This window comes from Amphiura filiformis, unplaced genomic scaffold, assembly GCF_039555335.1.
Source record: "Amphiura filiformis unplaced genomic scaffold, Afil_fr2py scaffold_21, whole genome shotgun sequence".
In the NCBI taxonomy this organism is placed as follows: Eukaryota; Metazoa; Echinodermata; class Ophiuroidea; order Amphilepidida; family Amphiuridae; genus Amphiura; species Amphiura filiformis.
Genome location: NW_027305485.1, coordinates 621106 through 839512, shown reverse-complemented (window position 1 = coordinate 839512; position 218407 = coordinate 621106). Strand labels below are relative to the sequence as shown.

The 218407-nt window shown below is 36.1% G+C and overlaps 2 protein-coding genes across 4 annotated transcripts; one reads left to right on the top strand and one right to left on the bottom strand.

Moving 5' to 3' along the window:
- Positions 1-77443: 77443 nt before the first annotated feature.
- On the top strand, positions 77444-174067 carry LOC140143373 (ly6/PLAUR domain-containing protein 6-like). Of its 3 annotated transcripts, XM_072165227.1 has the most exons (7): positions 77444-77598; positions 88952-89109; positions 135310-135660; positions 164780-164966; positions 168602-168700; positions 170173-170309; positions 172457-174067. In XM_072165227.1, the coding sequence occupies exons 4-7, from the start codon at positions 164846-164848 to the stop codon at positions 172649-172651; spliced, it is 552 nt and encodes a 183-aa protein (XP_072021328.1). In that variant the 5' UTR covers positions 77444-77598; positions 88952-89109; positions 135310-135660; positions 164780-164845; the 3' UTR covers positions 172652-174067. The 3 variants fall into 3 exon arrangements, with proteins under 3 accessions (XP_072021328.1, XP_072021329.1, XP_072021330.1); XM_072165228.1 differs by lacking the exon at positions 77444-77598 and having other exon boundaries at positions 88937-89109; XM_072165229.1 differs by lacking the exons at positions 77444-77598; positions 88952-89109 and adding an exon at positions 118704-118933.
- A 10990-nt stretch (positions 174068-185057) lies between these two features.
- Positions 185058-213495, bottom strand: LOC140143372 (calpain-7-like). Its single transcript, XM_072165226.1, has 20 exons — positions 213116-213495; positions 211857-211962; positions 209516-209700; positions 208942-209006; positions 207132-207413; positions 205999-206088; positions 205342-205468; positions 201941-202026; positions 200346-200439; positions 198536-198682; positions 197073-197300; positions 195939-196083; positions 194522-194621; positions 192617-192743; positions 191879-191951; positions 190889-191034; positions 188898-188960; positions 187407-187546; positions 186442-186528; positions 185058-185202 (listed from the first exon to the last, which is right to left on the bottom strand). The coding sequence occupies exons 1-20, from the start codon at positions 213371-213373 to the stop codon at positions 185058-185060; spliced, it is 2694 nt and encodes an 897-aa protein (XP_072021327.1). The 5' UTR covers positions 213374-213495.
- Positions 213496-218407: the final 4912 nt, after the last annotated feature.

Here is a 218407-nt window from a genome sequence, read left to right as displayed (position 1 = left end):
CTCGTTATTCCGAAGGGAATTTAAAACAAGGTTCGATATTCCGAATTTAAAACAAGGCTCGTTATTCCGAAGGGTCATTACTCCGAATTTAAAACAAGGCTCGTTATTCCGAAGGGTCATTACTCCGAATTTAAGACAAGGCTCGTTATTCCGAATTTAAAATAAGGCTCGTTATTCCGAATTTAAAACTAGGCTCGTTATTCCGAAGGGTCGTTACTCCGAATTTAGGCTCGTTATTCCGAATTTAAAATAAGGCTCGTTATTCCGAATTTAAAACTAGGCTCGTTATTCCGAAGGGTCATTACTCCGAATTTAAGACAAGGCTCGTTATTCCGAATTTAAAATAAGGCTCGTTATTCCGAATTTAAAACTAGGCTCGTTATTCCGAAGGGTCATACTCCGAATTTAAAACCAGGCTCGTTATTCCGAAGGTCATTACTCCGAATTTAAAACAAGGTTCGATATTCCGAATTTAAAACAAGGCTCGTTATTCCGAAGGGTCATTACTCCGAATTTAAAACAAGGCTCGTTATTCCGAAGGGTCATTACTCCGAATTTAAGACAAGGCTCGTTATTCCGAATTTAAAATAAGGCTCGTTATTCCGAATTTAAAACTAGGCTCGTTATTCCGAAGGGTCATTACTCCGAATTTAAGACAAGGCTCGTTATTCCGAATTTAAAACAAGGCTCGTTATTCCGAAGGGTCATTACTCCGAATTTAAGACAAGGCTCGTTATTCCGAATTTAAAACTAGGCTCGTTATTCCGAAGGGTCATTACTCCGAATTTAAGACAAGGCTCGTTATTCCGAATTTAAAATAAGGCTCGTTATTCCGAATTTAAAACTAGGCTCGTTATTCCGAAGGGTCATACTCCGAATTTAAAACCAGGCTCGTTATTCCGAAGGGTCATTACTCCGAATTTAAAACAAGGTTCGATATTCCGAATTTAAAACAAGGCTCGTTATTCCGAAGGGTCATTACTCCGAATTTAAGACAAGGCTCGTTATTCCGAATTTAAAACAAGGGTCGTTATTCCGAAGGGTCATTACTCCGAATTTAAAACAAGGCTCGTTATTCCGAAGGGTCATTACTCCGAATTTAAGACAAGGCTCGTTATTCCGAATTTAAAATAAGGCTCGTTATTCCGAATTTAAAACTAGGCTCGTTATTCCGAAGGGTCATTACTCCGAATTTAAGACAAGGCTCGTTATTCCGAATTTAAAACAAGGCTCGTTATTCCGAAGGGTCATTACTCCGAATTTAAGACAAGGCTCGTTATTCCGAATTTAAAACTAGGCTCGTTATTCCAAAGGGTCATTACTCCGAATTTAAAACCAGGCTCGTTATTCCTAATTTAACACAAGGCTCGTTACTCCGAATTTAAAACAAGGCTCGTTATTCCGAAGGGTCATTACTCCGAATTTAAAACAAGGCTCGTTATTCCGAATTTAAAACAAGGCTCGTTACTCCGAATTTAAAACAAGGCTCGTTATTCCGAAGGGTCATTACTCCGAATTTAAAACAATGCTCGTTATTCCGAAGGGTCATTACTCCGAATTTCAAATTAGGCTCGTTATTCCGAATTTAAAACAAGGCTCGTTATTCCGAATTTAAAACAAGGCTCGTTATTCCGAATTTAAAACAAGGGTCGTTATTCCGAAGGGTCATTATTCCGAATTTAAAATTAGGCTCGTTATTCCGAATTTTAAACAAGGGTCGTTATTCTGAAGGGTCATTACTCGAATTTCGAGATGACCCCTTCGAGAGTTGATTCTTCGGAATAACGAACCTGGTTGTAAATTCGATTCAATAAGGTTCGTTATTCCGAAGGGTCATTACTCCGAAATGACAATGGGCCTTTTAGGTAAAAAAACAATAAAAAAAAAAAAAAAAAAAAAGAAAGAAAGAAAGAAAGAAAAAAAGAAAGAAATAATGAAAAGAAAGAAAATAAGTAAGCAAGTAAATAAGAAAGAAAGAAAGAAAAAAAAAGAATGGCAAAAACTGGCAAAAAAATATAGTCAGTCAAATATTAAAAAGTAACACAGAAAGCTCATATACCACACAACTTATAATGAATCATTCAACACATTTTTTGTCTCATTTGATATGATGACACATTTCAGTGAAGTGCACTTGTGAGCAATGAGTCAATGCCACCATATGCCTTTAATTTCTATAATTGCAAAATCTGGCCTTATTGCAGTCAGAAATATATTTTTGTTACATAATAATTAGTTTTGAGAAAAAAAAATGAAACATTTATCACTTTTTTACAAATGCAAATTGAATCGCAAAACATGGCTTGGCTATTTGCAATAATAAAAAAAGATACATAAAAACAAAATTTTCTGTAATAAAATAGGTTTAATAACCAGTTTAACTACAAGTTTGTCAAAATTGCCTCATAAAAACAATAAAATACAAAAGAAATTGCATACGTGCATTAGTAAAGGAATGATAAGTGGTTTCCATTTTGCGTTATCTTGTCCACCGACGTCTATGACCATAATAAAAAGCCAATTGAAGCTGCAATTTCAAAGAAATTAAATATGAGAAAACCCGAATATGACTTAATTATTTATAGGTAAATGAACTTGTATTACTTGTTGCTCGAGAAATTAGACAAAATAATGCACTTGCGCTGATGTTGATGCGTCTAATGCACGAGCTCGAGCCATACACGAGAAGAAAAAATTAGGGGTTCATTCATATATTTTCATGAAAATATATGAATGAACCCCGTTCATACATACCAGAACATCTTGTGATTCTTATTTCATCAAAATAATAACAAAAAATTACAAGTAACATCATTAAAAAACACGATTTTCCTGCATTTTCCGTACCCGGCGATCTCACATCCGGGACACCGGGCATAAACGCTGTTTATGCCCGGCTCTCGACCAATCACGCGCGCTGTTATATAGCGTGTATGTATGAACATGTGATATTTGCTGTTTTTATAACATATTATTATCACTAAAAATATTGGAAAATATAACCAAATAAACGAACGCGCGCGAAAGCACTGCGAGTAGTACGCGGAGTGCAATTAGACACAATCAATGCATGTTTTGGAATTTTCTAACGCTTGCTCTGATTGGTTCTCGCTATCTAAGAGTGTATGAAAGGTTAATACATGCGTATCACTTGTTGGGAGTGAAATTATACAAAATAATGCACGCGTACTGAGATGTTGATGCGTCTAATGCACGAGAAAAAGAATCCCGTGACTTTTTCATTTTTGGAATTTGGAAAATGCAGGCAAATATAAATGCAACAACCCGCAAGTAATCCGAAAGCACTGCGAGTGCTACGCGGAGTGCGCGCCCGTGCAATTATACAACTTGTACATAATCACGATCATAGACATACCACGTTTGTCAGGGCTCACGATAACAACGTTTCTGATTGGATTTGGGCCCTTTTTGCTGATCATAAATACCGTTTATGACCAGTACGCACACTCATAGAAATTGTTCGTTGGCATTACTCAGTAAGTTGATGTAAGTCGTTGCGTCAACTTTCCGAGTAATGCCAACGCGTACAATTTTGAGTAACGCTGACTCGATATCATTATGTTGGTCGCACTCACATTTGCACTTACTTTATTGAGTTGTTACAACTCAGAAAATGAAACTAGCCTAGGTTAGCATAATTTTCTAGAGGTGTGCTATAGTATACACAATTTTGCACTGATTACAAAAATAAATATTTGATATACTGCTAATTGTGCAGAAAATGATCCAATTACGTGAATTAAGTAACAAAGTACCAAATTGGAATAAGTCAAAACAATAAGTACCAGTAACTTAATATGAACGAGTTACATCAACTTACATGTTGAGTTACAATAACTCAACTAATTGGTTCTTTGAACCTTGTTTATTTTTCTAAGTTCCCTGAACTTGAATTCAGAAGTTGACATTACTTAAAAAGTTGACGCAACGACTTACATCAACTTTTAAGTAATGCCAACAAAGTTGATTAGTTGACGGAACTTTTGAGCTTTTTCAGCATTTTTAAGTTCGGATAACTAAAATGAATTTTGTTTTGGCAACTTTTACACTATTTTTGAGTTGTCCAAACTTACTCCTTTTGAATTGCGCCAACAAGGCGAACAAGTCATTTCTATGAGTGCATGGCATAAACAAGCTGCGTCACGCAGCGTTAGAACTCAATTAACATGATCAACGATTTGCTAGTGTTGCGTACACGCGCATGTCACCGCGCCCATCTCATTATTATTTTCATTTGTATTGAATTGCTAACAATGTTCAGAATGTTGGGTATGTATGAACGGGGTTCATTCATAGGATTTCGGGCATGATCGTTGATTAATGCCCTCGGCTCACGCCTCGGGCATAAACAGCGATCCATACTGCAGTTACTGTCCGTTTTCCTATACAAAATACACAGTGCTCTTTCCCATTGACGCGTGACCTCTACAAATAGCCTACGTTAAAAGTATGGGGATATGCCTAGATAACGTCGCTGTGTGAAAAATAACCGGCCAATATTAAAAGTACTCTTCTAAAGTTCTAGAAAATTATATATAGTTAGGGGAAAAAGTTCACTTTGGTGACCACTCTCTGGCTAGTAAGGTTTGACGATTGATTCGACTTCTATGGACCATTTAGAAAAAAAATAGCCACCATGTCCCTCGCGAAAATCCCGGCATTTTTCGCTAGAGGCCAAAATCCAAAATGGCCGCCACCACCATTTTGAAAATTTAAGTTTTGAACCAGAGCACCTATAATCATGCACAAAGACACTTTTTCGGGTATGTCGAGTACAAGGATTCCGATTCTGACATTAGTTTGACATTACTGCATCATTTTCACCCAGAAATCCAAGATGGTGGCCGGCACCATCATGAAAAATTTAGTTTTGAACAAGAGGACCTTAAATCGTGTACAAAGACACTTTTTTGGATAAGTCGACCACAAGGATTTCAAATTTGACATTACTTTGACATTACGAACTCATATTTACCCAGAAATCTAAGATGGTGGCCGGCGACGCCATCTTGAAAAAATAAGTTTTGAACCAAATTACCTGGGGTTTAGACTGCCATATCTGAGTTTACGTCTCTTATCTGGGGTTAAGGCGCCTTATCTTGGGTTTAGATGCCTTATCTGAGATTTACGACCCTTATCTGGGGTTAACAACCCTTATCTAGAGTTAAGGCACCTATGTGGGGTTTAGATGCCTTTTCTGGGGTTTATGTTCCTTATTTAGGATTAAGGCGCCTTATTTGGTGTTTAGACTGCTTTATCTGGGGTCTACGTCGCTAATCTGGGGTTACGGCGCATTATCTGGGGTTTATATGCCTTATCATTACTCGTCGATGGGTCGATAGACGTCCCAATAAATCGGACTTAGTCACCGGTCAGTTCTACAGCATAGATATCCATGGCTAACGATGGTTAACTATGGAAACAAGTTATTTATTTTGAGCTCTTTCGAGTATCGACGAGTATAAATGGATATATTCTGTAGATTTAGGTTCTGTCTGTGACTGCTAATGTGAGGCCGTCGTAGGTCGTACGGGGCTCAAACTCGATGGGTGGGTGTAGTTCTGTCCTGGCAAGAAGAAGTTTATGTTCGTTAAGTCATCCGACCCCGGGCCCCCTCCAAGGGGTCATTTGAGGTCAAATGACTAAAACTGTCATATGGGCATGAAACTAGGTCCTACAGGGCGGGCTCAAACTCGGTGGGTGGGTGTAGTTCTGTCCTGGCAAGAAGATGTTCATGTTCGTTAAGTCATCCGACCCCGGGGCCCCCTCCCAGGGGTCATTTGAGGTCAAATGACTAAAAACTGTCATATGGGCATGAAACTAGGTCGTACGAGGCTCAAACTCGGTGGGTGGGTGTAGTTCTGTCCTGGCAAGAAGAAGTTTATGTTCGTTAAGTCATCCGACCCCGGGGCCCCCTCCCAGGGGTCATTTGAGGTAAAATGACTAAAAACTGTCATATGGGCATAAAACTAGGTCGTACGGGGCTCAAACGGGGTGGGTGGGTGTAGTTCTGTCCTGGCAAGAAGATGTTTATGTTCGTTTTAACGGGTTATGCCATTTTAAATCGACTTTCGAAAAGTTTTTTGATACATTCATTGATTTCTCAAAAAGTAAAAATCGCAGTTTAACAAATAACGGTTCAAATGAAAGCCATTATTGGGGGCTAATTGTTGTATCACAATGATAGGCCTGACACCAATATAAACACTTGTTTCGGTGACCCAAGTTCATGGTCATTTCTGCTCACGCACTTTTTTACAGATGGCCTGGAATTTCATATTTCGGTTTCAGAGATTGCCCGAAAAAGGTGGTATGTTTTTGAAAAGCGTTTCCGCTTGGAATGTAGATAGTTATTGTTGCTATTACTCTTCGCGATTTTAATTTATGCCCTCTTTAGCCGACAATTTTCAATGCATTTTACACAATAGATACGTCGCTTGCATAAATACCGCTATTTTTAACAGTATCGTTTTTGTTAACCAACATAACATCAAAAAGAGTTCTCAAGACTTTGATGAGACCATAGATACCAAATCGGACTACATGTGATGAACAGATTTTACACTAGAATCAAAAGAACCAGCGTAGGCCCTCTCAAAATGTACTTTTTTAAAATATCGCGTTGTGATAAAAATGACTGCCTTTTCCTTGTTTTTTATAACAAGGAAAAGCTTTACTTACCTCAAACTTCAAACGTAGTGCTGTCTCAGTGTCCGTTACTGGTTAGTATTATTCCGATTAAGCGATTTTCATGATTTAGGCCTACTTAGCCTACATTTGAGCAACTATTTGCCCACACCGTGTACGAATATATTCCAAATTTGGCGCTGCATTCAGTATCACACTAACGACAAGGTTATACTAAGATGTGTAAGACTTTCTGACACTATATTCACGGTTGTTCTAATGGCTATTCAAACTTATGACAAATTTGGCTGGTTTGCGTTGTTCAATACCATTTCACTTAGTCTTGGTACCAGCCGGTTTGTGCTCCTCCGTCACTAACGGTGACGGAGGAGCACAAACCGGCTGGTACCAAGACTACATTTCACCCTGATGTGACAGTGACGTCACATCCGGGGTCACGTCAGTATAAAGCTGGTTTCCACAGAGGAGTAAGATATCTTACTCCTCTGTGCTGGTTTCATACTACCATGCCGGTTGCAATGAGCGGCGTGGCGCACGCGCATTGCAGACAAACGGACACAATCAAGACTTGTCATTGGTTGAAACGCTCTGCCGCTTGCCGGGTGTTCGTGATCGCGCGCCATTATCGTGATGATCGGGGATTCCTGTGATGAAGGCACCAGCCGAAATGTCTAGTTTAATGCGATGCGAGTGCAAGCGCCGCTCAGACTGTGAAGGTTTCTGGATACCGAATATGGGTTTAGATTAGGCCTATATCATGTCCTCTAGGCCATATAATTTATTTTTGGAAAGGAAAGTCTAATCTCGGAGCCTATTCAATTGAGAAGGGACTGGATTTTGTCATAATAATATAAAAATTAATACTTAATGCCTCGCGATTTTTTTGATATCCAGCCATAGTATTTTAATTGATTAAACTGAACATAAAGCTATATCTTTACTAGCTTCACGCACTAATTTGCAGACCCGCCCGGCCTTCTACATGTAGTGAGTACCACATTAGATTGTGTTTACAAGAAATAATAAGCGCTGCCTCCTCGAAATTTCTTATGCCATCAGCTTTGATGATTAAATATTATCTACAACTCGGCACCTGTGTTCAAGGCCTTTCTTTTATCTATTGACCTCAAAAGAAAGGATTAGAATGATCAGAATGCCGTCCCTGACCCCTTTCCACACATTAATAATGAGTCGGTAAGGGAACGTGCTACCGTTATACTTCAATGAGTACGTATGGCTACTACGCAGTTCAATGGCCTTATTGTGATCTGGCGGGAGTTTTAAAAGCACGGTCCCTGACTGCGTGGGCATATTTCCGGACAAGGAACAATAGAGACCAATTGCCTGGCAATGACGTCACATGTAATCCCAGTCTATAGTGTGATTAGAACATTATAGGCTGGTGGTCACTTATAGTACGATCAGTACGAAAAGTCCAATGCGATTATTAATGTATTTTCTAAAATTAAAAGAACCACTTTTTAGCGGGAATTTTTGTAAGTTACACAGCTGAAGTTGTGAAAGGGTTGAAAGACTACAATATTACGGCTTAAACAAGAATTTCTTTGTTTGGTCGTTATTCCTATAGACTCATCCCTTAAAGTCATCTGACACCGGGGTCCCCTCCCAGTCAAATTACTAAAAAGTGTCGTATGGGCATGAAACTTGGTAGGTACAGTCAACACTTAAAACAACATTTTTTGAAGGTCATTTTGGGGTCATCCAAGGTCACCACGGGTCATCTGAGGTCAAATTAGTAAAACTTATATATGGACATGAAACTTGGTGGGTACAGTCAACATTTAGAGTTATAAGTTTCGGTCATTTTGGGGTCATCCAAGGTCACCCAGGGGTCATCTGAGGTCAAATTACTAAAACTGTCGTATGGGCATGAAACTTGGTGGGTACAGTCAACATTTAGAGCCAAATTTTTGGAAGGTCATTTTGGGGTCGCCAGGGTCATGTGAGGTCAAATTAGTAAAACTGTCGTATGGGCATGTCACCATCAGCCTGGTAATCGCGCCCAGCCGAGAACCGCCAAATATGGTAACCGCCTAGTCTATTTTAAAACTGATGCATCAATGACTATGTTCATCATGCCATTATTGTATCATTCTCACATACATTAGGAAATGAATTTGGAGAATAGAGGCCTTGCATGTGACATATCATCCCGTAAATATGGCGGACTACTCAAATGCATTCAACAAAAGCATGATTGCAATCAAATAGGTTGATGACAACATTTGATTGAATGGACTGCACTCCGCCATAACTACGGTGAAGGACACCGGCTCAAATCCTTTGTTTGGAGCCAATCGATAATTTCATGCAGGGCCTCTACACGCCGTAGAAGTGACGTCATAATCGGATTAATTACCATAGCAATAGATGAATACAATTTTTGAACAGACCGCCCTGCACTACAAGCAGATTGCACTAATCACCTGTGTATATCAGCAAACAGATTGAGTACAATGCCGCTCTTTTCAAAGATATTTATCTTACAGGTGCGAGTGATCAGCCTTTCTTTGACATCTATGGTTCAATGCATCTGTACCGCATGAACGTTGTAGTGCAGGGTGGTATAGTCAAAATTGTATTCATCTATTGCTATGGTAGTTAATCCGATTAACTACGTCACTTCTACGGCGTATACTTTCTGTTAATAAAATACTATGCTGACCTCACACTCCAGTAATTTCAGATCATTGAGCTCAGTAATACATCAAAGAATGTCTTCCAATTCATGAAAACAAATATATAATCTGAATATCGGATTAAAAGCTTGAGGCATTTCAATTGCAAGGCCCATTACTTATACACCAACAACAACATAGGCCTACAAGTGTATATAATGTAGCATGTGCACACATTATCATGTTGTGGATGGTGAATCAAGCTGCAGTCCCTACACATTCCCAAATGAATGCAGTGACCACTCATTCATGATGGACGTACTGATCATTATGTATGATTTAAACTCATAGGTCTTGTGCGTTAAGTTTGGCAATTTGGGAGGGGGTGGGTTCAAAATGACCCCATAGGATTATACGGGGGTAAAAATTTAAAATTGCTCAAATACCCTTTCAAATATATCAAATTATTTAAAAAATATCAAATTATTAAAATAAATAAATAAATAAATAAATAAATAAACGAAAAAAAACAAAACAAACTGTAGCGTAGCATTAAAATCATAATAACCATTGCTGACGGGCGGATTCGAACCAACGATATTGACATTACCAGTCTGATGCTCTAACACTGAGCTATGCCATCATCTAGTAATGAGGATCGAGTTTTTAGCGTATACAGTGTTTGTCTGTGATAATGCCGCCTCGTGAAATAAATAAATATAAAATCTCAATTTTTAATTTAAATTTATTTGATAATTTTGTAACCTATATTTTCTTTAGAGCAGGGACAAATATTTCCCCTTTTATCCAATTTGGCCGCTAAATAAGAATCTACTTCTTTTATTACTGATTTAATTCCGCGATTTGTTCCATTAAGCAATATCAAAGATTAATGTCAAGCATCTCACAACAGATATTTAGTTGGCTTAGTGGTTTTACACAGTGCTTTTTAACCGGGAGGTACCGAGATCGATTCCCACCTCTGCCTGCAATTTTTTTTCAAGACTGGGAAATAATCTCCTGACATTCGCCGCTGACATTCGTACTGCAGAAGCGGAGTTATAACTTTGCTCCTTACGTAAAAGGGTACATTATGTTGGCACTACATTATTTCTTTTTTTCCACATTGCTGGTATTAAATATCGAATGGTCATAATTGGCGGTCACTTCAAATCATCCCCAACTGAACGAGGTTCAGGAATGTCCTCTCATTGTTAATTGTTGGTTAACCCACCACTTGAACAGGATTTAGCCAAACAAAGACTTAAGCTTTTTACTAATACTATACATAAGTATAAGCTTATTGTCCTCTTCAATAATAGGATTAAAGATTGGTGCTAGACTGGAATTACGTGCTAGTGTCATTGGTTATTGTTAAAAGGCAATAAGGTGTGTAATTACAATATTTCCTCTGAATAGGAAAGACTCTCTACATCGAACCATGGATGCTGGTGGTTCGAATTAAGCCCGATCCTGACTCCACTTCGTAGCGGTATGCGATGCTGCGATGCTTTTCAAACATCTCAGCATCGCGCGATGGAATTAAAATGTACAGGTGGAGTCAGTATTGGGCTTTAGGAGAATGTATCTTCCAAACCCAATTCGAAATGATGCGCTTGGGAATTCAACAATATAAATAATGGTAGCTCTATTATAATACACATTAATGTTTTAAGCAGATAAAATTCCAAAATATAATACGTTTTCTGTCTTTGCTTGTCACGTGGTAGGCCTATGTTGAAGTTGCGATTATATTTTTAAATAAGTTTCAAATGAATAACAACAAGACAAGTGGCCGAGTGGTCTAAGGCGCTAGGCTCATAGAGCGTGTTTATAGTGGGAGCAGATGTGCGGTACATTGCGGTACAATTTCTACCCGGTTAGAGATTATCCGGATACTTGCCCACTATAAACACTAGCAGTATATGTATGTACGGTACATCGATATCCTTCTAAACCGAAGGATATTGTGGCGAGATATTCCCACTATAAACACACCAGTATAAATTGTGTGCGGTATTACCGGAAGTGGGAGATTCTTCATGATGCGTAGGATGCGCGCAGGACATTCGGAACGATTCTCACCCCCATGAGTTATCAAAACAGAAACTACATGTTCACCGCCATGATCATATTGTTGAATGGGCTCTTTATAGCTCGCGCCACAATATTTACACATTCCCCGTGTGACCTCGGGGTCATTGCAAATGTACGATAATGTTAGTTGGTATATAATTTGTGCGGTAACTGTGTCTCACTATAAACAGCAAGGGTATCGGCATATATACAAGGATTATCGTATACGGTATGCTCAAAATGCGGTATATTCACTATAAACACGCTCATAGAGTACTAAGCCGTGCGCCGTGAGTTCGAACCCCGCCTCTGCCAAAATTTAAAGAAGTAAATTAAAATGTTACTTTAATTTTAATTTCATATTTGGGAAATGTGACTGGGAGAATTTATGTATGGCGTGGAGTGGTGTGATAGTTAGCCATGGTTAGCCATGGAGATCTATTCTGTAGAACTGACCGGTGAAGTCCGCTTTATTGGGACGTCTATCGACCATCGACGAGTAATGTGTCAATGAAGTTCTCCATGCTTATATATATATTGCTTTGATCAAAGTCTGTGCTTTGATGGTCATGTGTTTTCCCCGGTGTTTTCAAGTGTTCACTCGATTGATTTTTTCCCACGAAGCACTCGTCACAAATCTCACACTGAAAAAGTAGTTTCCCTAACCTGCACTCAGGTGTATCGAAGTGGAAAGTCACTGTGCATAGATGCATTTAAAAGAGAATCGTTTTGTAGGCAAACCTTTTGATGGAACTCAATGGAATACTGCATTTAAAAGAGAATCGTTTTGTAGGCAAACCTTTTGATGGAACTCAATGGAATACCCCCTTTGTGGGAGATAATAGTTGTTCACGGGTACTACGATTTTAGTCGGGAGCCAGGACAATGTGTATTATTTTACAAATAGTTGTTATCTGAGCATATACATGTATTTGGGTGTAGATCAAAATGGTTAGAAATCGCTCACACATTATTCAAAATAAAATGTCGACTTTCACCAATCCATTTAGCCACTCCCAGCTGTACGATTATATCTGCCGATCAAAAGTCATAGAAATAAGCTGAAATATGCCCATATATGGTATTTCTGGTGGATATAATATTGCAAGTATGTCGATATACAGCTCAACTTACCGTACTTTGCCTAACCAGACAGTCCATGCCAAAATTGTTACTACACCTTTACATTTCATCGAATCTCTTTTGATGTCTGTCATTTTGAACATCACACTTGAAAGATGTATGCTATGTAGAAACTTTATTTTGCAATTTCATAATTTGCATATTATTAGCATATTTGCAAGAAAAAACATGAAAATCAATAAATACCTATATTTTTCACAATTTCAATATTTTATTAGAAATTAAGCATGTAGGCCGTTTGTTATGACTTGATGAATGAAGCTGTTAAAACAGATTTTGATATTTTTGCTTATTTTTCCTTTTTTGCCCCAAAATGTGTAAAAATCAACATTTTTTGGATGACCTATATTTTCTTTGAATATTTATCAAATTTCTTAATTTAGGTATAATACAGTGCAGAAAAAAGATGTCAAAAAAATCTGTTAAAACAGATTTCCAATAAATTGTTCCATTTTCCATTTTGGGTTAAATACTCAATTTTCATGCGCGGGATATTTGAAACATAAAATGAAAACATGTCCATTGCACTTTTTCTTCGAGATGTACTATAATATTATAATCCCTTCTTATCTTCACTGATCCATCAGATACCTATTGTTATGAATGATCAATGAAAAGGTTCAGAACTGGGCTACTCAAAAATCATGCAAGGTCGAATGTAGGAAAAGTATGATCAGTTGAGCTGTATGGCCATGTGTTTCACCCCAATCCATTGAGCCACTCCCAACTTTACAATTATATTTGTCGATCAAAAGTTATCATTATGCCCATGGTATTTCTGATGGATATTGCAGGTACAATGACGTCATACCATCCAACAAAGGGTCGATTGGCATACAACATTGATAAAGGCAACAGACTGGATTGCCGAAACTGTCTGGAAAACTTGAGTTAGTTTTTATTGGAATATTACTAAGAAAAACTTTGAAGTCCATAAAAATATACATTATTTACTACTTGTGTAATGCGCGAAAAATTGTATACATGTAGTTGAGTACAAGTCCTCAGTTTGGTGGTGAAAATACACCGTATGTGCGTTAGGTATATGGCGGGAGCTGGTGTGAAGTGTTCCAAATGTATTATAAACCATGTTAAGGGAGGTGTTATGAGCGAACCGTGGTTTGGATTCCAGAGGGAGGGTGCCTGTAAGAGGCACAGCCATCAGAAAATGAATAACTGAGATCGCGCGCCAAATAAACTTACTGCAGTAATTTTCCAAGTCTTTAAAAAAAATAGACATAGGTGGGAATCGAACACGGCACCTTCCGGTTCTGAATCAACAGATAGTATCACTAAGCCAACTTCCTATCTGCAATGAAACCTGTGATATTAATTCTTGATAATGTTTAACGGAAAAATCAATACCAATGTACGATGTCATTCAAACTCAAATAGAAGTCCCACAACTAAAGTAGCAATCGATAAATCTGCTCACTCAATCATCAAATAATCAATCGAAAATAAATAAATAAATAAATAAATAAATAAATAAATAAATAAATAAATAAATGTGTCCGTTCTCTCGAGCCCCAAAACGTCATTAAATAAATAAATAAAATAAAATAAAATAAAATAAATAAATAAATAAATAAATAAATAAATAAATAAATAAATAAATAAATAAATAAAATAAATAAATAAATAAATAAAATAAACAAACAAACAAACAAATAAATAAATAAATAAATAATACAAAAAGAAATTATAAATTAGTTTTTCTAGGACCTACGCTGGAAAAATAAATCAGCGCATAAGAAATAGAAACAGACGCTCGGATTCGAACAAGCGACACTGAGAACAGCAACTGAGAAACCACAACGCCGTAGACCACTCGGCCATAGAAGCACACAGTCTTCTCCATGTCAAAAAAATATATTAACCTTCAACGTTGCGCAATATTGGCACATGACACGGGCACATGTCTGTGGGTAAAGATACTGCATGATAGAAAGCTATAGAAAGGCGTGCAAAGGGTCTATCCCTGAAGTTAATGGTCATTGACATGTAACCAATTTTTTTGTATACCAGCCACACTCAACCTATACAAAGAAGTATATTATTAGGCGTTGACGCAATCATGAATGCGGGAAGTATAAAACCATAGTCGCCACTCGTGCACTTGTTTGAGTCCACAGGTATTCCGGAAACAGCCTTCAACCCCGAATTCAGAGGTCGATTTTGGGTTGTTACATGCAAATACAAACTAATTATATCATGAAAAAACCCACCAAGAGGACTACGATACTTATTCAGAGCCAATCTACATTCTGTTATTTACAAAAGCCGACGGTCAAAGTAAAATTATAAAAGGAGCAAGACCAGATATCAACGTTAAATCACGGTAAGCCTAAAATCGCATCGAAAACGCCAAAATGCAGTCACAAAATTTATAATATTACTAAATCACCACAACGAATTGTAACGTAGGTATGCAGAAAAGAGTTGTATTAGCAATAACAAAGTATGTGCAAAAAGATTTGTCTTTGGCATGTCGCTTTTTGAAATATCGCCAAAAATATGAAATTTTGGAAAAACGCCCCAAAATTTAAAACAAACACGAACCTTCCAAAATAAATATATATTAGCACTCGGCGTCCCAGTCACTAGCTGTCGCTGTGATTTGGGGTAACTCGTTGCTTCCCTTCTCCAGATACCTGTACTTCAAGGTCGCTCATACCCCAGCCCTTAACGACACACCTATTTTTACCACGTCAAATCAAAGTGTTATGAATAATTTAATTATGGTAATTATTTTACCATTATCCAGATGTTCAGTTGTATAAAGTATTGTTGAAAGCGTGATAATCTCATCATTGTATTGATCTGATATTGTGCCCCGGGGACACTCACTAAAATGGGTGACGGGGATGTGCGGCCACATTAGGGACGCACCATTAGATACTAAGGGGGGGCTGGGTAGTTTTTGAAAAAAAAATTTTGTCGCGCCATCTAAAAAAAAAAAAAAAATTTGCTCCACCTCAGACTAAAAAAAAATAAATTTGGTCCACCTAGGACCAGAAAAAAAAAGATTTGATGTCAAGGGTGAAAAAAAAATTGTCACAGTTGGTGAAGAAAAATTAACCTCATATAGCTTTTATATTGCAAAATTTACTCCTTTTTTCTACAAGAATATTTATTTTAGCTTCGAACTGGTACGTATTTTATGCGCATTTGTTTGTGAAAAGTTATTATGTGAGCCGGGGTTGGGAGTGAAAACACTGGATTCACTCTACTTCACAGATTTTCACCAAATGTCAAAATTATTATAGAAATCTGTGCCACATGCCAGGTCCACATAACTGATTGAGAGCATAGGCGTAGATCCTAGGGGATAAATCCCCCCAATATTTGCTAGGGGTGGTCCATACAATCATCCCCAATGTTGACGCCTGTATGTGGGTTTCTGACGAAATTAACCCCCAAAAAACCCCAATTTTTGCGCGCTTCGCGCGCATTTATTCCACATTAATGTACCGTATTTCACCAGTTTAGCTTCAATATGCCAACAATTTTCGCGCCAAAAGAGGTTCATTACCCGGTATACTTCAAGAAAATTTTTACACCTAAAAATAATGATGTTTTTTGTGACACTCGAAATTTAGGTGCTACAAAACGTAAAAATGATTAAAAATATGGACAAAATTTTACAACTTGACAAACAAATTGTTGAAAATTATAGGACTTTACGATTGCAAAAAAAAAAATTGTCTCTCCGAGGTGTTGAAAAAAAATAATTTGCTTCATCCAGGGGCTAAAAAAAAAAATTTGCTTCACCGAGATGCTAAAAAAAAAAAATTTGTCACGACCCCAACTACCAAGCCCCCCCTTGATATCTAATGGTGCGTCCCTTAACCCCCATTTGTCAACTCCTCTCACCCAATGACCCCCTTTTAGTTTTACTGAACTCCTTCTCACCCAATGACCCCCACTTTTTTTTCTGTCACAAGAGACCCATTTTTTTCACAAAATTTTGAGAAAATTTCTGGTAATCTCTTACCCCGTTTTTCCATTATTTTTCAACCTTTGTATCAACTTTTATATTTTGACCCAAATTTTTTCCCAGAATGACCTCCTTTTTTGGTCAGATTTTCCCCAATCTCACGGTAGGACCCCTTTTTGAGGGGCCTTTACACTGAAAGGCCCCCCTTTTTCGGTGTCTCTCACCGAAAGACCCCTAGTTTCGAACTACTGTCCGCACATCCCGTCACTTCCAAAGTCGAGTGACCCCCCGGGATATTGTGTTGAACAAAAGATATCGAATTTCAAACTACTTGTTTGTCAAAACATCTGTTACCACTGAAAACAGGATGACGATTTAACACGTTTTCTTTTATGATTATCGATAATATGTGTTAAATTATTGCCCTGAATTATTATTGTCTTTGTTCAACTGCCGCTCGTTAATAAATATGTATGTTTATAAAATTATTGAAACAAGAAAAACAGAAAACCGAACAAACAAAACAAGTCTACATTTTAATGTTACAAATTATAGGCATACCCAGTCGCGTGTAGTATGGACTTATCCAAATAAGTCAAGATGGAAGACCTTATCAAATGGGATGCACAGCGCGCAGCGCCAACAGATCACTGAGCACTACTATAACTGTGCGTTATAACAAATTGCGCGACTACGAAACGCGATGCGTTGTTGCGTGCGTGTATCCCGATGGTACAACAAAATCTTTCTTTTTACATTACTCGTTGACCTACGATAAAACGCCGGCCAGTTAAAGTACATGCCCTATCGCACCACTCCACGCCATACACAAATTCTCCCAGTCACATTTCCCAAATATGAAATTAAAAAAGTGAATTTTTAATTTACTTCTTTTAAAGTTTGGCAGAGGCGGGGTTCGAACTCACGGCGCACCACTTAGTACTCTATGAGCCTAGCGCCTTAGACCACTCTTGTTGCTATTCATTTGAAACTTATTTAAAAATATAATCGCAACTTCAACATAGGCCTACCACGTGACAAGCAAAGACAGAAAACGTATTTTATTTTGGAATTTTATCAGCTACCATTATTTATATTGTTGAATTCTCAAGCGCATCATTTCGAATTGGATTTGGAAGATACATTCTCCTAAAGCCCGATACTGACTCCACCTGTACATTTTAATTTCATCGCGCGATGCTGAGATGTTTGAAAAGCATCGCAGCATCGCATACCGTTGCGAAGTGGAGTCAGGATCGGGCTTAATTCGAACCACCAGCATCCATGGTTCGATGTAGAGAGTCTTTCCTATTCAGAGGAAATATTGTAATTACACACCTTATATTTGGCGGTTCTCGGCTGGGCGCGATTACCAGGCTGATGGTGACATGCCCATACGACAGTTTTTACTAATTTGACCTCACTGAACCCCAAAATGACCTTCCAAAAATTTGGCTCTCTATGGTAACTGTACCCACCACGTTTCATGCCCTTTCGACAGTTTTTAGTAATTTGACCTCAGATGACCCCTGGGTGACCTTGGATGACCCCAAAATGACCTAAACTTATAACTCTAAATATTGACTGTACCCACCAAGTTTCATGTCCATATATGAGTTTTTACTAATTTGACCTCAGATGACCCGTGGTGACCTTGGATGACCCCAAAATGACCTTCAAAAAATGTTGTTTTAAATGTTGACTGTACCTACCAAGTTTCATGCCCATACGACACTTTTTAGTAATTTGAGGGAGGGGACCCCGGTGTCAGATGACTTTAAAACGAACATAAACATCTTCTTGCCAGGACAGAACTACACCCACCCACCCCGTTTGAGCCCCGTACGACCTAGTTTTATCCCATATGACAGTTTTAGTCATTTTACCTCAAATGACCCCTGGGAGGGGGCCCCGGGGTCGGATGACTTAACGAACATAAACTTCTTCTTGCCAGGACAGAACTACACCCACCCACCGAGTTTGAGCCTCGTACGACCTAGTTTCATGCCCATATGACAGTTTTTAGTCATTTTACCTCAAATGACCCCTGGGAGGGGGGCCCGGGGTCGGATGACTTAACGAACATGAACATCTTCTTGCCAGGACAGAACTACACCCACCCCCCGAGTTTGAGCCCGCCCCGTAGGACCTAGTTTCATGCCCATATGACAGTTTTTAGTCATTTGACCTCAAATGACCCCTTGGAGGGGGCCCCGGGGTCGGATGACTTAACGAACATAAACTTCTTCTTGCCAGGACAGAACTACACCCACCCACCGAGTTTGAGCCCCGTACGACCTACGACGGCCTCACATTAGCAGTCACAGACAAAACCTAAATCTACAGAATATATCCATTACTCGTCGATACTCGAAAGAGCTCAAAATAAATAACTTAGAAAATTTTCTTGATGTCCTTTAACATGTTTCCATAGTTAACCATCGTTAGTCATGGATATCTATGCTGTAGAACTGACCGGTGACTAAGTCCGATTTATTGGGACGTCTATCGACCCATCGACGAGTAATGTCTGGGTTTAGACTGCGATATGCTAAGGTTAAGGCATCTTAGCCACAGGTAAGGAACGTAAACCCAGGATAAGGCCGTCTAAACCACAGGTAAGGCGCCTTATCCCTAGATAAGGGATGTAAACCCAAGATAAGGCAGTTTAAACCCCATATAAGGGACGTGAACCCCAGATAAGGCGGAAATGACACACTTATGCTTCTGCTCTTATTCAAAAATCACATTTACGCTCTACCAAATGGGGGCCATCTTGGATTTCTGGTCAAAAATTATTTTGTAACGTCAAATTAATGTCAGATTCGGATTTCTTGGGGTCGACTTACCGGAAAAAGTGTCTTTGTTCACGATTTTAGGTAATTTGGTTCAAAACTTATTTTTTTTCAAGATGGCGTCGGCGGCCACCATCTTGGATTTCTGGGTAAATATGAGTTCGTAATGTCAAAGTAATGTCAAATTTGAAATCCTTGTGGTCGACTTATCCAAAAAAGTGTCTTTATACACGATTTAAGGTCCTCTTGTTCAAAACTAAATTTTTCATGATGGTGTCGGCCACCATCTTGGATTTCTGGGTGAAAATGATGCCGTAATGTCAAACTAATGTCAGAATCGGAATCCTTGTACTCGACATACCCGAAAAAGTGTCTTTGTGCATGATTATAGGTGCTCTGGTTCAAAACTTAAATTTTCAAAATGGTGGTGGCGGCCATTTTGGATTTTGGCCTCTAGCGAAAAATGCCGGGATTTTCGCGAGGGACATGGTGGCTATTTTTTTTCTAAATTGTCCATAGAAGTCGAATCAATCGTCAAACCTTACTAGCCAGAGAGTGGTCACCAAAGTGAACTTTTTCCCCTAACTAATAGGTTTGTAACATATCCTAAATTTTTAGCTAATTTAGATGTTTGGAAATACTCGTACTTTGGTGTTTTAGGAAGGATATGTAAACGACAGATAACACCAAAAAATATGAAGAAATTATTTCCAACCCGTGTTAAGTCTGCAAACCACCATGTTTCTCATTTTCAAGAACGCTGGTTAACAATAAGCACGTATTGTCTCATTTCGTAAACAAAGACCACACACAATTGTTCTCTAGCGCTCGCTTTATAATCGTTCACCCAACTGAAAGTATAATCCCAGCTCATTGCTCCATTGTACGTTTAAAGCAGACACATATGTTGTGTGTATTTAACCAGAGAAGATATGATTTAATCAGTTGAGCTGTTTTCAATGAGTGTTATCTTGGTTTAATAGCTTTTAATGGGGTTTAAGTCCTGCAAAGGTCGAATTGAATTCTACTGTAGACATGACTGCATCATGCATGCCCTCAATCCTATGAATGAACCTCTAATTTATGCACGGCTAGTAATTTACTAACGGAGGCTCTGATTGGCTCTCACTATCTAGGAGTGTATAAAATATCATCATTTTGCCATTTGCCCACTTCAGTGTCCCTAAAGCAATATTTGAAATTGCACGGGTTATTTTTTTTGGGGGGGGGTTGTTTCTTTGCATTCCGTACCCATTCAAATCTTCGAGGTGTAACTTTTCATTAATCACCTAATCTATACAATGAAAATTGAGTTTCTTTCGGAGTTAACGCGTAACGACTATGACTATTCCGACACGCCTTAAGGTTATTACAATGTTGCGATTATAAAATTTGAAAACGAAATTTGATTAGCAAGCTAGCCAGAGCTGCATCATCTTTTCTTCCATAATATAGTACATGAAAATACAATGCGTTTGGTGAATTATAATTCATTATGGAGATATAATAGACATATATATTAAAATAGCAAAAACTTGTTGCATCGAATATTCGACGTGGACCAAAAAGTGACACTAACAATACCAAATCCTTTTATCTAAACACATTGAAAATCTCATAGTATTATCAAACTTTTGATAACATTTTCAAACATAGGCTCATTTTTAAATATATCACATTCTCAAAGATCATAGTTTGCCAATACCATGTTCCTGGTTTTGAGGGAGCGATTGACATATTTTGATATACAGTTTTCTTATAATTGACACCCTTCCTTACGTTGATGACGTTTTGGGCGCTTTGGCTCGGCTAGCTCTAATCAGCCGGAATCAGTGGACCGGAAAATTCAGGGCAACTTTCATTGCATCAAAATGCGTCATTAAAGGGAAAACCCGGGAAAAACATATCAAGTACTGAGTAAAATGAAATCATTTACTAAGATATATTATTACTGACTTTTCCTTGGTCTCACATGAAATTTCTTAACATATTCAAACTGAATGTAGAACGTAGCCTTTAAAGTGTAGGCCTATACGAGGGATCCAACATGAAAGCCTACACCGGCTTTGCCATTTCAAGCAGCTAGCTTTTGATAATATAATGCAATGGTAATCTAGCTGAAACTTAACCAGGTATTTTCTTGTTTTGAAAGGTCCAGTAGCTTCTAGTGACAGAATTTAAACTTCTGAAGTCCAAAATCAAATATCTAAAGTTGGTAAACATCATTAGCAAACATTCCTGACTTGAACTAAAAGTTGATATCCATGGTTTAAAAAGGACACTTGAGTTTGAGAATAATTGTACAAGTGTGCTCTTTTCAAATATGTATTTGGATTTCCCTTACGATAATACTTGTGAGAGATATAAAGGCTCGAAATGGTAAAGAGACTTTCGAGATAACCTGTACTTAGAATGTCATGTACGTGGAACTATAATAAAAAGGGTTACGCAAGGGCCAGAAAGAACCATTTTAGGCATGAGAAGCCAGGTTCTGTTAAAGCCAGAAGGAACCATTTTGAGTTCTTGCAAGTTCCTAGAACCTCTAGTTGTCCTGTATGTAGAACCACTACAACCTGTTTGTTTCTAAGATTGTGTCATCAGTTGATCAATAGGTCTACTCTGTCTTCGACGGTGTTCATGGATTTCAACCTGACGTTGATGGCGTTTTGGGCGCTTTTGGCTCGACTAACTCCAATCAAAGGCTTCTTGATGTGGTGGTTCAGGAAAGTGAGAGGAAAGGTTTATCTTTAAATTGCAAGAAGACAGAATGTATGGTGGTATCAAAGACTGAAAGCCCGACATGCAATATTGAAGGTGAAAGATCAAAGAATTAAGCAAGTTTCCTCCTTCAACTACCTTGGCAGTCTAATCACAGAAGATGCCAGATGTATTAAGGAGATTAAGAGAAGGATTGCACTGGCTAAGTCTGCGTTCTCAAAGTTAGACAAGATCCTAAAAACAGTGCCCTCAGTATAGAGACCAGAATTCGGGTACTCAACTGCTATGTCGTCCCTGTATTAATGTATGGAAGTGAAGCATGGTCAATAACAACAGACATTAAAAGAAGATTGGAGAGCTGCGAGATGTGGTACCTTAGAAGAATGATAGCTAATGATGAAGATCCCGTGGACTGATAAAGTGTCTAATGACGATGTCCTAAGTAGAGCAAATGTGAACAGGAAGCTGTTACGTGAAATCAGAGTTAAGCAGCTCAAATTCCTTGGTCATATCCTCAGAAAGGATGGTTTTGAGAACCTAGTATTGACAGGAAGAATAGAAGGAACAAGGAGCAGACTCGGCCGTGATGTGGTTATCAAATCTGAAAGACTGGCTAAAATAAAGGGGAGCTGAACATAAAGCGACAGAGCTTCTGGAGATGGCTTATAACAGAGAATTGTGGCATGACATGATCGCCAACGTCTTAGGATATGGCACCTAGAGAGAGAGAGAGAGAGAGAGAGAGAGAGAGAGAGAGAGAGAGAGAGAAAACTCCAATCAGCTAGAATTAGCGGACCGGAAAACTGCCAGCGAGATAGCTAGATATCACACCACTCTTCGCCATACATACATTCTCCCAGCCACATTTCCCTAACATAATATGAAATGAAAAAAAAGGGAAATTTAGTTCGGCAGAGGCGCCGTCCAGTTTTCCCGTCCGCTAATTCTGGCTGATTGGAATTAGCCGAGCTAAAGCGCCCAAAACGTCTTCAACGTCAGGAAGGGTGCCAATAATAAGAAAAGACCCTTTTTTTAAAAGTCAATATGCTAGATGAGACCCTCCTTTTTTACGTTTTTATACAATTTTATCATAAAAATGCCATGCAATAATTAATGAAGAAACTTAAAATCAAACTATTGGCATCTATATTTCTATTGCAAATTTGCAAAAAATTAAAACTTTTGAAATTTGTTCCAAATTTATTGAAATGTCTCTACCCTTTTTCAAGTCTTATACCCAATGAACCCATTTTGTCAAAAATTTACACGCAATTACCTTTTTTTCATTTTTATAATACCCAATAAACCCTTTTAATCACCATTTATTACCGACAGGCCTACTTCCTAACGCCTGTCGGCACTATACCCCAACCATCCCCCCCCCGAGTTCAGTAGGGCATACATGTTTAGAAAATGAACGCTTTTAAAAGTGTACCAAAATATTTAAGGAATGACATGCTAAACATTTATTTTAATAGGCAAATCATACTGCATAAAAATGATCGATACTGCCTTAGTCATCTCTAAGAAAATATCGAAACTATATATATACAAATCTGGCGACGGATTTAAATGGTACGGGATCTGTTCATTTTAGTGTAGGCTAATATCGTTGCATTTTACATTTTTTTAGAGAGAGTCGTATGAATGAAAAAAGCGAATGCTCTTTTACCAGTTTTCCCCAAGGTTATTATACTTGATAGTTGTAGAGCTTTTAGTGATGTTCTGTTTATGGTGTTTAGTGTATAAAGCAAAATAATTATGTCTATTTATGTTCAATATCTAAAAATTTAAAGCTATAATGTGTGATTTGCTTCACAGCGACGCCCTCCATTTTACTCGGATTTCTACTTTTTGCATAATTAAAATGCCCAAGACTAAGCCTGAAGTGCTTTAATAACAGTACAATTTTAACTGTTTATATTAAAACCGGGTCGACCCGGTTTTATTCAGAGTTCATCGATAGACTGCTTGCTAACATCTCCCGTGGATGTCGGCTTATGTATACATACGTCGTGCGCGATGCTCCGTGCAGTAGAATAAAGGTATTGTTTATAGCCCCTGGAGTGTATCTATCGTCTTATATAACACGGGCGATATCATTATTTTAAGTAAAACAACGAGGCGAAGCCGAGTTGTTTTACGCCAAAAATAATGATGTCGCCCGTGTTATATGAGACGATAGATGCAAGTCAGCGGCTAAAACAATATCTTTATTCTCATTCTTAAACACTTTAATTCAAATAAAGAAATCATAAGTATTAAAAATTTTATTCAATTTAAATCCTACATTTTGCAAGGAATTATACCTAGGGCTTAAAATCGATCAGTCCCGTTGTTGCTATGCGCCTTCGATTGGTTCAAATAGCGAGTATGCGTATCGCGTTGATGCACACCCCCTGACCCGTGTGATATCGTGTCATATCACGCGGGTAAGAACCAATAAGATTGCAGGTACGTTCTCAAGTGTTTAAGAATACATGTTACGATCGGCGAGCGTAGTAGTCCTACACACATTGTAGGCGCTGGAATGAAATCGCAATATTCTTCGTTATACCTCATTTGTTTGGCTCGAAATTAAAAGGGGATAATGTGATCAGTGAAAACAAACATTTAAATAGGAATCTATTCTTTATGCAAATCACACATTATTGCTTTAAATGTGTTTATCGTTAGGCCATAGACCCTATAAGAGGGGCTATGGTTAGCCCTTAGTGTTTTTGAGTATTTACGTTGACTGTTTAATTTACTGTTTAATTTGGTTAATTTAGTCTTTACCTCATGTACCTTAACTGTAACCATGGTAACCTTTAAAGGTATTACAAAGTAAACGTATTGAAGTGTTTAAACAAGTATTTAAACCCAAACATTTTTATTTTCAGTGCATTAGGGAACGCTATTATTATACCAAGTCATGTTTAACAAAAATCTAACTCCATACTTTTTCTATCGTTCATTAAAAAAAAGTTAGGTTTCTAGCATGTTTCGTTTTGTACCTTTGTTGAAATCCGAGATCTAAAACCCAAGATGGCCGCCAATTAAATATGCAAATTAGGTCATTTTTGTATTTTTCGCTTTTCTTTAACCAAAGTATTAATTAATTAGTTAATTCATTAATTAGTTAATTCATTCATTCATTCATTCATTCATTCATTCATTCATTCATTCATTCATTCATTCATTCATTATTCATTCATTCATTCATTAATCTATTTATTTATTTATTTATTTGCATATTCTTCCTGTCTGTCTTCCGTCTGTCTATCTTCCATTCTTCCATTCTTCTTTGCTCCATTTTCCCCTTTCCCCTTGATTCTTTTTTTTTATTGTTTTTTTTACCTATAAGGCCCATTATTGTCATTTCGGAGTAATGACCCTTCGGAATAACGAACCCTATTGAATCGAATTTACAACCAGGTTCGTTATTCCGAAGGAATTAATATCTCGAAGGGTCATACTCCGAAATTCGGAGTAATGACCCTTCGAATAACGACCCTTGTTTAAAATTCGGAATAACGAGCCTAATTTTAAATTCGGAATAATGACCCTTCGGAATAACGACCCTTGTTTTAAATTCGGAATAACGAGCCTTCTGTTAAACTCGGAATAATGACCCTTCGGAATAACGACCCTTGTTTTAAATTCGGAATAACGAGCCTTCTTTTAAATTCGGAGTAATGACCCTTCGGAATAACGACCCTTGTTTTAAATTCGGAATAACGAGCCTACTTATAAATTCGGAATAATGACCCTTCGGAATAACGAGCCTCATATTAAATTCGGAGTAACGATCCTTCGGAATAATGAACCTTAGTATTAATTCGGAGTAATGCCCCTTCGGAATAACGAGCCTTCTTTTAAATAATGATTAAGTAATGATCCTTCGGAATAACGAACCTTGTTTTAAATTCGGAATAACGAGCCTACTTATAAATTCGGAATAATGACCCTTCGGAATAACGAGCCTCATATTAAATTCAGAGTAACGACCCTTCGGAATAATGAACCTTAGTATTAATTCGGAGTAATGACCCTTCGGAATAACGAGCCTTGTTTTAAAATCGGAATAACGAGCCTTGTATTAAATTCGGAATAACGACCCTTGTTTTAAATTCGGAATAACGACCCTTGTTTTAAATTCGGAATAACGAACCTTGTTTTAAATTCGGAATAACGAGCCTACTTATAAATTCGGAGTAATGACCCTTCGGAATAACGAGCCTCATATTAAATTCGGAGTAACGACCCTTCGGAATAATGAACCTTAGTATAAATTCGGAGTAATGACCCTTCGGAATTACGAGCCTTATATTAAATTCGGAGTAACGACCCTTCGGAATAATGAACCTTAGTATTAATTCGGAGTAATGACCCTTCGGAATAACGAGCCTTGTTTTAAATTTGGAATAACGAGCCTGGTTTTAAATTCGGAGTAACGAACCTTGTTTTAAATTCGGAATAACGAGCCTACTAATAAATTCGGAGTAATGACCCTTCGGAATAACGAGCCTTGTTTGAAATTCGGAATAACGAGCCTGGTTTGAAATTCGGAGTAATAACCCTTCGGAATAACGAGCCTTGTTTTAAATTCGGAATAACGACCCTTGTTTTAAATTCGGAATAACGAACCTTGTTTTAAATTCGGAATAACGAGCCTACTTTTAAATTCGGAGTAATGACCCTTCGGAATAACGAGCCTTGTTTTAAATTCGGAATAACGAGCCTTGTTTTAAATTCGGAATAACGAGCCTTGTTTTAAATTCGGAGTAATGACCCTTCGGAATAACGAGCCTTGTTTTAAATTCGGAGTAATGACCCTTCGGAATAACGAGCCTTGTTTTAAATTCGGAGTAACAAGCCTTGTTTTAAATTCGGAATAACGAGCCTTGTTTTAAATTCGAGTAATGACCCTTCGGAATAACGAGCCTTGTTTTAAATTCGGAATAACGAGCCTTGTTTTAAATTCGGAGTAATGACCCTTCGGAATAACGAGCCTTGTTTTAAATTCGGAGTAATGACCCTTCGGAATAACGACCCTTGTTTTAAATTCGGAATAACGAGCCTGGTTTTAAATTCGGAGTAATGACCCTTCGGAATAACGAGCCTAGTTTTAAATTCGGAATAACGAGCCTTATTTTAAATTCGGAATAACGAGCCTAGTTGTAAATTCGGAATAACGAGCCCTGTTTTAAATTCGGAATAATGACCCTTCGGAATAACGAGCCTGGTTTTAAATTCGGAATAACGAGCCTACCATTTAATTCGGAGTAATGACCCTTCGGAATAACGAGCCTAGTTTTTAATTCGGAATAACGAGCCTTATTTTAAATTCGGAATAACGAGCCTAGTTGTAAATTCGGAATAACGAGCCCTGTTTTAAATTCGGAGTAATGACCCTTCGGAATAACGACCCTTGGAATAACGACCCTTCGGAATACCGAACCTTGTTGTAAATTCGGAGTAATGACCCTTCGGAATAACGGTCCTTCGGAATAACGAGCCTTGTTTTAAATTCGGAGTAATGAACCTTCGGAATAACGACCCTTCGGAATAACGGAGCGAAACCGATTTGGGTGCCGGGTGCTTGAGCCAAAGAGAGAAATGAAAAAACATTTGTTGTTCTTTCGTTTGATTCTTAGCCAATCTAAATCGCATACGGGTATTTCTCATCGATTTCACTTGGATGTTCAGTAGGGTGATTCAGGAATACAAACTATTTGTTTTTAGAGGGTGCACTCGGGTTTGTGTGTGAGGATTTTTGGTAATTTTCACTCAACCACCAAGAAGTAATATTTAACTTACTCAATTATGCCAACTGCTAGCTTGTAGTCTCGGGTATTTGGAAAACAAATATGCAATTGTTTCTACAATCTACTCCCGCTTAGGCTGGAGTACCTATACACCCAACGCAAGTCAATTGAAGCCGTACAATTTATCGCGAATTTACGACCGTAAAATTTAGACACTTCTTTTGTCTGGATTAGGGGCAGTCACTATTTACGCCGGGGGGGATGGAGGATTGAAGGGGGAACACGAAAAAATTCTATTATGATTGGGGGAACACGAATTATATTTATTCCATTTGGGGGAACATGAATTTTTCCCCAGTATATTAAAAAAAAAAAACCCACTGTAAAACAGGAAAAGCAGAGTGACAGAGCGGTAGTACATGTTGATATTAAATCATATGTGCATATTCACTACTTTATTTATATAATCTTTTGACAGCCTTGGTGGCATGACATGTTTTCTTGGATTACATGTATAAACATAAAATACAATGTACAAACAAGGCTGATTCACTACTGATTTTTACAGTGAAAGTCAAAATTGTTCCCAGGTTTGTGAAAGTGCAGGCTACAGGGCCTCGTTCTTTTAATGTGTAAAATGTGCAAATACTTGCAATGTACATGCATGTTAGGTGCTACGCATTTATCACCATGGCCCCGCAGCCAGCACTTTCACCACAAGCTTCGAAACAAATTTGAAAGTATTTTCATTTTTGCTTTTGCTACAAATACAGATGTTGTTATTACTATTCTACACCTACAAAACAGCACAGTACACTCTTTCAAAACCATTAAAGTACAAAATACAAAATGTATGTGCAAATCTGAAAGCAGACGGAGAAAAAGTCTTACAGCCTGACTAACCCAGGAAAATATTAATCATATACAAAAGTATCAATGTACTAACCCACAATTCTAAACTGTTTTCTTGAATGAAAAATGTGTATTATTGATATGATCCAAAAGTAAATTGAATTTTTAACCAGTATATGAAGACAAATATAATTATTATTATTCAAATTTTAATCTTGACAAAAGGACAGATCCCACTACTTTTCTTGGCTTGTAAATTACTTTTTGCTGGGGCATGGGGTACGTCAAACCTAAATTTTGTGAAAAATACAAAATGCTGTCAAGTTTTACCTTTCAAAGTTATGTACTCAAATCATACATTTTTGGAAAGGGCAAGAGTGTTAGACTCAATTTCCGTCATCAAATTTCACACAAACCAATGATTTTTCCAATTAGGCCAAATTAAAAAAATGTTTGTCTCAAAGCCCCCGCGCGCATTTAGCAAATGGACACGCATTCGATATCCCACAAATCCAAGTTTTCTTTTTTATTTTCTTAATTTTATTTTACAAACATCCCGAAAATACTGAAAATTTACCCAAACGTTTTGCCTTTTGACATTAATTGAAAAAACATTTGAAAAAAATCTTTAAAAAAAAAATATAAAAAATAGCAAAACAATAAAGTTTTTGAAAAATAGGTGGGCTTTGAGACAAACAATTAATTTAAGTTGGCCTTAATAGGCCAAAAAAAGAAGCAAAATTTAAATTGTTTTATCAACAAATCTAAATTTTGACAGTTTTCATCAATATCTTGAAAACTAACCATTTTTGTGCAGTCCCTGATCCTAGACAATTGCTTTGTAATAAAGATGATTATGACCATTTTTTAAATAGCAATTTTTACCCAAGTATGATGTTATAGGATGTCACAAAATTGTTAACTATTTTTATAACCTTTCTCAATTGCTACTTGAGTCTGTATCTGAGGCCGGCTGAGCTTTCTGAATCTGAGCATGATTCATGTTCATTTTGTTTACTTGTCGAAGCAAAGTAGTTTGTCAATGTGTTGACTTTTTTTTCCCCCTTTGTTTTTTGTGAGTCTTTTTTCTTCTCTAAGTCTTCAATCCATTCATCGACTTGCACAAGTGCATCAGCGGCAAACACATTTTTAGCACGGAGATCTTTGAGAGCATCAAGATGAAATCTTGGAACAAGTCGGGGATTGTCAACCAAATGGAGAGGCCATAAAGGCATTTGCATCAGAATTTGCAGTCAATGATGAATTAGTCCAAAAATATGTGAAGCACCTTCACCATTTGCAATGCAAGGAAGAGATGCGTCAAAGGCAGCGGGACATGGCACGGAATGAAAGGGAGCGGCTGGAGTATGATGACTACGAATGGCATGAACTGGTGGGCAATGATTCCCTTTCCACACTTTTAGTTAGTGAACTTACTAAATATCTCAAGAAACACAATCTTCAAACCACAGGTAATAAGCGGGCAAAAATACAACTGATTAAAAGGCACATCCAGAATCAGGAAGATGCGACCAGAAGTGACTCTGAGAATGCTGAAGAGGAGAGTGAAGACAGTGACCATGAAGAAGTTGAAAGTGAAAGTATTGAGGAGGAGAGTGAAGACAGTGACCATGAAGAAGTTGAAAGTGAAAGTATTGAGGAGGAGAGTGATCAAGTATATGGTGTTGTAGGATCAGACACAAGTGATAGTGAGCACGAGGAAAACTTTGAAGATCATGTTGTAGTCACAAGAAGTGGAAGGAAAGCAGGGTCATGGAGAAGTGTTTTTTCATTTTAAAGTGGTATGTTCCTTGCACAGCGTTACCAACAGGCAAATAATGATTCAACACGTACAAGGTTTCCATATTTGATAGTCATTTTTGTATGATGATGGTCTACAGAAAAGATGAAAATATCCTGATGCTATTGATATAGATGAACTTCAGTGTCACATTCTTGCCCCAAAAGAGAAAATACAAAGCAACTTTAGAGGTAACATTGTACAAAATGTGGCCGGGGCCATGAAGGTTTATCAATAGAGTAGACTGAAAATACACAGGTCAAAATTGGCCTGCCCCTTTTTTAATTTCACCAAGTTCTTCTGCTGTAAATAATAGTATTCAGAATTTTCTCTTCAATAAACAGTGTTGGAAATAACCAGTAAAGCGTAGCAACAAGCTGCACCCTGGGTATGCACACAGCCAGAATCTTCAAAATCAACTGGCAACACAGGTATAATGTTAATCACCTTGAGTCCTACTTGTAGCACCCTCGAGTCGCTTGGTGCCCATATTAAACCTGTGTTGCCAGTCACAAGAATCTGCCTGTGAATATAGTACTGTGATATTTAATACATGTACAGGCTAGAGTTCTGTGCACCTGTACTATACTTATACCAGTAACTTAATTTTATTTTTCTGTTTATATTCCATTTGTGATTTTAAAAAGGCCAAGAAAAAGAAAACATTTCTTGTACAAACTAATTAAAAAACAAGGGGTACAGTATACAGAACTCTTTCCATGATTATGAATACTCATAGTCATATATTTCATTATTTTAAAAGAGAGACAATAAAAGTACAAAGTAAAAATACATGAAGACCGTAGTATTGTTTTTGTTAGGGAGGGGGGAACCTGAATTTTTTTACCTGATCGATGGGGGGAACCTGAATTTTTTTCTGAAGCCAACAGGGGAACATGAAAAAATTTGAGGGAAAAGTTGGAAAATCCTCCATCTCCCCCCCTGGCGTAAATAGTGACCGCCCCCTTAGCATCAACCCTCTCATCTCACTTTTTTTCATGTCAGAAATTAACATAACTCCCGAAACCGAAACAGAAGTTACCTTCGTTCAACTTTTCTGTAGTCAACAAAAGACTAGAATAAAAGGATTGTTCACACGTACCATACTAAGGGTCCTTTCATCTTTTCTGTTTCGGTTTCGGTTTCCGGTTTCGGTTTCGGATCTCATTGTTATTTTGAAGTGTTAGCAAAAAAAAATGTTATGGCCATGGTCACGGAGGTAGTATATCATCCATGCTCAATTCACGTGACCGTAACTTCCGCATTGTTGCTCTTATGAACTCTCACCAGGAGGGTGAAAGTGCATAGGAACAATGCCGGGAACTACGTCACGCTATTGTTCGACCTAGGCTACATCATTTTTAACGCATGCGTGTTCGTCAATACAGCTTTAGTCTCCTCCACCTTCGCAACACGGTACGTGGAGTAACTGAAATAATACTGACGGCGGAGGAGAATACTAGCTGGTCAGACAGTTTAATTCTATCAAGCATATAATACCTGAACAATCACCGTCATTTCATCGATTTACTACAGAATATATTGTATACTCAAAATATAATTTTAAAATTGTAAACCTGTTAACTTATATATTTGCGTACTAAAGTATAAGGACACGTGAATAAAATCATGTAGAAGACAAAATGGCCGCTAATCCTCCTATTGTCTAGACCTAGGCTACATCCAAGGGGTGACACTAAATTCACGGTTGTTCTATTAGCAACGCAAAATCTATGAAAAATTCAGCTGGTTTACTAGCTAGAAAGTGAGGCCAGTTATCGATCCGTTATAGCTCGTTATGAATAATTCATGTTCGACCCCTTGGATCATGTTAATTGAGTTTGGCAAATAACAACGTTGTTAGTTTTGCGAACTTTGCCTGTTCAATGAGAGTATAGCACGCCCCAATACATCTGGGCACAAAACAGGCGAAAACGATCCAGTTTAATGAAATGGCGGACGGGTATTCCCATCAGGCACCAGTGATATGTTTTTTCAAAGAAAGTCTACTAATTTGATATGAAATGACATTTTGCAATAGCAAAGTCAAAATTAGGACTTGCTGTCAATAATATGAAGGAAATATGTGACAGAGGCAAGGTGGGAAATACAAGTAGTATTTAAATTATAATAACCTTTGATACCCGACCTGACCTTCCATCATGGCGCCTTATTCGTCTTTATGTATTTCCACACCACTCCACGCCATACATAAATTATGCCAGTCACATTTCCCCAATATGAAATTTTTTTAAAGTAAAATTTTAATTTTAATTTTACTTCATTAAAGTTTGGCGGAGGTGGGGTTCGAACTCACGGCGGCGGACTGCTTTGGATACACGGAACCCAGCGCCTTAGACCACTCGGCCACTTGTCTTCTTGGAATTCATTTGAAACTTATTTGAAGATATAATCGCAACTTCAACATAGGCCTACCACGTGACAAGCAAAGGCAGAAAACGTACCATATTTTGGAATTTTATTTGCCTAAAAACATTTATGTGTATTATTAGCGCTCAATTATTGTTAACTGCGTGTTTTATACAAAAAAATCCAATAATAAACATGATAACTGGGCGTCTGTATGGACAATACATTATATCGATTTTGACACGTGCTTGTGTCTCAGTACATTTCCATGGTCAGTAAAATACTATAGAGGAAAACCTACCATTTTCTTGTATACACGTTCGATGTTTTTATCAATTACATAAACAATCCATTTTAGACCCCAAATGTTTTTTCAGGAAATAAAAGATTAGATTACCATAAAAACGAAACAGTAATCTTTTGCCGGGTCTAATGTAATATTCACATAGGATTTTCAACGTTTTTCTATCCTTATTCTTGCTCAATTAAAAAAATATTTTGGCGTATATAAAATTGAAATAAAATTCTCTGCTTGTTAAACGACATCAAATGTGCCACAATTGGGTATCACGAATCGTTATATATGATGTGCAGTTAATATTCATATTTTCTTTTATACAGAGGATGCTTCAGTTTTGACAGGAAAAATATTTTCTTGAAAACCCTCTCACTCGGTTATTTTAAAAAGGTAACCACGCTTCCCTAGAATGTGCAATAAATTAGCATTAAAAATTTTCTTATTCTAACAGCAAGCGTTTCTAGAATGTATTATGGCGAAATGTGGTGTGATGTATTTCTATTATGCTCTCAAGTAAAATAAAATACCAATCTGCACTGAGCAGACAATGTTACTTGGCTCCCAGCATGAATTATTGATTTTATACGGAAGTAAAGAATGCACAGTATGTGCATGATGTGCAAGCATACTCCAAATATTTACGGTAAATCTGAATAGTGGTCACATGTTGACATATCATGTGTTCGGGAAATCACGTGGCAACATTTTAAGATTTCAGGCTTGTTTACTAGTTAATTGCCATTTGTACTCTTTATTATTTATCTTTGTTAATTAACATATATTTTAAATGCTGATAAATCGTGGTTGGCTACCCATGATATCTGTTAAATTCAATGTTTTATGAATATAATTCTACCACGCAGAGGGGGGTCACGCAGCAGAATTTCACATCACCTGACTTAGCTACATTTCGAAGCTCTGCTCTTCAAATTCATGTAAATTTCAAAGTTTATACATTTAATATATTTAATATAATACTAATTTTTTGTTATAACCAACTGGTACACGAAATATACTAGCTTATTACCTATACAGAAAGGTGATTATCAGCCTTCACTCAGCAAATTGACATGCCCGGCATATGCATCCATTCTCCGTCTGGATAACATGACTGTCGCCCTCAATACGTCTGGGCACAAATTTAAATAACAATACGCTATACGCCGTAGAAGTGACGTAGTTAATCGGATTAACTACCATAGCAATAGATGAATACAATTTTGGCTATATCGCCCCGCACTACAACGTTCATGCGGTACCGATGCATTGAACCATGGATGTCAAAGAAATACTAATCACTTACACCTGTAAGATTAGTCTTTTTGAAAAGAGCGGTATTGTATTCAATCTATTACATGATTGATTGAAGACAGGTGATGAGTGCAACCTGCTGCAGTGCAGCGCGGTATATTCAAAAATTGTATTCATCTATTGCTATGGTAGTTAATCCGATTATGACGTCACTTCTACGGCGTATTTACATATCAATGCGGCCTCATGCTAATTAAAGCTGCCCCATCCAGGAGTTCATCTATGCTACATCTTCCGGTTTGGTTATGTAACCCAGGATGCTTATCCATTCGTATCGATCCCTGCTCTCACCCTCCTGACCATGGAGCTATTATAAAGATGGAGATGAAATAGATTACGTAACGCATTGAAACCTTGTGCCGATTTGAAATCTGACAAGCTATTCATCGAAAGGTACCTTTTATTTGGGACAAAGGGCTTCCGCCGTTAAATCGGTAAGCTGACCCGACAGCGTATTAACGCTTTACCTAGCAGGCTACTGTCAATAAGTGATCAAATGAAAGTCGCGTGAAAGCGCTTACTTTAACGAAAAGTACCTTTTGTTAGCATAACACACAAGGGTGTGATTGAGTAGCCGTAATCACAAAAGGCACACATTAGCCGCTGATGTATAGTTCGTTGTCACCCCACTGACATTAGGTGCTTCATTTAAATAAATTGAATGCGCTTGCTGATGATTACACATCAAGGCTGCCATGTCTGCATGTCTGTATATTGTATAATGGTAATAGCTACGTATGCCTATACATGTAACATATAATAAGTATACCGGTATAGGCCTATATAAAAGTTGTTTCACAAATTGACATTTTATTTTATTTTAAGAAGGACTGAGAATGTCATAAACAGTGGCGTACTGAAGGGGGCAGTTCTTAGGTGATGAGGGTGGAGGAGGGGATATGAAGAATGAGAGGGGACTGGAGGAAGAGAGAAAGAGGAAGAAATAAAAGAGAAATAAATAAATAGACGTAAATAAATAGAAAGGTAAGAGGGGATGGAGAAGGGAAGGGAGATAAGAAGAGGGAGTGATACTTTATCAAGGAAAGAATAAGTACAGAGAAAGGAAAAGAAAGGAATGACAAATAAATGTAGGCCTTATAATAATTATTATAGAAACTAAACACAGCCCCCCCACACACACACACATAGGCCTAACACTAACAGCACTATAGGCAGCCATTCGATGATGTCAATGCCTTTATGCGTTACGTATTTAAAACGCCCAGTCAGATGTATTTTACACCTGCCAAGCACAAGTCACCCAATTTCGAAAATTGGACGTTGAATGTACACTCTCATGAATATTGATTGGCAACATTTTCCAATATGTCAGCGCTCAAATCGGACACAATAGAACAATAGACCATTCAGTGCGTTGCTCCTGACCAAAGAGCTTTTAAATAGAAATAGAGTCGCAATAGATTATATAATCTTTTGTTCGTTTGATGCCGATTAGAAGTTGCGACAGGCTATTCATAAAAGTGGTACCATTGTTTCGAATAAAGGGGTTCCGCCATTAAATTGGTCACTGATGCGGCATCATATTAACGCTCTACACAACAGGCGAGTATCAATAAGTGACCACACTACAGTCATGTGTAAGGGCAGTCATGTGTAAAGTGGTACCATTGTACTCACGTATCCCAAATGTGTGCTTGTGTGGGTCTGAAATCTATAAGGAGGCTTTATCTGTCGATGCAATCATCTTTACCACCCACCTGACGTTAGGCGTTTCATTTAAATAAATTGAATGCTCTTGTTGATCGATTACACATTAGAATGTATGAAGGCTGCCATGTTCAGCCCATATATCTATATTACACTATAATAAATTGTAATCGCTATACGTATACAGGTAAGTATAAGTATAGGCCTATAAAGGTTGTTTTTAAGAAATGTCCATTTAATTTTATTTTAAGAAGGAGATTGGTATAGAAATAGTGGCGTACCCAAAGAGGGGTTGGGGAGGGCAGATTCACCTCTGTGAGAAGTCTTGGGAGGAGGAGGAGGAAGAGGGGAGGAGGGATATGGAGAATGAGAGAGGGCTGGAGGAAGGGAGAAATAAAAGATATAATAAAGACAAACTATCATATTATGGTAAAATATCAGTTGTCAAGACTTTTGGTGTTTCACAACTACTATATTGTGCATATTCTATACATGTACCAGATTATGTGATAAAAGAAGCAAACAAAATTCTCTTTCAATTTATTTGGGGTTCAAAGAGGAAAAAGTCAAAAGAACAACGATAACGGGATACATGGAATATGGTGGCTTGAAAATGATAGACCTGCAAAGCCAAATAAGAGCTCTAAAAATTAAATGGATTTCAAGATTACTTTGCGAAAATGATCATGGTATTTGGATAAAAATAGCAAAATTTTGGTTTAATCAAATAGGAGGCCTAGATTTTGTACTTAATTTGGAATGTAAGTCCTCTAATGTATCGGAAGTAACAAAAGAAAAAATTCCCAAGTTCTACACAGAGGTACTAAAATCTTGGTTTATGTTGAAAAAAAAGAATGCTGATGCCTATTTACACGAAGCAAGAGTACTTCATGATCAAATAATCTGGTACAATAATGACATAAAATTTAGAAATAAGTTGCTTATGTTTAAGAAGTGGAAAGATGCTGGTATAATGTACTTAAGTGATATTGTAATCAATAATCGTTTTATAACTCTTTTTGCGCTAAGACAAATAGTTCGGTGTCCAAATGATGTTTTTAACTTGCATACATTACTGACAGCAATACCAAAAGAATGGAAAACGTTAATTTTAAATAATCATGTAGATTTCAACAAAAAAAAGGGCAATGATCGATTATTTCAAGTTGGGAAAACCAAACTACACATTTCAAAGCTATCCACAAAACAAATATATAAACTTTTAATGCCATCAGAATGCGACCCAATTTGCGTTAAATATTGGCAAGATCACTTCAATTATAATACAAGTAAATCATCTTGGAGACAAATCTTCACTTTTAAAATAAAAAATAGAATTCGAAACAAATTTGGACACTTTCAATATAACCTTTTATATAACCTAATACCGTGTAAGAAAAACCTATTGAAATGGAAGATTAGTAATTCGGACGAATGCTGTTTCTGCAATTGTCGTGAGGACTATGAACACTTTTTCATATCATGCAGGAAAAATACATCATTTTGGATTTTCTTTAAAGAATGCGTGTTAATTACAACACACACACATTTGAACGTGTCTCTAGAACATATTATTTATGGTTGGAACAAGAAAGACTCACATTTTGATTTTGTAAACCTGCTCTTAATTATAGCATCGTTTTCAGTTTACAAGGCCAAAATAAGATATAGTGAAACCAATATATTTACTCCTATACCAATGCTCTTTATTAATGAAGTAGAAAGATTGAATGAAATAACAACAAATGCAGAAAATGTGCCAACAATTATAAAAGAAAATCTAAATGTCTGGGATGAACTTAAGGTTCATTTGAATATACTGTAATAAGTTATACATAATGTTTTGATAATGTTAATTTACATGCCGTGGCTTTTGAGCCGCAATACTGTGGAATAGCAAGTTGTTGGGCTTGATATATAAACTAAATAAAATAAAGGCGTTTCGCCAACCTCACTGAGGTATAAAGAAAAAAAAAATAATAAAGACAAGTAGATAAATAGAAATATAAGGAAAATGATGGCAATGAGAGGGGAGGGTGAGAGGGGACAAGGAGAGCGAGGGAGTGATAAAGTGTAGGCCTAGGAAAGAATAAGTACTTGACAGAGAAGGGAAAAGAAAGGAATGATGAATACATTTAATAATAATTATTAGGCCTATATAAGGGACCGATCGTTATTTACGGCAGGGGGAACGCGAAATTTTTGGCAAAAATATCGACAAAAAATTTCGCGTTCCCCCCCTCCGCGTTCCTCCTTGTTTTCCCAATTTTCTCCATTTAAAATTTAACAATCCCCCTCCTGGTTCAACTAAAAATTTCAGGTTCCCCCCTCAAGACCACAAAAAAATTTCGTGTTCCCCCCTAAATTTACCCATTCCCCCCCCTGCCATAAATAACGATCGCTCCCTAATAACTAAACACATAACAGCACTGGGCAGCCATTCCATGATGTCAATGCCTTTATTCGTTACGTAATTAAAACGCCCAGTCAGATATATTTCACACCTACCAAACACAACTCACCCAATTTCGCAAACTGGACGTTGAATGTACACTCTCATGAATATTGATTTGCAACATTTTACAATATGTCAGCGCTCTAATCGGAAACAATAGAACAATAGACCCTGCAGGCTGCAGAGCGTTGCTCCTGACTATTCGCCACTTGCACGGTTCCGCCATTATGCACTATATGCGGGAGAGCCTCGAACTGGCAGCATACATGAAAGGAAGAATTACGTAACCTTACACAGAATGTTATATGACTGGTTCAATTCCCATTCATGTATGCTGCCAGTTCGAGGCTCTCCCGCACATAGTGCATAATGGCGGAACCGTGCAAGTGGCGAATATGAATCATTCTGTAACTGGTCTTTAAATGATCATGTCAATCCTTTCAGTGCAGTGATAGCGCCATCTGTTGTTATTAAGTTCATGCCGTATATAAAACGTGATGAAGCCATATTTAACACCACAGAATATAAAAACATGTAATTTGATAAGGTTGTCGATAACTTAAGTTTTTAAACTTAAAAATTAAAAATTAAATTTTTAAATTTAAAAATTAAATTTTGTAAGGTTACGTAAATGAAAAAAGACATCAGTGATAGCATAGATGAACTCCTGGATGGGGCAGCTTTAATTAGCATGAGGCCGCATTGATATGTAAATAGCGTATTGTTATTTAAATTTGTGCCCAGACGTATTGAGGGCGACAGTCATGTAATCCAGACGGAGAATGGCTGCATATGCCGGGCATGTCAATTTGCTGAGTGAAGGCTGATAATCACCTTTCTGTATAGGTAATAAGCTAGTATATTTCGTGTACCAGTTGGTTATAACAAAAAATTAGTATCATATTAAATATATTAAATGTATAAACTTTGAAAGTTACATGAATTTGAAGAGCAGAGCTTCGAAATCTAGCTAAGTCAGGTGATGTGAAATTCTGCTGCGTGACCCCCTCTGCGTGGTAGAATTATATTCATAAAACATTGAATTTAACAGATATCATGGGCAGCCAACCACGATTTATCAGCATTTAAAATATATGTTAATTAACAAAGATAAATAATAAAGAGTACACATGGCAATTAACTAGTAAACAAGCCTGAAATCTTAAAATGTTGCCACGTGATTTCCCGAACACATGATATATCAACATGTGACCACTATTCAGATTTACCGTAAATATTTGGAGTATGCTTGCACATCATGCACATACACTGTGCATTTCTTTACCTTCGTATAAAATCAATAATTCATGCTGGGAGCCAAGTAACATTGTCTACTCAATGCAGATTGGTATTTTATTTTACTTGAGAGCATAATAGAAATACATAAGACGAATCATGGCGCCATGATGGAAGGTCAGGTCGGGTATCAAAGGTTATTATAACTTAAATACTACTTGTATTTCCCACCTTGCCTCTGTCACATGTTTCCTTCATATTATTGACAGCAAGTCCTAATTTTGACTTTGCTATTGCAAAATGTCATTTCATATCAAATTAGTAGACTTTCTTTGAAAAAACATATCACTGGTGCCTGATGGGAATACCCGTCCGCCATTTCATTAAACTGGATCGTTTTCGCCTGGTTTGTGCCCAGATGTATTGGGGCGCGCTATACTCTCATTGAACAGGCAAAGTTCGCAAAACTAACAACGTTGTTATTTGCCAAACTCAATTAACATGATCCAAGGGGTCGAACATGAATTATTTATAACGGATCGATAACTGGCCTCACTTTCTAGCTAGTAAACCAGCTGAATTTTTCATAGATTTTGTGTTGCTAATAGAACAACCGTGAATTTAGTGTCACCCCCTTATGATAGTTGAGACAATGAGTATGTATTTTTGAGTGGGCACATGGCTCATTTGACTCCTCAACTGTATTTGTTCATTTGTGTATGGAGAGCAATGGCGACCCTTCATTGTATTTGTTCATTTGTGTATGTAGAGCCATTCTTGGAGCCCGTGGGACTCAGGCTAGGTCCTCGGGCACATCGTCATCATCCCTATATCTTCGTGTTAAAAATTGCCGTGATAGTACAGCGAATCCTCTCGTTTTTTAACAGCTACGCATCGCGATTTTGTTCGAGATAGGCCGAGCGACTCAGGCTAAGCATACCATGACTATCATATGAGATACCGCGTTTCTATATTCTACACATTATTACGATTTGTGCATGCTCTAGTACCCCATATGATGTTTCTATTACAAGAAAAAAATTGTTTTCAGGTAAAACCAGGGTTTTGTTTCCAGTACACTCACTCGAAAAGCAGTACACTAATTAGCGGAGCCTTGCAGCTTGCTGTGGATATCGTTTACTGCATTTTTAAAGTGAAAAATTTGAAATCCAAAGTAAAAATTGGGATATATTTAATTTTGAGAATGACAATTATACTTTACAGGTATAAAAGAACGCGTTTAGCCCATTCAGTTAAGTTCCAGGTGTACGTCCTATAACACAATGCATATGTAAACTTTCTTTATCTGTGTCAATAATAGAATATTGATTTCAACGGAGTATTGAGCTGTATGGAAAAAATATTTATAATACAGGGTGTTGACACTGTGTCGGGTAGAGTCAGACCAGGGAACTTTGATTATTATCGGGAATTGCCAGTCACACATAATCGCACACAAGGTCGTAGGCAAACGGTCGGACCTCACCTGCCCAGAACATATTGACCCAGGTCAGCATACCGTCATATCCTTCCCGACATGCTTAGTAGCCAAGTCCGTAGAAGAGTGGATCCACACACTGTACACATAATACATTTGGCTACATTTTATTATACGATAAATACAAATTTATTAAACATGGTAACAAATATTCTCTAGCAAATCGGTTATACGATGGAACTGGTAGGCCTATTATAAATTCGGGATATTAAATATAGCTAAATATCACACCACTCCACGCCATAAATAAATTCTGCCAGTCACATTTCCCCAATATGACATTTATTAAAAAGTAAAATTTTAATTTTAATTTTACTCCATTAAAGTTTGGCGGAGGCGGGGTTCGAACTAACGGCGGCGGACTGCTTTGGACACACTATGAACCCAGCGCCTTAGACCACTCGGCCACTTGTCTTGTTGGAATTCATTTGAAACTTATTTGTAGATATAATCGCAACTTCAACATAGGCCTACCACGTGACAAGCAAAGGCAGAAAACGTACCATATTTTGGAATTTTATTTGCCTAAAAACATTTATGTGTATTATTAGCGCTCAATTGTTGTTAACTACGTGTTTTATACAAAAAAAATCCAACAAAAACATGATAACTGGGCGTCTATATGGACAATACATTATATCGACTTTGACACGTGCTTGTGTCTCAGTACATTTCCATGGTCAGTAAAATACTATAGAGGAAAACCATTTTCTTGTATACACGTTCGATGTTTTGATCAAGTATGTGAATATTCGACATTAGACCCAAAATGTTTTTTCAGGAAATAAAAGATTAGATTGCCATAAAAACGAAACAGTAATCTTTGGTTGGGTCTAATGTAATATTCACATAGGATTTTCAACGTTTTTTCTATCCTTATTCTTGCTCAATTAAAAAAAATTTGGCGTATATAAAATTGAAATAAAATTCTCTGTCTCTTAAACGACATCAAATGCGCCATAATTGGGTATCACGAATCGTTATATATGATGTGCAGTTAATATTCATATTCATATAGGATGCTTTAGTTTTGACAGGAAAAATATTTTCTTGAAAACCCTCTCACTCGGTTATTTCCCTAGAATGTGCAATAAATTAGCATTAAAATTTTTCATATTCTAACAGCAAGCGTTTCTAGAATGTATTATGGCGAAATGTGGTGTAGCTAAATATCTTCCTGACCAACCAGATCTGCGCATGGTCAGAGACGAGGATAGACGAGTATCAGACCGACGCAAACTGGCTTAGTCTCCACATCAGCCAGTTTGGTTCCGCCCCTCCACAGGGAGCGTAACCTGTGTAGGAGACTCGGTCGGTTCCGGTCGGACCTCATCTCTCCACATCGATTGTGACCTATAATCCCCGACATTGCCCTTATGAACTCACATCCTCCTGGTCAGACCAGGGGGTGACACTAAAATCAGGCCACAGTGATTTGTTTTTTCAAGAAAGTCTTTTAATTTGATACGGGAATGTCTTGTTGATATAGTAATGTCGAAATTAGGACTTACTATCAATACTACGAAGTAAATAACGAGAAGTATAAGATATGAAATACAGTGAGTATTTGAAGTCACAAAAATCATTTGACACCTCACGTGACCTTCCAGAATGGCGCCCGCCCCAATAGTATTTGCCATGTGTTTCCTCCTGTGAAAAAATATCCCGAAAAATATCAATCTCCACTAATACACTTATTGGTGTAGCCTGCCAGTATGAATTGTTCAAAAGTAGAATAGCAGCATACTATTCATTTTATTTCTATACCGGCACCAATAATCCAAAAATCCGATCTTTATTCATCACGTATATTGGCTCATTTTCTTACCTGGAACTATCATAGGGACTTACATCGATGATAACCAGCGTACAGCACAAGACCCCAGAAAAAAGATCATAGGCTCACGTCAAGCCGTCTGTACATCTTGACAAATGTGTGTGTGCGCCCTAAGTATTTTGTTCGCCCTTGATTTTATGCTTATAGACTGTGTATGAATTCTACTCATGAATAAACGTATTCTGTTAGGGAGTAGGCAAGATTTCAAGACATGTACTCACAATGACGTTCATGACCTAGATATTATAACGGTTGCTTATATTTGTTTTATTTACGTACAGCTGCAGCATGGGTAACTCACCCTCCGAGTGTAATGGAGAAACTTGCTACCAATGTAAGCGGCACCTTCCTCCGGTAACATCGTTCGACGGATTTACAAAAGAAAGTCTTGAATACAAAGGTAGGAAAAGAAGTTTCTATGTTTATCTGAACGGCGCATACTACAGACAGATTGGTCATGATGGAGAATATATGTGTCGAGATTGTTTTAATAAACCAAAACGAGAGGCTCAACGAAGAAGAGAGCAGGAACAAGAAAGAGAAGCAGCAGAGAGAGAGAAACAAAAACAGCGTGATGCAGAGCAAAGGCAGAGAAGAATTGCCGAACGAAAAAGAAAGACCCAGCAAGAAGAAGAGAGACGGCTTCAAGAAGAACAGCGAGAAATGCATGAACACAGAAAAGAGCAATATCTAAGAAATGAAGATGATCCATCATCCACCAACGACGAGCTGGAAAACCAGAGAAAATGCTTCAAAACATTTCCAGACCAGATTGGCGACGTTCAGCTTCTTAATGCTCCAGATTCATACAGCAACGAAAAGTTATTTTCCCCAGAAGGGTTTCAATCTGTTCAGAAGATTGTTTTTGAACAATACCAAAGCAAGGTCGAAATCCTACCTTGGTTCATCAGATACGCAACAGTGTTCTGTTTAAAAGCAAACGAATCAAATGACCAAAACGAAGTGAATGATGTTACCTATGACTTTATTAACGCAGCCATTGCAAGTCATGAAAGTCTCGAATACCTACTGTTACTTGCTGAAACTATGTCGACCATAGGAAAACGTCAATGTTCTCGCCCGGAAGGTAACGTTACAGAACGTCCAGAGTTGAAGGTTCCTGACACATGCGTTTTTCCTGAATTAGTGCTGCGAGAACTTGCCCGTGGCTGTTCAAAAGAACATGCAATGTTGTCCAGTGTACTTTATTATTGGATATACAATTGTATCCCCTTGTGTGTTGAGAGTAAATATGCAGCAGACGTTCTCTTGGAATTTCATTATCTGATCCATGATAATAGGTACTGGAGTTCCCTTGAGATTCATACCGTTTGGAACGTTCTTATCAACATGATTCAAGAAGACCCGATAAACAACGAGGACATCGCGGCAAAACTACAAGCTTTTCTTCGGTGTTTTAAGGAGATTCGACACTTTGGTGTTAGACCACATGAAACCATTACATTGAAGGAGATAGAAGTCATCAATGTTCTACATCAGTGCAATATTCAAGAAGCAAATGACTTCATTCATGTTCATATTCAAGTAACAAAACAACTTGACAAGATTATTGAAGAAATCATCCTTCCACATGAGCAAGAAGTTGTAGTTAAACGCACCGTACAACATGTTGTAGAGGAGCTCAATTCCTACGGATATCCCTTGGGTCAGGGAAACACAATCTCATCGGATGAGGTGACGCATCGCATAGAATCTCTTAAACGCCAGAAGAAATTCTCGATTAAAGACAATCTGGTCTTGGCAAGTCGTTTGGTTCAAAAGACGCACGGATTTTGGCCTACAGTGAATCAAATGGTATCTTACTGCATTTTAATGCTGGACAATACCAGTGTTAAGGTAGTAAGTACTGGAAAAGGAAAATCATGTGTTGCTGCTATGGTAGCAGCAACAAATAGCACACAGGGCAGAAAGGTTGATATCCTTGCAAGATCAAAGGAACTTGCAGAACGAGATGTTGAAAAGTGGCAGACTTTTTACAAAGAATTTGATTTGATTGCCTCCACTAACGTATCCCCTAACGTGGAATCAAATGATGAAAAACATAGACGTGCAATCTACAATTCAGATGTTATGTATGGCACAGTTGCAGCTTTTGTACATGACAACTCATTTCGGCAAACAACGCGACCGTTTGATTTACTCATTGTCGATGACTTTGACTCAATTCTGACTGACCATGCTGCAGATATCACGAATCTGACCTCCGCCGCTAAAGCGGAATTGAACAGCGTGGACAACGTATTAAGTATGATCTGGAACATCGTAGATCAATATTCACCAATCCTCGATCAACACGGACAGGTTTTCTTTCAGGGCGAAGTTCATCCATTCTTTTTCGTAGTACACCAGATAATGCAAAATGTGACCGGATACGATTCCAATAAGCAACTTTTGTCAATCGCACGAGAAATGAAGATAATTCCTGAAGAAGATACATTCCATTTTCAGTCACGAGGTAGCTTCGCAAGCGTTAGTCAACTTACAGTTGATAATATGAGTAGATTTCTCAGGGAAGTGGAGAAACAATTTGGAGTCATATTCAATGTGTATTCCATTCAAAACGGACGACTTTCTTTGTATGATGCTAATGAGCAGGATAGCGAAGACACCGAAGCGTTCAACATTTTGTTGATTGAGCATGGTGTAGCCAGATTACTTTATAATGAAACAGCTCTGAAGATGAACGTGATGGCTACAATCAGAAACCAGATCAATACAGATCACCAAAGCTTTGTTTCCCGTACTATGTCTTCTTTGATAAACACCGTATCTACTGGGATCGGATATATAAGATCATTTTTCCAGGAACACCATGAAGACAACCAGGGTGAACCCCTCGACATTCTGCATCTCTTTAAGATCACCTTTCTTGAGGTATGGGTAAATAATGCCTTGTCTGCAAAAGTGATGTCAAAGGACAGAGATTATGTTGTCATTCATGAGAAGATATTGCCTGTGGATTCCAGGGCTACGAAGAATGACCAGTGGTCAAACGGCCTGCTTCAGTTTCTAGAAATGAAGCATGGAGTAAAGAAATCCACCATGCCACTTAACGCCCATGCATTGCCTTACATACATCTCTTTCAGATGTACGCGTCAAAAGGTAGAATGCTCGGATTGTGCGGTGCATTTATAACCGGTAGAGATGAAGAAACTGTGGATAGTTTAACTGGAGGCCATCTTGCCGTTGTGCCATGCAGGAATGGATATCCTCTTCTTGAGTTACCAGGAAAAATATTGAAAGATGAAACCAACTTGAATAGGTTCGTTTGCAAATGCTTGGAAACAGAAGTTAGAAAAGGACGTGCAGCTCTTGTAATATGTCAAGATACAGCTGCAGCTCAGAACCTTCAAACACAGATTCAAGAACATTCATATCTGAAATCTGTGTCGACGAAGATAGATGGAGAAGATGACTATATGGAATACGGTGTTTCCGTTATACTATCATCTTTCGAGATCACGATAATTACCGAAACTAGACTACCTAGATACTACTTTGACGTCACCGACGAAGTAAATAGAGCTGGCGGACTGTTGGTTATTTCTACTTTCTTGCCGAAGAGCGATAGCATCATAAACGATGTTTTTGAAGGAGGCTTATTGACAGAGAAAAGAGGTAGCATTCAAGTTCTTCAGAGCAGAAATTCTTTAAGATCTCAACATTTGTGGACTGTCGAGGAAGTCAGCAAATCCAACAATATGAAAGACGTCGGAAAAGCAGACATACTCATAGAAAAGCTAGGGTTTGAAAGTTTGCTTGACAAAATAGGTGGTGCGGTACGTATGGATGCAATGCAAATTTGTGGTGAGATATTGTTCACCGAAGAAATCTTTAACCTGTTCTACAACTTGATTGTAAACTTAAAAGAAGATGAATCAGACGCACCAGCTTTGCTCACGGATATTTTGTTAGACTTTATTCAGTATGCGGTAGCCTATTTCTTATGTAAAAATCAGATAAACGCTCAAGACAGAATCAAAGAAGTGGTCAATGACATGTTAGCAACATTGCTTACGACTCATTCACAACAAACTGACCTGGTTTCCATAGCCAAAGGTCTGGGAAAAGTATCGACGAAAATTATTCCCAATCAAGAAGACATGGGAGACAAAGAGATATCCAGAATATGCTTCTTTCCAGAGATGATGGTAGAAGAACTTGTACAGTGCTACAGAACTACAGATGAATCATCAAATGTCAGTGCACTATGCTCAACTGCACTTTCCTACTTGATATCAGTAAGCTCCGAAAGTGAAGTAGGCTCTTCAGCAGAGTTCAGTAGCTTGTTGGCCGATAACGAAGGAAAGTGGACCTTCACTGATATTTTTAGACTTTGGAAGATATACAGAGAAAGGAAGAACGAACAGAAAGAGATACTCGAGTGCATTAAAGTGATTCGACAATTCCGGGTTTGCATACATGACGTCATACAGTGTGATGTGCAAGAATCGCCCATTATAGACTGTCTTAGGGATTGGGTGGATCTAGGGAAGGCAAAAGAATCAATTTTGGCCCATACTAACTGTGAGAAAGAGAAGACACTTGAAAGGATCCTTAGTGAAATTGACTTACCAACGAGCATAACACATCATCAACTAGACAGTATCCGAGCTATGATTGAAGGCGCAGAAGAAGATCTTCGTGCGTATGGGTATCCTTCACTTCAAGTAGAAGCGACGATGTCACGCAGTGATTTACTGCATAGATTAGAAATTCTGAAAGGAATGAAGAATCCATCTATCAAAGATAGTCTTGTTTTGAATAGCATTGTGGTTTGTAAAACCAAGAAATACTGGCCCCGATTGACTCAAATGGTGACATATTGCATCATGATGCTGGAGAAGAATTGTCTACTGGAAGTATGTACCGGCGAAGGGAAGTCTTGTGTTATTGCAATGGTTGCAGTCACGCACAGCATGCAGGGAAAGCAGGTAGACATAATAACCAGCTCACCAGTTCTTGCAGAGCGTGATGCATCATGCGAGAAGGATGGATGGGGAAAGTTCTATGAACATTTTGGTTTATCAGTTTCTTCAAACACAAACCCAGAAGATGAGTCTCAACGACTTGCGGCATACCAGGCAAATATTGTGTACGGCACAGTTGATAGTTTTGCCGGTGATATTTTAGAAACTGATTTTGTGAAGAACGACGTTCGTAAAGGGAGGCGATATGATTTAGTTATCGTTGATGAAGTTGATGCAATGTTGGTAGACCAAGGAGTTCAATTCACATATTTGAGCCATTCTCTTGCAAGTACCGGGCTGCATCATTTGACACCAGTACTTGCTTGCATTTGGTTAAGTGTGAGCAGGTGCAAACGAGTTGTTGATCAAAATGGGTGTTCGTATTTTTGTGACGAAGTTCGGCCATTTTCCACACTGCTTGATCAGTTAGTAGGGGGTATGAGTGATTCTAAAGATGCCACTGAGTCGCAAGCCGATACAAAGCCTGTAAAAATGTCAGAAGATGAAATACGCCAGGCCTTAGGAATTGTAGAAAAGCATGTCCAGGTTAAATTCCGCATCGGTTCATTGCATGGAAATGATACTGTTGTCTGGCATGATTGTAGTTACGATAACGATGATGACGATAGTAGCGTTGAATTGAAGTCACTCTTATTGCTTGAAGATGGAATGGCATGCTTTCTCGAACAGGACGCCAATGTTTTCATGATAGAAAAGGTAAACGAAATCAAAAGTGCAATGCCAATAGGCAAGAAGGACCCTGAAGAAAACCAGTTGGATCTACCCGATTTCTTGCGTAAGTTTGCCCTTAGCCGTGTTAAAACGTGGGTAAAAAATGCTTTTCTTGCTATCACAATGACGGAGAACCGAGAGTACGTTGTAGAAAATGGAAAGATTATCACAGTAGACAAGAAATCTACTGGGATCGTTGAGCTGAATAAGAAGTGGGGCGGTGGACTGCAACAATTTCTGGAAATGAAACATGGCCTAAAAATCAATACCATGTCTCTGGTCACGAATTTCATGTCTAACATTTGCCTGTTTCAGAAGTATAGAGATAGTGGTTCGATACTTGGATCGTCTGGAACACTTGGTTCTACAGTTGACAAGGAGTTCATGCAAGATCTGTTTGGTGTACACTTCATTGATATACCAACTTTCATGCAACGTAAAACTATTGAACTTCCGGGGAAAATGCTAGGCGATGAAGACACATGGCTGGAGCATATTTGTAAATGCCTGGAAGCTGAACTCAAAAGTGGACGCGCAGCTCTTGTTATCTGTGAAGATATCGATTCTGCGCACATGATGAGAGATAAAATCAAAAAGAATGTCAATGTTGACCCTATATTGTATGCTATGAGTGATGATAGAGACCAGATGAATCGTATTCAAAAAAAGTTATCCGCTGGTGAAATTATCGTGGCTACAAACCTAGCCGGTCGAGGCACTGATATTAAGTTGACAAACGAAGTACTGAGAGCAGGGGGACTTGCTGTTTTTGTAACGTTCGTACCAAGTAATCAGCGTGTGAAAAGACAAGCATTCGGAAGAACTGGCAGAAAGGGTGAACCAGGGTCTGCCCAGGTAATTCTCTGCAGAAGTAGGTTAAGCCCGTATCTGCAAAGTTGTGTTTCAGTGACAGAAGTAGAAAAAGAAAGGGATAGAATGGAAGAGGATAGAGTTCGATATATGAAAGAAGATGAAGTTGAGGAAGTGCTGCTGAAGGAAACACTGTTTTGTGAATACTGCAAGCAGGTATCACAATTGCGCATTGATCAAGATCCAGAAGGATCCATTGAGCAACAGGACAAAAGAAGCATGATCGATTGTTTACACGAAACATGGGCAATATGGCTATTAGAAAACGAAGAGGACATCAGGAGAGGACAACATACGAATAAGCTTCTAGATGAATTGAAACTCAATACACAGGAGAACATCCGTCAGGCAAAAGAAAGAAACTCTCCTTCTGGAAACTTTTATCATGTGAATCAGTTTGGCTGCCATCAAACAGAAGGTAAGCTTGCGAAAGAAATGAACGATGCTGCTGTTGATCTCTTTACCACAGCCATGTCCCTAGACCCAAACTGGTCAGCGATTGCAAGATACAACCGTGCGTTTTGCATTGTACGAAGGAAGAACATCATGAAGGATAAGAAATCTCTTATGGAAGCTCTCGAAGATCTACTCGCCTTGGACAAAATGATTTCCAAGCACAGAGGTGAAATTACATCAACTTCTGCTATTCTTTCTCACACATTCAAAAGAAAAGATACTGCTGAACCTGAAGACAAGAGTGAGACACAAACTGATAATGCACTTTCTACATACATTAATACGAAATGCCATGTTCTGGATTTATGGAAATCTAAAATTGAAGCCGCTATAGAGAAACTGTTGGTGATAAAAGAAAAGGAAGGAGAAGCAGTCGTAAAACAAGAGTCTATATTTACGCTTGTAGAAAATCCAGACAATGTATCACGTGACGTTCTCTATGAGTGTTGGCAACTTGGGCTTACCAATGTCTTTTCCGTGCAAGAAAAGCCGAAGTTTTGCTGGGCCGCTTTCTCAGTGTTTCTATTGGGTGTGTTGCAATGTGCAGCGGGAGTTCTACTAACATGTGTTTCAGTCGGAACGTTGGGAGAAGTGGGCATGGGCCTTATATCAGAAGGTATATCTGACTGCATTTCAGGAATAGAAGGAATGGTGAAAGGAACATGGGACTGGGTGAGTTGGGGGATACAAAAGGCAATAAGTATAGCTACATCTCTTATAACTGGCGGGTTGTCAAAACTAGCTTCATCAGGCTTGAAATTCAAAGAGGCTGTGAAAGAAGGTTATGCAGTGTTGAAAAATGAATTAAAGGCGGGTTTAAACGTTTTTAAGGAGGAAATCTGGAAGGAAGGAGTAAGTGGTTCCGTGAAAACAACTATGAAAGAGTCAGGTAAATTAATAGCAAAAGAGGCGGCAAAACAAGGCGTGATGAAGGCTGTAGATTATGGTGAAGGATTGCTGATTGAAAAACTAATGGGATCACTAGAAGAAAAACTTACGAAAGATATCTGTAAGGATATCGAAACTGAACTTCAACAAAAAGACTGTCAGGGCATATACGGAGCAATACATGCATTCATGGAGACATCACGCGAGGACCATCAACAAGAAACGTACGAGGCCTTATCAAGAGTCGGAAGTAAAACAGTTGAACCATATCTTCGTGACATTAATGTGAGATCTCAAGTAGCCGGTGCAGCTCAAGGCCTCATTCAGAATATGGAGAACGATGAACATCTGAAAGGCAAATTTGCAGGTGCGCTTGAAGTTGCTAAAGCTGTTAATAGAAGCATAGCATTTCTTGATTCTTCAGTTATGATAAGCAACCTGCGGACGCGTTACACTAACGATGTCGCTAAGGAAGTCAGGACCTATGCTGCATCAAAGAGTGAACATACCCCAACTAGCATAGACATCGACAATCACATGGTTGGACAAACTTTAGCAAAGCCCTTGGGGAATGCAATAGCAACCATCTTTCACCAAAGAACAGTCAGTAACATTGTAAGTGACGTAAACAATACAATGAGCCATATAACTGGCAAAGCTATCGATAAGCTTTGTGATAAAATCCCCTCCATGTCAAAAATAGAGGAAAAGATTATGGCGCACAGCGACAAGAACTACATCTCTTACTATAAAGATCACAGAGCGCCAAGTAATGGTTCAAAAAGTGTTCTAGTAAAGGATCATATCCAGAAACTGAATAATCCTGACGAAGGGGGTGGTCTTGTGGATCTAAGATTGGCGTCTGAAGCCTTAGGACGTAAAATAGAGGTATCGACAGCCTCGGGTGAGGATTTGAATCATCACCTTACCGTAGGATCATCTGACGGGAATGAGGAACCGATTCGACTGCTATTTACACCTGGAAAAGACGGTGAGATAGGTCATTTTGACGCAATTGTAGGTGGGAAGATTGTCAGAATAGAAAACACTGACAACAGTTGCATGTTTTTAGCAATTGCCAAAGGTCTAAACCCACATTCCACAGAGGGGGATGCGCTACAACTCCGTCAAAGACTTTCAGAGGAGTTATCAAATAATCCAGGTGCTTATGAACAGCATCTTCAACGTTACGAGGCCTCATTAAGTCTTGGTGAGATCAGCGGTCAATATATGATTGTTGGTGGAGCAGTTGAGCACGGCAGTGTTATAAAATACAAAGAAAAGGTGGCACATGATGACCCGAACTATAATCGTGAGATAGAACTGGATCATACGGTCGCGGTGGATTCCTTAGTCAAGGCGGCAGAAGAACTTTTACAAAGACCAAACACGAGACAGACGGAAAAAGCTCGCGATTTATTGGAAAAATTAGCCGGACACGACTTATCAAGTGAAGAGTCAATAGCGAGATTTAAAAAAAGTCATGGACTAAATATGCACGTCATTGCGGTATTCAAGGAGCATCACCGTTTTTTCTTGTCCACGGGCAATTCGAAAGAGGCGAAGGCTTTCCGATCAATGGTGACACAGGCCATGTTGAATGGTGATAAAGTACTTCTTTTGAAACTCGCATATATTGGATCACAAAGTAAAATCAATCAGACTTACTTACTGCATACAATGAGAGCAGAAGGATATGATGTGAACACGGGACGCGCAGCTTTTAGAGCTCATCTTGGTGAACACGCAACAGGAAGTAAGTATGGTATTATGCAAAATTGAGTTATCGTAAGGGTTACCATCAACACACAGTTCTCTTGGGGCACAAAGGGTTAGGCATAGGATTAGTTCTCCCAAACATTACAACCATGGCAGAAAGTCCAGTTTTAGAAGCAGGAGGAAACCGGATCATCCGGAGAAAACCTGCGACAACGAGTATGGAATGGAAACCAAATGAACATAAAGCCGTCGAGAACGGCCGGTGCCTCAGCGGTGCAAAATTAGGACAGAACCGCGACGCTAACCCGCTTCCCCATCCCTCCTCCACACTCGGGATGATTTAATTAACAATTCTCTACACGTTTGCTAGAAGATACATCCTATGGTGTCAAAAATATTAGTATTTGCTCCGGAAGCACTGTGTGTTGACGATAATTCAATTTTGCATCATATATTTAGATATGGGGAAAAAACCAATGAAATACATTAAATGAAGAATATATCAATAAAGTATGTAAATAAAATACAAATTTATAAAATGAATAACATTGATAAATATTTTTTTGATTTAATAAAATTAAATAATAAATCAATCAATCAATCAATAAATAATACAAATATATTCAAATAAAACGTAAATCGTAATAATAAAATTAATTAATTAAATAAATAAATAAATAAATTAATTAATAAATTAATGAGTTAATTAATTAATTAATTAATTAATTAATTAATTAATTAATCAATTAACAAATTAACAAATTAACAAATTAACAAATTAATAAATAAATAAATAAATAAATAAATAAATAAACAAACAAACAAACAAACAAACAAACAAACAAACAAACAAATAAAAAATGGCAAATCAATGCCGTGTGTTTTGGATCCAACTGGTCCGAGCTCATTTGGGTCGTGCTGACATGCACATTCATTAATGCAACAGATAACATTTATGGTACCTTGTGTGACTTAAGTAGCATTAAGTTTTAAACCTCTGATTGACAGATATGTAACCTTAATTACGGTTACCAACCTGCTCTACGTGGTTCAACGTTGTTGAACTTTTAAGGCAGTATCGGGGCCAATGTAACCGAGCGCTTTAATAATATAGTTTTAGGTAGGTCAAACTATTCGCCGTAGAAGTGACGTAATAATCGGATTAACTACCATAGCAATAGATGAATACAATTTTTGAATAGATCGCCCTGCACTACAAGCAGATTGCACTGTGCAAGTGATCAGCATAATACTGTGCATATTCTATAGAATTACGATACAGGTCTTTATCCATGTTCTTTGACATCTATGGTTTAATGCATCTACCGAGTGAACGTTGTAGTGCAGGGCGATATATTGAAAAGTATATTCATCTATTGCTATGGTAGTTAATCCGATTAATTACGTCACTTCTACGGCGAATATATCTTCTGAATTCTTGTGACCTGAGGACTATTTTGGAATAGGTTTTAACAAAATTGGAACAATTTATTTTGAGTTTTCACCCTTGTGTAAACTTTGGCCTTGATTTTCTTGGAATGCTCAGTGGGCACCCGAATATATTCTTATTCAATACACATCAGCATGGGCGTCAATCCCGGGGTGAAAGGGGTGTGCCCCCCATCTTCGGCAAAATGACCCATTTTTGTTCTTTTTGACCATTTTGGCCGAGTGCCCCCCCCCCCCACAACACACATTTCACATTTACATTTACAGTACCAAAATGTTCAAATATTTTGACTCGGGTCCCTTTGTGTTCAAATTGCTAATTGTATTTATATTTGGCTCAGAAGCTCATGATAGCATCAACTTTAGGCACACCCTGTAACTCCAATACAACGTTAGACATAATGCGCGACAAGAAAATAGGCAAGGTGTGCGGCAAGAGCAGCCATAGTATGTTCCCGAGTATGTTGTCCTCGTGTTCAACTTCAGGAAACAAAATTACCACTTACCCCACTCTCCCCTATATTGTAGTCCTATATAATTATATCTATTTCGTTTACTTCACTGTCTATTTTCTTTCCTTTCCTCTTTTCCTCCTATATTTTCTTTGTTCCCTTGTTCTATCTCCTTTCATTACAGGTAGCGACAGCGACAGCATTAAAGCTGCAGTTGCAGCGGAAAAGAAATATATGACCGAACATCTTCAGGAAATGACAAAGGTCCTCGGGTTAACCCCTGATCAGAAAAAGGAAGTTAAAGATTTCATAAATAATGGAGATTACAGAAACGTTGAAAATGAGCTGGTGAAAGATATCCTGAAAGTGAGTAAAGAAGCAATCAACAAAAAGAGGCCATCAGCAAAACGCGTCACAAAAGATACAAAAAGGGACAAAAGGGACCCAGAAAGACACAACGTCCTGGCGGGGCAAAAAAAGCACCAGGTAAAAAAGAAAGAGCCAGACAACATAATAAGACTGGAACAAGTGTGTAAGTCAGAAAGAGCTCAATAAAGCCCTGAAAGTTTCCTCCTCACTACTGCTATGAAAGTAAATGTCAAACAATTCTGTTCATACCTAAAGAGGCTTGAAAAACAGGGTTTTCAGACTTTAAAGTGGACAATAAAATTATTTGTGATCATGGTGATGGAGAGGGGAAAGCTGAAGCATTAAACAACCAACTTTCGAGTGTGTTCACATTGGAAGACGACAAATACATTCCTGATGTAGGCTACCTGAGTTTGTCACCTTTGAACTTGACGAGGGCGTGCTATAGCTGCAAGATCTTTTCCCAACAAAGCGCCGGGAACCGAGTGGAATATCATACCACCTTAAGGGTAGACGAGGTATTGTTAGTCGAAGCAGCCAAAAAATCGATTTTCATTGTCTAAATCAATATATTTTTGAAAAATAACACTTTGATGTTTTGCAAAAGTTCATTCTACAAATCATATACTTTGAAAACTTGCTTGATTTATTGTTGATTTATTGTTGTTAACATAACTCAAGAACCTACAAAAGTATATCTGTGATATTTGAATTCTTCTACACACTCACTAAGAAATGATCACTGCAAGTTTTGCCAAATATCACTACAATTTGCAAGATGCTGTTAATTACCAAATCGCAACAGTTTAAAATAGTTGATAACCTTACTATGCCTCAGTACCAGAAAGACGTATCCATTAGCTGTCATGTTGAGTGCTGTCATGTGTATGATTGCGGCTATGAAATGATGCCCTCGCGGCATGCCCTATACAGCCTGTCCCTCCAAATGGTGCAACCAATATGCTGGCGAAGTGATGTAATAATCGGATTAACTACCATAGCAATAGGTGAAAACAAGTTTTGAATATACCACGCTGCACTGGAACGTTCACGCAGTACCTCTGCATTGAACCATATCATGTTGATCACTCGCACCTGTAAGATTAGTATCTTTGAAAAAACGGTATTGTATTCAATCCATGCAGACATACACAGGTGATGAGTGCATCCTGCTTGTAGTGCAGCGTGATATATTCAAAAATTGTTTTCACCTATTGCTATGGTAGTTATTCCGATTATTACATCACTTCGCCAGCGTATATTTTTTAATCCAATTTGGCGGTGTCGTTAGTGAGATTATGTTAGGGAAATATGTTATGTCGCCACTTGAATAGTTTCCCTTTTGTAAATGAGTAGATCGTTTTAAGAGTGTAGTTTATCTTTAAGAATTAATTAATCTAGTGTAGACATGTTAAAAAATAAGTTGTATGTAAAATGCATAGATTATGTAATTGTAAATAGGTTAAGTCTATGTTATCCTTTGCTTCTTTGAATACCAAAGGTAATAGCAGACGAAGTAAGAAGAACGCAACTTTTTGCTTCGATACCCAGCAACGACAAACATGTTTTTAAAACGCTTATCGGCTTAAACGTATTATAAACGTGTTTTTGTTTTGGTCAAAACGTTTTAATATCATTTAAATTTAGGGTTGTATATAAAGGTCGTGAAAACATTTTTAAAACGTTTTATATGAAAAAAACACTACAACAACATTTTAAAAATGTTATCAAAATGTTATTGCAAAATCCTTTTTTTCATAGAGTTGGACAAGATGATTCGCTAACCTTTTTATATTGGCAGCAGAAATCTTGGGCACTGCTGTGCATGGAATGAAGATTTCAGAATTAATGATATTGAAACCGAAATAAGCCAATATGCGGATGACACTCTTTTATTTTTGGAGGGTGAGAAATGTTCTTTACTCAATGGAATATAATAGAAATATTAGTACTAAATCAATTATGTATATAATTATATTTAGTCAAATCCGATATCTGAAATAATAAAACTTGAAATTTAAAGAAATTATTAGAAACAGTTTTTAGATACTAGTATCACATTTTAGTTCAAATGGAATGTAGATAGGTTTAGATAGTTGGGTATAACATTTCATTTAAATGTGAAATAGATAGTATATTGTAATTACGAAGAAAAGTTGTTATAAATAAGAAAATGCTTCAAGGTTTGGTCTATGAGAAACATACCTATTCAAGGTAGAATTGAAGTTAAAACATTAGACCTGCCTAAATTGACGTACGTCTGCAGTTCTTCCTAATCCAAGTAAGGAATTTATGAAATAAGCTGAAAAAGAATTGTAACCACGGTGACCTTGAATTAATCTGGTAAAAGCCAGATATATTTGATTAATACATATTTTTAGTAAAATTTGGTATTCTGACTATCTTACTTGTAAATTTGGACCGGCTGAATCCAAAAATAGTGGTTACTTTATTTCGAGTCTATGACCTTGAAAATGAAAATGACTTCCAAAGTCACCTCACAAGTTATACAAAAATTAACATGCTCTGATTTTACTCGATAGCATATCATATTATCCGTATGGTCGTAAGGAGCACAAAAATATAAAGTACTTACGACCTGTGGTTACACGGGGTTTTGTGTTAAAAAGGGTCGAAGTTAAGTACGTTGTACAGGAGTCAAAAAATTAAGTAGATCCGATTTTCATAAATCTTAGACCAATTTGTTTGCCTATCTGCAAGCAGTGAGAAGAAGAATAGTTTCTACTATCTGTGATGTTATAGTTAATAAGTTATTACTGATAAACCTGTTTAACAGGACAATTGCCATTAGATCCTGTAAAGCTGTGTATATATGTGGTCCCATGATATGTGCATTCAAGGAGGTTATATATTATACATGGAGACCAATAATACTAACAAATATCGTATGCATCAGTCTCTATTTTAATTAGCATTGGGTAAGGTCTTATCTATTTGAATTTATTAATCTAGTGTAGACATGTCAAAAGGTAAGTTGTTTTTAAAATACATAGATTATGTAAATAGGTTAAGTCTATGTTATCAATTGAATACATGAATACAAAACCCACCCAAGTCCATGGGAAGTAATTTTGAGAGAAAAACATGTGTATAAATTTAATTCCTTCAGTTAGATTTACCTGGTCAATATGGTAAGTTTTATGTGCAAATGAGTGAATTAACCTGTATTAGGTATGGCGATTAGCATTTCAGGGACTTCGTGGGGTTCATTTTAAATTTTGGACTGGGTGGTTTTTTGAATCATATACAAAGACAACAATGTTAGAATGAGATTACCACTAGCAAGATAATACAAAATAAAGCAAACAGGTATGTATAATGTTGATAAGCATTCTGCCATGTAATATAAACCACACACTTTCCTTTTCCTTTATTAAACCCATTTTTTTTCAAAAGTCACTCTCTAGCAATGAATGTGTTACAAGTGGACTTTTATACATACTGGATTTCAATCAATGTGTTACAAGACTCAAATCATGGAATTGGGTGATTCTTTCATACATGCTATTTTTCACATGCTCAATAGACACAGAGGATGAATTTGAGTTGTTCTTTCATTTATATGACAGGCCTATGTATAGCATCAATTTCCCATGCTTAACTCAAAGTATGGACTTGGGTGGGTTTTGTATTCATATATTCAATTGCTTATTTGAATATCAAATGTATAGCAGACGAAGAAAGCAATTTTTGCTTGCATGGGTACCCAGCAGACACAAAAAGGTGTTTAAAACGTTATGGGCCTAAACGTGTTATAAACGTGTTTTGGTTTTGGTCAAAACGTTTTAATAACATTTGAACCACTGATTGGCCCATGTGGTTGTCTTTTAATCCTATTTGTTATTAAGTATTTGACCTGTATCACTCATCATGGGCTATTGTGTTCACTCTAGCATTTTATATTAAAAATTGTCGGGTTGTGTTAAGGTCATGAAGACATTATGAGAATGTTTTATATGAAAAAAACACTATAACAATATTTTAAGAATGTTATCACAATTTTATTGCAAAATCCTTTTTGGCAAACTTTTTTTTCATGGAATTAGGCACGGTGATTCGCTAAGATTCTGTCTTTTTATATTGGCAGCAGAAATCTTGGGCATACTGTGCAGGAATGAAGATTTCAGAATTAATAATATTGCAACCGATATAAGCCAATATGCAGAAGAAGTCTTATACAAGTATTTGTGGATGGTATGAAACGTTATTTACTCATTGTAATATAATAGAAATATTAGTACTTAATAAATTAAACAAAAAGCGTTATATAATGATAACATAACCAAGCTTGTATTAAAGCGCAATGCACAATTAAGTCGCAATGCCCTATATAAAAAAAACACTGCATAAAAATAACAACAGAACAACAAGCTTAGCAAGTTATTTTAAAAATTAAACAAGTAAATTTTCACAGAACATTTGAATTGATCAGCAGTCTTAGCGATTTTAACACTGTGAGGAAGATTATTCCAGAGTTCAGCTGCAGCAGAAGTAAATGCAAGTCGACCATAAGATTGAGTTGACACTGGTGGAGTTACAAGAAGAAAAGTAGAGCGAAGATTGCTGATTATGCTTACTATTGCTTACTATGTATCTATTTTGTTTATGTTAGTCAAATCGGATATAAAATTCCGAAATTATAAAGCTTTGAACTCAAAGAAATGATTTTCAGCAGTTGTGGATATTCTATTTAAGTTCAAATGGAATGTAAATTTTTGATATACTGTTGTTGGATTTGAAAGAAATGGTATATTGTAATTACGAAGAAAAGATGTTATATAAGAAAAGGTTTGGTCTATGAGAAACATACCTATATACAAGGTAGAATTGAAGTGAAAATATTAGCTGCCTAAACTATGAATAAATTTATGAAAACAAGTTGAAAAAGCAAATGTAACTTTGCATTAATCTGGCATTATAGTTTTGTTCTGACATTTACTAAAAAATGAAAGTTATTGCTTTTCATTTGGCCGAGAAAATGAATGTTACAGTGAAAAGGTAAAACTAAATTCGATCGTTTGTATTGCCTCATGACTGAGTGAGCTTCGTATAAGAATAGCCATCGATTCACTAGCGTTCTGAGTGTAATCATGTAAGAGATTTGTACTTTTTTCGTCGTCATGCGTCGATTTTAAATTATGAAATATGTGTGATGAAATATATAGTTAATCAAAACAACTGAAATAGTGCTCGATACTATTTGATAGTGGAGCATGTAATAAAATACACAAACAACGCAATAATGTTATTACAGCAATATTCTATTTTGTTGTGATGAAATATATATTTTGAATTTGAATTATTAGCCTCAATACGGCCGGCAATTTCTACTTGTTGTGCTAGAATTATAATATAATTATTCTCTGAACATTTTTTGTTAAATGAAAAAAATTATCCTGTCAAAACTACAAGAAAAAATAGAGACACCGAAAAACACAAAGGTAAAAGAAGGAATGATCTTGAAGTGAAGGAAGAACTGGCCATTTCCCATTACCATTTACTTACAATGTGCTCTGGCTGTGCACACCCCCTATAGAGGAGTAACTTTTCAATAACAGAAATGCCTGGATTTCTAAATTTGCTTTCTGAAAACGACTGGAGTTCCAGTTGCCAATGTTAGGCCTACTTACTGTAAAAGCTTGGAAATGCAATTAAATGAATGAAAAATAACGGAATTGTCCCAAATGAGCTCTCAAATTGAGGATTTCCGATTTTGAACTATTTTTCTGCTGGATTTTTTCGTCTTTGGGCTCTTTAAAAGTCTGGATTCCAACAATCACGACTGGACAGAAAGTCCGGAATAGCCCATGTTCCAGTTGTACCTTCATGTTAAAGCATTATCACGGATTCTAAGGTTTGGTTTTAGGGTTTAGGGTTAGAGTTTAGGGCTAGGGTTAGGATTCGGGTAAGGGATATAAAATTCCTGATGCTTACATGAAAGTAAGACCGCTATTCCTTTGAGATCATTCCTATTTTTATATTAAAGATTACAGATGTAATACAAATTTATTTATAGAATCGGTTTAAATAGATGGTTATTCATTTTCGTGATTTTGTTGAGAGAATATTGAGACAGTACATTTATTTTATGAATGTGAGATTTTTTGGGAAAATTATGAGTTATTTGATGATACGGTCTATGAGTGCAGTGAGAATTAACTTCACTACATTTTCCATTATTTTGGGATATATTTTATTTATATAATTTTGTGTCGGAGAAACATTACATTTACAGATGTAAACATTCTGAGGCCTGGTTGGTTTTTTGTTTAGCGTGGAGCGCCATATTGCTACTGGAAAGAGAAAATTAATCAAACATAAAAATTGGGGTTGTTTAACTCTAGGCCTATAATGTATGGTACGGTAATCAAGAAAATGTAATATAATAGTGACGTGGCATATCAAAAAGAGACACTTTTGGGCAGGTTATCAATTTTGAGTGTTTTACATATCTTAAAAATAGAGATATTTTGCTCCACACGCTGTTTCCCCAATGAAATCGGACAATCCTAAGCGAAGAGATATTGAGTTTCTAAGTTATGGTAATAGCTGGTAATTGGAAATTGAAATATTATTGACAATGTTGAGAGTAAGAATGGCCTTGAAAAATGTCTGAAAAAATACCAGTTATATTCCAGTCTGAAACTATCAGACAATATTCTAAACATTATTAACATCACAAATTTGCAACAAACCCAAATTGTGAAAAATTCACCCGGGCAGATTTTTTGCTTTTTCTCCATTTACGATCCTGCCCAAAAGTGTCTCCTTTCGATATAGCACGTCACATTATTTGTGAACATTCGATGTATCGATGTTTTTAATTGGTAACTTTATTTGCTTGTTTTGTATCATAATTGTGATATTTTGTTCCTGCATGACGCAAATAAATAACTAATGCTTCAAAAATTAAATCTCCGGATTTAAAAATATTGTCGACGACAGGGAAATATTACTTGAATTAGGGAGTGGTCATTATTTACACCAGGGGAATGGGGGGTTTTAGGGGGAATTCGAAATTGTTTTGTGCGAGCAAGAGGGGAATTCGAACTTTTTGGCCAGGAAAGAGAGTGAAATGTGAAATTTTAAATGGAGAATTTGCATAAAATTATTGGTGGGGGGTCGCGAAATTTTTCAACAGAAGCGAAGGGAGGAACACGGGATGTTTCATCAAATAAAGGGGAAATCATCCATCCCCTGGCGTAAATAGTGACCGGTCCCTTATATATAAAATGTTTGTAGACCTACACGTTGTAGACCCATCACAGATGCTGTAATAACAAAAGAAATTATAGTAGATGCAAACATCTTGTGTTCAATCCATTAGAATTAAACACGGACTGTTAAACTACATGGATGAAATATAGCCGGGCGAATAGTCTGTGTTAAAGTGGGATGGAGGGGACCTAGCGTTGTTTACACTCATATATTTAGGGTCATGTTTTTTATGTTGGGCACCAGTTGCGTTGCATGTGTATTTTTCAAACAAATCACATGCTTTTACAGGTTTGGTACTATAACTTCAAAAGTTTACATTAGAACCCAATAAAAGTATATATATTCTGAGAGCATATACTCAGACGATTTCAGAAACGATACAATGGGAGTCATTATACAGGGTGACCCATATAATATACAGGGTGTACCAAGCAAAATAAGGATGAAAATATTAATTCAGTTAGGGGTCTCACCCCTTGACGTACATTGATAATGTAAAGTTTTGACACATGTTTAATATATAGTTAACTTAATTGCCCACCTAGCCATATGGAACTTTTAGCGGTCAAGTACTTCAATTATGTAAATATAGGGTGGTCAAAAAAGTATCAATATTTATATAAATTTCTTCAAAACACCCCTTATCTGGCACTGGAGATGCAAATTTTCATGATTGAGGCATGTAACTAGATGTAAAATAAGCCAAACAATCCAGTTTTGAAAATTAAAAGAGAATTCGACAAAGTATTTTTGTAAAAATGGACTTTTTGGATCAAAAGTGAGCATGAGGGCGCTCTTTCAGATTTGTCGCAAACTTTCTATGTTTTACTAGTTTTTAGTTTACTGAAGTAAAGAGGATCACAACCAAGGTCTGCTTAAGAAATTTGAGTCTTTTATCATGTTTCGTTTGTCCATAGCACCCTTTTGAATGTTGCCTACATTAAATCCCTATTCAAATACATAGAGGGCAACAAACTGTATTAATGTAGCAACAAGTAATTAGTAATTTTTAATTGTCTAATTAACCAATACTGAGGCAATGAATGCTAAACATGATATCACTTGGCTGAGATCAAGTACAGAAACAAGTAGAAATCCATCAATGTTTATTGAAGATCATGTGGCGGAGGATCACCATTGTACAGCATTGTGATCCTCCACCACATGATCCTCCACCACATGAGCCACCCCTGACTAATTAGACTTAACGAGTTACAGTAATTAGTACAAATGAAAATCATAAATTTTTATTTCAGAAATTGAAAGACCAATGTCTAAGGAAAACAATAGTACTAAACAAGCTCATAATAAATATCAAATAAACAAGCTACATGCATGTAAACACGTCTTGATGAGTAAGAATGCAACAAAGCCACCCTTTTTAGGTGCCCAGTATAAAAAACATGACCTTAGTGAGACAAATAAAGCTGACACAAAAGAGGAATGGTATGGATTCTATAAAGGAGATCCAAATGCTTAATATAAATGATATTTAAAGCCATAATGTACCATCTTATATATAATATAAATTGGTAAAAAATTCAAATTTGATTTGTTGGCATATTATATTGGCATTGTTTACATTCCCCAAATCAAGATATTTTATCAATGAATTGAATCAATTTATAGATTAATGATGTCTCTAAACTTACAAAACAATATTTGCAACGGCGAACCTGGTGAAAAAATTATGTTTATCACATTTTATTAAAGGAATCACATTTTATTAAAAATAAAAAAAACCCGTTGCACCTGTTGATGGTTTCATCTATTTGTTATAGGCCTACCTCGTATACATGGTTGTATTACCATGGAACAAGTATGATATTTACGAAACCAACCATAAATAGATCTAAATCGGCAACACCTGTTGATAAGGCCAAGTAAAAAATAAAACATGTTTCATGTCCGGGTTTTCGAAAAAAAAAGGAGGAAGAGGGGGCTTTTTATTTTCTATTTTTTATCGCAAAATTGGTGTAAATACACACTTAGAGCTGTTTTAGCGTATACAATAATGCCTGGAAAAAGGAGGAGGTCCTTTTTTATTTGTTGTTCTGAGAGTTACACCCCCTCTAATGATCACAAAACCTTCCTAAAGTGTTTCTTGTATCTTAACAAGGCTATAGAATGCATCCCAACGTCCTAGACATATTTTTTTGAAAAGTTATAACTGAATTTCAAAAAATAAAAATATATTTGAGGAAACCTCAAAAAAGGAAGCGGGAGGGAACGTGAAACATGTTTATTTTTTTATTTGGCCTTATGTGTTTTGGTACAAATTCTCATACCAAACATATCATTATCAGTGAATCATTTATTATGTTGCAGCATATTTAATTTTATACCACAACATGCCAAAGCCTTAATGTATACGATTTCTGTCAAATTTTGATTTTGTTATTCTTTATTGAAAATGTTGAAATAATATTAGTAATAACTGACGGGAAGGGTTAATGTTGCTGTCCATTTTAGGTTGAAATAACAGGGTAAAGTGAAAGAAACCCCACTGGTTATTTTTGGCCATTTAACACGCAGTTCTATGAGAGAACATAATATTATTATCATAATTTTTAAATTATGATAATATGTCGAGCTTTGCTCTGTTGACCTACAAAGACTACAAATTTGGCCGATTCCATTATGATGCAAGTTGGGACATGTGTAAACATTACAAATATGCAAAAAAATCAGGTTTGAAAAAAATTAACCTATTTCATATTATAAGATCGTACATTATGGCTTTAAGGAACCGTTCAATATTAATGCCACGGAGGGAGTGGGATTTTAAGGGGGAATGTAGATTTTTGGGGGTCTTGAGGGGTAACTGATTTTTTTTTCTTGAACCATGAGGGAGAATGTTAATTTTTAAATGGAGAAAAGGGGGGAAACAAGTGGGGAATCCAACAATTTTGTGCGGACGCGAGGAGAAACGCACATATTTTTGCCGGTTTGGTCAAAACTCAGTCCCCCCGGCGTAAATATTGAACGATCCCTAAGTTTCGTAACACGAGTTCAATAGTTGACAATGCATGTATACTTCAATGTTTGTTTGTTTGTTTAAACGGTCGCTCCGTGTGGAGACACGCTTTGGTCCTGATGGGACCAGGCCAAAACAAAATGCTCAAGCCAGGCTAAAAAGCATATATATAAGCATGCTGGCCTGTATGGAAAGAGAAATGTATCTTCTACCTGTATAAATATATTTAAAAAATGGTATAATTGTTGTGATTTCATGAAGTCATGGTCTGTGACTTTGAATTATTCCAAAGTACAAAACAGTGATTAACCGCAATGGGTCGGAATGCTTATTTTGCTTTATTGACAATGTACTCGTATATAGAAATCTCTTTTTTGAGTTAAGTCAGAACCATGGTTGAAAATACACTAATTGTGAATAATATTCTTGGTGAAAAATAAATGAATAAAATTTCCAAAATCGGATTTTTTGTTACATTTGTGCGTCATCATTTCCAAGCCTGTAACCAGGGGGCGAGCGAAAAAAATTGGTTTTTTTATGCCTTTTTGGTTTAAAAGGTTCCAAATTTTGAAGAAAAAAAGTCCACTTGAAAATCCGCCCCCCCCCCCCGGTCCAAAAAGGTCCAAATTTTGAAGAAAAAAAATCCACTTTTTCCAAATCAGCCCCCCAAAAAAAAAATATATATAAATCCTGGTTACGGACCTGACAATTTCTATTCATTTTAGAGACATCAGTTAAGTTTACTAGGACTATGATGCTAGGACCCTGGATGGGCTGTGCATATTTTTGTTTGGTATCAGATTCAGATTTAAGCATTCCCCAAACAAGAATTATTGTGACGCAAATAATATTACAAAATAGCTCATAATAGTTAAGCACATATTTTCAAGTTTGATATAAAAATACTTTCGCACGTACATGTACGTTTCTGGGGATGTGGGGTGTGTTTACGTGCGTATTATCATCCAAACAATACGGGTTTTTAAAGTTACCGTAGTTGAATTCAACCCTGTGCTGAAAAACGGTTTAAAAACTGCACAGGGTTGAATTCAACTACGGTAACTTTTTTTCGACGTGAACGTCTTCGTAGTTCACACCAGCTCGTATGATGTTTTTTTTAATGTCTACCACAGATAGCTCGCACTTGGTCACGTAGGCCTATACGCTGCTATCTACCGACGATAGCTCGCCCTATGGCGTGGCGCGGCCTAATGGTTAGGATACTTGCCTTTGGTGCATGAGGTGCCGGTTTCAATCATGATTCCCGGCGATTAAATTAATTGGTAGCTTGCACTTGGTCATGAGCCTGCTGCTATCTACTGAAGATAGCTTGCACTAGGACCCGTACCTGGTGCTTTCTACTGAAGATAGCTCGAACTACTCCCATTCCAGAAAAATACAGCACTAATTTTTTTAGTTAAAAATATGTTATCCTATTTTACCAAATGAAACGCAACTAAATCCTAATCCTTTATTTACTTATAACTGGCAATGAATGTTAAATTTGTTGGTAATTTTGGATTAATAATAATATTATTTCATCATTGCTGGTAAAGAGTAATTGACGAAAATCGTACAATTATGGACAAGACCAATAGAGTAGAGAGACAGTACAATACGGGTGCGTTGGGGCCTGTTGGACCATTGATTTTGCTGTATACTAGCGCCCTCTTTAAAAAAAAAACATAAACGCACAGCGGCAAGAGCATGTTTTACCGCCTTTATACTGGGCTTTTATATAAATGTAAAGAGTAAAACAAAAATAACTACCCCTTCAGCATGTTCAGATTTATTTCTATAAATAATTTCAAAAGGTACTTCTTCGATACCCAGTGGTTCTAATCCCACAGGTGTTCTGATACATGAGTAATCACACATGAATAGAGAGCTTGCGATTTCAAAAGTCTCAAAAATTAGTATCCTTTTACTAACATAAACATAAACATAAACAATGCGATTTATTAAAGGGGCATTTCGTGATCCACAGCCTCATCCCCCCACTTTTCCCAAAAAAAGTTGAGATTTTTACACCACTGGATACCTCTGGCTACATAATGTATAAGTACCAAATATTTCTTGCAGATTAATTCGTTTAGCAAAAATATCGCCAAATTTGAATTTCGTTCTGGTGCACCAGAACGAAATTACAACACATTGTCTATGGAGCAGTGTAATACACATAATCATGCATAACTCGCAAACGCAAAATCGGTATCAACTGAAATTTTGGAAATAAGCTTTTTTCGTGGATATCTGCTGAAAAATGTCATAAAAAGAGGATGCTAGGATCACGAAATCCTCCTTTAAGCGCCTTTTACAAAAGTAGGCAAAGCGCTAAAAGAGAGAAGACAAGAAAGGAAAAAGAGTTAATCAGTGGGGAAGAGGTGAGTTTTAAGGAGATTCTTGAACGTGGTAATATTTTCTTGACCACGGACAGTGGATGGTTAAGCAGAATTACTATGTGGCAGTATGTGCATCCAATTTCTGTCTGACACTTGCAATCAGGCACTTACATTATAATCAGGCACCCGGAAAACTTGCATTATAATTGTTATTAATAAGTAGGCCTACACTTGAATTATAATCGAGCACCCGGTATCAGGAAAACGTGCATTATAATCGAGTAGGTCTACTTGATATTAACTTTTTCCAACTTTCAAATTTGTGAATTCTTTCATATAATAATGTGAAGTCATCTACAGGTATGAAATCGGTGAGTTTCAGTGATGATATGAGTCTGTCTGCTGATGATGCATGGCAAAAAGTCTTTTCAATTGAAGAAATACTTTTTGAATATCAGGCCTAGAATTAGAACAAATCAAATGGGTAGTTATTTTTGTTTTGCTCTTTAGAATAATTCCAGTATATTTAAGGCCCGAGAGGGCACTCCAATTCGTCAACTTCATTTTTGCACAAGAACAACTGAGGGAGGGACGTATAAGTGCATAGGGCTGACATAATTTTGCTAATTTTGGCTCTTGCTATGCCACTGCTCTTGCCCAAACATCCCATTTAAAAGACGAAGATTCAGGCTCACGACCAACCAATTCCCATTTAAGTTGAAAAGTCCGTCTCTCACCCAATGACCCCATTTTTTTATTGCTCTCACCAAATGCCAAAAATCATACTCTCACCCAATGACCACATATTTTTTACGTCTTGCTTTCACCGAATGCCATTTACTGTGAAAATGTCAGCCCTTACATCTCATGATCTTTATACATTTCATACCCCCACCCGGTTGGAGGGTAGCTTTAAATTTCAGGCTTTTATAAGTACTAGATATAGATAGCTATTTACTTACGGGGCTGTGCAAATTATTATGCGGGATGGTGAATTCTTAAAATGCCGAATTCTGCCTAAAATCTTTACCCCTCCTATAGGCCTACCATTACCATCTATAGGCATACCATTAATTAATGTCTCAGTCCACCTCTGAAATACTGAACATCAACATCAAACTCAATATTCAATCATCTGTATCGTGGTTATCTTCAGGGGCGAAGCAAGAGCCTCGAGAGCCCATGGACAAGAAACAGTGCGGGGCCCTGGGCCGGATGGGCCCCCTAAATTGTCCTGTGCATGTTCCCCTTAGCCCGACAACACCATTGCAAAAAAAATTGCGCGCTTCGCGCATATCATACTAGCCCTTCACATAGCAAAATTCACCTTCAATTTGGGCTAAAATGGTGTGAAATTAAAAAAAAAAATCGCGCGCAAATGCCCTAGTATTCGGAACATAATATGTTTATCTCCCTCTAATTTACATTTGCTTCTGCCACCATCAGAAGCTCTCTGTGGGAGAGCGTGGCGCAATGGTTAGGGTATACTTGCCTTTAGTGCATGAGGTCCCGGGTTCAATTCCCGATGGTGGCGATTTGCTGGGATATTGACTTGGAAAAAAACCCGTGTACATTACACAAATTCTCGTGTGGCTCTTTAAGAGTGGAATATTGTACCAGATCCATATCCATATCCAGATTTGTAAACCAAACTTGGCCTTTTGAGTGCACATGTCCTCCTCACGGTGAGTTTGGGGCCTCCAAATTTTGGCCTGGCTCAGGTATATAAATTCGGCCCTGGTATTTTTAGCATCTCCTTAAGGGCTGGGGTATGAACGTTTGGACAGTATTTATTTTGGGACATTAGAGCACATCAGACATATCGAATTGCATTCTGAATACGAAGAATGTCATTCCGATATCAAATAATTTTGATTTTTTGAAATTCGCAATTTAATACACATTTTATGGCAAATCATTAAAAATTGATATTTTTGATATTTAACAGTACTTGAAGTAAACATTATAAATCTGATGATTTATACTTAAAGTGTATGTAGGTGGGATGAAAAGCCGACAATCAATTGAAAATTTCGACCTTTCGTATTGAAGATATGGATTTTTTTTCCCAAAACACCAAAAAAAATTAGGTCTTTTTGGGAAAAAAATCCATATCTTCAATATGAAAGGTCAAAATTCTCAATTGACCGTCGGCTTTTCCTCCTGCTACATACACTTTAAGAATATATCATTAGATTTATATAATTACTTTGAGGACTGTTATATATCAAAATTTGAAAAATATCAATTTTTATAATTTGTCATAAAATTTGTATTATATTGTGATTTTTAAAAATGAAAATTATTTGATATCAGAAAGACATGCTTCGTATTCAGAATGCAATTCGATAGGTCCGAGGTGCTCTCATGTCCCACAAAAAATACTGTCGAAACGCAATAAACGCTCATTTGGATCCCTTAATCAGCACTTAATTTCATTTTTTCTCTTGCTGCGCTTGGGGCCCCCCGAACCCTCGGGCCCATGGACTTCGTCCACCCTGTCCCCTCGCTTGCTACGCCCCTGGTTATCTTTGGCAGAAACAGCATTTATAATGATGATAGGGGCTACGGTACTTAGATAGAGCTATACCCATATCATCACAGTTAACAGTTGCGTAGATTTCTTTTTCGACAATGGTGTTGGAAAAATATCTTGAAGTATGAATCCAGCACCTTTTGACGACAGAACAAACTTACGGTACAAATGCGCGAGAATCGCGAGAAAGAATTGCCATAGGCCTATTGAAGCTGAACTGATGAAATATGGTGCCAAATGGAATAAATGCGAAAAAAATTGACACTTTTGTGGCTAAAATGACCATTGAAGCTAAACTGATGAAAATAGTGCAAAAGTGGAAATAATTAAAAATTGGCACATTGGGGGCTAAAATGGCCAAATTTCAGTGCGGGTAATTTGGTCAGAAACCCACGTACAGGCGTCAACATTAGGGGGATGATTGTATGGACCCTCCCCCCTTCAAAAAATTGGGGGATTGACCCCCCCCCCCCCCCTCGGTCCCCCGGGGATCTACGCCTATGACAGTTAATAGCGGCCAAAAAGTAAGTTCTTAGCCTATGTTCATTTTAACCTATTATTGCGGCTTGGAAATCAACCTTCCTGGCAGTTGTTATTAATAGGCCTAATATTAGGGTCTATTATATCATTTTTTTGCACAGAATATCATTAGAACTTGACCGAAATCGTATCATTAGCTTTTAAAGCCACTAAGCCTAATACCTCATTTTTTTCAAAATCGATATTTTGGCACTATGATATATGCCTAATTTGTACACGTTCCTTACACCTAGGCCTAGTAATTGTGCAGTATTAAATTCAGAAAACCTACCTATAATATTATATCATCATTGATGATAAAGAATAACCAAATTCAGTCCGGACACATAGGCCTACCCGTCAGCTGGGACACCTGAGTGCATATTGGACAGAGCCCAGACTACAATACAGTCATGACAGTACATGCGCGCCGGGGCCTGCCTGGACCCAGTGATTTTGCTGTACTAGCGCCCTCTCAAAAAACAAGAACACAAAAGAGGCAAGAACTTGGTATTAAGAGGAAGTTTTCATTCCGGGTTTTCAACATCTTTTCTCATGTTCTGAACCTGTAAATTTGAAAGGGCGATCAATCAAAAAAGATACGGTAAGTATAGATTTCTACATAGGATGCTAACAACTTGAACCGAACTGTTGTTGCCTCTTGTATTTTCGTCTCGATACTTTGCATCTGGGGTGATGACTGCTGAGTATCTATATTATAATACCGTACGCTATTCTCTGTCTGCGCCTGCGGGTCTGTCTGTGACTGCTAATGTGAGGCCGCCGTAGGTCATGCGGGGCTCAAACTTGGTGGGTGGGTGCAGCTTGATATGAGAAAGAACGAGTTTATATTTTTTAAGGTCAAAGGTCAAGGACGGGGTCAAGTTCAATTGAAGTCTAATTTCAAACACTTTAAAGGGGCATTTCGTGATCCACAGCCTCATCCCCCACTTTTCTCAAAAAAGTTGAGATTTTTATATCACTGGAAACCTCTGGCTACATAATGTTTATGTACAAAATATTTCTTGCAGATTAATTCGTTTAGCAAAGATATCGTGAAATTTGAATTTCGTTCTGGTGCACCAGAACGAAATTACAACGCATTGTCTATGGAGCAGTGTAATACACATAATCATGCATAACTCGGGAGCATAAAATCGGAATCAACTGAAATTTTGGGAATAGGTTTTTTCGTGGATATCTAATGAAAAATGACATAAATAGAGGGTGCTAGGATCACGAAATACTCCTTTAAATGGCAAATCTAGCCATGCCATTGTGTTGACCTTGGACTATCAAACAAAAGTTTCCACGGTGACCTTTTCGTCAGACCAATGGTTAAGAGGTCAAAGGTCAAGAAAGGTCAAAATTTCAAACTGCCCCTATGAAGCTCAAACTTGGTGGGTGGATGGAACTTGGACTAACGAACAAAAGTTTCCAAAGTGACCTTTTCATCATACCTACAGTTAAGAGGTCATAGGTCAAGAAAGGTAACAATTTCAAATTGCTCCTATGGAGCTCAAACTTGGTGGGTGGGTGGACCTTGGACTAACAAACAAAAGTTTCCACGGTGACCTTTTCATCACACCCTACGGTTAAGAGGTCATAGGTCAAGAAAGGTAACAAATTCAAATTGCTCCTATGGAGCTCAAACTTGGTAGGTGGGTGGACCTTGGAATAACAAACAAAAGTTTACACGGTGACTTTTTCGTCATACCTACGGTTAAGAGGTCATATGTCAAGAAATGTCAAAATTTTTCAATTGTCCCTATGGATCTCAAACTTGGTGGGTGGGTGGACCTTGGAATAACAAACAAAAGTTTCCACGGCAATCTATTTGTCAGACTTACGGTTAAGAGGTCATATGTCAAGAAATGTCAAAATTTTTCAATTGTCCCTATGGATCTCAAACTTGGTGGGTGGGTGGACCTTGGACTAACAAACAAAAGTTTCCACAGTGACCTTTTTGTCAGACCTACGGTTAAGAGGTCATAGGTCAAGAAAGGTCAAAATTTCAAATTGCCCCTCTGGAACTCACACTTGACATGCTTGATGGGTGGGTGGACCTTGGACTAACAAACAAAAGTTTCCATGGTGATCTTTTCTTCAGACCTACAGTTAAGAGGTCAAAGGTCAAAAAGGTAAAAATTTCAAATTGCCTATGGAGCTCATACTTGGTGGGTAGGTGGAAATTGGACTAACAAACAAAAGTTCCATTGTGACCTTTTTGTCAGACCTACGGTTGAGAGGTCAAAAACAAATATTTCAAATTGCTGATGGAGCTCAAACTTGGTCGGTGGATGTAACTTTGGCCAAGGAAGCCCAGGTTTTGCGTTTGTTAGGTCATCCATGGTCAATGATTTTGAGATCTGCAAAAGCCAATAACTATGACAGCCGAGAACCGCGAAATACGGGTAACCGCCTAGTAGTACTATAATACTAATACAGCTCAACTTACCGTACTTTGCCTAACCAGACAGTCCATGCCAAAATTGTTACTACACCTTTACATTTCATGAATCTCTTTTTGATGTCTGTCATTTTGAACATCATACTTGAAAGATGTATGCTATGTAGAAACTTTATTTTGCAATTTTATAATTTGCATATTATTAGCATATTTGCAAGAAAAAACATGAAAATCAATAAATACCTATATTTTCACAATTTCAATATTTTATTAGAAATTAAGCATGTAGGCCGTTTGTTATGACTTGATGAATGAAGCTGTTAAAACAGATTTTGATATTTTTGCTTATTTTTCCTTTTTTGCCCCAAAATGTGTAAAAATCAACATTTTTTGTATGACCTATATTTTCTTTGAATATTTATCAAATTTCTTAATTTAGGTATAATACAGTGCAGAAAAAGATGTCAAAAAAATCTGTTAAAACAGATTTCCAATAAATTGTTCCATTTTCCATTTTGGGTTAAATACTCAATTTTCATGTGCGGGATATTTGAAACATAAAATGAAAACATGTCCATTGCACTTTTTCCTCGAGATGTACTATAATATCAAGGTTACGGATATATTATAATCCCTTCTTATCTTCACTGATCCATCAGATACCTATTGTTATGAATGATCAATTGAAAAGGTTCAGAACTGGGCTACTAATGGTCTGTCAAGTATCTATAGTTATTTTCATGACTGTGTCAACTCAAAAATCATGCAAGGTCGAATGTAGGAAAAGTATGATCAGTTGAGCTGTAGTACTGGTAGGCCTAAGTGTTCACCACGTTGGGGAGAGTGCAATAGTCTAGTGTGTGTCAGTAGCGAGCCAGCGGTGGGGCAGCAGTGCCTCCCCCCAACAAAAAATGACAGTGTAAATAAATGTAATAATTTATGTCAGTGTTCTCTGACATAAAATGAAAGAGAAAATCGGGAAGGCAAAGGAAAAGGGGCAAGGAGCCTGTTTCCTGCAATGTTCAACCCGATCATTAGGTGTTCATAAATACTTTGGTGGGGGGGGGGAATATGGAGGGATCCCAACAATTTTGGGTCCTAAAAAGGGAACAAAAAATTCAGTCCTTTAGGGGGATCAAAAATATTTTGATGTCCAAGGTTCCAACTTTTCCACCCCCCCCCCCTCCAAAGTATTTATGAACACTCCCTTAGCTGAGTTTCTAGCCCTAGAGCATTGTTACATCGAAAAATCCAGGATTTTCCCCAAACTCATTGGTCAGCAAGACCCGAGAAGAAAGCTTAATAACTTACTAACTACAATTTATCTACTCAACTGGTTTTGGTGGGCATTGATTACATTATCGAGATCATGAATGATTAAAAAAATTTCATATATTTTCCATGTCGTTCGGATGTTTTTCTTTGGTACAGGTCGTGTGTCATGAATTGGGGGCCAAATGCGTTACATGCTCAAAATTAGAAAAATAATCACGCTTTCACACAAAAATGATTGTAATTCATCTCATGTTTGTCAGAAACCTACAATTTTTATATCATCATCAAGCTGAAAGTGTAGGGAAGACAAGTGTTCAACTTTTAAGTTGATATACAGGGTGCCACAAATATTATATAGGGTGGAAAAGTTACATTTTCGTTCAAAAAGTAAAAAAATTGGTTCCTCTCTTACTCACTAACATAAACACCTGTTCTGTTAAAACCTTTTTAGATGTGCTAATAACATTGTAGGCTCTCAAAAAAAGCAAACTTGTAAAGATGAGTTATGTAGCCTAACTGAGATACAGGGTGTTCAAAAGTCGTACATAAATTTTTATGATATTTATGACATTATCAATCACAACTTTTTTCCTTCATGTCCTACACAAAAACCAATGGCATATTTGAATTCCTCATCAAATTTCCTTCTAAAAAATATTAACTTTTACAGAAGTAGGGTAACTTCTTCAAGAAATATGACATTCAGAACATTTCGGAGCACAAATGCATGCTTAGTACAGTAACGTATAGGAAAAGCCTAGAACCCATGACACAGAATGCAGCACATTTACAACAAATTAAACCAGCTTGGAGTAAAATTGGTCAAGTTACCTACTAGACATAAATACCAAAACAATGGTACATAATCCATCCTAATACCTTGTTGGGTTATGAAGTTACAGTAAAAAATAAATTTGAGAGGCACTGAAAATCAATATTCCCTATACTTTAACACACGCCTCAACCGTAGGCACCTCAACCGTAGGCACCACCACCCCTGACTTTGCATCGTTTGAATTGCAATATCTCAAAAAGTAAATACAGTGTGAAGTTTTTACTTTCCACAGTTTTAGGTAGATAAATTAGCAACAAAATGAGACCATTTCTAGTTCAGTAGCCCTCTACTTTCTTGAGATTTGGGCCAAAACGTCCTGAAATTTAAAAAAAAATGTAACACCACCACCTTTTCCTATACCCCAATACATGACGCACGACCTACACCGAGTTCGAATTTCGCCAAAGTTGCCAATCAAAACATTGATGTGCAGCAGTGAGCATGGTGAGGGCTCCAAAAGCCCCAAATTTTCACATTATATTGGTCCTCAGACCTGATATATCCCATGAGCAACCTCAGACTATACTCATGGGCCAAAATATAAAATACCAAATTTGCACACATTGTCCCAATAAAGTCGGTTTTTGGAAGCTCAAAGACTGTATAGTCTCTCTAAAAATCCGCTATAAGTATTTATCCAACCAATAATACTGTGTCAAAATGATGCAACCAGAAAATTGTATTCATCTTGGCCAAAAATTTTTGATTTTGCCCCACCTGACCAAAGCTGGCTATGCCCTTGTCATGTGTAGACCTACCCCTGGGGGGGGGGTGAATTATAAGGGGGGGGCAAAGATTTTTTGGCAGGCCAAAAGGAGACCATTAACATTTGTCCACAAACTAGGATGATCATATATGTTACATTTTGATGTGGCAGTCTTGTCCATAATCACTAGTTACTGATGGGTACCAATCTTTTTGATACAGCCTGTACAGTCCACAAAAATGATCACTTCAATCTTCATGAACATGATAAGTCTGTCAAAATATTGTAACAATAGTTTCCTATTGATTGCCTACATACCTCATAATTGGTAATCAATTGTTTCATCATTTGTGGTTTCCGAAATGAAGGAAGTGGCACTATGTTTCACTGATTTCTGAATAACAATCAATTTGTTCTTTCTTCTTCCTTTTCATGCCAGGTAATTGTCAAAAGTTGAATAAAAACAGCAATAATCATAAAATAGTAGCAAAATATATTTAAGGCCTTCAAAGGCTTTTTTTTTCAGTTGAAAACATTTATTTGTTTATTATTTATTTATTTATTTATTTATTTAAATTCATACAATTTGTAAGTAGACCTGTAATATACTCTCTACTATAATATATTTACGATGAGGTTAAGGTTGCTGAGAAAGCAAATTTAGTTATTTATTTATTTATTTGAATTATTTATTTTTTTACTTGGTAATCAGTCCATTACTTATACTTAGTTACCATACTTATTGTAAACTTACTCACTCACTCACTCCCCCCACTCACTCACTCAATCACTCACTCACTTCCCCACTCACTCACTTACTTCCATTTTTGTTCATTAATTTGATCCGTTTTCCCATATTATTTTCAAAGAATACAATAATTTTAATAAAATAGTTCAAATTCATTAAAGAATTCATATTAAAGAAAAAGTCCAAAACCTGGGGGTACTCATGCAGTACAAACAGAAAAGACCAAACAGGATGTGCCGCAAACCTGAAACTGGTATAGCCTCAGCCGCGAACATGGGCTGATGATTTTTAGCCATTTATTATCACCCCTTTTTCAAAATTTTCTTTAAAAAAATCAGAAAATAGCAACATTTTGCTGCACTGTTGCCCAAAGTTACAAAAAATGCCTGAATATTTGTGGGAAATTTTTTTAAAATTTGGTATAAAAAAATATATCCATGAGTAGTATTAGTATTGAGTACAAATTTCTTGAAAATTGGTATATTGATGAGTCCACTTACCAGAGACAATGCATTTTACATCTTCTCTGGTTAATAGACTGGTACTATCCAGTATATCCACCCAAAATATAATTTTCTTTTATTCCAATCAATAATATACTAATAAATAAAAGGTGGAAACCATACATGTGCATTTTACAAGAAATAAATAGGATTAAAATGTGTACCTATAAAAAGAGCACCAAAGGAAGTTGTTGTTTCCTGTGATCTCATGTGTTCAAATAGCCTATTGATCTTTGATCAATAATCCATACATCCTATTGATCCTTTTATTGATAATCCATTCAAGTGGTATAATGTGAATACATGCTTGAGTGATAGAGGGACTGGCTAGGGCTATTAAGTTGTTTGTATTTCTTCCATTGGTACTTTACTGTTGACTTATTCCACCTGTGAACCTGTGATCAGCTGGTGATGGTGTTTTCTTGTTTTGCTGCTTTTTCAGAGGAGTTTTGCAAGCTTTTGCAGATGGGAACATAATCCAAAAGGATATTTTTTTGCCAGATAAGGATTACTAGTATTATATAGGTAAGTTTTTGCAGTGGTTTTTCCTGAGACTAGTAAGTTTAGCAAATGTTACAATATATACAGAATATTATTCTGACCATTTTTGTTACAAAAAAGTAAAATGCAAACTACATCTATATGAAAGAAGTAGTGAGCCCTCATTTTAAGCTTAAGCTATCTACTGAAGATAGTTGTGCTCAGGTTAAGTTTTTTGTCACACTTTCCAGATGGGCTGGAATGAAAAGTGTTATAGTCCCGGCTGCAATGTATACAATGTAATGGCTAGACATTTTGTGCATTTTTGGAGCAGCAATCCAAAATTATTCAAGACCAACGGTATTTTGAAATGTTAGCTACACAGAAGCTCAGTGCAAGATTATTTCACACTAATACTAAGTAATCAAATACACATTAAAATGTACCTGCTGATGATGTGTGACAGGTGCAAAGCAGTGGTGCAGAGTCATCCTATAGGGGGGCACCAACCATGATTTGGGGTAGGGGGGCACAAGCCATTTTTTGGTAATTTTCCAATGGGATTTTCTAAATCTTCAAATTAATTGGGGGCACATGCCCATATGACACCACGCCAACAGTGTAAGTTACATCCCTGGTAGCGATAGATTGCTAGTATTAATGTAAACTTGTAATGATACATGTAGTGTGGTATAATTTCATTGTTAAATATTCATGGTTTGTGGTTCCAGGGAATATAATGTCGGGGGGGTTGCTCAAGTTTGGTTTGGGTAGGGGTGTGCCACTGAGAATTTTAAAGTCGATCCATCAATACCAATTTTTCAAGAAATTTGGACCCATCGATATACCAAAAGTCAATTGATTTTCGGCCAAATGTTTCCCAAATTATCTTAGCTTTAACAAATTTTACCCAAAATTTTGGCTTGATTGAGGCAAAATAAAGTTTTCTAAAGGGGTCATCAATTGATACACCAAAAGGCGTAATGCTACCCATATTTGCGGCACATCCCCCATATGGTCATTTGTACTGAGTACCCCTGCCAGTATAATGTCAAGGGGGTACAGATATTCTAGGCCAGGATTCTAGGGGAGGGAAGGATTAGAAACTTGGTGAAAATCCAAGAATCCATTCTTGCTGTCTTGCATAGATTTTCCTAAACTGATTTACATGAATCTAAAAAGATTCTCGCAGACTTTTTGAGCCTACACACTTATTAAATGAATGGAGGGAAAATCTAAGATTCTCATAAAATGCTGTCGGCAGAAACCTAGCGGACTCTTGCAAGGTGAAACAAATTCTGCCTCTTGTCTCCTCCTCTTTGCCTCACTGCTCACAGTCTTTCTCAACATGGTTGAAGCTTACAAAAAATATTCAACTGAGGAGTTTGGTTTAACTTTCCTAAAGGCAAAAAGTAATGTTTATTTGGAAATGAATTAAAAAAACTGACATTCTTGTCAGGAGTCATCAAGTCTGGCTAACAGGTTATTTTTGATTTTTAACCTTTATAGTTTTCATTATTTTGTTATTGTTTTGGGCTGACTGGTATTATAATTGGAATATTGAGGAGCCAATTCTACTAATTTTTTTTTAATACCTTGTAGTCACTCATAGAGGTTAAGTGCCATTGTATTGTTGGACTGAAGTGGCTATTCAGGTGGTTGTACTGCAAAATGTGTATTCTTTTCTGGGCACTGGAGTAAGTCAAGTTCACAATCAAACGGTCATTGACCTTTAATGAAAATGTGATAAATGCACATTTCATTATAATACCAAATTTTTGGTAGTAGTGCAACTGATAAGTGAATAGAGTGTACGATCGTGTAGATTAAATGGATAAGGATAAGCTGGTCTGTAGCCAGGACTTATGGGGGTGATGGAGAGCAAAAAAGTGGACTTTTTGTGAATTTTTCCTTCAAAAAAGGAAGAATTTCAATGTTTATCCTGTTTAAAGCAGACTTTTTGTGATTTTTTCTTCAAAAATGTTTTTTTTTAAACAGAAAAAGTGTTTTTTTCTTTTCGGATTGCGGGGGTAACAATTGCTACAAAAAAGTAAAAACATAAACAACAAGACTGTAGGGTCAGCTGCACTTATTATTACCGTACTTCGGAAAATATTGTACTCTTGAATATGGTCATTTTCACGGTAAAGGGTGTAACTTTGGATTTTTAACATTTTAATCCGTAGTATTCTAATAAAGCCACAGAATTCCATGATTTTTGGCCACATAAGTCATCTAGTTAGCAGCTACCTTGGGTAGCATAATCAGCTTTGGGAGTTACTGCGTTCAGTTTTAGCAGGCTTAAATGTACCTAATATTGCCATTTTGAAAAACTATAAAAAACAGTAACATTTTTGTAAAACCCTGTGTTTTCTTCAAATAGTTCATGGATAATTTATCTTATCCTGAAAGTACAGTCATATGTTCAGTAAACAATGCCACATTAGATTTAATTGTGAACAGCCCTGTATTTTTGAGAACCGGACTTCGATATTTGTCGTTTCGGAGGCTTCATTTTCCGTTAACAATTGTTAACAAACTTTGTGGGTGTAGCTTTGGTTCATAATTCTTGGTTATTTCTTCACTTCTTCTTGATTCATAACAGTTGTTATCTTAACTTGAAATGGGTAACAAAAATTAGTCGATTTGCAAGCTTTTAAAATTTTTATAAAATCTTGACTTCAAAGAGCCGTTTTTCCGTTAACTTTTTGAAGCCTCGAAACAAACTGTTCAGCAAGCTTGTGCAAATATAAATAAAAGAGCTCATCCAATCTATTTATCAAAATGTAGCAAAGTAGATCCTCAAGTCACATGTTTTTAAATCGTGGAGATATATATCACCGTTTGAAAATGGGACCCAATACAAACTTTCCGTTAACAATTGAAGCCTCCGAAACAAATGAAGCCTCCGAAACAACAATAAGATTAATTATCATCTATGCATATCTAAATTGGTGTGTTTCATACTGATATCTGCATTGTAATTATTACTTGATATGTGCAGAATGTCATAAATTTAAAAAAAATTGACATTATGGTTAATGTTTGAAAAATATACTGATACCCAAAAAGCCTGTTTCGGAGGCTTCACATGCAAAAAACACCACACTTAACAAATGGGTGAAAAAATTAACATGTGATAAATCTACAATATCTGCCGCATAGAATCATTGAATCAATACACACAAGAAAATAACAGCTTAGATGATCCCAACACTGCTGTTTTCAAAAAAACTACTACTGCAATGTTTAACAATTGTTAACATGAAGCCTCGAAACAAAAAAAATGACTTGCTGTGATAATTTAATTTTGTCACAACTGAAATTCAATACTTAGAAGCAAAGCATGAAAATGGGTAATTGTGATATTTTATATTTTTTACCTTTTTTTTATGTCAACTTGTAGTAGTTAGCCAAATATTTTACTTTTATGATCACCTGTGTTGTTAACTGAAGCCTCCGAAACACAAATCGCTTGAATTGCCAATTCTAAAAATAACTCCAATTTCTGTGAAACTTGGCTGGGAGGTTCCTTTCATCAAGTAGTATTTGTACATGAAGTTAGACATTCAAATTATTTTAGGAACCCAATTAAAACTTAAAAATGTGTTTCAGGTTTGGAAATTTCCATTGTAAATGACACTTGATGTTAAAATTTTCAAAACTGCAATTACAAACATAGCAAAACATGGTATAAAATTTAACTTATATCTGTTGACTTACTTTGGAATGGGATTGGATTTCACATGTATTACAGCTTTCATGTCATAGTTTTCTGACGTTATGTAAAATACATTTTTTCTTAGATTTTAACCAAAATGTTATGGAAATGTCAAATTTTTATTAGAAATCAAAAGGTTTAAGCCTTGAAACATTATTTTACTGGAATTTAAGTTGCTTCTATGCATGATTTCAGTAAACAGAAACATATTTAAGTGGTTTGAAATTTTGACCCTAAAAATCAAAAGTTACACCCTTTACTGTGAAAATGACCATATACAAAATTGTTTTGATTCCTTTTCTAGATTTACTACTTTTATATGTAAATTTATTTATCAAAATCGTGTGATTGTACTCTGTACCATGTGTACTGTTTATGCCAGGGTACTTTGGTTTTGTACTGCATTCTTGAATAATTCTTCCTTGTTTTGTAGTTAGATTTGATTGTTGTAGAGCCTTTCCAGACCATTGGTGCATTGAAACTGTCTCCAAATCAAGTACTCATCATGGTTAATTGGCAGGGTTACGGTTCGCTATCTCTAAGGTTCGCTATCTCTAAGGTTCGCTATCTCTAAGGTTCGTTATCACTAATTACGAAAAAGGTTCGCTATACCTAAGGTTCGATATCACTAATTTTGAAAAAGGTTCGGTATTTCTAAGGTTCGATATCACTAATTTTAAATAAGGTTCGCTATCTCTAATTTTAAATAAGGTTCGCTATCACTAATTTCAAATAAGGTTCGCTATAGCGGTCCTTATTTAAAATTAGAGATAGCGGACCTTATTTGAAATTAGAGATAGCGGACCTTATTTAAAATTAGAGATAGTGGACCTTATTTAAGATTAGTGATACTTGAACCTTAGGTATAGCGAACCTTAATCGAAATTAGTGATATGAACCTTAGAGATAGCGAACCTTAATTAATTAGGGATAGCGAACCTGAAACAAAATTAGTGATCGCGAACCTTAGGTATAGCGGACCTTTATTGGAATTAGTGATAACGAACCTTAGAGATAGCGAACCTTCAATAAATTAGTGATAGCGGACCTTATTCAAAATTAGTGATAGCGAACCTTATTTTAAATTAGTGATAGCGAACCTTATTTATAATTAGTGATATCGAACCTTAGAACTAGCGAACCTTATTCTAAATTAGTGATATCGAACCTTAGAAGTAGCGGACCTTTTTTTAGGTATAGCGAACCCTTTTCTCTATTAGAGATTGCGGGATTCTGATCTCCATAGACTTTACACGTTAGTGATAGCGAACCTTAGAGATAGCGAACCTTAGAGATAGCGGACCTTAGAGATAGCGGGATGTCACCGACCAGATGTGTGAATGCACTTTTACTAGTGGCACACTTATTTGGCGAATAATTCATAAAAAAAGCCTGATAACAGTATAACACAAATACATTTTCAAAAACATTTGATTCACAAAATATTAAAAAAGGTTGCCATAAAATATTCAAATGTCAGGTTTATGGGGTACATGTACACACATGTTTAAGGGTATAAAAACATTTTCCTAACATTCAAAAACAAGAACTTGCTTCAAAACATAAAACATTGAACTGAAGGCCTGTAGATTCATTGTAATAACATCACTGCTCTTCTCCATCTGACTCATTAGCTCAGTTGGTAGAGCATCGGTCCGGTGATCCGAAGGTCCCAGGTTCAAATCCTGGATGGTCAGTGAAATTTTTTCACTGCTGTCATTAATGTATGTGGCGACTTGTCTTAAAAACCTTTCTCATATAAAACATTATGTTATTTAAAATGTTATTTAAAAAAAAGTAATGTTACAATAACACTTTGATAACATTTTTAAAATGTTGTTGTATATGGGTTTTTTCTTCAAATATTTTATAAGGTTTTCATGATCTTTATAGTAATCCAACATTTTAATTTAATTAGATCATTTTGGCTAAAACGAAGATTTCAGGGTTTTGTGCTTGCATAATTTTACACCACATTTTTACAATTAAGTTTTTGATGTCATCATACTAAATTTTAGTAAAGGTCTTCAGCTTTCATTTAATACCAAAATTATGTTTCTCGGACATGTGGTCCTCATTCTACAGCCTTTCAACGGGAAGGGGGTAATCGAAACATAAAGAAAAGGCAAATGCAAGAAAAATGGCTTGTAAAGTTGTAAAATGACATGTTTAAGGCCTTGGTTTAGCTCAGAAAATGCTAAATTTGGGTGCTTTAGATTAAAGCCAAGAATTTTCTGCTTTACAAATGCTAAATTCCGCTTTTCTCCGCTTTGTAATTTAGCACATTCTGACATAATAAAATTTCACAAGAATCTTGTGACGATCATTGCGATTTGCAAAGTTGGGATGGGTGATTGGGTATCATGGCTGCAATGGGAGGTAGGACAGGCGTTGTACGGTAAATCTATGACGGATTTTGAAGAATTTTGAAGACCCATTTCATTTAGTATTTTATTTATTTATTTTCAATTGTATTTTTTTCCTTTTTCTAGGTCATTTTTGCTTTTTTTTTTATTTTTTTCTCAGAAATGTGTTTTCCGCTTTACCTCCGAATTCCGCGATTTTCGCGGAATTTCCGCAACGCGGAAAATTCTTGGCTTTACTTTAGATGTAATGTAAAAGAATATTTTGTTTTCAGTGTTAAGTTCAAGTTAACATATTAAGGAATCAAAAAATAATGAAAACTTAAAAACGAAATCTGGAAGATTTTTCACCCCTTTCCCAACTTTGACTCGCCGTATCTTGAAATGGCTGAGTGCGACTTATGGCAGGTTTCGTCAGAGCAGGTCACATATATGCTTGTTATATTTATAATATGTCTTGGACTCTTTTCCATTCAAAATATGTGTACTTTTGAATGTTCTTCATGATAAGTTATGCCACTTTTAATTAATGCATTTTTTGAGATTTGGCAGGCAACTAAGAACAAGGTAAGGGACAAACTTTTTCTTGGCAAGTACATACATGTATGGGGTGGAGAGAAAGCACATAACATTGTTATGGCAATGGGAAAGCAATTTTGGTTAGAAAAAAAAAAAAAGTCAGGGCAGATGAGAGCAGCATTTGTACGATAAATGTGAAATTTATTTGCAAAATTCAAAACACACAGTTTGAATTATAACATGTACAAATATGATTACAAAATACAACTAGAGCAACTGTGCCCTTTGCAAGGGCACGAGGTAAGTTAGGCGGATGATTGTGACGATCTGAGCAAGCAGCAATACTGTGCTGGGTGCTGGATAGTATTAATTTTAATAAGACTGTTTCATTAATTGCCGTTTTAATATACCTTGATCGTGGAAAGCTGGCATTTTGACCTCTGTATGACCCCCTTAATGACCTTAAATGAATTTTGAAATATTCAAAACATGTGAAGAATGTCATAATGATCATTGCATTTAATTTCAGCTCAATTGAAGCATTTTGAAAACTTGACCTTTGACCCCTTTATTGCCCCTTAATGACCTTAAATGAATTTTAAAATATTTTTAACATGTTTAGAATGTCATAAGGATCATTGCATTTAAATTTCAGCTCAATTGGAGCATTTTAAAAAACTTGACCTTTGACCCCTTTATGACCCTTTAATGACCTTGAATGTATTTTAAAATGTTTTAAACATGTTTAGAATGTCATAATGATCATTGCATTTAAATTTCAGCTCAATTGAAGCATTTTGAAAACTTGACCTTTGACCCCTTTATTGCCCCTTTAAGACCTTAAATGAATTAAAAAATATTTTTAACATGTTTAGAATGTAATAAGGATCATTGCATTTAAATTTCAGCTCAATTGGAGCATTTTGCAAAACTTGACCTTTGCCACCTATATGACCCCTTAATGACCTTAAATCAATTTTAGAATATTTTAAACATGTTTAGAATGTCATAAGGATCATTGTGTTTAAATTTCAGCTCAATCAGAACATTATCGCTTAAAATGACCTTTTTTGACCCCTGTGACCCCTTGGATGACCTCTGACGTTAAACAACCCATAACTTTTGTAGCCAGCTACCCAATACTGCTTGTGATTTAGTTTGGTCGAAATCCGATCAAGGGTGTGGAAGTAGTAGCAAATTGTGAGAAAGAAAGAAGAAAGAAGAAATGGCAAGAAAGAAATAAGTTAGGCTGCCCGCCTAACTTAAATACGATTAGTCAAATTACAGATCAATATGTTATTAAATCTGACGCATGTTTGTCTCTCGCCTGTAATTTGAAACCTGGAAAACACAAGCCTAGACTGGTCAATATCAACATTTAACATGATTAAGGAAAGAAACGATGCGATTTCATGCACCAGTGCGTGGATATGCACCTCTGTGTGTAGTTTATGAGTGATTATGCCATTTATCGGTGTCAAATTAAGGCTGTTCAATAGTAATGCTTGTGTAAATAGTGTATTGTATGTGTAATTTGATTGCTGCATATTAAATGGGCATGAATTCATCTTGGAGACAGAAAACTGTGGTGTGTGCAAATTAGACTAAAATATTTTATACCTGCACAAAAGGGACCTATTATTTAATGGGTATTATAGGTAATGTAATCGTAAGATTACACAAATCAAAGCTGCCCACAAAGTCAAAAGTAGGAGTGCATTTATGTGAAGATGTCATACCTAAAGGCTTCCTTGTGTACTTTGTTATAAATATTTTAATTTTTATGCATAGAGATACCTTCAAATTTCTAAGCAAGGAAATACAAGGAATGTTTTTCGGGTGAGGGGGGGGGGAGGGGGAAAGATATCAACAAATTTTAGGGTGTACTGGTTTAGCAAATCACTGGCCGGGGTGGGGGGTACTCATTTGCAACTATGATTTAATGCAAATTGACAAGTTTGGTTTGGGTAGGGATATGCTACTGAGAATTTGAATGTGGACCCATCAATATACCAATTTTCAGTGTCGCTGACAAGGGGGGTAACTGGGTGCGTTACCCCGGGGTCCTAGGGGGCCCGTAAAAAGTGAAGAAAACATACTTTACTATGCATGCAATGGAGCAGTAAAGGCAAAGAAAAAAAAATTTGTTCCCAAAAGAATTTGTTTCTAAAACATGTATGAAATTCTAGAATATTCTATGAAATGGAAACAGTAATCACAATCATATTTAAATGAAAGTGACTTTTCTAGTCGATGCGACGCAAGGCGCCCTGTATCCTATAATCCAACTAATAGGCAACAGTTTCTCTCTGCTGCAATCGTGATTGCTTCGGTAAATTACCTCCATATGACGACGTCATGCTATCACCGTGATTCGGTAGCGTTTATGTTGCCCACCGTACATGCTGTGGGTGTTTATCCCCTGTGTGAGCTGGTTTACATTATACACAAAAAGGCCTATAGGCCTGATGCTGCTAGCTTGTCATTTTCAGTTATTGTATACTTGTGTAGTAAGTTTTTAACTTTTTGATGGTTTTAAAGGAGCATGCCGTGATATTCTCTTAATTTTAGTTTTTGTTTTTTTTTTTTCTTTTATGTTTGGGTTTTTTTAGGCCGAAAAAAATTATCTTTCGTTTGTTATTCCCTCCCTCCTCATTTTTGGGATTTATCAGATTTTTTTTTCAAAAAATTTTAGACTTTGGAATACTTTAGGAAAACTTAATACATAATTAGTTTATTTGAGTACCGATACATGGATGTTATTGTTATAGCTTAATCTCTGGATGAAAATCCAAATATTTCCTTTTCACAATTACATGTAAGTAATATTTTACACATCAAATTCCTGGATACACATGTATGCCTTCATATATAATAATATTTTTGTAATTTTCAAGCATCTTTACATCTAATAAAAAAATGTACATTTTCAAGCATCTTTATACGGTAAATAGAATAGGCCTACTGGAAATAATCAGGTGGTGATATTATGTTTTTCTAATTGTGATATAGTAGATTATTTTTCATTGCATGTGATATTTACATGCAGGGCGGCCTTCTATTTGATGTATAATTTGCACACTTGTGGTAATATTTGTTTAGCATTTGACTGGAGGCTTAATGTAGACCCAGCTGATAGCATGTTATGTAGCGCAATATTTTATTGATAAATAGTGCAGAGTTATTTGGTATATCGCACCTGCGACATGACTGCAAGAATGACACCAACAAAAAGCTATGGGACCTGAAGTTAACATTTCTGGGCGCACTGTAAAAGTGAAAATTTTCCTGGAACTTTAATTTTTGTGCTTTTTGCTCACAACACCAAATTATAAACGTATCCGAAAACATATTACCTGTACTGATCGTTTAGTATAGTCCCACCCCGCTTTTGGGTGAACATTTTTCAAAATTGGGATGGGACTATACTCAATTTCAAATTTTTTTTTTTTTTTTTTTTTTTTTTAAGTTTTTTATTTTTTCGCTTTTGTAGTGTCCCTGGACCTAGACCTAAATGCTAGGATCATTCATGGTTGACCTAAAAAAAAAAAAAAAAATATCAAGATGTTTTGTATTTTTAATATGAAAATTGATAATTTGTATTCATGTCATACTCTATTAATGATTTCAAAATGCATTGAATTTGAATGCATTTTGAAATCATTAATAGAGTATGACATGAATTCAAATTATCAATTTTCATATTAAAAATATAAAACATCTTGAAATTTTTTTTTTTTTTTCTGAAATTTTTCGAAAATTTGGGGGTGGGACTTTACTCGAAGGTGGGATTATACTCGCGTCAGTACGGTAATACTCAAAATCATGGATTTAAAAACAGGCCAAGTAGTCAAAAATCAGCAAAGGACAAAAAACTACTCTTGCAAAATTTACAGTAATGTACTATATTTTTCAGAATTGTTGACGTGTGTAATCCAACATTTAATTTTACACTTTAAAGTGAACAACAGTGATCAAAACATTTTTAGACATAAGCATCATACTGGTTTTATAAATAGGCCTTTAGAATAGTTTAAAATGTAACAATTACAATTTATGAAACTATTGACTACAAAAGCAGTAGAACACACAACATGAACTTTTACGCTTTTGTACTTGCTCATAAAATACTGAACAATAGGCATTTTTTACAGGAAATTATTAAATGAAGCATAAATTTCTTTTTTGTATAAAATGAAACTTGACTGATTCCTACTTCATTCCATGCAGCAGGACTGTGGAATAAGACTTTTGTGGAGCAGGAAGGGGTGAGGTAACATTTCCCCCTTTTGCCCCCTTCCTATAATACCACTGATGCAGGGACACTGATGCAGGACAATCTTTTCTGCTTCATTCATTGTTCCACTATAGATAACCAATAATTGTTTTCATTATCAATCTTAATCCAAAATTTCCTCTAGTATAATTTGCATTCATCTCTGATCTCTTAGTCCAAACTACATGGATGTTCATGATGATTAAAATCAAATTTTTAAAGTGCTGCTGTACCTAATGACTCAACAAGGTCTTCGCCAAAGACTAGCACTAGCCTACCACTACTCCACTACTTCCAACCACCACCAGTGAGTTGCTTGTGTCACTTCATTTGTTTAGCAGCCAGCATTGGTGACACATGGTGTTTGGCTAACGGCAAAAAAAGCTTAAAAGGATATATACAAATACAGTAACGCTGCTGTGTATTCATATCGCTGAATATTAATCCTGCACTGGATGCCGACTGTTCTGTGATATTCAATATTTGAATAAATATAAATATTCTTGACTGCTTCTACAGGATCATATTGTGTGTTGGAGAGTTTGGTGAATACAATACTTCAGACTTTGAAGCTAGAGCTGTAACTGAATTCAGATCCAGGCCTATGTATTGCAGTATTGGAGCTATATCCATGTTTTTGTGTGACTACAGGAATATAATGTTACTATTGTAGTATGGTGAGTAATGAGTATAGCATTTATTAACATGACTGACTTCATTAACATAATTTTAATGACTTCATGTTCGTATAACAAAATTGCCCCTTGTTATCTACATCTAGTGGAATTAAATTGCCAAGTAGTTGAACCTCACAGGCGGTTGAACATTCTTCCATCACTTGGCATAAATCGATTGAAGTGTGTTGTCCAAACTTATTCCGTCCATCACTCCTACATTGTGCAGAGGCGTAGCCAGCTTTCTTGGTCAGGAGGGGCAAAATAAAATTTTGGGGCACAGACGAAAAAAAAGCAGTTGCATCATTACAATACATTATACCGGTTTTGTTTTTAGAGAGACTTTATGGGACGATATGCGTCTGCAGCACGCAAAAAGTTTGTATTTTACACTATTTTCGCCCATGATCAGAGTGAAAAGGGTCGTATTGTGACAATGTGTAGGCCTATATATTCTACACTATTATGGCCCATGATCGGGGTGAATTTTGGCGGAAAAGCGCTCCTTGCCCCTTTTCTTTTCCGTTGCCCTCCAGATTTTCTCTTTCATTTTTTTTTTTTTCAGAGGGGCACTTTTTCTTTCATTTTTTGTCAGAGGGGGCACTCTGCCCCCCTTGCCACCCCACTGCCTACGCTACTGACATTGTGTCACTAGGTAGACTAGAGAGTCAAAATTGTATCACAATTGAATTTCCCCTTATAAAGTGATGGAATGTAGTTGCAATAGTATTTTGTATTACAAAAGCAATACTGACACCCGGGACTGACACCTTCAATGCAAATGCCCCCAGTCAGAGATCTTAACTCCGCCCAGTGGCGGCGCCAGGATTTTTTTCCGGGGGCATTGATGGAGCAAAGTGAATTTCAGGGGGGCAAAATCAACAAATTTTGGGTTTTTACTGGGGGGCAACAGGGGAAGAGTTCTGACTGGGGCATATGCCCCCCGTGGTGCCACCACTGACTCCGCCCCAGTTGCCCTCCCCTCCCCATAAAAACAAAATTAAAAATTACTATTTTTGCAGACATTTTGGAGAAATGTCATAATTTTGACCTACCATGAAATTATGTACTTAAATACCCCCCACCACTGCTCGACAGACTAGTCATATAGGCCTATTTGATATGGATGGAGATTTAACATGAACAATATCCATGACAACATGCAACACTGTCTGAAGTTTGAGCTTTTTATATTTTCATTTTTATAGTTTGAAGGTTTATCTGTGTTCTGTTAATTTGGAATTCATTATAATCCGATTTTAGTACAAATATTACCCTCACAAAATGCAGCATCGCAGATGTGGATATATACTGACCATGACCACCGCCATTGAAAATTCAAACAATAGTAATTATGGGCTTCAATGAAACATGTGGCTTAAAAGTCACTGCCTTATCATAAAATCTAGATTTTATGAATGAAGGATTATTAGTCTTTATATACGAGCTTACGAGATATGTCAAAGTGAATTAGTAAACTTTAACTCCATTGAGGGGGAAATTATGAACAATAGAGTATTTTCTATCTATAACTAGTAAACTAGACCAAGTTCTAAATATCCAGTAAAGATAACATAAAATGGAGTGTCTTTTGAAATGAGGTTGTGCTGTTGAATGTTCTTGGTCATGGTGTCATTCAGAAGAGCTGTTACCAAATTGCCACCACACCCCCCCACACACACACACACAAATGTCCACTTTTTGCTATTCCCCCAAAAAAAAAAATGTCCAAAAGTAGCAGTGAAAATTTACAAAACATCCATGCACTTTTTGGTGATAAGGACGATAAGTCATATCATACAAAAAAATTCTTGTGAAATTATTCTTTTAGTACTATCTTGATTGTCTTCAGTCCAAAGTACAGATATGATGAAGTGGTTAAAGCTGTCAAATATTCACTGCCAGTCAAATAATATTTATCTTGATTACTTGACAGATAGACATTTTAATAACCAACTAAGCTAGTACTAGTACAACCCTACAATGATGCTCACATTTCTGTTCCTTGCAGTTTCAGCCACTCATGATAAATATACACATAGCCCTGTTTTGAAAAACTTGCCATTATTTTCTTGGTCATTGCATTATTTTCATTTTTCATATGTTTTGTTTTTATAAAATTACGTACAACCAGGCCCGTAACCAGAATTTTTTCATTGGGGTGGGGATTTTCCAAATACAGTCCATTCAACTTGAGAAATCTTCATTCTGGACAAATGTAGACCTTTATTCCCTCTGCAATTGATTTTTGGATCCTATTCTTGAACAAATTTCACAGAAAGTTAATAATTCTGGATATATTTATAAATATTTTTGACATTTTGGGCCTAATTTTGCCATTTCTTACAAGCAAAAAAAGAACTTTTGCAGATTTCTGGGGGTGCTTCGCCCACACTGCACACACCCAGGCTATGGGCCTGATTAGAACATTGCGAGCGCCACATTTAAGCTGCTAAATTTTGTGGATCGTATCTGAATCCGAAACTTTATTACAAAATCATGAATTTAATAAGGCATAATTATAATATTAACCAACTCGTGTCAGTTACGTTACCAAACTGATCAAGTATCAGAAATCTTAGTCGTCTGTTTGTCTGTTAATGATGGGTAATGGATCGCATTCTCTTGAATGTGGGATGGTTTAGTTTCATTGTAAAACTAGATATGCTATCCTAGGTCTTGAAATTACCCCGGGAAATTACATATCATATCATCAAGTACAAAATGTATGAAAACAGTAGAATAAATTGATGTGACTATGGGAATATGCATCTAAGTTAAAGGTATGTCTTGGTATACCTGTATAAGCTGATATAGAGAGCTATCATCATGTCCTCAGGGTGATATTTTATACAAAATTTCACTTCAAAAAGTGTTGAAAAAGTTGAATTCATTAACAATTTGAAAAACCGAAAATGTATGTGATGGGATGAAGTAGAGTGAATTTGCTCACAGATTCTGGTTGGATGATGCATGATGCGAAAATCAATTTAAAATGCAGAAAAAATACAGGGGTACTTGTTACGTGCATATCCACCACAGGTACATTGTGATGCAGCTGGATGTTTACTCTATATAGCCCTGCAAGTTTTATTTCTCATATTAAAAGCATTAAGCTTAAGGGGTCGGCTAGCAACGTTTGCACAGCATTTTTGTTTTACCTGAGAGCACATCAGACCATAGACTCTAAATTAGAGTCTATGATCAGACGCACTAAAATAGTAAATTGCATTCTGATATTACTTGAAGGAATATCCTTCTGATATCAAATAGTTTGGTTTTTTTTGACATTTGTGATATTAAATACAAATTTTATGGCAAATTATTAAAAATTGACATTTAACAGTCAGTCCTTGAAGTAATGATATGCAATTAACATGCTGCGAGGAAAAGCCAACCATGATTTGAAAATTTTGACCAAAATAGGCCTGTAGATTTTTTCCCAAAAGACCTTGTACAATGTAGATGCAAAGACTAGTTTTTGTCCCCATTTGGTTATCAGGTGGTAGTTTGATCATGTTGGTGGTGGGCACTACTTTGCACAAATTTACTATACAGCTAATTTGTAATGATTTTTCTCACCCAGAGGTGCCCCTTCCCCCAATGACTCCATGTAACCTTTTCAGGTTGGGCTTTATTCTTTTGTGGTGAGACTGCTACAGACTGGTATCCATAGGCAACCAACCTCCTTGTGATGTTGATGGTAAATATTACCAGGGATCTCATATCCCTGATATTTACCAACTAAAAAGTTGACATTCAATCACATTGAGGTAATGTTTAGAATGGAAACTGAGTGTAATGATTTCATTCAAATAAACAATTGGAAGTGATTGTCACATAAATTTGAGTTAAAAGGATTCATTAATGACTTTCAAGTTCAACCTGATGAACTATGATGTGGTCTGCTGTCATAAATTTTCAACATTGCAGATTCTAGAACATTGTTTGAATGTGTTGTATTGTGCTCCAGATATATGCACATACCTCTCTACATGTATGTCTTGCATCAGACAGTATGATATGAACTACAATTTTGGTGAATCTCTGCCCCCTGCTCCAGCTCCCCCAATTCAATGTTGGACAAAGCTAAATTAGTACATTTTCATTGAAGATGGGGAGTGGGAAAGGGTGGGATACAGGGCAAAGTCTCTACTTCAAATTTATGCCATACCTAAATCTCTATCACTCGTCTTCATTATGACATAAATGCATTTGAATTGTTTTGAGCAGCCAAGTGTGCTATTTATTTTGCTGATTGTAGCTAGCAAAGTACCACCAGTATTTAAATAGAGAGAATGTTTCATAGATATGTGATAAATTTTTGCATGTTGATATATTTGTTGTGTGTTTAATTTTTTAATTTTGAAGCACTTTGAAAGTTAAAATTCAACAAAACATGACAAAAACAAAATTATCCCCAATATTTGTTTTCTCCTAGTCCTTTTAATTTTGTTTGTTTCAACACCAGACAACAATGCTCTTGAAATTTACAACCCTGTTTCATCAGGGTGTTAGTTTTATGGGGTTGTTTTACAACCATCAATGAAATTTCAGCCATTCCTATCACATCAGTCTGTGAAACATTTGTTGCTTGTGAGTGATATGACCTTTGTTCACATTTTATTTTTATGTTTGTTGATTATAAATAGCACTAAGACCTTGGTTTTTATTTGCAGCATTGATTTTGAAAACACAATTTCAACATGTTCAACGCTTGTTCAAATAAAAATTCCTTTAAAAGGAATAGGGTGGGCAAATGAAAAAATTGTCAAGAGAAATGAAAGAATGAGTAAGTCAAGTTCACAATAAATAAAAATTCCTTTAAAAGGAATAGGGCGAGCAAATGAATTGTCAAGATAAAGGTGTAGTTCCATATTGATAAGTCCAAGTAAAATAAAAAACATGTTTCACGTCCAGGTTTTTGAAAAAAAGGAGTAGGAGGGGCCTTTTTATTTTGTATCGCAGAATCTATGTAAATACCCATATTTAGAGCTATTTTAGCGTGCACAATAATGCCTGCAAAAAGGAGGAGGCCTCTTTTATTTGTTGTTCTGAGGGTAGGCCCCTCTAATGATCTCGAAACCTTCCAAATTGTTTCTTGTATATTGAGAAGGCTATAGAAAGCATCTCAACTCCCTAGACATAATTTTAAAAAGTTATAACTGAATTGCAAAATATAAAAATATAATTGAAGAAACCTCCAAAAAGGAGGGAGGGGACGTGAAACATGTTTATTTTTGTATTTGGCCTAATGCAGTATTACTTCGATTATCACTTGTCATCATTAACAGAGGAGTGAAATTTTGATTGAAAGAATTAAACTAAGGGACGCACCATTTGATACTGAGAGGGGGGGTAGGAAGTTGGGGTCGGGGAAAGTTTTTTATTTTTTATAGTTGGTGGGGAAAGTTGTTTTTTTCTCATGAAGTGGGTGAAGTTTTTTTTTTTTTTTTGAAAAACTTCCTACCCCACCCTGAGAATCTAATGGTGCATCCCTAAGAAGGTTTGTGTTTGAAGTTATATAACGGGTAAATAAGGAACTAAGAGCAATCGAATTAGGACAACAAAATAAAAAAATAAAAACCCACACCATAGGACTGTACGGTAAAACATGTACCAACAGGTTACTTTTTAGTCACCCACCTTTGTAGGACTACACAACAAAATAGCCCTCCACCATAGGACTTTGCGGTAAAATATTTAGAGGAGTATGCCAATTAAGGCCAAGTAAAAAAAAATGTATATGTCCGGACTTTTTCAAAAATTGGTGAGGGAGGTCCTTATTATTTGTTATCGTGTTATTGTTTTACCATTCATTTCTGTGTAAAATTGCAATGGCAAATGTTTGTCAACACATCATAAAATCGGAGAGGCCCCTAATATTTTTGTTATTTCCCCAAAGCCCTACCCCTAGCTTGAAGAAAGTGTTTGCAATGTGTTTATAAATGATAACCAAGAACTTCTAAACATGTCATTTCATCACAACAATTTTATAAACAAAGTAAGGAAGCAAATAGGAAAAATAACTAAAATATTTGAAAATCTCCAAAAATCGGAGAGGGCGGGACGATATACACGTTATTTATTTTACTTGGCCTAAACAATGAATCACCACTCATGACTCGAGGTCAAAACCATTATGTAAATAAGATAATGTTTGCATGCGATGTCAAACAAGGAAATGTTGACATAAATTAATTGACTGTTTGGTTTTCACGATGCTATTAATTTAGCCCAAAGATTAGGAAAACTAGCAAAACTGGTGAACTGGTACTGTTCAAATAAAAACATCTGCAAATCTTGCTGCAATTTCCAAATAGTATTTCTATTACTTAAATAATTATTTTTGTTATTTCTTTTAATACAAACACATTACTGCCTATGACGACCTTATCGTATTACTTACATATCAAAATCAAGTAATAATTACAAAACTCGCCGTAAACTATCACCTCTGTGGGTGTTTGGGATATAACCGGCACGAATATTTTCTCAACACTGCGGCATGTGAAAAAGTAGGTCAATAGTCAGAGAATACAGGGTGGGTGCGGCACGCCGCACCCACCCAAAAAACCTGAACATCTTTGAACTGGCAATAAATTAATGAAATTCTTTTTTCTAAACAATTAAAACAGGAAACTTTTGACTTTATTTACAATTTGATGAAGTTGACATCAGTGGTGTAGCCGAGAGGGAGTCTTGTGAGAAATCTTCTCCCCTCGTGCCCCCTTCCCCTGTGGGATGCTGGCCGCCCTGATATTTAAGATTTTTAGGCCTTTTTTGTACTTTGTGGCCCACTTTTGGGTAGATCCTTCATGTAGGCCTAATTATTTTGTGTAAGCTAATCCTAACCCTAATCCTAACCCTACATGTAACCCTAACCCTAATTTCGTGTATAATTACATGGAATAACCCACTTTTAACAATTTTCATCAAGTTATGCATCCTGGGAAAGTTGCCTGGAAAGGTTGTCAAGTTATTCATAAATGTACAATATTTATCATGTAATAATTTAAATTTAAATAAACAAAAGTGAATATCCCAACTCAAATAATGATCTTAAATGTTGATTTATGGAGAGCCTTGATGTCCCATTTCCTTAGAGATGCATACATGCTGTATGATTCATCTTCATCTGCGAGCTTCATTAATTAGTGAGAAAAGCGTGTGAAGCTTTTTAATCTGCCTGATTGATTGGTCAACAATGGAATGACCATTCATTTCATTTTCAATTTTCGAAAGTGCGTCATTTCTAGTGGAAAAAAATTGTTACTGCTAGCAATTTGTTTTGATTTGTGATTACCATGATAAAAATAAATATATTATTAGAGAAAAAAAATGCTTGATAGTAGTAGTAGTACGGTAGTAGAAGTATGCTTGCTTTTTTAAGGAATGGCATTCTCACACCAGTCAAAGATTAGTGAAATCATCAACATTGTGTTATGATGGAAAAATGATTTAGATTTTGAACTGATGTTGAATATCATTTTTCATTTGTAATGATGCAAATTGTGTTTTGAAAGTTAAAGGTTCCTAGAAAACAAATGTGTGAACATCCAGTTTTGAGTTGAAAAAATAAAAAAAATACTGAAAGGTCTGATTTGGCTGGATTATGTTGATTTTTGCAGAATTTCTTTTTTGAAGTAATTTCTCAAGTTTTAGACAATGTACAAAATATTAATTGTGAGATATTGCTTAACTTTGACTCCAACTTATACCAAATGTGCATACACAAACAAACATCCATTGATTCAAAGCGATTAATTATCATCACCGAGTCAGGATGACGATAGAATGAAGTCATGAGCGTAATCCAGGTGCGCATCGCAATGATGACTCATTACTCACCCGCCACATTACCCTCTCCTCCGCATCAGGTTGCCGTGGTTTCCGTAGTATTTTCTCACAATTTATTTGTAATGCTATAAAATCTACCAACATACGGAATGATGAGTCATAAGTGCAGTCACAATATTTTGGATGATATCTTTTTCTCTGGTTGCACTGTACATGTATACATTGTAGTCTGAGATGATAGGAATTTAATATTAAATTAATTTATTTCATTTTCTATGCACATTTCCTATATACATGTATAATGTTATTATATGTACTATATGGTCCTTTAAAAAATTTTGGATCGCGTACAGAGGATTTTCATGAATTATTGCAGGAGGGAGGTTTTTTTTTTGTTTTCTAGTTTTTTGTTTTTCGATGTAAAATTAGCAAATTGTTAGTAGTTTTTGGTATTTTCCAACAGAAAAGGAGGAGACACCTTTTTAAAAACTTTTTTTCAAACATGAGATTCTGTATGATGAACCCCTAGAATACCAAAAAAAGACTTGGAAGTGATCCTTGTTCTGTTATAAACTTATTAGTTTAACTGAAGCATTCCAAAGTCTTATATTTTTTGACAAATTAAATTTAACATTTTTTTAATCTGACAAATTCAAGAAATTGAGGTGGGAGCCTCAGACAAGAACCAAAACATAATTTTTTTGGCCTATTGTATATTAATCAAACCAGGAAAGTTAAAAGATTCCTAATGAAACTGTAATATAAATTTAGTAATAACATTGTGTGTGTATATTTACAGTGAATTTGCAATTAATCTAAGGGCTCTTTTTGAAATTCCCTTACACAGGAAGGTGTGCGCCATCCTGCAGCTTTCCTGTGCTAGCCTTCTTTTGTTAAAATCCTGTGTGATTATAACACTGCAATTAGCCACTTAAATTAGGACCGCGCTTTCCTGGGTTGTGCGATGAGCCGTAGTCAGAGTAAATCTTCCCATTCGTCATGGACCACTTCAAAAGGCAGGGTGTATCACTGATGCATATAATCCATCCGTTTTATGACCGAGCTTTCCTGAGGCGCGCGCTTAGCAAGGGGAATCCTGCCTTCTTTCTGTGTGAAAACGTGGTAGGGTATTTCAATATGAGCCCTAACAATATTGGTTAAAATAATTCAAAAATAATAAATCACCTCATAAAAAACCTGCTTGTAAAATAATACCGATGACTGGTAAGTCATTTGCATCTCATTTACATATTTTAAAAGAAGATTAGTGAACAGATAATTTGTATGAATAATCAGGGAAGCGCAAGCTGTGCAACTCATGTTCATATAAAAATCTGTCTAGTTGTGGATAGTCTGTGGTACAGATTCGGGAACTGATTTCTGACCACAAGCTACCAACATGTGTAGGAGTATAGCATGGTAAAAAGTGGGCTTCACTCTTGCTTAGCGCCGGCGGAGTGCAGTGGATCGCCCCTTTTGGGTGTGGCCCCCCCCCCCTCCTCCTGAGCATCTTTGATTTAAAGACTAATTTGTGGGAGAATTTTTATTAAGAAGCCTTAAAATTTTGATGTAACCAAACAAAATAAACAAAGTTAAAGTTTGCTGCAGTCTACAGATGTTTTGAGAAATAGCCACTGTTAATTTGCATCCAAGAATGCAAACAAAAGTATCCATAATAATATTGATACACTGCAAATAATGTTGGTCAAAAAAATGACCAACAGTTTGGTCTATATACAACACATGAAACAGTTGGTCAAAATTTGACCAACAAGAGTTGTACAAAAATTATGACCAACAGTTGGTTTACAAAAACTTGCTCAAATATTGGGCAAAGTATTTACCCAACACAGTTGGGCAATTTGTTTTTCCAATTATTGTTCAAAATTTGAACAAACTGTTGGGCATTTTTACACGGTATTGGTTCATATGTTGGTTTATTTTTGAATAACTGTTAAGCAAAATATTTGACCAACATAGTTGGGTAAATATTTTTCACTAATTGTTGGGCAATATTTAATAAAACTGTTGGGCAAATAGTTGATTGTACCAATTGTTTGACAAAATTTGATTAAACTGTTGGGCATTTTACACATTATTGGTTCATATGTTGGTTTATTTTTTGCTTAATTATTAAGGCCAAATAAAAAAATAAACATGTTTCACGCCCCTCCCGCTTCCTTTTTGAGGTTTCCTCAATATATTTTTATTTTTTGAAATTTAGCTATAACTTTTCAAAAAATATGTCTAGGAAGTTGGGATGCTTTCTATAGCCTTGTTAAGATACAAGAAACATTTTAGGAAGGTTTTGTGATCATTAGAGGGGGTGTAACACCCAGAACAACAAATAAAAAAGGGCCTCCTCCTTTTTCTAGGCATTACTGTATACGCTAAAAGCTAAAACAGCTCTAAGTATGGGTATTTACACCAATTTTGCGATAAAAATAGAAAATAAAAAGCCCCCTCCTCCTCCTTTTTTTTGAAAACCCGGACGTGAAACATGTTTTATTTTTTACTTGGCCTAAGCAAAATATTTGCCAAATTAGTTGGGCAAATATTTTTCAATTGTGAGGTGAGTTTTCTCTAAATTATAAATACATACAATATTACACGGTGTTACTTGCCTCATTTCATTCTGACCACTGTGTATGAAAAAATACTGAGAAATTTAGTGAAGTTATTTTCAAATACTTGATTGATTAATAAAAAACTGATACGTAAGCATATTAACTGCTCAGTAGAGACTGCCATCATGCATGCATTGCTATGCGTGCATATCACGAGTGTCTGACTCGTACATGTCGTAAAACAACTTCACTAAATTTCTCAGTATTTTTTCATACACAGTGGTCAGAATGAAATGAGGCAAGTAACACCGTGTAATAATGTATGTATTTATAATTAATTTAGAGAAAACTCACCTTTAAAGGTGTCAATTAGCTGTGCCAGCCCCCACTCTGCCAGCACCCATGTCATCCGCCATTTTATGATAAGATCGAAAATGTGCTTTCCAGAACCGAACCGCACGAATGTTGACCAACTGTTGTTCAATGAAAAGACAACAGTGCGCATGATCGAAAACTTTGCTCAACATTTTACATCTTTTTGCCCAACAACTTGTAATTCAAGCAATTTACTACAAAGTTGCCCAACTGATGTGATTTATTTTGCACAACAGTCGTATATAAATTACGTGGCCAAAAACTTAACCAACTTTACTCCTCTCGTAGTAAAATAAAGATAAATAAATGGTCAAAATGAGAGGTTGCCCAATAAGAATTTAGATTTAACTATTATTGGGCAAGCCGTGACCAACAAATAAGTAAAAGAGTTTGCCCAACCAAATAGGTAGAAAGATTTGACCAACTTTTTTGCAGTGTAAAGACTAATTTGTGGGAGAATTTTTATTAAGAAGCCTTAAAATTATGATGTAACCAAGCAAAATAAACAAGTTAAAGTTTACTGTAGTCTACAGATGTTTTGAGAAATGGGTTATGGTAATTTGCATCCAAGAATGAAACACAAGTATCGGGTTTTAATATATTGTAGCTTTTTGTAAATAAAATTTTGCAAACTGCCAAACCTTACATGGGTTGCAAAACTGGATAAAATTGATTTTGCATGCATGATCACAACAACAAAACATGGAATGTGTGTTTTTTGTATTTTCATATATTTTGGAAACCCGTTGTGATATACCAATGTCTGGAAGTTAATAGAAACTACTTTCCATAATTTGATTTGTTTAAAATGGGATTCAATTCTGGTAAAACAATTCCACTCATTGAAACTTGTCAAAATTTATATCTCCATAAACCCATAATTTCCTGTAGGCCTACCATTACTCTGAGGTCAGAATCCACATCACTGATGGTTAAAACAGCTATGATCTGAAAGTTGTCAATTTCCACAACATGCTCATCTATCAAGGCACAGTTCTTTAACCCCAATACATTTGTATAATTTTGAATGACCTTTGAAAATTTGGGCACAAAAACTCATACTTTGCAACATGAGGTCAAATGTTGCACTTTGATTGTTTAATTGAGGTTATTGAACTATGTCATTGGGATGAGGCTATTCTGGTCCATAGTGACATTTTCAGTCCCATTTTGTGAAATAGGCCTATACACATTTAGTACAATGTACTGCCAGTAAGAAAACTGATTTATGATATTTTTATTGATTCCTAATTTTCCACTTCTTGGATATTTTGACTTGAATATTTTGTTTATTTACAAGTACAAAGCTTTACACAGGTGCTAAAGTTATCCAGAGGTCATGTGCACTTTAATCATATTTATACCTTGCAGTGCTGAAATCATGCATACAAAACCATGAAAGTAGCCTTGCAGCGGTGAAAAAGAAATTCACAGAGAGTATGGATATATATAGGCCTAGATCGCTATAGATATGAATATTATGGCGAACAGCCCAGCAGCAATGAGATAGTATCTATATCTACCGATATAGTATGGAAGTCAATCCTACATTTGTCACGATTTGTGGTGTAAATACTCACTGCTTTTGTTTGATTGATATAGATATCATGTTTGTTCCTGCAGCAAAAATGCCTGTCTACTGTTGATTCAAACCCTTGGTAAATAGCAATAGTGGCATTTGTGACCCCAAAATGTATTTTGTGGCATTGAATCATGCAGATAGGGCTACTCAGACCACAGATCCTGGAAAAATATTCCAGAATCTGTGCTCAGACTCAGAGCCATATAAACCCCTACCAACCTGAGCCCCCAGCCTGGGCCTCTTGAGAGACAATGAGTCCTCTTCCAAACCCTTCCTGTCAGTACCCTAACCTACCAGAGCCTCTGGAAGTCTGAAAAGTATGCTGATTGATGGGCAAGGTAAGCAGAGGATTCTGTGGGTTATGCACCATACATTGTATCTCAGTGGCGAAGCGTCATAGGGGCATGGGGGAGAGGGAGATGGAATTCCACCTTTTCAGTTCTCTTTTTTCATTGCATTGTTTTCTTTTCTTTTTATTTCTTTTATTACTCCTCATTTATCAGTGAGCTAAAGTACTGGGCCACAGACAGTGCGTAGCCAAGCAGAGGGAGGTGGGGGGGGGGAAGGGGGCAGCTGCCATCACTGTGAGAACTCCAGCCTCCCTCTAAGTTATTTCAATTATTCTGAAACAATCAAATGTACAAAAGAATCCGAACAACTTTTTTGCTCTAATTGAACCAGTCTTAGCATTTTTACTCATTTTGCTTTTATAAAGACAAGAGTGTAGTGTTAAGTTCAGCATGCAGTGGGTTAAACATGTAATATTTTGTTCTGGTGATTGGTGTGACCTTAAATTAAGGTCAGAGATGTTATTGATAGTGTTGATAGATGGTACAAAAGATGATGCATGTAGCTGGTCATTAATTTTGAGCTGAAATTTCCTGTTTTGAAGGAGGAAAAGCTGTGAAGGGTTTTTAATGATCTTTTGTCTCCAGATAGCTATTAAATATCTGGAAACTCTGGAGACAAAAGACCATTTAATTAATGCTGCAATATTGAGGGATTTGCTCAATGAAAAACACTCATTTTTTGCTGTTATTTGTTCACATGATGATTGTACATTGTAGTGTGCATCTTGGTGTTTTTATAGTGATCTAAAAGTGATCTTTATACAAATAGGTCTATGTACATTGTACAGGTAGGGTCTATTTGTGAACAATCAAAACTTGTGCTTCAAATCCTTCCAGTGTAGCTGGGACCCCCCCCCCCCTGAAAAGTGACTGAAAATGGGACAAAGAATTTACAAATAGGTATGAAAATGTGGCATTTCCCACCACCCCCACCCCACAATGGGACACAAAATTAATGACAATTCGGCTTTGCTCCTTCACAGTAAAAGGCTGGCTACACCCTTGAATCCTTCAATCCTCTACCATTTACTAATATGCCCAGGATTTATGCCTCATTTTGTCCATTTATTACCTTGAAATTGACCTACGGTAACCTGAACCTCTTTTCAAGGTCATTTACCTCCAGCTATTTCATCTTGTTGAACTTGAAATTCTGAATTGGGCTGCGAGGAGGACTAGGACTCTCATCTTATGTTGGTCTTACCCTGGAATTTAAACTTTGGGTCCTTTTATAAAGCCCTGCTAAATTGTTGGTCTAAACAGCGTTCGAAATAGGGCCGGTCAGCCGGCCATTGGCCTGTAACTTTTTGGCCTGGCCGGTAACTTTTCTGATTGGCATCTAGTTGCCGGCCCGGCTGGCCGGTAACTTTTTAAGGTCAAGCCCGGCTGGCCTGTAACTTTTTGAGGCATATTTCGCACACTGGGTCTAAACTTGATAAAAGTGAAGTAAAAGTTTAAATTTAACACAATGTAAACTGATAAAACATTCAAGGTGTCATTCATTTCTGGAAATTAACTTTTTCTAAAGACATTTACTATATATAGTTTTCACCATAAGAATGCCAAACACTTGACAAATCCAGCTGTGATGTCAAATTTTGGGTAAAATGTTTTGTAGGAACACATTTTTGATATTTGTTTTTAAATTTGACTGACTTCACCAAAAATTGTTGAAATTTGTGTGAAAATCATGCTTTTTATGGTGTTTACAGAATTTTTCAAACTTTTTCAGCTAATTTTTCTCAAAGTTGATTAAATGGTAAGCCCTGAGTTATGAGTATTAATATAGTTTTTGAAAATTAAATTAGCAGCCCCCTTCCCCGAGCCAGCCCCCTTGCCCCCAGCCAGCCGCCACTGACTAATTAAAGTTGTGTAAAAAACATTTTTAACCCTAACCCCCTCAGGGCTTTTTCGTGACGGGAAGGGAAAGAAGGAAGGAATAAAGAGAGAAAAGAAAGAAAGAAGTTGTTTGCTCTGGGTGGGATTATCCCAGTGTTCGAATTTAGGAAAAATAAATGGTTGTCCCACGGACAACCAGATTATAATTTCTGGTTGTCCGTCTAAGTTTTTGGTTGTCCGTAGGCCTACAAATATGACTTTTGGCTAGATTTATGGTTGTCCGGCGGACAATCGAATCAGTATTTTTGGTTGTCCGGCGACTTTTTTAGTTGTCCCGGGCAACCGGACAACCAAAATTTCGAACGCTGGTACTGGGATTCGAACCCGAGATCCCTCGCATGGCAAGCACTGGGTCGGCGACACCTTGCCACGGGTCTTGGGCTTCGCTGGCCATCGAAACCGTGCCTATATATGACGATTGCGTCATCACACCACGTGGGATGCACGCACGAACAGCGCATATAACAAGTAGTATTTTGTAGTACTTGGTCCTGTTAGGGTTAAGTATAGGTGTATAGCCAATAAATTAATCTTAACAAAATAACAAGATTCATAGAGAAAGTATTTAGTGAGCCACCCAACATCTTTCAGTGAAAAGTCAATTCAAATTCTCACTACTGAAATGCAGACTGACTGAAATGGGTAAGCTAATTGTTTGGGTGTTGTAATAATCTTAGCTAAGTGACCTCATGTAAGTCTAATTAAGGTGTAATACTAGACGATTTTACCCTCCATCACCTTCCTACATTGAAATACCAGCATGTTTTGATTTCTGCTGACAAAAAGGATCACTCACTTTTGTGTTGCAAACCAGTGTTGTTCTTTCTATTGTGCTGTGCAAAGTAAGGGTTAATGTTAACCATTTATTTTCATCCCTGCTTTAATTTCACAATGACATGATGTGCAAGAACTATTTGTTGCAAACTTGACTCATATTAGTTTCTGTACCAGAGTTTGCTTTGAAATAGTGTAAAAACATCTCAAAAAGTATTTTTTTAATGCAAACACATATATTATGTAGAACAATATGTAAATAATGACATGTTAAATGCATGTTTTGCCTTATTTGGCTAGCCTCTTGCAGAGTTCTTTGCAGCATGTATGGTATATTGGTAGTATTACTATTGTTATTGAAGTCAAGTGTTTCTGAACACACAGATCGATTGGAGTTGTTTGATGTGATTTTCTCCCAGGGATTTTATAAGAGCCTGGTCATCAGTAAATGGGCTATATTCCAGTTGGAATACATCCACCCCAATGGAAACAATTGACTTTAATCTCCCACACAGGGAGTGTAAATTTCAATGAAGTTAGCTGAATGTGTGACTCCATTTGAAATGTGCTGCAGCACCCCTTGTATGGGTGATTAAGGTCATGTCTTCCACAAGGGGTGTATGGATTTCAACTGGAATAGCCCAACATAAAACAAGTTACATCATGTGATGTATTCACTCTTTATTCTAGAAGAAATAAAGAAAATGAAAAGCACTTCATTTAAAGAAAAATAAAGTTAATTTAAATAAATTTGCAACAAAGTCAATCCAAATCCTACAATTATATTTTAATTTCAGTTCATTTTTTGAAACATAGTTCAACACTGAACAATTCAAAAAGTGTTTGTCCTTATTTTGTGATAAAGCACATCAGAAGGAGGACTTTGTGGCAAAGTGCTTTTCAAGATACTGATTAAAATAGACAGAAAAAATAAGGGAAAAAATAAGAATTTGGGATGCTTTATTACTTATAAAATATGTTAAATTCAGTAGAACATTGACAATTTGATATTTTCAATGTTGTCAATGTTAATTAAAAGGGCATTTCGTGATCCACAGCCTCATCCCCCCACTTTTCTCAAAAAAAGTTGAGATTTTTATATCACTGGAATACTCTGGCTACATTTATGTACAAAATATTTCTTGCAGATTAATTCGTTTAGCAAAGATATCGCGAAATTTGAATTTTGTTCTGGTGCACCAGAACGAAATTACAACGCATTGTCTATGGAGCAGTGTAATACACATAATCATGTATAACTCGCAAACGCAAAATCAGAATCAACTGAAATTTTGAGAATATGTTTTTTTCGTGGATATGTACTGAAAAATAGAGGATGCTAGGATCACGAAATCCTCCTTTAATAGAATGAAAACATTGACAAATCAATGTTGGCAAAATATTGATATTATGCAATGGATTGAAACATTACAACATCTTCGATGGATTGTCAACTTGTCATAAAGGATTTTGGTACATGTACACAATGACTTTTCGGGTCATATCTGCTGTTTACACTTCTTTAATTAAAAAATAGTGCTGGTTTTCATCGGGAGTAGAGTATCCCAGAATGTTGTGTATTCTGTGCATTGTATATTTGTGTGTATCTACCACTATTGTACACGAAATTTCATTTCATAGTGAGTCCACTTCAAAATGGTTTAGTACTTCCAAGGACTCACAAGTGGGCTCTTGGTGAGACTGAATGGATCTCAGGTCTTTGGCCTCATCAACTAGCAAACTTTTGTGCTAATTCTCTTACACTCTAAGAGAGTCCTTTTCCGAACGTTGGCCTTTCATAATACATGCAGTCAATCAATTTCCGAATATCATTCAATCCCAGGTCTTTTTGCATGGTCAGTCAATGGTGCCAGTGTGGTTTTTGAGCCATTGTACTAGTCTCAGCTAGTCTTCCGGAGAATTTGTCGCAATTTCCTACGCTTAATTTGCTTCATACAAATGCTTAAATTTTGATAGCTGTCTTATTACGCTTGAGTTGTACCTTCGGGTATTATGTGCTTGTGTATTTTGATTGGTTAAGGTGTTAGCTTTGAAAATTTGGGTTAATTGTCCATCAAGGAAAAGCTTAGCTTGCTAAAGTTTGAGTCAAATTGGTAGCAAATCGATTAAGCAGGGTGAATAGATACACATTCAGAAAAATATTCAAGAAAACACTAATGTTCAACAAACCTTTCAAGATATACTATGATATGCCTGCCCTGTCAAGTCACCAGCTATAAAACTGTTAAAATTTGTTCTTTTAAGGGTGGTCTTAACCCTGGAATTATGGAAACTTTTGGGCCTCATAACTGCTAAATTATTGGACTGAAGTAAAGTATACATATTTAGAATGCATGATGAATTCATCTCTGTGAAGTCAAATTTGTGCATAAAAGCTCATTTTTTTGCCCAATCTTTAAGGATGTAACAAACAAATTCTTGAGTCAATTTTTTTAACTAGATAAAAATATCTAGGATCCATTTTTTCAATTTTTTTTTTTTTTTTTGAATTTTGATCAACTTCACCAAAAATATTTGAAATTTGGGCAAAAATCAGGCTTTTTTATGATTTTTTGGCAAAATAATTTTTGACCATTTTTGGTGCAAATAGTGGGTTCTTCTCCCCCCCCCCCCCAAAAAAGTATGTAGGTACAAAAATATAACCTGTATAACATACCCTGTATGTGCATACATTTTGTACAATCACATTCCCACACTTATTCCATTTTTTCAGTGCAGCATGCAAGACCCCAGGATCACATATAGGTCTAATAGGTAGTTTTTAATCAAATCGAGTCCCTGCCTTTTACCTATAGGGATTTATTCATCCCATATTTGATTATCCGATTAAAGTATTTGTGAATATGGAAGTTATTCATATATTTCATATCACATAGCTGCCATTAGATGTCTGATATCTGGTGTAGAAAGTGAATGTTGGAAGTTTAGATGAAGTTTGACTTTAGTAAAACAGAGGATCAGAGAGCAATATGGATCTTTCTTTTATCCGGCCATGTTTAATAGCTTCATAGGAAAATGCATTTGTAGGAACTTTGATGCTGTTAATACTATGAAGCACTCAAATAGTAAATACCATCTTATATCATAGTACCCTTTACTGAGTACTCTGGTTGTTCAATTTTAAATCTTCAGTCATTCAATTACACTAATTCACTTCTACAGATTTTTCACTTATCCGACCATTATGGTCCCATCATGGCCGGATAAAAAGAGGTTGAACTGTACCAAAACGACATGCTTTATAGCCTTCAAACTAGCTATCTTCAATAGCTTTTTATACACTATAAATCACTATGATATAGTTAAAGCTATCTAAGGTAGATAGCACAAATGGCATGCTGTAAGAAAAAGAGCCATATTATTAACAAATCCTTAAATGGATATGAAAACATGTTCTGGTGAATCTCTGTCCCAGCACCTCCAATTAAATGTTTTCAGCAGGTTGGAAAGACCTTCCAACATTTAAAGATCAGAGGTTGGGTGGTTTTTCAAGTTGCAATGATTTTTTAGGGTTATTTAAAACTTAAAAATCTCAACCAAGCGATCCTACTTGGCAATTCTGTCCACCATAGTCTTTTATCATCGCCTAAAGGACCCAACGACTACATGTACAGTACATGAAGCAGCTATTAACATGAATGTTAGTCGCGGTTATTTATTAAACCTTCTGAATGTATTTTCCATTAGGTAGTATGCATTTCAATTTAATGTTCCCCCTGCCCCAAGCGATTGATACACACATGGTCGCAAACTGGCTGTATACATCGCGTGGCAAGAAGTGAAACGTTAATAAATTGCTATATTGGTTAATGGTTCACTCTCTGTTGATTTACTGTTATAGCCAAAAAGGTTGAGGATAATTTTTGTGTGATAAAATTAAGATTAATATAACATGTGGGATACTAAAATAAATGTTATTATATGAAATCCACCATGGACCTGTTTTGGTAATCAGTATTTTATTTTTATTAGAACAATGGAAATTAACATGATTGAAAACAAACTAATTATTTTATTGTTATTCATACCAATTGATGTTTTTCATAAAATAACAATAAAGGAATTCCTCAAGGTCCAAGCACAGACCCTACAGAGGCACATATAATGTGCAGTATGCATTATTATGATTCTGGCTAACTCTGCCAATGTGATTTCCATAAAGACCACACATAATTCAGAAATTGAAGAATGATTGGATAAATGAAATTGAAAGTTTTAACATCGTTTTTTCATAGCAAAACTGGCAAATGCTTTGGGAAAACAAATATATATGGTTGTTGAAGTATTTGAAAAAAAAATAATAATAATAATAATAAAACGCCCAAAACCAGTATAATCAAATTAGAGTGAAGTCAAAATTTGTCTCAACTTGTGTGCTCAAAAAATTAACTAAAACATTTCTAAATAAGGATCATTGCATTTAAATTTCAGCTCATTTGGAGCATTTTTGGTTCAAATGACCTTTTTTGACCCCTGTGACCCCTTGGATGACCTCTGACATTAGGAAATATTTGTATTATATTCTTTGCTCCTTCCTCTTTCATTTGACATCACTCGGGGGTTCATACCTTTGTAGCATTTAAAGATATATGTCCATTTCAGACCAAAAGGTTAGTTAGGGACTTAGTAACCTAGTAACATACACTGTTAGAGGCTGATACCATTTCATGGTTCAGCAAAAATGAGTGATACAAGAATAAAATGTTTCTGAAATAAAAGTTAGGATATCATTCTTATACATGTATATAGTCTTTTCACCTTCAGGGCATCATAGCCATGATAGCATAATATGCATTTACGGATGAGTCACGGTGTATGTCGGCCTCAAAATATCAGTGAAATTGACTCAGATCACTCACCTGGTAAATGTGCTTAAAAGGCATTATGTCGGAAGCAACCTTGGATTCAGAATAGTCATCAAATATAATTGCATTACATATTAATTAGCTAAGATGTCATATTTTTAATAGCTTTCACACAAAAATTCCTATATCTGATTAGAACATGGTAAATTTGGTTTACAATTGAAATTTTGCCTCAATACCCGGGCTCAATACCACCTCAGATCGTAGCAGATCATGAAACTCTCCAGGATCTGTGATACCACTGACTACCTACGTGTACATTTGTAGTAGTGGTTGATTGTTAAAAAATAAATCCAATAATATTGTTGCGAACCCTTAATTGGGGTATCACAATTATTAACTAATATAGGCCTACAGAAACACGACAACTATAAGAGCAAGACATTGATGATTCACTTAAGGTTTTATTATAGCGTATATGATGATGAACATGCTGCGATACTTCGAATAAACGATCGACTCCGAATAAACAAAAGACTCTGAACTGACTGACTATCTATGAACTGACTGATTACTCTTACCAAGCACGTGGCTTATATAGGGCTCATTACCATACGGCCAAAACTTTGTAGGGTCAAACTGCAGATTTCAGGTATGGTCAACCACACATTTTTTGAAGTAACCCTGGGCGATATCACACCAATATTTTCTGGGCCCAGATCTGTGGGTTTGTACTCGCCAAACTATTTGTAGGATTGCCCGTCCTTGGATCTGAATCTGTGGATGATTTGTTCTCGCCAAACTATTTGTAGGATTGCACGTCCTTGGATCTGAATCTGTGGTTGATTTGTTTACCCTGAATACTAGCTACTCTTGTTTTAGTGTCATAAATTAATGATATAAGACAAATCTTATACAGGCCATAATCGTGCATAATTATTATCAAACATGATCTACAGGATCATAACACTGCCCTCTCCTTAGATTGGACAATGTCCCCATTGTTGACACGAGTAAAAGTTTTCTTAGCGAATTGTTTAACAACCAAAAGTGTAAAGTCAACAAAAAAAAATATATAGGAACATGCTAATTGCTATGGGGAAAAATATTTCGATAGGCCCTATGCGTGTTATTGCGCTCACTGACAATTGAATCTAACAGAATACTGAACATCAAATTCATTAACGTAACCAAAAAACAAACAATTCTGTATGTTCAAACATATCCAAATTGGTGCATATAAAAAAAGAAGAACTCGAGCATTCGTCTATCTCAATTTATATCAATATCATAATTATCTGATCATCAACAGATCAACAAGCCATTAATAAACTGCACGCTATAAACAAACGTCATCACACAACCAAAACGCCTTTCTAAGTGACAATCAAAATATTACAGACTAACGGACAATGATCCAAATTTCGCAAACATAAAGCGCACTATCGAAAAATATCCCCAAGCAATAAACTATTCATAACTATAACTACACAACACGCGTTAGAGTATAACTTATATAAGAGTTAGTACAGTAGTATAACCAATAGAAAAGGTGTCGTTCCAGATATCAACAAAACATAGGCAAGGTCCTCAGAATTTTAAGCAATGATTTTTTTCCTTTCAATATTAATTTAAAAAAATAATAATTTTTAATGTAACTAGAATAAATTTTGTCTTCAAAATTGTCATCCAATTTCAAAACATCGAAAACCAAACTGTGAACGTGGTTAACGGGCACAGTTGCACAAAGCACGTTCTAACCATCCTAAGCCATTGTAGCTTAATTAAAACCATAATTGTAATAAAGCAGGTTTTTCTAAATGAACTGAATTCCAGGAAAAATAAATCTTGTTCCGTACAAGATAATGAATTAGGTACATTCAAACATCTAATCATCCAAAACAGAATTAAATAAGCTTAAATAGGACCTGCCCGAACGACTTTTGCCCATTTCGGATATCACCGAGTGATTATTAATAACCTTTATCCATTAGACTGTTTCTTTTTGATACAGTCGATCTATATTCATCTAGAACCTTTATATGTGAAGATCAGTTGGGTTATACCTTAAAATTACACGAAATCAGGGTTAGGGTTAGCTGAGGTTAGGATTAGGGTTAGCTGGGGTTAGGATAGGATTAGCTGAGGGTTAGGATATGATTACTGTTAGGGTTAGGGTACACGAAATGATTACGTGAAGAATCGACTGAACTTGACTGAACCAGAGTCCACTAAAACGCGGACAAGAAACACAACAAGTCAATTAATCGAACTGCATGCTGGGGTAGTGTATGCAATATACCACTAATATGCACGCGACCATGCGTGCACACACAACCATTCAACGCAAGAGCAAAGCAACTGTTACGTTCAGCCAATTACTTCTCGTAATATCCATGAAATATTTAGATACCTTACTCTACATCATCTTAAACTTGTGACACGTGACTGAGCAAACTTTAACATCTTTTCGATTAAATGATTAATGAAATGATTAGACAAAATAATCAAATAGGCCTACTGTGATTTAGCGCCGACATGCCAAAAACGCCTTCAAAAAAAAAAAATTTTAAGAGACTTTATACTAATCACTTTTGAATTATATCAAGTATAAAAAATGGAAAGCGGCACAACCAAAATCAATAGAATCTGAATTTGAAAGAAAATCGCACCCATAATAATTTGGTTTCAATAATTATTCACTATTAAACAAAACCGAAATTAATGTCACGAAAGATGTCCCTTTTTAACACAAAATTATGAAAACATTAACACAACTATAAAATGTGCTAAATTATAACGGCAACGTGATGACTAAAGTCAAAGCATAAAATACGAAATCAACTCATTCATGCGTGGCAATCTGAAATCATGAAAAGAATTTTGGTATATAACTACTCTGCTTTGAAACCTCAATAATATAAAACCATAGACAGTTTACTCTGTCAATAAACAGTTGAGATACATCATGATCCTAAATGATAATATTGGGCACATTAATTATAAATCGGAAATTGTAACTCCTCTAACGTCAAAACAACAATGAATGAAAGAAAGTTACGCAACTTGAACAAACCGCTATAGATAAACAGTTGGTTCCAGCTGAGAACTGGTGGTTTTGTCTGAAGTTGTTTCCCGCATCTTCATCCTTATTTCTCATGAAGATAAAAAGTTTTAAATATAACAAAACACATCTTATCGTCCAAATCAAAAGAAACATAATTACACTTTTCTGAAATTGTAACACTCTTTAGATACCTTTTTGAACGGAATTGGAAGGAAGCATTTTCACGCACATGGGCTCTAGGGCCTATCATGTGACAACATTCAACATGTTTAACGAATTTGACTTACAGCATGATGTATCTCAATAAACATAAAATAACACCACAGGTATTTTGGAATGTGGTAAGACACACTTGTATAAAACATTAATACCATAATGTCCATTTAAGTTCCTCAGTGCGTTAAAGTTCAAATATTAAGTATAAATAACGTCCTTTTGAGTTCCTCAGCGCATAAAGTCAAGTTCAAATAAGTATAATCCTTTTGTTAAGTCAATTTCCACGGGGACTTAAAAGCTGGTTTAATAGCGTTTAGTATTGCAATGACATGTCCAAAATATTCCAGATTTAGTTGTACGCATCTTTTTATCAAAAATTTAAACAAACCGTCATAATATATTCCTCGAATCTCCGCCAGAGTCAATCAGTTTATAATAAACAATCACCACAATACCAGTGCTTTGCATGATCATCAAGTTCAAACGGTTGTCGAAAAGGCCTAAAATCATGGCATCATTTGTCACAAAAACGGCTCCGTGTATCCATCCTTTCACAAGTTTCAAGTCAACTCCAAGTTCAGCAAACGCTTATTATGTCTATTTATCCTATGCTTAATTAATTTACTTTCATCTGGAAAAGTGTTCCGACGTGGCTAACTTCAAATGTTCATATCTCCCGGGTATTTCTCATATAATTCGTACTCTGTCTTTATTCACAAAAAGTATAGTGTCCTGCAGATTTGTTACCTATACGTAGCAATCAATTCGCCTGATAACCCCACTTTCTGGGATTCAGGATATCAATCTCTGCATCCTCCAGAATCTTTATACTATAGGAACACATTCCTTTGTACAATTACTTTGTTGCAATTCTTAACATCGCTCTCAGCAATACTTTAGCAATCAGTATCACTAACTACTAAATAGCTTTCCGACACTGGCTCCGTTTTCCAAATTGAGAATACAACATCAACAGAAACATTTTCATATCAGATCAGTACCAATGCAACTCCATTGTCGAACTTACAGATCCGTAACAGCGTCTCCAACTGTTCCATCTTCAGGGATGCACACTCCCCAATGTGAAAGTGGTGAATCTTGCAAATAACAATCTGCCATGTTGTACTATATGACATAAAAATGAGTCTTCCGACAGTGATCAACCTCCGTACGTAGCGGACGAGAGGGGACCGGCCAAGTCAACCCTCATACAGCTGCTCCAGACCAGTACCATACCGGTCAACAGCTTCTGGCAACTGCTCCAACAGTTCCATCATCTATGAATTAACATAGAAACGTCCTCATCTTAATACGCGAGCGTATCTTTCACATGTTAAACTTGAAGTATTCCTCTCAAACTTTGAGAAAGCGGCCAGCATTTTGCGATATGCAAGAGCAACAAAACAATTGTTGTTGATACAAAATCGTTATCCAAGGGGTTTTAATTACATGCTGATTAATTGACTTAAACATGACTTAACTTTCCGTCGTGTTAACGTCGAATTTAACCACGGACCCAATCAATCGTGGTACATATATAGACTGAGTTGCCACATACCGGTAGTTCACTCCCTTTCTCCTTTCCACTACTGCCAGTGCTCTTCCCTTACTGTGTCTAACATCAGCTTCATTTCTCATGATGACCATGAATATCTTAACTTCATGTCGTGAAAAGTCAACTAGACTTTGTTTCCCTGGCGCTACACTCCATGCCGTCATGGTGGTAACCCTGCCCACCATGACCAAAAGTACAATATAACCAGCTATTAACGCTATCATCTTCTTATTGATGTCTCTCCTGCTCTCCAATTCATGTTTCTATTCCTTTAAAACATCCATCTCCTCCATGACTGAAGAATAGCAATCCGCCTGCGCTTGCGACTTCTTCTTTCTCTTATTCTTGTCCGCGTGGTTGCATAATAATAATTATGAAAACGTGTTGAAGTCCAAAATCCCGTCGCTGCCACCAGTGTTGCGAACCCTTAATTGGGGTATCACAATTATTAACTAATATAGGCCTACAGAAACACGACAACTATAAGAGCAAGACATTGATGATTCACTTAAGGTTTTATTATAGCGTATATGATGATGAACATGCTGCGATACTTGAATAAGCGATCGACTCGAATAAACAAAAAGACTCTGAACTGACTGACTATCTATGAACTGACTGATTACTCTTACCAAGCACGTGGCTTATATAGGGCTCATTACCATACGGCCAAAACTTTGTAGGGGTCAAACTGCAGATTTCAGGCGGGTCAACCACACATTTTTTTGAAGTAACCCTGGGCGATATCACACCAATATTTTCTGGGCCCAGATCTGTGGGTTTGTACTCGCCAAACTATTTGTAGGATTGCCCGTCCTTGGATCTGAATCTGTGGATGATTTGTTCTCGCCAAACTATTTGTAGGATTGCACGTCCTTGGATCTGAATCTGTGGTTGATTTGTTTACCCTGAATACTAGCTACTCTTGTTTTAGTGTCATAAATTAATGATATAAGACAAATCTTATACAGGCCATAATCGTGCATAATTATTATCAAACATGATCTACAGGATCATAACAATATCCAGAATTATATATTTTAAAGATTGTTGTAGAAAAATATTATTCTTTCATCTGAAAACCCACGTTTTCCTTTTGGCTGCCCAAGGTGCCAGACATTTTGTATAATATTTTCATTTGAATATTTTATTGCTTTTGGCCATCTAGAAAACAATTACATTGGTCCTTCAATTTTTTTAACCTCCAGTCTGTGTGAGGTTCTTGCCCTTAGCATACTAGTATTTATCTAAGAATGATTTGGAAGGGAATCAATGGGTATTTCTTGTAATCTGGTGGTAAATTAAACCAACAGGGAACATGAGCTTGGGTTTTTGTGTTAAAATCTTAACTTGAACCCTTTGGGGGTGAAATCTGGCCAATTAGCATCATTTGATATATCAAGGTGCTTCTGTATAATTACGGGCTTGTAGTCAGGGGTTTGGAAGAGTTCAGTTGAACCCCCTAAAATTGTTAAGCTCTTTGGGGAGAGCGAGTTGGCGCAGCGGTACTTCCCTCGCCTTGCACCACTGAGGTTCCAGGTTCAAGCCGCGGCCGTGCCCAAGGCCTGTTTATCCCAATCCATGCTCGCTCTCGCAGGTTTTCTCCAGGATCTCCGGTTTCCTCCTGCTTCAAAATCGGTGATTAGTTGTATGGTTATCAAAAACTAACTTCACCCAATGGAATTTGGGCAGCTGTAGAAAATGGGTGGATGTTACAATCTAAGTGCGGATAGGTTTGTGCCAGGTTAGGCTGCAACCAGCCTAGTTGATGCGATCTGATTGTATTTGATTTGATTACAGTGCTTTGAATCCTCTGGAAAAATGCGCTATATAAATTCCGAAATTTATTTATATCTGGAAAAAAAAACATGGTAAATTTTTAAGGTAGAACTCCATGGCAATGAAAAACTAACCTGTCCATATTGTGAGTACTTAACACACAAAGGCTACCAACAGGTACATTGTAGTATTGAGTATTCCATGTTTTTAGGAAGTATTTGGCCTAGTTTTACAAAAATAATGTGCAAAAACTGTAGCTTTAGAAAAATAAGATTTCATATAAATACAAAGGGCGGAAATGAATATGAACATTATTTGAATGGAGACATAGAACGACTGACATAACTTTTGTTGGACAAACTATTGATCACATTTATACACAAGTTTGTTTCACTCTGGCTTTAATAATACTTTATGACTTTCAGAGGAGTCTATTTTGAACCCAGGTGGAATTTTAGTTCAAACCCCTGCTGTGTATTTGGGTGAAAAACAAAACAAAAATCGAGCAAAAAAGTAAACACTTTTCACCGATCACCGCGATGGCATTGCATTGTGAATATATCATCAATATAATGAGTGCACAATAATAGACGATTGATTAAAACACAATATAAATGTAATTCCTTTTGTTGAGATGAACAGAGGAGTGTTGTTATCCTGTGAGAAACTTCTGCGGGGCAAATGTTGAACATGAACAATTGAACTTAAAAGAGAAGCATACCTCGGTCCATAGGGGGTGGGAACTGATGGTCATTGACATTGCGACTTGTATGGGAACTGGATAAAACTATGATTTGACTTGGATGTCTAATCCATTATAATTGTTTAAGAATATTAGATGCCAAATTGTTTTTGTGGCAGGAAGATTTCAAATATCTATTATTTGGTTCACCTCAAGTTCGGAAGTGATATCAATGCTTTTTCGTGGTTGCACTGTAAGTATGTCACCAAACCACTCTTGTGTGCATGAGTGTGCACTTTGCACGATGAACTTTACACACATGATAAAATGCTGCACCCAGTGAAATATGCACCTTCGTCTCTACCAAACAAGTTTTTGAGGTGCCCCAATTTGTACATTTCAAATATGCATGCTAACAATTTCATCATCTGTGTAGAACTTTGTGATATCACAAAATATACCAAGATCTATTCTATATTGAAGTGCTATTTTACAAAATTAGGCCTACTACAGAGTATAAATGGAAGTGTTATTTTACAAAATTAGGCCTACTACAGAGTATAAATTGAAGTGCTATTTTACAAAATTAGGCCTACAACAGAGTATGTATGTAAAATGAACTGTGCATAAGAAAAATAGTTGACCCCCCTGCAAATCAACATTTTAGTATCCAACAAAAGTTCAAATATACATTGTAGCTTTATTTATTAATTCAATGCAGAATTTCTTTGCCATGATTTATCTTCATACTTAAAAATAAAATCATACACATGTATGATAATTGCTTTTGTGGTTTCATCAGCTGTTCATATAGATGGCTTTTGTTTTCAGAGATTCACAGTACTGCGGATCTGTGGTTAATGGTTTCTTGATAATTATCCGATACTTTTTACAGATCATGCTTGAAAAAAGGTAGTCTCAAGCATAGATCCTCAAAAACAAACAAATCCTGAGGTAATGGTTCTGTTTTTTGAAACTTACGAAAAGAGTGCTGACTGAGTAATTTTTTTTTTGGGGGGGGGGGGGGTTTAAAATGTCAAGTTTTTGAAATGGTGTCATATAACATGCGTGTTGTTATACCTATTATCTGTAATGTTATGTTTACATAAGTTGCTCTGTTCATGATTTTTTTCAGGTATATTATGTTTAGCCATATCACATACACTGTATACATTGCACTATGCATACAAAATCCATAGTTTAGTGTGTGATATATATTGTTCCCTTCAGCTTAAATTATACATAGGTAAGGTATGATAGGTGACTTTGCTTTGTCATGTTCACAATATTCATTGGTTTGGTTTATACATGTGTGTTTGTTTGTCAGTATTAAAGATTGATTTGAAAAAATGTCCAAAAGTGCAGCGGTGATTTATCATTGGTATACTGCAATTACTTATCCTGTGAATGCTTGTTTTGTCTGCTTACTATTACTAGCATTAGCACAGAAATCATTAAATACAAGTTTCTGTATAACTCACAATGACTGCAAAGTTTGACAATCATTGTCACAGCCAAATATTAAAGGGTAGGTTGTTTTTGAGGTGCAATCATGTGGATAATGGGATACGGTCTAACAAGGCTTTGTCAGTTGTGCATTGCCAAGTCTGCCAACTTCTCCTTCCAAAGGTCATTTTACTTTTTCGTAACTGGCAATCAACTAAATGCCTGGAAGCAAAACTTGTAAAGTGAAGAATTTGGTATGCATCATTTAGCAGTTTGGCCGTAGCAGAAGTTGCAGACGAGGGAGCCTCAGTTTGTCGGTGATTCTGTTCATCATCACTGTTGCGTTTTCTCTTTACGCATTCTCTGGTAGTACACGTATAGTCAGTGAGCATGGTGGCGTTTTGTTCGCTGTAAACTTAGCAGCATCTGAAACTGCATTGTGTATGCAAGATTATATGTAATGCACTAACAACATTGGGACTGGATGTGTTATAGGAGAGGGAATGTGCTGCTTGTGTGATAACAAAATGTGGATTTTATACTGCATATAGTTGTTATATGTGCATTGAACTTCACTGGAAATATAATACTACACCGTAGAAGTCGGAAGCTTTCTATAGCTTTCTAAGAAGCATCTCAGCTTTGTTTTGGTCTCAACAGAGTTCTTCACGAATACATTTTGCTTGAAAAACCCCTTGGAACGCTATATTGTGTGATTAGTCATAGGTGGAATTTCATATCAGAAACAAGGGGCTGAGGCTACACTGTGGAATTCAACTGACAGGTTGGCATTTTATACACTTTTGGATCTTATGTTATGTTTTTCATCACTAGTCAATTTGACTATGTAGTATCACTTTCATGCAGATGTTAGCTGATTTAAAGTGGATTTTATCTGTCAACTCTTTGGTAAGTCAGTGTTCCTTGATATTTTTTTCTCCCATGAAAAAGTAGTAAAACTAAAGGGCTAAAAATAGCATGTTTATTTGCTGTAGGTGTATTAAAATGAGAGTTGAAGCAGTCGTTATAGGATTGATTTGAAAATAAAGAAAATTCTGTAGGAAAATTGTCACAAAATGGCTTGTGCCCCTTACCCCCATTCAGTGTCATCCCTCTCATAGGATGACTCAAGCTATGCCACTGAGTTTTTATTAATTTAATTCATGGCAAACTCTATTTTGAAAATATTTACTTTTAATATTTATAAATAGCCATTTATACATTTTTTTATAAATGATCTATTTTCTGGATTTCTCATAGAATGAAATGCGGTAAAAGTACCACCAAAACAAAAGTTGGGCACCCACCCTCAGGAAACAAACTTGTTTGTTATAGCATTAGTTAGTGAGTGGGTTGGATTTGCCGGCTATCTTTAAAGTTTTTAAGTGGCTTCTCTTTGTATTTTGGAGAAGGTTCATATAGTTCACCTGGGTGGGAGTTTATGTTGTTCTGTCAATGATTGGGTTATTTCAAATGAGGTTACCTGAATTTCTATTTGAAATTCACACTACCTGTGTGGAAGATTAAGGTATTTTCTTCCATAGAGGGTGTATGGATTTCAACTGAAAATCTCATATTGTGGTGGGTGGGAGTTAATGTTGTTCTGTGACTGTGAGCGACATATCTGGAGTAATGTCCTACCATCAAACACGTACTGAGGATTGACTTTTGGCTTGTTGATCAATGCGTTATGCTTGTAGGCAATATGTCGGACATTGATAGGGTTCTTGATGGAATATACAGATTTTGATCACAATCGTCAATGGATTTAACATTATTGTGTGACCCTTAAGGGTATCCGTAGGGGAGAACACTTTGTTTTGGCCAGGTCTGGCCAGGTGCATGTTTGTTCGCAGTCTACAGGTGTAACTAGGTTGTTGTATATTCTATAATTTTCCTGGTGTGTTAACTGTGATTACATCTAGACACCAGTTTATTTTTTATTTGAACGGGACCCTAATTTAATGAGAAAACGCCGAAAAAGAGAGGCCCGGCAAAAGCCGATTTGCAGACAATTTTGTAGCTACAGAAAGCTCGGATTCCATATAACAACTACGGAAACCAATCAGTGCCAGAAGTGTTGATTTATATTTCATCCACTTAGGTTTGGCTTAACCCACTAAAAGGTAAAACTTTAAGGCTGATCATTTTAATTATAAATGTAGTGTGTGTGTAAAAGTATATTTCTCAAAATGGAGGAGAGCGCCTATGACTATTGTCCGTTCTGTCTACATGGTCTATGATAATTATTTTCTTACCGAAATATATTCACTTAAAGGGGCACTTCGTGATCCACAGCCTCATCCCCACTTTTCTCAAAAAAGTTGAGATTTTTATATCACTGGAATACTCTGGCTACATAATGTTTATGTACAAAATATTTCTTGCAGATTAATTCGTTTAGCAAAGATATGGAAATTTGAATTTCGTTCTGGTGCACCAGAACTAAATTACAACGTATTGTCTATGGAGCAGTGTAATACACATAATCATGCATAACTCGCAAACGCAAAATCGGAATCAACTGAAATTTTGGGAATATGCTTTTTTCGTGGATATGTACTGAAAAATGTCATAAAAAGAGGATGCTAGGATCACGAAATACTCCTTTAACACAGACCACGGTTGCCAAACAAATGAGGGCAAACCGCGGGTCAAATCATTGAAAAGTCGCCTAATATTTTTTTTTATCAACCGTTGGTTTCTATGAGATAAAAAACTACCAGAAGTCGCGTAAGCCAATGTTGAGAAGTCATGCAATATTTTTCTTAACCATCAATTGGTGTCTATAGGACAGGAAATTGTCGCGAGGAAAATCTTCAAAACTCATCCTATTGACCTAGGCCTATTACATCGCGGGTTTGGCAACCCTGCAATATATACAGTTATATAACATCGCACCGCATTGTGAGGTGAACGAACTGAATGTTGACATTGTATTCAGGATTTAAAACAAGAACTGTCTTTAACCAGACAATGCGGTTGGTATAAAATATAGCGTGTGATATCATGATATCAACTTCAAAATCTAAAAACAAAAGTAAAGAAATAATTTAGGGCGAAATAAATAAACAGCGTACAGCAGGTGCTATCTTGTCAATAATGATAAGAGGAACATGAAAAAACCCAGCAGAGAGCATGCACCCCAGTAAAGAGTTAAATAAAGCAAGGAAAAATCATAATGTGCAGAAGGCCTACTTTTCGGATGATATTCACAGAAACAAAAATAAAGAACTAAAGATCTAAAAACAAAAGTAAAGAAAATGAGGGCGAAATAAATAAACAGCGTACAGCATGTGATGACTTGTCAATAACGATAAGAGGAACATGTACCTCAATAAAGAGTTTAAATAAAACAAGGAAAATCATAATGTGTAGAGGCCTACTTTTCGGATGATATTCACTGAAACAGAAAAAAAGAAATAAGTTTAAAGAATTATATATTTTAAGATTAGATAATGAACAATCATACATAAAAATGTGACAGGTGTCTGATGATATTTATACACTTCGAGCAAAAAATAAAGAACTACTTAACACGCGACATAAATAAATAGCCATATTTTATGAACGAACTGAATGTTGACATTGCGGACCAGGATTTGAAACAAGAACTGTTTTCAAAAAGAAAACGCTGGTTGGTATAAAAACATAGCGTGTGCTATCATGATATAAACTTCAAAATCTAAAAACACAAGTAAAGAAATAATTTAGGCGTAAATAAATAAACAGCGTACAGCAGGTGCTATCTTGTCAATAATGATAAGAGGAACATGAAAAAACCAGCAGAGAGCATGCACCCCAGTAAAGAGTTAAATAAAGCAAGGCAAAATCATAATGTGCAGGAAGCCTACTTTTCGGATGATATTCACAGAAACAAAAATAAAGAACTACGTTAGTACGTTTGAAAAATTATATAATTTGAAATTAAATAATGCAAAATCATACATAAAAATGTGACATGTGTCTGATGATAATTATACACTTGACCAAAAATTAAAAAAAATACTTAACACGCGACATAAATAAACAGCCATCTATCAAGAATGACAAGAGGAACATGAAAAAAAACACCTAATATATGAGAGCATGCACCCCAATAAAGAATTGCTTTAAAATAAAACAATAAAAAATCATGACATGTGAAATGTATGTTGATACACTTATAAATAATACTCAAGGGTGAAAAAAAAAACACCTTATCTACCGATATTTCCACAGTTAAACATACTCAGTGATCACTTGTACTAAAACAAAAATAAAGAAATACTTCACAAATGAAAAGAGGAACACATAAAAAATAAATAAGCGAGCAAAAAAAAAAAAAAAAAAATTAGTAAAAGATAAAATAATGATAAAACGTACAAGAAGGGGCAAAATATTTGTCGTAAAAACTTATTAAATGCTCATTTGCTCTAAGATATTTAATGTTTGCAATTTACTCCTAGTTTATCATTTATTTATTATTTATCTAGGCTTATATATCTTTTATTTATTTATCTATTAATTTATCTATTTATCAATTTATTTCAATATCATTATTATTAAGTGCCTATTTATAATGATATTTAAATCTATCAACATTATGCTTACGTCATCCAGGAGTTATTATCCCACTTGAAATCGCCATATAAACACAAATTAATAAAGAAATACCCAACAGGTGTCTGATGATATTTATACACTTCGAGCAAAAAAATAAAGAACTACTTAACACGCGACATAAATAAATAGCCATATTTTATGAACGAACTGAATGTTGACATTGCGGACCAGGATTTGAAACAAGAACTGTTTTCAAAAAGAAAACGCGGTTGGTATAAAAACATAGCGTGTGCTATCATGATATAAACTTCAAAATCTAAAAACACAAGTAAAGAAATAATTTAGGCTAAATAAATAAACAGCGACAGCAGGTGCTATCTTGTCAATAATGATAAGAGGAACATGAAAAAACCAGCAGAGAGCATGCACCCCAGTAAAGAGTTAAATAAAGCAAGGCAAAATCATAATGTGCAGGAGGCCTACTTTTCGGATGATATTCACAGAAACAAAAATAAAGAACTACGTTAGTACGTTTGAAAAATTATATAATTTGAAATTAAATAATGCAAAATCATACATAAAAATGTGACATGTGTCTGATGATAATTATACACTTCGACCAAAAATTAAAAAAATACTTAACACGCGACATAAATAAACAGCCATCTATCAAGAATGACAAGAGGAACATGAATAAACCCACCTAATATATGAGAGCATGCACCCTAATAAAGAATTGCTTTAAAATAAAACAATGAAAAATCATGACATGTGAAATGTATGTTGATACACTTATAAATAATACTCAAGGGTGAAATAAAAAACACCTTATCTACCGATATTTCCACAGTTAAACATACTCAGTGATCACTTGTACTAAAACAAAAATAAAGAAATACTTCACAAATGAAAAGAGGAACACATAAAAAATAAATAAGCGAGCATTGTCCCAAAAAAAAAATTAGTAAAAGATAAAATAATGATAACGTACGTACAATTAAACACCTAATATATGAGAGCATGCACCCCAATAAAGAATTGCTTTAAAATAAAACAATGAAAAATCATGACATGTGAAATGTATGTTGATACACTTATAAATAATACTCAAGGGTGAAATAAAAAACACCTTATCTACCGATATTTCCACAGTTAAACATACTCAGTGATCACTTGTACTAAAACAAAATAAAGAAATACTTCACAAATGAAAAGAGGAACACATAAAAATAAATAAGCGAGCATTGTCCCAAAAAAAATTAGTAAAAGATAAAATAATGATAAAACGTACAAGAAGGGGCAAAATATTTGTCGTAAAAACTTATTAAATGCTCATTTGCTCTAAGATATTTAATGTTTGCAATTTACTCCTAGTTTATCATTTATTTATTTTTATCTAGGCTTATATATCTTTTATTTATTTATCTATTAATTTATCTATTTATCAATTTATTTCAATATCATTATTATTAAGTGCCTATTTATAATGATATTTAAATCTATCAACATTATGCTTACGTCATCCAGGAGTTATTATCCCACTTGAAATCGCCATATAAACACAAATTAATAAAGAAATACCCAACAGGTGTCTGATGATATTTATACACTTGAGCAAAAAATAAAGAACTACTTAACACGCCGACATAAATAAATAGCCATATTTTATGAACGAACTGAATGTTGACATTGCGGACCAGGATTTGAAACAAGAACTGTTTTCAAAAAGAAAACGCGGTTGGTATAAAAACATAGCGTGTGCTATCATGATATAAACTTCAAAATCTAAAAACACAAGTAAAGAAATAATTTCGGACGAAATAAATAAACAGCGTACAGCAGGTGCTAGCTTATCAATAATGATAAGAGGAACATGAAAAAACCAGCAGAGAGCATGCACCCCAGTAAAGAGTTAAATAAAGCAAGGCAAAATCATAATGTGCAGGAGGCCTACTTTTCGGATGATATTCACAGAAACAAAAATAAAGAACTACGTTAGTACGTTTGAAAAATTATATAATTTGAAATTAAATAATGCAAAATCATACATAAAAATGTGACATGTGTCTGATGATAATTATACACTTGACCAAAAATTAAAAAATACTTAACACGCGACATAAATAAACAGCCATCTATCAAGAATGACAAGAGGAACATGAAAAAAAACACCTAATATATGAGAGCATGCACCCCAATAAAGAATTGCTTTAAAATAAAACAATGAAAAATCATGACATGTGAAATGTATGTTGATACACTTATAAATAATACTCAAGGGTGAAATAAAAAACACCTTATCTACCGATATTTCCACAGTTAAACATACTCAGTGATCACTTGTACTAAAACAAAAATAAAGAAATACTTCACAAATGAAAAGAGGAACACATAAAAAATAAATAAGCGAGCATTGTCCCAAAAAAAAATTAGTAAAAGATAAAATAATGATAAAACGTACAAGAAGGGGCAAAATATTTGTCGCAAAAACTTATTAAATGCTCATTTGCTCTAAGATATTTAATGTTTGCAATTTACTCCTAGTTTATCATTTATTTATTATTTATCTAGGCTTATATATCTTTTATTTATTTATCTATTAATTTATCTATTTATCAATTTATTTCAATATCATTATTATTAAGTGCCTATTTATAATGATATTTAAATCTATCAACATTATGCTTACGTCATCCAGGAGTTATTATCCCACTTGAAATCGCCATATAAACACAAATTAATAAAGAAATACCCAATGGGTGAAAGACAAAGCATGATCTATCTTTTCAAGAATGAAAAGAGGATATAAAAATATAACAGAGCATGTCCTATAAACATGATAAAGAATTATTTAAAATCGTACAAATGTGAAACATGTAATATGACATATACTTAAGGGATCTGGAATGAGCGTTTTGAGCGTTTCGACAGTATTTTTTGTGGGCAATGAGAGCACATCAGACATATCGAATTGCATTCTGAATACGAAGAATGTCTTTCTCATATCAAATAATTTTCATTTTTTGAAATTCACGATATAATGCAAATTTTATGACAAATTATTAAAATTTGATATTTTTCAAATTTTTGATATATAACAGTCCTCAAGTAAATTTTATAAATCTAATGACATATTCTTAAAGTGTATGTAGCTGGGAGGAAAAGCCGACGATCAATTGAAAATTTTGACCTTTCATATTGAAGATATGGATTTTATTTCCCAAAAGACCTATTTTTTTGGGGGAAATCCATATCTTCAATAATGAAAAGGTCAAAATTTTCAATTGATCGTCGGCCTTTCCTCCCAGCTACATATACTTAAAGAATGTATCATTAAATTTATACAATTTACTTCGAGGACTGTTATATATCAAAAATATCAATTTTTAATGATTTGTCATAAAATGTGTATTACATTGCGAATTTCAAAAAATCAAAATTATTTGATATCAGGACATTCTTAGTATTCAGAATGCAATTCGATATGTCTGATGTGCTCTAATGTCCCACAACAAATACTGTCCAAACGTTCATACCCCAGCCCTTAACATAAAACAAAATAAAACGGTCATGATAATATGACATTAAGGGCGAACACCACTAATGAAGCGTCTTGGTTGAAATGCACATGAAAATTAATGTCTTTCTTTGCTCAATTTGAGGCCTTTTTGGCTCTCATAGTTGCCTGATGTACCCCGTTACATTTTATTAAGAAACAAGGTAGTATAGTTTCTCTTCATTGATTTTGCAATAGCGTCTCCAGGAGGGGGGGCTCAGAGGGCTTTCAGATTTATGCGGTGGGGGGAGGGCTTAATGGCTAAAATCGCCAAAACCGCCTGATTTTACATATCCCTCTAGCGTTGGTTGTCAGTAGATTGCAGTCACTCCTCATCAAGTGTTGACAAAGACAACAGTGGTTGTTGAAACGCATACACAGTAAGTGCATTTTCTTGGATCAGATACTACGAACTCTGGTTTACTAGTTTACTCTACCGATCCTGATGAATTTGTTCAATCAATAACGATATCTGGGGACCAATCACAAGCCAGATTCATTTAAAGATGCATTACATCATGACCAATTTTAGTTAGGCCAGAAATTGGCCTAACTCTCCATAGAATCCCGTGTTAAAAAGTTATCCGCAATCCAAAGTCAGTAGTCCACAAACAGAGGGCGTACGGTGACTGAAAAGATTAGATGTGAAAATCTATCAATTGTGCACAAATAATAATCAGAGTTTTAAGCTTAAATGCAATAGCCAGAAGCACAATTGGCAAGTGGAGTACGGAGAAGTCTAGCTACACCCTGGAAGGAAAAAACAGTATTTGAAACGAGGAAATGTGCAATATGACTTAATGTAATACATTAGAACAGGCTTAAAAGGCAACTATTAGGCCCTGATTCATATTTAATCATCATTTAGGCCTGTAAATTAGATTGTCTGTGTAAATTTAGCAGGATCCGACTTTTTATGACGACTTTCAAAATGTGTTACATTTCAGAAACACCAAGCTGTTTGTGAGGTGGCGTTAGCTGTATGGGTTATAGGTTGAACTTTTTACAATATTTCTGGAAAAAAATCCTGAAATCCATATATTAATTTTTACAGTGGATGTCGTCATCTGACCTTCTGCTTGCAGAAAGGGAAGTTTTGAAGAACTGAGTTGTTTTCCGGCCCATGTCTGTACAGAAAGTCAGTGGGGTTATTTACTGGTGTGCACCCTAAAAGGCCCTTGTCATAACCAATGGTGGCGGCATGATTTTTCCCGTGCATGAGGGTTTAGGAAAATTAAATTATATGTCTAAACTTGAGGTTGCATGTGTAAAACATGGTCTTTTTTTAACGCATGTTTGGGGTATTGAAATGATATTTTTTGGCTTGCACAATCATGGTAAAGATCCATGTCATACATAAGAGATTATAGGACATACAATACTTGGTAGGCCTAATGATAATGCGTAAACTTTGTACCTGTTAGGGAACTGAAATCAGACTGAAAACACAAACGTCATTCGAGGCTCTGTCTCACCAGTTGCATTTACAAGGCCCTTGTTATAACCAGTGGTGGCGGATGATTTTTTTCTGGGGGAAGGGTCACACAAGGTTCTGAACAGAAACGTCACATACGGACCAACCCACACTACCGAGAACCGCGAATGCCGAGAACCGCGAAAGCCGAGAACCGCTCTAGTTATATATGTGTTCAGCACCTACATCATTGTAGTCAAAACCATTGAAAAAATATTAAGAAAACAGAGGCCCGGGGATTATTTAGTAGCTTGATACAAACAGTAGCCTACAAGTTTTGTGCTTTTAAGTATGCAAAAATAATGCCTGCTTTAAAAACATCTCAAAATATATTCATGTATTTATTAGATGCATACTCCTGAAGTGCTCTAATTGTTGCCATGGGTAGTATTACAAGATTTGAGGCACTTTAAATGTTGCTATTTGAACTTATAAGAAATTCATCTTAGACTGATCATTAAGTCAGACATTGCTTTCGAAAAATGGGGCAGAATTTTCACCAGAATTATGATTAAGCGGTGTTCCTGTAGTAAAGATAGTTGTCTCCATCACATTGTGTATCGCATTAGGCAGTTGCATTTATGATCCCGTAACATTCAAAATAATATGTAATAGCACTAAACGTGAGAGTAATATTATCCTAATTTATGGATGCTTTTAGAGTTGAAATCTGTCAGTATTGATGAGCATGTTAGAATGATATACTTGAATACATGGATATTAAAATACATCTTATGAAACTTTGCCGATGTGAATCTATGTTATTTTGTACTCAATTTAGAGATGTTACAAATCAGAAATGTTGAATATCACTTAAAAAACCAAGATTTCTTGGTAAAATTGGTCATGTTTATTTCATGACTCTCGTATACAACTTATGTATAGTGCTGCTTTGAATTGGGCTTTGAATGCTTTAATGTTGGACATCTTATGAAACTTATTTCATGACTCTCATATACTATAGTGCTGCTTTGAATGCTTTAATGTTGGATGTCATGATTGTCATCCAGCAATATATGACTGATATTATGTTATTTAAATTTTCAACAATTTTATTATTAATTTCAATATAAAACTAATTTCAATTCCTGAAGTTCTCTGTCAATACCAAATTGTTCATCAATGTATAGTATACTTGAAATGATATTGCGATTCATCTTGTCTTGTATTATGGTAATGATATTATATTTAGACACTCAGGGCCATATACACCAGGCACAAAAAGAAACTCGTCAGTTATATTTACCCTTGCTGTTCAATAACTTGATAATTTTGGATTATTCTGAAATATACATTTTGTTAATTGGACTTTGATTTCTCATTTGACATCCTGCACCTGTTTGTGAAAAACGAACAAGAATTGACCAAGATATGCGCCTCCAAAGCCTCAAACCCCAAAATCAAAAGTTGCATTTTCAACGATTTTCAATGGGAACGCATCGTTGTATTGCACACAAGCACCATGGACCAATCAATAAAGCACACAGTGTAACAGGGACAATTGAATCGTTAAAATTGCAACTTTTCATTTAGGGGTTTGGGAGTTTGGAGGCGCATATCTTGGTCAATTTTTGCTCAATGTTCACGAACAGGGTGTCAAATGAGAAAGAAAAGTCCAATTAACAAAATGTATATTTCAGAATAATCCAAAATTATCAAGTTATTGAACAGCAAGGATAAATATAACTGACGAGTTTCTTTTTGTGCCTGGTGTATATGCAGGATTTGAAAAATTGTGAGAAAGTTAGGAAATTCACCTTTCAAATTTTCTTTCTCCTCTTTTTTCCTTACGTTTTCTTTTTCATTTCTTCATACACTCAAAAAATAACAAAGCAACTAGCTTGCACTTGCCCAAGTGTAGCTACAGCCCTGAAGACACTCTACACTGCAAAGAGTTGAAAATCCAAAACTGTGATATGAATCTCCCTCACGGAACTTAGTTCCGCAGAGAACAGCAGTGTGTCATATTATAAGATAAGGGAAGAGTAATGTGAGCTATGTAACAGATAGTGAGATTAAGTTAGTATGTCATCTACTGAAGATGTAAACATGAGTAGTAGTAGCAAGTGTATCGGTAGCCTCAAGGATCCAGTCTGGCTTGCTTCAAAACAAAATATGATTAGCTGTGCTGACTTCTAAGCTTGTCCAAGTATCAGTTACTCAGGTGCTACAAGTATGTGGTAGCAAATGAAAGGTAGTTCTGCTTTTGAACTTTCTTGAAATTTTAGGTCAAAAGAATAATTTTGTATAAAATTTGGATTGGATAACTTATTTGATAATAAATCATTTCAAATTGTGAAGTGTTAATGTTGTTATAAAGTTAGTATAATCTACTGAAGATGTAAATATGAGTATAGTAGCAAGTGTATTCTCTTTAGCATTACAAGAATTGTAACTTTGTTCTATAGTCATATTTTTGTTAAAACTAGGCTTGTCCAAGTATCAGTTACTTGGGTACAACAAGTATGTGGTAGCAAATGAAAGGTAGTTCTACTTTTATGAAATTTTAGGTCAAAAAATATTCTCTTTTGTATAAAATTTGGATTGAATAACATTTAATAACAGATCATTTCAGATTGTAAAGTGTTATAAAGTTAGTGTGTTATCTACTGAAGATTTAAACATGAGTAATAGTAGGAAGTGTATTCTCTTTTGTATTACAAGAATTGCAAGTAGTCATGTTTTTATTTTTGTTAAAACTGGATAAAACTTTTCAGGTTAGAATGACAAAATGTGACCATTTTCCTTGAAATCAGTAGCCATAGTTACACTGCATGATTCTGTATCTTTAAACCAACTTGAATGTTGGAATGAATAATGTCCCAGCTGATTGCGTTAAACCTGAAGCTGGAGTAGAGATTTCAAAAATAATCTCAAGACCTTTAATGGTGCCCAATTCAAGTTAAATTAAAAACAGGGGACCCAATGATATCTCACAAGGTATTACCTTCAGCAGACAACACAGGTTATATGGCGGTATTTTATGCAAAGCAAAGATGGTTGACCTAAACTTGTCCATGAAAGAAAAACATAGGATTTGCAAGTATCAATCAGCACATCCAAATTTTAAAAGGCCCATCAGTGATCCCAGCAAAAGTGTACAAAATTTAAAATTTGGTATAAATTGCTTAGAAGTGAAGGATAAATGGATAAGTCATTAAAATGATCATTACTATAGTATGTGTATTTGCAATGAAAAATTTAGCCAAAAAAAGAAAAGGAAAACAGCAATATTTCAAAAGTTCAAACCCCATTGTAGCAAATTTCTCAACTTATGTCGAGATATCACAAGTAAAATATCCAATTTTGCTTCTAACAAAGGAACAAAGAACTGAATTTTTATGATTTTTACGAATGAGCAAATCACTGAACAGGCTTTTGAATCACTTTGATTGTAAAATACACTACATGTATACACTCAATTAATATAGGGTGACTTTCGGGCTAATCAGAACTGACTAATCAGTACTGTTGAAAAAGTTACTAATCAGCGCTCCGCTTTCTATTTACGTTTACTGCTACGTATGAGAGATCAAATCACTTTATTATCAAAAATAAAGTGATCACTAGTCGCTATTTTATATTTCATATTTTGTTCATATTTCATTACTTCATTTGGGGCACCAGTGAACACTGGCTGTAACCACGCCGGCATTTTCTTAAAAGGTATTATGTGGACTTCATCTTCCATTAAGAAGTGTGAGACCTAACACACTTAATGTTGCAGACATTTAGTATGTATCATGTCTTATCACTTACAGCAAGAAGTGTGATCTCATAACACATTTCTATCCCGAGGATGTTATTGCGTTCTATCCGTCAGCTGTAAGTAATAAGATTAAGAGTAGATACCCCTGCACTCCTCTTTCTAATTAATTTAAGATTACATGTGATGTACAGGATGGAAGAAGAAGCATCCCTTTCGTCTTCTTGGTTGGGTGTTTATATGTTTAAGGAGAGGTCACATTTATTGTATTATTATTGGTGACTAAGTAATTGTGTATCAAACGGTATCAATTGCCGGCTCTCAAATTTATGGACTGTAAATATGTGACATGATATTATCCACTTTCAGACCAAAAGGTGTGATTTTTTAAATTTAAGGAGCAAAATGTAAAATATAACATGTAAGGCCAAAAAAAGGTTTGTCTCAAAGCTCAGGCGTGCATTTGTAAAATCATGAGATTTGGAAAAAAAGAAATGCAGATTTTTTTTTTATTTCAAATTTTTTTTTTTTTTTAGTTTTTCCAGAAAAATTCGGCAAAATTCAAGATTTTTTTCTTTAAATACCATGAAAAAAGTTGGGAATAAATTTTTTTTTTAAATCGCATTTCGCATTTGTTTTCAAACCACTTGTGAGCTTTGAGACAAACCATTATTTTTTTTTGCCTAACATAAATATGGATGACATAAAGATGTTCTACGCTTTGAAATGGAGTAGCCTATGTACATGTAGATGTTTGACCTATGGAGATTTCAACATTGGTAAGCTTATGCACTGGATAAGATGATAATTACAGTGTACAAATTTGTAAAAAATATCACTCTTTGATCTTTAATGGATCACTCATATTAATCTCAGTTTGTCACTCTGATTGTATCATTTATCAATCTTTTTTTTTTTAATTTTATGATTTGTGCAAAATCAAGATATTGAGAAAACTTTTTATTCAATCAAGTATTCGCTTACCAAATATGTCTTGATTAGTATTGGCAATTCACTCGCTGAACTTGAATCTTGAATATAGACAACTCTGTAACCTTCACCCTGTATTAAATCAATTATACCCGGCAAAAAGCTTCTAAATCTCAACCCTGGAATAAGCTATTCTAATTGCAATGCATACACCACTGTTGAAGACATAACCTTAATCTCCCACACAGGGGGTGTGAATTTCAAATGGAGTCACCCATTCAGGTAACCCCATCTGCAATCACACTCCCTGTGTGGAAAGATAAGGTCATGTCTTCCATAGGGGGTGTATGGATTTCAACCGGAATGGCCCAGTGTATCAGTATGAAGATTGGTTCGTTGCAGGATGGGAACATTATTAAGCTTGATTGATTTGCACTATTGCTGCTGATGAGATTAATTCTAAGGGTAGTGGGGTTTAGAGTAGAGATGCAAATTGTTTCAGTTATTGAAAATAATAAAATTGCTTTTAACTTTTATAACACTACACATGCTATCTTCAGTAGATAGCACACAGTTTTGTTGATGTGATTATGCGTTGTAGTACAATGAAAAGTTATCATATCGCACAGATGCAAGTTATCTCTGTTGTGAAAAATGATACAATTATAAATATTTATAGCACCACATGTGCTATCTTCACATGTGCTATCTTCAGTAGATAGCACTTTTCTTAATGTTCTGTCCAACTTTCGGTGAGCAATGCAACATTTGTAACACTGCATGTGCTATCTTCAGTAGATAGCACATTATCAATTGTTCTATTTAGCCTATAAATGTGTCTATCTTCTGGTGCACAAAGTAAGATTTTTAACATTGCATGTGCTATCTTCAGTAGATAGTTCTTTCTGCATAATATAATAATTGGTTGTCTTATGGAAAATGACAAAATTGCTTAGGAATTTTTATAACAGTATGTGCTATCTTCAGTAGATAGCATCATAGCACATTATCAGTCGTTCTGTTTAGCCTATAGCACTAGTGTGTCCATCTTCCGGTGCACAAAGCAAAGATTTGTAACATTGCATGCAGAGCTGCCAACTCTCCCTCTTTTCGCAGGAGACTCCCTACTTTTAAACCTTCAGAATCCTTAATTTTTGGTCATCTCCCTGAAAAGGAAATGGTTTCATCCATTAAGATGTACACATTTTGACAAATCTCCCTGATTGCAACAGGAAATCTCCCTTTTTTCAAGATTCAAATGTTGGCAGCTCTGTTGCATGTGCTATCTACAGTAGATAGCGCTTTATGCATAATAATAATTTGTCGTCTTATGGAAAATGACAAGATTGTTTAGGAATTTTAAAGACAGTATCATGTGTTGTCTTCATTCAGTAGATAGCACATTGTGCAAATTGCTGCATGCAATTCAAAATTATGTAACTGTGCATACTATCTTCAGTAGATAGCACTTTCTACATAATAATGTGTTCAAATCTTGTGTGCCATGCAGGGTTAATGGAACAGTTTTTCACATTGAGGAGCTTGAGTATTGTAACATTTTCTTGGTTTGAGCTGTAGCCCAAATTGAATAATTTTTGTTGCATTAAAGGTACTCTCTGATTTCTGTCAACATAGTCTTCTAAATAATTGAAATATTCTGATATCTTACATGTATCGTCCTTTAATAAAGTTTAGATGTATGTATTGTACAAGTTATGCCTGGTATCAATTCAGTGATAACTGATCACATCCATGTTACATGATGTTATACATAATTATATTCTTTTCATATTTTTCTGTGATTTATTTTAATTATCTTTCCTATCAAGTGACAAATATTTGTCATATCTTGACAGTATAACTGATTTTTCTGATTTCTATCACAATTTGTAAGCCTAACAATCATAATAATTCTTTTCTGCAGCATGCTAGCACTGCTTTAGTGTTAACAATACTTTACTATAGATCATTAAATTCATATATGCTAAATGAAAATTTTAAAAAAAATCATTAATGACGCCTGGTCATTGCACTATATGTGATACACTTGAACTATTTCATAATTGACATGTATAGAATATTATATTATTGATTGTCAAAGTCATAATATAATGCTGTAACTGTATACCAAAGCGATATTAATTTTATTTCCCAATTTCATGTGGAAATTGACGAGCATAATAAGGAAAAATTGTGCCGCAAGGTACATAAAATTGTCGTCAGAAACAAAAAGTAATATACTTTGCAGCATGCAGCATGGAAAGAAATCCAGTATGGAATGTCAATGGTTTCACATAGATTAACCAATTTACCCAATTTTAAAAATGGGAAATATCTTTACCGCCATAAGGTTTTTGCTAACAGTTAATATTTCAAAATGTGTCATGAATTCTTGAGGATAATATTTTGTAGCAGTATAGGTGTACTAAAACCAAGATGTGAGATCCATTTTTTATTTAATTTTTTTCATCATTAATGGATAACAGGTACCTTAAATTTTGAATGTATATATGGAGTAAATTCAGCTGTGTCAGTTGCAAAGATGATAATAAGACAATAAATTATTAAACAATATGCAAAACTACAGATTGATTTTGATTGAAATGCTGGGCCGTATGAAAAAACAGTGTGATACTTACATTGCCCTCTGAATATGAACCCAGGATAAAGAAGAAATAAACAAACAAGAAGACCCTCCCCATAACAAATGGGGAGATATTGGGGAAAAATGCCCCTAGTCAGAACTCTTCCTCCCCTCCAGTTTTCCACCAGTAAAAACCCAACATTTTGAACATTTCCACTTTTTGCAGCAAATTTGCACAAAATTGGTTGATTTTGCCCCTTGAAATTCACTTTGCCGTGCAAAATTGGTTGATTTTGCCCCCCCCCCCCCAATTCACTTTGCCTCCCCCACACACACAAAAAAAAAATCCTTGTGCCGCCACTGATTGTCACATGAATACTGGTATACTGCATTTGAGGTTGACCTGCTTCTCCTATTCCTCAATAATTGACACTCATTTGTATGTAACAATAACTAATGGTATTGTATTGTCTTTCTATTTGATACACAGATACATGCACCGAAGATGTAAAACAATTCCTCATCTCCATCAACCCAGCTCCATCTTCTGTACCTGCATCTTATGTCAAGTGTACTCAACTCACACTTGCAGCTGAATTCTGCTGACTTGCAAAATTTACTATAAAGTCATCTATTGTTGGGTTGTAGTAAACACAGACAGCTTCAATATTATCAAATCTGAACAACTTGTTATTTCTGGATTTGGGATAAAATTGAGTTAGACTCGTCTCTACCGTGCTGCAAGAAGGCCTGTTGCGGCTTACAGGTACCATTACGGTGTCGTCTTTGTGAGTTAACCGACGGACATTTTGTATAACTGAGAATTTATTGGAGTAAACAGGTAAGATATGGAACATTTGGGTTTAGCCCCATGAGAACTACCTGCCGATTGGGCAAAAAGAAGCTTTCATTATCAATTGGCCCAATCAGCAACATTGTTAGAATAATTTCACCACACAAAAAAAATGGGGTGAATTATTTGCAAAGCTCCATTCTGATTAGTGATTAAAGTGAAGATATCATGTAATTGACCAATCAGAAGCAATGTTAGATTGGCAGGTAGTGTTCAGGGGGTTTATATGTAAGAATCATTAACCCTTCCCCCTCAAGAGATATCCTGTTTGACATATTTGACATGATTAAACAAAATGAGATTCTTGTCAACTGCGATCAATTTCCTGGATTTTTTCACCGTAATATTATTGCAAAATTAATAGGGTAAATTAAGCTCACAATTTCAGCTTTGTCGCTAAAAAATCTCAGAATGGAAATTTAATATTTCTTTTGCGGTCTAAACGGTTGAATGCAACATGCACTGACATACAATAGTGGACTAATCGCACCAAATCATGGTGGTTTCCGACATGTTTCCCTATTGTATGTAGCATTCAGCAGTTGACCGCTTTTTGAGCATCTCAGCCAATTTCACCGATGGCATCCAATAAATTGCTTTATCAATTCACATATGATTGTGAGGGCATGATGGTGCAGTGGTAAGGGCTCAGACTAGTAATCGCATGGTATCTTGGGTCATGGGTTCAAATCAGCAAAAACCAGCATGTTGTGCACTTTGGGAAGGCATCTTAACCATTTACCTCACTTGCCTCATTCCACCAAGGTGTAATTAGAAGCTGTTAGGGGATAATTTCAATCTTAGTACTCAGAGGAGCCACTCTATGGTTGCCCCCTTGGAAGTGATATTATTCTGATGTATTTCAGTGGCAGCAGAATAAATAATGAAAGTGTTGTAGCACCTCATGGTGATGTGCACCTTAAATTACCATTTTGAATTATCATTATCATTTGTTATATGAAAAACATACTTTAAAATCTTGTCATCATGCAAAAATACCTCGGTGATTATCAAACTAAATATGTAGTATGAAAGGTATATCATCTTGCAGTGAATATTTACATCAACACAAAGAATAATAAAATAATAGCTGTGGGTTTTACACCTGTAACCCTGCAAACAAGTTCATGCTCTGTATTAGTATGGAAAGTAAAAGATGTTTTGCAGCATAACTTTAAGTCATGAATTATGGAAGTCACACATCAGCACATAACCAACATTATGTTAAGGGTATAAATACACACACTGCCTCTGTCTGCATTCTGTAGAATCGTCGATAGCAATGATTTTCTGAACTGTCTTTGGGCGCACTTTTCTCCCATGATTGGAAATCAATTGTCTGGTCGCACGTGCATGTTTAGCAAGCGAGGAGGATGCAGAAATACGGGATCTGTGCTAAAATTTGTTGAAGATAGTAGATGTGGTATAATAGATGTGTACAAACATCACTAGCATCTAGATGGGTCAGTTCCCTTGGATTGTAAAGAGCCAAGCATGAGTGCCTGAGAAGTAGGCAAAAAGAATGCCAATAGCACTTCTCACTTTTTCACAGTGAGTCTTGGGATTTAACTTAATTTAAGCATCTGTAGTTCGTTTTTAAAGCAACAACTGATTTCCGAGGCTTTTAACAAATCGTGGGGAGAAAATTTATCAGCCACAGATTTGGCAGCTAGGATCTTAAGTAAAAATTATAATTAGCTCAAATATAATGCTTCTTGATGAGTCTACAAAGTTATTTTTTTAAATGAGAAATATTTAAAATGACAATATCAATTTCATCAATGAATATCAATATGAATAGTTATCAGCCAATTTAGCTCCGCTCGTCTTACTACCTAAATTTAATAATAGATAGCATCACATACGGACTGTATATATGTCAGGAACAGTTGCATTTCAATTATACTGAACATTTCATTATATAGACTAACTGAAATCAATAAACCACACGCAAACACAATTTGAGAAATGGGAATTGGAATAGACATGTGTGTTCACCATGTTCACCAAAAGCAAAGCTGAACATTTACAAATGTTGGCTGACTTTTATGTGCTGTGGAAATAACATAGCGGCAGTTTTGAGTCCCATGAGTGTGGCAGCACATGGCTCAATCACTTGACCCTATGTCTTCATCATTCCTCAGCACACTTCCTTCACTAGGATCCAGAACATGCTCATCTATCAGGGCACGGTTCTTTAACCCCAATACAACTGTACATTCATTGAATGACCTCTGAAAATTTGGGTACAAAAACTCATACCCTGCAACTCGAGGTCAAATTTTGCACTATGATTGTTTAATTGAGGTTATTGAACTATGCAATTGGAATGAGGCTATTGTGGTCCATAGTGAGCTTGTTCGGATGTTGGATGAACCTCATGAGATCTGATATCGGGGATGAGTGATGCTTAAACATGCAAACCTGGAAATGCCACTTCTCATGAGAGTTCCCCACTTCTGTTATTTCAAAACTTCTGCCAGATTTTGTTTGGATGGCTGGTACAATTGTAGTATGGTTGTTATTATAAAGGCAAATCTATTGCGGCTTGTTTCACTGATCCCTACTCCTGGTCCAATACTTTTCATGGATTGATGACAGTCTTGTTTGGTCCATTTACTACAGGATGACAAGTTGTATAAATTCCTGATTTTCCTCCAGATGTTGTTTTCATAGGTACCACATCAAGGTGGAAAATGTTGGCACACATTTTAAAAATACAGTAACTTATCGTAAAAAAATGAGGATTTAGGACCAGAGGGCCCTATCTGCAATAGCTGCTGGGTGTCATTTCGTTAGAACTTAGATCATGGTAAACAATATAGAATGCCGATTGTTAAAATGTATATTGCCTATAGGACCTTCATGCCTTAAACCTTTGAAAAGCAAGTCACAAGACTTCAGTTATGTTATGATTTGGAACCAGAGCCTTCTCCAACCCAAGAGTGCAGGAGGGTTTGTAAACATGGCTTTCCCCCATAAATAAATAGTGATGTCATAGATTGGAAGGCATGGTTTAATTAGTAGGCAACATAAAACTATCAGGTCCAAATTGCTATCCGGTTAGCCCTGGACCCAGTGCAGTGACCAGCTCGGCCGCTTGCTGCCTCGCGGGCCTGGCGCGCTTTGCGCAAACCTCCTTGGCGCACAGCGCTTTCGCCACTTCAGCGGCCTCACAGTCCGAGGAACTGAGCCAGTTCTACTATCCGGTATCTTTTGTCAACATTTGTGGACCAAAATGACGCAGTTCGGCAATATCATTAATTTTATGCATAAGATACAAGATATATTACAACAGAAAATAAGACTCAAAGTGAAGTATTTTCACTTTGTACTTTCTGCCTAGGTTCTTTACCATTATGTATAATGCAATTAATGAAAGAACTCGCTGTGTGTGTGTGGGAATGTTTGTGGGTATGGGGGTATGGTTGTGTTTCTTCATTCATGTGTATGGGTGTTTTCAGGTGAGACATGAATGTGAATTGACAAATGTACAAAAAAGGTGCCATATAATCTTGTTCATAACACCTTTACTTCAGGATTTAATGGTTGTTAAATCAAGCACATGTGCATTGTATAATGGAATTGCACATGATGCCAACTTTGGTAAACTTTATAGATTGGTCATTTGGTAATGTGAGGCACCAGCTTCATGTCTTGGCAACACAACCATAACAACTTTTCCATTTAGATCGATATGCAACAAAAAACAAACATTCAACATATGTGATACTTTTTGTCATGCTACCAATACCCTATTCATGTCTGTCTCAGATTTACACATCAGACTCAATAGAATGAGAATGAACAATGATTAACACAAGTTGGTAGCTTCTAGTGTGATTTGATTAGGGAATGTGTATACGCTGGCGAAGTTACGTAATTAATCGGATTAAATACCATAGCAATAGGTGAAAACAAGTGTGAACATATCGCGCTGCACTACAAGCAGGTTACACTCATCACCTGTGTATGTTTGCAATCATAGATTTCAAAGATACTAATCTTACAGGTGCAAATGATCAGCATGATATGGTTCAATACAGAGGTACCGCCATGAACGTATCAGTGCAGCGCGGTATATTCAAAAATTGTTTTCACCTATTGCTATGGTAATTATTACGTAACTTCGCCAGCGTATGAAGGGACTGGATTTGCAGGACCAATGTCAGAAACAGCGCAAGTGGGAAAAAAGAAAATCAAATTCTTTTGTATTTCCTCATCACTGATAATGATATAGCTTTATCTTAGGAACCACAAATAATATTGATACACTTTCCAGCATATTGTCATTTGTAACCTATTTAACAGTCAACATTAATGGGTATATTTTCACGGGAAAATTTTCTGGACACGTGACCAATGCGTATCAATGGGAGTGTGACCTCGAGTCTGATCTCTGACCCCCGGCGGTGACCTCGCTATTCAAGTCTTAGTAATTTTGAATTGGAATAGTATTCTTGGCTGCAATTTTGATAGAAATTCGTGTATTGCAAATTTATTGAATATCATGTGATCTTAATTTCTTCACAATATCATCTAAACGTAATTTCAAAAATATCTACCTCACGGAAAAAAATATTTATCTACGGAAACTCTTACCATAATTTTATCAACTTGCGACAAGTTACTTATTTTGCAACAAAGATGGAATTCTTCCTATTCAAATACATTGGTAGACCAACCGCTGTGCTCGGGGTCACATTCCATAATGCTAATATGTTCATGCCCATGGGTGTCACGTGTCCAGAAAATTTTCCCGTGAAAATTTACCTATTAATTCTGACTGTTAAATGTGAACAAGAATATTACATGAAAATTGACCTTGGCCGATAGACAACTTATTTCGTTTGAAAAGTAGGCCCTATATGTATCTAAACCTGTACTTTTTATCCTGTAGCATGTTTATACAAAGTAACATTCAGAATATATGTTTGACTGGATTAATGTTTGTATAGCTTGGTACAAAGTGGATAATGTTACCACATAAAAATACATGGTGTCCATGCTAGGCCTGGAAGCATTGCCAAACATGTTTCATCAACTTTTGATGTTGGGGCATCTGGGGTTGAAACTACATACATGTGTGACCTACATATCATCAATGAATATACATTTGATGAATTTGGCCTACATTAATTTTTTCTTTAGTGCCAATAGGAATAGCTATATAGGATTAGCATATTCTGACGAGTGTAGGTCGGCTTCGGCTGGCCTGCATGAAACAATATTGTAAATAATGCTTTAATAAATCACCAAGTCTATTTTAAATGTATTACAAGCTATATTTAGTTTTGAAAAATGCATGCATGGTAAATGTTTGAATTGATGTATACCCTAGACAAGAAATGATGTAATTTGTACTGTAACACCCAGAAGTGGGTAAGTGCAATAGCTGCCATGTGTAGCTGCCATTTGTAGATGAGTACAATATACTGTGTGTAAATTGCCAAATGTTCACAGGACAGCTATTGCATTTACCCACTTCTGGCACTGAGCAGATGATATTTGTAATTTAGTAAATGATGGGAATCAATCAAGCTGCAGGCTTTTTTGTTCTCTACTGTTGCAATGCAAATTGGATCAGAATTTTAAAAGTTAGTCCTTAAAAAGAATATAATCATACGGTTTTCTCAAAAACATTTCATAATCAGGATTAATGTTGTTTTCAGTTAGCTTAGAAGTTACCATGGTAATAGAGCTGAAAGAAGCAAAATAAATGGAATTAAGTGGAGGCCTTTTGAAGTTGTAAACCAAGATAAATGTGAACGTAAAAACTGATACGATCTCTGAAATGTGTAAGATGTTGCTAGTTGCTTTTAGCCTTTAATTCCTAACATTAGGCATGTTTAATTTTACCCTTTATCACCAAAATTGAACATGGCATGATTTTGTTCATTTCCGGAGAAGGATTCCACGAACAAAGTGAGAGGAAACAAATGCAGGTGCTTATTTCTGACTGGTGTGATTAACACGGCTCCTGTTTGATAATCTTTTGAAAGGTTCTCATCAATCAGGCTCCAATGGTCCAGTTATCACCATCTATCTACGTACAGGGTTGCCACCTTATCCACATAATTGGGCTCCTTTACAAATGGTTTGCCGCACCTCAGAAATTTAAGTCAATGTGCTTTGTTAAATGTAGGGATACTTTTAAGTTTCAAAGCATGTGGTTTCTAAAATATTTTGCTAATGTTCACTTTGCACTGGTTTTTAAGTCACCAAAATGCGGAATTACCATTTTTTTCAAGTGTTTTACTTTTACAACAGATTTGTTGATCAAGCTTGAAGTAGAGGAAGTGTATACTCAATGAAGTGCTTATCTACCCAATAGGGTGATTTTTATACTAAATTCAGTTGTTTCCTTTCACTGGATATATGGGCTACTTGTTTGGCTTATAATTGGTTAAAATTATTAGGGTTTTGTTACTACACACATCAATAAAGTCCGAACTTACGCTCGCGTAAATTCACACAAGTGCATGCCAGTCATATATTACGCAACTAGTATAAGGGCTACGCCAACTGCGTGCATGCCACTCTATATCAATACACAATGTTATGATTCTCATTTTGTGGCCAATATTTTTTGCGCTTTACCTTTGGGGTGAAAATTTGGCAACCCTGTCTATATTCCACAATTTCTTAGAGTCATTTAAATGTTTTAGTATTAAAGCCATATTATAACATTTGCTGAGAAAGACGCCCTCACTGATACATTCAAATATCATTAAGTTATTTGATCCATACCACATACTGCCCTCACTGAATTTTTAAAATTTCTTTTTTTACACGATTAAATTGTACTTTATTAAACCATTATACCCTGCAAAAATCAAGACTCTAGGTGCTGTAGTTTTGTCAAAATCCGAGATTTTGAATAAAACGCCGGAATCCGCGCTTTATTATTATGATAGAATTATTAGTCGAACACATACACGATGTTCATAACACACAGTACGTACGGCGTGCGGGACGGTGATATACATTAACAAAGGGTCGTATCACAACATGACCGAAGGAGTGGTACGACATGGCGACATGTGCGCTGGTAGTAAATTCCAATTTTCTTTGCTTTGCCGTTCGGCTCCAAATTAAAATGGGATATATCTGACAGTAAAAGCTAACATTTTATGGCAAAGAAATGCTAATCTATTTTGTTTGAAAATGTTATAATATGGCTTTAATAAATACTTACATTGAGCAGATAAGGCAGCTGATTTTTCATGTATCCTGATTGTAATTATGATTGATATTTTATTTTTGGTGGGCTTGTTTTAGTTTTTGCTATTGTGTGTGTGTGTGTGTGTGTTTTCTTTGTTTTTTGAATGATTAGAGGAACATAGACCCTAAGGCCTATGAGAGGAGGCAACAAAATAGTAAGCTGAAGTATCAGTCATTTTGTGATTCCAACACCCTAATGTTTCAGTAGATACCCACAAAAAAGCTTAGAAAAGTGGAGAATGAGGCTTATTGATCACAATGGCCCATTATGCTATTTCAGAAAAGGAACTGAAGACTAACTTGCACTGAATTTTCATATTTCTTGGAAGAAGAATCCTTAAATAAGAAGCCAAAAAATGACATCTATATAGCATAATTGTGTTCGTGCATGCCCGAGACTTGCAGGCGGCCATAGAAGAGGCAAATTATAAACAAAATTGAAATGGAAATAAAACAGTAGCACTTAGAAATAACAAAACAAACAAAAAAGTGCAGAATTTATCAGAGGACTGTAACAGGAATGCATGGTTTTATCTCAAATTTGGTGATGTGGGGGGATGGGATATAGTTCTTTCTACAGTTGAACATTTCTTAACAAAACCATTAAATTCTTGAAAATGAAATTCAAAGTTGGTCCTTTTAAAAAGTTATGATTCCCAAATAGCAGTGACTTAAACAGGGGAAGCATGTGATTGGTTTCTTCTGATCTGTGTTGCAGATTATTTGCTCTCCCATTCATTTGTGTAGGGCCAGATTTAATCCAATTACAAACCCGTCAAGGCTTTCGTCCTACACAAAAATTCTCAAGTGACCTGACTAAAAATCTTAGGGAGTCCAGTATTATGATACTTCAACCATTGGTCCTAAAGAAGAGCATGAATAGAGAAAAAGTAAGGAGGAAGACTTGACACAAAAATTCTCAAGTGACCTGACTAAAAATCTTAGGGAGTCCAGTATATGATACTTCGACCATTGGTCCTAAAGAAGAGCATGAATAGAGAAAAAGTAAGGAGGAAGACTTGATCAAGGCTATGTTTTTGGGATGGTCAGAGTGAATTCTTCCCACTTCCATCCCCAGATGCATGCAGATGAGGCAAATACAAATAAATTATCACGGTCATTGTTCGGGCTAAGCAGAGAGGGATTAAGATTCAAACTCCATCTGCACGGAGCGGACCTCTGCCGCTGATGGAATTTGGCTGTTCCAGTTGAAATCCATACACCCCCTATGGAAGACATGACCTTAATCTTCCACACAGGGGGTGTAGATTTCAAATGGAGTCACCCATTCAGGTAACCCCATTTGAAATTCACACTCCCTGTGTAGAACATTAAGGTCATGTCTTCCATTGGGGGTGTATGGATTTCAATTGGAATAGCCCATTTGCCAACAAGATCTAATTTGATCGTATCCTTCACTTGCGACTGTATCTTCTCTGGTTGCAAACAGTATCAACTAGTCTCCATATGCAATCTTGAATGTGCAATAAATTATTGTGCAGAATCAGTAATGGCTTGGTGAAAATTGAGGAGAGTCTGTGTTAGGAGGTTAGTTAAACTAATACGTAATAAAGACAGGTGATAAGGCTCATCTTTTTGTATTATTTATGATTGAAGAAGACGATACATGCATGGAATCATAAATGTGGAAAATGGTTTAAGGTTACTTATTTAGGAGGGAATGTAATTTATATTTTATAGAGTAAGATTCTGAAGACTTATCATTTATATTGTATGAAATTGCAGCTCGGAGGACTTGTTAAAATTCATGATGTTGCAATACACATGAATGCGTTTTCATGATATATGAAGAGTCTGAGAAAAAAACACCCACATTTTTGTGATACATTCAAATATCATTAAGTTATTTGATCAAAACCACTTCGTTCAGACATGTAGCAAACAAATTATTCATTTAACTCAGTGAGTCACAAAAATTTGTTTAAAATATTGCTAATTAATAAAAGTTACTGTATTTGACATTCAAAAAAGCTAGAATGTAGATCCACCGTCTACATTGGAAAGGAAAACAAAAGTGTGGAAGTAATGTGATTTAAAAGTCAAGTTGTTTATCGCAGGCAATTTCAACAAAGTAAATGTTACATGCATTGTAAATGTTAATGTATCAGCTAGAAGCGATGTGATTGTGATGAGATGAATTCAGGATGGGGAATTAGGGAGTTTCTAACAGGGGAGTTTATAGGAGGGGCGAGTTAAAGGTGAGTTAATTACTTGTGCTTGTCCATAGGCCACAATATGTTGAAAAAATTGGAATATGTGACCATCCACCACAAATGGTCTATAATTTTGGTATTTTCACTTTTTGAGATATTCGACAGGCAAATTTTCCTCAAAATAAACATTTATTGATATATATTGTCCCTGTTGCTTGTTTACCAGGTCACAAGTAAAAATCAGTAAACGAGCCCCAGTAAACAAGTTGAGAAATCATTTGTTTTCTATTGTTTTTTGAGTGGTGGAATGGACCATATCTCAAAATAAGTTCTGCCGACTTTACCAGTGGCGTAGCCAGCACTTTTTCAGAGGGTGGGCAAAGGAGGTGGAAAGATAAATTTTAAGGGGGGGAAGTAAAAAAAGGCCTAAAAATCTTAAATATCGGGAGCAGCCACGGGCAGGGGGGCTTTTCACAGGGAGTGGCAGCTGTCCCCTCCCTTGGCTATGCATGCCACTGGACATTACAGCCCATTTTGTTGTGGATGGCCATATATCAGGTCATGAGATACAATAATCAGTGGCGTACCGTGGCCACTCCTACCCCGGGGGCTGAAGAACATTCAATTTTGCCGCCCCTTCCCCAACACCCCGAAAAGGTTGACCTAATTTTTTTTTTTCAGTGGTTTGAAAAAGTGAAGAGCAAAAAAAAAGGATTATAGGCACTAGGGCCCTAAAAGCAACACATTTTGATGTATAGTACCATTTTTCAAATTTTTTTATACATTTTCAAATTTTTCCGCCCTTTTTATTTAATAATTCTTTTTGCCGCCCTTCGCTTTTTGCCGCGCCTTCTTCCGCCGCCCCTTTGTTTTGGCCCGCCCCCTGCTTTTACTGCCCCCCCCCAAAAAAAAAAAAAAAAATATGTGCATGATAATTTCTGCATTGCTGAAAACAAGGAAATACAAAACAATTGACAGCACTTTCTTCCAGACTTACTCAAAACAACAAACAACATTATTAATTAGTCTCATTGCATCGTATGTGTGGCTGTGAACTCATAACTCCCCAAATTAAAAACTCCATACTATTGTAATAGCTGAAGAGAGATGTTTTGCCTATATGATAAATAATGTGGCATTGACATTGCATGCAACAACAGCAGTGTTTGCTTTAGGTTTACATTTTGTATTGGCAATTTTCATCTGAGATGCGAGGAGATAAATAAATCTACAGTTTACTTGCTTACAGCACATTGCATACAAACTTGGTTTAACGTTGAACACTTTGGACTGCACCATGGGCAAACTATGTCTTCATAAGCATTACTGAGAGGAAATTATACTTCATTTGGAATTAATGCAGGTTGATGTGTTTCGATTCTAATTTTGCTTTTGAGATTTTTAAATGTGCTAATTGTAAGTGATTTGGTTCTAGGAGTATTGATATTCAGTAGTCATTTCAGAAAATGTCCATGTTTGCTAAATTGCAAATCACACAAGTGTAAATGTTCAGTATTTTTAAATACTTAGAATTTTTTAATACTTTTATACTTTTTATACTTAAAAGTCCTGTAATGGCTAATTCAACCACGCAAGTTAAATATTAGTTATTTCTTCTGAGTTAAAAGTATTCCAAAATGTGCTAATTCTCCTGGCCCTATTATCATGATTATAAATTGCTTCCATTTATAGTTTTATTTTTTATTTTTCAAAGAACATAAATTTGTATGAATGTAATGAAAAGGACTGTATAATTTGTAACTAATAAATAAGTAAGTATTCATGAATTTTATAAATGAATGAGTGAATGAATAAATAAATGAACAAGTGAAAGAGTGAGTGAACGAACAAATGACTGATATGAATTACCAACTTCAATTTGAGCAGAAAATGGCAAATGAAAAAGATTTGCAAGACACGTAATATTTTGCAAATGTTAAAGAAATTTTGAAACAAAATGTAGTATTTTGGGCCAGAGTTCTCTAAAATGCTCACAATTGAACAATAGTTAGAAATATGTGTTTAGTTTATGTAAACCTTATTTTATTTTAAGTTCTCTGGTTGAGTGGTCAGAAGTTGTTATAGTAGTAAAGGGTATAACCGATCTATATAGCGGTAATGTTTAGATTTAGGGTGTTCGCTGGAATAGTGTGATGTCATAATACAGCCTGTATGCCTAATTTGGTTCAAGGACATGTTCCCAGTCATGCATGGTTCCTATTGACTTTGTGTTGATCAAAAGAAGTTTACATCCACCTAAATGGCATTATCTCAAAAACTAGACAGTTTTAAGAGCTAAAAATTTGTCCAGTTATAGTAATTAGTAAAATAAATCATAATATCCTGCTTTCATGTCTTTAAAATGTGAAGTTTTGTCAGAAATTATCATATTCTTTTTACCAACTGGTTGGTTTCCAAAAATCCAATTGGTCATACTGTGTAAACATGGTACACAGGGGACTGTCCTTGAGAGGTGCTTGAACCAAAACACTTCAAATTGTATGCATGGCTGTCTTTATCCAAGGTGATGATGTAATGACTATTCAGCATCAAAGTTACGTAATGTTACTATGTCAACGGGATCACGCTCTTGAGAAATGAACCACGATCAAAACAATCACCACACAAAGTATATGGCACTCGAAGGCATACCATATAGCGTGATCCGGTAACCAAGAGGATTATGTAACCACTTCGATGCTGAATTCCAGCGAGTTTTCTATGATCAAAAGGCATCTTGTGGAAAGTATTAGTGGTCTATTTTCCTAAGATTTACCATAGCCTTGGTGTTCTTTCTTAATCTGATGTAAAAACACAAGTAACACAATGTTTGGATATTAAAGCCTTCTTTTTGGTCTTAATGCTGGATTGCTGGCCCTATAATAACAAGAGCCAAAATAACATAAAACCTTATTCTTGTTTTCTTTCAATTTGCACTACCTTTCAATGACACAACCTCAGTGCCATTAAATAAAACAAATTTCAATTCCATTTTTGTGTTTTTCCTGTTTTTTATTTAGGAGACTTCAGTTTAATATTGACCTTCTATGGGCAAAGAAACAAATCAATACAAGGTCTGCATGGTCAGTGATGAAAATAAAGGTGTTTGCAGAGCAAAATGAAAGAAAATAAGAAGTGTATTAGGCCAATCAAAGTCGATTTTGAGTTTCCCGTCACCCGCCCTCACTTCATTTTCTCACCCTCACTTGAATTTATTATTGTGATTTTCCAAAAAATACCGATAAAAACTGGTTATATTTGCAAAAAAAATAATGAATATATCCATTTATTTTTTGTGGAAAAATCAAAATCAAAACATACATTTTGTTGTCAACCTTGCAGACCTTTTTTAATATACTTTTGAATCTCATTTGGCTAAACACCCATCTTCAAGTGAGTGAGCGGTAAATAACAACACATTTTACATGCCTGTTGGTCATATAATGAAAGGCCAAAAAATAATGAATAATGAAAAAGTTACGTCACTTGTTTTCAGAAATTATGTGACGGGAAACTCAAAATTGACTGTTAGTGGCCTTATGTCCTGGAATACCAACTTTATCAATGCATTTCTCTGTGGTTTTTTTCCTTCAAATTTCTCTAGATACATTATTTGTTACATTATGATAGCTTGTGTGTGTATGCATTTTTCAATATATGTGGAAAGGGAAATCCAAATTGAATTTGAAGAATATCCAAGTTCTTGCTTTCTTTAGTGCCATGATATTTTAGAAGGAGAATGTCATGCAGTGTTTTGATTATTTTGTGACAGTGATATAAATGTTAGAGAGTCACAAACTAGAACAGTGGCTTTAGGCATATAAAGTGAGATGACATGAATCCGTATGCTTCAAACAAAAACAATGGAAAATTAACCTAAATTACCAAATAAGATCAGTGGCAGCACCAGGAATTTTTTTCAGGGGGGCATGGGGGTGGGCAAAGTGAATTTCAGGGGGGCAAAATCGACAAATTTTTTCGCAAAATTGCCGCAAAAAGTGGAAATTTATGTTATTTTGGGGGAAAATGCCCCACTTGCCCCCCCCACATGTAGCGCTGCCACTGAATAAGATAATAAGATAAAATTGGGCTATTTCTTCCTTTAGGGCGATTCCTATCGGCTTTTGTAGCGACTCAATGCAGCGTGACAGACCAACACTCGCTCACTGTGGTCATAATTAGGCAGGCCAATTAGCGTGTGTTTTGAGAGAAAAGTCTATGATGTAAACTTTTTGTCACTTTTAAATTGCTCTCTTTTTTCATTTAAATTGGTTTAAATAAAGTCGCAAAATGCTGAATGGGGTATCAAAATATGCAGAACAAACTTCTCCATCTATGGAGTACTTTATTTGGTAATTTAGGTTTAATGTCTTTGAGATATTGCTTTTGTTTTAAGTGTACAGATACTTTTTGTGTGCATTTATACATACAATGCACACTGTCATGATACAGTTGTATTCTCATCACGATCACATTTAGTTGACACTTAAATGACAGAGAACCATTTTCTCTTAGGGTCCGAACATTTTTAATTTAGCCAATGTGATCAGGTAAGTATAGTCCTATAAAAATGAAAACATGTTACATGCACCTAAGTTTGCATATTTTGTTGGTCACAGCTAAATGTTGGAATGTCTCCCTGTTCGCCAGCGCATAGGGCGCTGGTACCTAATTCTGAGATGGGGTTTGTGTACACTAAAGATTAGCTAAGATTATAGCCTTCTTCTATTGGTATGAATTATTTTTTTTATTTTTTGTGTTGGAAATGTTTTTGATGTCTGCTAATTCGATTTGTAAGGAAAAGAAAGTATGTTTTGCCGCTTCAACAAACTTAAAAACGATTGAGTATTGCCAAAGTTATGTTTGAATTAATTATGACTTAAAAAGTTATCATAGGTTAGGCCTACACATATAAACATAAACTTGTTCAGCAATCAGCATATCAAAAAAATGAGACGGCGAAAGCGGGGGAAGGATCACGAGGTCATATCAGTGGACTACTAGCATAGCATGATGTTTGGTTGCCTGTGAGTGCATAATTGATATGTTGATAACAGATCTAATAATGTTGTGGAATCAAAATCTTCATTATATGGACCACATTGAAGTCAAAGTAATTATCTATCCTATCCTGTATCGCTTTTATGGATAAAATTGACTCAAAATGTTATTGATGATATTATTGCTATCTTTAACATCAGTTTTGTCTTTTCAACGGAAAAATCCGATTTAAAATAAAGTTTTTAGGGGCTTTCTTTAATATTGAACAATATTTCCTATATTTTGTTTTGCACTTATAGAAAATAAATAAATTATTGTCTTACTTTATAAATGATAAATACTGTAAAATGACACATAACTAAAGTGAGGCCAATTTCTATCTTTTTTATTTTTTTTTTAAAATTACATTCAACAAAATGATTGAAGACTGAGAAAACACACAATGCAGACTACAGAATGGAGTAGGTAAGATGCCATGTCCATAGCTTTGCAGGAGTTTCGGACTAACAATCAACACATTCAAAAAATACAGTTTAAAAGTGAAGATTGTAGTGAATGATCAGTCCTTTATCATGTGCTTGCCACTATCTACTTTATAGTAAACTATACATTATGTAAATAATATAAAGTTATTTTAAAATAAAATGTGCATGTAAGTTGAGTTAACATAGCTAATTAACTAACAACTGCAGTGTATTTCTTGATTTTTATAATAAGCATGGGTAAAAAGCAGTAAAGACAAAAATACAGAACAATTTGGAGTAATGAATTAAAGAGTTGACAGGAGTTATAGGAGTTAATGTGTTTTGCTGTTTCAGTGTGCATGTTCTCACCATTGATGGTTTGGTGAACTGTCATGTAACATGGATGTAAGCGTGATCCTAAAAAATGCCTTTCACGGTGACCCAAACTATTTACAAGACCTCTTCTGCATTGACGCTGGCCTTCCCTTTTAAAGGGAATTTTTATTATATGTTCATTAGGAACATACCAAAAGTTTGATGAGGCCCTATAAATGAAAGTCCTTTCATTAGTGGAAGGGGTCAAAGAGTCCGATTACATTTGTAAAAAGCTAGAATATTGGTCAAATGTTTTGGGATTGAAATTTTCAATATTTCACACTTACATTACAGGGAGGGAGGGAGGGGTCAGCCTCATAATGAAAGAACTTTTGTTTCAAGGATGTTATCAAACTTTTGGGTTATATATATAAATACATTCCCATAATCCAAATCTGAATAAAAATCATGTTGTTATTATTGGGTCAAAATAAAATACAAAATTTCCTTAAATTATAATGACTCAAAAGTACAGCCAGATGGATGGAATGTGACTCATTGTTATCATATGAATCCCCCTTCCCCTTCTCCCATTGGATATTGCATGGGGTAAATGTGTGAGATAAAATGTTGCCTTTAACTAAAATTATACACTTTGGTATCCTATCCACAAAATGCCCAAGAGAAAGGATGAAATGGACTGAATCCCAGCACTCAATCAGTACATAGTAGCTTTAAGGTGTAGGGATAGATTCTACCACACCTCATCACTGTCATTCATCACCATGGCTCATCCTGGTCCTCCCACATCATTCTCTTCCTAGCTTATATTAACCCCAAAGGTCCAGATGAATCCAAGCTTGAAATTAAGCTACATATTTTTTTGTATGAGTCAATGGATATGTCTTCAAATTTACATTAAATAATAACACTTTGTCTTCTGATATCAGCAAAAATGTAACGCTTTCAATTCAAAATGTATATGATGTATGATGTCTATGCATTCTTGTCAGCATTAGATTCATTCCCAGAGGTGCTAGTTCAATGAAGCATGAAGGTTAATTCAATGGAACTGAACTTAGACTATCAAGAATGCTAATAACATGCAACATGTATGTGACGGTGTCTGTGATTGTTTCAATTATTTAATATTCTTGATAGAGCCATACAGGTGCAGTTTTAATATATTAGAAATTACGATATTAGCGTGAAGTTTTGAAATGATGAGAGGCAGGGGTTGGATGTCTGTGGTTAAATGTGTGGGAGAATGTTCAGACTTCATGTTGTTTGTAAATGATAAGTATCTATTTCCCCCGACAACGGTTGACCTGCATTAGAAAATGTAGAATCATCTATTTCTTGTAATAATGCCTTGAAATATTTGGAGAAGGCAAGTTTGAAATATGTAATCTATTTTATCTTCAGTGATGATCAAAATTGATCATATGGGTAGAAAAAAGTTTAATGAAAGAAAAATAAAGTTTGCACTCCACTCAACTGCATGTGATAAACATGATAAAGTTCGTGCAAAATGGGTCACATTTCATGATTCATATCTGTGATGATTATTATGAATAAATATGAAATGGTTTGTGAGCAGGAAAACTTAACTTTTGAAAATTAAATTATACTTCTAACATCACTGCATATTGCCAAACTGCATATTTGGGCATTTTTGAAACAATTGGGGACCAGATAGAAATTACAAAAGTGAAATAATTTGTATTATCAATTAAGTCAAAATCTGGACGGAAGAAATATCCCAAATGTGTCACTTTTGAAATGCTCTATTTTTCCATTCAAACTGGTATAACTTGAGGGAATAAACTTGCATTGTGCCAAATTAGGTGTCAAAGTACGCAAAACAAAATTATCCATTTATTGGCTACTTTATTTGGTAATTTAGGTTTAGTGTCTTTAAGATATTGCTTTTGTTTTAAGTACACTTAAAATTTAGTTTGAACACCACACCACTGATCTGTATAATGTATCAACTACATGTAAAATGTTGTACAGTACCATGAACTTGAGATGGGTAAGGCATAGCTGTATTGAAGTGTCACACACTTACAAAATGTACACCAATATCTGTGCTTACACTTCGTTGGTATTATCAACCCTGGGGGCATAATTTTGTTCATGCATAACTAAATATTGGTTGCAGGAGTTATATTTGACGAACAATATTTTTGACATTCCACATAGCCTTACACCTTCACACACTATTAAGTTAAGAAACTGTATCATCAGATGAATTGCCTTATATTTTTAATGTGCAATTTCACACCAACAAAATAGTTCTGTAAATTTGATTTGATCAATATGATGACGAAAATGTGAAATATCTCGGCGTTTAGATATGTTATCATTGAATCATGCTTTAAGTGTTGGTTGTAATTTAATCTAAGTTTGTTAGTACATGGACATGTTTGAGTCATGTGAACTTTGGATACTATTTAAATGCTCTGTGTGTTGAGCCATAGGCTTCAATATAAGAAGTCCCAAGTTTTGAGATATTTTCTCAAAATATTAAGAGCTATCTTAAGAACCACTGAACCAATACTAGGCTAGTTTGTACTCATTTTAATGCATTTTTCATGTTGATTTCAAATGTGGTCATGAAAATTTACAATTCTGAAATTTTTGAATTTTTAAATAAAATTTGAAACTTGTCGTCTGCAGCCAATACCAGCATGGGGAGGGTTAGGATACTTGTAAAGTTATTTTTGTGTATACAGAGGTCCTCTCATTTATACCTAATTCATGAAGCCTCTGCAAATACTCAGTGTAACCTTTTTATTTCTCCATATTAAAACTAGTGTTAATATACTAAACTGAAGTGGAGGGAAAATGGGGGGAAAGAGGAAAACAATGAAATGAAGAATTAAAGAGGCAAAAAGTGAAAAAAAAATTAAAAAGGAAAAGAGGAATGAAAAAGCAAGAAATGGGTGAAAGAATTGAAATGAAGATGGAAAATGACAAAGAATGAAGAAAGATTGAAAAAAGGAGGGAATGAACGAAAGAAGGCAGGACAACAATTAAGAAGGTAAATAATATAGAAGGAATTAAGAAAGAAGCAAAAAAGAATATGGAAATTAAAAATGAAACTTTAGATGTGATGAAGGCGGTGAGATGGAGAGAAATTAGCGAGGAGAGAGAGCAAGAATCTCGGGTTGATCCTTCCTTCCTCACTTCAATAAAGTCTACTCATCACTGTCATCCCTAGAGGCATAATTTCACCCATCCCCAGGTGAAGCATAGGCATATCATATTATACAGCATTGAACTCTGGAGTGGAGTTTTTGTTGACATACCCCAGCCTCTAAGCCTTTCAAAGCCCCTGCCTCAGAATACGGTTTTTGACCTCATTTGAATAATTAATGTGTAATCATGACTCATTTACCCATGTGACTATGCGATAATCAGATGCGAAAAATAACACTGGGGTTTTTATGCACAGTGTGAGGATCGTGTTACCGAAAATTGATTGCAAATTAAAATCATTTTAAAGATTCAAGATCTGCTATCCTCGTCAATCATGTTAGTGTTAATAATTGATGTTGTATAATGCGGTCACATGGATAATTTGATGAGATCATGCGAAATAGACTAGATTCATAGCGATGCGATCATAATGGTTTTGTGATGTGCGATGAAATCAAGATATTTTATGCACTCACCATGAGTATTTATTTCAGAATTTGATTGAAAAGTGTACTAAAATATTTTAAACAAAAGTTGAATCTTTTGAACAAATAATTGATTTAGTTTTAATTATTTAATGAGTTTGCAGGCAGGCTTATTACAGATACTGCTTGAAATGTGTGCTAATAAGATAGATAAGACAAATGTTAGATCTTTTGAGACAAATGTTAGATCTTTTGAATAATTCATTGAATAAATTGGTTTAGTTATAATAATGATTTTAGGCATTTTGCTTTATTTTATTGGCTTCCCCAAATTGATTCGGTAGAGGGTAATAATTATGTGTTAATTTACAACAATTAATTTTGAATTGTGTTGTTTTTGCAGAAGTTGCACTATAAGCATATAAAATCATTTAAAACAGCGTGTATGTCCCGGGTGTATGTATACTGACCCCAGTAGTATCTTGATATAAAACTTTAAAAAATAAATAAAAATCATTAAAAAGGTCCTGTAACCTGTTCTTATTGAATTCACTTGAAGAAAAATCATCAACAAATTCTCAATTTACAGGCAAAACCACTAGATGTGTATACCCATGCATTCATCTTGAAATCTCTTAAAGACCCATTTGAATAGTGCCCCTAGTGATGGGTAGGTGTTGACAATGAATTCATAGTGCAGTACTCCTTAGATTCTGACCAATATCCAGGGGTCATTTGGGGACGCATGAAACAAGTCAATGACCGGTACTGTATGCATGTTTGGAATGGGGGGGAAATTGAACAAAAACATTGATGTATTTTTATTTAATAATTAATGGATTAATACTAATAGCCATAAAACATGATAAGATTAAAGGGAACATTTTTAGCATCAAGTGAGAGGAATTCGCAGGAGAGCATTAAATAGTTCTTCTGGAGCCTTCAAGGAGAGCTGCTTAGGGAATTTACAATACTATAAGGAGAATGGTCAACTAAGAGCAGCTAAAAATCACTCTCCTAATCAAATTTAAGGAGGGCAGTAGAGAGTGATTGCTCTCGCTCTCCTCAAAAGGCAGTCCCTGGTACGGTATTACAGGTAGGCCTGTGGAAATCTATAGGAAAATTTGGATGAAGGTGCTCATTGCTCAATGTTGAGGAATATAAAATTGACTAATTTAATGTCAATTCTAGCTTTATCATTGCATACATTGGACAATTTAATAAAATGTTCATTACAATGTTTTCTTGCTTCGTCATCTCCGTTTTTAGGCCCTTCACAATTGATTCCGAGTTTACTGTTCAAGATTTTAAAAATAGGACGAGGTGACTTTTAATTATTAATTATTAATTATCTATTATTTTCTTTATTTAGTATTAGTTATCACAACCAATTATCAAACCGTTTTGACGGGAGTTGGCATTTAATTATTTTATTAATATGTTTACTTTTACACATAGTATCAGGTGCAGTTATGCTGTTTGTTTATTCAGCATTATTATTGATATGATTCATGTTAGAAAGTAGCAAATAAAAGTCATTAAAAGATATTTTAAAGGAGAAAATACAAAATAAAAATAAAATAATTAAATATTTTGCAATTTTCAATTTTGGACGCGGGCGGTTAACAGTAAACTAAGAATTTAATGTGAAGGGCCTGAATATTCTAAAAACTTAAATTTTACTGTAATTAAAGCACTTTAGTTGGACTTAGTCTTTCACATGATTTAGATTTAGATTTCACAGAAGCCTAGCATTCATCAGTGGCAGCGCCAGGAATTTTTTTTCGGGGGCATTGAGGGGCAAAGTGAATTTCAGGGGAGGGCAAAATCAATAAATTTTATGCAAATTTGCAGCAAAAAGTGGAAATTTTCGTAATTTTGGGTTTTTACTGGGGGCAACATGCAACAGGGGGACAAGAGTTCTGACTGGGGGGCATTTGCTGGGGGGGCGTTCACTGGCATTCATGAGTTATTATAGATTGAAAGTGTACCAACTGTTTCTTTCAGCACATTCCCCTCCCCAAAGAAAATACTAGTTGGACAGACCTATAGATATTATGTGCGAATTGAGTTCAACAACACTGAGTTTCACAAAAACATTGCAAAATGTTATTTTCGTTAAGATCTGTGGATGCAAACATGACATATTTATGCAGATTTATTCCTGATAATATTTCAAAAATAATGATATATGATTTATAACAAGAAATGTGGGGCATAGGTCTTTGCTCTTGTCTCTCTTTTAAATAATGGCAGCTGAATAATGTACTTTTTTCTGCTCTAATAAATTGACACATATACTGGCATAGAAATCTATATTAATAGCTGAACTTTGATCTCTAAAGAGTATGTAACCAAGTTGGATGTTGACAGTTTTATAATTTTGTGAGACAAGATGAAAGAAGCTCTACCAGCTGCATTTTGGAGGCCTAAATGAAGTTATTGGGGGGGGGGACATACATAGGCCTACATAAAGGGCATTTGGGAAGTTGGGAATAATCTATTTTTAATAAATTTTGAATAGTTATCAAGCACCCAAAGTATATCAAGTGAAACATTCATTAAAAACAAAATCTTCACAAATTTGAGAGAACAATGACCAGGACAATGACGTTCATGCAACCCAGCTGAAGTGCTGCTTTCCATGTTTACTCCTTCTCTTTATAACCTAGACTACTTCATAGCCCCTTTTTGAGACTCATACTTCAATATCAACATCACGATGATTACAAATTCAGAACGAGAAACGCTCCCATCCGCGATGCCCAAGATACCTCTGGGTAGTGCGGTCACTGGGATGTGTTGTGTTTTATGGAATGGCATAGCTGGGGTGAAATGTTTATCAAAAAGGGAATGCAAAGCAGTCTTATTTAAAACCCACCACCATCTGTTGCAGTGACAGGAGCTTTCATGACAGAGTGTAAGAAAACTTGTGAATTGGGGCTATTTTGCTAGGAAAATAAATTGTAACATATATCAAAACTTGGTAATAGTGGTACAATAGAAAAGCAAATAAACAGTGGGATATAGAGGGCATGGGATCCCCTTTAGCTCCAGGGTAGAGGTAGGGGTAAAATGAGCTGCTAACAGTGCATGGACTGTTGTTCAATTCAATTCAATGTTCCAACATAAACGGTAAGCTTATGTATACTACACAATGAAAGTCAAGAACTGAATTGATGTGCAAAACCATGGTCTCTATTGGTGAGAAGTTTGTACTGATTTTAAAGAAAATCACACAAAATATAACATTGTAAAATTTCCAGTTTTTGTAAACTTTCTGACCATGTTATGACACTTACAGTGAAGGGTTAACCATGCCCCCTTGCTGACATAAATGAAAGAAGGATCAAAGGGCAAATAGATAATAGAATCTGACAGGTAGGGAGTCCATGGACCATTTCAGATGGAGACTGGGGTCATTTGAGGACAAATGCTTTTATTTAGCCTTTTCTGTAGATATTATTTGTGGTGAGGGTTTATTTTGTATCTTTCATTGGAATGTATGGATATCAGTTTAGAGCAGGACAGGCTGGGAGCATAAAGCTAGCAGTTTACACTGGGAGTTTACATTATTTTTCATGGCAGATCAACATTGGGCTATTCCAGAAAATAGATGCACACCCCCTATAGAGGAGTTCGGATATCCGGACTTTTTGTCCAATCGAGACTGTTGGAAATCCAGACTTTTAAAGTGTCCAAAGGTAAAAAAATCCGGCAGAAAAATAGTTTCTCAATTTAAGAGCTCATTTGGGACATTTCCGTGATTTTTCCTTCATTTAATTGGATTTCCAAGCTTTTTCAAGTGATATTGGCAACTGGAATTCCAGTCGTTTTTTTTTTTTTTTTTTGGAAATCCGGACATGTCTTTGATTGAAAATTTACTCCTCTATAGGGGGTGTGCAATTATTTTCTGGAATAGCCCATTCTCTCTACACAAGTTTGACTGCACAAGGCAGTTGAATTTTGAAACTATATGTTTTTATCTGAGCAGATATTTGTGGTAAGACATTTGCTGTAAAATATTATTGACCTAATGTAATCATAGGACTTGCAAACTTGTGGGCAAAATATCAGCACTATAGGAAGTTCATTTCAAATGTTTTATGGTTAGGCTAATATTGCTATGGTGATGTGGTGATGACCAAGTGGGCAAGAGTTCAAATCTACAGAGCTGCAGAGGTTCATACAAAGCTTCATGCCCTTCATGCAGTGCACTTTTAAGACCTTGGTGTGGAATACATGACCAAATTGCTTCTGGTTGCAGTGGGGTAGCCAGGATTTTAGTGTGAGGGGGCAAAGCCAAATTTTCGTCCCCATTTGTCAATTTGTTGTCCCATTTTTAGTAATTTTAAAGACACTTGCCTTGCCCATTTTATCCCTGATTTTTTTTTTTTTTTGGGGGGGAGTTGCCAGCTACGCTCCTATCTGGTTGGTATACGTTAAAGCTGGTTTGAATGTTGAAAATCTCACAAATGTATACAGATAAGTTATGATTAAGGGGTACTACACCTCGATAAATTTGTGTCTATTTTTGCATAATAAAAAAAAACTAATAACACACTGGTAACAAAAGTTATGTGTATTATAGGGCAAGGAATTCAATTACTACACTGGAATTTCAGTGACCCAAGACAAGCGGTTCGTTATTTATGATAAGAAATAAGGTACCGCTAGGATGTACCTCATTTCCTATCATATATGCTGAAGCGCTTGTCTTGAGTTACTGAAATTTCAGTGTAGTAATTGGATCCCTTGCCCCAATAATATACATAACTTTTGTTACCAGTGTGTTATTATTTTTTGAGAAAAATGCAAAAATAGTCACAAATTTACCACAGGGGTGTAGTACCCCCTTAATTAAATAGTGCACATTCAATATTGAAAAACATGTTTGGTTTCAAGTCCTGTTCCAATTATTAACAAGAGCACCACTGGTGCTGTAGCTCATTTGTTATGGGTTATGGTCAGGAATACCATGCATAGCTATGTATAGCCATGCATAGCTATGTATAGCCATGCATAGCTATGTATAGCCATGCATAGTTATGTATAGCCATGCATAGCTATGTATAGCCATGCATAGTTATGTATAGCCATGCATAGCTATGTATAGCCATGCATAGCTATGTATAGCCATGGATAGCTATGTATAGCCATGTATAGCTATGTATGGCCATGTATAGCCATATGTAAAAATGTCATAGCTATGTATAGCCATGTATAGCTATGTATACAGGGCTGCCAACTTTGAAAAACACATTTCAGTATTCTCAAACCTCAAAATCACCATAGTGCTGTGATCAAGCAGAAATCAGCATTTTGAAAATATACTTACGGTTCTCAAGATATTTCTTTATTCAAGGTATTTATTTATTTGTACCTTTTGCTTGTCGAGTATCCTTTGATTTTATTTTGTTTAATACAGTTTTGTTTGTATATTTAATGTCTTGGATGCACCATCGGATAGATGAGTGCCACTGATGTAAAAGCAATTTCCAAATAAAAACTTGAAACTTAAAAACTACAACAATTTCATGGTAAATGCCATGCATAGCTATGTATAGCCATGCATAGTTATGTATAGCCATATGTGATGCGATCAAGCAAAATCAGTCGGAACTCGGCAATAATAAATTTTCAGTTTCTTATAGGATAGTAAAAAGGATTTACAAAGCTGGATTTTGCAGAAACCCCCATTGAAATTGAACATCCAGTTCCAAAGATATGAGCAATTAAAGCGCTTCCAAAACAATAGGAAACAAAAGGAAATATTGCCTTTGTTTGGCTATATCTCAAAATCAATACTTCCGAGTTCCGACTGATTTTGCTTGATCGCATCACATATGTATAGCCATGCATAGCTATGTATAGCCATGGATAGCTATGTATGGCCATGTATAGTCATGCATAGCTATGTATAGCCATATGTAACCATGTCATAGCCATGTATAGCCATGTATAGCCATGTATAGCTATGTATACAGGGCTGCCAACTTTGAAAAACACATTTCAGTATTCCCAAACCTCAAAATCACCATAGTGCTGTGATCAAGCACAAATCAGCATATTTATTTATTCAAGGCATTTATTTATTTGTACCTTTTGCTTGTCAAGTATCCTTTGATTTTATTTTGTTTAATACAGTTTTGTTTGTATATTTAATGCCTTGGATGCACCATCGGATAGATGAGTGCCACTGATGTAAAAGCAATTTCCAAATAAAAACTTGAAACTAGCCATGTATAGCTACAGGGCTGTCAACTTTGAAAAACACATTTCAGTATTCTCAAACCTCATTGCTCCATTTTTTCAAATATTTTTACCCGATGATCCTTTTTTTATTCTTATACTCAATGACCCCCCAAAATATTATACCCAATGACACCCTTTTTTTATTTTGTTTGTACCCAATGACCCCCTTTTTTTAAATGACGCTTTGTACCTGATAGGCCCCTACTTGCCGGTAGGCACATACCGTCACTTCTAAAGTGTGTCCTCCCCGGGACTATATTATAATAGATAGTGGCCAGCACATTTATAAAGGACTGATTACTCACTACAATCTTCACTCTTAAACTGTGTTTTTCTGAATGTGCTGATCATGTTGATTGCTAGTCGGAAACTCCTGCGAAGCTATGGACATGGCATCTTACCTACTCCATTCTATAACAGTCTGCCCAGTGCCTTGTGTGTTTTCTCTTCAATCATTTTGTTGAATGTAATTTTATGAATCAAATTAAAAAGATAGAAAGTGACTTCACATAAGTTATTAAATTAATAAAGTAAGACAATTTATTTATCTATAAGTGCATGTCAAATGGGGTACATTGTTCAATACTATAGGCCTACATGAATAAATTATGCCCATATTATAGCTAGGCCCTAAAAACTTTATTTTGTATCGGATTTTTCCCGTTGAAAAGACAAAACTGATGTTTATGATAGCAACCATTTCATCAATAACATTTTGAGTCATTTTTTATCCATAAAACGACACAGGATATGATAGATAACTACTTTCACATCAATAGGGTCCATATGATCACAGGTTGTTGAGAATCTGTGATATGATGAAGATTTTGATTCTATAGATCTGTTATCAACATGATATCACGCTGTTCAGTGGTCAAGGAGTAAGGACCCCGGTCAAGGACACTGATATGACATCATAGGTGATGTAATTTTCTTCTGCTGACCATATGATGCTGTATATTAACTATTATTGTTACATTTAGGCCTATACCTAGAACTTTTAAAGTCATAATTAGTTCAAACATAACTTTGGTAATACTCGCTTTCGCTTTTCATTCGATTGAAACGGCAAAACATACTTACTTTTCCTTACAAATCGAATAACAATAATTTTAAAACATTCCACCTCAGAGAGGGGTTGTCACCCATATACTGATATACCAGGCACTGAAAAAGTGCTACTCACCTTGAGTAAATGTTTACATAACTAATTGGGTTTAGTGACTGGGTAGATGTGTGATAAATGAGTGAGATGTTTGTTCATAGTCAGGGTTACCAACCAACAATTTGGTAGCCCAAATTGGGAGAAATTGAGACACTATTTGCTCATGGCTCGTGCACAGAAGTAAGGGCCTATACACAGCACGAGCCCAATTGGTGCTTTATCTATTGACTTGCAGAATGTAAGGCACAGCAACACTGAAAAGCAAACATTGTAGCCGCACTGAAACAGTAAAGTTCAACATCTCTTTTACAAATTTGCACGATCAAGGAGTTTGTACAATGTTTGTAATATGAAAAGCACCACAAACAGTCTGCATAGGAGACTATTCCATGAAATTTGGTAAAACTTTTTGTAAGAAAATGCTCCAAAAATGATACTTTCTGTCCGAATTTTCTTAGCTAAATAAGTAACAATCATGAACGATCATGCAAAGATCGCCGCCTCAAATTACCAGATCCATTGCTCAAACGATGTAGCAAGAGAAAGAAAAAAACATACAGAAAAATGGATCATGCCTAGAGTTCATTGCTTACTTAATGAGCTAAAAACATAGTAATGATTTTGATCAACCATTTCCAATATATAATGTTTACTCAGAAAAGCTATTCAAATATGTCATGTGTACAAAAGAGAAAACTGATGTCCCTATACTGCCTGAGATTATTATTTTATCTTAATGTACAAAAAGATGGCTCGCAGCAAACTGACAGAGAAATTTATTGTCACTTTTTGGAAGAACTGAGCACTCCAGATTTAAATTGCTTGAAAAGAATACTAGTATTTAAAGAAAGTAACATCGATCAATCCCTCACTTACTTTTTGTGTAGAGTCCCCCAATATCTTCCAGTGCAGTATTCATCTATTGCAACAGTTTTTAAAACATCAATAAAAGCAAATGCCAGATTCTCAATCACATTAGATTTCATCTAGCTACTTCTCTTTCCATTATCACACTCACAGTTACCCAAATAACCCAATTATTTGAACTGGAATGAACTATGAGAAGAAAGCAATCTACTTTGTTAGCTTCCTTTCTGTTGTGCCTCATATCATGATCAATTCATCAAGTTTTAAATACACTTCTTGGCTTTAATATATACAAGGAAAGGATCAACGTCTTGAGGTCTTGAGCATGAAGAAAATATAACTCTCTGCCAACTTGAGTGTGAAGATAGTTTAGCTACTGAAAGCATTTTCCCTTGAAATTGTGAATAAAAATTACAAAATGGAACATTCACAGTGTATACACTTTAATTTTACACCATTTGTTTTTCTGAATAGAAACCCTACAATGTACCTATCCTATTGCTATGCTTGCAGAATGATTTTAGGAGAATTGGGCATCATTCCCAGATTGATACTTAAATTCTCACAGAATTTGCAGACTTGCTTTATTTGCATTTGGCATGTTTGTTAGTTGATTTTCAGCATCTTATCTCTTAATGTTGTTGACACATACATGTAGCCCTATTGGGCTATTGTAATTGAAATCCATACACCCCCTGTGGAAGACATGCCCTTAATCTCCCACACAGGGAGTGTGAATTCCAAATGGAGTTAACCCAGGACCCGAACATGCTGAATAAGTAGCTCCATTTGAAATTCATAGTTCCCTGTGTGGGAGATTAAAGACATGTCTTCCCCAGAAGATCTGTATTTCAACTGGAATGGCCCAATAGTAGAAATCCCTTTCTTCATTATTGCATTCAATGTTTTGCATTTGACATCTTGTCAGAATTGAAAAATGAAAACCAAATAGGCCTTAAAAGTATAATGTAGGCCTATTTGTAAACCTGAAACAAGTGGTTCTTGAAAATTCAGGTCTGGTACCGGTATATTAACAACATTTTGATAAGACCCATAAGCCTGTTAAATTGGCCTTCAAAGTAGTATTTCCATATCTCAATCAGCTACATAGAATGTTTATTGTATTGAAAGTCCGATAAAACCATGAGATAAGAGTGTTTGTTCTTTGCTCATGCCGCCTTGATTTGATACCCAATAAAGGCCATAAACATGGTATCGTAACACCTTGCAACTTGTGCTACATTTAGTAAGAATAAGTTTTCCGGGATTGAGGTGTTCATATATAGCCAGCAGTGTCAGTTCCAATGTTTGCTTTTTTTTTTTTGATTGTATGGACCATCCCCTGGCAAAATATTGGGGAGATTTTACCCCCGGATCTACGGCTATGATGCCTTGGATCTGTTAGGTAGTCATTTCCATTTAATACACCCCTTCTCTGCCAACCATAGCATTTCAAGATAACCTATACCATTAATGCTACTTGTATGTATGTAGGCCACAAAATACATATAGCCTTATCCAAATAACCGGATTGGATCTGAAGGAAAAGCTGCACATTTGCTCCTCTTGTTTTTATAAAAATGAATTTGATCAATTCGCTGTTCTCATTTCCTGCAAAAGGTCAAATATTGATTCGTCTATATGGCGTTCAGTTCCATCTGTACAAATAGTTACATCATGATTCTATGCCAATGTTTGACAAGTTGATATGTATTTCCATTACCTCTGATATTTCGCATTATGCACAATGTGCAATTCCAGTTGAAATCCATCCACCCCCTGTGGAACACATGACCTTAATCTTCCACACAGGGGGTGCAAATTTCAAATGGAGTCATCCATTCAGGTAAACCAATTTGATATCCACACTCCCTCTGTGTGAGATTAAGGTACTGTCTTCTATGCAGGGGGCGTATGTATACAACCGGAATAGCTCAGTTTTCTTGAGATTCTACAAAGAAAACATATCCAATGTGTAACTTGATAATCTAATTTGTGTTTTCTACTTCACAGGTTGTGCAACATGAACATTCCCATTGGAATAGTGGAGTAACCATAGCAACCAATACATCTCCCAGCATGCATTGCAGGAGTCGAGATTTTCTCTCTCAGTGGTTGACGTTAGTTGTTGTTCTCTGCACCTCATATTTGGCTGATTGTGTGCCAGCAGAAGCTCCAATTATCTTTTCCTATGATAACAGTGAGTATTTGGATCTGTTTAAGCCCCCTTTTTCTAAGTCAGTCAAAAACCCTTATCTGCAGCAGAACAGTGTTTCCAGGCAATGAGGCCAATTCTAATGTGTGCTCTCAGGCAGGACAGACAACTTTGAAGGCCATCTATGATAAATGCTATTGCTCATAGCCATGCTTCATGTAGGAACTTAAAACTGCTCTAAATGGGAGAGAGAATGAGGGATTTACCACTTGATGTGGGGTAAACACAGGGTTTTACAAATTTTCACTTTAGTAGCAATATTTCTCAAGTTTCCAATCTTGAATAGCAAGTAATTTAGGGTTTAGGCAAAGTAAAAAATAAAACATGTTTCTCGTCCGGTTTTGGAAAAAAAAGGAGGAAGAGGGGCTTTTTATTTTTATTTTTATTGAAAAATGCCCTAAATTGCCCTATTTAGACGCTTTTTATCCTTTTTATAGCGTAAAGATTAGAAGATGAAAAACATGAAGAGGCTCTTTTTATTTTGTTGTTTGGAGATTTCAACCCCTCTGGTCATCACAAAACACTTCACAAATGCTTCTAATACTATTGTAAAGACTTATAAGAAGAAGTTGCAACTTCTCTAGTATCTTAAAAAAAGTTATGACAGAAAGATTGCAAAATAAAAAGAAAAATGCAAAATCTTCAAAAAAGGAAGCGGGAGGGGACGAGAAACATGTTTTTTTATTTACTTGGCCTTATAGCTTCTTTTGTTTTTCTATATTTGTAAAAAAAACCTTAAATGCAATTGCAATCAATAAACCACAATTGCAGCAGTGAATACCACAATCGCTTTTTCTCCGATGCTTAGCATAATTATATTTTTGTTTGTTTGTATGTTTTGGGGAAACCAAGATTGGGAAACTGATTATTATCATAAGTCATGTTAAAATAAACGTGACTAGAGAAATCAAATTTAGGGGTAGCATGGATTGAAATCCATACACCCCCTGTGCTATGGACGACATAACTTTAACCTTCCACACAGGGAGCGTAGATTTCAAATGGAGTCACCCATTTAAGTAACCCCCCAGGTAACCCCATTTGAAATTCACTCCCTGTGTGGAAGATAACCATTTTGTCCATATGGGGTGTACACATTTCAAATGGAATAGCCTGATGCATTATCGGCAATATGGTCTAAAAATGGGGACAAAACAGTTGGATTTCATGATTGACAAGTCGTTACTAAACCTCTTGTACATGCTGGCATTATTTTGGTTACAAATTTGCTGAATAATTTGTAATGCATGGGCACACCTGTCTCCTAAATGATATCCAATTGTGCTGACAGTCTTTATATAAATTCACTGACACTGTAGGTTACAAACATTCTTGCACATACAGGTATCCTCACAATTACCTATGGGGCTTTATAATAACAAATTGTGATACAAATTTGTGCTTTATTACCCTGGCTGGTGACAGTAATTGCAAGATTAGATGCATCGCTACATTTTAGCAGTGCTCTTAACTTGGATCACATTTCATATTCTGTATCTGATCAGTCAGCTATTCCGATTGAAATCCATACTCCCCCTGTGGATGATATGACCTTAATTTTCCATACAGGGAGTGTGGATTTCAAATGGGGTTACCTGAATGGATGACTCCATTTGAAATTTGCACCCCCTTTGTGGAAGATTAAGGTCATGTCTTCCACAGGGGGTGTATGGATTTCAACTGGAATAGTGCATTTTAACACACAGGTGTAACACATTCTTTATGAAGAATTTTCTTTTTTCAAATATGTTCATGAATCACAGGGTGCCTGAATTTGATATTAAATAAACAAGCAGATGTGAAAATATTTTGATATCTTGTTACAGTATTGGTATCTCAGTATTTATCATGTATTAGGTTCTTCTTACAAATACATATTCCATAAAGGTAACAGTGTTTAACTTATGGCATACAAAATTGCAGTTCTATGTATATATATAATATATGATTTTCTCATAAAAATGCAAAATCAATAATACTTTGGTTTCAACAAAATACTGTTATTTTTCTCAAAAATATCTAGGAGTGCACTCTTTATGCTTAATTTGTTTTCATTCGTAGTAGTATGAGTAAAAATAAACTTTTACGTATTATTCTGCATTTGGTTCTAATTTTGCGGCGAATCTTTAATTTATTTGCAGCGATATAGTAAAAATAACCATTTCTGAGGCGGTTTATTCCTATTTCTTTTCAAATGTTGTACTGAACCTGTAGGATCACCCTATAGTTGTTTAGACAAGGTAGATACAAGATCTTACTCTAGATGCATTTTCTTAAAATTTGATATTTTTGAAGCCCCTAAAGCAGGAAGTCCCATGAGGTAGGATTAGAATATGTTCTTAGCTTGATGAAGATACTTTCTATCATTGAAGATTAAACAGTATTAAAATCAAAATAGCTTCATGTTTCTCTAGTGAGAGAGAGAGTGCGCAAAAGGGGAGAGGGAGAAAGAGCGAAATAAAGATTGGGTTAACAGAAGATATATATAGAGAGAGAGCACAACAGAAAGTGAGAGAGGGAGAGGGTGAAACAGGGAGAGAGAGATGTATAAATAGCGGACAAAACAGCGATTTGCAACAAAATGACAGATAATTTAACAGTTGAAATTTTTGAGATATCTGGGGAAAAAACAGAACACAGCTAGGACAGTTGAACAGACAGACAACAACAGAGGACATTAAGGGGACTCGATCTTTTGTGCGTAATTATAGAGGGCAGGGGATTCACTCTATCATTTAAAAAATTATTTGAAGAAGTCAAAGAGCCCTAAGAATAAAAAATTGTAGTGTAATTCACGCCAGACACAATTTCTTTATATGACAAAAATTAATTTTTGTATTCTATTTAAAAACAAACGTTTTATATCAATTTTAAATTTAGCCTGAATCCGTAAATATGGTACCTCTCGCCCTTTTTTAGGTCAAGGCTGTTTTTACCATTATGCAGCGAACCATTGTTGAAGCTATTTCACATACATGTACAAAACACATGTACAAAACATTCTAGAGAAAGAATGAGGCCATACTGTTGAAATATCTTTTGTTGATTTCGAATGATAATGTCATGAAGTCGTAAATTTTAAGGTCAAATTCCTAAAACCACAACAAAACATTGCGACGCAGATATTTCCCGACTTACGCAATTTCATCATCACATCAGTGTCTTTATTATTTGTTTGAAACCTTTCCCAAACGTTCGTGCTCTTTATGCATAAAACGGCTAATCTATCTTTACAAAACGCGTCTTTTTTAGTAAACAAAAGGCTAAAGATGGCATTATGAGATTTATCATTTATCATTACACTCCTCCACTCAACTGCCACCGTGGTCGAAGGTAAAGCGCTAGACGCGTAATCAAAGGAAGTTTCAATTGCTGGTTCGAATCCCAACGAAGCCTGTGGAAACTTTTTTTTCTTCAAAATTCATGATCGCATTCCGAAATGAGTCACTTGTCGGAAAATCATGTATCGTATCCTTAAACAAGTACTAGAATTGATATATTTTCTACATAATTTATTTCTTACAACTGTCAAGGGCATATAATTTAGACACACAAAAACAAAATACAACCTGATCTCACAATGACACTAATGTTTCAATCTTTTATCGTTTCTTCGCCAGGTACACCATTCCCAAATGCTCTCAAATGTTTCACTTGTGTAGATAAAAACAACAACACACACTGCAATGCCAAAGCTTATGATGCATTTTGTCCAGAAGGTAAGTAAAGTAGTAAGATTTCATCTAAAACATTCTCAACCATCATGACACAGTTCTTTAACCCCAGTATATTTCCACATTCATCAATTGACCTTTTGATGTGTTGGGTACAAAAATCATTCTCATCAACTTGAGGTTAAATTTTGAAATGTGGTTCTTGAATAGAGGTTAAGGAACTGTGTCGTGGGATTGAGACTGTTTTAGGCTCATGGTGAAAATGAGGGCATTTTATTGGATTTGAATGATCAAACTTGAAAAGGCTGCAGAATGTTATTTTCATGACATTAGTTTTTTCGCTTCCATAAGTAAGATGTGTGGAATTCATACATGAACTTTATTGTAGCCATTTAAGAATAACAGTGGAATCGATTGAGTGCCAAGACGTGTGCCTTTTAGCCAGAGAAGAAGAAAGAGAGAACCCTTATCTGATTTAAATGGTTTAACAGAAAAGGTTTTAAAGAAATGGAAATGGGAACAAATAGCAAATAAGAATACTTCACAAAATGCATGTACTCAAACATGTCCGTCGGAACCGCTACCTCATGAAAATATTCTTACCATTGTACTCCTAAACATTCACTATTCGTATATTGTATAAATATGATAACTTTATAGTTTCGGTGATTTATGAATGGTTGATTTTACATTTTATTTTTTGAGGTATGACTTACGAATTTAGTATCGTATGTACTGCAATCGAATTGGTAACATTTTAGGGTTGATCATTTTATTTTGAATGTCCTAGTTTTGGAAGTTTAGTTAAAAGTGTCCTATTATCTTACCGTTGAAATTGTACTTTTCATTTTCAAAAGTGCTTGGGATTCCATGAGGCATCACCCCCTTGAGGGGCTCTGCCCCTTCAAACCCCGCTGGGGTTTTCACCCCCAGACCCCCAATGTGGGCCGTACCACTTCTAATTTGCTTCCGATGGGCCTGTATACTCAAACCTTCTAGCCATTTGAGTAGATTTGTAGTTATAATCTTAATGAGTTTCCCTTCAAATTTCAGTTGAAATCTATACACCCTAGGCTATTCCTCTTCCTCACCCTCCCCTGATAAAATTTAGGTGTTGAATCCATCACTTCTTGCAAAGATTTTTGTATAAATTTGTCTGAACAGTAGTAGTACATAACCAAAATGATTACTGCACAATTCTTTTACAAGAATTCTAGCCATGCTCAGTGTCTGTCTGTCTGTCTCTTCCTCCCTCCTCCCTCCCTCCCTCCCTCCCTCCTCCCTCCCTTCCTCCCTCCCTCCCTCCCTTCCTTCCTTCCTTCCTTCATTTTGCTTTCTTGAATCCACACTCATGTCTGATCTCATACTCTGCTATGGTATTTTTGCCATTAGAGCACCTCCTATCTACAGGTGTAGGTAAAGTAAACATAGGTTCCATCTCTCCGATAAAAAGTTGCTGAATATCTATTACTAATTGTTATACATTTTGTTGGTTCCCTATTGTCTTTTCTTCTCAGGTACAAAGTACTGTCACACATCACATTACCTGAACCATACCAACGGCAAGAGTCTTGTAGTGAACAAGAAATGCGCTGCCAAAGAAGAATGTACACCGCGTACAGTGGGATGTAAAATGCAATCACCTGGTGTCAAGGTATGTACGGTTTTCACGTAGCAACGCCCCTGGCCCCCTACACCCTCACATTTTGTACAAAATGCAGAAAGAGACAAACATCCTTCTCCCCTCCCCCCACACACACTGTACAGAATGCAGTAAAGAAGACATTGAACAAAATGACCCTGTTCAAGAGAGCAGCCAAAAAACCTTAAAGATTTGAAAATGAACTTGAAATCACATTCTACTACACCGCAAACTATTTTCAATTCAAATTTGGAACAACTTTTTTTCCTCTCATTTTCTAAATGTGTACCTCTTTGTAAGAAAAGACCTAGTGTATAATAAATTCATGGCTGCATATCATATACCGAAAAGCAGTTACAATTATATAATTTCTTTATATGCAATATCTATTTATGAAATTACTGATGAATGAAATTTTTACATTTGGATCATCAAATTGTTCACTGAACTGGCAATCTCACTTCACTTTTAAACTAAAATATCATCGTCTATTCGATCTTGATATCTTAATAATATTGCGATGAAGGCCAAGGGACATATCTTCTATTAGCCTTAATACAGGCGCCTGGATACCATTATTATCCATTTGCTATTTATATGGCGTCAGGATAGATGACTACATATGATAGAGGATTACAACCAGACTGATTAATATATATAGCTAGCTACATACATGCTATAGTTATGTGAGTTGATGAAGTGAAACAAGAAAGTTGTTTATTAAAATTACATTTATGATATGCAGTTACGCACCAACATATCTTCGGGAGGGATTAGGGGAGAAAAATTCAAAAATTGGCTAAAAATATTGCAATTTATCCATAATTTTGTTTTGACTGGATAAGTGGATTATACATAAAAGTTTTAAGGTTATAGTATTATTGTTGAGGGGTGGTGTCTGCTATTCCAATGTTGCTCAAAATTTGCTTGACTATTGTTAACATGTTGCTCAGATTATTCAACATGTTCAAGATGATGTCCAGTTGCAAACAGTGCCACCAACATGTAGGAGGAATAAAGTCCACACCTACAGATTCAGGGATGTAAATCTTCAGGAAATTGCCTGATTTCAGGAAATTTTGCTTGGATCTTCCCTGTACAAAGTATAGGGGAAATACATATTTTAAGGAAATGTTTAAGCAGTTTCAGGAAATTATGTCAGTGTTTGTTTTCATCCCTGCAGATTAGCCCATTGGGCTATTCCAATTGAAATCCATACTCCCCCATATGGAAGACATAACCTTAATCTCCCCATACAGGGGGTGTAGATTTCAAATCGAGTCACCCAATTAAGTCACCCATTTGAAATCATACTCCCTGTGTGAGAGAATAAGGTTGTATCTTCTATAGGGGTGTATGAATTTAAACAGGAATAGCCCTCTTTGATGGAAAAATTTCATTAAAAATAATAGGGCCCAATTCGTCGGCTGTATTCCATAGTGGCGTATAGTGATTTTTGGTCATTTTTTTGAAAATTGGCACATAGGCCTATGTTTTTAATGATGTTCTCTTTCATTTTTCTAAGTCTCATCAGTCATAATTAGCTAATTAATTAGTAATTAATTAATTAAATGTGGCGTATAGTTACAAAGTGACATTTTTTGTATTCCATAGTGGCGTATCGACCATACGCCACTTTTTATACACATTTTATAATTATGAAATATCGGCAAAAATGAAAAACATCGTATGTCATAGTGGCGTACACGTATCGGACCTATACGCCACTATGGAATACTGAACGATTAAAAGTAACGCCATAGGGATTACACGGCGACCGAGGTGGCGTCACGGATAACGTTAGGTTAGGGTATTGCGTTTTGTTTGTTTTCCATAGTGACGTATAGTTTTATTTTCAGTTTGCCAGCAATAGTATGTATTTATTTCTTTTGAAAAATATATAACAATAAAATCTATTTAGTTTACTACAGAAATTTCACATCATTTACAAAATATAATGAATGTCTGATTTACACAACTCGATTTTAAATTGGCATTTCTTCAAACCCAATTTTCTCGAAAAGTTGTTTATTCGCGGCGCCCCACTATACGCCACTATGGAATACAGACGACGAATTACTTTTCTACCAGGGTCAGGAATTATTACATTGTTACAAGGCTATAAATCTATTGTTCTACCTTTTCCAATTTCTTTACAGAGATGCGTATCATGCTGCGAAGGATCACAATGTAACTTCCTTGTACCGACCAATGAGAGCACAGCCATCTTTTCTACCATCACACCATATAATAGCGGTACCAGGTTACAGACGCCATACAGCTCAGTAGTAGTAGCAATTGTTTTCTCTGTTATATTAGTTCTTGCCAACTCTAGAATATCACTGGATTCATAGCATAGATGATATTATAGGGGCTGAAGAACATTTTTCAACAAGTTTCTCATTTAAAAAATGTTTTGTATTAATTTTGTGGATTAACAAGGAAACCATAGTTGAAAACTTTCATTTAAAAGTGTTTATTTATGATGTAGCCAATGATAGGGCTACTTTAAATTCATCAATTCACCAGTTTCTAAAGGAAAGTTGTAATACCTATTATGCAATTTGACAAATTCAGTAGTGATGCCAGGGTGGGGGAAAATGCCCCCCAGTCAGAACTCTTTCTCCTCAGTAAAACCTCAAATTACAAAACTTTACACTTTTTTGCGACAATTTTGTGCAAAATTTGTACATTGAAAATGGGCCCCATCAGTAAACCTATTGCCCAAATCTGTAATGGAAAAATATAACAAAAAGTGTCACAATTTGTACCAAATTTCCTGAAATTACTGGCAACTTTTTGAGAATTCCTGCTACAATGATGCAAACATTGAACTCCAATATTAAAATTTGAGAACATTTTGAAAATGACCCATCCCATATTCCAAAATTGACAATAAAAGAGTCATTGAAATATGATCTATGTTTATGGCATGTCCCAGCATTGTAATTTGCATTGTAAACAAATCCTGCCGCGGGATCCAAACATTAAACAATCGTTGTTTGGCAAATGCATGAATGTTGTTAGTGAAAATTATATGCAAAGATACTTACATAATTTTTGCATTCTTGAAACAATGCATATTTAAAACTCTTGAGTAATGGGTGCAGTTGGCGAGTGGAACGGGCTGCGACTCATAATCAGAAGGTTGCAGGTTCCAGCCCCTGCGACGCCATCGTGTTGTGCCCTTGTAAGGCACTTTATCTCAATTACTCCTCTCCACCCAGGTGTAGTATAAATGGGTACCGGCATTCTTAAATGCTGGGAAGGTAACAGACTCACTGTGGAGGTGTGGCGATCCCCCCACAGCAACATTTCATAGTGGAGTCTGGCCTAAACACTAACGCAAGAGAGATGGGCACTGCAGGACTCCCTTACCTTGAGTAATGAACTTTTAATAAATGAGAAACTTGTTGAAATGTTCATCTTGCCTGTAAGTAGACCAGATATATTTATATTTTGTAAATATGTACATTTTTTATATTTGTATATAAAAAAAAGAAGTTTGTAAAATATTTTGTTGTCAACTTGATGTTATATTGTGTAAGTATAGTTTTGTGTTTATGTGTATTATGTGGCAATATAATTGCTGCGTTTATACTGGGCAAAAGGCGTAAATGGATTCAATCTTATTTATGTCCTAGGATTAGCAAAAAGTAATGGCTGTTTTGTTAATACTCAACTCTGTGGTTTAGAATTTGCTGGGGTACTCAAGTTCAGTGGTGTAGCCTGGAATTTTTCAGAAGGGGGAAAAGCAATTTTCAAGGGAGAAAAATTTGACGAAATGGTGAAAAAAAGGGACCAAAAGGTACAATAAGGCATAAAAATCTTTTTAAAAATCTTAAATATCAGGGTGGCCAGCATCCTCGGGGAATAAGAAGGGGAAAGACTTCTCACAGGGGGCAGCTGTCCCCTTTTCCCCCCTGCTCAGATTTGGTTTGAGTGTAGACCTAATACTGTATCAGTTTTGAAAAAAAGCCATATCAGTTTTGAAAATTGGATCAAGCATTATAATGTATAGCCCAATTGTTCAGCCAATTTAAACATAAGGTAGCAGTTTTCACCAACTTTCCCTAAATTATGGGCAACCGTTGGCCAATAATTGCAATTAAATTAAGCTATAGTTTCTTGCAAACATGTTCATAAACATTTACCGAAAAGTTGTCTTTCACAATGAGTTATTCAAATTCATTTAAAAAGAATAATGAACTAAATCATTGGAATTTGAGTGTTGTACTTTGACCCTGTTATAACAATAGATGTTTTTTAAAATGGCATAAATTAAACTGACAACAACATAAGTGAATCCATTTACGACTTTTGCCCTGTGTAAAAGTGGTAATAAAGAAATATTCTGTTTAAATTGATGAAATTAAACAAGGAACCTGGTAGGGGTCTTGAAGCGTGTGCAGCGAATAATTTGACTTCTTGATTATGATTTGATCAGAAGATTAACAAATAGTTCTTATCTGGCATTGGATTTCATTTCTTTTTTAAACAATTTTGTCAGGTGGCAAGCGGCATGATGGGCGGAGAGAGACGGCAAAACTGCTCAGCCGTATGGCATTTTCCATACACTCGGTTAGTTTTGTGGGGTTCATTATCGAACCCCAACGGTTTTAGCTTGTATTTAATAATATCATTTATTAACATAGGCCTACTTGTTTGTGATATTTTAAGTGTTTTAAAATGTCAAAATAATCCCATTCAATAACACGGTTGACAACGGAAATGTACTGAATTTAGAGCAATTTGTGGTGCTCACCACCTGAATTTTGTAGTAAAATCAGAGCTAAACAGGTTTATATATACATAGGTTCTGCAACATGCTCATCTATTCAGGCACAGTTCTCCAATACAGTTGCACATTCATTGAATGATCTTTGAAAATTTGGGTACAAAAACTCATACTCCGTAACTTGAGGTCAAAATTTGCACTCCGATTATTTAATTGAGGTTATTGAACTATGCCATTGGGATGAAGCCTTTGTGGTCTATAGTGATATGCAATGATGTTAATGCATGTGTCAAATTATTTCATCTTGGGATATGGGAATTATCAGACTGCCAAGCTTGAAATGGTGCATAAGAATTTGTAGCCTGGCTCTATATTATTTATGCACACACACACATTTATAGAAATCAACCAGGACTTTCAAACATTTGATTTCTAATAATTGTGCTAAGTGGACAACGATTCCCAAAATTTTTGGTGACGAAAATTTGTTAAAATGTTACATGCCATTATTATTGAGGGCAGCATTCATGGAATGGTCACTGGCATTCAATCATCAACTTCTGAAGGAGCAAGATCTGATACACTCTGGCTATTCTCAGCAATTTTAAACAGTTTAGGCATAGATTATCAAATGATAATCTATGGTTTAGGTAATGTGATAATACTAAAAGCTCTATAATACTGAAAAGCCAGTATTTGTATTGAAAATCCAGCATTTATAACTACTGTTTGACTTTCCGATTTGATATTTGTGTCTCATTTAAGATTTAAAATATTCCACATTGGCCTGAGTAAATCAAGTCATGCCATATACAACACATTTTTGTGAGGGTCAGACAAGACTTTAAAAAATTCTTACAACTCGGATACTTGGATTTCTTTGAGTCACAGCATTAGTTTCTTTTCTAAATGTAAGTCAAATTTAATAAAAGAGTATCATTTCTTGTAGACTATCATTCTTGCTGATAGTGTATCAATATTTCCCCCTTTTTCCTGATTGTGTAGTACGGTGGAATTCCATCTACAAGCATATAATTAGCGCCTCTAAATGAGTGCCTTTTTGAAAAGAGACGAAAGACAGACACCTTCCACAAAAACCTTCAAATAGATTGGTATTACTTGTTTGTACAGCCACCTGTATCAGTAATCTAGTTGCTCAAACTCAAAATAATATTTTTGTGGAGGTGTCTGCTTTTTGTAAAAAAAACCACTTATTTAGAGGCATATGCTTGTAAATGGAATTCTATGGTATTGCATCAAAATGTACAAATTCTTTCCAAACTTGTACTTAGATGTGAGCAATACCTGCCGATCTAACATTGCCTCTGATTGGTCAATTACATGATATTTTCACTTTAATCACCAATCAGAATGGAGCTTTGCAAATAATTCACCCCAATTTTTTTGTGTGGTGAAATTATTCTAACAATGTTGCTGATTGGGCCAATTGATAATGACACCTCTTTTTGGCCAATCAGCAAGTAGTTCTCATGGGGTTAATCCAACAAAATGCTGCGACCATTAGAAGTAATGAGTCAGAACACTGTTGTATGAATAAATATTGCAGTACTTTATTTGTCATAATGGAGATGTACACTCAAAATGTTTTTTATATCATGCAATTTGTAAAGTATTATACAATGTGACAAATGTTATTTAAAAAATGTAAATTTTTGGAAATAAATTACAAATGTCGTTCATCAAGAAAATAAGTATGTATACTAGTATACTACTACTTCATGGAGTCTGACCACCAAGTTGCTTCAAAAGAGAGATGGACACTCCGGTCTGTAAAATACAGGCATGAACCTTAACCATAATTACTACTTGCATATTTGTACCATTATATGTTGTTATATAAACATCACACAAAAAGAAAGTCTAAGTATTTCACTGGGAGAAGTGTTTTACCTGATGAATTAAAAAACCATTAAAATGGATATGGATATATCATGCAGAATTTTGATATCTGTAATTTGATACCTCATTTGTAAAAATAAAATCCAAATCTTGGAAAGACTGAAATGAATGAATGGAAATTGGTGCATACACTTGGAAATTTGATTTCTTTCTCATTTATTGGTAGCAACTTTAAGTGAATATTTCATGGTCAAGGTGACGTAAACATGCTTTAGAAATTTTGCTAATCTTAGCATCTTGGATCCTTTCTTCAGAAATGATTTATAATCATTTAAATTTTACATTTTCTAAACCAAATGTTAAAAACAATGACAGACATCCTTTTTGTGAAGATATTTATTTATGGGCATGGAAAGTGTAGAATTTGTGTGTTCATAGTGCGGTAAACGATTTCACACAGTTCTCTATAATAGTCAATTTGGCTTCTACGCATGATACACAGGCGGTACATCTATAGCTCATGATGCAACATAAAGTAACCGCACCCTACAGATACACCACCTTTGATGAGAAAGCCAAATGGACTCTATCTATTCTGGCTTCCTACATGTATACCTTTGAGTGTAAACCATTCGCTACTTGCACGGTTCCGCCATTATGCACTATGTGCGGGGAGAGCCTCGAACTGGCAGCATACATGAATGGGAATTGAACTAGTCATAACGTTCTGTGTAAGGTTACATAATTCTTCCTTTCATGTATCCTGCCAGTTCGAGGCTCTCCCCGCACATAGTGCATAATGGCGGAACCGTGCAAGTAGCGAATAGAGATAAGACTGGGGAAGGTGGACTCCTCCATGTTTGCATCTTTGCATGGCTATCATGGTAGGGCAAATAGTGTACTTCTGAATCAAGTTGTGCATTGCTTCACTGGGTACCAGGCAAACTAAAACTGTAAATGTGTTTTTGATTGTATCGTTATTATGATGGCCATCTTTTCTAAAACAGGCCAGAGGTACATTATTAAAGACCCAACATGTGACGATCAAAAGACAACCTTCTCCGGTTTAATTCTATAGTGTAAACTGTACTGTATGTTTTTCCTATTAGAATAAAACTGAAAAGATAACATATGGATTTTACACCATAAAACACTTCATTTTCCACCATAAAACACTTCATTTTCCACAGCAATGTTCTTTGCAAATATTAAAAGACAAAACATAGTAGCATAACTTTTGTACATGTTAATCTTCAATGCCATGTACGAATGCCCTTACCATCATAAATAGTACAAATCAAATCTTGTTAAGCAAATAATGTTATCAATTTACATGGACATGTAAAATCTTCATGTTGAAGGTTAAAAACTCTTTTGCTTACGATAAAATGAAGAAATGTGGATGAATAAATATGAATTTCATAACAAATAAAGCTGCTTGTTTTTGCTTTTTATCGTGTCACTTATACATGTATATTTAATATTTGTACACGTAAGTATGGATGCCACAGACATGACAGGTTCACCATCTTTATATCCAAGATTTTGCTCAATCTTGTGTATGGACTCTGTTAAATGATGCTTCCATTGCATCAAATGCCTTTTCCACCTTGGTTGTATGCTCTTGACATCCACTTGTTTCATTGCTGTATTTTTAATCCCTTTTGATACCAGAGCTATAAATGTCCATCTGAAAGCCCCAAAGAATACTGCATAAATAATATATGGGTTTCCCCATTTTAAGACACATTGTTGCTTGGAAATTCAAACAAACCACTTCTCATTCCTAATATTTGACATGGGCAATGATCACAATAAAATTATGTGCTTTCCAATAATATCAAATCTGATGGATCATCCATATTTGGCAGAGATGGTGTTGAATCAGGGTTGTTATCTAGGATTTGACAAGTGTCTGTCATTTTCAAACTGCCTATCCAAAATTTGACCCTGAAAACATAAACCAGACCTCTGCACCTTATGGGGTTCAGTCAGTTCAAATAGCTATTGCTGTAGTCTTGATTTATAAGTCTGGTCTTGTTTTGAGTTCACAGAACTTATTCAAACATTATATGTAGAATATAGCATATGTTATATGCATTAATAAATTAATCCTGTCCCCAGAGCAAACTGCCCATCCAAAATGGCAGGTGGTGGGTGGCTAGCTAACACCCTGTGTTGAATACATTGTAAATGGTGACATGGAGCAAGTCGGATTTAGGAAACTTGATGGCATTTTTGCACACTCACTGTAGGTAGCAATGCGAAGAGTATCAGGTATTTATTACAGAAATTCCACAGAATTAAAATACTGCACTTTCCACACATTATTTAAGATATGTTAAGGTGGTACTGTACATCCCTTGATAAATTTGTGACAATTTTTGTATTTTTCTTAAAAATAATAACATGCTGGTAACCGCTAGAATGTACTTCATTTCATAACATATAGGCCTATAATGAACCACTTGTCTTGAATCACTGAAATTTCAGTGAAGTAATTGAATACCTGAGTGGAAGAAGGGCCCAACTCCCGATAAAACTGTTTTTGAGATATTAAGAAAAAACTTAATATTTGGAAAAGTTTTATAGACAGATTGTTTTCATCTTCAGGGGACGTTTAATACATGAACATACAGTATTACATGCATTCGAAATTATATATGTTTCTTTGGCAACAGTTCAGGTCGTAATACGAGCTGGAGTTGGGCCCTTCCACTAATATACTGCAAGTGCCAGTTCCGTATAAAGCAGATGTGTTATAAATAGCTACAGAAATTTGGTAATTATCCATTAATTGTACAATTTGAAGCATGTAATATGTTAGCAAGAAAGTTTGTAGAGAAAAGCAGATTCCATGGATGAACAAAATTCCTCTTTAAGGTTGGTCTTAACCCTGGAATTATGGAAACTTTCGGGCTTCATAACTGCTAAATTATTGGTCTAAAGAATATAAAAGTATACATTTTTAGAATGGAAATGACTTGATGAATTCATCTGTGAGGTCAATTTGGGCCAAAATGCTCATTTTTAGAAAATCACAAAAACAGGATTTTTGGCCCAAATTTTTTCACGCAACGTAACAAAAAAATTGTTTGGCCAAAAAATTTTTTTTATTAATTTTTAAAAACTAGATAAAAATATCTAGGGAATGTTTTTTTATTTTTTTGAATTTTGACCAACTATAAGAAAATTAGCACCAAAAATAGTCAAAAAATGCAAAATTTTCAAAAAAAATCATAAAAAAGCCTGATTTTAGCCCAAATTTCAAATATTTTTGGTGAAGTTGGTCAAAATTCAAAAAAATGAAAAAACGGTCCCTAGATATTTTTATCTAGTTTTTAAAAATTAATAAAAAAATTTTGGCCAAAATTTTTTTTGTTATCTATGTGAAAAATTTGGGCCAAAAACCTGTTTTTGTGATTTTCCAAAATGAGCATTTTAGCCCAAATTGGACCTCACAGATGAATTCATCAAGTCATTTCCATTCTAAAAATGTATACTTTTATATTCTTTAGACTAATAATTTAGCAGTTATGAGGCCCGAAAGTTTCCATAATTCCAGGGTTCAGACCACCCTTAACCCAATATTTGTGGAAGAAGGGCCTTTCTTCCATGAAAACCATGATTAAGTGGACGTGGAAGACTATTTAGAGAGTGGATTTTGGCTCATCTTTCACACACAAGGAAGAACAGTCTGCTGGCAATTAAATGCTGGGTCTAACTCATATTTGTAAAAAAAAATGGGAGTTGGGCCCTTCTTCCACTCAGGTATTCAATTGGATTCCTTGCCCCTATAATATACATGACTTTTGTTACCAGTGTGTAGTTATTTTTTGAGAAAAATGCAAAATTAGTCACAAAATTTATCAGTGGTGTAGTACCACCTTAAAATACAAATACCCCTAATTTTGATACTTGTACTGTAAAGGGCATATCATGCTAGCTGTTTTAAATATCACATGGGTGCGATTCTTCAGGATTTTTCCTAATTTCAGGATATTTTGTGGCCAAAATTTAAAAAATTGTATTGATTTTTAGCCTATTTTGGGGTATCTTAGCCCAATTTCACACTGTTTTTTAGGATTTTCTACAACTTTCAGGACATTTCACAAGCTTTGAATCACACCCCTGATATCACTATTAATCAAATGCTGGTAGCGTTTTCACAATTGCTATCAGCGTCCCGTCGTGGCCAGCGACGTATCAACAAAGTTGTCTTCAAGTCAACTACTTGCGACTTGATGCTATGGCACCTTAGAGACTTATTGATCAGACATCGGCAATTGCTTTTCTGATAAGCAATGGAAGTTACGTCACAAAAAAACCCTACACGCCTATAGAAAAATTACTTAATTTGTGTACATCGTGGAACATACTCTTTGCGTGGCTGTGCATAGTAAGCTGTTGTATGCAGATAACCTCGCAATATGGACGCATAGAGTAGCGCTGTATGCTTGTGTATTAGCATGATTAGTCGTGGAGTAACAAGCGTAGTTGAATGTTCCACGATGTACACGAATTTAATAATTTTTCTATAGTGATTGCCTAGAATGATATGCTCTTTACCTCGGGAACCATCAATGACATAAATTATGTTATGTCTTTTTTCTAGAGTGCATCTGAATTCCTTGTTAAATTCCAAGATCCATGTAGCCATTTTTATAAAACATCTTTCAATATTCAAAAGTGACAGAATCATAACCCCACGTAAATAAATCTTTCTATTCATATAATCATTTAAGATCATAATTATCTAGTACTGATGAATAAAATTTCTGAATAAAATTAAACATTTCACAACATTATATTCTAATTTACAATTTGTACACATTCAGAAAATAAAATTTGCTGTCTGCTTAAACATTTCTCTCAATTTTCCCTGGTATCCAATCCAATGATTATTCTAGGTGAAATTCATACACTTACCCATTTCTCATGTCTGTCAAAGGTGACACCCTTAAGAAATCCCTATTGGTTTGTACAGGGCCTTTCAGTTCCAGCCAAACACCAATTTGCTTTTCCTTTTGTAATTATTGGGAGTTTATTCCCCAGGTAAGAAATTGAACTTTTTGAATTGTTTATTATTTATTTAATGAATGTTTTGAGATTTCTCCCAATGAGTGCAACGATAAGTGTCCCCCTTCGTGTCACAGGGCATGAGATGGAACAGCCAAATTCCGGCAAAAACAACCAATGTGATGAAGCGATCCATCGCAAGTGACGTCATGCCGACCAATGGAATGGAAATATGATTTTTATCTCCCACACAGGGGGTGTAAATTTCAAATGGAATCCCCTTTTCACATAATCCCATTTGAAATTCACACTCCCTATGTAATAGATTAAGGTCATGTCTTCCACAGGGGGTGTATGGATTTCAACTGGAATTGCCAATAACCAGCATCACAGCAAAGAGAAATCTCTCAAGATTCTCAATCTTTTCCTGAACCCCATTTTGTGACCGTCAGATCACTTGCAGTTCATCTTTCTTCTTCCTATATTTGTGCTGCACCTGAAAATTTCAGTATTGCCACGAGAAGAAATTCTACAATTATATTCCAACATTATAGGAAGAACATTTTGGGAGAGTTGCAATATCAAATGTGGTTACCTGAATGAGTTGACTCCATGTGAAATCTACACTCCCTGTGTGGGAGATTAAGGTCATGTCTTCCATAGGGGGTGTAAGGATTTCAACAGGAATAACCCAATGCTACACATGGAGAAGCAGGTAGTATAACAGCATCCCCAAATGTGCACAGGTAAATGAAAATAGGCTCTGCATGGTCATGCTACTCATGAAGTAATACTTAAGTGAAAATTTCATCATGCAATTATTTTTTACACTTTCCAAATTTTTTAACTTTTTCCCTTCTAACTTTGCAATTCTAAGCTTCCTTTAATACAATGACCATGGACGAAAGAGTAACAGACTGCGTACAACCAGTCAAAGTCCCTGTGCACTGTATGCTGTGAGTTCTCGCATATTCATGAGGGCCGATTGTCTGATCGTGCCATGTCTGACAATCACGACAGCATTGCGTGTATACGCGATAGAGCGTTGCATGCCTTCCTGATTACGCAATAGACCATAGAAATATACGGTAAATGCATAGCAGTCTTGCCTGTCGCATTTCATGGAACAATTGGCCCTCATTATTGGGTGATGCAGAGACTTTGACTAGTGGTACGCGGTCTGTTATCTCTTTTGACCATGACAATGATCTACACACAAAAGGAATACATTTGTGTGTTATTTTTGCGGTGGCTGCTTGGAACGCAAAAATAAATAAGCTTTAAAATGTCAACCTTTACAGTACTACTGTTACTCATCAGTAAGACACATATTGTACAAAAAACGTAAGCTAATTTCCTTAACATGTTTAGCACCATTTAATGGGTATCCATAGGTTAAGTAGGACTGCGAGATAAGATAATTCTGATCTGTGTTACTCAGAGATGCCAGTCAGGTTCCCTGAAAAAACCTGAAATTTGTGAGAAAACCCTGAAAAAGCATGTGAACGCAGGCCCAAAAGCCCCAAAACAGCCTGAAAATAAATAAAAACATGTGAATTTGGACACCCAAAAAACCTGAATTCAGGTTAAAACCTGGAAAGTGGCATCTCTGGTTACTGAATAATATATGTTCTACTATTCTGGGTGGTCTGGGTTATACATCACAGTATACTGCACATGTATCTTATTTGGAACATATTTGATACATTTGACCAATTAACCCTAACCCAACCCACAGTTTTTAGCTATCGGAAGGGAAAAAGGAAACAAAAAAGGAGAGAAATGAACAAAGAAGTCACTTGCTACCCCCAGGATTCAAACTTTACGACCCCTCACGTACCAAGCACACAATCACCAACCGATAGCCACAGGGGTTTCGCTGGCCTGGCCAACGATTCCCTGGGTATATGTGACGCAGACTGATTGCTTAATCACATCACATGGAATACATGCATGAGCAGTGGTTTTCATAGTGAGCTTTAGTGTGTTTCAGTCAGGGTACGGTAGGGTTAAAGATGTTTGGTGTTCGCATGTACAAATGGTAGAACATCAACAATGACAAACGTTGCATTTCCCCTGATTATTCAAACAGTGAACATAGCATAAATGCTCTTAAATAAACAATCATACTGCAATTAGCTGCAACAGATACAACAAGGAGGACTGACTTGATGCAAATGAACAAATTTGTTACTTTTAAAATCTCACCCTTTGTCATGTTTATGACCATATCTTACATAAATTTATCAAGTTATATTGGTTTAATTTGAAGTATCAAAATACACAGAACAAATTTCTTCATCTGTACAAGTATTTTCCCTACATTTTGTGTGCAGCATATTGCTCAATGTTGTATACATTGCTTGGCCTAGTGAAGTAGTTGATATCAACACATCACTAAACCTGTTTCCACTGGGCTCTTCCATACACTCCTATGGAAGACATGACCTTAATCTTCTACACAGGGGGGTGTGAATTTCAAATGAATGGGCGACTCCATTTGAAATCTACATCCCCTGTATGAGAGATTACAGTAACCTCTTCCATAGGGGGTGTATGGAATTTACATAGAATAGCCCATTGCTTGGCCTAGTGAAGTTGTCGTGTCAACACATCACTGCACCTGTTTCCACTTAGATCTTAGATGCAGCATCTTCAATAGCAGACACTGACAATATGAAGATGGGTCTCGACTTCATTGTCTGCTTGTGGGCAAAAGCGCCATCATTATCCATTGATTTGTTTCAAGTTCGGTAGTGATGTCAAGGCTGTTGCGCAGTTGTGCCGCAAGCATGCCGACAAACCATCTTTGTATGCCTGAGTGTACGCTCTGTGCTATTAACTTTACGCACACAATTCACTACTGCGGCCAGCGAAATATGCATATATGTCACTACCGATGTGAACAAGTAGATGTGTTATACAGAAACTATACCAAAGATCTTCTTTGGCTTCCAGAGAAGGTAGCTAGCTTTCCAGATATTACACAGGTTCATGTAGTAATGCATCCGATATTATGTGGTATTGCAGATGTGCCATCTTGTGCAATACCATACATATACTACAAACCAATCATGATATTTCCCAGACTCACAGAGAAGGCAGCTAGCTGTCCACATGTTATTCCTCTTACCATAATATTGCTATTGCAAATGTGCAGTCTTGATGGGACATGACGCTGACAAAGTGAGGAAGAACGGTCCTTCTTGGCCTGCAGAGAAGGTTGTTGGTCGGATATTGTATGTACCTCCTGGGATTCTGTCAAGTTGTAGAATACTGAAGCCTCTCCTGATGCAAATGATACAAATTATGAATGTGTAGTTAGGGTCGGTTGGACAGATGCAAGCCAGGGATGTTACCCTTTTGCAATTTTGGAAAATAACTAAAGGTATGCATCTGTCAGAAGAAATAGCTAAGTAATACCCTGTAGTGCAACCTGCAAATCCAAGATAGCCCAGACCGGATTTTAAAATGTTTGAAATCTACAGGTCAGCGCAGATCTGGGAATCATGACAGGTTGGGCATTCGGGGGTGAGTTATCGCAGAGTTTTAACGGGCCTGTCTCAACAAATAATATATGAAATATTAATATAATAGGTCTGAATCGGACGGGATCATTCCAAATTGTTTGGGACGGTTTGGACCCAGGGGTGCAGATGCAGTCCAGAGGCATGCTGCTCGCATCACCGATCTCCCTGGAGAAGAACTTTCCTCTCTTTAAATTCAGCCTTTGGCTCACCGTAGAACAGTAGGTGCCACCACTATGTTCCATCAAATTTTCTACGAAAATGCCCCTGAATTACTATGCCAACTACTTCCGGACCAGCTCCAGACTGACCCTCGCCTTCGCCGCTCAGTTAGATCTCATGACCTTGCAGTTCAAATTCCAAGATCTAACCTGGTTAGTCATGAGCGGTCTTTCATTCCATCTACAGCCCGCATATGGAATGCACTCCCGCCTCACATTCCTGGAATTGTGAAACGGAACAGCTTCAAAAAGGAGGTTAATAGCTATCTAGGCGCCAACCCCGTCAGCTTTATCATAACGATAACAGCTGTTAATGCCTTGATATGTCTTGACATAAAAAAAAAAGACAAAAAAAGTTTCCCGGTTGCATCATTTTGACCCGGTAATATTGGTGGGCTATATACTTTATGTAGCTTGTTTAGAGAGACTGTACATTGTAAGTCTTCGAGCCTCCAAAGAAGTACAAAGTAGCGCACAAAAATTGGTATTTGACACTATTTAGGCCCATTATCGCGGCAAATTTTGGTGGGAAACGGGCTCCTTACCCCTTTTCATTCCTTCCCGATTTTCTCTTTCATTTTTCGTAAGAGGGGCACTTTTCCATTTAATTTTTCTGCCCCCCATACCCATACCATTTCACTTTTAAAACAGCACTACAGCCTATGAAAAGACATTTTCCCCTGAAAGAAAGAGAAATGTACAAAATGGTCAACAAATGTGTGACACACAGTGTTTGCTCAACATTTGAAATGCTTGCACCAGTACTTCAAATGACTGACCTGTAATCCCCACTCATCAATTTAGTGACTTGTTCTCCCGGTCCTTCAACTGCTACGGCAACTATTTCAAAACCAACATGGTAATCCCTACCAATAATGAAAAAGAATAAATGTTACAAATTGTACAAGTAATACAGTGATGAGCTCAAGTTAATTGGCATATTCAAATTTATATTTCACTTCAATTTACAAATACACTACATTTTTCTTACCACAGCGTCACTCTTGGGAAAATTTTCGGTATTGTTAGTATTGCTATACGGCTGTGAAATTTGGAAAATCAATGATAGTGATAAAAGGAAGTTGGACACTTTCTAATTTAAATGTCTTAGGGCCATATGTCATATCAAACAATGACCTACTAAAGAAAACCAAAATGAACTGGACAATATTGATGAAGTAAAGAGGAGGAGCTGAAAATGGATTGGCCATGTGCTAAGGATGGATGACAACAGTCACTGCATGGCAGCACTTTCCTGGGGTCCAGAAGCCAGAAGGAAAGTTGGATATGGCTGGGGTGAAGGTCATGGAACCAAGCCAAGCCAATAGCCAAAGACTTGCAGCCTTATGGGCCACAGGGCCCGAAGAGGATAGGTAAGGTAAAGTAAGATAAGGTATTACTCTTGATAAATACACACAATATAAATTACACTTGAACTTCATCAGCAAATCATTTCTGGCTATATCTGGTTTTAATACCAATACCTGTGTTGACAACTAAATGCATTTTGTGACCATATGAGAAGTCATAAGTTGATAACCACTCCACATGATGACATATGATATAATAGCATGATAAACATAACAGTATTCATGCATTATTATAATCTGTGAATATGCAACGAGTTCTGTGTCAAAGGAATTTTTGTGAGTGAAATAGATATTCTTATGTAACCGGGTGATTTCAGGGGGTCGACAATCGACACAAAAGACACAACTGAGTTAATAGGAGACATTGTATTTACCTAGGTCCTTTCAGATCCACCAGGAGATAGTTTGGTTTCGACTTATCCTTCAGGTCCACCTGATAGATAGGGTTGTTATCAAAGGTTTCTCTGTTGTTGGCACATCCACCTGCCGTCTTTCCCTTCCATTGACCTGTGAACTGGAAAAGTAATTTCAAACATTTTAATGGAATTCATATCCTGAATGAAGTGATGCCATGTCACATCAACAACCCTATGATCCAGAGAAGATTTAAAAACACCAAATGTGACACGATCAAGGGAAATGAGTCAGATGTCTCTAATATGTGACCCATTCTGACAAAACCAGGAACAAGTCACATTTTTGACATTTCATGATTTGGATAATTTTGTAAATGACACCTTGATATTTTTGCCTAATTGCTATTCTCAGTAATGGGCCAATTGGTTTCCTGCCGTACATAGGATTGAATAGTGATTATCATAGTTCAACTGTTATTTACCGTATTTCGTCAAATAGTCCCCCCTCAAATAAACGCCCCCACCACTTTTTTTTTCAACCAAGATGTTTCAAAGATTCCGATATTTCCATGCTATCTTGTGTAGTAAGCTTACCAAGTTGCACACATGGTTGATAATAGCGTCAATAATTGCGAAAATAACCCGGAAGTGAACCAAAAGTCAGTGTCAAAAGGTCATAGTTCGTCATTTTAGCGTGACTTTTAAGCTTACCTAATGATTTTAACGGGAATTGTCGTGCTAAAAATGACCTCTAATAAACGCCCCCCTTTGGGAAAATGTAACGCCCCCGGGGGCGTTTATTTGACGAAATACGGTATTGATTAAATAAACCTCTTTTTAATTAGCCTTTCAACAAGGCTTTGCCTGGAGCCCTGTAATGGGAGCGCCATCTATGCTCACTTCGCTCGCTGTGGCGCCTTCGCCCCTTGCCCCTCGGTATGGATCGCAAGGTCTTTGACAAAGACTACTTTTTTAATAAGTTCTTTCAAGGATTTGAAAGCCCACCTAGTCCCACAGTCAAATACCATTAAATTAAGAATTCCAAAATTTGTTATGGGAATGTCATCTTTTAAGGCCTATAACTCAAAAACATGTCTGGTGACTTGTTCCAGGTTTCGTTGGAGCTGGTCACATATTGATTTTGAAATATTGGCAAATAAAGTCTAAAAAATGCTTTTGTTTCACGCATGCAAATAAATGCGAGCAGCAGTCACCAATAATCGGTAAGCAACTCAGCAGCAGCAATTTGGCCCTGAAACCAATGTTGCCGGTCTGTTCTCACTGACCAAAATAGCATCCAGCGCCATACGTGACAAGCACCTGCTGCACCTCCCACAAATATCTCCTGGCTGTGGGCCTGAATATACCAATTATGCAATTATGTACTTTGCGCCTCCACAACCACTTCTGAAATATGCCAAAATAAAACCCTTTTCAAAATAACTGTGTATACTGTACATCAAACAAACATGAAGTAACCAAAAACACAACTTTTGCTGTGATACTTACTGATTTGGTATGAGTGTACGGTTCAGGAACTTTGCTCAGCTTGAACTCGGAAGTGCTGAAAACCTGCAAAAACAAACACATTTGCCAAATGTTAATAGGAACATAAAATAATATATGAATTGGGTAAAAGTTCATGATTGGAAGGATCATAATATTTCGCTCATTCTACAAAATCCGGTGCCAATCCACTATAAAAATTGAAAAAATAAAAGTTGTTCAAAAAGACCTGCTTTTTGTGTTTTTTAAGAGTAAATGTATCACTACTTTCAGATGTAAAAAATTGCCAACACCACTTGCATATTTTTCTTTCAGGAAGTCATGATGTTTTTAACACTAAAACTCAATGTAATGTGAGCTACGTTACCGACTACAAAATGGGCTGGTTTTACTCAATCCAAGGTCATAAAAAGCAAACTAAAGATCACTTGAGTGAAATGTAAAACAGATTTCACCATTTCATAGAAGTTTTGAAGATGCGTAAATGAGTGTGTAACGTAGCTCACAGTAACGTAGTTCACTGGTTTTTAATGTTTTTAATGTGATTTGCGAACGTTAGAACTTTATGTCGGTTAATTCTAATATAAATGGGGTTCGACCACTGGTAGCTTTCACATATTATTAGGAAGTACATGTAATACAAGTGCATACTATAGAATCCTGGTAACGTAGCTCACCAATCTTAACATGGTCGGTCGAAATTTCAATGTTTACAACATTTATTGGCCAAAAATGCTACAGCATCACAATTTTTACTGTGATTTTTAAAACCTATGAGTGTTTCCTTTCAAAAACCGCAAATTACATTGATACCTCTGTTTTACTTCTTTCCAATAACGTGTGTTAAAAAGGGTAACGTAGCTCACAGCGTTTTGGTGGAAAGTGCAATTTATTTTAGAATTACACAAAGACGTTTTAATGACTAAAAAATAATGTTGATAAACAATATGATGGTGTGTTATCTAATTAAAAAACAACAAATATGTAAAGAAATCGCATTTATTCAAAGAAAATATTCAGGGTTAGATGTGACACTTGAGCAGTGGAAACGCATTTTTAGCGATTTTGGAGCCTTTGCAAGGGTTAATCAGGCTGAAGAAAGCATTTAAAGTATGGAAACTATATATGTCCGTGTAGATCTCGGTGGTTCTACCAGGAAAACAACATATTTGATGCCCTAAATGCTCGACAAAGTGTTTGTGGACCAAAGAATGGAAAAAAGGCTACTGGCACCGGATTTTGTAGAATGAGCGATTTATTTCATGATTTTGTAACAAATCATAGTGAGATATGATAAAAAAAAAAGCCAGGTTTCCAACCCATTCCTTGTAAGTCAGGTTGCAGTAATTTGCTTCCAACTGTTCTTGCCTAATAAGCTGGAAAAATCAAGGTCCTTCTTAGTCATATCACTTTTGTGTTTAAGTGCTAATACCCTACAACTGTGGAACACACCTACTCTATAATATACCAAGTATCACTTGATCTTGTAAAGAAAAAAAAAGGGTACACTAAAAACAAATATTGGAACTGTTGGTACTAATTTACATAATCTAATATGGTAGATTTCCCAGTAAGTCCTTATTCTCACTTTATATTTCTTGGGTAGGCGACAAAAAAAAACCCAAAAAAAACTATTTACTGGCCCAACCGACCCAGATTGTGCGTTTTGGGAGATTTTCTTTTTTTTTAATCTTGCTAAAATCATGTCAAATCAGCAACAATTATTGATTTTGACTGGAAAGTTTTTGAAAAAAATTCAAAACATTTTCAAAATATGTTTGCAAATATTCTACAAACATTTGAAAAATGTTTTGAAAAATCAAATTTTTGCCAAATTTTTCAAGCTTTCAGTGATAATTTAGGGTCATTTTAGCCTTTAAAAAAAATAGATAAATAAATAAATCACAACCGACCAACATTCTGTCTGCCAGTAAAACATATTTTTTTATCAAGTCTCCTTATAATTTACACAAAGACAGGTGCTGGTTACTCACCCTCAGTGAGTAATGTATGGTGTTACTCTTCTCAAATTGTGATATGATAATAGTAAAGCTGGTAGTGCCTTTATCTTGTATCACCATCTTGGTTAAGTAATGTGGACTGTTGATCCTAGTGCCATCTATGTAAGGAGGAGGCTCATCTGTGAATAGGGACAGATAAGTTATACATTTTATCACACAGCAATAAGAAAAATGTGGGATCTTAGCTTAATTTTTAACAGATCTATAACATATTGTGAAGCAACACTACCAGAATTAGCCACACATCTGAATCAAACAAAAACTTGTCTCGCTGTTGTGATTATAGTGCGGTTTTAGAACCCTAAAAAAGTGTGAACTTCTCTGATATACAGTATAGTGAGCGTTAACAATACTGCTCCATTGACACTGTACTGAATTTAGATTGGCAGTCTGGGCATGCACACTTTGAAATTTGTAAACCTCATGAGCTTCACTCTAGTGCAACATGGCTCAGACAACACGTTTTACCATTGAATTATCACATCACAACAATTTGGCTCATGCATATCAACTGTTAACTTGGCAGTGCTACCTGATGAAAAAATAAAATATGACTCAACTTTACACTAAAAACTTACAATTGGCGATAAAACAAGCTGCAACACTGACTCAAAAGAGCAAAGAAAAATAATATTTGGTAGACCTGGGTTCACATGCAGAGAATTGAACTGCCCTTTGGTTTGTACTGGCAAGTCAATATTTGCCATTTGAGAGATAGCTTGATTTGCCCAGGATTTGGATTTTCCCAAACATTGATGATGCGATTACATTATTTAATTTATTATAATGAGCTGCACTGTTTACGATCTGCCTTATTTGGCTTCGCGAAATTCTGTACAGTTTCATAAGCGAAATTGAACAAAAGAAACAAAATACCCCCCTGTCAACTGCCACTCTATCCAAATTCACTTTCTAATGATTCCAACTCATTTAGCTTGATGACGTCACATATTGATTTCTTACTTGGATAGAACACCTTCTTTCCTCCTTTGTACACAAGCAAGGTGATGAATTCCTTGTTATCTGCAAAGTCATCCTGGGGGGAAAATGTGTAAATAATCTCATTAATATTTATTATATTTATTAACATGCAGCAACTAACAATAAGAAAATATACCTTGTCTCACGTTGACGTTGATCCACAAGACTCAGCATACTTTACAGGTTGCCGCTGACCACTACAGCCTACATCATTCCATTCCATAAACCATTAAACAACAACACAGGGACTTGCAGCTAAGAAGCGCATACCCTAAACATTTCACAATAGCCCTTGCAGCCAGGATCAGCTCCCTGAGTTCCGTACAGGTTACAACGAGACAATTCGCAGTAAGTTCCTTGTCCAGGGGAATTTCAAGCTAACTCAATTTTTTACAAGAGAGCTTAATAACCACTGTTGGGGTTTGAACCCACAACCTCTCGCACCATAGTCAAACGCCTTATCGATTGAGCTAACTTGACTGCTTGGACTTAGTTACATGTGTGAGAACTTGAGGAACTGTTCCTGGCTGTGATGGCTTATTGTGGTTCAAATAGGGTGTATGTTCCTTGGCTGCAAGTCCCTGATTGTTGCCAAATGGTTTTTTGGTGTGTCTTGCCCCACAGTGGTTAGGGAATTCCTGTAAACTGTGCCGAGGCTTGTGGATTTATGTCTGTGCATAGCACGCTATAAATTATGGCATTTTTTTTTATTGCACTCACCTTGTCTGTAATATGTCTTGATAATAATATCCAAGTAGCTCCTGGACCTTTCACATCAAGTCTGTACTGGGGATTGTTACCTATGTTGTAGCTATCCTTCTTGGGACCTTCAGCGGCATTCCATGAACTATAATAAGCATTTAACATAAACGTATAAACAACAACATCATTGTTACAAAAAGTTACCGTTTGGTGAAGAGTACTTATAACTTTCTGGTGGATTGTTTACAAATTTAGTCTATTCCATTTGAAATCCATACTAACCCTAATATCTTTCAAATGGGGAATATAAATTTTATTTTAATAAATGGAATGAACACATTGGGCAGCTCCATTTGAATTTCATACACCCTCTCACCCTCTGAGAATGATTCAATCTGAAATATCCACAGAGGGAGAGCAAGTTTCAATCAAGTTGGTTAATGTGCTAATTCCATTTGAAATCCATACTCCTCCTGTGGAATATATTTCCAAAATCTTCCACAGGGGGAGTGTGGCCTTCAAATGGAATGATTCAATATAACTTGGAATAAAGCTTTTCAAAAAGGTGCATATTATGATGGAGCAACTGTTAGTACAGGTTGAAGTGCACATTTTGTATCCTTCCAAGTTGAGGCAAGATTCTTCGGTATTACATGCTGCGGGTTTGCCTCTTTTCCTGCAGAACGAAACATGTTTACATTCCTAACATATTACCAGAATCTATTATACAGTTTGTTTCGAAATGATTGGTACCATCAATTTTGATGTTTATTGAAAAGCTGTCTCTTCAAACATGGGATACTCTGTGAGATGAACAGTTTATGACTTGTTATACAATTGATACAAATTATTTGGATCTAATGCTGAATTTTGATGGTACTCATTTGTTAGCAATGAAAAATGATGGGTACCAATCTTTTTGATACAGCTTGTACACCTGGGTGAGGCCATAGAAGTAAAGGGCCTTGCCTAAGAGAGCAATGCCAGGCCTCCAATCTAGAGCCTTGTGATTATTAGTTAAAGCCTGCACTGTTGCGTCACTGTGCTCCATGTGAAATAAATGCCATGGGGTTATAATCAAATCATTATAAGGGTTACTCATGCCTGTAGCATGTGGAGGTGCGAGGAGAGGGAGGGGGGAGATGCTCCTCAATCCACCAAGGTAAACAAATCCCCTCACATCCACCCAAAATACCTAAAATTCCATCCCAAATCACCAAAATATGGCCCCAGATCACTCAAAATGTCCCCAAATCTTCCAAGAACCCAAACAATATTGTTCAGCACCCCAAAAAAGTCCACTACTTCAGAATCCTCTCAAAAAGGGACCACTTCAAAAATCCGCTCTCCCAAAAATAATCCCTTGGCTATGGGCCTAGGGTTATTGATACATATACACCAGGCACAAAAAGAAACTCGTCAGTTATATTCATCCTTGCTGTTCAATAAATTGTTAATTTTGGATTATTCTGAAATATACATTTTGTTAATTGGACTTTTCTTTCTCATTTGACACCCTGTTAGTGAACATTGAGCAAGAATTGGCCAAGATATGCGCCTCCAAACTCTCAAACCCCAAAATGAAAAGTTGCAATTTTAACGATTCAATTGTGCCTGTTACACTGTGTGATTTATTGATTGGCCCGTGGTGCTTGTGTGTAATACAACTATGCGTTCCCATTGAAAATCGTTGAAAATGCAACTTTTGATTTTGAGGTTTGAGGCTTTGGAGGGGCATATCTTGGTCAATTCTTGTTCGTTTTTCACGAACAGGGTATCAAATGAGAAAGCAAAGTCCAATTAACAACATGTATATTTCAGAATAATCCAAAACTATCAAATAATCCAAAACTATCAAGTTATTGAACAGCAGGGATGAATATAACTGACGAGTTTCTTTTTGTGCCTGGTGTAGTTAATTACCTGTGGAGTACATATGTATGTGGGAAGAGGGCAGGATTCCAGTTGAGATAAATGACATCAAAGAAATGGCACAATGAATCTAGGTCTATCCAGAACACACCTGTAGATAAGACAATACAGCAATAATACATGTTTTAATCACTACATAATAGCATGTGTGGAATAGCATAAATGTGACGGAATCAACCACAGAAGTGATAAGTGGCCAAAAATCAATTTCTGGCAGTTTATGAATGCTACATTTTGATGCAAACTACATCAAAATCGGTCATCTGGTTATACCGATTTATGAACAATTTATCAATGGCTGAAAACAATTTACAACAAAAGAATTTGAACACTGTTTTTGCCAATATCTCAAAAACAATATTAGCGACATTTGACTCATTCCCCTTGATCATGTCACATATGGCTGAAATGAGTGTCTGCATTATGAAATAGTCTGTAACACCATTGGGCTATTCTAGTTGAAATCCATACACCCCCCATGGAAGATATGACCTTAATCCTCCACACAGGGAGTGTGAATTTCATATGGGGTTACCTGAATGATTGACTCCATTTTAAATCTATACCCCCAGTGTGGCAGATTAAGGTCATGTCTTCCATAGGGGGTGTATGGATTTCAACTACAATAGCCTAGTGAAGCAGTACGTAAGCATTGTCTGCTGAGCACATACGCAAATCTTAGGCTAAAAGTTTCCCAGCTGCCAATGAAAGTGACCTCATCAGTGGTATAGGCATTAAAATGCCAGTGTCACAACCCTGGTATTATTTAGGTATCCCAGGCAAACCTTAGTTAACACATTTGCTAGTCAGCGAAATTCGCCAAGACCGGGGCCCAAACACAATGCATATTTACATAGAAATTTTTTTTCGAGAATAGGTCGGTGAAGGAAACCTACATAAATATGTTTTCTATACTTCACTTGACCCAAATATATGATTTTTTATGGTGATAATCAAGTCGCACATGGAATTTTAGAGGATTTTGATAGCAGTTCCATTAAAAAAGCTGCTATCGCCATGAGACTAAGATCTAGAAACACCCCTAAATGCTGTTTTGGGGAATTTTGCTAGCAGAATCTTTTTGATGAAAGTCAATCTTTGACAAGATGTAACTTTGTTACGGAAAGTGCTATGACAAAAATGTTTTCAGTTTTGGCTTTCTTTACTCAAGGGCTTTAATTTGATATGTAAAATGATGCAGTTTGATGGGAAATTTGAATTCACCTAGCATACCTATATTATTAACTCTCTTTCATTGCAATGATTCTTTCCACAAGAATTCCCTCATCTTTTAGTGACAAAACATGATAATTCAAAACTGTGATGAATGCCTAATAGCACTGAAGGTTGCACAGGGTTTTTTTTAAAACAAAATAAGCAGATTTCAATAAACATATGCCAACTTTACCATTGTCATATTGCTGTGCATCCTTGGGGTCAAAGTTGAGTTCCTTTTGCAAAGCTGGTGTCCAATTCTCCGAGTCATTCTCTGAATATCTTCCTTTCCATCTTAGATGGCTCCAGGGATTCTTCAACTGAAACAGCTTCTTGCCCTGTTTAGCGATAGAAAGAAATATATATGAAACTTTCCGTGTTTCTAATTGAACTCAAGTAGCATTTTGCATTCCTTCTTTGTTGTACAGATTACATACATTACTTATGATTGAACATTTAGATGCATATATATGTGATATGATCAAGCAAAATCAGTCGGAACCCAGAAATATTAAATTTTCAGTTTCTTATAGGATAGTAAAAAGCATTTACAAAGCTGCATTTTGCAGAAAACTCCATTGAAATTAAACTACCAGTTCCAGAGATATGAGCAATTAAAGAGTTTCCCAAACAAGAGGAAACAAAAGGAAATATTTCCTTTGTTTGGCTATATCTCAAAATCAATACTTCCGAGTTCCGACTGATTTTGGTTGATCACATCACATATAACATAAGAGTTAGGTCTTACATTCAAGTGTAAGCTTGGAGAGCCTTTCCAAGCTTACATATCTAGGCATTTTAATGCTGTTAAAACAGCTGAAACTTCGTACAGGCATAAGTGACCTGGTGAAGCAAGAGGGTCACCATAGATAGCTGGTTCTCTGGTTGGGCATTTTTACGGGCCAGGCAAGTGTGTGTAGCCAACAATCAGCTTATTACCCTGATCAGGCCTGACTGTAACAAGGTCTTTTATCATGGATCATCTGCACAGCCTTTTCCAGAGGAGCCATGGGGAGAGCAGATTTTTTATGGTCCTACGGACATTAGAACCTGGGTCCTCTCGCACCCACCAAATGCAAAGACCTTAACCAGTGTGCCACATCACTCCTTTTTAATTAGGTGTTGAGTCACTCGTTTTATCCTTTATTAGTATGTGACACTGTTGAATTCATCCCTTGGTCTATGCTCCTCATTTGAAACAAATTCTATCTTCATATCTTGATAGTAAGTATTTTGCAATTAAAACTATAGATCAGCATATATTCACTGCATACTGTGGATGCATTTTATACAAATTAAACAATCATGCCATAACGTAATCTATTACCTTGAATTCCCTGACATCCAACATGGCATACGCATGAGTGGACACCAGCCCTGCCCTGTCTGCATCTTGCTCTGATAGAGGTCCTGTTGCTACGGTAACCAATACATCACCACGATGAAAGCGTTCTTTTATTCTTGCAAATGTCTTGTCTTTGTTAAATTCTTTTGATTCGAGACGAATAGCTACTCTTTCTGGGATCCAGCCTGTCAACGCATGGAGATCAATGTTCTACAGGGATATGGGAGAAAATTAGTATTATACTGTGTCCTCCCACATAATACAGGTATTTTAACTCTACTGTTGGGAAAAACTATAGCAATTTTTCAAAAGTGTCTAAAGTCTCAACCCAAAAATGTGGGATTATAGATGAGCTGACATCATTGACAGCCAGTTTGTCAGCACTACCCATTGTTCCTTGCCGGCAGTATGTGCATGCGTCGTGTTTTGTTCAAGACCTGTGCGTTAAATCTGCCGCCTTATCACAATAAGGCTATTGAACAGTGTAGTGGTTGTATGCCGTTCACTCAAGCATATCAATAGACCAGTCCCTTGCCTTTGTTGATAAACATTTATGTGACCTCATCTATAACAAGCCTATAAAACATTTTCATAACATTTTCAATTATGTTGTCAAAAAACACAATTTGTAACATAATATTATCCAAATGTTGATCAAACATTTTACAATAACAATTCGTCAACATTACTGTACATCAATATAGCAATAAATTTAGAAATATATTTAAAAAAATAAGACATTTATATAAAGCAGGGACTGCCTTTTGAGGAGAGCGAGAGCAATCACTCTCTACTGCTCTCCTTAAATCTGATATAGGAGAGTGATTTTTAGCTCTCCTTAGTTGACCATTCTCTCCTTACATTCTATTGTAAATGCTCTAAACAGCTCTCCTTGAAGGCCCCAGAAGAGCTATTTAATGCTCTCCTGCAAATTCCAAAAGACAGTCCCTGTATAAAGGTACTTTACATTTATTCCATTGCCACCAGGATATATCATACATACTATGTAGCTGCCAACAACAATGATGCTGGTATGAAAACACCCAACAGGTCCCCATTATACACCTAGGTGGAGTGATGCAAGCAGGTCGGCTACCATTAAGATATATCACACTATGTGGCTATCAACAATAATGGTGCTGGTAAACCCTAACAGCTCCCCATTATACACCTAGGTGGAGTGATGCAAGCAGGTCGGCTACCACTAGGATATATCACACTATGTGGCTACCAACAATATTGGTGCTGGTAAAACCCTAACAGCTCCCCATTATTCACCTGGGTGGAGTGACAAATTTCTTGCCCAAGGACACAATACATTGGCACTGACAGGGCTCAAACCCACAACCTTGTGATGATGAGGAATGCCCTAACCGTTAGGCCACCATGTTCTCTGAAACATTTTTAAACAATATTTTATAATAGTTTGCAAAAAAACTACTTACTGAGTTTGAGCCAGGGAAGTCATATCCACCCATCACCTTCATGTAGGCTTTTTCTAGTATTGAAACCCACAATTCATTGCGGTTACTTGAAAATGAGCACAGGAGGGCATTGTTTTTGTCCATAGGAAGGTAATCATCCAGAATGACCTAGAGTTGTAAACATACAATGTTTGCGAAAAGATGTAAAGAATTAGTCTCAAAAATGAAGTAAATTTAAGGATTCAATCATGTTTCACTGTTGTCCATTAGTCATTAGGCCAAAAAAAAAATATTGTTGTGTTGCCCTCAAGTGAGAAAATGGGAAAGTTGGGTAGGACGGTCGGATTTCTTTTTTTTTCTTTTTTTTTTTTTTTTAAACCTTCAGTTTTTAAAAAATCCCCTCAAATATTAAATAATGCTTCTTCAATTAGGGGACATTTGTCAATTATGACTTCAGGATACCTGTTAGACATCAATTAAAGACTAGTCTTTCAATAAAATATTAATTTCAAGTGAAAAACATTGATTTTTTGAACAAATCTGTAAAAATCAACATTAAAAAAAACAAAAACAAAAATTGCGACCCTGATTTTTCAGGATTTAGGGGAGGACGGTTGCGGGCAACACAACAATTTTTTTTTTGCCTTACCGTCTAACAATGATGCATCCATGTCGTCTGCATGGTTTACTTTGTGAAGTAGACGCACTGGATGAGGGTGTCCTCCTTAGCAAATCTTACAATACTGCTTTAATTGCTACCAATTATTATATCCCTCATTAATATATTCTCGTTCATTAATTGGTTAAACGAGTATCATGTGACCAAAAATAGTTTTGCTATTTTGCAAACTTGTTAACAAGCCGATTGATGAGGGAACGGGGTACTATTCAAAGTACTATCTCCCAGGGAAATAGTTTTACTATCTCCCTCTGGTAGCGTCCCGAGCGCGTATGACCTCATAACCGCGTCGCAGTTCCTAGTGGTCAATGCAACTCGCCACATACGCGGGATATCAGTACCGGCTACGGGGTATTAATGTGTAGCAATTCGTTTTGTCTTGCGAAGCACATTAAGCAGCACAGACATGACAGAAGTGCAGCTTAAATACGGCGGTTTAATGGCATAATCTGAGTTACATCAGGATCAGTATCTTAATATTGATGGTGAAATAACAGGGAACATGTTAACATGGTTACTCGTTTCACGGCGGTATTGTAGAGGTTGTCACACATTTTCACGGTAAGCTTTAGCCACTCAACTGTGTGCGTGCTTTGTGCATTCAATCAAAACAAAGCAAGGCCGACATAGCCTTGACTAGGCCTAGCCTACATTTATGCCTAGGCCTATGCCTTGTGTTTAATGAACAAAGAATATATTAATGAAGGATATAAAACAAATATTTACTGCTCTAAATTCGGGATCTAGTGGAATCTATTGGTCCCCTCGGTGAACTGGCGGTCTCGGGAAAATAGTAGGCTCACAGTCTCCAGTTCACCTCGGGGACCAATAGATTCCACTAGATCCCTCATGAGCAGTAAATATTTGTATAATATTCCATGGAAGAGCAGTTTACACATGGAATAGTTTATCACAAGTTATTACAGCAGAAATGGAGACTATTTAATGACTGTAAATCAGTTCAAATCAAAGGTATACCAAATTCTGTTTAACTGAAGTTGCTTTGTATATCATCATAATGAATTTGTTGTCCTACTTTGTATTTCCGTATAATATTTTTAACATTGATTATATTGCTTTGCATCTGTATTTTGTATGAGGGCCTTATCACTGAAGCTGTTTACCCTCAATAAAGAAAGATTTCATTCCTACCTTTCTTTTGACTCCATTGATGCGTAGTATCACCATATATTTCCCACATGGATTATATATAGGATTACCTTTCTTGTCCTGAGGATAGACTATGCTGTTATGATATAAAGTGTTTAAAAAACAAGATAATATAACAAGCATGGCTTAATTAGCAACCAGGATTATACCATTTTTCACCGATGTGACAGTGATGTCAACATGTTGAAGCAGCTGTTTACGTCTTTTAGTGCATGCGAGTGTACATCAGCGCTTTGAGCAAAAGCTAGCGATTTGAGACTGCAGCTGCATCCAATGAAATGTGCACTGATGTCACTGCTATATCAGAGTGAAAAATTGTATACTTGAGAGGAGACAGACTACTGTATAAGTGGTAATTTTCGCGTACAGTTATTTTCGCGATTTGGAGTGAGAGACACATTTTCGCGAAAGTTATTTTCACGATTTCCCAGATTATTGCATACATTCGTGAGGTGTTATTTTCGCGGTTGGAGCTCTAATCGCGAAATTCCCGAAAATAAAACCCTCGCGAAAATTACCACTTATACAGTATCTTATAGCTAGTAGTATTGTGATACAGCCTGTGACTACTTTAAAATTTCTTCTGTCCCTAATGGTGGGATACACAAACAAACAGTGAATATACTTGCAATCTTAAAACAATGTGTATAATTATTTAGTGGGAAGTAGGTGCTGTTGTAATATTGTAAAAATTTACATTTCTTAAAATGACAAAACTTAAAAGGAGTACTGTACCAGTCAGTGCACTAAAGACAACACAGAGATTAAACAAACAAATGACAGTACAAAAATGTCTTGATAGCGTAGTAATTGCACGATCGCTGATTTTTAGCGAGGGGGAAGGAAAGAAGGAAGGAAGAAAGAAGAAGAACTGAAGAAGAGAAAAAAAGCTCTTCTCAGGTTTGGTTTTGAACAACCGACCCCTCGGTGCCAGACACGTGCACAGGCCTACCTTGCCACCGGGGTGTAGCTTGCCTGGCCAAGCTTTCCGCGACCATATGACTGTTTGCATGATGATTCAATCACATCACATGGGATACCTGCCCATGCATATGTTTTGTAAACTGTGATTTTGTGTTGTTTAGTACAGGTAAGGTTAATTCGAAGTTGGATGTATTAAGTACAGTCCCCCTACAAAAAGTGGATTCCAACAAAAATATCAGATTATTTGCTTTCAATCATACTAACCAATCTTTATTTCTCCAATGGGTCAAAATATTTTGCAATATGTGTAGGCCTACATCCATATCAAAAGGATGCACTTGTCGGCTGCTATATGTGTCTCATTTCACATAATAACTGGGAATAAATACCAGACTCATTTCAAGTGGAGTTCACTTCAAATCATCCCCAAGTCACATGGCTTATTAATACAGAGAACATTCCATACCCATGTCACTTGGAGATGATTTGAAGTGACCTCCACTTGAGATGAGTCTGGTATTTATTCCTAGCTATTATGTGAAATGAGCCACATGTAACAGCCGACAAGTGCATCGTTTTGATATGGATGTACACATATATCCAAATATTTGTTGGGTCCCAGTGCTTTTTGTTGGAACAAACTGTAGACTTACCTGGTAATAACTTTCTTTTTAAATCTTCTCTCATAGTTGGCTGTTATGGCTAATGATGCTAGGAAAGAACAATCTTGTACTATAGTCTGCAAAAAAATATATGAAAAAAGTGGTCAATAAAGTGTGAAAAGCATGCTGAGGCTTGTAGATCAACATTTAGGCATTGTGCCTGCGGGTATCGCACTATAAATCCGGGGGTACTCAGTACAAATGACCATACGGGGACGTGCCGCAAACATGGGTAGCATTTTCAGCCTTGTATATCAATGACCCCTTTTTCAAAGCCTATTTTGGTATATGAATGGGTCCTTTTTCAAAATTTTATCAATTTTTTCGAAAACAGCCCAATTTTTCCTTAATCTAGCTAAAATTTTCAAAAATTTCCCAATTTGTAAAAACTAAGAAAATTTGTAAAAACTAAGACAATTTTGGGTAAATTCGGCTGAAAATTTTGACTTTTGGTATATCAATGGGTCCAAATTTCTTGAAAAATTGGTATATTTATGGGTCTACTTCCAAAATCTCAGCTGCACGTCCCTACCAAAACCAAACTTGAGTACCCCGGTATAAATCATTGCCCTGCACATCATACCTTGTATTGGAAATTATTGCAAATTTGATGTTCCATGATGCTCAGCACCACAAGCAAAATAATTTGAACAGTGATTTTTAGAGGTATTTTCTTTTAAAGCCATATTGTAACATTTTCATAAAAAACATTATTATTATTTCTTTTCCATAAAATGTTTGCTTTTACTGTCAAATATGTCCCATTTTAATCATTGAGCTGAACAAATGAGGTAAAGCAAAGAAAATTGGAATTGTCGCCAATGCTTATCACTCCGTACCAGTCCTTTGATGTGTGTAAATCCCGCACGCCATTGAAGTATGTACTGTGTTATGAACATCGCGTTTGTGTTCGTGTTCGACTAATACTTCCATCATAGTAATTAAGCGACAGTTCCTCGCTTTATTCAAAATCATGGATTTTGACAAAACTACAGCACCTAATATAAAGTCTTGATATCTACTGTGTTAGTTTAATGAAGTACATTACAATCATGTAAAAAACAGCATTTTGAAAAATATTGAGGGCATCTTCCTCAACAAATGTTAAAATATGGCTTCAAGCAGAAAAACATCCTTTTTGCACCTTTCTGCACTCAAGAGCATTTATGGGATGCAATTTACTTACAATTATGGTGCAATGAAAAATTTGGCAAAAAAACAAAGTAGCAGTATTGACGAAGTTGAAGCCCCATTAATTTGATAACCAGGCAGGTTTGTCCCCAATCCATCGTAACTCTTCCATAAGAATTAATATGCTATAGTTAAAATGGGTTTAGGACTTGCAATGTGTCGTAAATTATGTTAGTGAAATTCACACTTGGCCTCAGATGTCCATGAGTAGACTTGATGTCATAATAAGTTTTACCAAAAAGTGTATGCTAGGTACTTTATATGAAAAATATAGAGGAAGTCCCACCAGAGCAGTTCTTCTGGGGTAAACCAAACCTGCCTGGTTATCAAATTAATCAGTGACAAGGTTATATATGAATTGCGCTAATTGATGTTTTAATATTATTGCATCAATTAGCACCTGTCAAACATGTTAAAGGCCCATTCAGTGATTTGCTCATCTGAAAGATCGTAAAAATTAAGATTTTGGTACCTTTGTCATTGTCATAGATGTGCTAACATTGCCTGCTCCCAATTCAATTTAATATTATATTTTACTTGGTTTGTTGTATAATGGTATATACTTTACACAGCTTTTGGGGGAAAAAAACATTGCCTGCTAGTGGTTCAGCTGAAAACCATGAGGCATTTACATTAATATGTAATTTGTGACACGATCTGGTCCATGGGGGCCAAAGGCGGCAAATTCGAAACTGAGATAAAGGTAAAAATATGGAGTAAAAAAACAATAAAATACATAAGAAAATAGACATCAAAAAACTTCATAACTTTAGAACCAACAACCAAGTATGCCAGACCTTTGGTGTTTTCAGTAAATGATAGCCTATTGTATGTATAATGTAATAATTACAGTAACTCAATTGTCAAAAATGCCTCCTTTGGCCCCCATGGACCAGATTGTGTCACATTTATATACTGACAGTATATAAATTAGCTACATGTACATGTATTTGAATGGGGCTTCAACTTCGTCAATACTGCTACAGGGTGTCCCAAAAAAAGAGGCCCCACATTGCCCTCTTTTCTCCTATTTCTGAAAAGTTGATCAAATATATTTTGGTATGTAAAGAAACCTTCAATCGTTAGCGTTAATAAACCAAAACAATTATTTCAATCGGCTCATAACTTTTGAAGATATGTCCTTTTAAAGAAATGTATCCGTTTTTCACTCTGTCCACGGAGGAGGTTTGGCTACTTCAAAGATTGAAAAGTGCATATACCATGCATGAATATAAAAACTTCCTCGATGATAACTTTATAAAATAACAACTTTATTTAAGGGAATGGGCTTTACCGGTGGGCTTATGGGTTATGGATTTTGTTAAGTGTCATTAATTTGGGCGAAATTGATGTGGGATGGGACTTCTTTTGCTATACTTGCAATTACTTGTGTTTTTCTCATTTCTTGCTTTCTTTTTATTGACAACATAAGTCATTTCTCTTTTTGGAATAAAAGGTAGCCCTGAAAAGGGCTGTTTAGTTTCTCTTTGGTTCTTTTGAAGTGAGTTTACTGTGTTGCTCTGCTCTCTACCTGGTTGCCTCCGTGACGAATACAGGTTTCAGCCCTACTTCTCATTGCATTAATTGCGTTGCGTACCATCCTTAAGGCCTTGTGCGCCGGATACTTGCGAATGCAGCAGTAATCTGGGTTGCGAAGATGTTTGAAGCTAGCTGGTGATCCTCGCTTATAGTGAATGCTTTCCCAAGACTAATGCTATTATCTATCCATGTCATTAACCGTGTGTTTCGTTTAAATCTTTGATGTAGCCAAACCTCATCCGTGGACAGAGTGAAAATCGGGTACATTTCTTAAAGAGGGCATATCTTCAAAAATTGTGAGCCGATTGAAAGAATTGTTTTGGTTTATTAAAGGTAACGATTTAGGGGTTCTTTACATACCAAAATATATTTGATCAACGTTTCAGAAATAGGAGAAAAAGAGGGCGCAATGTGGGGCCTCTTTTTTTTGGGACACCCTGTACTTTGTTTTTTTGCCAAATTTTTCATTTCAAATATACCACATGACAATTTGAATGACTTATCCTTCACTTTTAAGCAATTTATAAACAATTTTAATTTTTTACACTTGCGCTGGGATCACTAAATGGGACTTTAATTTCCTAAATTTGGAGGAAAATATAGGAATTGTTTGTAACAATATAGGAAAACAGTGTACCTAGCTCTTGTCAGATGTGACTCACCTGTCGTATACTGAATGCTGATATTGCATATATCATCTTAGGCTCGCTGGTATAGTCGCCTGGTCTCACCCATTCAGCTAGTCTCTCTTTCTGTTTACCTGCTAGTATTAACTTCCCACATTTATCCCTACATGATAGAAATACCAGAGAAATACTTACTTTAATCAGTTTACACATCGAAAAAATATTATAGTATATTACTACTTATACCATTTTTCACCCTGATGTGGCACTGATGTCAGTGCGCATTGGGCACAGCTTCAAATAGGTAGTGTTCTCTCAAAGTGCTGGTATATGCATGCACATGCTTAAAGATGCGCAAGTACGAAAAAGCTGCCCCAATGCATTGATGTCATTGCCACTTCAGGGTGTAAAATGGTATAGAACTATTTTCATGGCAGAGATATGAAAATGATTTTCTTTAATTTACACATGTCAGTTGAGTGTACATTCCAATTGATGAACTGGAAGTCACACATGAAATAATGAACATCACATTCATACATAAGCTTAAAAAGTCTACAGAAATGCAGCTTTTTGGGTTTATTGCATAGGTCATTAAAACCATGATTAAAACAAGCTTCAAAATGACTTTATAGTTCCTGGTAAAATAAACAGATTATATACAATACAATTTGACAGTAACAAAGTCCTTACGTAAAAGGCACAGGATACGCAAATCTCTCTTTGAGGTCGGCTTGTGATATGAATGGCACATACTCTCTGCCATTGATGAAAGAAGTCCGTCTGCAATGATAACAAAAAGAATACATATCTCAAAATGGCAGTTTATGAAAAATATTTTAATATTATAGATTGACATAAACTTCAAATTCACTGGAAAAGTTAAAGCATACACAATATGACATTTCACTTTGGTCAGTAACAAATAGGAACGTTTTGACCATAGGAATGTGCCACAAACATGGATCACATTTTTGGCCATTCGGTATATCATTGACCCCCTTTTCTAGGCTAATCTTCGTATATATGGATGGGTCATTTTTTCAAAATTTTCTCAAATTTTTCGGAAAAATAACCTAATTTTCCCTCCTAATTGTAGCCAATATGTTCAAAATTGGAAAAATTGGAAAAATTGGAAAAACTGTACCAATTTGTGTTGGCCAAAATTGTGTGAGTTTTGGTGCAAATTTCCGGAACAATTAGTATATTGATGGGTCCACTTTCAAATTCTCAGTGGCACATCCCTAAACCAAAAAAAATTGAGTCTCTTCCCCCAGGAAAATCTTTTAAAATCTAATCAAAAACTAATCAAAGTATACACAAACTTAAAAGGGCATTTAAGTAATCCACAGCCTCATCCCCCACTTTTCTCAAAAAAAGTTGAGATTTTTATATCACTGGAATACTCTGGCTACATAATGTTTATGTACAAAATATTTCTTGCAGATTAATTGTTCAGCAAAGATATCGCGAAATTTGCTCTGGTGCACCAGAACGAAATTACAACGTATTGTCTATGGAGCAGTGTAATACACATATCATGCATAACTAGCAAACGCAAAATCGGAATCAACTGAAATTTTGGGAATATGCTTTTTTCGTGGATATGTACTGAAAAATGTCATAAAAAGAGGATGCTAGGATCACGAAATCCTCCTTTAATTTTCATTTATTAATTGTTTTCTCTTTAGTTTTTTTTATTAGTTCAATGTGTCAGTATTAAAAAAAAAAATCACGAAATACTCCTTTAACATGCAAAACAGATGTTTATTTGTAAGGTATACATGGATAAGTATTTACTATTTAGAGGTCACTTTCAACCATACCTTAAAACGGCTATTTCCTCAGCGGTGTATTTTCCACCTCCACCACCACCACTACCACCACCACCACTACCCCCTCCAGCACCAAATGTAACATTCCCATCTAGTGGTGAGGCAGATGTGCTGCTTGACCCACTTGGGGATTTCCCATTATCTGATGGGGGTGTTTTGTCTTGTGTCTCATCATCATCTTCCAAACTGAGATTTGGAAGTGACTTTGGGGGTGATGGAAGATCAGGTAGCTTCAACTCTGGTTTGGCATCTTTCTTCTTTAAGTTTTCTGCCCTATGATATAAAAACAAAGATAAACAGGTTTACTCTCAATGAAGTCACTTTCAACTATACCTTAAAACAGCTATTTCCTCAGCAGTGTATTTCCCCTCCTCCTCCACCACTCCTACCACTACCCCTCCAGCACCTTTTCTGCCCTATGATATATTTTAAAAAAGATAAAAATTAGGAAAGTATATGAAGTTTATAAAGGCAACTTCAATTTGATAATATCTGTGTGATACATTTTGGTATGTGCAGTAACTAAAATATATTTTACCAACTTCTGGAAGTCTTCAAAAGTATGCAATTAACCCATACTTTTAAGGGTACTACACCCCTCAATAAATTTGTGACTATTTTTGCATTTTTCTCAAAAACTAATAACACGCTGGTAACAAAAGTTATGTATATTATAGGGGCAAGGAATCCAGTTACTACACTGAAATTTCAGTGACCCAAGAGAAGCGGTTCGATACTTATGATAGAAAATGAAGTACCGCTAGGATGTACCTCATTTCCTATCATATTTACTGAACTGCTTGTCTTGAGTCACTGAAATTTCAGTGTAGTAATTGGATTCCTTGCCCCAATAATATACATAACTTTTTTTTTACCATTGTGTTATTAATTTTTGAGAAAAATGCAAAAATAGTCACAAATTTATTGAGGGGTGTAGTACCCCCTTAAAGTTATTAGGCTATTCCAGTTGAAATTCATACACACCCTATGGAAGTTGTGGCCTTAATCTCCCACACAGGGGGTGTAGATTTCAAGTGGAACCCCATTTGAATTCCACACTCCCGTGTATAAGATTAGGACCATGTCTTCCATGGATTTCTACTAGAATAGCCCCGGGGGGGGGTACTCAAGTTTGGTTTTGGTAGGGACGTGCCGCTGAGATTTTGGAAGTAGACCCATAAATATACCAATTTTTCAAGAAATTTGGACCCATTGATATACCAAAAGTCAAAATTTTTGGCCGAATTTACCCAAAATAATTTTGTCATAGTTTTTACAAATTTACCCAAAATTTTGGGAAAATTTTGGCTAGATTAAGGAAAAATTGGGCTGTTTTCCGAAAAAATTGAGAAAATTTTGAAAAAAGGACCCATTCATATACCAAAATTGTCATTGATATATACCAGAAGGCTGAAAATGCTACCCCTGTTTGCGGCACGCCCCCCGTATGGTCATTTGTACTGGGTACCCCCCCCCCCCCCCCGGGAATAGCCCATTGCCAGCAGGAGCGATTATTCACCATAGCTCTCCTTAAACTATACCCATAGAATGAGTCATTTAAGGGGGTACTACACCCATTGCATTTTTTTAAAGAAAAAAATTGGGCAAAGTGGTATGCAAAATGAAGGGGCAAATCTTCTCGTTCTATTGGTGGCATCGGTTTGTAACACACATAATTATGACAAATAACAATAAATAACTAACAAAAAACAGCCACAGTATTTGAGTGAGGATAAAATTCCTAGAACCTTCCGTCTTAATGCAGTTCATCTCACATTTGTAATAATAAAGTAATAAGTACCTGTCCAAGGCTTGCACAGCTAATTTGTTCAATTTCTGCTTTTGTTCATTGGTACTTGATTTGGCCTGAAATAAAAGAAAGAAAGAAAAAAAAGAACAAAATTTAGATGAAAAAAAATAATGACCTTGTGAGTGAATAAGGTTAGCTTGAATGCATTTTTTATAATCAAAGGCAGACATTACCAACTGACAGTACCCGATATATAAAAGCCAAAACTAGAATTGTATATTGCGGCTCCTGCACAAGTACAACGTACATACTCTGCAGTACCAGGGGAGTACCTGTGCAGTACCAATGGTGGTGGGTCCTGTGCAGTAGCAGCATTGCTCCTGTGTAGGTACTCTGTGTGTACCAATCAGGTACCGTGGCAATGGTGCAGGCAGCTGTCATAGGAATCTTGTATCAGGAATTCAGGGGGAGCAAAATCAACCAATTTTGCACAAAATTGCAGCAAAAAGTGGAAATTTTAGGTTTTACTGGGGAAAAGAGTTCCAACGGGGAGGGGTGCATTTTCCCCCATGCCCCCGTGGTGCCACCACTGCTTGTAGTGCAAACAATTAAAGATGTCACTTACACCTTGTATACACATCTCCGCCGCATTGAGATACAACTCAATAGCATCCGCCTTATTGCCCTGTTCGTCTTCTTCAAATGCTTGCCTCAATAAGAAGTTGGCTCTCTCTATTGCTGCTTGATCCTTGGATTTGGCTGAAGTACTACTAGCTGATGACAACGATGCTCCAGATGTTTGATTCTGACCTAAATAATAACCATGGCAACAAAAAATTACGATGTTATGATTTTTTGTTAGCTGTAGTGTGGGAGATGAAAGTGTAACAGGTCGATGATACCAAAAACTTGTATAACCCTGCAGGTCCTATACTGCGCCAATAAAGTATCCTTACACTTGGAAAAATAATCTCAAAACCAAACATTATTGGGGTAAATTTGTTTTTTTAATAGATGCACTATTTAATCCTGCACATTATGACACCACATTGAATTCAATGTGACCTCAAGAAGTAAAGTTACAAGCAATTGAATAGACGAAGGTCCAATTTTAAATGTGACAAACTGGCCTATACAAGGCGCAAAAAGATTTCAACAAGCGCAACAAAGAGAAAACACAGTTTCTTCAATGAAGCTTTATTTAAAGCAGTTTTTATTTCAGTTTTTATTCCTCTGTACTTTTCATAACTTTCATTTTATTTGTCAGCTCCTTTGTTTCAGTTTTCTTTTGTTCCTTTTGTTTTAAATTAAAGGCACGCACAAATTAGCCATTCACCACTATCAAACCAGATGTCTAGTTTGAGGAGTTCTGAATAGGCCAGTTTGTCACTTTTAAAACTGGACCTTTGTCTATTCAATTGCTTGTATAACGTTGCTTCTTGAAGTCACATCGGATTCAATGTGGTGTCATAATGTGCAGGATTAAATAGTGCATCTATTTAAAAAATAAAGTTACCCCAATATGGTTCGGTTTTGAAATTGTGATTATTTTTCCAAGTGTAAGGATACTTCATTGGCGCAGTATATTATAATACCTATCAGATGGACATTTCATATTTGAAAAGACAATGCAGTACATTTGGATAGCACCTGGCCCTCCCGAAAACTGCATACTGTCCCATTTTGGGCACATACTTGAATGGAGTTCTTTTTTTTTATGGACCATTTTACATGTAGAGTCTATGGAGATGCATACATGTATTAGAGGAGACTGCAAAAGCGTGCTCGAGACTGATTTTAACCACTTAAGTCCAATGCTACAGAAAATATGCAATATTGGATTGTCATTATTTGGACATAAATTTACAATACAAGTAATTTTTTACACGGATAATTAATAAACCATTTTTCTCTTTAATACCATATTTCGTCAAATAGTCGCCCCCCACCAACCAAGATGTTTCAAAAATGCCGATATTTCCATGCTTACTTGTGTAGTAAGCTTACCAAGTTGCCCACATGGTTGATAAAAAATGTAACGCCCCCGGGGGCGTTTATTTGACGAAATACGGTATGTCCACAATGTGACACTATTCCAGAGGATTGCATTCTGTCGGTCAGCATGACGTCACTCAGACTCGCAATAGATCACTTCATCTTATTGGTTGTTTTTGCCATCTTGCACTCTCTGACACAAAGGGGACATTTACTGTTGTACTCAATGGGGGAAATCACAAAACATGTCATAAAATATATTTGAAATACCTCTTGGTGAAACAATTCAAAAAGTAAGTTCAATTTGTTATCAGGAACATAAACCAGCAAACCCCTAATAATTACAAAAGGAAAAGCAATTTATAAAACCCATCAATCGACCATGGGGCATGACAGGGGGCGAGGTTTTACAGGCCTCCTTGGCCTTATTTTATTCTCACCACCTCAATTTCATATTTGTATATGTTGCAACTTAATTTAATTTTGATTTGATTTGATGACAATACCCGGGGGGATCACTCACATAAATGGTCTGTACGCATGCGTGACCAAAAAAACAAGTAAAAGGGGTGTTTTTTTAGGCAAGGCAAGTTACAGCGGTGGACGCGTTTAGGGTCTAAAACAGTGATTTTCAAGAATAAGGGTAGTTTTCTGAAACTGGACAACTTGTTTAGGGTACCTTTTCAAATTTTTGGTAAATTAAAAGACAAAAAAGGGTACATTTGTTGCATTTTCACCAGCCAAAAACTCATTAGGGGGTAAATTCTACACTAAATTACCTTATTAAGGGGCTAAATTTGCTGGTAGGGTAAAACTTCGTTTAGGGGTGTTTGAAAAAATTTGGTCACGCATGTCGTACACTGTCATATTTGAGTGGCCCCCGCGGGTGACAATATCACCTGCAATCCCCTCTGGAATAGTGCACAGTTGAATCTACTAGGGTACAACTAAAAGTCTGAGATGGTACTTACTTAACTGGTTTAATTCTTTGACTCTTTTGACATATTGTTGGTATCTATCTGTTATGTTTAGACTTGGATTAGCTAAGGAGGCATTGTACATAGCTTGAATAGCTTCCTGTAGGGAAAACAAATGGAAAACCAGAAAGGTATGTAGTTCTGTAATTAATTATGTGTCAAACAAGTGAAAGACTGTTCAAAATTAATATGACATCACCAACTACTGATACTGTAGCAACCAGGGGCCTGACTTATGCCTAGGCCCGTTATCGAATGTCAAAAGTATCGATCGGAAAATTCATAGACTTCCGACATAATGGTACACTCTATGGTAGTATCGATACACAAATGATATGGCACACATGCTTAAAATAGATTATCCCAAATTACCATCTCCCAATTTCCAAGCTAAGCCATCATGTCATCTCAAACCCCTCCAAATCCCCCAAAAGACTTTTCATGGTCGTTTTGTTAAATATGTACAAATGTAGGGGGCCTATTCTGTTGTAAAAAAATAGAATAAACATTGAAGAAACATAAACTGCATCTTGAAAATGTGTCAATATATCGATACTGTATCGATGTCGCATAATTGCTTCCGATATATATCGACTTACTATCGATAACAGGCCTATTTACATGCGCCTGTCAGACTTTTATGACACTTGCCGCTGCGTCACACCACTCAGCGGCATGCAGCATGACCGTATGAAACCAGCATTAGGCAAAAAAAAAAAAAAAAGGTTTGTTTGTCCATAGAGGCTTATGAAACAGTTGGGTCGGTAGGTCGGATTTTTTTTTTTTTTTTTTTTACAGATATTGAAATTTAAAACTACTGGCCGAAGAAAGAAACCTACATAAATATATTTTCTATACTTCACTTGACCCAAATATATGATTTTTTATGGTGATAAGTCACTCGCACATGGAATTTTAGAGGATTTTGATAGCAGTTCCATTAAAAAAGCTGCTATCATCATGAGATTAAGATCTAGAAACACCCCGAAATGCCGTTTTGGGGAATTTTGCTAGCTGAATCTTTTTGACATTGTTTGATGAAAGTCAATCTTTGACAAGATGTAACTTTGCTACGGAAAGTGCTATGACAAAAAGGTTTTCAGTTTTGGCTTTGTTTACTCAAGGGCTTTACTTTGATATATAAAATGATGCAGTTTGATGGCAAATTTGAATTCACCTAGCATACCTAAAAAAAGACTAAAGAGAAAACAATTAATAAATGAAAATTAAATCATGAAATTTAAAATACATACCACATAATAAAATATGGCCGTTTTAAATTGACCATTACTGTCATGTCTTGTAGCTTGTGTAGCAAAGTCAACAGCATCTTTTACTAAAGCATCTGCCTGATGACCACCCTGAGCACTGCCAACTGGTGCTGAATCTGAACCACTGCCACTGCTAGCTCCAGCAGCAGCATTGAAATCCATGGCACCGCTGGGCCTACCTTCTGCGTCCGAATGCGATGAACCAAACCCGTATCTTTCATTAAAGTCCGACCAGAACATGACCTAAGAAGAAGTTTATCATGAGGATTGTAAGTTCGGAATTGTCAGTGAATGAAATTGGGCGTAATAACAAGAATTTGACTCTACGTTCATGTGTTTACATGGGGTTTTCCTGTTCACAAAATCTTCCGCAAGTTTAACTCATAGTCAGTGGCGGTTCACACTCATCTCGTAATTTCCATTGACATCACATGTTTGGATTTTCAGTCCCGTGCACTTTAGAGTTGCGAGTAGGTAAAAGGTCATCGTCCAGCCTTTCAGGGGGAACAAGATGCACTTTTAGATTGATGCTTTTAATAGATTTTTAGAAATAACAAAACTATTTTTACATTCTGGATTTCTGCTTGATTTTAGCCGGGATTTTTAGATAAGAAAAAACAAAACAAAAAACCAAGTGTACTGAGGAGGGGACATAAAATTTTTGTAGTCTGAATAGGGGGAATAAAAAGTAATAAAATGTTTTGGGTATATGAACAGGGGCAGTGGCGTAGCTTGGATTTTTTCCAGGGGGGGGCAAGCCTGTATGGGGCGGGGGCCCAAATCCACCAAACGAAAATGGGGGTAATAGGTGCGAGTGGTGCGACGCACCCCCACCGAAAAGAAAGTGTACTTTCAAAGAAAAGTACCGTCCCCACTTTCAAATTTATCAAAGAAAAATTAAAAAAACTAAGGTAAATACGTTTTTGGGAAATACAGTGGCCCAAGAGAGAAAATGGTAAACCGGGTTATTACTGAAGACATTTGCTTTTTTATTACTAATTTGGTCTTAATAGAAATGAATTTTGGCCGTAATTCTTGCTAATTTCCTGGTTAAAGTGCGCGCGAAGTGCTAAAAATTTCCAATTTCAGACAATTTTAGCCCAAAATGAAGGTAAATTTTACGTAAAGGCCAGTGCAAATTTAGCAATGTTACCATATTTCGGTCCAAAACATGGTGTTTTGGGGAACATACCTTAGGCTATTTTAGGGGCCTGAACCCGGTACCCATCTGGTCTAATCGTAAATCCGGCCCCAAGTTTGAAATAGCTCAATGGTAAATGACTTAATCGGCCAATTTTGTGTCGATACTGAAAATTTTCGGATATAGCATTCAGTGGCGTACCTTGGCCGCTCCTTCCCCGGGGGGCTGAAGAAAATTCAATTTTGCCGCCCCTTCCTCAACAGCCCGAAAAGGTTGACCCAATTTTTTTTACGGTGGTTTGAAAAAGTGAAGAGAAAATTTTTTTTTTATACTTTTCAAATTTTTTCCGCCCTTTTTTCTTTACTTTCGGTTCTTTTTGCCGCCCCTTCTTCTTCCGCCGCCCCTTCGTTTGCCGCCCCTTCTTCTTCCGCCGCCCTTACGGTTTTGGCCGCCCCCTGCTTTTACCCCGGGGGGCTGGCGCCCCCAAAGCCCCCCCCAAAAAAATACGCGCATGGCATTGCGGGTCTAATAAATAAATAGCATTTAGAATCTCATCCCGATTCATTGCATCTTTCTACTCTAGAAGTAATGTTTTACATTATTTTCTCTAAATTTTTACTTCATCATGTAGCGGAGAGTTTTTTCTTTCTATCAGTCCCGATCAGAAAGTTTAAAGCGATATTACAGACTCATCACTTTCCGCATATACCTGTTTCTCTATTTTTACCTCTTCCCCCCCTTTTTTTTAGGGGTAGGCCTAGCAACATTTGAAATTTTAATTTGATCTTCAGAAGATAGCACACCAGTAACATAAAATATCGCTTTAGGGTACATATACCACTAAATCCGCCTGCGAAGCGGTTTCTGGTAAAAGTTTATCACGCCTATAGTCCCAAACTTTGCATAAAAAATCTAGAACATCGGTACAATATTAACAATTTTAGTGTTGAAAATCGTGTTTTACTAGAACTTGTGAATGTGATCTCTACAAATTTGAAAAGAAAATGCGAAAATTTGAGTGATATTTACGATTATATGCGCATGAACAAACGAGGTCAGAACGCGGTTAGCAGTCGGATGTAAACACAGGAAAATGTGGCCTTTTTATATAAGCACTAATTTTCTGAAAAATTAGTCGGACCTAAATGTGTAGTGATTTTCAGAAATGTTATGCAGAATTTTGTTCTAGTTAAGATGATATCAAATATATATTTCAAAGTTGGACGTAACTCGTCTTATGGCCAAAACGCGACCCTATAGTATTTAGCACATAAAGTCTCTGGAAAGCATTTTTGTGGTATGTAGGCCTACCCTTTATCTCGTTCAGCAGACAAAAACGACAACCAACGGGCATTTAAATTTGAGCTATCTGCAGTTGATAGCAAAATCACACTTATCCGACAAACACCAAAATGACATAAAACAGATAGAGAAATGTAAAAGCTTTATTTCGAAGTTTGTTTCAGTGTCATCCAGTATTCGGTTCTTGAGATATTTCAATTTTAATATTACCCATGTAAATTAATGCAGGAGCTCTATAGACACCGGCACCAGAATCGAGCAAATTACGGCATGTCTCGGCACATTTTCTTTTAGTATAAAAATCGGCACTAGGCCGAATGCAAAGCTATAAAGAAATGTTAAAATGACGAAGCTGACCAAAATTGCTATCTTCAGAAGAAAGCAAGCAAAAAAAAATAATAATAATAATATTAAAAAAAAAAAAAAAAACCGGCATTGTCTAGCACGCGTTGTAGATGATGATTCAGTACGGCGCGAAACGGCAAAACTCACAGTGCATTGAACGGGCTTGCGCGATCAGAGAAAAATCGGCATTAGGCCGACTGCAGAGCTATAAAGAAATGTAAAAATGACGAAGCTGACCAAAATTTAAAACGGCACTTACAAAGCAGAGATTATCATCTGCCTGTTTCTCTATTTTACCTCTTTTTTCTCCCTTTTTTAAATAGCGCGGCATATGGGCCGAATGCCGATTCTTAATTCGGGCAGAGGAACCGTGCGCGTTTTAGGATTTTTCGCTATATCTACTGAAGATAGCATTTAGAATCTCATCCCGATTCATTGCATCTTTCTACTCTAGAAGTAATGTTTTACATTATTTTCTCTAAATTTTACTTCATCATGTAGCGGCGATTTTTCTTTCTAATACCGGTACATTAGTTCTGATCTGAAAGTTTAAAGCGATATTACAGACTCATCACTTTCCGCATCTGAGTGTTTCTCTATTTTTTACCTCTTTTTTGCCGCCTTTTTCTTATAGCTTGGCATATAGGCCGAATGCCGAGAAAGATCTTTTGGTAGCCTATATTTTTTTTATATTTCATGTTTGTTTGTCTGTCTGTTTGTTTGTTTGTTTGTTTGTTTGTTTGTTTGTTTGTTTTTTTGTTTGTTTGTTTTTATCTACCCAAGATACCATTTACGGTGCGATTTGCAAATCACCCGTTGCGACATGCATCATCTTCTGTGAACACGCGCGAGCCCACTTACGGCATGCATCATTTACGATCTGCATCATTTTCTCGGAACGCGCCCGCAAACGGCTATCTTCTGAAGATAGCATTGCGGGTCTAATAAATAAATACCATTTAGAATCTTATCCCGATTCATTGCATCTTTCTACTCTAGAAATAATATTTTACATTATTTTCTCTACATTTTTACTTCATCATGTAGCGGCGAGTTTTTTCTTTCTAATACATCAGTCCCGATCAGAGAGTTTAAAGCGATATTACAGACTCATCACTTTCCGCATCTACCTGTTTCTCTATTTTTACCTCTTCCCCCCCCCCCTTTTTTTTTTTTTTTAATAGCGCGGCATATAGGCCGAATGCCGATTTTGGTTATTCGCGCAGAGTAACCGTGCATGCGCGTTTTAGGATTTTTTTTTTCGCTATAGGCCTATCTACTGAAGATAGGCCTAGCATTTAGAATCTCATATAGTCCCAAATTAACGCATATAGTCCCAAATTAAACCAAAACAAAATGTCGCAACATTTGCAATTTTAATTTGATTCTCAGTAGATCATCACCAGTAGGCCTAATTCGATTCGAAAAATATATCTCGCGCAGGTGACAAAGAAAACACCTGCATTTTATTTCAGCTATATACTAGTATTCAGTATAGGTAGAAGAAAAAACCACATGCAATTAAAATTATAAACTAAAACAAAATGTAGCAACATTTGAAATTTTAATTTGATCTTCAGAAGATAGCACACCAGTAACATGATTCTATAAAATATCGCTTTAGGGTTCATATACCACTAAATCCGCCTGCGAAGCGGTTTCCGGTAAAAGTTTATCACGCCTACAGTCCCAAACTTTGCATAAAAATTCTAGAACATCGGTACAATATTAACAATTTTAGTGTTGAAAATCGTGTTTTACTAGAACTTGTGAATGTTATCTCTACAAATTTGAAAAGAAAATGCGAAAATTTGAGTGATATTTACGATTATATGCGCATGTGTAGGAGATCAGAATGGACGGGTAGAGAAAACATTGTCTTTAGGATAATTAATATTAACCAGCAATTAATAAGGAAATATCTGGAAAAGAGAGCCCTGGGAGATAATCATTCTGTTTACCCCAAAAATATATATTATCATAATCAAGCCATTTATCTCAAGTGTTTGTCCACCGTTTATCGGCACCTTCATCCCCTCCTCTATTATTATTCAGGTATCACTTTGATCAAACCATAAAAGGCACTCCATTAATATCACCAATTCTGAGATTTTCTCTCTCCTCCTTATTGTGAAGGGATCAAAATGCATAATCCCAAAATTAAGTTAATTGGTATTATAAAACTAACGTTGGTGGCCGCAATTAGGCCCTGGGATCTTTACCCTATCGTGATTGGCTAAAAGTTGATCAGGAGATGGCCTGACACACCCTGGTCTGAAAAATCAGGGGAGATCCCAGTGTCTTTGATTTGTGACCACCATCGGGAGAGGACCTGTCTTCAACCTTACTCTCCACCATCTAATCAGACTTTTCATTTCGTTTGCCATCAAGAACTTATATTATTCAGCCATCTATACAACAGCCTAAATAAATATATATTTAACCAAAAGTTATTGGTTTCATACTTGTGTATTTTCGTTCGTCGT

Excerpts from the sequence above, each read along its gene's own strand:
- LOC140143373 (XM_072165227.1), top strand. The coding sequence starts at position 164,846 with ATGCATTGCAGGAGTCGAGATTTTCTCTCTCAGTGGTTGACGTTAGTT. Across the intron at positions 168,701-170,172 it reads TGATGCATTTTGTCCAGAAG|GTACAAAGTACTGTCACACA; the intron begins GTAAGTAAAGTA and ends TTTTCTTCTCAG. Across the intron at positions 170,310-172,456 it reads TGCAATCACCTGGTGTCAAG|AGATGCGTATCATGCTGCGA; the intron begins GTATGTACGGTT and ends ATTTCTTTACAG.
- LOC140143372 (XM_072165226.1), bottom strand. The coding sequence starts at position 213,373 with ATGTTCTGGTCGGACTTTAATGAAAGATACGGGTTTGGTTCATCGCAT. Across the intron at positions 202,027-205,341 it reads CAGCATTCAGTATACGACAG|ACTATAGTACAAGATTGTTC; the intron begins GTGAGTCACATC and ends ATTTTTTTGCAG. Across the intron at positions 186,529-187,406 it reads GTGGATCTGAAAGGACCTAG|GGATTACCATGTTGGTTTTG; the intron begins GTAAATACAATG and ends CATTATTGGTAG.